This window comes from Eriocheir sinensis, chromosome 33 (assembly GCF_024679095.1).
Source record: "Eriocheir sinensis breed Jianghai 21 chromosome 33, ASM2467909v1, whole genome shotgun sequence".
NCBI classification, from domain to species: domain Eukaryota; kingdom Metazoa; phylum Arthropoda; class Malacostraca; order Decapoda; family Varunidae; genus Eriocheir; species Eriocheir sinensis.
In genome coordinates, this window is record NC_066541.1 from 12,386,572 (window position 1) to 12,654,071 (window position 267,500).

Genomic DNA, 267,500 nt, shown 5'->3' on the forward strand with positions numbered 1-267,500 from the left:
TTCCATCTTTCGTTTCCTTCCTCCTTCCTTCCTTCCTTCCTTCCTTCCTTCCTCGTTATTCTTCGTCCGCCATTCTCTTTCTCTCTCCATTCTATATCATATGGAGATAGACAGATAGATAGATAAAGGTATAAAAAGATAGACAAGCAAACAGAGAAAGACAGACAAGAAGACAGAAAAAAACATACACACGCACACACACAAACAAACAAACAAAAGGACTAAGAGACAAACAAGCAGACCCAGACAGACAGCCAGACAGACATAATCGTGGTAAGGCGACATGGAAAAACCGATCATTAAAAAAAACTGCAAAAAAAATATATAATCTGCGGTATTAGGCTCATTTTTTTTTTTTTTTATTATTTGCCGCCGGACCGACCGACCCGCCGCGGCCTGAAAAGATGCCCAAATTAATTAATGCAAATGTTGGCCAAGTTTGTTATCAAGGCCAGTTCGATTATCTTAATTAAATGACGTGAAGGTAAGACGAGTCAAACTTTTTTTTTTCTTCTTATTTTGCGGACGTAAGTTTGCTTAGCCACACCTGGAGACGGCAGCCTATCTTCCTCCTCCTCCTCCTCCTCCTCCTCCTCCTCCTCCTCCTCCTCTTCCACCTTCTATTTTCCTCATCGTCTTCGTTTTCTTTCGTCCTCTCGTCCTCCTCTTTCTAGTCTTTATTTTTCCTCTCTTCCTCCTCTTGCTCCTCCTCCTCCTCCTCCTATTTTCCTTATGGTCTTCGTTTTCTTTCGTCCTCTCGTCTTCTTTCTCTTTCCAGTCTTTATTTTCCCTCTCTTCCTCCTCTTGCTCCTCCTCCTCCTCCTCCTATTTTCCTCATGGTCTTCGTTTTTTTTCGTCCTCTCGTCCTCTTTCTCTTTCTAATCTTTATTTTCCTCCTCCTCCTTCTCCTCCTCTTCCTCCTCCTCCTCCTCTTTTTCCTTCTCCTATTTTCCACATCGTCTTCGTTTTCTTTCCTTCCTCTCGGCCTCCTTCCCTCTCTAGTCTTTACACTCCTTCTCTTCTCTGTTTATTTTCATTTTCCTCCTTTGTTCCTCTTACTCGTCCTCCTTCTCTCGTCTTCCTATTATTTCTATTCTTTATTTTCGTTTCCAAGCTTTCTCCCCCTCCTCCCTCTCCTCCTTTGCCTCTTCGTTATACTCCACTTCGCTGTATATTTCAACCTTCATCTTCAACTTCTTCAATCACAATTTGTCCGTTTTCGCAAACTTTAGATTTTCATTATGCATATATTTCAACTCTCTCTCTCTCTCTCTCTCTCTCTCTCTCTCTCCTTCAATCTGTTCTTTATTCTTTTCTCTGTTATTTTTTTCTATTCCTCGACTTATTCATTCGTTTCTCGACTGCCTTCTTTTTCCACACTTTCCTTGGTTCCTCATCCTTACCGTGACTGCGTTCTATTCACACACTTCCTTTGTTCTTCTTCTTTCCATCTCTCTATTCCATGCCTGCTGTGTCCTCTTCTTTCTTCCGTTCTTCTTCCCGTCATCCATTTATGCTTACTTTTCATTGCTGTTCTTATTTTCTCTTCCATCTGCCCTTCTTCCTTCCACCGTTTCACATATGCATCCTTTCTCTCCTCCTCTTCATTCTTTTTTTGTTCCTTCCGTCGCTCCATTTATGCATACGTTTCATGGCTGCTCTCTCCTCCTCTTCCTTCCCTTCATCTTCTTCCCACTGTTCTATTTATGCATGCTTTCCTTCCTCTTCCTCCCTCCTGAACATTCCCTCCTCTTCCTTCTCTTCCCCTTCCTTTTATCGTTCCATTTATGCATACTTTTCATGACTGCTCTCTCCTCCTCTTCCTTCTGTTCTCCTTTCCATCCATCCGCCCTCGACTCATCAATATTCTTTACGGTAATCCTGCAGGAAGCTCCGAAAACCTGACCTGAAGGCTGTGGGGGATTATGGTAATGACGACACACTGGCACACGTCCTGCTCTGGAGCTGAGGGAGAGAGAGGAGAGAGAGAGGGAATGTGTGTGTGTGTGTGTGTGTGTGTGTGTGTGTGTGTGTGTGTGTGTGTGTGCGTGTGCGTGCGTGCGTGCGTGTGTGTGTGTGTGTTGTGTGTGTGTCGCCATCTGTCTGACTGTGTCGAAATAAAACAAAGTAAAATACATTCAATTTTGCAACTTCTGACATTCATGAGCCTTTTCAGCTTCCACCGAGAGACGAGAGACAAGACGAGACGAGACGCGAGAGACGGAGAGTGGCACAGAATCGCAACAGACTTCACCGTTCCAGCGAGGGACTTAGGAATCTGAGTACGTTTGTGGCTGCCTGAGCGTCTAGGCGTCTTAGTGGCGGCGGAAAGATAGGGAAAGAACCTTGGGAGCGGCTGAGGACGGTCGGAGACACGCTGAGAACGCCAAGTGGCAGTGTGAGGCGCGGGGAGGAGGAGGAGGATACTGTTGAATTTCTCCTTTATAATGCCCGAGCTTCGCGCCAGCCTGACTTCAGTTCATATTCCTTTTGAAGAAGGTGGAAGGTGTAACGTGAAATACAGCTGCTTTTTGTGTACTGAGAAGGGAATTATGTCACTGAATGCTGTCCTAGGAAAATTGAAACATGCCAACTTGTTATACCTGGTCTTACGTAACAGCGGTTGATGTTTGGTATTTCAGGCAATACAGATATGAATACTGTACACTCCTAGTGATGCTAACAGGAGGCTGAGTAAACATAAGTAATATATAATCGAAGACCTCAGAGGGAGCAAAATCATCGATGTCTGATGAAGGTGTTTATACACGTTTTCAAAACACAGGTTAGCAACGTTTTCTGCTCCCTGCGTTACGCCAGCACACTTGTATGTTCGAGAGGCGTCACAAACGTAGGTTAAAAGTGATCAACAGGGAAGATAATCGATTAAACAGGTGCACAAAGCACATGTAAAAATGCTTAGGCAATAAACAGGTAAAAAGCGTTCACAGGTAAGAAAATTTCAGCCGCACACCTGCGCGTTTGCAAGGTATCATGATGTTACTCTAAAAGTGATACACATAAGTGTAAATTCGTTTAAGCAGGTATATAAAACACAGGTGGACAGCTATCTCAGGTGGGAGCGTTTCCCAGCGCACCTCAGCCTTGGCGAGCCTCTCAGCTTCACCTTAATGTCATCAAAGTGCGAGTAAAAGCGATTAAACGCGTGCACTAAACACAGGTGCTGCGTTCACACATCACACCTCTGCCGATGGTCTCCAGGTAATGGCGGCGCCCCAGTACACCTGAGCCTCCGGGGGTACAAAAAAACACCTTCAATCAGGAGAAAAACGGACATCAAAGGGTCGCGCGGAGGTGTCCACGTAATGTAAGTCTCACTTATCCTTTTTTCGGCGCCGGAATTCGTATCAACTTCAATCGCAAACATTTCCAGGTTATTTTCTCTGTGCTCCAAAGAGTTTTCCATATATTACTGGACTTTTGCCTTTGATGTCTTGTTTATCCGCAATTTCAGGCTTAATTGAGGCTTTTTTCTGCTTGTTTGGGCAGCTTTGAGAGCTCGTGATTCTTTCATGTTAGGAGTTAAAAGGATTATTACTGGAAATATTTTCGCTCAGCTTTTTCTCACACACAGAGCAAAGCCTTCGTTTTTCACCCCGACTTGCTTAGAATATTTTAATACGAATAAATGTTTTGTGAATTCGCTGCACAAATTATATCTCTGCTGTTTACGAAATGACCTCTAAAGCATAATATAAGTGGTTGAAAAGCGAACTACACATAAAAGCATCGTACAAAAGAAATATTCGTCGTTTTTTTTTATAGAAATAAAAAAAATAAAAAAATGTTAATATATTATTAAAATTAATTTCATGACAGTGTATTTGCAGTTTACGAAATGGTATTTGATGGAGAATTTAAGTGGATCACAACTTAACTGTATATAATCCATATAAAAAATTACGCGTAGGACACTGTCTCCTGAGTTATTTATAATCACGGAAGATAGTGTTAAACTTTATTAACCTTACGAAGCCTCTGGGAAAAAACCCATCCACCTCTGGGGTTCATTAAGGTTTCACCTGGGAAACAATTAGCGGCAGGTGAGGCGGCAGCAGCCAGGTGTAACATTACCTGGCCCTGATGAACGCTCCCGCGACGCTGCGATATTTCAAGGAGCCGCTGAGGGTTATTTGAGGGCTAAGTTACGGCCCTGCGGCACGCTACTGCTACGCCTTCCTTCCCATGCCGCCCCCTGCACCGCCCCTGCCCCTGCCTCGCCCCTGCCAATCTTGAGGCGGCGATGAGAGGGAGGATGCAAGGGAGAGAAGGGAAAGTAGAAGGAACGCTGACGGGATCATGGGCGGGAGGTGTTTTTTAGTCTAATGAGGAAAGAAACAGTACAGTCTTCTCGTGGAGAGATAATAGCTTATATATTTTTTTCTACATTATTATAGGAAGCCGAAGGGAGGGCGAGGGAATCCCCAAAGAATGCTATTTAGAGGCAATGAAAATCTATGAAGTACAACCAGAAATTTCGTTAATGGAGAAGTAGCAGCCATCTTCCTTTTATATTTATGTCATCATTAATAGCTGGTTTTGGTGATGAAGAAATGTAAATGTTCACCTAATGCCCTCTGATTTTTCCCTTAATGGAGTAGTAGTAGCCATATTTGTTTCCATATATCATCATTAGTAGCTGGTTTTGGTGGTGAAGAAATGTATATGTTCACCTAAGCCCTTAATTTTTTCCCTTAATGGAGTAGTAGTAGCCATATTTGTTTCCATATATCATCATTAGTAGCTGGTTTTGGTGGTGAAGAAATGTAAATGTTCACCTAATGCCTTTTACTTTTTCCCTTAATGGAGTAGTAGTAGCCATCTTTGTTTTCATCATTATTATCTGGTTTTCATGGCGCTTAAATCTAAATTCTCACTCAACGCCCTTTAGTATTTTTTTCCTCCTCTCAATGAGTTTTCCGCCCATATTCCTCTTCCCACTTGACGGTCCTGCCATCAGTCTCCATTTACATGCCTCCAATCTTATTTACCGAGCCATCTCTCTTCAATCAGCGGACTCTGCAACTGTTTACTATACTCTTACTTTCCTTCCCCTCGAAACATGGACCCAAATCAATCTGTGTCCAGTTAACGAGTAACTTCCCCTCTACATCTTTCCCTCCAAACATTTAATTCCTCTCCCTCGCCCGCCCTTATCGATTCCTTTTCTATACCTAACCCACAATTCACTTCCCTCCATCTTCCATTTTAATCCCTTCCTCCCCTTCTCCTCCCTCCTTTGTCCGCTCTCTCTCTCTCTCTCTCTCTTCTTATCTTCGCTGTATTCTATATTTTATGCTCTTTTCCTTCTTCCTCTGGTTCGTTTCTTTTAAGTTTCATATATTTACAGCAAGATCGAATCAGCGAGTCTATTGGTCAGCATTTCCGTGGTCAATAAAGTATATTTCTGGCGTTATTTTATTTATAAGGCAAAGTTACGCATCGTTATATTACTCTCTCTCTCTCTCTCTCTGTGTGTCTCCGTGTCTTTTTTCTTCTTGCTTTTAATCCCTTCGCTATTTTATTTTATTTTCTATTCTTTATTCTTTTTTTTTGGTCTTCCCTTTTTTATGTCGGAACACGACGGATTGTTTCGATTTTCCTCTTATATGTGTTGCTGGTTTGAGGCTAGGGTACACTTGTTCTCTCTCTCTCTCTCTCTCTCTCTCTCTCTCTCTCTCTCTCTCTCTCTCTCTCTCGTTCCTATCTTTAAGCTCTACCGAAGTTCTATTTTTTCCATCTATTCTTCGCTGGGAACATCAAACACCACCACTCTCACTCTCTCTCTCTCTCTCTCTCTCTCTCTCTCTCCTCTCTCGCTCGTCCCAAAACCTTCAGAATACTCCGCATAGCCCAGCAAGCGGCGGCCCAAAAAGGAGATGTAAAAGAAAAAAGGAAAAACGAATGAGAAAAATAAGAAAAATGCAAGTAACTATGTATCCTCCCCCATATTTTTTTTTCTTTTGTTCGATTATTTTTCCTTTTAGATTTTTCCACACGTTTTGCAGCGCGTTAAAAGAGGCCCGTGAAAAGTTTCCCATAATGTTTACTCGTTGCGTTTATTTATACATTTTTTTCCGATCTATTTTTCTCTTAATTTTTTTTTTCTCTCTCTCTCTCTCTCTCTCTCTCTCTCTCTCTCTCTCTCTCTCTCTCTCTCTCTCTCTCTCTCTCTCTCTCACTCTGATCTGGGTAGTGTAATATTTTTTTTCTTTTTTGTCCGGAATATTTCTTGCATGAGAGTATTGGCATTTTATATCGCACTTTTGTTTTTCTAGTCTTTTATTATCTTTTATCTCTGTTCGCATTTCGTTTTTTTTCTGCCTTGTGAGGATTGCAAATTGATCATCTATTTTTTTCAGCTTTTTGTATTTTCTTTTGTTTTTATTTTTTTACACTCCTCAGTTGTTTTTTTTCAAATTTTTCGTGCTTCCCTTTTTATGTGATATGATCTTGGTGGAATTCTTCTAATTCATGCTATTATTTGTTAACTATATCTCTATTACCTATTAGTTCTGTTTATTTTTGTATATATGTCTCTGTTTTTTTATATGATATCAGTGGAGTTCTTTTTAGTACTTCGATTTTTGGCACTGGGAAATCATTGTCCGCTTTTTTTTTTAGCCTCTCTGTGTTTTAATTTTAGTACTTCGATTTTTGGCACTGAGAAATCATTGTCCGCTTTTTTTTTTAGCCTCTCGATGTTTTAATTTTAGTACTTCGATTTTTGGCACTGGGAAATCATTGTCCGCTTTCTTTTTTTGCCTCTATGTTTTAATTTTAGTACTTCGATTTTTGGTACTGGGAAATCATTGTCCGCTTTTTTTTAAGCCTCTGTTTTTTTTCTACATCTCTATTAGTTCTGTTTATTTTCATATATATTTCTCTGTTTTTATATGATATCAGTGGAGTTCTTTTTAGTACTTCGATTTTTAGTATAGGGAAATCATTGTTCGCTTTTTCTTTTTTACCTTTTATGCGTCCCTTTAGCTCTTCCTCTTGAAACACGGCCCATCACAACGCCGGCTTATTCCCAATCCAATTACACGCCTTAATCACAGGTCGCAAAAACACCTGCGCCACAGCCAGGTGTGCTTTTTGGGGAGATCGCTCAGTGCTTGCTCGGGCCAACCATGCACTCACAAACCCGCCCACACAATCATCCGCCTCCTGAAGTGGACCTCTCTTTTGGCCACTTTTCTGAACTCTTTTTTATAGAGGCAGTGTTTAGCGTTTTCTTTTCTCATTATTACTTTTTTATGCCCTTGAGCTGCTTCCTTTTCTGTAAACACACACACACACACACACACACACACACACACACACACACACACACACATACACACACACGCGCGCGCGGAAAAAAATAATTCAGCTACCGCCGGACAAAATATATGGCAAATAAAAATCCTTAACTAAAGGGAATTCATTTTAAATTACATCATTCTGGTATTGCTTTGAGCCTCGTATAGGAAAGCTTTCATTTACTTTGCTTTTTTTTCTATTCTCCACTAAATGAATATGCAACCACTAACAATGAAGGGAAACTTACAAATGAAAAAAAAAAAGCTTATTTGGTTTGTCAATTTGAATTCGTTGTTGGAGCGTGACGGAAAAAAAAAAAATGAAACTGGCATTGTCGAGCCTAGCATGGGGGACAAGCAATGAATGATTTCCTGTTATTCTCCGGTAAACACAGTCACAAAACAATAGACAAACCGACCTAATCATTACTGCAACACAAACACATCCAGCGTGGCCCTGTCAACACCCCGAAGCCAAAGAAATGCGTGGCGTGTGCTGTGTTGTGTTTGGTGGCGGATTTGTTGAGTTGCGAGTGTTGTGTTGCGTTGTGTTGTGGTTCGCTGTGTATGCTGATGCAAGTTATATGATAATTTTTAGCCTTCGTGTGAAATTCAACAACAATTCGTCTCTCTCTCTCTCTCTCTCTCTCTCTGTGTGTGTGTGTGGGTGTGCGTGCGTGTGTGTGTGTGTGTGTGTGTGTGTGTGTGTGTGTGTGCATACGTGCAGAAGGAGCTTGGCTATTCATGAGTTCTGTTTCATTCCGAATTGATATGCAAATCGTGTATGGCCGGGGAATGAAAACAAGGCAAAAAAAAAAAAAAGGGATGATGTCAACAGGAAAGCATTGGAACTCCATGTGAATTCTCCGCTGAAAAAGCAAGGTCGTTACTGCACGCTTTTCTAATTTCCATAAACACCAAACACAAAAAGCCAAAGAGATTGAGAGAGAAAAAAAAGCGAATAGCTATGAGGTGATAGTGACGATAACAGCATGGCAAACACACACACACACACACACACACACACACACACACACACACACTTGAGGCTGCACCTTCTGGATACAATCAATCGATAAACAGATATTGGGAGGGGTTGAGAGGACAATTACACGAGGCCATTATCAGGTAATTTTAGGTGGCGCTATTAGAGTTGAAGTTATTGGCTTATTATCAGAGTACCGCGCGCTGGCAGACGCTCAGGTGAGTAGGACAAAGCCTGGACGAGAAGACTAAAAAGGGAGACTACAAGGAAAGGAGACAAAGGAAGAGTACAACGTAGGGTACAAGAGGAAAAGGAAGGGAGGCTGACAACGAGTAGGACAAGGAAACCACACTAAGGAAGAATACTATACTATACTATAAAAAAAAAGCAAGGAAGGGATTAATAGGAAAATATAAGGAAAGCAGAAAAAGGAATAGTACAAGGACAGCATACAAGAAGAAGACTTGGCAGGCTTACAAAGGAAATTACAAGGCAACTAGGCAAATTAATAGTACAAGGGCAGCGTACACGAAGCAAACAAGGAGGGCTTACAAAAGGAAACAACAATGAAAGAAAACAAAAGGCAGAGTGCAAGGATAGGATACAAGGAGACAGATAAGAAAGGGTTACAAAAGATAATACCAGGAAAGCAGAAAAAAAGCAGAGTACGAGGAGATGATACAAGCACAGGAACACAAGCAAGACCTACAAGAAAAGGATACAAGTGGAGGGTTACAAAAGATAATACGAGGAAAGCAGAAAAAATAGCAGAGTACGAGGAGAGAATACAAGCACAGGAACACAAGTAAGACCAACAAGAAAAGGATACAAGTGGAGGGTACGAGAAAACAGTACACACAGGAGCCGAAACGGAAGGCCTACCAGGAATAAATACAAGGGAAGGATGAGGATAAGAGTACAAAGAAATACAAGGGAAGGAAACACGGTAAGGATATGAAGGAAGCCATAAAAAGTAGTCAAAGGAGAGGATACGAATGACGAAGAAAAGGAATGCCTACGTGGAACAATTACGTACGAATTAATTAACAATATATTTTCGTAATGGCAATCAGATTAAAAGCATTAGTGACACAATATTTCTAGTTATCATCGTTTCCCTTCGAGTGTTCGACTTTAAAGACTCGGTTCCTCTTAATTCGTCAATATCAAACAATTCACTTAAAATGCACCAATTTACTACGACACAGAATTCAGCTTATTGCCAACACTGCCAATCAGAGGATCCGATGTTTTAGAAGAGAACATTCATTCATATTCACATTGGTTTTCTCTATTTCTGTTCCTCTCGTTCAGAAACAATTACCCTGCACTAGAATTCTCCGCATCAGTATAACATTCGTGTCCTATTCTGTCATCGTACTTCTACAATTTATATTCCTCACTCTATTTCTATTTCTCACACTATTTCTATTTATCACACTATTTATATTCCTCACACTATTTATATTCCTCACACTATTTCTATTTCTCACACTATTTATATTTCTCATACTATTTCTATTCCTCACACTATTTCTATTTCTATCACTATTTCTATTCCTCACACTATTTATAGTCCTCACACTATTTCTATTTCTCACACTATTTATATTTCTCATACTATTTCTATTCCTCACACTATTTCTATTTCTCACACTATTTCTATTCCTCACACTATTTATATTCCTCACACTATTTATATTCCTCACACTATTTCTATTTCTCACACTATTTATATTTCTCATACTATTTCTATTCCTCACACTATTTATATTTATCACACTATTTATATTTCTCACACTATTTCTATTCCTCACACTATTTCTATTTCTCACACTATTTCTATTTCTCACACTATTTCTATTCCTCACACTATTTCTATTTCTCACACTATTTCTATTCCTCACACTATTTATATTCCTCACACTATTTATATTTCTCACACTATTTCTATTTCTCACACTATTTCTATTCCTCACACTATTTCTATTTCTCACACTATTTATATTTCTCATACTATTTCTATTTCTCACACTATTTATATTTCTCACACTATTTATATTTCTCACACTATTTCTATTTCTCACACTATTTCTATTTCTCACACTATTTCTATTTCTCACACTGTTTTTATTTCTCACACTATTTCTATTTCTCACAGTTTTTTTATTTCTCACACTATTTCTATTACTCACACTATTTATATTTCTCACACTGTTTTTATTTCTCACACTATTTATATTTCTCACACTGTTTTTATTTCTCACACTCTTTCTATTTCTCACACTGTTTTTATTTCTCACACTATTTATATTTCTCACACTGTTTTTATTTCTCACACTGTTTTTATTTCTCACACTGTTTTTATTTCTCACACTATTTCTATTTCTCACACTGTTTTTATTTCTCACACTATTTCTATTTCTCACACTGTTTTTATTTCTCACACTATTTCTATTTCTCACACTGTTTTTATTTCTCACACTATTTCTATTTCTCACACTATTTCTATTTCTCACACTGTTTTTATTCCTCACACTATTTCTATTTCTCACACTGTTTTTATTTCTCACACTATTTCTATTTCTCACACTATTTCTATTTCTCACACTGTTTTTATTTCTCACACTGTTTTTATTTCTCACACTGTTTTTATTTCTCACACTATTTCTATTTCTCACACTATTTCTATTTCTCACACTGTTTTTATTTCTCACACTATTTCTATTTCTCACACTGTTTTTATTTCTCACACTGTTTTTATTTCTCACACTATTTCTATTTCTCACACTGTTTTTATTTCTCACACTATTTCTATTTCTCACACTATTTCTATTTCTCACACTGTTTTTATTTCTCACACTATTTCTATTTCTCACACTGTTTTTATTTCTCACACTATTTCTATTTCTCACACTGTTTTTATTTCTCACACTATTTCTATTCCTCACACTATTTTTATTTCTCACACTGTTTTTATTTCTCACACTATTTCTATTCCTCACACTATTTATATTTCTCACACTATTTTTATTTCTCACACTATTTCTATTCCTCACACTATTTCTATTTCTCACACTGTTTTTATTTCTCACACTATTTCTATTTCTCACACTATTTTTATTTCTCACACTATTTATATTTCTCACACTGTTTTTATTTCTCACACTATTTTTATTTCTCACACTATTTTTATTTCTCACACTATTTCTATTTCTTACACTATTTATATCTCACACTATTTTTATTCCTCACACTATTTTTATTCCTCACACTATTTTTATTCCTCACACTATTTTTATTCCTCACACTATTTTTATTCCTCACACTATTTATATTCCTCACACTATTTCTATTCCTCACACTATTTTTATTCCTCACACTATTTTTATTTCTCACACTATTTTTATTCCTCACACTATTTCTATTCCTCACACTATTTATATTCCTCACACTATTTATATTCCTCACACTATTTTTATTCATCACACTATTTCTATTCATCACAATTTCTATTTCACTTACTACCCTGCACTAGAATAGTTCTCCACGGCAGTATAACGTTCATGCCCTTCTCTTCCCTCGTTCTTCTCCAATTTCTAGTTCTCATGCAAATTGGAAGTATTGCACAATCTATACACACAATCTACATGTTGCCTTTGCTCTATTTGTATTCAGTAAAACGCCTTCCTCAGTTACTCCATTAACGAAGGTATCTATGATTTAATACTTGTTATATTTCGCGGCATGCCTTTGTAGTTCGTGGTAACACATTCCCTTTATCAAAACTTTCCTTAGAGTTTCAGTAAAAGATATTTCACCGTTATTACGTTCACCTGTGTACGACTGCTGTAACTTTTGTGATCAAGTTAAATAGTCGTTTGTAGGAGTAAGTAACATTTCATTGAGTACACACATTCAGTATATTTACGTTTGTTGATCTACATTCGTTTTTTTTTTTTTTTTTTTTACATCAGAGGACACAGCTCAAGGGCAATAAAAATTGCAAAAAAAAAAAAAAGCCCGCTACTCCCCTGCTCAACACTTAGTTACTCTACACAAGACACAATTCCTCATAAACAAATTCTTATATAGAGTTCTGTGAAAGCCTCTCCAATCACCAATATGGTATTTGTAGATTAGTTATGATGTTTACTGTTACTTAGATATTTTAATACTTTGTCCATCTAATAATTTCCTGTCTGCTTCTGGGAATAAATATCAATCAGTGTAGGAAAATAAGGTAAAGTAGGGAGCATACGCTAAAGCTGTGCGTGGCGGCGGTGCTCATCTCCGTCCCGTTGATCCTCTGAGTGTAAACCTTCATTAAATAACCTAACCTGGCAACAAAACAACAGGCCTTCACCTCCTCTTGCTCTAAGGTGTAAAACGAGTACTTAGACAGGATCAAAACAGCTTTAGGGGCGCATAACATCTTCTTTATCACTTAAACATTAATTACTTCCATACAAAGCCCACTTAACGCACTCCAGAGTTTTACTAAACACTTTATCTTTATGTTTTTCTACTCTTAAGTGTAAATGGAGTACAAAGAGAGGATCACAACACCTTCAGGGACGCATAACTTCTTCCTTATCCCTCAAACATTAATTACTTCCATACAAAGCCCACCTAACGCACTTCAGAGCCTTACCAAACACTTTCTCTTAATCGCCTCTTGCTCTAAGGTGTAAAAGGAGTACACAAATAGGATCATAACACCTTTGGGAACGCATAACATCTTTCTCATCACCTAAACAATTAATTACTTCCATACAAAGCCCACGAAACGCACCAAAGAACCTTACCAAACAATTTTCCTTCACCTCCTTCAGCGCTAAGGTGTAAATGGAGAACATAGAGAGGGCCAAAACAGCTTCAGGGGTGCACAATAACCTCCCCATCACTAAACATTAATGACTTCCATGCAAAGTCCACCTAACACGCTTCAGAGCCTTACCAAACACTTTCTCTTAATCTCCTCTTGCTCTAAGGTGTAAAGGGAGTACACAAATAGGATCATAACACCTTTGGGGACGCATAACATATTTCTTATCAGCCAAACATTAATTACTTCCATACAGAGCCCGCGCACCCAACGTATTCAGCATCTCCTCCACAACGACCCTCAGCTCTATAGCACTACCTACCACCCTGTTGATGCTTCCCCCTACGACAGGCAGGTTCGCAGGGCCGCTGACACCCATCTGTCCCTCGCCCCGCCGTCCCGCTGCCATTATGTAAAGAGTTAATTGAAGAAACCAATCTGCATCACCCTAGTTGTTGTGTGCCGGGGCGGGGATTAGACTCGTCCGCGCCCTTTATGGATTAGTCCCGCGTACTCAACCAGGATGAAATGTTATCAAAAGGGAGGAGAAAGATAAAAGGAGAGAGAGAGAGAGAGAGAGAGAGAGAGAGAGAGAGAGAGAGAGAGAGAGAGAGAGAGAGAGAGAGAGAGAGAGTAGAATTTAAAAGCCGAGTGTGATGTCATGTGACGAAAGTTTTATTTATTTTGACGCGTAAAAGTCAATATCATGGCAAGTTCGCATGCATATGTAGGTGTGATGTGTGCGTGTGTGTACGTGTGCGTGTGCGTGTGCGTGTGTGTGTGTGTGTGTGTGTGTGTGTGTTTGTGTGTGTGTGTGTGTGTGTGTGTGTCAGCTAATTTCATCACTGTATTTGCATTGCCAGAACAGTAAAGTATCGACGCCGGTGATATACTGAAGTAAATTAAGCGAATGGAAGGAAAATACGTTATTCTTTTGTACGTCTTTTTTTTCTCCTCCCTCGTCGCCTCGCCCAAGTTTATAGGGAATCCGAATTTTAAGTTTCACGTTCACTTTAGGTTTTATCATCCATTTTCGTACATTTTTATGGAGACAATGGAGAGGAGAGGGGACGGGAGGGAAGGGGGAAGAAGGGGAGGGGAGGGATGGAAAGGGAGGGGAGGGGAGGGGAGGGGAGGGGTAGGAGGGTAGTGAGGTAGATGGAAGAGAGAGAGAGAGAGGGGGGAAGGTGTGGGCAAGGGGAAAAATTGACTTGAAAGAAACGAAAAAACAAAAACAAAAAAACAAAAAACAATTCTGGCTCTTCCCTCGTAGAAACATGTACCCTTTTACGAGTCCCTTCACGTAGGCATTTTTTTCTCTAAGCCATTATCTATTGCTATGATCATGACACAATCGTAACTCGTGTCTTGGGCTGAACTGGTGAGCAAGCATATCGTCACCCTCATAAAATAATCGCCTAAGTCATTTTTCAGCGATTTCCAGGTTTTTGTCTACATCAATTTATTAACACGTGACGCCCGTTTTTGTATAGTTGCCTTTGTCATTCAGGGTTTGAGTGTTCTAGAATTGGCCTTTTCATTTCTGCCTAAATAAGAAGCCAAATGAGATAATGACACTTCTTTTCCTATTTCCTGTAAAGTAGAAAATATTGACTTTGGCGGTTTGCTTTACGAAGGTGACGATATATTCCTTCACCTCTCTGGGATTGCCGTGGTATTTAGGGCGGCATTGTCAGACGCTTCCGCCTCTCACATCAGTTAGTTCCAAAGGCCAAAAACAGGATATTAATTGGGTTCTCATGGTGTTCTTTTAGGTTCATGGTACAGAAGGGTCATACTAGCAAGAGGTCCCACATTAACTATTTTCAAAGGCCAAAAAGGTTAATCGGGTCATCATGAGTGTTTTTTCAGGTTTAGGGCAAAGAAGGGTCAAACTAGCAGGAGGTCTCACATTAACTATTACCAAGGCCAAAAAGAAGGTTAATCGGGTTCTCATGAGTATTCTTTTAGGTGTATGGTACAGAAGAAGGCTCAAACTACCACCAGGGTCATAAAACTACCCCTGGAAGTGCCCACGACTCCTACGAAAAACGAGTCAAATACGTGTGCTTGGGCGCCGAAATGTTCAAGACTATGCCCATTAGTGTCACAGGAGAGGTATTAAAGAGGCATACATTAATTTTCCGGTTCTGTCCACATCATGCCCGCCATCCACATGACCTGTTCACAAAGCCGCGGCGTAACGGGATATTTACCGTATTAACATAATTACGGCAAACATTATTCATTTACCACTTAAGTGATGTCCAACAGCTTGCTTCCGCCCCCTCCCTCCCGCCCCCGGCCTTGTCTCTTCTTGTCTTTCCCAGTCCAACTTTTTCCTTCCTTGTCCTGACAGGTCCTCTTATTCCCTTTCCTACACTCCCCTTACCCTTCTTTCCCTCCTATTCAGTTAATTTTCTTATCCTATCCTATCCTATCCTATTCTTTCCTTTCCTTTCAATTCGTTTCCTTTCCTTTCTTCTATTCTTTCCTTTCCTTTGCAATCCTATCCTATGCTATTCTTTTTTCCTTTCCCTTTCCTATCCTTCCCTACCCTTTCCCTTTCTTTCCAGTCCCATACCTTCCCTTCCCTTCCCTTCCCTTCCTTTCCTTCCCTTCCTTTCCCTTCTCTTCACATCCCTGCCTCTCTCCACCCTGCCCTGAATCAGCTTGCCCTTCCCTGCTCTACCCTGCCCTACCATACTTCTCCTTCCCTGCCATTCCTTCCCTTTCTTTACCCATGTTTCTGCTCTTAGCATCTCAAAGGCCATATGAAAGGTGGGAGGCGAAGGTGCGCGGCTTAACTGGTTTACGAACGCTTTGAGGAGAAGAGGAAGGCGTGAAGGGAGGTGGAATAGCTTGAAACAGGAGGAAGGATTAATGTTTGAGAAGAACCTTGAAAAGGAGAATGAAGAGCAGCTAGTGAGTGGAGTAAGAGCTTGATAGAGGAGGAACACGTTGAAGGAGAAGGAATAACATGAAGGAGGAGGGAGGAAAGACTTTGAAAGAGGAAAATAACCGGGTCAAATATAAGAGGTAAAGATTGTAAGGAATGAGAAAGTCTGAGCAAGAGGATGGAGAAAATTCGAAAAAGAAAAGTTAATAATAAAGCACTTGGATGGAGGAGGAAGAGAAGAACAGGGAGAAAGTCAGTTATATGAGGTAAGAAATTTTAATATGGAGAAAACGCAAAATAAGGGGAAAAGAGGGATGGGAAGAGGCAGGGAAAAGAGGAGCAAAAAAAATTAAGCACTTAGATGAAGGAGGAAGAGAATAACAGGAAGCCAATTATATGAGGAAAGAGTTTTAAATGTGGAGGAAAAAAGAAGAATGGGAAGAGGATAGGATAAGAAAAGATGTAAAAAAAATGTAACAAGAGAAATAATTTAAGGAATCGAATCTCAGTTAAGAAGAGAGATGAAGAAGAAACATAGAACAGAGGATGAGTGTATATGTCACGGCTAGATGATTAATTAACATCATCACCTGACTAAGTCCTTGATGCACGTGAAAGAAAAAAAAATGTTTAATGTCACAATTCCACCAGAAACTCACGAAACATCCTTTAACAAATATACCCACCTCTTTATATCGAAGTGGTGGATAATACTCGACGTTTCTTCCTACAGAGCTTATCAGAAAGGGACAAAAAAAACCATATTATTCCTTGATAGCGGATAAAAAAACGAATTCCTAAAGCTGCACGAAGATTAGATTTTTATCCTCTTACGTTTTTTTTTTCTCCTTTTTTTATCTGGAACGCAAGGCAGCCGCTACAACCTCTGGGGACGGCATTTCCATTCTTAATTAAATGAGTCGGAAGGGGTGGACGCAGTGGGCGAGTCTGTACGTGTCTGTGTGTGTGTGTGTGTGTGTGTGTGTGTGTGTGTGTGTGTGTGTGTGTGTGTGTGTTTTACAGAGAAGGAGGCAGCTCAAGGGCCAAAAAAAAAAAACCCACAGTAACAAAAAGACCCGCTAGAACCTGCCTGAACGAAAGAAAACAGAACGAGAATCTAGAAGAGCGAGGTCAATTTCGGGTGTGTGCGTGTGCGTGTGTGTCAAGGGTAGGTGAGTGAGGAACAAGAGGAGTGACTGGGGGAAGGTTATGGTCGTTTGAGGCTGCCTGACTGGACGGACGGGAGAATGCCCAGGCTGCAAAAATCTGAAGGGCGCGTTAAGAGGTTGGTGGGCTGCGGCGTTATGTGATGGAGGGCGTGAGAGGAATGTGACAGACAGATGAAAGGGTGGACGACGAAGGGAAGGCGCGTGGAGGAGGGAAGGGCGGTGACATTTAAGAGCACGCTGATGGAGAGGATGAAGGCGAGGCAGGTGTTGACAGGTATGAGGGGACAGGCGTTAGTGAAGGATAGGTATGAGTTCAGGAGAGGTGTGTGTATTCATCCTTTTTTTAATCCACGCAAAGCAATTCAGAAACGAAATCCAAAAGCAATTATCATATTCACACATACATATGCACACACATACCCATCAAATAACACAAACATATACATACCAATGGACGTTATAAATAGACCTATAAAACATACTCCCACGTAGATACACAAATACACACTGGTCAATAGGTACGTTTATTACAGAGCCTCGAACACCTGGATTAAGAGGTACATCGAAATACAGGAATGAAGAGAGAGAGGCAAAGCAACAGTAAGACGTATGAGAGAGAGTTGTAAGAGAGACAGTCATATATATACACACATAAATTAGTACCTACATATATTTCAGAGCTTAGGATATCTAGATGATTAGGAGAAGGAAGAGAAAGAAAATTAAAATAAAAACAAATTAGGAAAGAAATAAGACCGAAGACTAGATTGATGATGGGAGGATCGAAGAGGAATCTGGTGAATGTAAGCAATCGTAAAATAAATAAAACACAAAAAAACAGGACTTAACGATAATAATAATGAGATACAAATTTACAGAGAAAGACGAATAAGAAGGATAAAACCGAAGAGTAGTTTGATGATGGTGGGAGAACAGGAGAAAAATTTGGTGAATGTTAGCAATCATAAAATAAAACACATACAAAAACAGGACTAAAGATAATAATAGTAGAATGCAAATTTACAGAGAAAGATAAATAAGAGGGATAACACCGAAGAGCAGTTTGATGATGGTGGGAGAACAGGAGAATAATCTGTTGAATGTCAGCAATCGTAAAAGAAAAAAAAAAACATAAAAAACAGGACTTAAAGATATTAATAGTGGGATACAAATTTACAGAGAAAGAGAAAGAGGGATAAGACCGAAGAGTAGTTTGATGATGGTGGGAGAACAGGAGAATAATCTGTTGAATGTCAGCAATCGTAAAAGAAAAAAACACATAAAAAAACAGGACTTAAAGATAAAAATAGTGGGATGCAAATTTACAGAGAAAGAGAAAGAGGGATAAGACCGAAGAATGGTTTGATGATGGTGGGAGAATAGGAGAATAAACTGTTGAATGTTAGCAATCGTAAAGGAAAAAGAAAACACACACGAACACACCACAATAAAAAAATAATAGTGGGATACAAATTTAGAGCAAGATGAAAAGACTGAATGCTGCCACAGGTGCTCGGGACGGGATTTGAAAGAGAATTATTAACGTCCAGGTAATCAATGGTCGACCTACATCCACAATGGTTTATCCGCGTTACCTTTTTGTCCAGGGAGGTTAAAAGAGAGATAAAAGGATTGCTAACGTTCGCCAGATTCCTCTATTCTCCTATCATCAATCCACTCGCTTCCTCTGCTCTTATTCCTTTTTGTCTTCTTTTTCCTCTTTCTTCTTCTTTTGTGCTCTTCTCTTTCTCTCTCCATCACAAGGTTCCTGGATTTTAGTCTTGTTAAACTATCTTTCATTTCTTTATTCTTTCCTCCTCGTTTTCCTCTTGTTCCTCGTCCTCCTTTCTTACTTCTTTTCTTCTTTCTTCTTTTCCTTCTCTTGATCATAACAAGGTTCCTGGATCTTGGTGTCGTTATATTACCTTTCATTTCTTCATTCCTTCCTCCTCGTTCTCCTCTTCCTCCTCCTCCTCCTTTCTTATTCCTTTTCTTCTTTCTTATTACTACTTCCTTCTTCTTTCCCTTCTCCTGATCGTTACAAGGTTCCTGGAATTTAGTTGCGTCAAATTACCTTTTCCTTTCTTCATCATTTCCTCCTCCTCGGCCTCTTCTTCTTCCTCCTTCTCTGTTCTTATTCGGCTTCTTTTTCTTCCTCTTTCTTCTTTTCCTTCTCCTTCTCCTAATCATCACAAGATTCCTGGACTTTAGGCTCGTCAAACTCACTTTTCCTTCTTCATCCTTTCCTCCTCCTCGTCCTTCTCTTCTTCCTCCTCCTCCTTTCTTATGCCTTGTTTTCTTCCTCCTCTGTCTTCCTTTTTCTTTCCCTTCTCCTAATCATCACAAGGTTCCTGGAATTTAGTCTCGTCAAATAACCTTTTATTTTTTCATCCTTTTCTCATCCTTTGCCCCCCCTCTTCTTCCCTTTCCTTCATACTTATTTATTTTTTTCTTCTTCTACTGTCCTTTCCTTTTCCTCTTTCCTCTCCTAATCATTACAACGTACGTAAATTCTAGTCACGTCGATCTCCCTTTCCTTTCTTCATTTTTCCTCCTCCTCCTCCTCCTCCTCCTCCTCCTCCTCCTCCTCCTCTTCCTCCACCATCACCCCCTCCCCTTCTCGTGTAATCAAGGGCGGGATGTTCAGAATCTATTAAGGAGTGACGAATTCTTTTCCACTACGTTTTAAAGAAGGAAAGAGTGAGACGTGACATTTCTTTCGCGGGGAGCATGAAGAGGGATGAAGGAAGAGGACGCGTGTGGGAGGAGCAGAAAGGAGGACTGGACGGATGGAGACAGTGGGGACAGAGAGAAGACAAGGGAAATGAGTGTCTGAAAAAAATTATGATGAAGAAGGAGGACGAGGGAGCAGATAGAGAGAAAACGGGAAGTGGTTAATTAGGAGACGAGAAAGGAAAGCAACAAGAGGGAGTAGAGGAGAGTTCAAACACGTCAATGAAACAGAAGGAATAGGAACAGAAAAAGATAAAAAGACGAATATGGAATCGAATAAATAAAAATGAACAGACGAATAGGGAATGGAGAACAGGGAGAAAGAAAAGTCGTTTTTTTTTTTTACAACAAAGGAGACAGCTCAAGGGCACAAAAAAGGGAACAATAATAAAAAAAGCCCACTATAAAAAAAAGCCCGCTAATAAACATAATGATAAAAAGTAAAGATGTAGAAGGGAAGGAAAAAAAATATAAAGAAAGGGAAAGAGTAGAAAGAAAATGGTTTACACCCTCTTGAAAAAAAATACGGTGAATAAGAAAGATGAAAAGGGGAAAAAGAGGCGGAAAAAGGTATTCATGGCAAGGAAAGGAGGGATGGAGGGACGAACACAAACGGACGGGGAGGACAATGGTTTATATAAGTGACGACCAAATGGATACTTTGATCTCCGCAGTTTATTGGAACACTGCCGGACGTACCTACTGAAATCCATCGACGTAAAAATAATTTGATATATAAACCTCTCTCTCTCTCTCTCTCTCTCTCTCTCTCTCTCTCTCTCTCTCTCTCTCTCTCTCTCTCTCTCTCTCTCTCTCTCTCTCTCTCTCTCTCTCTCTATCTATCAGTCTCTCATGTTTGTGGTCCATGGTACAAAAAAGAGGATCTCTCTCTCTCTCTCTCTCTCTCTCTCTCTCTCTCTCTCTCTCTCTTCTTATTTGTGTTTGCTGAGGTTAGAGGAAGGGAAAAAAAACAGCGGGTTTAATTAAACAAAGAGGATGCAGCCAAAAGACATATTTGCACAGACTCTGGAACCAAATGAGACCTCGTGTTTGCCTTTAATTCCTTCTCTTCATTATGTTACTGCACGTGCGAGGCGGAGTATGGGCGGAGGAAGAGTGCCAAGAGGGTGGAGAGCGGGTGGAGAGGTAGCTGGGTATGGGTGGATGAAGGGGGAAGATGGGGTGGATAGGGGACGGAAGGAAGGAGTATGCATGGGTGAAGGGGAGGTGGAAAGGAGGTAGAAGGAAGAGAAGGGAGGAGACGTGTTGGTGCTGTTAGGGAAAGGGAGAGTGAGATTGAGTCCATGTTTTAGGTTGTGTTTTTACGAGTGCTTTTTGAGTGTACCTGTAGGGGGTTGGCGAGTAATGAAGGAGTGAGTTGCTTAATTAGTGAGTGGGTGGGAGTAAATGAGGGATATGGACTAAGAAGGTATACTAAGTTAGAAGTGTAAAGTATGAATAAAGGTATAGTATTAAAATGTAAAGGCTAAGTATTAAAATGTGAAAGGTAAAGTTAAAGGTAAAGGCTAAGTATTAAAATGTGGAAGGTATTTGAGTAGGTGAATGAGTGAGTGAGTGAGTGTCAGTGAGTGAGTCAGTTATAGAGTTTCAGATAGGAGCAGATAATCAATGTTGTGTTTAAATTTATAGCACAAAAAAAATAGTAAGACAGAAAAGTTCAAATAAACATAAGGGAGAGAGAGAGAGAGAGAGAGAGAGAGAGAGAGAGAGAGAGAGAGAGAGAGAGAGAGAGAGAGAGAGAGAGAGAGAGAGAGAGAGAGAGAGAGAGAGAGAGAGAGAGAGAGAGAGAGAGAGAGAGAGAGAGTAAAGGCAGTGGACGCGGATGTAAATAAAGGCCCAAAATGTAAGACGAAATGAAATCCGTCCGCGGGCTGAGATTGTCTAAACAACTCCGGGTCACGTTTGTCTGTTTGTTTGTGTTTGTTTGTTTGTTTGCACGCTGACTTGCTTGTCGTCGGTATATGTATTTAAGCATGTTTGTCTGTTTGTGTGTGTGTGTGTGTGTGTGTGTGTGTGTGTGTGTGTGTGTGTGTGTGTATGTGTGTGTGTGTGTGTGTGTCGAGTACACACACACACACACACACACACCCCCACACACACACACACACACACACACACACACCACCCTCCCCCTCCCCCAACACACTTCACACACAACTAATGAAACAGATTATCATTATTTTGTCACTGGAGATAAAAATAGCGAGCCAGGTGGAGCGCGTCCTAGTTAACAGGTAAATCTATGTTAATTGGTCTCTCTTACCTGGCGGCGACGCGAGCCATCACTCACCCTCCACACCTGAGCGAGAGCAGAGTCGCCAAAACAAACATGGTAATTCAACTCATCATCGACACGGGAAACACAAACACGCCAAGAATAGGAGCAGGAGTGTTTGGCAGGAGGACACAAACAAACAGGCAGATATCGAAAGTGACAGTCCGACGCTGAAACAGACGGCAACATTCGCACGTTTAGATAGAGATAGAGTAAAGAGAAAGAGTAATGGAAATGAATTAAGCACAGAACCGGGAACAGTCTCATATTTAAATAGAACGATACAGTGAAAGAAACACAGAGGATGGAAATAAAAGCAATCATACAAACGGCAATAGTCACAAATTTATAAAGATAGTGAAAAAAACAAGGAAAAAAACAAGCATACAGACAAGAGACTGAGGCTGGAAAAGAATAGTAGCAGAAGTGTTTGACGAGTGGACGCAAACAGACAGGTACGAACACTGACAGATAGCAGGTGAAAAACAGGCTGAAGCAAATGACACCACACACAAATTTAGACAGAAATACACCTTGATAGAGATAGTGCCATGTAAATAAAAAAAAGCATAGCAGCAGGAGAATGAGAATAGCCGGCAAATAGGTAACAGACAGAACAAGCCTCAAATATTAAACAAAAGCAGACAGTGAAACATGGAATCACAAATATTTAGACAGTAGACTGAGAATGGTGGACAAGTGATGAGGGACAGGCTAACAAAAAACTCGGATAGGAAAACCAAACACACACAAAAACAACAACAACTGAGCAATATGGACGCTACGGGCAGCGGGTTGACAGTGACAGACAGACGAACAGACAGATAGACGGCCGCGGATCTGAGGCCTTCAATACCGGGGTAAAAATGGCGATGGTAGAAATTAACAGGTTTTATTGCATTATCAAATCTATATTACCAGATTATTGGCACCGTGTCAACAGCAGAGGTTTTTGGGAAAATATTTTCATTCAATTCTTGTGTCTGTTATTGCATTATCATTTTTATAAATTGCATATTTCTCTCGGGGATGCGCTAGGCGGCGATGGGGAGCGGCGGAGGCGGGTATGTGTGAGCTGGAGGGAGGTGGGGGAAGGTGAAGGGGGAAGGGAGGAGGGAGGGATGGGTCGGGGGGTATCGCACGCCCTGGTATGAGAGATCGCTGTACTGTGTGTGTGTGTGGTCCATTCGGAGGATTCCCGTGCACATCGTTCTGTGTATTTCCTCTCTCTCTCTCTCTCTCTCTCTCTCTCTCTCTCTCTACCTGGGTCCCTTTATCTATCTATTAGTCAGTCTCGTAGGTGTTTTCTTTATTTATATATGTATATGTGTATGTTTTGTATGTATCTGTCCATCCCTCTCACTATCCGTCTATTCCATACATCTATCTACAGTACATATTAATTCATTAATTTGTTACTGTATTTACCTCTTTTCCATTTGTTTTCCTGTTATTCTCGTTTGCCTGTCTTTCTCAATCTATTATCTATTTTTTCATATATCAATCTACCTAATACTATATCCTGCTATCTCCATAAGCCCATCTACGTATTCATTTATCTAAATGTTTTTGAGTATACTTCTTTTCCATACGTTTTCCTGTTACTCTCATATATTCCCACCTCTTCCTCCCACTCGCTTTTGGTCACTGGTAAAACTTCATTATCGGAATTGCTACTACTGAGACTACCTTCATCCACACACACACACACACACACACACACACACACATAGACCCAGAAGGGGAAACACACATTAACAAATTGATATCACCGAGGAAAAAAAACTACGTCAACACTTTTTTTATTGTAATGTTTATGATCGAAGAGAAACATAAACGTTGCCAGAACCGATGAAAAAAAAAATAGACTACACTTCCCTTGGGGACTGACAACAAATGATGCAGAGTAGTTGTTGATAATTGTAAACCTTCGAAAAATACATTATCACAAAAAAAAAAAAAAAAAAAAAAAAAATAGGCTGCACTTCCCTTGGGACAGGCAACAAATGATTCAGAGTAGTTGTTGATAATTTTAAACCTTCAAAAAATACGTTATCTTTTCTATAACGTTTAAGATCAAAGAGAAACAAACGTAACCAGAACCGATGAAAACAATAGACTACACTTCCCTTGGGACAGGCAACAAATGATTCAGAGCAGTTGTTGATAATTTTAAACCTTCGAAAAATACGTTATCACCTTTTTCTGTAATGTTTATGTTCAAAGAGAAACATAAACGAAGCCAGAACTGATGAAAAAAAAATAGAATACACTTCCCTTGGGACAGGCAACACATGGTTCAGAGCAGTTGTTGATAATTTTAAACCTTCGAAAAATACGTTATCACCTTTTTCTGTAATGTTTATGTTCAAAGAGAAACATAAACGAAGCCAGAACTGATGAAAAAAAAATAGAATACACTTCCCTTGGGACAGGCAACAAATGATTCAGAGCAGTTGTTGATAATTTTAAACCTTCGAAAAATACGTTATCACCTTTTTCTGTAATGTTTATGTTCAAAGAGAAACATAAACGAAGCCAGAACCGATGAAAAAAAAAAAAATAGAATACACTTCCCTTGGGACAGGCAACAAATGATTCAGAGCAGTTGTTGATAATTTTAAACCTTCGAAAAATACGTTATCACCTTTTTCTGTAATGTTTATGTTCAAAGAGAAACATAAACGAAGCCAGAACTGATGAAAAAAAAATAGCATACACTTCCCTTGGGACAGGCAACAAATGATTCAGAGCAGTTGTTGATAATTTTAAACCTTCGAAAAATACGTTATCACCTTTTTCTGTAATGTTTATGTTCAAAGAGAAACATAAACGAAGCCAGAACAGATGAAAAAAAAAATAGAATACACTTCCCTTGGGACAGGCAACAAATGATTCAGAGCAGTTGTTGATAATTTTAAACCTTCGAAAAATACGTTATCACCTTTTTCTGTAATGTTTATGTTCAAAGAGAAACATAAACGAAGCCAGAACCGTTGAAAAAAAAAAAAATAGAATACACTTCCTTTGGGACAGGCAACAAATGATTCAGAGCAGTTGTTGATAATTTTAAACCTTCGAAAAATACGTTATCACCTTTTTCTGTAATGTTTATGTTCAAAGAGAAACATAAACGAAGCCAGAACTGATGAAAAAAAAAAAAAAAATAGAATACACTTCCCTTGGGACAGGCAACACATGGTTCAGAGTAGTTGTTGAAAATTTTAAAACCTTCGATAGCCAGAAAAATGTTTTGCCACTAACAGCAGACAACGAAAAACATATCTTATTCACGTGATACCGGCGATGTATTATACGCCAGCAGGAGCCAGGGAGTGTATGGATGCCAAGACAGTTCGTGCAAGTTTGATGCACGGCTTTCACAATTCAGAGTTTGCTGGAAAGCCGCTCGCTCGGTTACAGATAAATAATACACGGCCAAAACAATAACAAATTCGAGCGTTGCCGATATATCTTTTTACAGCACAAAATCGTCCTGAATTAAGAAAACACAAACTGACATGAAACATCCTAAAAACAAGGCAAAACACGCTCACACCCTTCTCTCCCCTCACACAGAGAGACAGAAACAGACAGAGTGGATACATAGATAGATAGGGACAAACAGATGCATTGCTAGACATTAATACATGGATAGACAGAGTAGATACATAGGGAGACGGACAAAAAGTATATACATAGATACAGATACGTAGCTAGACAGAGTAATACATAATAAAGTAGATATATAGAGACAAAGATAGACAGAATACATAAACAGATGGCCATAGACAAACATATACATAACTAGACAGAGTAGATACATAGGGAAGATATACTGACGGAGAGACAAACAGACGGAAACAGACAGACACAGTAGATACAGTTCGAAATACAGCCGTAGTAGTGAGGATGGTGAAATCTGAGGCACCTAAACAGAGTAGGAAGCGAGGCAGCAGCAGCAACAGCCGAGTCGTGAATCCGTGATTAGAATGGATCAAGAGCAGCACTGGAGAGAGAATTAGGCAAAGGAGAAGAGTGGGAGAGGGCAGCGAAGGGTGGCGGGAACAGGGTGGTGGATGGTAAATGTGAGAAACGTTACGTAAGATGAAGAGGAGAATGAATGAAAGGAGTGGATAGGTAAACTTAGGATAGGAGATTGGATTGATGCTTAACATAACAAAAAGAGGAAACAGGTGAATAGGGAGAGAAGAATAGACAGATAAGGACAAAGGGAGTAAGGGATAGGAGACTGGATATTATGGCTAGTAGAAGAAATGGCTGAAAAATGTAATAGGGAGAAGAATAGATAGAAAAGAACAGAGGAGTAAGGGATAGGTGAATGATATGGGAAGCGGAGCAAATGGAGATACAGATGGATAGAGGAGTAGATAGACAGACAAGGACAGAAGACTGAAGATACGGTTAGAAGCAGGAAAGGAGGAAAACACTAAAAAGGGAAGTGGATAGGAGCAACAAAAGTAGATAAGAGGATTGGGAGTACGGAAAGTAGAGCGAATGGAGCAACAGGCGGAGAGGGAGGGAGGGAAGGGGTACAGACGGACGGGGCCAGGGAGGATAAGGGCTGGAAATGGTAGACCTGGCTTGATGCGGGAGGCGAAGGATTCAGGGAGCATTAGACTAAGAAGCTTATGACCCACTATTAGCAGAGTAGCTAGGAGAAACAGCCCGGCTCGCCCCCCGACCTTGACAGGATCGGGAAAAATGTTAAATTGAGAGAGAGAGAAAAAATAAATTCAAGGAGATTATGGAGGGAGAAAGGATCGGCTAAATGGACAGGCCTACTTGATCTCTATGCCAGCCTCCATTTACCTTGACTGAACCGGAAAAAAAGTGAAATAGAAAAGCTGAAAGAGAGTTATAAGGGAGGGATGAATAGGTAGATGACGAGTAGGCCTACTTTCTTTATTTGCTTGGCCTTGGTTCGAGAAGAAAAATGAAAGATGAAATGAAGGTAAGGAGGGATTTAAAAGGTAGAAGAGGAGGAGGAAGGGGAAGATGAAGAGGAGGAGGAGGAGGAGGAGGAGGAGGAGGAGGAGGAGGAGGAGGAGGAGTAGTCCTATGTCTTATGTAAACATCCAGGATATGTGACTCGGCAGTTGTAAAGGAAGTATATAAATGAAGAAGATAGGGCGCTGGAGGAGTAAAGAAGGGAAGGGAAAAAGAGGGAATGTGGAGGAGAAAACTGGAAGGGAAGAAGAGACAACGAGTGGAGTACGGAGGATGAAAATAAAAGTGAAGAAAAATGAGGGGATGAGGAGAGAATAAAAAATAAAAAAGATGTGAACGAGGGAGATGTGGAGGAGACCAAAAGAGAACTGAAGAAGAGGGAGATGTAGGATGTATAGAGGAGAGTAAAAGAGTACGTAGTGACTAAGGGGGAATATGGAGAGGGATGAAGAGTAATGAATAAGAGGTGGATGTGGAGAAAAAAAAAGAGAAAAGAAGAGTAGGAGGATGTAGAGGAAGAGGAGTAAGAAGATGGAGGGCGGACTCGAGGCACAGTGAAGAGGGCCGAGGGGAGGGGCGAGGCCTTTGATGCTCCCTGTGCCGCTCCCCCTCCATGCCCCCGCCGAGGCACCTTCACCTGGCCATCATTAACCGCGTAGGTGATGCAGGTGATACACAAACACACGGACGGAAGGTAAATTTGCCTTCCTGTTAAGATCTAGTCTCCTGTTCAACTGCCTGTGTTTTGATTTTGTTTACTCATCTGTATGTTAGCTTTAAGGGTTCCTAGTAAATTTTTTTTGTAGATTTGAGGCAACAAGAGATTATTTATTTTTTTTCCATTCAACGTCAACGTACTTTTTGGTTCGCTTTGAAGTTTAGTTATTAGTACATTCCTTTTTACGTTCAATATTATTACTCGATTCGTGTCAATATAAATGAGCAGGAAATGGAAGTATGAATTATCAGAAAGAGAAAAATGAATAGGAATAGGAGGAGGAGATGGAGGTAGGAGGAGAGAGAGGAGGAGGAGGAGGAGGAGGAGGAGGAGATACGCATTTTACGCTTATGATCTTTTGAAATTAAAAGACTAATACAAATCCCTTAAGCCAGTCAATATATTTTAAGGATTATGAAAACAAGCATTAGCACCACAGCGAGGAAAAAGAAAAAGACTCTGAATTAAGTGAACTTGAAACTCGAATATATATTAATGGAAAACACTATTATAAGCGTCTGTTATTTTTTTAAGTGAACTGGAAAACCGAACTTATTAAGAATTGTAATAAGCGTATACTGTTCTATCTCTTTCGGCCTTGATAAAAAGAATGATAGGATGGCGTTCTTTAAATCGTGGAGAGTAGGCGAGGCGGAGATAAACGTGTGTATTTTCTTTTCATTACGGAGAATATGCGGCGAGCAAACACACGTCCACTCAAACACACGTGAAAAAACGGATGGAGATAGCTGTACCCTCTCTCTCTGGTCTCTGTGTCTCTCTTTCTATCTCTCTCTCCCCTCTCCCTCTATTCTCTTCCTCTCCCTCTCCCTCTCACTGTCTACCTGTCTCACCCATCACCATACATCGCCATCACGTCACTATCGCCTCGCCATCCATCACTCCGCTGCCTCCATTCATAAGATGTAGGAGAGGGGCGGCGCAGCATCCGTCACGCCTCCCCACGCGGCCGCATGCAGGCAAATGTAAGCGATTGACTCCTAACTCCCTCCCTTGCCCGCCGCAATAAAACATCAACTGACCGCCATAACTGTAGCCATAAACTTGCCGCGTTCTGATTTACTCCGGCAACACAATAGCATGTAGTGGGGCGCCAGCAGCGGTAGTAGTAATAGTAGTAGATGGAGGATTAGGATTCATGGGAAGTGTATTACGAGGTAGGAACTGGTGAGGGAAGTGTGTTGGATGGTTGCGGGAGTATTATTATTATTAGTATTAGTATTAGTTTTTATTCGCAGTAGTAGTAGTTGTAGTAATGATAGTAGTAGTAGGAGGAGGAGGAAGAGAAGGAGTAGGAGTAGGAGTAATAGTGGGAAAATGAGGAAGAGGTGAAGGAGGTCAGGGAGGGGGAGTAGAGGGAGGGTAAAGGGGGGTGTAGTAGAAGAAAGAGGAAGAAAGGAAGAGTAAGAAGGAGGAATCAGGGGGGAGATAGAGACACAGAGATGGGGTGACGGGAAGACAGATCAAGGGGTAGAGGAGACAGGGAAGGAGGGTAAGGGAGATATACAACAGGGGGTAAAGGAGAGACAGAGAGGGGTAAAAGCGAGAGACAGGGAGAGACAGAGGGGGTAAGGGAGCAACAGAACACGAGGTAAGAGAGACAGCAGGTGGTAAGGGAGAGAAAGAACAAGAGGTAAGGGAGACAGGAGGGGGTAAGGGAGCGACAGAACAAGAGGTAAGACAGAGGCAAAGAGGGGGGTGAGGAGAGAGACAGCAGGGGGTAAGGTAGCGACAGAACAAGGGGTAAGAGAGAGACAGAGGGGGTAAGGGAGAGAGACAGCAGGGAGTAAAGGAGAGAGACAGAACAAGAGGTAAGAGAGAGACAGAGGGGCTAAGGGAGAGAGACAGCAGGGATTAAAGGAGAGAGACAGAACAAGAGGTAAGAGAGAGACAGCAGGGGGTAAGGGAGAGAGACAGCAGGGGGTAAGGGAGAGAGACAGAACAAGAGGTAAGAGAGAGACAGAGGGGGTAAGGGAGAGAGACAGCAGGGGGTAAGGGAGAGAGACAGAACAAGAGGTAAGAGAGACAGGAGGGGGTAAGGGAGCGACAGAACAAGAGGTAAGAGAGAGACAGAGGGGGTAAGGGAGAGAGACAGCAGGGAGTAAAGGAGAAAGACAGAACAAGAGGTAAGAGAGAGACAGAGGGGGTAAAGGAGAGAGAGAGCAGGGAGTAAGGGAGGGCGCGGTGGATGACACAGAGGCAACAGCTCAACAATTCTGGCGACGTGTAATCAAGAGCGGTGCCTTCCATACGTGACGTAGTGCCGCGAGGGTCATTAGTCCGAAGCCTCGCGGAATATGACTTAACATTGCTAGTAATTGTGCCAGGGTTGGGCGGCGCGAGCGATGCGTTTTGGGACTGTTGGCGAGACACGGCGTGGGACTTGACTCCACAGATGAATGGTTGTGAATACTTTTTTAGGGGGTTTATTTAAAAGGTATCTCTCAGTCTACTAAAAGATTATGTTGGTTTTCTTACGAGTTTGTGTTTAGAGGAATAGAAGACGTGTAAGAGGAAGTTGGATATGAGTAAATAAATTAGAAAAGAATGTGTCTGTGTCTGCTATGAGTATAAGAGCGTTGGTTTTCTTACGAATTTGTGTTTAGAGGAAAAGAAGACGTGTAAAAGGAAGTTGAATATGAGTAAATAAATTAGAGGAGAATGTGTCTGTGTCTGCAATGACTATAAGATTGTTTTGCTTTCGAAGAGGGTTGGTTTTCTTGTGATTTTTTAGTTTATAGAAAAAGAAGACATACAAAGGGAAGTTGAATGATATGAGTAAATAAATTAGAGGAGAATGTGTCTGTGTCTGTTAGAAGTGTAAGATTGTATTGCTCCTAAAGAGTGTTGGATTCCTTGTGGGCCTCTCCATATAGAAATGTAATGCATGGAAAGGAAAACTGGATGATAAGTAGATAAATTAAAAAAAGAACGGATTTAAAATGTGTAATGTGAGCTGAGGAGGAGAGTTACGGTATTCATGTAAACATTTCAATATATTTCACACTTTTATTGCATTCTTTCATTACCACCACCACCACCACCACTACCACCACCACAACTATCAACACCACCACCACTATTATCAACAACACCACCACTACCACCGCCAACAGCACAACAATAATCATCACCACCGGCCATAACAATTCTTGCCAACATATCACCATCCAACATCACCACCACCACCACCACCACCACCGCCGCCAGCGACAAGAGTGCACACAGCCACAGTATATGTCAAGGGCCGCTTCGCTTTAACCTACCTGGCTCCCACGCTCGCACCTGTCCCTCGGGGGTACGGCGGCCACAGGGGTGCAGCGGTGGCCCCGGGGGGAGGGACCGAGAGGGGGGTGGAGAGAGAGAGAGAGAGAGAGAGAGAGAGAGAGAGAGAGAGAGAGAGAGAGAGAGAGAGAGAGAGAGAGAGAGAGAGAGAGAGAGAGAGAGAGAGAGAGAGAGAGAGAGAGAGAGAGAGAGAGAGAGAGAGAGAGAGAGAGAGAGAGAGAGAGAGAGAGAGAGAGGAGTGGAAAGGAAAGGAATGGAGAGGAGAGGAATGGGAACGAAAGAAAAGAAAAGAAAACGAAAGGAAAAGAAAGGAAAGGAAAGGAAAGGAGAGGATAGGATAGGAGAGGAGAGAGGAGTGGAAAGGAAAGGAATAGAGACGCAAAGAATGGAAACGAAAGAAAAGAAAAGAAAGGGAAAGGAAAAGAAAGGAAAAGAAAGGAAAGGAGAGGAAAGGAAAGGAAAGGAGAGAGAAACACAACAAAACATACACACACACACACACACACACACACACACACACACACACACACGGACAAACAAACAGACACACAGAGTAGAGCGGATTAACCTCCCATTACACGTCTCCACATCCTCAAAACGATCGGATTAGGATAACCGAACGCATTTCCATCCGGATTCCTGCATTAAATCTGATGACCCGTTTTCTCTTTTGTTCATGCACGCAGCGGGAGGGGGACTTTTATTTTTTTTCCCCCGTGTGTTTTCATTTTTTCTTTTTTTTTCTTTTTTGAGAGCGAGCGTGTATGGAAAGATTTGTGTGCTTTTAAATGCGGATGTATTGGGTTCAAAGAGGGATATATCTAGTGTTATTGGTATTGTGTTTTGGTGTGCTCTCTCTCTCTCTCTCTCTCTCTCTCTCTCTCTCTCTCTCTCTCTCTCTCTCTCTCTCTCTCTCTCTCTCTCTACCTATCTCTCGTTCACGCCAAGCAAGAGTTACACAATCCCTCGAGTTCATAAAAAAATGCAGAGAAGCGATCGTTAATAATTCATCCGGTCGGAGTCAGTTTAAGGCAAGCGGCAAAGGTCGCCGCCGGACACACTCAGATCGGACAGGCGGGTATTGGATTGCTGGGAAAGGTGATGCGATTTGGAAAGAAAGGAGACGCGAGACTGATGAGAAAGATGATGTTTGGAGATGATAGGAGGATAGAATAGGATATAGATAGAGATAAGATAAATAGAGAACAGAGATGGATATATGAGAATAGATAGAGAGAGAGAGAGAGAGAGATAGAGAGATAGAGAGACACAAGAGAGAGAGAGAGAGAGAGAGAGAGAGAGAGAGAGAGAGAGAGAGAGAGAGAGAGAGAGAGAGAGAGAGAGAGAGAGAGAGAGAGAGAGAGAGAGAGAGAGAGAGAGAGAGAGAGAGAGAGAGAGAGAGAGAGAGAGAGAGAGAGAGAGAGAGAGAGAGAGAGAGAGAGAGAGAGAGAGAGAGAGAGAGAGAGAGAGAGAGAGAGAGAGAGAGAGAGAAATACTAATTTAGCAAGTGAAAAAATTTATGATGCAAGAATGTTTGAAAGGGAAGAATCATCATTTATTAAAAAGAAATAAGAAAGAAAGAAAAAAAAAGCTTAGAGTAACTGATCAAGTGAATTAGAAAAGAGGAATAACTAATAAAACTGAACTGAAAAAGAAATTGGCCACAGGTATGGACGTAAAACTATAGCCTAAGAAACCTACGAAGCAGAATATCATTAACCATATCAAAGTCTGAACCACCAAGATAACAACAATGAAATGATCACTAATAACATAACTATATATATCTGTCATTCTTACCCTTCCTCCCCTCTCCCTACCCTTCACGTCCCCTCCCATTCCCTCCTCCCTAAACTGATTTCAAACTTTTCCATCACCCTAATATATTTTCCGCAAAAACGTATAAAAAAAAACTATACATTCACTTCGAGTAAAAATTCTGTGAGTTACGACATCAATGTGCAGCGGAGTGTGAGGGAGAGAGGAATGGAGGGAGAGGGAGGGAGGGAGAGGGAGATATATATAGAGAAAGGAAGGGGAGGGAGAGGAGGAAGAGAGATTGAGGTGGAGGGAGAGGGAGAGCGAAAGGGAGGAAAGTAGCGGTGGGAAATGAGAAATAAAATGCGGAGAGAGAGAGAGAGAGAGAGAGAGAGAGAGAGAGAGAGAGAGAGAGAGAGAGAGAGAGAGAGAGAGAGAGAGAGAGAGAGAGAGAGACATTAATCATCAGTCTTAAGTCTTAGGAAGAAGAGGAGGAGGAAGGGGAAGAAGAGGAAGAGGAAGAAGAGTAATAATAATAATAATAGCAATAATAATAATAATAATAATAATAATAATAATAATAATAATAATAATAATAATAATAATAATAATAATAATACAATAATAATGATAATGATAATAATAATAATGATAATAATAATAATGATAATAATAATAATAGTAACAATAATAATAATAATAATAATAATAATAATAATAATAATAATAATAATAATAATAATAATAATAATAATAATAATAATAATAATAATAATAATAATAATAATAATAATAATAATAATAATAATAATAATAATAATAATAATAATAATAATAATAATAATAATAATAATAATAATAAGAATAAGAATAATAATAATAAGAAGAAGAAGACGATGATGATGATAGAAAAAGAGAAGGAAGATGAGAGGAGAAAGAAAATGAGAGGAAAAATGCGGAGGAGGAAGACGAGAAGAACGAAAAATAATATCGATGAAGAGGCTAAGAAGAGGAGAAATAGAAGGAGGAAGAGGAGAAGGAGGAAGAGGAGGAGGAGGAGTACCAGATAGTGGAGAGATGTCAGAAAATATGAGAAGAAAAACAAAGGAAGGAGGAAGGAGCAGGGGGATCGCGATAGAGGAAGAATTGTGTGAAAGGTTTAACAAAAGGAATCTCGATAAACGGAAGAAAAATAGTCACACTCGTTAATAATAGGAGAGAGAAAGAAGAATTATTACCGCACTGCCATTACCGAAAGAGACAGCACACAGAGAGAGAGAGAGAAAGTGAGAGAGAGAGAGAGAGAACAATAACTCAGGCAGGAAGTAAGTAATGAAATAAAAGAATAAAGCAGAGAATAATATGAAAGAAGAAGAGAAAAAGCCAGGAACAATAAGCTAAGAACAGTGGAAGCAGGAGAGAGGAAGATTAAACGAAAACATACAAGAAGAGGAAGGAGAGCATTAAAAAGAGAGGAAAACAAAAGGAAAACATAGAACAAAACAATCAGGAAGTGAAGAGGGAGTGAAAAATGAAATGTCAAGAGGAGGAAACAGGTGAATGCAGCGACTGAGGGGGAAGACGAAGGGTGAGTGAGTGAGCGAGAAGGGAGAGAAAGAGAGGCAGAGGGGGAGAGAGGAGGGGTCTTAAGGGAAGGGAGAAGGGAGAGAGTAGAAGGGAGAGGCAAGAGGTATCAATCCCATCTCTTACCACGTAGCAAAAACTGGGGTGGAATCGGTCGGTTGTTCCTATTCTCCCCCTTTCTACTCCCCCTTTTCTCCCCTTCACCCTCATAATGATAACTCAGCCTTGCGGTAAGCGGCTTAGCACTCTCTGCCTCCCGCTGTTTATTGGTTCATGTGCCGTTCTCTAATGGTTGTGTTCTCACCTGGAAACCGCGAAGCACAGGTGGAAAAGGTCCCTAAATGCTGACTTGTTTGAGTGTGTGTGTGTGTATGTGTGTGTGTGAGAGAGAGAGAGAGAGAGAGAGAGAGAGAGAGAGAGAGAGAGAGAGAGAGAGAGAGAGAGAGAGAGAGAGAGAGAGAGAGAGAGAGAGAGAGAGAGAGAGAGAGAGAGACTCCTTCCTCACTTCTGATTATTTCACCGCCAGAGGTCACCAATATTGCTTCACACACGTGGTTCAGGCCGTTTACCACTTGTACCCTCTCTCTCTCTGTCTGTCTTTTTCCTTTCCTCTCCACCTCCTAATTATAACGCATTTTTACCACTTTTTTCCCTTTTTTTTTCTACTGCAAACCTCGAGTCAGTAATTACTGTGTACTTTCTCTTAAGTCCGCTTAACGTTTTTCCTCTCACAGTTTTTACAATTTTCCTCATTTTTTCTCTTCTCTTTCATCATTTGTTTAATTTTCTGCACTTTCACTTTTACTCCCGAGACAACAAGACCAGGTACATTTTTTTTTTCTGAACGGTGATTCAATTTCCCTCTTTTATAATAGTCTTTCTCTGTTTTTTTTCTGTTATTTCATTGTTTCGTTTATTTTCTGTACTTTCACACCCAAGTCATTAAGACCAGGTAAAAGTTTTCTCCACGTGATTCATCTTCAATAATAATTTTTTTTTTCCTGTTATTTCATCATTTCTTTTATTTCCCTTATTTTTCATTTTTTTTCCATCAGTTCCTTTATTGTCTACTTTCACACCCTAGACAACAAGACCAGGTAATTTTTTCTCTCCACCTGATTCAATTTCCCTCCTTTATAATAGTCTGCCTTTATTTCTCTAGACGATACAGAGATACGCACGTTTCCCCTTGACCCATTCCCCTCTCAACAAAGTCTCCCCTCGCTGCTACTCTCCTCGGGGCCTAAAAAACGGAGATAAATTTTTCCCCCTTTCTTCTTTCATTCTTCTCTTTACCCTCATTCCTCTTCTCTTTCAGCCGCGCCGGAGTGAGGTGACCCTGTCTTATCTCCCCTCCGAGACACACCCCGCGGCAATCCATGTTTTTCCCCTAAGGCGTATCTCAAGGACCTCCGTTTCACCCCTCACTGTTTCTTGTGGGGCCAAGTCACTGACGGGCCGGGGAGGTCAGTTCTGAGAGGGATCACGACTCTTTTAAGCTGTTTTATGGGGGAGGAAAGAGGAGAGGGAGGAGAGGTAAGGGTTAGGAGTGAGGAAGGGAAAAGAGGAGTAGGAGTAGGATGAGAGGTAAGGGAAGAGATGTTAGAAGTGAGGAAAGGAAAGGAGAGAGTACAGAGAAGTGGTAGGATGAAAGAATGGGGTAACAAGGAGGGAAAGTAAAGAGGAAAGAGAGAAAGGAGAGGTAGGGGAGGAGGAGAAAAAGGAGGGAAGAGAGAGGAAAGGTAAAGGAGGAGAGAGGGAAGAGTGGATTGGCAGGATGGAAGGATGACAGGGAGGACAAGGGGGATAGAGGCGAGGTAGGGGAGGCGAATTAAGGGGAGGACAGTGGCGATAAGAATGGATTTAGAGAATGTTGATGGCCAAGGGAAGGAGGGTTAGAGGATTTGGGGAAGGCCAGAGTAAGTAATAAAAGAGGGGAGAGGAACAGAGAGGAGATAATAATAGAAACAGTGACGGGAGGGGGGGGGGGAGAGAGAGAGAGAGAGAGAGAGAGAGAGAGAGAGAGAGAGAGAGAGAGAGAGAGAGAGAGAGAGAGAGAGAGAGAGAGAGAGAGAGAGAGAGAGAGAGAGAGAGAGAGAGAGAGAGAGAGAGAGAGAGAGAGAGAGAGAGAGAGAAAAAAAAAAAAACCAAAATAACTATCAAGAAAACCATCCCACAATTCATTTTATACACCAATAAAGACAAAAATAAAATGACAATAATAAAAATAACAACAATACTAATAACACTAACAATAATAATACTATAACCACGATACAATAGCAGTAAGGAGAATCGGAACCATAACAATAATAATAATAATAATAATAATAATAATAATAATAATAATAATAATAATAATAATAATAAAACACAAAGAAACTGAAAGAAAGAAACTAAGGACAGACTTCTTTTATTTATGCTCCTTTCTCTGTCCTCCTCCTCCTCCTCCTCCTCCTCCTCCTCCTCCTCCTCTTCCTCCTCCTCCTCCTCCATTACTCAGCGTCCCTTCTAATCCTCCCATCGTCTCTTATATCTGATAGAAAATTCGTTCGACTCAAGGTTTCCTACATTCTTCCTCCGTTTTTCTTCCGAACTGACTTTAAAACACTCCCTTCCTTCCTTCCGTCTCTCCCTCCCTCCTTCCTTCCGTCTCTCCCTCCCTCTTTCCTTCCTGCGTCTCCTCTTTCTCTCCCTCCCTCCTCTTCTTTCTATATCTTTCCCGATGACATCCGCGTGCGAGAGAGGGAGAGGAGAGGAGAGGAGAGGAGAGGAGGAGAGAGAGAGAGAGAGAGAGAGAGAGAGAGAGAGAGAGAGAGAGAGAGAGAGAGAGAGAGAGAGAGAGAATACAAAAAATAGCGGGGAAGGGAAAGGCGACTGGTTTGCCTTAGAAAATCATTAAGGTGTAAAATGAGACATGATTAAACAACGCCGGCCTTTGATGGGCGGGAAAAAGAAGGAAAATTGCGAGGGAAAAAAGTCTTACGGGAAACTAGCAGGACGGAAAACAAGGGGAGGGAGGGAGGGAGGAAGGGGGGGTAAGCAAATGGAAGAGAAGGGAAGGTTTGGATGAGTAGTATGGAAAGGAAGATGGGAAGAATGGAAGGGAAGAAAGGAAGAAGAAAAGAAAATAAGGCGGGGTGAGGAAGGGCGAGGGGAAGATGAAGAAGCAGAATGGAAAAGAAAGAGGGTAGGACAGAAGAAGAAGAGGTGATAAAGAGAGGAATAGGAGAAAACACGAAGGGAAAAGGGAAGAAGAGAAGGTGACTTGAAAAAACGAAGAGAAAGTAAGAAGAGAAAAAAAAAGAAGGGGAAGGACAGAAGAAGAAAAGGTGATGAAGAGAAGAATAGGAGAAAACACGAAGGGAAAAGGGAAGAAGAGAAGGTGACATGAAAAAACGAAGAGAAGGTAATAAGATAAAAAAGAAAAGAAGGAAGGAAAGACGAAGGGACGATAGAAGTGTATGGTGTGGAAAAGGAGGGAACATAAAAGAAAGAAAAAATAAACATAGCATAGAGTAAAAGGAAGGAAAACTTGAAGAGCTGGATGACGAGGAAGAGAAAGAAGGGGAATGAGTGGGGAGCAGAAAAAAATGAGAGAAATATGTTCAGTATAATTTTAATCTTTTCGTCTTCTAGGAATTAGTTGTTCTCTCTCTCTCTCTCTCTCTCTCTCTCTCTCTCTCTCTCTCTTTTCTCTCTTTCTCTCTATCCTTTACTCATCATCTCTCTATCTTCAATTATGCTTCTCTTCTTTACTTTCATCACATCTTTCTTTTCTTCATCTTCCTCCTCCTCCTCATCTTCTTCCTCTTCCTCCATGTACCTCTTCCCATCCTTATAAAAAACACCCATCATGTCATATCGCCTTTCGCCCGCTCCTTCCTCCCCTTCCTTCCCTTCCCGCCGCCTCATCTTCCTCTTTCCTCTCATCTGTACTAAATCTCGGCTCCCTAATTACACCTGTGCACAAACTTTTCCCGGCAAGGACCCACCGCGAGGCGTCTTCATGTCCGAAATTACTTCAGAATGGCAGATGTTGACGCTGAGTTACGAGGAGGCTGAGAGGGAGGAATACAGAGGGCTGATTTGGAGGTAGGGAGGATGGGGGAAGAGGCAGGAGAGAAAGGACGTGTGGAAGGAGGGAAGGCTGGAGGTGAGGAGGGAAGGAAGGGTGAGGAGGCAGGAGAAAAAGGACGTGAGGAGGGAGGGAATGCTGAAGGTGAGGAGGGATGGAGGGAAAGGAGTCATGGAGGGAGGAGGCGAGGGTGAGGGGAAGATGATGGAAAAAAAAAGAAACTAAGGGAAGGGTAGAGATGAGGAAGGAGGAAAGGAAGAAAAGAAAGGAACTAACGGGGAGAGGGTGGAGACTAGAAGGAGGGAAGAAGGATGGAGAGAAATGAGCTGAGGGAAAGGTGGAAGCAGGGGAGGAAAGGAGGGAGTGAAGGTAGGGTTGAGATGAGGAGGGAGTCAGTGAGGGAAGGAGTGTGAGAGGAAAGGATAAGAGATAAGGATAACAGGAGAAGAAGGATTGCAGAAAGGGTGGGATGAGGAGTGGGAAGAGAAATGGCAAGAGGGAGCGAATGAGGGATGGGTGAAGGTGATAAGGGAGGGAGGGAAAAGGGAATTGAGGGAGGGATCGGATGAGGAGGAGAGTAAGGAGTGAGTGAGGGAGGGAAGGGTAAGGTATGCTAATTAAGCGAGCACCTTATCACTCGCATCTCAAAATTCCCGAGTTAGCTCCAAGCACAGGTGTTCTAAAGGGTAATTAATGCGGTATTTGCATCGTACCTATTAGCAATGCATATAATTTTGCCTCATTTCGGCTTTAGTTTAGGCGCCAATTAAGGTTATGGAGCGGGAAAGGCGGTGCGGGCAATGAACGCGCTCTCCCTTTAAGACAAATGTTTGAAATGCAAATACGGCGATGAAATTTACGTGTGATTGGACAGAGGGGGAAGTAATTAATAACTCGACAGGTGTGCAGGCAAGGAAGCAATCTGAGGAGGGCGACAAAGCAACGCGCGTCCTCAAAAAACAAAGGTGAATGAACCATACTTAATTACCTGGCCCTTAATTAAAGCAGAAAACTTTTAATGAATCAAGCACACGACGGCCAGGTGAGGAAGCAATCTCAGGTGAGCGGCGACGCGGCGAACATGTATCTCCGGGACGCGCGGGTGGACGGACCATATCCCTAATTACCTGCCCTTAAGGTGGAAGAGGAAGGCGCCTTTAACGAGTCACGAATATCCAGGTAAGCGGCGGCGCACCTTGTCGCGGCTCATCTCTGTAAATTCACGTAAATTATGCAGCTGCGTAGACCGTGGCCTAATTTTGCCGCAACAGCGATGTAAAAAGATGGGTGATTAGAAAGGGGGGGGGAGGGCGGGAAAGGGGAGCGTTGTACCCCCTTACCCCCTTCCCATCACTTCCTTCCTTCCTACCCCTTCCTTCTCACCCATCTCTTCCCGTCTCTTCATATCTTTTGGAGAGGGTGGATGGAGTGTGGAAAGGTAGGGCTGCACATTTGAGGGGAATGGCCTGCTCCCTCCTTCTCCCCTTTCCACCCTCTCTTCATTCCTCTGATGGGAAGGGGAGGGGGTTTCTGGGTGTATTTTGAGGGGAGTATGCCCTCCTTTCTCTCCTCTTCGGTCCTTTGTCATCATGTATTTAAATGGAAAGGGAGGCGTTTGAGGGGAGAAACTGTACCCCTTCCCTCTTATCCCCTCTATATTCCCCTCCTCTCCTTCCCCGTCTTTACATGTCATTAAGGAAAGGGGGGTTTTCAGCATGTATTCTGATGAAGGGGGGCTGTTTTCCTATCTCCTCCTCCCCTCTCTTCCCTCCTTTTATTTCTCTTCCCTTTGCCTTCCATTCCCTTCCTTTCCTTTCAAGCCTTTAACGAGAGAGAATGGGGGTAGAGATCCATTTTTGGGGTGAGGGTAAGCTTGGGTGGTGATGGGACACAGTTTGGGAAAAGCAGGAGTGACGGGGTGAATAAATAATGTGTGTGTGTGTGTGTGTGTGTGTGTGTGTGTGTGTGTGTGTGTGTGTGTGTGTGTGTGTGTTATTATTACATCTCAACAAACAGGGAAATGCAACAATAAGTACCAAGACACTATTTTATCCACCCAAAGTAAAGAAAAACAGAAAAAAAGAACAACAATGCGTGGATTTATTTCCTCCTTTATGGGTGATTATTATAAGTTTTCCAGGATATTTTTTGCAGTTTTGTCCTTCATTATCAAAGTGGGATTATTCGCGAAAGAAGAATAATCCCAAGGCAGAAAAAGAGTAACACATCATACAGCCTCTCGTTCTTTTCTCCTATTCGCTTGTCTAATTAATGCTTCTCATCCCTCCTCCTCCCTCCCTCTTTTTTTTTTGGGAACCCGCACTCTTCACACACATTAAGCAAGGCACATTCCATTAGCATAATTAGTCATTTCCCTCCCTCTCTCTCTCCTCCCTTCCTCTTCCCACTCCTCCCCTCCCTTTCCTTCCTCTTCCCTCCCCCCTTCTTCCTTCTTCTCTTTTCCTACCCTTCTTCCTTTACTCAGCGTTTTTATATATCTCCAACTCGCTTCCAAATTATCTCATGTTTTTTTTTTTCATCTCTCTCTCTCTCTTAATGACAGTGTTTGTGTGTGTGTGTGTGTGTGTGTGTGTGTGTGTGTGTGTGTGTGTGTGTGTGTGTTCATGATATCGAAGGTGCACGCAATAACAGTGGTAATAACAGCAACGATACAAATAAATATGATTACGATATTAATAATAACATAACATAATAATAACAATAATATCAATAATACCACAATAATAACAAGAACAGTATGAATAATAATACTAGTAATAATAAATGTAGTCATGAAAACAACAACAATAGATTCAATATTTAAATGCCAATAAATAAGACAAGGAAAACAAATGAAAACAACAGCAATGGCAAGTGGAACAACAAAATAAAAGATACGTACCAAAGAAGCGGCAGAGGAGGAGATAAGGAGCGGGTCATTTCGCGAGCCGCTGCGCCAATCCCGAAAATCGCGGCGTACAAAAAACGCTAAGGAGGGTTTGAGTGTCGCGAGCCCCGGCCGCCGCGCGATGTATACAAGCATTGGGCGGGGGAAAGAATGCCAGCCACTCGCAACACACCCCTTCAACACACTAACGGGCGGCAGTGTAATGAAGGCGTTCCCGTGGCGCAATTGAAGTTAACGTAATAAAAACATCATCAACGGGAGCACCAAACACAACAAAAACAGCAGCAAGCCCACAACAACAACGGCAACAGCAACAACTATTACTACTACAGCTATATCCCTTGCACTTTCTCCAACTGTACTGATTATAGCTCGAGTTACATACGGGTTTGAAACTTTGAATCAATATAGCATTCTTCTCTCTATGCATCTTTTAGGAAATTGGACAACGCTAGCGATGGAAGTATCACCATAGCACTAAGCTTCTACTGTCCTAAGTATAGCTCAGGTTACATAAGGGTCTGCATCAACATATTGCCATCCTTCTCTCACGTTGTCTTTCAGGAAATTGGACAACAGTTACTCTACCGATGGAAATATCACCATGACCCTAAGTTCTCTTGTTGTCATATAAGTATAGATGGTGTTGTATAGCGTTCTGCATCAACATATTCTTTTCTCACGGTGTCTTTCAGGAAATTGGACAACGCCAGCGATGGAAATGTCCGCTCCCCACCGTCTGATCGCCACCAGCGGAGCGTGTAAGGCAAGGCTTCCGCTCGCGCCTTCCTTCCGTGATCACATGTCGCTGTGCTTCCGGCGCAACTCTGATTTTCACCACCAGAGGCACGAAAGTCGCACGTCCCTTTTACTTGTGACGAAAGAGGCGGATCAGTGTCCAAAAATAGATGCAAATAACAAATGCCCGCAATTGAGAGAAAGATGCCGAGAAGAAGGAGGGCAATTACTTCTATCGGTAACCTGACACTCCCCTTGTGAAAGAGTTTAAGCTCTACGGAGGAGGATATCTGGTAGAGGGAATAATGCTCCGGGGTAAGCCAATGAAGGAGATGAAAGATTTTCTCTCTCTCTCTCTTCCCTATCGGTTGACACGTAGAATAAGAAAGTTGGACAGCATAGGAATAAACAGGAACAGAAAACAGAAGGGATCTTGGTAAGGGCCGCTGACACCTTTTCTGTTATAACTATTGATTTTGATGATACTATGATTACTACTACTACTATTACTGTTGTTGTTGCTGCTGCTGTTACTGCTAAAGAAAATGATAATGTAACACTTACGCTCCTCATACCCCGTCATCGTCCAAGTAACTGAAAAAATTGAAAACGTACGTCAGACTAAATAAGGAATAGTATCTCTCTCTCTCTCTTCTGCCCCGTTCTTCTCCTCAAACTGCTTTAAAATCTTCATTAAATCCAAATCAACTTGCACCACACCTTTTCATTCTAATTCTCTTCACTGGCCATTAATCCTTCCTTTGTTCCCCTCAAAGCTTCCTCCCTTATTCCCTTTATCCCTTCTTCCCTCCTTTACGCCAGCTTGATATTTTAATCCCATGACTAAGCCCACCCTAGAGCATGTCTCTCTCTCTCTCTCTCCAAAGAAACATTATTAGACTCCACGTTGTTTCGCTATCAGGATTAAAAGGAAAATAAACACACAAACGCAATAGGAAAAAAAAAAAGTCAAGTCGGGTGAAATGAACCCACGCCAGCGAACGAACCCCCGAGGGCACTGCTTCGAGTGGCTCACTTCAGGGTTCATCGCCTCAACCGAAGAAGGGATCGAGGCAAAAACCGACGGGCAAAAAAAAAACAAAAAGCGCAAAAAAAATCAAGGTTTACGATCCTAAAACACTCACCCAGCAGTAAAAGTTGGAATTAGTTTTGAGAGAGAGAGAGAGAGAGAGAGAGAGAGAGAGAGAGAGAGAGAGAGAGAGAGAGAGAGAGAGAGAGAGAGAGAGAGAGAGAGAGAGAGAGAGAGAGATGATGATGGCGATGATGATGCAGATATACAAACCTTTGCATACTAACACAAAAGGTCAAGTGTGCGTCCGAATATGTGTGTGTGTGTGTGTGTGTGTGTGTGTGTGTGTGTGTGTGTCCAGAGACAGACCAACACACAAACAGCTTACTCATACCAAAAAAAAAATGAATATGGAGGCGAGAGGAGAGAGAAGCTTGGTAGGGTGATGAAGGAAAAAGAATAAGAGAAGTGAGAGAAGGGAATAGAGAGGGAAGGAGAGATGGAGAGAGATATATGTAGTGTTGTTTGGGTGGCAAAGAGCGAAGAAGGGGGAGGAAAGGGAAGAGATTGCAAGAAGGGGAGGCGAAGAGAGAGAGAGAGAGAGAGAGAGAGAGAGAGAGAGAGAGAGAGAGAGAGAGAGAGAGAGAGAGAGAGAGAGAGAGAGAGAGAGAGAGAGAGAGAGAGAGAGAGAGAGAGAGAGAGAGTAATAGTACAAGAACGATAATTTAATCTAACAACGAAAACGGAAAATATACAAAAACACACCCTAAACAAAATCTCAAAATGACACACACAAAAACACGTCTATACAATTTAGGTAATTTATTTATTGAGACGAAAAAGGAAAGTATATAACAACTACTGAGACTACGACATTTTCTTCTCTTTTTCTCTCCTTTTTTTTTTATAGTTTGCGTTCCATTGTACTCACAGCGATGGAGAGTTTGCACCCTGGACCTTCACGCCTCATAAATCGCTCCTATCTCCCTTCTGCATCTCTACACTTGATAAATCTATGTCTCTGAAGCCCTATCTCCCAACCAATCTCTCTCTCTCTCTCTCTCTCTCTCTCTCTCTCTCTCTCTATCGTAGTCCCATTCGTTCGTTTAATATATTTTTCCTCAGTACCTGCGACACATCTCTCTCTCTCTCTCTCTCTCTCTCTCTCTCTCTCCATCTTCCTCTCTCTCTCTGTTTTTTTCTCCTTCATTCTGCCTTTCGTCTGAGCTTCTGTTTCTCTTCTTTATTGTTTTTCCGAATCTTTCTTTTTTCCGGTGTCATATTTCTTTTCCCTCTTTCTTCTTTCTGCGTTTTTTCTCCAATCTGTCCGAATGTATGACTGCCTACCCCTCCTGTTTTTTTTCCGTTTTATTTTTGTGCTCGCTCTCTTTCTCTTTCTCACTGCAGAGGAGAAAAACCATAGTAATTAGAGACCCGTGTACCTGCAGCAGATAATTAATAAAAACAAACAAGGTGAGAGAGAGAGAGAGAGAGAGAGAGAGAGAGAGAGAGAGAGAGAGAGAGAGAGAGAGAGAGAGAGAGAGAGAGAGAGAGAGAGAGAGAGAGAGAGAGAGAGAGAGAGAGAGAGAGAGAGAGAGAGAGAGAGAGAGAGAGAGAGAGAGAGAGAGAGAGAGAGAGAGAGAGAGAGAATAGTATAAGGTCGAGGAAGGTAAAGAGTGGTAGGAAAGAGGAAGTTACAATCGTATATTAAGTTCTTTTTTTTTTCATAACAACTCGGAGACCATGTAACTTATTGTCCATTGTCGTGCATTTTGTCGTGATAAACTCCGCGGCATTACGACGGCCGCTGCGAATTTACTTAAATAATATACACGCCAACATTTGTTTCCAGCGTTTCTGCAGCGAATGAGAACCGTGGAAAAAATTTATATGTGCAAGCCATTGTGAATCTTTGCTATAAATGTTTTACTGACTGTCTGCCTTTCTCTCTCTCTGTCTGTCTGTCTGTCTGTCTGTCTCAACTTAATTATGAAATATGTGAGTCAAACATTTTCTATCTTTACACAAACGTACACAAACACACACTGGCATTCACACAAACCTATAACACACACACACACATACACACACACACACACACACACAGGCACAATCCTTACCCCACTCCCCCCTCCCCCCCCCACACACACACAAAGGACACAGTCAAAGCAACTGCGAAAAAATATAACTCGCAGCGCATTAAATATAAAAATGCTAAACGTTTTAAATACTGAAGCAGCCAAAGAAAAAAGAAAGCTTTAGCGAGAAATTACTTAACAGAAAAAGAAAAAACAAACAAACATGCGAGTACTTGAACGGCAGGAATGGAACGCATGAACCGAAGACAAAAAAAACAACATCGACGAGACTGAACGGGAAAACAAAAAAACAAATGAACAAAAACAAAACAAAAAATAAAATAAACGTTTGACAGTATTCTAAAAGCAGCAGCACGCGCGCGGAAAAGATATAAAAATCAAACAAAGCATTAGCGATAAAGATTACCAGGACTGAATGGCGCAAGGAAGAAAATATATATAAAATCTGGCAGGGCAACTCAGGCGGTGGCTGAGTGGATAGCGTGACGGCGCCGCGTCCAGGACGACGTGGATTCGCGCCCCGCCCGGTGACACCAAGCTGGGATTCTTCAGTCACCGCCGAGTGGCTTAAGACTACCCACATGTTGTCCAGAAGACCACCTATCAACCCGGACTCTAGATTCTATAGATCCAAGATGAGCTCCGGGGGACAGCATGAAGCCAATGCAAGATGGCGCCACTATAAACACTTGCCTGCGCCACAACGGGCTGGGGCAGACCATCAGGCCCTACCACGCAAGTCTACTGGCACCACAGGCGAAGACGTAAAAAAAAAATAATAATAATGCACGCTCGGGGTCTGGGAGTGATGGAAATGCACAGGGCGGCGTCTAATCCCTCACAACGGCAGCGGCGAGAGAAATATATTATAGCACGAGCGAGGAGCAGCGATTCCCCGTCAGCCTCGTGACAAAATTATGCACCTGAATTGAGAATGATGGAGAGCGGCCGCACACTGGAAGAAAATGCAGAAAAAAGGGTAAAAAAAAAGAAAGCCGCATTATTCCTTTTGATATATATACGGCATAATAGTAAAGCTAAATAATAAACTATGCGGTTATATGTGTGTGTGTGTGTGTGTGTGTGTGTGTGTGTGTGTGTGTGTGTGTGTGTGTGTGTGTGTGAGGAGGGAAACATGTCAAGGGCGGGTAAAGCTGGTGCAGAGAGGGATGGGAATAGAGATAAAACGTTATTCATATATGTTTGTCATGATATTATGTACACGAGTAATGATGTATGCGGCTCCGGGCTGGGAGGGAAACGTGTATTGAAGGTGCAATGAGAGAGAGAGCAAGGACAGAGTAAGGGGAGACTTTTATAATGGGAAAGGAGGCAGCTAAAGGAAAAAAAAAAAATAGGAAACAAAAAAGTCCATTGGCGCTGCTCCTGCGAATAGAGTAAAGTAAAAAAAAACAACAACTCCAAAACAGAAATTGACCCCTCTCTCGGCCACCTCCTTGGATTCTTTTTAGGAGCAGCGAGTAGCGGGCTTTTTTTTTTATTAGTGTTTCCTTTTTTTGTGCCCTTGAGTTGTCTCCTTTGTTGTAAAAAATAAGTCAAATTTGTGTACAGTAAATTAAATCCAAAACAAAGAATCAGAATACTGCGAAAAATAAGAAAAAAATGAATGACAAATTATTTCTATCATACAACCGTTCACATTTAGCTTGAAATGAGCGACACGAAGACCTTGAAAAAAAAAAAAACAATAACTTAAACTATGACAAAAACTGAGTAATATGAGATGTAAACTTAAGTGCATACAGCCATTTATGTTTAGCTTTAGAGGAGGGACACCAAGGCCTTAACACACATATATTCAAGTAATATGAGGTTTAAAGTTGTAAGTAAAGAAGGGAATATTATGTGCCGAGATATTATCCTGCAAAGAGAGACGTATGGGAGGCCGCGAGAGAGTCTGTGTATAAACTCTCACGCTCATTTAACCTTCCCTTAAGTTTACATTTAACTGCACTATGCGAGGAAAGATAAACGGTAATGGAATTAACATATAGCGCAGGATTTTCTATTTTACTTCATCCATTTTCCTAATCCCGGTAAAATCCCCGACTAAAATTTGAAGTAACTGTAAAGTAATCTAATTTTGATAACGGCGAGACGAAAATGATGCGCCGCGCTGCAGAATTATTCTCTAAGTGTACGTGGAATTTTTAAGCGTGGACGAAATGTTGTCTGAGTAAAGTCATTTCCTCTTACGTGAAAACACTGCGCATACATCGACGAAACCTGAACTGTCGTGTGGCCCAGCGATACTCACACGCATACACACAAACCCCCCCCCCCACCCCCCCCACCCCCACACCCACACCCCCACCTACACACTGCAGGAAAATAGGAATAAACCAGAAAACATAAAGGTGGGGAGTTCCAAGGCGACGAGAAAAAGGATATTTGAAAATGCGTTTATTCGAGAGACGAAGAAATTGGAATTCATTTTGACGTACAGGTTTAAAATAACACAAAACCACACACAAACAGAACAATAGTCATCTAAATAAAATAAAAATGTATGGGTGTCCTCTTAAAAATAGGTAGAATATAAATAAAGTATCAGAACACCTCACCTCCCGAAATTGACCCCTCTTTCGGCCACCTCTTTGGATTCTTTTTAGGAGCAGCGAGTAGAGGGCTTTTTTTTTTTATATATATTATTGCTTCCTTTTTTATGCCCTTGAGCTGTCTCCTTTGTTGTAAAAAAAAAGAACTCGTTATTATAAGGGGAAAAATATGTACCTGACAGAAGAAAAAAAAATCGAGACGAGCTGTGTCAGAAAAGGATGAAAAAGGGAGAGAATAAAAGGGGTGGAAAAGAAAGAGGCATGGACACGACAGAAAAGAGCAGTGATAACAAATAGAAAACGTGTAGAAAACGCTTTTAAAACACACACCAAAAGGAAGGAAAACGGGATCCGCATGTTCAAAGGAAAATAATCGGACAACACACACACACACACAACCGATCCCCCTCCCCCAGACAAACATGCCTCTCCCCTCCTCCCACACAAGGAAACGAAAACAAACGAACGTACAAACAATCCTATTAACATGTAAATAGCGGCTCTAATAGCAACAAAAAAAAAGAACAAAAAAAAAAAGAGAAATTACGAAAAACAAAATATATAAAGCAAAGGCAAGGGGGCCAACAACAATAGCAGCTGTGGTGGTGGTGGTGGTGGTGAAACAGGCGAACGGTTTGTCTGGATGAAACGTATAGAAACAAAGAAGGATCGATGCAATGTGAACGAGAGAGAGAGAGAGAGAGAGAGAGAGAGAGAGAGAGAGAGAGAGAGAGAGAGAGAGAGAGAGAGAGAGAGAGAGAGAGAGAGAGAGAGAGAGAGAGAGAGAGAGAGAGAGAGAGAGAGAGAGAGAGAGAGAGAGAGAGAGAGAGAGAGAGAGAGAGAGAATGAAGGTAGGTAGGTAGGTAGGTGGATGGGGAGTGGCTCTAAAACCAAAAGCGAAACACACACACACACACACACACACACACACACACACACACACACACACCCACACACACACACACACACACAAAACCAAACCTTCCCCTTTCCTGTGTGTGGGGAACAAATTGGGGCTGCTGTTACCTGGGCCGAAACAGCAGAATCGCCTGATGGCTTTAACAAGTGAGCCGTGCAAGGGAGGTAAAGAGGAAGTGGAGCACGAGGCTGATAAATAGGAAGAGAGGCGATGCTGGATATATGGAAAAAAGCCACAGGTAGAGAGAGGGTGTTTGTGTGTGTGGAAAGAGAGAAAAAAAAGGGGGTAACGGTTTGAACAGGTGAACGTGCGAAGTGTTTGTGTGTGAGGGGGTGTTTATGTGTGTTTGTGTGTGGAGGCAAAAAAAAAAAAAGGCGATGTTGGATATAAAGGAAAAAAAGCCACAGGTAGAGATGGGGTGTTTGTGTGTGTGGAAAGAGAGAATAAAAAGGGGTAACGGTTTGCACAGGTGAACGTGAGAAGTGTTTGTGTGTGAGGGGGTGTTTGTGTGTGTTTGTGTGTGGAGGAAGGCAAAAAAAAAAAGATGCGATGCTGGATATATAGAAAAAGCCACAGGTTGAGACGGTGTGTGTGTGTGTGTGTGTGTGTGTGTGTGTGTGTGTGTGTGTGTGTGTGTGTGTGTGTGTGTGTGTGTGTGTGTGTGTGTGTGTGTGTGTGTGTGTGTGTGTGTGTGTGTGTTTATAGGAGGGAAAAGAAGTGAAAATAGTTTGGATGGGGATATGTGAGCAGTGTGTGTGTGTTTGTGTGTGTGTGTGTGTGTGTGTGTGTGTGTGTGTGTAAAGGGAAAATCGTTTGTAAAGGTGTACGGGAGTGGAAGGTAAGTGAATGTGTGTTTGGATAAGGGGATGAGGAATAATATGTGGGTTTTGAGGGTAAAGGGACCGGCGTGTGTGGTTTGTGTGTGTGTGTGTGTTTGTTTATGTGTTTTTTGTGGGTGTGGGTGAAGGGGAGCGAGGAAGAAAAGAAGAGAGGGAGAGGGAGACGGCGAGGACAGGCTGACATACATACACACACACACACACACACACACACACACACACACACACACACAAGACAGCCAGTCTAAAAAACAAAAACAAAGGAAAGAAAGCACACAACACGTCGACTAAGTATAATAACAATAAAACCAGATGTGAATTGAAAGAAAAAAGGAAGAGAGAAATAGAAGGGAAATTAAAAAGATTACGAAAACAATGCAGGGCGAACGTGCAAAGAGAGGAAGAAAAAAACACCATCACCACCACAAGAAAAAGACGCTCCAGGAGGAAGAAGAAAAGGAAAGCAAGAACGCACACACAAAAAAAATAGAAGCAAATAATAGCCACAAAAGAAGAAAATGGAGACAAAAAAGATAGGGACGGCAAGGACAATGACGAAGAAAATAAGAAAAAAAGAAAACTCAAATGCAAGTCAAGGAGAGAGAGAGAGAGAGAGAGAGAGAGAGAGAGAGAGAGAGAGAGAGAGAGAGAGAGAGAGAGAGAGAGAGAGAGAGAGAGAGAGAGAGAGAGAGAGAGAGAGAGAGAGAGAGAGAGAGAGAGAGAGAGAGAGAGAGCGAGAGAGAGCGAGAAAGAGAGAAAGGGATGTTGAAGCCCTTGCTGTGTCACTTGAAGCCCAAACAGAAACCGCAGAATGGACACAGAAAGGCGTTGGTCTCTGTGGTCTCTTGGTTTACTGTCTGGGGTGCGGCGGCGGCGTCGGTAGTGGTGGCGGTTGGTGGTGGCGGTGTGATGGTGTCGGAGGAGGAGGAGGAGGAGGAGGAGGAGGAGGAGGGAGGAAGGGGAGGCATAGGTTATTAAGCTTCTCTGGTTGTTGTTGGTGATGGTGGTGATGGTGGTGGTGGTGGTGGTGGTGCAGTTTTATTTCTTTCTTCCCTTCTTCCCCTTCTTTATTTCTCATTTACTTATTATACCTTACTTCTTTTTCTTCTTCTTTTCCTTAACTTTCTCTTTTTCTTCTCCTTTTCCACTTCCTTCCTTCCTTTTTTTACCTCCTATCTTCCATTTTTTCTCCAAGTTCCTTTCTCTAGGTCATGATTCATCTTCTTCTTCTTCTTCTTCTTCTTGTTCTTCTTATTCTACTACTTTATCTCCTTTTTCTTCTTCTTCTTGTTTCTCCATCTCCCTTTTGCGTCATATTTATTCTCCAGTTTGCTTGCTTGTTGCCGTCCGTCCCTATTGTTTCCTCCTTTTGTTGCTTGCTTTCAGTCCATTATTTGTTTTTTTTCCTCTTCCTCGTTTTATATTAATTCCCTCGGTGTTTCTTTCGGTATATTCATTGGGGGGTTTATTTTTTTCATGCTTGTTCTTTAAGGGAGGTGACTGTTATTTTTTGTTACTTTTCCTTTTGTTGCTTTCTGTCTATTATTTCTTTATTCTCTTCGTGCCGTATTCATTCCCTCGGTGTTTCTCTCTGTTCATTCACTGGGGGTTTATTTTTTTCATGTTTGTTCTATAAGGGGGGGCTAGTGTTGTTGTCCTTTTTTTGTTGTTCTTTTTCTTGCTCTCTGTCTATTTATTTTTTTTGTCTCGTTTTATATTTATCCCCTCGGTGTTTGTTTCGTTTATTCATTGAGGTATATTTTTTTCATTCGTTTTTTTGTGCGCAGCGTGATTTAATCCTTTCTGGTGTTGACCCGGAATTCTTTTTCTTTGTTTGGTGTTTTCAGTGAGTCAGTATATTCTTCAGTCAATATATTCCTCGCCGTCTCCTCTTCCACCTTCCCTCCTCGTTCCCCTTCACCCACACCCACAAAAACTACATAATAGAGGACTGGGATTGGATTTATTATGACTCAAAACGCAGGTCATACACTCTTTCTTCCTTTTATCTTTCTCTTTAACTTTTTACTTGTCTTTAAGCTTATTCTTTTGTTTTGGGTTTTGAATTCATCAGTTAATTCTTCAGTTTCCCAAAAGCGAGAACTATGCAGTGATTTATTAAGATTCTAAAAACGGAGATCCTACACTTTTTTCTCTCTTTATATGTCAATGTATATCTATCAATCTATCTACCTATCTATCTATTCTCTCTAAACGCATATTATACACTTTTTCTCTCTTTTTTCTTTCTATCCATCTATCTGCCTATCTATCTATCTATCTATCTATTCCCTCAACAAGCACATTATACATTTTTTCACTCTTTCTCTCTGTATCTCCCTCTCTACCTATCTATCTATCTATTTTATATTTGAAAGCAACGACCGAAGCGAAAAATCAGAGTGTGTGTATTTTTTGGTCATTTCTGCGACACCTGGGTCTCGGCGAGGTATTAGAAATTATAATTAAAACTTGGATAAAATGCGTCTTTGGTGCCGTCCTCCGAAGAGTCTGGGAGAGGGAGGAAAAAACTTTAATATCTGACCAGTGATGTTCTTGCTCCTCCTCCTCCTCCTCGTCCTCCTCCTCCTCCTTATTTCTTTTTCCCTTCCCTTGTCTGTCGATCTACTTCCTCTCTCTCTCTCTCTCTCTCTCTCTCTCCTTTTATTAGGTTTTCCTCTTTTCTATTTATTTTCCTTTCTCGCTCCTCCCTTTCTTTCGCTTTTCTTTTTACTTCCTTTCTCTCATATTCACTCCCCTTTCTTCTCTGTCTTCTTCCTTCTTTCTGTCTTACACCTTTTCCATCATTTTCTTTTCCTCTTTTGGTTCATGTTCTCCTTTTTTTCTCCTCTTCCCTTCTTCACATGTAACTTCTGTCCTTTTCCTTCTTATCTGTTTTTTCTCCTCTTCACTTTCTCATTTATACTCTCTAAAAAACTCTATCGAGGTAATTTAGGCGTTATCTTTTCTCTTCGCTTTTTGGTTTACTAAGAGGAGGAGAAGGATTTAATTTTTCTCTCCAGACAAAAAAATAATAGCTTAAGAAAAGAAGCATTAACCTCCTCCTCTCTTCTCCGGCGCGAAAACAAAAGCAATCCCTTAGTCTGACCTTAAGAGCAGGGTTGAGTGCCCAGTCCTTCGGCTTAAATACTATAAAATCCTCGGCATAACGATCGAAATTACCCTGTGGAGGCGCGGCCACTCTGGAGAGCATCACAAACGGCCAGGGAATTCTGTCCGACGTAAAAGAAATAGCGAGAGAATTTCTTTAGTTACCCTCTCAAGAATCACATAATTTTCCTTAATCTGGAGTGCAGTGGTTGAGGTCATTCCAGGAGGGAGGAAGGGGAGGAGGAGGGGGAAATGAGGTCAGGAAGGGAGGGGAAGAGGAGGGTTGAGGATGAGAGGTTCTGGGACGTATCACTGACTAGGAAGGGGAAGAGTGAGGGGAAATAAAGGGTCACAGAGGGGAGAGAGGGGAAAAAGAGGTCAGAGAGAGAGGGGAAAAGAGGTTAGGGAGGGACAGATAACATAGAATAAAGGGGAGCATGGGAGAAAGGAAGGGGAAGGGAGGGTGAAAGGAAGACAGGGAGGGAAAGAAGAGAGGCCAGGGAGAGGATGGGAGACTGGGAGAAGGGGAGAGAGGAGGAAGAAGGAGAAGAAAGGGAGGGAAAAAAACAGAAGCCAGGGAGAGGGGCTGGGAGACTGGGAATGGGAGGAAGAGGGAAAGGAAGAGGAGGGAGGGGAGAAAAAAGGAAAGGGGGAGAAGGAAGAGGTCAGGAAAAGGATGGGAGACCAGGAATAGAAAAGAGAGAGAGAAAGGGGAAAGAAGGGGAGAGGAGGCAAGAAAGGGGAGGAATAAAGACCCGGGAGAGGATGGGGAGGAGAAACACAGGCCAGAAAGGGGAGGGAGATAAAGAGGGAAGGGAAGGGAAGAGGGGAAAGAGAGGGAAGGGAGGGGAGAGGGGAGAAAGGAGAGAGAAGGAACAGGGGTCAGAGAGGGGATGGAGAGGAAGGGGAACAAAGAACAGTGATCAGGGAGGCAAAGGGGATCAAAAGGGGGGAGGGGGGAGATTATCATGGGAGAGAGGTAAATGATGAGGGGATGAAGGAGGGGAAATGGGGGGTCGTGGAGGCATCTTCTTCATGGCTCTGTTGACACTGGCGAATCACAACAGTCATCTATTTCACCCTCATCACACCCTACCCCTTCCCCTCCCCCCTGATAATAGATGAGGAAGGGGATTAAGTGGGATTAGGGCCTGTCTTCCCCTCCTCCTCCTCCTCTCGCTCACTCCCCTCTACTCTGTTACGCTCGTCCAAACTACCTCTTTAAAAGCACTTCAAGCTCTTCTTTTTTTTATATCCGTCTCGGCTTGAAAACCTTGACTATATTACTTTGTTTGATGCTCACTTTTTACTTGTCTTTCTATTTACGTTTTTCTTCATATTTGTTGTATTTTCTTCGCTTTCATTTATCTCTCGTTTTCTTGTTCTTACTGTTTTTTATTTTTTCCTTGCTCTTCCTATGGTTTAAATTTTTTTCTCTATTTTGCGTTTTATTTTCTTCTTTTGCTTGTTTTTCTTCTTCTGGTTCTCTCCCTCTTTTTTCATTTCTTCCTTGGTCTTCCTCTGGTTTTAATTGTCTTTTTTATCTCCATCTTGCGTTTTATCTTCTTCTTTTGCTTGTTTTTCTTCTTCTGGTTCTCTCCCTCTTTTTTCATTTCTTCCTTGCTCTTCTTCTGGTTTTAATTGTCTTTTTTATCTCCATCTTGCGTTTTATCTTCTTCTTTTGCTTGTTTTTCTACTTGTGGTTCTCTCCCTCGTCTTCCTCCTCATTCTCCTCCACCAGATTCTCCTCCTTTTTCTCCTCCTTCTTTATCTTAGTTAGTTTTTTTCATTCACTCTTCATGCGTTGACAGTTTTAAGTTATGCCTCACAGTCTCATGTCGTCTTCCAAATTGCTCTCTTTTTCATTCGAACAGAAGCGGAAACTCTTTAAAACCTGCGGAGAGATTTTTTCCCCAATTTTCAAGAAGCGAAACTAAATAAGTAAGACCCGAAGACTTTTTTTTTCCCCCCCGCAGCATCCTCAAGTATTTTCGCCGCAGCACGGAAGTTTCTGGGCCTTGTTAACGTTTCTTCGTCGCTCGCGTCTCAAATATGGAGCGGAGACAACTTTCAAATGACCAACTAGAGACTGCAAATATGTAAACTTCATTTTCTTTGCTTATATTATTCACTGGCATCCGAATTTTCATTATGTTTGCTTAGTAATAGAAAAAAATGACCCAATTTACTACTAAGATGCTGGAAATACGTAGACTTCTTTTCCATACATGTAAAATTAACTTGCATTTAATTTTTTATTATGTTTGCGTCGTAAAACATAGGCCCAGTTTGCTCTACTACTACTGTTCTACTATGATGCTGCGATAAAGTTCCTCTCCCTTACTAATGATATTTACCATTATATCTACGTCGTCATTAAAAAAATAATACCCCGCTTATACATTCCAACTTGAATTCTGCACGTAATTTTTTTTTTTCAGACCAACTGGGAGCTACAAATAATACACTATCCTTCCTTTACTAATATTTATGTGCATGTTATTTTTTCCTTATATCTCCGTCGTGATTAAAAGAAAAAAAACACTGGCCCAGCTTATGCTTTCCATCTACGAGGCTGCAAATACACTTTTTTATTACTTTTGTTTATGTGTGTTCAATTTTTCTACCGTCCTTTGTTACAGCCTTGAAAATATTGCGCTGACTAATCTTCTTAAGCAGAATCAGAACCTAACGGGCTTTCCGGGAAGAGTCATTAAGAGACTGCTGTAAATATATTTCGATTTCTTACTAATGTGATATCGATGGCATTGTCCTTCTTACTCAGCCACAATTAAGGAAAAAAAAACACCGCTTCAAATTAATTTTCCGAAGACTCTCAAAAACAAACACATTTGGGGAAAACGCTCATTAAAAAATTCTGCAAATATGCTTCCTTTCTCTTGCTAATATGACATGGGCGACATTGTTTGGCTTCATGTGTCCTTACTGCAGAAAAAAAAGGAGCTTGACTTAAATTTTCGAATACTGAACCAGAAACAAACATACTTTTCAGGGGAATAAAAACACTGATGAAAAAGATTCCAGAAAATAAGGCTCCCTCTTCTTACTAATATGGTGCCGTTATTTTTATTTTGTTTCCCAATTAATGAATATATTACTGCCTAGATTTCAAACGTGACTTAAATTTCCGAAGACTGAACCAGAAACAAACGTACATTCAGGAAAAACACTCATTAAAAAGGTTCCAGAAAATATGGGTCCTTTCTCTTACTAATCATACGGTTGCCCTCTATTTTCGTTTTTGTTTCCGAATTAATGAATATAATGCTTCCCAGAATTCAAACTTGACTTAAATTTCCGAAGACTGAACCAGTAACAAACGTACATTCAAGGGAAAAACACTCATTAAGAAGGTTCCAAAATATATGGGTCCTTTCTCTTACTAATCATACGGTTGCCCTCTATTTTCCTTTTTGTTTCCGAATTAATGAATATAATACTTCCCAGATTTCAAACTTGACTTAAATTTCCGAAGACTGAACCAGAAAGAAACATACATTCAGGGAAAAACACTCATTAAAAGGGTTCCAGAAAATATGGCTGTCCTCTTTTTATCCTTTCTGTTTCCCAATTAATGACTAAAACACAGCATAGACTTCACGTCCTTGAGACTGAATAAAAACAAACACACTTATTAACAAAACACACATCAAAAATACATATACACTCTTTTTGTTGTTACTAATATGCCATAGAAGTAATTCTTTCCTTTTCATGTGTTGCAACAAAACAGAAAATAAAAACACACAAGCAACTGAATTTTTCGAGGACAGAATAGCAAAAAACAACACGTGCTGGTAAAAGACTCGTCGCTAATAAAGATTTCACGACACTTTTGGGGAGACTTTATGTCCCTAACTTTTTTCCCCTTTTATATGTGTAACTCTCTTGGACCATTTAGGGACGAAGGGACACGTGTAGAGGCAGCTTACAGTCGGACAACCAGGACTCCCAGACAGCTAGAAAGCCAGATAACCATCCAGACAGATAAAGAAAGCCTGCCAGCCAAACTCCAGCCAGGAAGAGATCCACCCATCTAACCAGAGAGCCAACAAGCAAGACAGTCATTAGATAGCCACCCAGCAGTCAGATAGCCATCCAAATAGACAGTTATCCAGCCAGCAAGACAACCAACCAGCCACCCATACAACCACCCAGACAACCAACCAACCAGCCAGGCAGCATACGAACCAGACAACCAGAAACCAGGCAGCCAGACAACCAGAGAACCACCCAGCGAGCCACCCAGCAAGACGGACTGAGCTTCAAGTAAATTCTGTCCTTTAGAAAGCAAATCCTATTGTCGAAGTAAACGGTTTCAGGAGTCCACAAACAAACTCTGCTCCTCTTCCTGGGCTGCGAAGGGTCCGGGGCTGGAGAGTTCTTGCGTCAGGCCAACTTTATCCGCCGAGAGAGATGGCCGTGAAGGAAACTTGGAATTAATGTACTGTTTGACTTTATCTTGTAACAATGGGCTGAGACGTGGGCATTCAGGCATTTTCCTATCTTCCTTTCTCTCTCTCTTGCTCTCTCTCTCTCTCTCTCTCTCTCTCTCTCTCTCTCTCGTCTTTGTTCGCGGCAGTGTAAGTAATTTCTAATCTCTGAGGAAGAAGTCAGTTATCTTCTTTTATCTGCATTGTTCTCTTCGTATTCTCTTACTCTCCCATTTTTATATCTCGTTTTAAGTCTTTGTTTTCTTTCTTTTTAGTTTTTTCTTTTTTGTTGTTGTTCTTTTTGTGCTTGTGCTTCTTCTTTTTGTTCTTCTTGTTCTTCTCATATTTTAGTTTTTTCTTGTTCTTTATATTTTCCTTCTTGCTCTTCTCCTCCTCCTCCTGATCCCCCACCGCCTCCTCTCCTCCTCCTGCGCCTCCCCCTTGTCTCTCTCGTCTTCCGTCTCCTCCTCCTCCTCCTCCTCCTCCTCCTCCTCTTTCATTCTCCATTTCCAACTATTCTTCTCTGAGTTTTAACATTTCCTTGTGTCCTTTTTGTTTTATGAAAGTCTGCGTCTTCATTATGTCAGGTTTCATTTCTCTCTCTCTCTCTCTTTGGTCCTGACTTTAACGTTCTAAATATTTTACCATCAACCTTTTTTCTTCTTCTTCGTGTTCTGTTCCTGTCTACATTTTTTTTTTAATTAATTTTCATGTACCTTTGTCCTTGTGTTTTCCTCTTGTGTGTGTGCAGATTATATTATATTTCATAACGTTGCTGAAAAATTTACTTTCCTTCATAAAAACACACAAAATCTTTCTTCCTTTTTTTTCGTATATCCCAAGAATCAGGGAAGCTAACATTATTCTTGTTTGCGTTTCATATCATCGCAGGAGAGAATATGAGCAAACAAAAGAACAGGCGGAAAAATCTCTGTTATGCTGCACAAAGAGAGAGAGAGAGAGAGAGAGAGAGAGAGAGAGAGAGAGAGAGAGAGAGAGAGAGAGAGAGAGAGAGAGAGAGAGAGAGAGAAAGTCAGCCAAAACTTAAGAGTCTTCCTTACTAAAGAAAAAATAACAACAAAAAAAAAAATTACAGACAACCGTCCAACCAGATAGCAAATACAGACAGGCAATTACACAGCAGGTGAGACAGAAAGGGAGACAGACAGACAAACAGAAGAGTGAGCAATTAAACAGACAATCGCAAAATGAGGCAAACACAAGTTGACACAAACACAAAAACACGTTATGAAATTAAAAAAAAAAAATCCGAGTTGTCGCAAAATAAAAGTCAACTCGAAAGCATTTCAATTAGACACAAATAAGCCACTTGTGTGTGTGTGTGTGTGTGTGTGTGTGTGTGTGTGTGTGTGTGTGTGTGTGTGTGTGTGTGTGTGTTCTCCCTCTCTGAGTTATCACGCTCTTTGTCTACAGTAATGATGGCAACGGGAGCACACACACACACACACACACACACACACACATTTACCCACATTCTCTCTCTCTCTCTCTCTCTCTCTCTCTCTCTCTCTCTCTCTCTTTTTCCCTAACAAGCGCGTGGGATCGCTAAAGTCTCGCCTGATAACAAAGGAACGTCACGCTTCAAAAATTTTCGCCGTAACATCCTCGCTGCTTCGTTCCCCTCGCGACCTTGACTTGAGGAGTTTCCTGAAAAGGAGTCGGAGAAGGAGGAGGAGAAGATAGAGGAGGGAGAGGAGGAGGGGGAAGAGGAAGAGGAGATTGGAGGAGAACGAGCAGGAGGAAGAGGAGAAAAGGCAGGAGTAGGAAGAAAAAATGTAGAAAAGTAGAAAAGGAAGAAGTATAAGACAAAAAATCGAAAAAAAGAAACCGACGCAGAGGACGAAGAAGAATAACAGAAGAAAAAAAAGAAAAAGACGAAGTAGAAAAGACGAAGGAAGTGAAAATGAAGCAAAAGCAGAAGAAAATAAATGGAGGAAGGAGTACAGGAGGATGAGGCTAGAAAGTTTTGAAAGAGGTACGAGAGATAATTGAGCGAAGAAGGGAAGGAGAGAGAAATAACGAAAATGATTATAAGAACCAGAAAAACACACAAAAAGGAACCAAAATAAAGGGGAGAGAACACACCATACACACTTACACACTCTTAATTAAAAACCATGACTTTGAACAACTTTGATATCTATTTCCCATTCTCTAAATTCACAATGTTCTTCTCATTCATCTATTCCCTTTAACCTAAGAAGCGTCAACTCGTGGAATTTGGTATCTTTCATTTCCCAATCTCTAAATTAACAACATTCTGCCTTTCCATTCATTTACTTCCTTTTACCTAATAACCACCTCGTATCATCAACTTTATTTCCCATTCATCTATTTCCTTTCAGCTAAGAATTATCTCCTATCATCAACTCGTGGAATTTGATATATTTCTTTTCCCAATCTCTAAATTAACAATACTCTACTTTCCCATTCATTTACTTCCCTTTACCTAAGAACCACCTCGTATCATCAACTTTCTTTCCTATTCATCTATTTCCTTTTAGCTAAGAATTATCTCCTATCATCAACTCGTGGAATTTGATATCTTTCTTTTCCCAATCTCTAAATTAACAATATTCTACTTTCCCATTCATTTACTTCCTTTTACCTAAGAACCACCTCGTATCATCAACTTTCTTTCCCATTCATCTATTTCCTTTCAGCTAAGAATTATCTCCTATCATCAACTCGTGGAATTTGATATATTTCTTTTCCCAATCTCTAAATTAACAATATTCTACTTCCTTCTACCTAACAACCACCTCGTATCATCAACTTTCTTTCTCATTCATCTATTTCCTTTTAACTAAGAATTATCTCCTATCATCAACTCGCCGCGCCCTGCCTCATCCATCTTCCCGCGAATCCCTCAATTACTCATTCCATTAATCCTTCGCGCGGGGACAAAAATACTTCTTACTCATAAATCTTTCAGTAACAGTTGTCGCCGGCGTTGACACCCTCCCATCCGCCGCCCGCGCGCTGGGGATCCGATGCATATGAAGGGAATTCCAACACTTTAAATGGAGCTATACGAGTTTTCTTATAGAGGGAAGGGAATTTGATGACTTTAGTGGGATTTTTTCACCTTAATGATGCTATACATATATTTTATCTAATGTGTGAAGGGAATTCTAGCACTTTAAAATGATTTATACGAGTTTTATAAGAGGAAAGGGAATTTATATGACCTTAAGAGGAATTTTGCTTCATTAAATAGCATATACATATTTTTTCTTTATGGTAAGTTAATACTGATCAAAAAATTATACTACGAGGAATACTAATGACAAAAATCGCTTTACTTAACTATATTCCAGAACATGAAGGAAAATCAACGAGCAAAGTAATATAATTTAATTCCAGAGTATGAGTTCATGTCCCTATTAAACGTTTTAGTACGGCAAGGCAAGGCAGGTAACCTAAAACTCAGGTAATACAGGTAAATCCAGGAAACCAGGCTTTAACCGCCCTAATAATCCACTAAATCCTATTAGGGCTTATTTTTATACAGGCTAAACGCTCGAACCCCCATTGGGACGGTGCGTGTGTGTGTGTGTGTGTGTGTGTGTGTGTGTGTGTGTGTGTGTGTGCTTAAATAGTGCTCACGTACGTACACTTCCTTTACACACACACACACACACACACACGCAATCCTACTCTTGCATATTCTCTAAACGTTTGCCAGTGAAAATATGCCGTGCCAGAGGAGAGATTTGGCGGCATTTTTTCCGGCTTATAAAACACATCACAGAACCTTGAAACATGAGTCAAAGCAGAGGTTGAAATATCATAGGAGTGAGAGGAACGAAACAGTGGTTGATAGAAAGGAGGCCAAAAAGGAAACACCGACACACACACACACACACGCACACACACACGCACGCACACGCACACACACACACACACACGTACGCGCGGCAATAAATGGCTCCGTTTTCAATAACCCGATCGAGACGTGGGCAAACACACACACACACACACACACACACACACACACACACACACACACACACACACACACACACATGAAAGAATATCCAAAAGAAAAAGGAAATATATAAAATAGAAATAAAGTAGATAAATGCAGAGGTACAAAATGAACACCACATCCAAATTTACAGGAAGATCCAAACCTTTACACTCATGCATTTCCCATACCACTAACAGCATACCTTTACCTTAATATCCTTTCTTTCCCTTACCTATTACGTTACCCTCTTCCCATCCTTTTTTTACCTCTCATCCTTCTCCTTTACTTCCATCTAATCCATATCTTCTACCCACTCTCTTTTCTTATCCTCCTTTCTTCTATTATCTACTTATCATTCTTATTATTCTCCTCCATTTAGCTGTCATTGCTCCACCATCTTATTTTTTTCACTTTCATGAACTACTCTCTTTTTTCTAGTGTTTTGCCCCTCTCTCTTTTCCACTCCTTTCCACCCCTTCACTTCTTTTATCTCCTCTCTTGTATTAACTTCCCTTTCTCGCCCTCTTTTCTCTGCCTTTTCTCTTCACCCTCTCCCTTTTCCACTCCTTCCCACCCCTACACTTCATTCACCTCTTCTCCATTTTTATCCACTTTTCTCATCCACGACCTCTCTCCACTGCCTCTTCTTTTCAGCTGCTCCCTTTTCCTCGCCTTTCCCGCCCATTCACTTCCTCCACCTCTTCTCTTTTATTCATTTTTCTCTTTCTCCGTCTTTTCTCAGCCTTATTTACCCGCCCTTCCCTCTTCCACTCCTTCCCACCCTTTCACTTCTTCCTTCTTCAATTTCCACATCCATTCCACATGCTTTCCCTGCCACTCCCTTACTCCCTTCCCACCGTCTCCTCCTCCCTCCTTCCTTTAAGCCCCTCCCCTTCCCTTTCCTTCTCCTCCCTCCGCAAAAATACGGCTCAACGAATAGGTGCATTTATTCGGCGCAGGATTAAGCCCACCCAAATAAACACACACACACACACACACACACACACACACACACACACACACACACACACACACACACACATACACACAGAGACATTGGAAAACTCGTGAGCCTTTTTGGCGAGCTGAATGATGCTTGGGATTTAAGCCGAGGGATTTTTAAGGACAGCTTTTGCGTTAATGTTCTTTTTCTTCATCGCTTTAAAAATGTGTCGGAGTAAAAGAGGAAAAAAATCACCCACCTGACGTCATTTAGTCATTCAATTAAAAGCTCAAGCAATAAAAAAAATCAGGTAAATGTATCGGGTTTTCTATTGGCCTTTGTAAACACTTAATTTCCTTTGATTAATTGCGAGAAAAATGAATAAACGATAAGTATAAGTTAGTTAGGCGTGTTTTTTTTTTTACCTGCAGCTGTTAATTAATGTCGCTGGAAAAAAAAAAACGTAGAAAAAAATATGTATCGTTTCCTTATAATATTCGTTTCGTGATATTTCCTTTGAGTCGCGGCAAAATTTAAAGAAAAAAATAATAAATTCGTTTCTCAGCTGTTACCTTGATCTTTCCCTCATGGCAGGCGGGTTGAAATGAGTTACTTTGAATTACGACACCATCATCATCATCATCATCATTATCGTCATCATCATCATCATTATCATCTTCAGTCATTACTAGACCACACACGATTAAATCCTTCCGCAATGCCATTCCTCTCTCTCTCTCTCTCTCTCTCTCTCTGTGTGTGTGTGTGTGTGTGTGTGTGTGTGTGTGTGTGTGTGTGCTCCATCCTACATAAGCAACTACTTTAATTCGTCTCGTTTCATTAAGAGGAAAACTTTGATCATTCAGTACATGCTAAATATTTATATCTGCATCTTTTTTAGCGGTAAATGAGGCAGAAAGAGACTGACAAAATACATGAATTGAAGCACACAACCCTGGTACTAGAATTCATCTCATTTCATTAGAAGAGAGACTTTACTCACTAAATACATGTTGAATATTGGTAGCTGCATTTTTATCAGGAAAGGATGCAGAAACAGACAGGCAAAATCGACGCAAGGAATCCCAAAACTCAAATACGTTAGTTCATTTAATTTAATTACGACGAGAACTTAAAAGGTTCGGTGCATGTTAAATATTGGTAGCTACATTTTTGAACCGATTATGATGCAGAAACAGATGGACGCAATAGATGAAAGGGAACCCATTACTCTAACACTATAATTCATCTCATTCCGTTGCGAAGAGAATTTGAAACACTCGATACACATCAGAATATTCGTACCAACATTTCTCAACAATAAATGATTCAGAAACAGACGAACAAAATATAGATGAAAGGAAGTCCAAACGATGCTCTTATAAAGGCTAATTGAAGCCCAAAAAGAGGTAATCAGTTTAATGCTACAAGTGTTAATTAATGGAGGGGAGAAAAAAGTGAGTTTAAGCAGAAATTCCTGACTCTGAAGCGCCCCAATTTTCCTTTATTACGGCCACGCTTACCCGTTCCCGGCGCGAGGCGAGGCGGCGGTCGACTTCGGGGCTTCACAGGGTACTAAAACCTCCACTCGGACTTTTGGTCCCTCGCTCACCTTACCTTTAATTTACCTTTTGCTCGCTCTGCTTCTCTGTCTACCTGTTCTCTCTATCTACCTGTACTCTCTATCTACCTGTTCTCTCTCTCTACCTGTTCTCTCTCTCTCTCTCTCTCTCTCTCTCTCTCTCTCTCTCTCTCTCTCTCTCTATATTCCAGTTTTTAATGTTTTTCGTTTCTATCTCCTACCAATTTCTCTATTTACTTAGTTTCTTAATACTTTTGTCTTCTTTACTAATTATTTTATGCATATTTTCTCTCATATCTACCTTCACGTATTCTTTTTCCTTCATTCTATACTCGTTAACATACATATATTTTTCTTATCCTTTTCTCCAACTTATTTCCTTTCCTTTTCTCTTGATTTATATATGCTTTTCTCTTCTCTTCCTTTCGATACCCAGTTCTCTCCTCTCTCTTCTCTTCTCTCTCTCTCTCTCTCTCTCTCTCTCTCTCTCTCTCATCTCAGCGTTAACAGGAAATTAGATAACTTTTCAGAGGGCAAAAGTGGGAGAGAACAAGCCCTTAACTACCTCCCCACGCTAAACAGCTCGCGTTTTCCTGCTCCCCTTTTATCACCCGACAAAGGCCAGATTTGATTAATTCGCTCGCGTATCATTGGGTTCCGCTTTGATTCGTCCTTACCTGAGTTTACATTACACACACTTCCCGCCCTCGCCTGAGATGTAATGTGGAAGGTGTTGCAGGTGGAAGTTTGAGACAAGTGTGATCTACTTCCCATCTTGCTTCCTTTTATCTATGTATGTGTGCTTTTGTGGTGGGGGGGAAGGGGTGTAAATCTGTTTGTGTGTTGTGTGTGTGTGTATGTGTGTGTGTGTGTGTGTGTGTGTGTGTGTGTGTGTGTTTTATCTCCCTTACAGGCATAAATAGTTACTAACATAGGGGAAGGTGAAAACAAAAGTTGAAAAAGAATGAGAAACTGTGAGGGAGTGGACAAAATATGGAGGAGGAAGAGGAGGAGAAGAGCAAAAAGAGAGGAGGAGGAGGAGGAGGCGAAAGAGGAGGAGAGAACAGAGGAAAGAAGAGGAAGATACATAGGAGAGAAGCAGGATAAAAACTAAAAAGAAGACATAAGTGGAGGGAGGAAAACGAAAGAAGGAAGAGAGAAACGATATTAAGAGGAGGCGGGGTACGGAGAGAGGAGGAGGAGAGAAGGGAGCGTAGAGAGTGAGTCACGGAGAGGAAAGAGGAGAGAGAGGGGGGGAGAGGAAAGAGTAGGAGAGGGAGGGAGGGAGAGATGAAGGGGGGGAGGGGGGGGGTCCTTTTGATCTCCTCCTTTACTTAGCCTTCCCTGAAACACTCTTCCGTAAGCTGAAAGTCAAAATAATGCTTCATGAACTGCTCTTAAACTCTTATTCTCTCTCTCTCTCTCTCTCTCTCTCTTTTCTTTCTTTCTTTCCATCTTTCATCAATTTCTTTCTTTCTTTTTTCTTTCCTTTTTTCTTTCTTTTTTTCTTTCTTTCTCTCTCTTATTCATCTGAGTGCGAGAGAGAGAGAGAGAGAGAGAGAGAGAGAGAGAGAGAGAGAGAGAGAGAGAGAGAGAGAGAGAGAGAGAGAGAGAGAGAGAGAGAGAGAGAGAGAGAGAGAGAGAGAGAGAGAGAGAGAGAGAGAGAGAGAGAGAGAGAGAGAGAGAGAGAGAGAGAGAGAGAGAGAGAGAGAGAGAGAGAGAGAGAGAGAGAGAGAGAGAGAGTGTGAAAGGGAAGCAGCAGCCCTCCCCGACACACCCGACTTAATCCCATCGAGCTTGGAGCCCAAAAATTCTCCCCATCCGTCGAAAATCTGCGAGACAAACATTGGAAGCCTCTAGACCCGACACTCAGGCGAAGAAAGGAAGAAGACAAACACAGAAGAAAGAAGGAAGGGGAGGAGGAAAGAGAGAGAGGCGAAGGAGAAGCGAAGAAAGAGGAGGAAGATGGCCAGGGAATAAGACGTAAAGGTTAAGAAATAGAGAGGAGAGAGAGAAACACTGAAGTAGAAGAAGGATAAGAATGAGGATAAAAAAGGGGAAGGGGAAAGAAGGGAAGAAGAAACGGTATGAAAAATGCAAGGAGAGAGAGTTGTATATGAAAAAGGAGACGAACATAGAAGAGAGAAAGAATGAGAAGGGAAAATAAAATAAAACAAATGGGAAAAGAAAAGAAAATATAGAAGAAAAGAAGAAACCGAAGAGAGCTGAAAACACCCATGAAGGAAAGAGAGAAAATAGGAAATGAACGAAGAGAACAAACAAACAAACAAACAGGTATGGACAAAATGAACAACAAAATAAATAATGTAAGAAGAAAGGCAAAATCAAAGGAAAAAATGAGAAGGGAAACTAAACCAGAGTTATAGAGGAAGGAGAGGTAGGAAGGGAAGGGAAAAAATAGGAGATGAGGGTGTTGGGGAAAAAAAGAAAAACGAGCCGTGAAGAGGAGACAAAAAGTGACGGATATGAATTGTGGGACAGGAGGAAAACGAAGGAGGCAAGAAAAATCGAGAAAGTTAGGTAATACAATAACAAAAAGAAGAGCAAGGAACGCTGGTGGGAAAATATGTTAGCTTAAAAGAGAAAAAGAAATAATGAATAAGATGAAAGAAGTAGATCATGAAAGAAGAAACGATAAGATAAGAAGAAAAAGAAGAGCAAGGGACGCAGGTAGGAAAATATGTTAGCTTAAAAGAGAAAAATAAATAATGAATAAGATAAAAGAAGTACCTCTCCTCCCCAAAATTGACCCCTCTTTCGGCCACCTCTTTTGATTCTTTACAGGAGCAGCGAGTTGCGGGCTTTTTTTTATTATTGTTTCCTTTTTTTGTGCCCTTGAGCTGTCTTTGTTGTAAGAAAAAAAAAACATGAAATAAGAAACGATAATTAGAGATATTGGTTAGAATTGCTTGCTCATGTAAAGATACTTAAAAAAAAAGAAAAAAATATATAACTATTGCATGAAACAAGATACAAGATAGAGCATTTGTTTGTCGACAGCGGAAAACAAAGAAATTTACGATAAAAGGAAAAGGAATTATGAGATGAGAAATAAAAGGATGAAATGAAAAAGCGAGGGACGTGGGTACAAACACATTATCTTGTTGATGAAAGAAAATAGAAAAGAAATATGAACCAGGAATAAAATAAATGGATGAACACAAATACATCAAATAAAAAAGAAATTGAAGGGAAGCAAATATATAGATTCCCATGAAGCAAAACAAAGAATTTACGACTTAGAACGAAGACGAAATAAAAAAAAAGAATAAGTGAATAAGATTAAAGCAGCAACAACATCCAGGGACAAAGGTATTAGGCAAAGACTTTACTACTCAAGAAGAACAAGAAATAAAGAACAGAAAAAAATATGTAAGAGTAAGGAAACAGCAATATGCGAGGGGATGAAAATAATACATATCTTGGCTTATAAAAAACACAAAAGAATTTATGACTCGGAAGGAAAGAAAAAAAGAAAAGAAAAAAAAATTGAAGGTGAAATAAGACAGGTAAAAAAATGTCTCTTGATAAAACAGGACAAAGAAATTTACGACTCGGACAAAAGAAAAGAAAAAGAGAAAGAACGAGGGAGAGGAAAAAAACGTATAAGATGCAGTATACGTCGACATAAACATGCAAATAAAAATCAGAAAAGAAATTAACCAGAAAAAGGAATAAAAAAACAATCAGAGGAAAGGATGAATTGAAAAAAAAAAGCGAAGGCGTGTGATGGCTGGACGAAGGAAGATCGGATTTTTTTTTTCTATTTTTTTCTTTTTCTATTTTATTCATTCACTCCGTATTGATTTCCGTCCAAGTGTCAGGTCCAAAATTTTTCTCATTTTTCATCAAAATTTTAAGACTCAACAGCTCGCACACACCGACACTCCCTGACACACACACACACACACACACACACACACACACGAGTTCCTTCTATTTGATATTACTGTTTCAAAAGGTCATCAGATACTTTGTTTATTTTCCTACTCTTACTAATATCCTTACTTTCTCTCTCTCTCTCTCTCTCTCTCTCTCTCTCTCTCTCTCTCTCTCTCTCTCTCCCCTGCCCTGGCCAGTGGGAGTCGTGCTGGAGACACACGGGCGCCATTACGGATACTAACCCGACAAGAAAGCTTTACTGGGCCATAAATTTCCCGCTACAAACTCTGATCACAGTTCTGGGCGGGCCGCGGCTCCTCCCACGATATTCAGCCGCGAGTTCTTTCCTTCAGAGACTCCCAGTGTGATTCTGAGGTCTCGGAATGGGACTTCGAGGCTGCGCGCTAGTCCTCTTAAGACCCGGCACGAGTCTGAGGCCTTTGATTTGCCCGGAGAGGCGAGCTTAAGACAAGTTTAGTACCGTGGTTACTCTGGATTCTTTGAGGGTCGTCTAAAGGGTTTGTGGCGTCCAGGAATGTGGTCTTCGAGGCGGTGTGGTAGTCTATTTGAGCCCCCGTGAGAGTCTGAGGTCTTGGATTTAGGAACAGAGGCAAGGGTAAGAGTCGCAGTTACTCTTGAAACGCTCGAGAGGTCGTCTAAATGGTGTGTGGGAGTTACGACCTGAGGCTACTATTTTAACGAGGTGTCTCTCTCTCGGTACCCTGATGTGGATATATATTATGACCTCGTACTGTCGTGTTTAAAGATAAAGAGGAAAGAATGGGAGCGCAGTATAAGGTCATATGGTGCGTGATCGTGGAAAGAATCATAGTTAATCTTGGAAACCTTGGGGGTCGTCTAAATGGTGTGTGGTAGTCGTTTTCATCTTTAAAGGTGAAGACGAAAGAATAAGGGAAGAGTACAAGGTCGTATAGTGCCTGGTTGTAATAATTCGGGCTATTCGGGCTTAAGAATCATAGTTAATCTTGGAAACCTTGGGGGTCGTCTAAATGGTGTGTGGTAGTCGTTTTCAACCTTAAAGGTGAAGACGAAAGAATAAAGGAAGACTACAAGGTCGTATGGTGCCTGGTTGTAATAATTCGGGCTATTCGGGTTTAGGAGTCGTAGTTACTCTTGAAAACCTCAGGGGTCGTCTAAATGGTGTGTGGTAGTCGTTTTCAACCTTAAAGGTGAAGACGAAAGAATAAAGGAAGACTACAAGGTCGTATGGTGCCTGGTTGTAATAATTCGGGCTATTCGGGTTTAGGAGTCGTAGTTACTCTTGAAAACCTCAGGGGTCGTCTAAATGGTGTGTGGTAGTCGTTTTCAACCTTAAAGGTGAAGACGAAAGAATAAAGGAAGACTACAAGGTCGTATGGTGCCTGGTTGTAATAATTCGGGCTATTCGGGTTTAGGAGTCGTAGTTACTCTTGAAAACCTCAGGGGTCGTCTGAATGGTGTGTGGTAGTCGTTTTCAACACTAAAGGTGAAGACGAAAGAATAAAGAAAGACTACAAGGTCGTATGGTGCCTGGTTGTAATAATTCGGGCAGTGAGGCAGGCTTAGGAGTCGTAGTTACTCTTGAAAACCTCAGGGGTCGTCTAAATCTTCCGTGAGAGTCATTGTCGAGCCTAAAGGGGAAGAGGAAAGAATGGGAGTAGAGTATGAGGTCGTACGGTGCGTGAACGTGATAACTGTTCTTGAAGATGATGCAGAAGCCGGAAAAACTGTCTTGGGAAGAAATTAACCTAAGAAAGAGGTCAGAATCTATGTAAGTGTCTTTTAAGGAGGGGATTAAAATGATGCTCTGTAATATCTTTTTATGAGTCTTCGAAGTGACAAGACCAGTGGTAGAAGATCTAAGGAATGGTGTATCGAGGAGCCCTGCGTCTGTTTTCAAGGGTTAGCGGAAAGGCGTCAATGTAACTGTAGAAGGCATGAGAAAGGAACAGGTATAGGAAAAAGAGAGAACTGGAAGACTCAAGAACGCAGAGAAAAATGACGAAGAACAAAGAAAAGAAGAAATAAAGAATGGAAAGCTGAGAAGTGGGGTAGAGAGGACTGGACAAAACGGAGACTTAAAAATGGAAAGATAAAAATGACAGAGAACAAAGTGAAGAATGAATAAAGATGGAAGTCTGAGAAGAGGGGGGGTATAGAGGATTGGACAAAAAAGGAGTCGTAGAACGAAGAAAAAAAAATGATGGAAAATTGAGAAAGGAAGAAATAGAGGATGAAAGCAAGAGGAGGAGGGGGGGTAGAGAGGACTGGAGAAGAGAAAAACAAAGTAGAAGAAGAGATGGGCAACAAGAGGCAGACGAAGCATATAGAGTGGATGGAGGATAAAGAAAGACACGAATAAAGATTTGAAAGAAGAGAAGGAGGAGGAGGAGGAGGAGGAGGGTGAAGTGGAGGGGAAGGAAAGAAAGGAAACAGAGTAGGGTTAAGGAAAAAAATATAAAGAAAAACACAAAGAAAAAATAAAGAAGCGAAAGAAAAGAACGACAGGAATAAGAGATTGAAAGAAGAGAAGGAGAAAGAGGAGGAGGAGGGTGAAGTGGAGGGGAAGGAAGGGAAACGGAGTAGGTGCGTGGGAGAGAGGAAAGAAATGAAGTGGAGGATGCGAAGTGGTCAGGGGAGGCGAGAGGCGAATGGAGACAGTGAACCGAGGTGAGAAGAGGAGAAGGAGAGGAAAGGAGAGGTGAGGAGAGTTGGAGAGGAAGAAAAGGAGGAGTGAGAGGAGAAAGAGAGAAAGAAAGACAGTGAGAAAAGTTGACCTGGAGAAAAGTACGGAGGGGGAGGAGGAAGGAAGGCGAGAATAAAGTGGAAAAGAAGAAAGGTCAAAGGGAAATAGGGAAATAAAAGAAAAATGAGAGAAAACGAGAGACATAACCTTGAGGAAAGAAAGAGTAAATGAAGAAGATGAGAAAAGAGAAAGTAGGAAGGAAGGAAGGAGAGAAGGAAGTAGTGTGCAGGGTGAGGAGGAGGAGGAAAGGAAGGAAACCAGGAAGAAGGGAGAGAAGCAAGATGGATGGAGGAAAGAATGTGAGCGTAGGGAGGAATGGAGTGGAAGACAAAGGGAAGGGAGAAGGGAGGAAGAAAGGTTAGTGGAGAGAGGAAAGAGAAGTCATCGGGGAGGGAAGAGGGAGGAGGAGGGAGGTATATGAAGAGGAAAGTGAGAAAGGAACTGGAAGACGGAGGGAAGGGAGGAAGAAAATAGTTAGGAGAGAAGGGAGAAAAGTCATCGAGGAGGGAGAAGGAGGGAGGAGGGAGTATATGAGGATGAAAGTGAGAGGAAGAAAGGGCAGGAAGAAGAGGAGGGAGAGAAGTCACAGAGGAGGGAGGAGGAGGGGGGGAGAAAGAGGAATGTGAAGGGTAACAGAGAGGAAGGGACAAGAAGACGAAGGGAGGAAAGGAAGAAACGTGAATAAAGAGAGGAGGGAGAGAGGAGTCAAGGAAGAGGAAGAAGGGGGAAGGAGGGAGGTATGTGAAGGGTGGTGGAGAGGAGGGGAGGAGGTCACCAGGAGAGGAGAGAGAAATCAAGGTGGAGAGCGTAAGGGAGAGGGAGGGAGGAGAGAGAGTCGAAGGGTTGAGTGTAGTGAACTAGGAAGCGTAAGACAGACTTTTTGCTCTTCACACACGGGTCGTTTTCTTTAAGGGGAGGAAGAGGAAGGACAGGTTCATCCCTCACCTCACCTGTGTCACCTCCGTCATCTCACTCAACTACTCTCACCTCTACGTCCACTTCACCTCTCTACGCTTATCACTAATCTCACCTCCCCTCACTTCACCACACATCTCTTCTTGTATCTCAGTTTTCAATTCTTACCCTTCTTTTCTCTCTCCCCTCTCACCACATCTCTCCTCTCACACTTCACCTCCTACATCTCTTTTCTCACTTTCCCCTCTCCCTTCTCACCACCTCACCCCTTACACCTCTTTTCTGTCCTCCCTCTCCCCTCTCCCCTTCCTCTTCTCTTTCCCCTCGCCGCGGTGTCCTCAGCAAGGTCTGTGCCCCTTTTGACCCACCCGCCCGTGAATGATGGAGTATTGTGTTGCCGAGACAAAAACGCCGATCAGGGCAGCAAACACGAGAGAACTAGACTAATGTTATTTATATTTCAAACGTGTTCACTGGTGCAATATCTCTCGCATACGTTTTATATTCTTCTTGCATTACGTTAAGCTGCTGATTCCAGTCTTCTTACATTGCTATCCTTTTTAAATCATGTGCAGTTATATTTTCTTAGGAGTATAAAAGGCAGTCAAAGGAGCAACAAAGAGCAAGATTCCGCAAAACGCTCCTCCAGTTAAAGGAAAACAGGAGTAGTTAAGAAAGCGGAATCAAATTAGGTTGAGAGGTTTCTTAATACTCGCATCTTAAAAGCGTTCAACTCATGGGAAGAAAGATGAAGATATGATGAACGAATGAGAATGCTGAGTAGGTCTTGCATTAGGAAGTTGCAGAATACAGAGGGGTGAGCTTGTTTTGAAAGCCTTGTACAGTGAGGCCGCGAGAGGGATCAGCAGAGAAGAGCAATTACCATGAAAAAAAGCGATAAAAGGCAGAACTTTCTATTTCACACCGATAAAGACTTCCCAAAACAATATCTCACCAAACCATACAAACACATGGTCATATTTCTTGTATTATGGTGAAAACACAATCCCAGAGCACAACATTTCTTCCGGCAAGAGAGAAATAGAAACAAATAAACGCACAGATTCCAGAAGCAGGGGAATAAATCGCGACATGCACCAATCCCGGCATCGATAGAGGTGGCGCACGGAAGGAAAAGTCATGGGGGAGTGTCGCGCGGCGGTCCCTCGCCACCATACATGTAGGGGAGGGCGCGGCGACCTGTCCACCTGTAAACACCTGCCGACACCTGGCCTGCGCGCATCTGCCTGGGTTACTTTAAAGAGTCATGAGACAAGAACCAGATCGCTATGTTAGTAAGGAGAGAGAGAGAGAGAGAGAGAGAGAGAGAGAGAGAGAGAGAGAGAGAGAGAGAGAGAGAGAGAGAGAGAGAGAGAGAGAGAGAGAGAGAGAGAGAGAGAGAGAGAGAGAGAGAGAGAGAGAGAGAGAGAGAGAGAGAGAGAGAGGAGGAGAGAGAAAGAAAGAGAGAGAGAGACTGGTGGATAGGGAAGGATTGGTACGGGACTGGTGGATAGGGGAAGGTTGGTAATGGGACTGGTGGATAGGGAAGGGTTGGTAATGGGATTTGTGGATAGGGAAGGGTTGGTAATTGGACTGGTGGATAAGGGAAGGATTGGTAATGGGACTGGTGGATAAGGGAAGGATTGGTAATGGGACTGGTGGAGAGGGGAAGGGTTGGTAATGGGACTGGTGGAGAGGGGAAGGATTGGTAATGAGACTGGTGGATAGGGGAAGGATTGGTAATGGGACTGGTGGATAGGGGAAGGGTTGGTAATGGGACTGGTGGAGTGGGGAAGGAGTGTGTGTGTGTGTGTGTGTGTGTGTGTGTGTACCAGTGTGTGCGTGTGTGAGTGTATACGCGCGCGAGTATGTGCGTGTGTGAGTGTATACGCGCGCGAGTATGTGAGAGTGTTTGCACCTGCCGCGTCGCGTCTCAGGTGTCAAACTTGCAACACCTGTTAACCTATGAACCGTGAGCTTGGGGTGTTGCGACGCACCTGGAGCAATGCGACAGGTGCGAGGGGGGAGGAGGAGAAGGAGAAGGAGCAGGAGGAGGAGGAGGGGGAGGAGGAGGTGGCAAAGCAATAAGGTATGAGGAAGTGCCGAAAGAGAGAAGAAAGGAATGTGTGACGAGAGAGAGAGAGAGAGAGAGAGAGAGAGAGAGAGAGAGAGAGAGAGAGAGAGAGAGAGAGAGAGAGAGAGAGAGAGAGAGAGAGAGAGAGAGAGAGAGAGAGAGAGAGAGAGAGAGAGGAAAATAATGGTATATCATTTATGTTCGTGCGACAGAGAAACAATAACAAGGTGATAAATTAAAGACACAACGAAACGGGTGAAAAAGAAGAGGAGGAAGAGGAAGGAGAAAGGATATGAGAGGGAAGGTGAGAGGGCGTGTGCGAAAGGTAAGGTCAAGAGGAAAGTATCTAACCAACAACACGAATAAAGGGAAAATGAGAGAAGGAAAGAGAGCGGAAGGAAAGGCAACATAAAGTGATGTGAAGATGAACATAACTGGAAATAGAAATAACGAGGCGAATTTTTTACAACAAAGGAGACAGCTCAAGGGCACACAAAAAAAAGGAAACAATATTAAATAGGGGTGAAAAAGATGAGGAAGAGGAGAAAAGAAAAGAGAAAAAAGAAGGCAAGAGGAAGTGTGTGGAAAAGGAACACAAATGATAAATAAGAAGAATATGAGAAAAGACGAGAAGAGATGAAAAGGATAAAAAAAGAGGAAACAAGTAAAGGGGAGATGGAAGGACGGCAAGAGGAAGCGTTGTGGGAGGTAAGATGAAGATGAGAAGGAAGGAGGAAAAGGGCTTGTGAAAAGGGGGAGGAGGGAGGTTGTAGGTAGAGAGTGGAAGGGGGTAGGGGGCGTGCCAAATAGGAGGAAGAAGGGGAGGAGAATTGGTGGTGAGGAATTATATGGAGTTTGGAATGAGGGGGTGAGGGGGTGGAGAGGCGAGAAGGGGTGAGGAGGCGCGTGTGTGTGAGGAGTTACCAGGGTTAGGAAGGAGGGGGAGGGGTGTAGGTAGAGAGGAGGAAGGGGAGGGGAGGGGGGGGGGGGCGTGCCAGGTAGTTCATCCATAAGCGTCACCTGGGCCCTTAAAGCCGAGGCAACAAGGGACGGGAACGGCCAGGTAATTCACTTAAAGCTCCCGACGCCAGGTGAGCAAAAATAAAAAAAATAAAGGAATAAAGAAAAGCAACATACAGCCACGAGCACCTGAGATTTTTCACGTCACCTGCGACAAACTTTACGGCAGGTGGACGCGTGTTAATTAAAGAGGTCTTGATGGAGTATGGAGGTGGTGCGTATCAGTGTTTTTCATGATGTTTTTAATAGAAGGTGAATATGAAGAAGATGCCGAGGGCCGCTTCACTCACTGTCCTATTATAATATGGTAAAGGTTTAACTAATTACTGTGTCCTATATCTCTCACCATTTATGTAACTATCTATCTATCTATCTATCTCTATCGATCATCAGTGTATCCAATCTTTTTTCCTCTCTATCTATTTCTGTACAAGTGAAAGATAGATAGATAAATAGATAGATAGATACTAGTAGATAGACAGATACGGATAGATAGATAGATACAGATAGATAGAGCAAGAGAGTGAATGACGCCTCCATCTAACAAGGTAGAGGAGAGAGGGGGAGGGAGGGAGGGAGTGATGAATGGAGAGAGGCGTGGAAAGGAGAGAGAGGCAGGTAGGTAGGGAGGCAGGGACTGAACCCACACCTCCGCCTAACAAGGTACAGGTAAGACGCTCCTCAAATAATCACAACAGGTGTGGCACAACAACATTGTCAGTAATACAACGTCGTCTCTCCTCCTCCTCCTACTCCTCCTCTTTATTCTCTCCTCCTCCTCTACCTCCTCATTCTTCTTTTCCTTATCTTCCATTTCCGACCTTCCTCCTCCTGCTTCTCCTCCTCTTCCTTTTCCTCCTTCTCCTCTTCCTCTTTCTTTTCCTCCTCCTCTAACTCTCCTCTTTCACCTCTTCTTTCCTTTCTTCTTCTGTTGTCGCTAAATTTAAAGCTTCTTGTTAGGCACTCCACGACCCTCTTCTTTTCCACTTTCTTCTTTCTCCTCCTTGACCTCCTCACCTTTTTCATCGTTCTTCTTTCTCCTTTCTTCTTCTTCTTCTTCTTCTTCTTCTTCTTCTTCTTCTTCTTCTTCTTCTTCTTCTTCTTCTTCTTCAACCTTCTCCTTTTTCCACCTTCTTTACTCATTGACCTCCTCCTCTTCTTCTTTCTTTCCTTTTCTTTTTTTCTCCCTCTTCTCTTCCTTCACCTTCCCTCCTTGTTTACCTTCTCTTTTATTCTTATTTCTCCTCCTCCTCCTCCTCCTCTTCCTATACTTCTTTTTCCTTTTTCTTTTCCTGTTCTTTTTCTTTTCTTCCTCTTCGTACCCTTCTTCCTCTTACTCCTTCACCTCCAGCCCAACTTCCTCCTTCACCTTCACCTCTACCTCCTCCTCCACCTCCTCCTTCTCCTCCTCCTCTTTCGCCTCCTTCAGCCGCACGCCCCGCCGTGATGAATGCAGAGTTTCACGGTCAGGCTTCACGCGAGGAATTGGCTCCACGGCGTAACTTGGGCCAACTTGAGCCTTCGACGTGTGATGGAAAGTTGGGAACAAGGCAAAGAAGGAAGGCCGCGTGATGTATTGTGTTTAAGGGCCGGGAAGGTAAAGCAGTTCGATCGATATGTTGTTTTTTGGCCTCCTCCTCCTCCTCCTCCTCCTCTCTCTTCCACTCTTTGTCATAATGTGAACAGCGAATACCGAGCTCTTTTTTTACATTTCACATCTTATTAGTTATTTTATTATTTTCTATTAGAGTAATTAGACCATTTTTTTCCATTTTACGTCGTTTCATTGGTTATTTTATTATCTTTATTAGAGTATCAGGACATCTCTACTCCCGAAATTGACCTCTCGTTTGGCTTCTCTTTTAGTTTCATTATAAAAAAGCGCCTAGCGGACTTTTTGTTTTGTTTTGTTTTTTTGCCCTTGAGCTGCTTTCCTTGTCGTAAAATAAGGTCTCGGTCAGTCTCCTTTGCTAGATTAAAAAGAGATTCACTGACATTTTTTTACACTAAAGAAGACAAATTAAGGGGAAAAAAGAATGCACGAAAGCCCTCTGGTCCGAATTGCAATAAATCACAGGCATATTAAGTTACCAATACATATGCAAAGGTAAATATCGTCACCTGAAGCTTAATTAGAAGGGCTCCGGTAAATTTTGCAGCTTAGAGAACTGATCATCCAAGTGAATAGGATACACAGAAATAAATGTAAATAATATGAATATCAGGGTAAGACTAGCATAATCTTTTCTATATTGTCCGGTATTGCGTCGCTACAAGGAAAGGTGAATTGAGTTGCAGACAGATATAAAGGTAAACACGAACACCTGAGACCGAGAACGGAAATAGGGAAATAGTGCAGGATCCGTGTATTGGCCGGCATCGTATTGCTCTACAAGGAAAAAAAGAGGCAGGTAGCTAAATTTACTTACATACGCAAATGAAGGCAAATATGAACACCTGGGATGGAGGCAAGGTAAATATCGCAGTTTCAGTATATTGGTAGGCGGTATATTGCAACAAAACAAATTTATATCCAGTTACATCCACTACACAGCGAGCGGGAGAGGAAAACGTTTCGCGGGATGGGCGGCGAGTAAACAAACGTGTATTACCGATCGCGAACGTTGCCTGGGAATAGCAAACGTTCGGTCACGGCCAGCAGCATCCCGCGCCTCCCGAATTCAATAAAAAGGGAGCACTCGCAGGCCAAGGGGGGGGGGTGAGAGAGAGAGAGAGAGAGAGAGAGAGAGAGAGAGAGAGAGAGAGAGAGAGAGAGAGAGAGAGAGAGAGAGAGAGAGAGAGAGAGAGAGAGAGAGAGAGAGAGAGAGAGAGAGAGAGAGAGAGAGAGAGAGAGAGAGAGATTCGGCTAATCAAGACCTCAGGAAGCTTTATTAAAATTCCTTCTCCTGTTGCAGTGTTGGCCAAAGTTCATGGACTGTTTTTCCCTCCTCCTCCTCCTCCCCCTCCTCCAATTCTTTTTCTTCCTTCTCCTCCTCCACCTCTTCCTCGTTCTCTTCTTTTTCCTCCTCCTTTTCTTCTTTTTTTGGTCTTCCATCTTCTTGCTAGCTCCTCTTTTTCATGACCTATCTATTCTCATTTACTTTCCCCGCCTCTTCTTCCTTTTCCTTCTTTACTCCTCTTCTTCCTCCTCTTTCTCTTTCTTCTTCTACTTTCCGTTTCTTCTCTTTCCTCCTCTTCACCATTGCCTCATGACCAAGCCAATCTCATTTACCTTCCCGTCCTCCTATTCCTCTTCCTCTCCCTCCTCCTCCTCCTCCTCCTCCTCCTCTTCCCTCTTCCTCTTCCCCCCACCCTCCAGTACCTCTCTCATCTCTTCAGTTCTTTATCCTCCTCTTTAAAAGCACTCTTGCTGGCTTCTGTCCTTCTTTCCTTCCCTCAATCCTCTCCGAATCAGCCTCATCTCCTCCCCTTCTTCCTCCTCATCTCCTCCCCTTCTTCCTCCTCATCTCCCTCCTCCTCCCTCTCTCCTCCTCTCCCTCCTCCTCCTCCCTCCTCCTCCCTCCCTCTCCACCCCTCTTGCTCTCCTCCTTCTTTCCTCCTCTCCTCTCGCAAGCCTTTCACTCTCTCTCTCTCTCTCTCTCTCTCTCTCTCTCTCTCTCTCTCTCTCTCTCTCTCTCTCTCTTCTCTCCATAATGTCGAGGCGTCAGAGCAATTACAGACTCTTCTTCCTCCATTAAGATGAACACTAGCGCCCTCTTTCCTCCTCCTCTTCCTCCTCCTCCTCCTCCTCCTCTCTCCTACTCCTCCAACCTCTTCATTCTGTCTACTTTCCTTCCCTCCTCCCTGTCCTCCTCCTCCTCCTCCTCCTCTCCAGTCTCTCTTCCCTCCCCTCCTCGCTCATGATCCTCGTCAGCAGAAGTGGAGGGAAGTGGAAGGGCGTTAGCGGGAAATGGAGGAAGAGCAGGAAGACGGGTGGAGTGGATAGGCGAGAAGAGGAGGGAGAGAGAGGCGGCAGTAAAAGGGAAAGCTGAAGAAAACAAAGACATAAAAGACGAGTAATAAAAGGAGTAGGAGGAGGAGGAGGAGGAGGAGGAGGAGGAGGAATAGCGAATGCGAGATAAAAAAAAAGTTAAAAAAAAAAAGGGAAGCAATAATAATAGAGTCATAAACGCAAGCATGAAAGCAATTTGTGATAAGAGGATAAAGAAAACCTGATGATATTGTACTTGGAAATAAAAGCTAATATTGCAAAGGGGGAAAAAATAATAGATCACTAAAACCGTCCCTAAAAAAAATTGATAAGAAAAAGCAAACCAAATGATGATGTAGTTGGAAATGAAAACTAATATTGCACAAAGTAAAAAAAAAAATGTCACAGAAGCTTTAAAAGTCGTTCTCTCTGATCAAAGAAGTGACAAAAGTGTTGCTCTTAATTTGGGTGTGAAGAGAATCTATTGAGACGCTTCTGGGAAACTTGAAGGCATTCCAATCCCTCAGAACGGTGATTGGTATTACTCAGGGGGAGGGGGAGGGAGCGAGGTGGGTAGAGCGAGAGAGAGAGAGAGAGAGAGAGAGAGAGAGAGAGAGAGAGAGAGAGAGAGAGAGAGAGAGAGAGAGAGAGAGAGAGAGAGAGAGAGAGAGAGAGAGAGAGACTGTACGGTCTCTTTCTCTCTCTCTCTCTCTCTATCTATCTATCTATCTATCTCTACCTATCGGTTTTAATCTCTCGATATATCTATCTTCACCTCTCTACCCATTAATCTATGTATCATTATGTATCTCTCTCTCTCTCTCTCTCTCTCTCTCTCTCTCTCTCTCTCTCTCTCTCTCTCTCTCTCTCTCTCTCTCTCCATCCATCCATCCATCCAACCCTTCCTCCTTCCCTCCATCCCTTCCTCCTTCCCTCCATCCATCCCTCCTTCCTTCCATCCCTCCCTCCTTCTTTCCATCCCTCCCTCCTTCCCTTCTCTCCCTTCCTTCCTTCCCTCCCTCCCTCCTTCTCTCTCTCCCTTCCTTCCTCCTTTCCTGTCTCCCTTTCTCATGCAAAACGCTACTCATTTCTGCCCCAAAATCAAACATTCATTTCCCCTGTAACACGCGTGGCTACCCTTGGAAACCGCTTCTTACTGTTCAATTAGTTTCCGGCTGACAGAGGAGCCTTTAAGAGCGGCGGGATGACGCGAGGGGAAAAACGAGACTGGCAAAGGGAATGCTAAATACAAGTGAATGGTAATTTGATGAGGGTTAAAGCGGCGGCAGCGACGAAAACAGATTAGAACGCAACGAGGAAAAGGACGTAAGATGAGGTGTTTGGCAGGAGAGCGAAAGAGGAGAGGACTAGGAGGAGGAGGAGGAAGAAGGGGTCGTGGTGCTATAGAGGAGGAGGAGGTGGAAGACGAGGGGGGAAACAAGACACTGAAGATGAAAGAGATAGAAGTAAAGCTGGTAGCGGATTTAGCGGATGGAGGCAGCAGAGGGACGAGGATGGATGGACGGTTTATTAGGAGTGAAAAATGGAGGACCGTGCAGTGAAGGAAGGAAGGATAAGGGGGGAGGAAGGATAAGAGACGAGAAAAGTTAACAGAGAATGAATGAATGAAGGAAACGGGGTACATAGAGGAGTAGAGATGAAAGGAAGGGGAAAGAAGGATGCAAGAAGAGGAAGGATAAGAGAGGATGAGTGAAGGAAAACAAGGTAAATGGAGGAATGTGCAGTGAAGGAAGGAAGGATAAGGGAGGAGGAAGGATAAGAGAGAATGAGTGAATGAAGGAAACAAGGTACATAGAGGAGTAGGGATGAAAGGAAGGGGAAGGAAGGATGCAAGAAGAGGAAGGATAAGAGAAGAAGAGTGAAGGAAAACAAGGTAAATGGGGAATGAAGTAGGAAAATGAAGGAGGAGAAGGGAGAATAAGAGAGAAAGAGGAAAGTATAGAAGAAGTGCATAACGGTGTAGAGGAAGAAAAATTAATGGAGGAAAACTGATAAGACGAGAATGAGGGGTGACGGAGAAGAAAGAAAATGACACCAAGTAGAGTGAAAGAAGGAACAAGGAAAGAGGGAGAAGAAAGAAAGAAAGAAAAGGTGAACGCTATTTAATAGATATGAGAAAGAACATCGATAAAAAAAATGAATGCGGTGAAAACAGGAAAAAGCCAAAAAAGTTAGAAAAGATAGAGACAGGTAAAAAACAAACAAAAGAAAGTAGAGAGGGATAAAGAAAGATGATGCTGGTAGACGAGATAGGAGAATGAAAGAAAGAAAATGAATGGAACGAGAACAAAAAGAAACAGGTAAAAGCCAAAAAAGTTAGAAAAGATAAAGACAGATAAAAAAAAAACAAAAAAAGTAGAGAGGGGTGAAGAAAGATGATGCTGGTAGACGAGATGGGAGAATGAAAGAAAGAAAATGAATGGAACGAGAACAAAAAGAAACAGGTAAAAGCCAAAAAAGTTAGAAAAGATAAAGACAGGTAAAAAAACAAACAAAAAAAGTAGAGAGGGGTGAAGAAAGATGATGCTGGTAGACGAGATGGGAGAATGAAAGAAAGACAAGGGAGCAGGATGAGACTAAATGGATCAGAGGCAGAAAAGTGATAAAAGGGGAAGGAAAGAGGAAGAGGAGCCATGATTAGCGCCTCCCATTAACCTAGACAAACACGCCCCGGTTCACGCCCATTAACCAGCGGATAATGGAGGTTGTTCTAAGGAGCAAAATAACATTACGGATTTCAACTTCTCTTAACAGTGTCCACAGCCAAATAAGTAACAAAAATAAAAGTAATAAGTAATAGCAAAAATAATGATAAAAGTAGTGGTAGAGGTAATTAAATAGGTAAAAATTAAGGTAAAACAGGAATAAAGAATCTTGAAGGAAACGAAGGAGTAGAAAAATATATTACTCAATAGAATAGATGGAAGAAACAACTTAATAAACGATAGAAAAAGAAGCAAATGAATCGACGTCAAATTTCGGGGGATAAAAAAAAAAGTCCCTTAAAAAAGTCCAGTATTCCCCAAAAAAAAAAAAAAAAAAAAAAAAAAAACCAGAGTAACAAAGAGCCAATTAACGATGAAAATGAAACAGCTGAATCAACGTATAATTTCGTGATTAAAAAAAAAAAAAACCTCTTTCCTATATACAAAAAAAAAAAAAAAAAAAAAGATTCAAGTATTCCCATAAATAAGAAAAGAGTAACACAAAAACCCAAAGGCGACTATTTCGTGAGATTCATTCAACCACGTTCCTGTTAATTCCTGCTAATGGGCTAATTAAATACATAATCCGGGCATTAGCAGTGTGAGGGAAGGTCACTACTAATGGCACACGCGTCACACCTGGACCGGGGGGGGGGGAGGGGGTAAGACAGGGGAGGGGGAAGAGGGAGAGGGAAGAAGAGGGAGATGAGGAGGAAGGAGAGTGGGGCGTCTGAGTGGGTGGGTGGGTGGTTGGATGGGGGACTGGAGATAAGGGTGTGTGTGTGTGAGAGGGGTGAGGGGTTGTGTGTGTGTGTGTGTGTGTGTGTGTGTGTGTGTGTGTGTGTGTGTGTGTGTGTGTGTGTGTGTGTGTGTGTGTTTATAATTTCCCTCATGTATTTCTTCTGAAGCTCATTTTTCATATAGTCTCATTACTCTATTTTTTTTTCTTTCAATGTTTCTTCCATGTTTTCTAATGTAATTCAACAGCCACTTCCTAAATTAACCAAAAAAAACGACAAAATAAATAGAAAGTTAAGCTCCGTCACCTAAGAGTTTCACCAGCTTGTCTTTCTCCTCCATCGGTCTAACATTCAAATCAAGGACGAGGACGAACATCTCTTATTAATGCATCTTATCGCTAAGCTGAGGCCGAATCAATACAACGCATTCACTATTAACGCTAAGAGCTCCTGGACGTCCATCAGAACCAGTGACTACACGTAACGTAAGTAATGTCATTCTGGGGCGCTAAATCCAATTCAAGGAGCGAGATTTATTCAATAGGCTTGCATTTATGACACTCTGGCATTTATATTTACTCATTCACATTCTTGTATATGCACTAACATCATTCCTCCTCTTCAGAACACTTGCTCGGTTATATTTTGAGTTTCAGATTTTATTTTTGTGGGATTTACACCAAGTGACCTTTATTAGGGTTTAGCTGACATGAAAACAAATATGTAGTGCGGGTAATGTTCGTATAATTTTGTATATTTGAAACAACTGTGAAGCACACACACACACACACACACACACACACACACACACACACACACACACACACTGACACAAAACTCACACATAAACGGCCATTACCTTGTTTACATGGCTCTTTAGTTAGCAATTAATCAACTTTTATCGCTGATTATTGCTGGGCGATAACCCAAAAAAGAGAACTTTACTAATTGCTTCCGTGAAAAACAACAGACCCAAACTATTTTTGCTACAGGCCTGACAACCTGATAGATGGCCCGCTGGTTATTTACTGAGCGTTGTATAAAAATTAATTTGTCTCTGACACTCACCTGGCATACTAAAACATACAGCAAGTGAGGGCAAGAGGGATACGGGGCCCAACGCACTCAGCCACCCACGCACACCCACACACCCGCCCATTCACTGAAACACACACACACACACACACACACACACACACACACACACACACACACACACACACACACACACACACACCATACATGGCTTCAACCTCAAAACAGACGGTAAGTGAGAGCAAGAGGGATACAGAGACCCAACGCACCCAGCCACCCACGCACACGCACACACACCCGCCCATGCACTGACACATACACATACACACACACACACACAAAAAAAAAACTATACATGGCTTCAACTTCAAAACAGACGGTAATTGAGAGCAAGAGGGATACAGAGACCCAACGCACCCAACCACCCACGCACACCCACACCCACCCGCCCATCCACCGACACCCACTCACCAACTCACCCACCCAAACTATACATGGCTTCAACCTCAAAACAGACGGGAGGTGAGAGCAAGAGGGGGACCTAACGCATCCATCCACCCACGCACACCCACACACCGACCCACTCACCCAATGACCTCCACCCACACAAACTATACATGTCTTTAACCTCAACAGAAGGGTAGTTTCTGACGACCGAGGGACTCTAGGATGTGATCAGGCCATGGGGAGTGACAGCAACCAACCCACCTACGCCCCTACACCCACACCCACACCCAAGCTTAAAAAGAGGAGGATTTTTTTTACAGCGACAGCACAAGGGCACAAAAAAAAAAAGGAAACAACAATAAAAAAAGCCCGTTACTCGCTGCTCCTGTAAAGAATCCAAAGAGGTGGCCGAAAGAGCAGTCAAATACGTGAGAAGAGGTGTCCTGATACCTACTGGCTGGGGATTGCGATTCCAGCACGTGATCAGGCCATGGTGAACCAGATCCACATACCCACCCATCCACACCTATTCCCACACGCACTTACATACATACAGAGGTTCAAGAGGGTACTGGCTGGTGATCGCGAGTTCAGCAAGTGATTCGACCATGGTGAATAACACGCAAGGAAGGGAAGGATGGAGGGAGAGAGAAAGACACTGAAAGGAAATGGAAAGTATATGAAAGATGAGTGAGAAAAGATAGATTAGCTGAACACACACACACACACACACGCACACACACACACACACACCGCTACGCACGAACACACACAGCTCGGAGAGAGATCAAAGTATTAAAATGCAAGTATGTTTCAATCTGATTGTTGCACGCGTGATTTGCTTCAACTCTCTCGTTTTGTAAAATAATTAAAACGTTGTATTTTGTTTCATTCATTTCCTAAAACTCAGTGGGTGGACGTTTTACAATATTTGAATTCGTTTTGCATCAGTCCGTTATGAAGTGTGTTGCGAGGTGTATGTTTCTAATCGGAGTGTTGCATGAGCTTGTGAAATGTTTAAAAGTTGAATTATGTTTTGATTCGCTTCATAATAGGAGGACGGAGGTTTTTCTTATCGGGTTTCTTTATCAGCTAAATCCTAGTTTGCACGGTTTAGTTGAAGTTTCTCGTTTACTAAAATATTTCCGCACACTATTTGGTTCGAGACTTTATCCATTTTTTTTGCTTGAATCAGTAAGTCAATTTTCTGTTACTTTTATTTATTTACAGTTAATGCATGCAGAAATGGCTTGAATTTTCTCGTTCATTAATATATTGATAGAGAGACTATTTTCTTTGTTTCTTTTGATTGGACGGCTGGAGAGTGAGTTCTACATTTTTCTTTATAGGTTGCTTCAGTAAATCAGTTAGTTTTTACTAGTTAATGCTTGCAGGATTGGCTTGTGTGCGTGATTGGTTTGCGAATTCTCATGTTGTGTAAAGTTACTGAAATTAATCTCGTCCTCCAATTTTCTTTTTCTTTTTTCTTTCTTTCTCTTTTTCTTTTTTTCTTTCTTTCAGTCTTTCTTTCATTCTCTCTCTTTTTACCTTTCTTTCTTTCTCTCTTTTCTTTCTTTCTTAATATTTAGACCAAAGGAGGCAGATCAAAAACAGAAGTAGATACAAAAGATCCACATCACACATCCACACGAGATAAAAAAAAATCCCCATACCATATTTAAAAGCTGCCAATAATTTCTGTATCTCGCATCGCTTTGGCTTCTGAGTAACATCACGTGGACGAGATACCAAACCAGCCAGAGAGAAAGGTCGAGGAGGGAGGGAGAAAGGCCAAGCACCATCACCCATCACACCTGTAAATCTCTAAAACACCTGAAAATGACGTAGAGGCAGCGGGGGTGAGGGCAGGTGCGTGGCGTGCGTGGGGGAGGGAGTCACAAAGCATCGAGAATACCGCTCTTTACGGCTTCCCTGCATCACCGCTTTTCACGGAATCTGCATAATAAAAGATGAAACAGTGCCCTCGTAACGGAGCTCATTGTGATTACTGGACCGTGAGGAGACACAGAGCTGGCATCCGAGGCACAGTCAGGTAAGGCGAGTGTGTATGTGGTGCTTCTCTCTCTCTCTCGCTATCTCTCTACCTCTCTTCCTTTCTCTCTCTCTCTATCCCACGCCAGACAACAATGAGCTACAGTCGCACAAAGGGAAGCGCTGGGTCCACATTTTCCGAGGTCTCGTAACGCTCACTGATTCACGGTGCAGACACAAAAGAATTATTATGAACACGTGTAATTACAAGCCAAGTATCAGGCACAGTGCGGCGGCCCGATAGAGATGGAGAGAGAGGAAGAGAGGGAGGGAAGGATGAAGGAGGCAGGAGGGGACGGAATGAGGGAGGGAGAGAGTAAGAGAGAGGGAGATAGAGAGAAGAGAAACGAATGGAAGAGGAGAAGAGATAGAGGGAGTAGGGAGGGAACAGGAGAGAGAAACGTAACAAGGAAAGAGAATGAAGGAAGGAGAGACAAGGGAGAGATGATGATAGAGAAGAGGAGAGGTATTAAGAAGGAAGAGAGATTAGGGCAATGGGAGAAGGAAGGAAGGAAGGAAGGAAGGAAGGAAGGAAGGAAGGAAGGAATAACGGAGAAAAAAGAGAGAGAGAGAGAGAGAGAGAGAGAGAGAGAGAGAGAGAGAGAGAGAGAGAGAGAGAGAGAGAGAGAGAGAGAGAAAAAAACTACACTGCTCTAATGCTTGTAAACTGCAGTGAAAATGTGTGATGGTGTTTATTTTATTGCCAGTACTTCATCTGTTTTTTTTATCTGGGGAGGGGGAGGGAGGGGAGGAAGGTGAAAAGCAACAAATAATCTAACAAATACAAGTAATATAACCAAAATCTACACATAAGAAGAAAAAAAAAGAAAACATGCATGACCCCCCCCAAAAAAATACATGGACCCCCCCCAAAAAAAATCATATCCAAAACAAACGAAAAAAAAAACAAAAAAAAACAGGAAAGGTAACGTAGTAATTTGCAAACAGAATATAACCAAACAAAGCTACTGAAGGAAAAACACAACACACGCTATTTACACTTTAACAACGCAGATCAGAGCTGGGCAAGGTAAGATAAGGTAGGTATGTGGTTGGGTTTAGCAGGGCAGGACAGAATATGACCCAATTTCCAAAGAGAATATAAAAAAAAAATATATAAAAAAACATGCTATTTAATCAGGAACATCGCAGAACAGGCCAAGGTAGGACAGGGTAGGTATATGGCAAGGCTCAGCAGGGCAAGGTTAAGCAAGGTCGGGGTTGGCAGGGCAGGGGAGGAACAGGAACAGGGTATGGAGGCGGAATGGAACCAAGAAAACTGTGTTCGGAATCATTGTCCTCGTCCCGAATTTACAACCCCGGCCCGGCACGGCGTATAAGAAGACTTGGCTATTACATTTGAATACTAGGGAGCGAAGAGGGGCCGTGGGAGGGAGGCCAATACCGCGGGAGAGTGCAAGGTAACACAGAGGGTGGGAGGGTGTCGGTGGGAGGCTGGGCGGTCCCGGGATGAGATGGGAGATAGGATGCTCTGTGTGAGAATGGGGAAGGGAGTGAGAGCGGATAGGGAAGCAGAGAGGTGGGAGAATGCACTGTGTGAGAATAAGGAAGAGAGTGAGAGTGGTGGGGAAGTAAAGGTGTATGAGAAGAGGAAAGGTAAGGTAAGGGAAGGTAAGAGAAGGTAAGGTAAGGTAAGGTAAGGCAAGCTAAGGTAAAAAGGTGTAAGCGAGTGATAGGGTGAGAGAAAGTGGAAAGGTAAGGTAAGGTAAGGTAAAGTAAGGTAAGGTAAGGCAAGCTAAGATAAGAAGGTGTAGGCGAGTGAAAGGGTGAGAGGAGGTGCACAGGTAAGGTAAGGTAAACAGAAATGCAGATGAGGGTCACAGGCAGGTAAAGCACAGTGGAGAGGAACGGTAAGAAGGTAAAAAAAAAAAGGGTACATGTGGTGTGATTTGGGAGAGGAGGGGAAGAGCGGGGGATGGGGAGGCTAAGTAATGCAAGGAGAGGTGAGGGCAAGGGTTACAGGTAGGTAAGGTACAGTGGGGAGGAAAGGTAATGTAAAAAAAAGTACAGGTAGTATGGAGGGAGAAGAGGGCAAGGAGAGGAAATGGGAGGAAATATGCAGGTAAGGGTTATGGGTAGGTAAGGGACAGTAGGGAGGAAAGGTAAGGGTGTATTGGGGGAGAGGAAGGGATGAGAAGGCTAGCTAAGGGAAGAAGTGCAGGTGAGAGTTACAGGTGGGAAAGGTAAGTGAAGAGGGAAAGTAAGGTAAGCAAAGGGTGTGGTAGGAGAGAGGGGGGTTGGGGAGCCTGGGTAAAGTAAGAAGTGCAGGTGAGGGTTACAGGTGGGAAAGGTAAGTCAAGAGGGAAAGTAAGGTAAGCAAAGGGTGTGGTAGGAGAGAGGGGGGTTGGGGAGCCTGGGTAAAGTAAGTAGTGCAGGTGAGGGCTACAGGTAAGCAGGGCACGTAATAATGTCGTTCAGTGCCAAAACTTACACGGAAAACCTTAAATTGGACACGAACGCGCAGGTATACTTAAAAGTTTCCGTGAATTCTCGAAGCAAAAATGAAAACAAAACGACCAGAAACGTAGAAAATAATACGAATTCATTTTACAAACTATATACGTAACCCTATTTATGAAGCTGCTGTTGATAGTGGCTGAGGGGTCAAATACTATTAAAAACGCGAGAAAGGGTGTGGTAGGAGAGAGGGGGGTTGGGGAGCCTGGGTAAAGCAAGAAGTGCAGGTGAGGTCTACAGGTAAGCAGTGCACGTAATAATGTCGTGCAATGCCAAAACTTACACGGAAAACCTTAAATTTGACACGAACACAAAGGAAGACTTAAAACCAGCAAAAGACCAGAAACATAGAAAATAATAAGAATTCATTTCACAAACTATATACATAACCCTATTTATGAAGCTGCTGTTGATAGTGGCTGGGTGGTCAAATATTAAAAACGCGAGAAAAATCAAATTATATGTAAAAATAGAAACGCTCCCGTGGCAATCGCGCGAAGTGGAGCGGCCAGATTTAAGTCAGCCGTGTTCCATGATTCATGCATGCAATCAGACTAAAAACGCATGCAATATTCAGGCACGTAAGGATATGTGCATGAAGCAGTCACCCGCTTTATGAGATGCTGCCTTGCTTCTTGTTTATGGCAGGGAGACGTGTGGGGGAGTGGGGGGGGGAGGGGGGCGCTCTATCTCTAGTTCTCTCTCTTTCTCTTTTTTCTTTCTCCGTAACTCTATCCGTCTCTTTCTTTCTCTTTCAAGCTCTCACTGTTTACTTTTTTTTTTTTACAACAGAGGACACGGCTTAAGGGCAACAAAAAGAGTAAAAAAATATAAAAAGCCCGCTACTCTTTGTTTCTTGTTTGTTTGTGATCCTAAGTGTGTGATTTTTTACTCATTTTTCTGTCTGTGTCTGTCTCTATCTGTCTGTCTTCTGTCTGCCTCCCTCTCCCTCGCCCTCCCCCTCTCTCTCTCTTTCTTTCTCGCTCGCTCTCTCTCTTCGGCTTTAACCTTTCTTTGTTCTGTGGGCTGTCAAAAAACGGGGGAATGCAAAAAGAGTGGCGGTGTTTGCCTTGTCCTGTTTGCAGATTGCCTCTGTTCTTTATGGACCAATGGGTGTTTGCTCCTTGTACAGCTTCATGTCTCTTCACCCTCCTCTCCCTCCTACCTCATGTCACCCTCAACCTCGTCCATCCCTCCTGTCCTCCCTCATACCATATCCCCACCCGTCCTCTCTCATTCCCCTATCCCTCCTCCCCTCTAATTGCCTTACCCTATCCCTCTTCCCCTATCCATTCTCCCTTTTCCCTTCTTCCAATCCATTTTTCCCTCCCTTATGATCCCTTATGTCATCCCCAACCCCGCCGTCCTTCTTTCTTCCTCTTCCCTGAACTCTCTTTCTACCCTCTCTCATTCCCCTCTCTCTCCTGCCCTCCCTTATGCCTTACCCTATCCCTCTTCCTCTATCCATTCTCCCTTATCCCTTCTTCCCTCCCTTATGTCATCCCCAACCCCGACGTTCTTCCTTCCTCCTGTTCCCTGACCTCTCTTTCTACTACCATAGCTCCTATATCTTGGGGCCTTATGCTAACAAAATATGTATGGGTTGTAGGAATATAAGACTGCATGAACTGTGTGGGGGTGTTGTAGAATAATATGAAGAGCTTGACAATAAGAAACGACATGTAAATGAAGGAAAATATTAAATCCTAAAGGCTGAAGAAGGAAGCAAGAAACATGTATATAACTAAGGAATAAAGAAAGATTGGCTGATTAGACGAACTAGGATGATGCCCATTAGAGATAAGAGAGAACGAATGGTATAGGTAGTTATAACATGTGCCATCCACCACCAATACCACCACGATCCCCTCCATCAATGTCACCTCCATCATCACCACCACCACCACTAGTACCAGCACCTCCATCAATGTCACCCTCCCTCCTCCCCCACCCCTTCCCCACCCCTCCCTCTCCCACACGACGGACAAGAGCGCCTGACGAGGGAGATCACCGGGCGACTCTTGAGGAAATTGAAAAGAGATCTTGCAGCGGCGGAGGGAAATATAGGAGTGTTTGTTTCGCGAGGCTGGTTGATATAGCTGATACGGTTACCCGAGGCGACTCTCTTCCCTGTTCACCCCCTTCCCTGCACTCCCCTCTCAGCCAGGCCGTCAGACACCAATACGATCTGTGACCTTGATATGACCTCGATTTCTACACCACGATTCGGATTGGTGAAGTTTTTTTTTTTTTTTACAACAAAGGAGACAGCTCAAGGGCACAAAAAAAGTAAACAATAATAATAAAAAAAAGCCCACTACCTTAATCGACGTTCTACCTTTCCACCATCTACTAATATTTCTACCGATCTACTTTACCTCTTCTTTACCCTTCTATCTTCTACTTTCTGCCCATTTCCTTTACTTTACTTTAAGACTCGGATTGGTGAAGTTACCTTAATCGACGCTCTACCTTTCCACCATCTACTAATTTTTCTGCCGATCTACTTTACCCTTCTATCTACTTTCTGCCCATTTTCTCTACTTTTACTTTACCCCTCTCCCCTCTACTAACTTCTACCCATCTATTCTACTTCTACTCCACCCTTCTACTCGTTACTTCTACTTTACCCTCTACCCTTCTATTGGACGACCTTCCACCTTCACCTTCCTTGCACCTGTTAGCTAAAATGTCAGGTTTAAGACTCTAGACCTTATGGCATTCTGTACAGCTACGATTTCATGACTACCACAACAATGCTGCTAGATTCCTTCCATATCGTCACTTATATTATTCATCTACTACTACAACTACTACTACTACTACTACTACTACCACCTTCACAGACCCTTGTCGCTTCCATCACTATCCATTCCTCGCAACCAGAATCCTACCACTATAACTTGCGCTTCATTGTTTATAGTTTTAACCTACAACTTTATCCAGTCTATATGTTGCCAAAATTACACCACTACATACTCATACCCTTGTCGCTTTTACCATCATCCATTCCTCGTAACTAGAAATCTAATGGTATAATCTACATTTCACCACTTACAATCTAAATCTACAAACTCTATTCCGTTACTATACATCCTCACACTCTTGTCACGCCTACCACTATCTATTCAGTACCCTCCTGCTATAACCTAATCTACATAACTAATAATCTCAATCTTAATCACCACTCCCACAACCGTATCACCACCAGCACCCCTATCCCTCTCCTCACCACCCGAAACCCTTCACCAACAAACAACATTTCGCCGCTACCATCCGTCTTCCGCGCAGGCACAAGATCCCTGAGGAGCGCACCCCAAAAAGAGCAGTTCCAGGCGCATCAAGCGGAGTCAAAAGGCAGGAGAGCAAGATTAAGTAAGACGCCTGGCTGAGGTTTAAGTGGCTTTAGGCTAATGGCAAGGAAGGCAGGAATATTACAGGCGTCTTTAGTGTTGGCGGAGATAGGCGTGAGGAGCGGGCCAGGGAAGGTAAGAGAATGGGGGAAGGTAAGAGGATGCTGAGGTGAGGTGAGACGAGATGAGGCCGTGGGGGAGGGGGAGGGGGAAGGATGCTTGTTGTTGGAGAGTAAAGAGAAACTTGTTAAGGAAGAAGGATGCAGGTTAGGTAAGGTAAGGAGGAGAAAGTCAAAGGAAGGAAGAATGGAATGGGACGAGGAAGGAGTCGTAAAAAGAAGCAATGAAGGAAAAAGACGGGAAGGTTAAGGAAGAAGAGGGAAGGAGGAAAAAGTCAAAGGAAGGAAGAATGGAATTGGACGAGGAAGGAGACAATAAAAGAAACGGAGACGGGAAAAGAAGGAAAGGTTAAGGAAAAAGAGGGAAGGATGCAGGTTAGGTAAGGTAAGGAGGAGAAAGTTAAAGGGAGGAAGAATGGAATTGAACGAGGAAGGAGGCAATAAAAGAAACGGAGACGGGAAAATAAGGGAAAGTTAAAGAAGAAGAGGGAATGAGGCTGATGGGTAAGGTGGGGAGGAGAAAGTCAAGGGAGGAAAATGAAATAAGAAGAGGAAACAGTCGAGGAAAGAAACGGTGAAGGGAAAAGAAGGGAAGGTTAAGGAAGAGGGAAGACGATTAGGTAAAGCAAGAAGGAGAAAGACTGGGAAGGAAGGATGGAATGGAATGAAGAAGGAGCCGAAAACAGAAACGGTGAAGGGAAAAGAGGGGAAGGTTAAGAAAGAAGGAAGGCGATTAGGTAAAGCAAGAAGGAAAAAGCCAAGGAAGGAAGGATGGAATGGGACGAGGAAGGAGCCGAAAAAAAGAAACGGTGAAGGAAAAGAAAGAAAGGTTAAGGAAGAAGGGACATAAGAGGCTGAAGGGAAGGATGTGTAAGACCGAAGGAGAGACAGATGGAAGGAACTCTACTGAGGAAGAAGACGAAAGAAGCAAAAATGATGATAATGGAGGATAATAGAGAAGTGGAGGGAAGGACACAATAGAGAAAGAAAGAAAATAACAAGAGAAGCAGAGAAGCACACGTAAAGGGAAAGGTGGAACACAAGAGGTACATTAATCAAGAAATTAAAAAAAGAAGTTAGGCGAGGAAAGAGAGGTAAAAACGACTCTGCTAAAAGGAAGGACGAAAGGAAGATCAAGATACTGAGGTCGGCCGTGACGGAAGCGAAATGTTACAGGTTACTACAGGTTAATTAACGGAGCCAGATTGTGGAAGGAGGAGTTCTCGGAAAGGGAGATAGCTACTTTAATGGGAGAAAGGAAGAGGAGGAGGAGGAGGAGGAGGAGGAAGAGAAAGCGGTGATGTGATGCTTGTTATCATAGCCTTTGTGTAAGTTCGTGTGTGTGTGTGTATGTGTGCGTGTGTGTGTGTGTGTGTGTGTGAGAGAGAGAGAGAGTCATATAACCAGGAAATCAGACAAAAAAGACAAAACACGTACATACACACAAACGAAGAACGCACACACACACACACACACACACACACACACACACACACACACACACACACACACAACCACACACACACACACACACACACACACACACACACACACACCACACTTTCCCAACACTCCATTTTAAGCCACAGATGAAGGGTCGCAGAAGGCATCCACGATTCGTGCCGGAGATAATCACGGGAGGCGCCGCGCACATCTCCGGGGCAACAACGTGCGGCTCTTCGACTCCGGCCCGCCGTGAATAGCGAACTAAATGCGACCTTCACCTGCGAGATTGAAAGCGTCACCTGGAGCTCTGTCACTTAAGAGGGAATGTGAGCCAGGTGAAGGGAAGGTGAAGGTTAGGGGGTGTTTGGGGTTACCTTTGTGTTGGTGTTGGTATTGGGGTTAGTGTTAGTATTAGTTTTAGTGTAAGTATTGGTATTAGTATTGGTATCAGTAATATTAGTGCACTGTTATTAGTGTTAGTATTTGTGTTAGTATTAGTATTAGCATAGGTGTTGGGGTTAGTGTTATTCATATTAGTGTTAGCGTTAGTATTGGATTCAGTAGCAGTAGTAGTAGTAGTAGTAGTAGTAGTAGCAGTAGTAGTAGTAGAGGCAGTAGTAGTAGTAGCAGTAGTAGTAGTAGAGGTAGTAGTAGTAGTAGTAGTGACATAATATCAATAATAATAAAGGTAACAATAAAGACAGTAGTAGTTCAAGGAGTGATGGAAGTGTAACAATTCATGGGAGTGCAACAGTTGGCGCTGGGACGTCCTTGTCAGCGGCAAATTGTAAACGCGATGTGCAGTGATTAGAGAGCGCCTGGTAAAGTGAAGGGAGCTCAGGTGTACATATATAATTAAGATCACCTGGGATACCTAAGTAATGAACGTTATACTATTATTATTACTGTTGTCGTTGTCGTCGTTGTTGTTGTTATTTCACGTTCAATTCACTTCAGTTACACCTTTCTCTTCACATTGTATATTTCAGTTCTTTGCTTTGTTAATACTTTGTTTTTCTTCAGGCTGCAGCTTCTTTCCTTCGTTTCTTTTATGCATATGTTTTTACCTGTTCAATATTCACGTCCTTGTTTCTCTAGGTTTCAATCACCCCGGGGAATGGATTCGTCCAGTGCATTTTTTCCTCCTTTTCTTTTATTCTTTCGTTGCATGCGCTTCGCCTCTCTCGCTGTCTCTCTCTCTCTCTTCCACTTACAATCTTTACTTTTTCTTTATCTTTACTTTCTATCTTCCGGTACACATACTCAGACAGGGGGAGAGAGAGAGAGAGAGAGAGAGAGAGAGAGAGAACAAAGATGAATAGGAAGGAGACCGAAAAACTGGCGCGTAAGAAGATAATATGTTGACGTTAAAGGAAAGGAAAAAGTCAACCTTCGAAAAATTCTCCACAATGCTCTTTGCACATTTTCCTGGGAGCTCTAAGTACGTCCGCTGTATGTGCGTGAATATATATTATGTGTGTGAATGCGTGCGTGCGTGGGTTAATGTATATATGTGTGTGAGTGTGTGTTTGTATGTGTGTGTATGCGGGTCAGTACGAATGTGTGTGTCAGTGTGTTAGAATATGTGTGTGTGTGTGTGTGTGTGTGTGTGTGTGTGTGTGTGTGTGTGTGTGTGTGTGTGTGTGTGTGTGTGTGTGTGTGTGTGTGTGTGTGTCATGGGGTTCATACAGCACTGATATCAACAACATTATTCAAGTTTTGTTACTTCCATAACTCTACGATCATAAACTCCCATCAATACCACTACTTATATTTTCATTGCTGTTTCATTACTACTACTACTAATATTACCACCAGCACCACTACTACAGCTGCTACTACTACCACTACTACCACTACTGCAACACCCCGCCATCCCCTGAACCACCATGAAATATTTATGACTTCGCACGAAAACACATCAGCGGCCTTCATGAGTGTAAATTAAGACTGAATTAATTACCAAACGCTGAAAACACGACAATTCCTTTTTTTTCTGTCATTCTTCTTTTGACTTATATTGCTGAAGGTTCTAACTCCCTGTGTTAATTTCGGGGATTATGACGGGGTGAAGGGAATGACGGCCGGGTGTTTTGCTGCAGGACAGACATCGGTGTGGGAAAGGTGGGTGGTGATTTATTACCTGGAGATACCTGTAATCACCTGTGTCTAACAAGAGAGACATTTCCTTCAGTAATTTGTCGTATTCTGTGGGCTCAATTTACTTCAGACTCGATAATTATATTGTTAAGAAGCTATTGAACATTTTACTCCTTTAGTACCTTGAGATCCTAGTATCACCTGACCTGATCCACAAATGACGTGACTTTCCTTGTTTGAATATATTTTTCCTTTGTTTCGCCAAGCTGAGTGTGATTTTCCGTGGAGTAATTCTAATTGATCTACAAATGACGTGACTTTCCTTGTTTGGATATATTTTTCCTTCGTTTCGCCAAGCTGAGTGTACTTCAGACTCATTTTGTTGGGAAGAACATTTAAATATCTATACGCTGACTTTTTTTCTCAATTATCAAAAACTGGTGTGATTTTCCGTGGAGTAATTCTGATTTTTTTTCCCGCTATGCTGAGTGTACTCCAGACTACATATTTAGTGAGGAACATTTTTAATTCCTTTCGTTCGCATACATTTTCTTTAATCACATCTGCGGTGACTTTACACGAGCCGAGCTTTGCATGTTCCTTCTTTAAGCCGCGTGTGCTCGGGTCTCCTAATATAGTGCGGAGCCATTTAATACGTTTTGTGTTGCGTCATTTCCCAGAAGCGATGGCTCCCCGGGGCGCCACTCAGACGGGGCTGGCGGGGCCGCGGCCGTGAGGGAGGAGATTGTCGCCTCACGCAGCGCTGCATCATAATTAGCTACGCTTTACTTTTATAACGTTGAATTGTTACAACTTATGCCTCCATTTTACGCTCGGCTGGCTTTACTCCTTCCCTTAGTCAGGGTAAACGCAGGAAAATGGCACTGGATTGCTCGAATCACTTCATATAACTCGATACTCTGGGTCAATTTTCTTGCCTAATTCGAGCATAAAGCTGTCTCGCTGCCGGTTATCTCATGTCGCGGACGATGACGTATGGGCTGTAGAGGGACGCAGCGGTCCTCGCATCGATCCCTGGAACCCTACACAAAGCGACGACGACAGTGGGAACCAGCGACCATCTGCTGGCGATGACGACGATGATGACGAGGATTATGAAGGCCTCGTATGACGCATGTCTTGATGTGGACCCATTACCAACCCTCCAAACAGCGAGGAAGGGAGAATCTTCCCCTACAACCCATATATGAGGATGAATAAGGAGGTGCTGAATATATCCTCGTGGTTTGGGAGAACAGTTTGCAATAATTGACCTGGGCTGCTAGTTGGGGATTCTCCTATGATGATCACCACCTAGGTTAAATCCTCTAACGCTAAAGACCTAATCATTATCTACGTGGAATCCTTTAAAGATAATAGTCACCCATTCATCACCAAATCTAATGGTGTTAAGATAATCATCACCTACTCATCACCTAATCTAAATGGTGTTATCTTATCATCACCTACTCATCACCTCATCTAAATGCTGATAAGACAGTCATCACCTCGGCTAAATGGTGTTATCTTATCATCATCTACTCATCACCTCATCTAAATGCTGATAAGACAGTCATCACCTCGGCTAAATGGTGTTATCTTATCATCACCTACTCATCACCTCATCTAAATGCTGATAAGACAGTCATCACCTCGGCTAAATGGTGTTATCTTATCATCACCTACTCATCACCTCATCTAAATGCTGATAAGACAGTCATCACTTCGGCTAAATGGTGTTATCTTATCATCACCTACTCATCACCTCATCTAAATGCTGATAAGACAGTCATCACTTCGGCTAAATGGCGTTATCTTATCATCACCTACTCATCACCTCATCTAAATGCTGATAAGACAGTCATCACCTCGGCTAAATGCTACAGTCCAATGATCTCGGCGGCTTAACTCGAAACAATCATTCATATAAAGTTTCGGGACAGAGTAACTTTCTGGTAAATGAAGGAAGGACATTTTCATTTGGCCGCGCGGAGGAGCGGAGGGACAAGCTTCATTAGCCGCGACACTGACGAACTGTTCCGGCCCAAGCCGCTATTAGTCACCGGGCCTTTATATGTTTCGATGCCTCGGACCAACTGTTTCGCGAAGGAAGGAATCGTTGAGGAAAAGTGAAGAAAAGACTTGGCTGATCTCTTTTTCCTCCTTGTTGTGTCCGTCGTTTTCATCGTTCTTGTACTCTTCATTATATTCACTTACAGATCGCAGCGTTTTGGATGCTTTAGACAAACTGTTAAGGGATGACTCACCGACGGAGGGTTAAGAAAGGTTTGGTAGATGTCCTTTTCTTCCTTGAGTCTTCGTCGTCTTCCTCGTTATCGTTCTATTCACTGTGCTCCCTTATGGGCAGCGATGGCAAATTATTGTACTCATCGCATTGCATTTTCGTAGTTTCTGGTCGATAACTATAGCAAAAAAGAACGAAGACTATTACTATTTAACAGTTTTAACGATAACTTTAATTTTCTATCGTGTTTTGTGTGGTTAAGACAGTCCTGGAGCCTAAAAATGATAGATGCAATGTTCAGAGTACGACAATTTGGCATCGTTGCTTATGGGTCTGTACATGTTTTGGATATTTCGGACTAACGGTTTCGCTAAAGGGATGACTCGGCGAAAGAAAGATTTGGTAGATGCCCTTTTGACCCTTTTCGTCTTCGTCGTCTTCCTCGTCCTCGTTCTATTCAATTTCCTCCCTTAAGGGCCTATGCATGTTTTGGATATTTCGGACTAACTGTTTCGCTAAAGGGATGACTCGGTGAAAGAAAGATTTGGTAGATGTCCTTTTCCTCATTGAGTCTTCGTCGTCTCCCTCGTCCTCGTTGTATTCACTGTGCTCCTATACATGTTTTGGATATTTCGGACTAACTGTTTCGCTAAAGGGATAACTCGGCGAAAGAAAGGTTTGATAGATGCCCTTTTTATCCTATTCGTCTTTGTCGTATTCCTCGTCATCATCCTTTGGACAATAATTACATGTCTGGCTACTTCGCGACGACTGTTTTGTGGGTGATCGAAGCAGCGAAGAGAAGGTGGTGGAGACTCAAGAAAGATTTGGTAGATGCCCTTCTTATCCTTTTCGTCTTAGCCGTATTCCTCGTCATCGTCCTTTGCACAATAATTACTTTACATGTCTGGCTACTTCGCGACGACTGTTTTGTGGGTGATCGAAGCAGCGAAGAGGTGGTGAAGACTCAAGTACGTCTCCCCGTCCTCCTCCCTTCGTCCTCTTCAGCTGTTTTGCCGCCCGCGTCTTCTTTCTCCTCATACGCTGTTTTCCCGCCCGTGTTTAATTAAGGAAACAATGTAGAGAAAAATATAGTTAACAAGTTCCTAGGTAACATTTTTTATACGTCGCCACTTTCTTTTAATGACTCTTCCCCTCCTCTTTTAGCCCCCCCCCCTCCCCCCCCACCCGTTCCCTCCTTCCCCTCCTAGGTCTCCCCTCCGTTTCCTCCATCCCTTCGTATCTCTTCCCTCCGTTCCCTCCCTCCCCTCGCGGACCTCCTCCCCTGTTCCCTCCATCCCCTCCCCTACACCTCTCCCTCCCACCTCCCATCTTCCTTTAAGTTGTAGGAAAAGTTAATCACTCATGTTAATTAACGCCTAACATCTCCTCTCCCCTCTAACCCTCTCCTCCGTAACGCTTCAGCTTCTTAATGATATTCACCACTTTTTTTAACCCCATAAGAAAGTATCTCCCCCTCTAAAAAAAACACCACTCACCCTTTGTAAAATGATCCTCTTTCACTAATAAGGTCCCGCCAGAACGCTTACACCACAAAGGGAAGACCGAGACCTCTGACCCTCAAGGCATTCCGGCGGTCTCTAAAGCTCTCTGTAGTTCTCTGTAGCTTTCTAACCGGCTCGCTTCCCTCCTTTCCCTCCCCCGTCTCTCCGTGCCCCGGGCTGACCCACGGCGCGGCTCACAACACGCAGACAGACACATCCACCAAACGCTGTAAGGTCGGTTTTGACATTCACTGGCGTCGCATTTACATCCTAATTTCTACTTTGCATATTATCATGGGCGGAGGGGGTCTCGGGGGCACTCATTATACGCCGAATAGCTCGTCCAAACATAATAATAATTAGTGTGTTTTACAGGGCTGACTCCCGACCGGATCGCGTTTTCTTTCTCGGCCGGCCTGAACGCGGGTTACAAGGGGGGACTTCGTTGTTTACATGATACGCCTCGTTGTTCGTCCAGTGATAGTTTTACGCTGATTGTCTAATTATGAAAGGATGTAAAAGGTAATTCCGGGGCACAGTGTGTTTATTAGGCTTGAATTACTTAATGCTCATCAATTTCCGTGGCCAATTTCATCGCAAATCTACCTCGGCTACATTTTTCTTCCACCTTGAGTAGCTTTTTTTTTTTTTTTCAGGGGATGTCAGTAACCTGCTAAGGGATGTCACGTCTTCCTTCTACTCTTCCCCTAGCACATTGTCCTCCTCCTTCTCCTCCTCCTTCAGCTTTTGTTCTTGTTCTTCTTGCTCTTCTACCTCTTCATCAACTCCACCTCCTCCTCCTCCTCCTTCAGCTTTTGTTCTTGTTCTTCTTGCTCTTCTACCTCTTCATCAACTCCACCTCCTCCTCCTCCTTCTTCAGCTTTTGTTCTTGTTCTTCTTGCTCTTCTACCTCTTCATCAACTCCACCTCTTCCTCCTCCTTCTTCAGCTTTTGTTCTTGTTCTTCTTGCTCTTCTACCTCTTCATTTTTGTTCTTGTTCTTCTTGCTCTTCTACCTCTTCATCAACTCCACCTCCTCCTCCTCCTTACCTCTTCATCAACTCCACCTCCTCCTCCTCCTTCAGCTTCTCCATCCCTTCTTGTTCTCCTACCTCTTCATCAACTCCACCTCCTCCTCCTCCTTCAGCTTCTCCATCCCTTCTTGTTCTTCTTGTTCTTGTTCTACTTCGCACCTCCTCCTTCTCTACCTTCTCCATCTCTTGTTTTTGTTAATTTTGTTTTTTTCGTTTTTCTATTTCTTCAGTGCATCCACCATCATCACCACGTTCTTCTTCTTCTTCTTCTTCTTCTCCTACTCCTCCGGTTCTTCGTAAATCGTCTTTCCTTCCAAAGTGCATAACAAAAAACCCTCATCATTTCTCTACTCTCTTTCGTGTACTTCTACTATTTTAATTATTCAGAGGGTAACAAGATGAAAAAAAAAAAGTGTTCTAATAAAAAAGGAACACACTATGCCTCGTCAAAATGGACAGATATAGAATCCAATATTAACGAGAACAATCCAAGCAAGAAATAAGAAGCGTATATAAGAACATAAAAGAAAATTCATTATCCTCCTCGTTCTCCTCCTCCTCCTCTTCCTCCTTCTCCTCCGCCTACAGTTCTCCGTAAATCCTTATTCTTCGTAGTCTATAAAACCTTCATATTTTTCCTACTCTCTGTTACTATTACTAATACCACTATCCACGAGGTAACAAGGTACAGACAATAAATGATGGCCCTGCTGTAAAAGAATTCATGATATCGCCAGAAACTTTACAATCATACCGTGGAATATTTATGAGAACAGACCGAACAAGAGCGCACATAGCATAATAATGGGAAACAAGCGATCTGATTCCATGCAGCATAAGGAATGAGAAACCAATAATGAAATAGAGAACATAGATACCAGAATGAAAATGAAAGTGTGCTTAAATACACATACGAGGGGGAAGTATTTGATCAAACGAGAGATACAGAAAACATAGAGGAAAAATGGAGAGGAAAACAAAGCATCGGAGGAGAAGAAGAAACCAAACATATGACACACGGAATATAGATGACAGAAATAGAAGAAAAACAAGGCATGAGATCAGATACTAAGAAATGGAAGGAAAAAGATGAAGAAGAAGAAGAAGAAGAAGAAGAAGAAAAAACTAAGAAAAAAGATGATTAAGAAGAAGAAGAAGAAGAAAAAGATTAAGAAGAAGAAGAAAAAAAGATGACGAAGAAGAAGAAAAGGAGGAGGAGGAGGAGGAGGAGAACGAGCAGGACTAAAATGAAGAAAAGTAGATAAATGGGAGGAGAAAATGAAGAAACAGAAGTAGAAAAAATAGAGGACGAACAAGAAGAAAAGGAAAAAGAGAACGTGAAGAAGGAGGAGGAAAAAGAAAACGACGAAAAAGAAGAAGAAGAAGAAGAAGAAGAAGAAGAAGAAGAAGAAGAAACCCAGCAAGAAACCTAATACGCATACAACACAGCGGAGAGACCAAAACATGAGCTCCCTTAATAAGACATACCCCGCCTTGACAACACAACGCCCCCCAACACACGGCCTTGCAAACATCGTGTTATCGCCGGAGCTCCTATTGATTTCCAACTTTGTGGTGCCAACACACAAATAGCCTCATTCATAACCTGCCCTTCCTTCCCGATATCTCCTTCCTTACACCTTTAAGAGAGAGAGGAGAAAAAGAGGTGGAGGAGGAGGAGGAGGAGGAGGAGGTGGAAACAGGGCGTCTGGAGAGCAGGAAAAAGAGACATAAGGTTAGGGGTGAAGACAAGTGTGGGTGGAGTGGAGTGGTAGGACAAGAAGGAGCAGAGAGAGGGATGGAAATAATACAGTTTTAAATGGGAAGAAAAAAAGGAGGAGGAGGAAGAGGAAACAAAGGGTGTAGAGAGCACGAAAAAGGGACATACGGTTAAGATAGAAGATAAGGGGAAGGAGTGAAGGGGTAGGAGAAGGAGGAGGAGGAGGAAGAATGAAAATGATACCGGAAAAAAAAACAGAGAAAGTAAGAAAGGGGAGGAAAGAAGGAGTTTGGAGAGCAGGAAAAACAGGATCATAAGGTTATAGGTGAGGATAGGTATAGGATTGAAGGGGTAAGAGGAGGAGAAGGAGCAGGAGAAGAAAAATACCTAGACAGGAATGAAAATGAAACAGGAAAAAGAGGGAAGGAAAACAGTAGGAGGAGGAAACAGGGTGCGTGGACAGCAGGAAAAAGGGGCATAAGATAAGATGCAAGGTAAGATAAGGGTAAGATAAGGAGGCTTAGAAGGATAAAAAAAACAAGGTAGAAATGAAAATGAAACACAGAAAAGGGAAAATATAAATAATAATGGAAGAAAATGAGATAGAAGCAAAAGATCCAGGGAAAAGAGGTAAAAAATAAGGAAAAGAAAAAAGAAAGAAAGGGTGAAAACTTAAGAGAGGAAGAAGTATGAAAAAGGGAAGAGGGAAAAGATAATACAGGTAAAAGATGGAAAAAAAGAGACAAAACAGGGAAAAGAAGGAAAGAAGCGAAAGAAAGGATTAGACAGGAAGTATGAGGAAGAGGAAGGAAGCAGGAAGGAGAGAAGTCCAGGAAGAGAAGGATATGTCGAAGAAAGAGAAAGACAGGAAAGAGAAAGAACGAAAGAGAATGGAAGAAGAATGGCAGGGATGGAAGAATTGAAGGGAGGAGGAACGAGGGTGACCAAGATGAGTGTGGAGACAAGATGGGATGAGAGGAAGACATAAAAAGATAAAAAAAGAAAGGAAGAAAATAAGGAAAGAGGAAGGAGAGAAATGAAGAACGCGGGGAGGAAAACAAGAAGGAGAAACAGAGGAGGAGAATGGACGGAAGATGGGAGGAGGAAAGAAAGACAAAGGGAATGGAATAAAAGGAAGAATAAAAACGAGAAATGGGAAAATATAAATGTTATGATATGAATACAGGAATCATACAGAGGAAACCAAGAGCAAAAGGAAGGATTGAAGGAAATATAAGTGAGTAAGGAACAAGTGAAGGAAAAGGAGGAAGAAAGGAGTGAATAAAGGAAGGAAGAAAGGAATGAGGGAAAAGAAGACAATACAAAAATGAAGGAAGAAAGAAAAGATAATAAAATGGACGATATGAAAACAAAAGAAGAAAAATGAAACGAAGGAAGAGAAAAACAAGGAAAGAACCAGGAAGCAGGAGGAAGGAAGCAAGTCAGGAGCGAGGGAAGGAAAGAAGGAAGGAAGGAAACAGGATATAAGGAACGATATGAAGAATTAAGAAGAAAGCGACACGAAGGAAGATAAGGATAACGGAGGAAAGAATAATAAAGGAAGGAAGGAAGGAAGGAAGGAAGAAAGGTAAGATGGAAGGAAGGAGACAGAATATAAGGAACGATATAAAGAATGAAGAGGAGAGCGACACGAAGGAATATAAGGATAAGGGAGGAAAGAATAAGGAAGGCAGAAAGGCAATAAAGAAGGAAGGAAGGAAGGAAGGAATAAATATAAGGGAGGAAAGAACAAGGAAGGCAGAGAGGCAATAAAGAAGGAAGGAAGGAAGGAAGGAAGGAAGGAATAAAGATAAGGGAGGAAAAAACAAGGAAGGCAGAAAGTTAATAAGGAAGGAAGGAAGGAAGGTAGAAAGGTAGGCAGGAAAGAAGGAAGGAAACAGAATATAAGGAACGATACCAAGAAGGCAAAACATGGTGGGACGAAGTAGGGAAGGAAAGGACAAGGAAGGAACGAGGAAGCAGAGACCAGGAAGCAGGAAGGGTAAGGAAACAGGGAGAGAAAGGGAGCAGGAGACAGGGGAACAGGGGGCAGGGGGAAGGGAGGGTGCAGTAATAGCGTGCCACAAGACCGTAACTTAGCCCTCAAATAACCCTCAGCGGCTCCTTGAAATATCGCAGCGTCGCGGGAGTGTTCATCAGCGCTAGGTAATGTTACACCTGGCCGCGCCGCCTAACCTGCCGCTAATTGTTTCCCAGGTAAGGCCTTAATGAACCCGGATTTGGGCGATTCTCTTCCTTGCGGTTTTTGCGGTCTTGTGTGTGTGTGTGTGTGTATGTGTGTGTATTATGCGATTAGCGTGTACCGTTAACCGACGCAAAGCTGGCCGGAATGTTGTTATTTTTGTTATTCTTTTCTTTTCTTTTGCTTTCATTTGCTTGGTTGGGTTGGGTTGGATTGAGCTGAGTTAGGTTGAGTTAGGTAAGGTAAGGTTAGGCTAGGCTAGGTAAGGTAAGGTAAAGTAATGCTAGGCTAGGTAAGGTAAGGTAAGGTAAGGTAAGGTAAGGTAAGGTTAGGCTAGGTAAAGTTAGTCAAGGTAAGGTAAGGTAAGGTAAGATAAGGTAAGGTAAGGTAAGGTAAGGTTAGGTTAGGTTAGGTGAGGTTAGGTTAGGTAAGGTAAGGTAAGGTAAGGTAAGGTTAGGTTAGGGTAGGTTAGGTTAGGTTATTGTTGTGTTGTGTTGTGTTGTGTGGTGTGGTGTGGTGTGGTGTGAGTGTGTGTGTGTGTGTGTGTGTGTGTGTGTGTGTGTGTGTAAGGACCCCGGGCTGTGGTGAATGCAGTAATGGAAGTAATATGTCAGGTGGCGTGGGATGTAGAGGGGCCAGTCTGCTGACGAAAGAGAGAGGGGAAGAAGGAGGAGGAGGGAGAGGAGGAGGAGATTAGGAGGAGGAAGAGGAGGAGGAGATTAGGAGGAGGAGGATCCGGCGGAAACTGAGACAAATCGGATTTTCGGTTCCTTTGAGTGTGGATGCTCGAGGGAGGAGGAGGAGGAGGAGGAGGAAGAAGAGGAAAAGGAGGAGGGAGAGGAGAATAGAGAATCGAATACCAAGTTCATGATCCTCTGCTTTACGCCTCATGATCCTCTTATCTTACATACACTCTTTTAACCATTTCCTTATTGAGTACACCCATTTCCAAATCCACAACATCACCTTTTCTATACATTTCTATACATTGCCTTACGTTCATTCATTCATCCATTGCTTTGCTCCAATTGCCAACAGCCCCTGACCCTTATATACTGTCTTAATCTTTTTTTTTACAGCAGAGGAGTCAGTTCAAGGGCATAAAAAGGGAACAAATATGAAAAAAAAAGGCCCGCTACTCGCTGCTCCTAAAAAGGGTTAGAGGAGTGGCCAAAAGATAGGTTAATTTCGGGAGGAGAGGTGTGTCCTGATACCCTCCTCCTCTATTATTTGTGTTACGTTCCTTATTCTTGTACAGTCTTCTCGTGATTTGTAGCCTCTAAATATTCCTCTATCCTACATTTGTCTAAGTTATTATGTCTTCAGTTGCTCGTCGAATTCTCCCTTCCTTCTACTTCCAAACCGTAATTTCACCGAGCACTAATGTTCTTTATATCTTCCTTGAATCTCCTAAACTCTCACACCTTAGTCATGTTCCTCGCCCTTTTCCTGAACACATATATCACTAATGCCTTAAATTCCCTCAGGTCCTCATTCCTTACCCTTCATCCCTAACGTTCCTCATTCATTTAGACAGTCCCATTCCTTCCATCATTCACGTAAATACTTCCTGTGCCCCATACTCCCATTTCCTTTCCCATAACACACAGATCAGAGCCTCTTCACTCCATCTATCCTTGTTTCTTCCCTTCATTTACAAACTTCTTTAACCCTGTCTTTATCGATCCTGTAATACCATTTCCAACCTTCACGTCCCATTCACTATTTACTCTTATAAAGTCGTCGGTTCTTCATTAAAATACTTCTTTAAAACGTGTATTTCCACTGCTATTTCCTACCCTTACGCCCCCGCACACATACATCACTTTGTCCCTTCGCCTCTCTCAACTCCTTCAATGTTTCCCTCACTGCTTGCTCTCTCATACCTAAAGTCGTCGGTTCTTCATTAAAATACTTCTTTAAAACGTGTATTTCCACTGCTATTTCCTACCCTTACGCCCCCGCACACATACATCACTCTGTCCCTTCGCCTCTCTCAACTCCTTCAATGTTTCCCTCACTGCTTGCTCTCTCATACCCTCCACCTCTCACTTAAATACCTCTTAAAACCTGCCTCTATTAATCCCATACTCCTGTTTCCGGCCCTTACGTCAGTACGCACACATAACCCTTCGTCCCTTCGCCTCTCTCAACTCCTTCACTCTCACCCTCACTGCTTGCTCTCTCTCGCCCTCGGCCCTTCACTTAAACACTTCCCGCGCCTCGCCTCTTGTTCTTGGCCGCTCTTTGTAGTTGAGCCTCAAAGGAAAGTGTTGCCCGAGTGCCGTGGGCCGACACTCCTACACGCTCTTCAGGCCCCAAATAACATCGTAGACCCAAGGGAGGTAAAGACGAAAGACAAGGAGGGAATGGAGAGTGGGCGTGCATGATAGGCGTTGGTTGAGCAGCCGGGAGGAAGGAAGGGAGGCATGAACGCTCGTGAGAGGTGAAGTGGGCCGGGAAGACGGTAACTCTGAATATATTTGCGTTAACTCGTGACTTTTCCAACAGCTGAAGACGACGGTGAAGGCTAGTCTAGTGTTTCATGGCCATACATTCGTAAACTCTGAATATATTTGCAGTTGAAGGGGATGTTAAAGGCCAGTGTTTAATGGCCAAATATTCTTTAACTATGAATATATTTGCCTTAACTAGTGACATTTCTAACAGCTGAAGGATGTGTTAAAGGCCAGTTCAGTGTTTTACGTCCATATATTCGTAAACTCTGAATATATATGCAGTTTAAGGGGATGTTGAAAGCCAGTGTTTAATGGCCAAATATTCTCTAACTATGAATATATTTGCCGTAGCGGGCTTTTTTTTTTTATTAATGTTTACTTTTTGTGAAAAAAAAAAAAAATAGTGACATATCTAACAGCTGAAGGATGTGTTAAAGGCCAGTCCAGTGTTTTACGTCCATATATTCCCAACAGTGACACATACACCCACAGGTCACAACCATTCCTCCTGTCACTTTACTCCGTTATCTGGACGTTCAAGAGCAATTCAGACATACCTTGATTAGGGCAGTGGCCAGGTAACCCGCGCAGGTGTCCTGGTAACGGATGTTGATTCCTCTCCACCTGTCGGGCAAAGGGAAATCTCAGTTAAGGTTTTGTTGTGTCATTATTTGTTGAGTTTTGAAAGTTTAGGTGTTGGGAAGATAGAATATTTTATTTTCACATTAGAAGAAAAAAAACCCCATGAAAATACAAACTTTACTTCTTTCCCCATTGTAAAGTATTGAAAACAGCTATATTCTGTGTCCATAAGAAAAGAAAACATTAGAATTCACTGATACATATTTTCTTCCATTACAAAATACATAGAATTGGATTGATAGTTCTCTCTATTAAAAAGACGTGAATATACGCTATCATCGTCTCTCCTCAATAAAGACATGCGAATACACTGTTAAATCCTCTCTCATTTGAAAAGACATGAGAATACACGGTTTCTCTTCCCCCCATGAACAAGAAGAGAAAAAGACAGAAATGGATTGATCGTTCTCTCTATTAAAAGGACGTGAATATATGCTAACACCGTCTCTCCTCAGTAAAGAGACATGCGAATACACGGTTTAATCCTCTCTCAATTGAAAAGACATGAGAATACACGGTTTCTCTCCCCCCCATGAACAAGAAGACATGGAAATACACTCTCCTCCTGTCCCCATTTAATAAGACATGAAAATACACTCTAAAACGTAATATAAATGCACATTCTTTAGTCTCTTTTTCTTTTTCTCTAAGTATTCTTTCTTCCTCGCCGTCCTCTCTCAGCACTTCTTTGTGAGTCACTCTTTTCTCTTTCTCCCGGTGGTGTGTACAGCCTTTGAAGTCCTACCCACCTTTTCTTTTATGCGGGTTTATTTTTTTTTTTACACTAAACCTTAAATACTTTTGACACTCTAGTTTTTACCCACCCTCGATTTAACCAGTTTTTTTTTTATCTACATTTCTTCCTTTCTCTATCCCAGTATTTTTATTTTATTTGTCTTGTTTTCCTATCATTGTTATTTACTCACGCTCTATTCTCTGTTTTGTTTATTTTTTACCCTCCTCTCTTTCTTCCACTCACGTTTTCTTTTCTTTTTTCGTTTTGTCTCTTCTCCTCAACTCGCTTCATCTCCCTCTCCTCCTATATTTTCCTTCATCCCTTACCACCTTTTCCTTCCACTAGTCTTTCCTCTCCCTGCTTTCTTCATATCCCTTCCTTAATTCTCATTCACTTTCCTCCTTCCTTCATTTATTCCACCTCCCTTCCCCCTCCTATCCCTTCCACCTTTCCCTTTTACTTCTTTCCTCTCCTCTCTTCTCTTCTCCTCTCCTCTCCTCTCCCCTTCTTTCCACTTCTATGATTTCTCCTTCCCTCCTCTTCTCTCTTCTACTCTTCACTTTCCTTCCCTCATCTCTCTTCCCTTCTCTTACCCTCTCTTGTCTTCTCTTTTCTTTCTTTTCCTTCCTTTCCCCTCCCTTCCCTTCTCTTCGTTTACTTCCCTTTCATTCCCTTCCCTTCCTTCCCTTCCTTTAGCTTCCCTTTCATTCCTTTCCTTTCCTTTCCTTTCCTTTATCTTCCCTTCCTTTCTCTTCTCCTGTCTTCTCTCTTCTCTCCTCTCCTCTCCTCGTCCTTCTCGTCCTCCTCCTCCTACTCCTCGTCCCTCTCCTCGCGTCAAGCTGTGAAGTAACCAAACAAGAGAGTGGCGTGCTCAGATTGGCCTGGCGAAGAGCACCGCGTTATTACATATCTTGACCGGCGACTGGCGTGCTCCTTATTACTTCCTGTGGCCCTGAAAACCTCGCCGCTCGGACCCACTAGACGGTCGGGCAGTAAGCTTATTGGGGGATGGACGGCTGACGGACTGGAGGGATAGTGGATTGGCGTGCTGGTTAATACTGCAACGGTGCCAGATTGTCGTACTCAGCCTCTTATATTTACCGACCCAAAAACTGTCCAACTGCCCAATAACGATTCATTTATATTCATCGTTAAAACAGTTAATTCCTGATGTTTCTTGGCAATAGTTAGGCGTCGGAAACCGGTAAATACTATGCTCTGAGTACGATAATCTGGCAACGGTGGTTTATAGTTGATGTGGTTCGTATATATATATTTTTTTTTTAGGGGGTTGTCATCGTTTTTTTTCTACCTTCATTTTCTACTGTCATCTTGTCTTCCTTTATTCCCTCCCTTTTTCCTCCCTTCTCCTGCCTTCTTTCCTTGTTTGTTTCCTTCCTTCTTTCCTTTCTTTTCTACCTTCCTCTTCTACTGTCATCTTCCTTTATTCCCTCCCTTTTTCCTCCCTTCTACTGCCCTCTTTCCCTGTTTGTTGCCTTCCTTCTTTCCTTTCTTCCGTCCTACTATTTTCCCTTCGTTTTTTGGAGCTGTCAGACTTTTTATCTACACCTTCCCTTTTTACTATCCTTCTTTCCTTCCTTCCTCCCTTTCTTTCGTCGTTTTTGGGGGCCTGTCATCACTTTCCACCTTCCCCTTCTACTACCCTCCTTCCCTCCTTTCTTCTTTTCCTCCTTCATTCCTTCTGCCTGCTCCCCGTGAAATTATAGCTCAGAAGAGAGGTTAGGAAGCGCAGCAGGATCCCAAGAGTTACTGAGATTTAACAGAAGGTAAAATACATAAAATAATCGAATGAGTTTATATATATCTTTTTTTAACTGAAGGCTGCGAGTATACGCGTCAAATTAAGCCTCGCGTGTCTCGTCGCCATGAATTAAATGAACGTGTATGTACTAGGCGCATTTTTAATCTTTCTTTCATTCTCGCTTTCCACGCAGTCTCCCGGAAAACTGAGAAATTTGTGTTGGAAATTAAACAAGCTTACGGGAGTTCGTGCAGTCTTTTTTTTATATTGCTTGGCAGAGTACACACACACACACACACACACACACACACACACACACACACACACACACACACACATACACACAGTATTTCTCTCTCTCTCTCTCTCTCTCTCTCTCTCTCTCTCTCTCTCTCTCTCTCTCTCTCTCTCTCTCTCTCTCTCTTTCAAAATTAAAACTATCTTTGCTTAATTCTCGCTACACTCGTCAGAGTCCCAAACGTTAATAGCATAAGGAAGATTAGGAGGTAGTCTCGTAATGGTCAGTTTTATTGTTGTATACTGAGAGGTACCCATGTTTACTCTCCCTTCAGAGGCTACGCTGTTATTATCACACAAAGGGACAGGTAAACATACTCTCGAGGCAGACAGCAAAGATTACTTACTGAATACAAAAGCTTTACAACAATACAACCCCTCAGAAAGAAAAAAAAGTATGACAACCGTTTCTCTCATATATACAGAAGGGGTAGATGGTGTATTACTAAGAGATCAGGTAGAAAATAATAGACTTAAACACAGAAAAAATTGTAGTATTAAAACCGTTTCTCTCATATTTACAGAAGGGGAAGATGCTGTAATACTAAAAGGTCAGGAAGGAAATAATAGAGAGAGACTTAAACGCAGAAAAATTGTAGCATTAAGAAAAGAAACAGTTCTGAATACGTTGACTTAAATTACGATCCCTCCATAAACATCAACATATTTTTCTTTTTTATATATATACAAGCTTAAGATCTTACTCAAACAGCAAATTACAGGGCAGAAAACGGGATATATAACAGACAAAAGGTATAAAGTTCTCACGGTCTCCGCCCACATGTATACAAAACAACCAATACATCTCAACACAAAAGAAACATATTCCGCTAACACGCGGGACTTCGAGAATGCAGCTGTGATTTACTCCGTTCCCGCTCCCTTGAAGAAAGAAATATATCCATGCAAACACACGCATATATTATAATCAATGAGTAAAAACGTGGAAGGGGGGGAAAAAAGAACTATATTTCTCAGCATGCGTCTGCCAGCGCCGCCCCGGGACACAAAGCGCGGCGAGGGAGGGAGAGATCGAGGAGATTTGAGGACGTGATGGATTTGTGAAGTGCAGAGTGAGACGGAGATTTGCATGGATGGAAGGACTCAAGCAGGCAAGGATCTATGTGTAGGTAGGATGCTGAGGAGGAGGAAGAGAAGGAGGAGGAGGAGGAGGAATAGAAGGAGAAGGTGGAGGAGGAGGAAGATAGGAAGAAGAGGGCGCAGAAAAACGTGAGGAGAGCAAAGTATGAGGATAGAAAGTGGTTGGAAATTTTGAGGAAGTTCAGAATATGAGGTCAAAGTTAGAGGAGAAGAAGAAGAAGAAGGAGGAAGAGGAGGAGGAGGAGGAGGAGGAGGAGCAGGAGGAGGAAGAGGAGGAAGGGTAACGTAAAGAAGAGATTGAAGAAAAAAAAAAAAAAACGAGAACAGACAGAAAAAAACACACATCAAGAAAGTGGTAAGAAGTTCAGAAGTTTCAAGTTATGAGGCCGAAGTTCAGGGTAAAGGCAATGGCTAATCTATACGTTCACAAATCTTGGCGCACTATATATCTCGTCACTCCTTTCTGCCACGTTCCTACTAGCTTGTCCCCTGAGAGTGGCTGGCGTGTCCGGAGTTCGATACGCAGCAAACACTTTTCTTCAACATTATGTGCTCCTTCGCTTTCCTTTGTCCCGCCTCGTCACTCGGGCTTCCGGGAACAGGTCTCGGGCCAGCGCTGGGTATGCATCTTTTATGGGCGTGATAGGTTGTGATTGAGAGAGGCTTGATCGCTGTCTTCCTACTTTTTTGCTTGATTGATGAATTTGATGCTATTCTGAGGTTTGTTGTGGTTGTGACAAATTTGATTGCCATTCTGAAGTTTTTTGTGTAGTCGTGAGAAACCTGATTGATACTTTCTGTGTGTTTGTGAGGAAATTAATCACCATTCATGTTTTTTTTTCTTGTGTGTGTGTGTGTGTGGTGTGTGTGTGTGTGTGTGTGTGTGAAATCTGATCACCATTTAGACCTTTCTTGTGTGATTGTGATAAACTTGACCGGCATTCTGATATTACATTGTGTGATATAATAAGCCTGATCGCCAGCCAGACGTTTTTGTGTGCCTGTTATAAACTTGATCGCCATTCTGATGTTTGTTTGTGTGTGTGATTGTAAGAAACCTGATCGCCAATTGGATACTTTTGTGTAATGGTGATAAACTTAATGGCTGCTGAGATATTTTTTGTGTGGTTGTGATATACTTGATCGGTATTCAGACGTTTTTTTTCAGTGATTGTAATAAACATGATCGCCAGTTGGATACTTTTGTGTGGGTATGATAAACGTGATGGGCACTCCGGCGTTTCTTTGTGTAATCTTTTAGAAACTTGATCGGCATTCAGAAGTTTCTACGCAATATCTCAAAGTAAATACATATCGACAGAGTCCCTTGCTTATATTTATGTTTGTTATGTTTGTGACTTTGAATGATAAAAACAAAAACAAGAAATCTAGAGAGAAGTTGTGGATGAAAATAAGAAAAGAGAATGCGTCGGAAAGGTATCTTGATTTTTATTTATTGACTCCACTCTGATATTCGCAACTGCATCACGAACTTTACGAAAACCTTAAAGAAGCAAAATATTGGAAGCAGAAAAAGAGAAACTTGCAAGTGAACGAAACCCACAAAATAATGTCGTCCTAAATCACTTCCAGCGCACAATGATATAAACCTTCCGGCGCTGAATATAAAACTTCGACTCTGAAACCTGATGCGAGTGATATGTTAAAAGCAGAGAAAATGCACTTACTGAGGAGCAAAAAAGTAAATCCTCTTGTAGAATCCTTGCCACAGAACGCTGATATTTTCATTTGCACACAACGCATGAACCTTTAACTTTGCGACCCTTGAAAGTGAATGGTAAGAGAAGAAATGTGACGTAGTATATGAAGAAAACAGAGAAAATAGATTTAAGAAATAAGTTAAGTAAAATGAGTAAAAAAAAGGTTCAGAAAAAACTAAGCAATTTTGAGGTAGGAAAAAAAAAGGGACTAAATAAATGCAAATAAAGGAAAGAAAAAAGGTAAAAAAAAGTAAGGTAAGTAAAATAGGTGTGAAAAAAAGATTTGAAATAAAAACTAACTAATAAAAATAGCAGAGGTAAAAAAAGAAGAAACACGGAAAGGAAATTAATAAATGTAAATAAAGGAAAGATAAAAGATAAAGTAATGCAAGAAAAATAACTATGAAAATACTTCGAAATAAATGTTAATCAATAAAACTTTGAGGCAAGAAAATTAAGAATGCAGCAAAAGAACTAAATAAAGGCAAGCAGGTTCTCAAGACAAACAGATTTACCTTCCCCCCCCGCGCCATTATCATAATCCAGCCTCACCTGCCAGGTAGGCGCTAAGTGTGCCCTGGGGGGGAATTACCTGGCGTATTGATGGGTGAGGGGAGGGGCGAGGCGGGATAATGTAGGCTGCACGGGACGGAGGAGCGGAAAGTGAAAAATGGGAACAGCAAAACACTCCTCGAGGTTGAGAGAAAAAGAGAAGAGTCTGCAAATATGATCAACGGAAGAACCTTTACGTAATGCTGATAGTGTAGTGTGATTAGATGATGATGATGATGATGATGACGATTATAAGCATGTACAGTATAGCTTTTTGTGTGTCTGTGTTTCTGTTTATGTATAGCTTATCTATTGGTATATCTGTATGTGTGGAGGGAGGGAGTGTAACTACTATTACTACCACTACTACTACTACTACTACTACTACTACTACTACTACAGCTACTACTACTACTACTACTACTACTACTACAGCTACTACTACTACTACTACTACTAGAACTACAACAATTACTTCTATGACTACCACCACTACTACTACAACTACAACTACTACTACAACTCCTATGACAACCACTACTATTGAGACTACGAATACTAATACTAAATAGATCATACTGGCAATATTACCAATAACAACTCTAAAATTAACGAGAACCAAATCTACACTAACATTAATAATATACCTTTACACCCGCCGCGACAAGCTGAGGCGCTCCACAAATAACTCAGGACACAGTTCGCTTCTTTGGCTGTTCACGAACTTCCCCGAAAAAAGAGTGCGGGAAGCGGGACTCGTGAAATATTTAAGGTCGAACTCTGCCGCCGATAAATATTTTTAGAGAAAGAAGAGTGAGAGAACCAGTCGCACACAAAGAGCCGCCCACCCACCTGATTATCTCTCTCTTTCTCTTTCTCTTTCTGTCTCTCTGTTTTTCTCTCTCTGTCTCTATATCTATCTACCTATCCTTATCAGTTGCACACACACAGACACCCACCCAAATGCTTATCTCTCTCTTTCTCTTTCTCTTTCTGTCTCTCTGATCCTCTCTCTCCGTCTCTTTATCTATCTACCTATCCATCTGTCTGTATCTCTATCCATCTATCTATCTCTTCCTGGACCTCAGAGAAAGATGAGAAGAGAAGCAGTTGCACACACACACACTCACACACACACACACACACACACACACACTCACACACACACACACACACACACTCACACACACACAAAAAAAAAACATGATTATTTCCCTCTTTTCTGTCTCTTTATCTCAATCTCTCCATCTCTATCTATCTAGCTATCTATCTCTCTACATATCTATCTACCTCTACCTATTTCCAGCCCTCATTCTCCATTTAACACGCGTGCTCAGAATTATTGACAGGTGGAGGGAGCTACAGTGTTACCTTCTTATGCAGGAATCGATGCAGTATTCAGGCGGTATACATATGCAACCTTCCTTCGGCTCAACCTTTAATTACTGCGAGTCTGAGATCTTTTAATCCAGTATTTCTCTTCGCCTTGGCTTTGGTTTCGTGTATATATAATGCGTCAGGGTTATTTTGTTTATGCTTGTCCTTTCTTATTTTTTATTTCTAATTCATTTTATTTTTTATTTTTTATTAGTTTTCATTTTTTACCGTTTTTAGTGTTAGGATCGTGTTTTAGGTTTTATTAGTGTGTTGGGGGGAGGTTTGATTCATCTATATGCATCAGGGATCTTAACTTTATTCTTTTGTTTATTATTGTTTTGCTTTTGTGTGGTTTTGATGTTTTGTCTAAGGATCGCGTTTTATTATTATTATTATTATTTTTTTTTACGGCAAAGGAGGCAACTTAAGGGAAAAAAACAAGAACAAAAAACAAAAAGTCCGCTAGACGCTGCTCCAACAAAGAAAGAAAAAAAAGAACGTGAGGTCAGATTGAGGTAGTATAAGAATTGATTTCAAAGGTTCTTGGGCTCACACGTGTAACAACAATAAGTCATGATTAATTACACACATTTACCTGCTTTAACCAGCACACCTGCCCCCCCCCCTCTCCCCCCCTTCCTCCGCACACATCATTACCTATGTGCTGTAATGACCGCCTTAGTTTCAGGTAAGTGTTTCTTTAAGTACTTTGTGAGAGTCTTTAGTGGAAGTCATTACGATCGATCAACCGCCCACTCACACACACACACACACACACACACACACACACACACACACACACACACACACATAACTGACTCATGATAAAGATTCAATGGCTGGCGAAGTTTTTTTTATTTTATGTTAATATGAAGTAAAATGTTTCTCGAGTTGCCGTTACACTTTGGTAAAAAAAAATCTCTCTCTGAATATAACAAAAAAAAATGAAGCTATAAATATTAAGATAAAGGTAATAAAAAATAATGTATCCAGTAGGTCTCGGTCTATGATATGGCCGTTTCCCCTTCATTAAACAGATCGCCGGCGCCTTCATCACGGTCGCATTTCTCTTAATTACATTCATATTTCAGACTTAATTACCTTTTTTCCCACCCCATCACTCACCATCCTCCTCTTTCTTCTCGACTCCTCCTCCTCCTCCTCCGCTTGCTCCTCCTCTCCTCTCCTCCTCCTCCTCCTCCTCCTTCTCCTCTATCTCCATTACTGTTTCCAAAGAGTGTGAGTAATATAATGAGAGAGAGAGAGAGAGAGAGAGAGAGAGAGAGAGAGAGAGAGAGAGAGAGAGAGAGAGAGAGAGAGAGAGAGAGAGAGAGAGAGAGAGAGAGAGAGAGAGAGAGAGAGAGAGAGAGAGAGAGAGAGAGAGAGAGAGAGAGAGAGAGAGAGAGAGAGAGAGAGAGAGAGAGAGAGAGAGAGAGAGAGAGAGAGAGTAAATTACGTATAAAATGTGGATGTCTTCAATGACTTCCCGTTTGTGTGTGTGTGTGTGTGTGTGTGTGTGTGTGTGTGTGTGTGTGTGTGTGTGTGTGTGTGTGTGTGTGTTTTACAGTGCAGGAGAGCTCAAGGGCAAAAAAAAAAAGAAGTAAACAATAATGAGTAAAAAAGCCCGCTACTCGCTGGGCCTGTAAAAAAAGTTCAGAGGAGTGGCCGAACGATAGCACGCCCACGCTCGCTATGCTTAATATATCAGTATTGTCTGTGTGTAGAATCGACTTTAAAATGCTGCTGATGAAAGTGTGTATGTATATGCATGAATATTTAAATGTATATAAACGTGTATATGAGTGAGCCTCCCCTTTAACGAAGCTACTAAAATAAAAGAAAAAAATATATATATGATGTTGGCGACTGTCCACTAATCTCTTTTTATGTAGACTTTTTTCCTTGCTATTCATATGTTCCAACTTTTCATACGCGCTAAATGCACATGTGGAGTTTTTACACACAACTTTACCTTCATTACAGAAAATTTCACGAACATAGTTACACACCACTATTATATATTTTTTACGGAAAGGCTATGATTTTAAAGTTCAGGACGTGTCTTTCACTCACTTTTTCATATTTTTACTTTTTTAACTGCATCGAATTCCACAGGTACACTCGGCTTCCATTCCCTTCTTTACCAACGCGTCCTTCTCTTTACCTGTCCCGTGAGTGCGGCAGAGTGCGAGGGCTGGCAGGGACAGGTAATATCGCGGCCCCGGGTTGTCTCTACTTGGTTTCCTTTGAGTACGGGTGAACCTTTAGTAATGAATCGCTTTTCCTTCACCAGTGGATAACTATATACCAGACACCTGAAGATAGAAGGCTCTTACTAATTGGATGCGATAGTTTACCTACTGCCACTCCACCCGAAATTGACCTCTCTTTTGGCTACTCTTTACTTTTTACTTTTTGTGGGAGCGGCGAGTAACGGGCTTTTTTTTTTTTTTACTCTTATTGTTGCCCTTGAGCCGCATCCTTTGATGAGAAAAAAAAAACCTACTGCCAGGGGCGATATTCCTTGATACAAATACAAATTCATATTAGTCAAAGGGAGGCATGCAGATTTTAGTTCTATTGAGATTATTAGTTTTATTGAGAATCTTGTAAATGGGTAATGAACGTGCCTTGTTTTGTATCTAGCGAGCATATTTATCTTTTATTTTTCTTTTGCCTTTGAGCGACCTACTTAACTGTAAAATAAACACGAGGATATAATTGTATGGAAATAAGAAACGTTTGCAAAATACTTGTCTAAGCACATTAATGTCAAGCTGCTGGCCGTAACTATGGTAGCTGGCACACGGTGGCAGGTTAATTAATAAATTCAGGTGTGTTATTTGAGTCCTCTCAGGTGCCCTTTGTCATCATTACTGCGATGAAATATTTAAGTTTAAAATGTGATGGTTTTGAATAGGGTGCAAAAAATAAAGGTTGTCAGTGCGGCGTTTTGATGCAATGGAGTACAAATAAAAATAGTCCCAATGTGATGTGAAAAAAAGTGCAATTAAATATGTAAAAACGATGCTTTTGAATACGTGTAAAAAAATCAACTATATGTACATTATAAAACAGTCTCAGAATCCTTTAAAGCAGTGAAAGAACCTTAAAAAAATATGAAAACCCAAAGCTTTGAATGAGAACAGAAATTGAAGTGACTATAAATATTCCAATGAGGAAGGACTGAGAAATCTGCAGTAAAAGCAAACGAGAGAAACTGAAAAATATGAAAATTACGTGGTTGTAGAAGAGATTTGGGCAAACATGATTAAGTACGAGGGTGAAAGAGCGTAGCGGAATATGAGGAAGAAGTCTGAGGCTAAAAGGCGTTTCGGAGCGGAGTGCCGTCCGGACCTGCAGGAAGCCAGTGATTGTAGGACCGCGCGGAAAAGAACGGACGAAAATTAGCGCAAGAATTCCCTAGAAATGTATATTTTGTGTGTGCACCGAGCAAAGTTGTCTCCTTTCTTTATTGAGAGCTGGCTTGGGGCGACGAGTGAAGGAAATACAAGGAAACGCTAAGTAAAGGAAAAGAGGTGAAAGAAAAGAGAAATGACGGACGATAGTGAAAACTTACCAAAGAAAGTGAAAGTGGGAGTATGAAATTTTATGAACTGCTGCAGAAAGTAAATAAGAAGAAAATAATGAAGGGTTGAGAGAGAGAGAGAGAGAGAGAGAGAGAGAGAGAGAGAGAGAGAGAGAGAGAGAGAGAGAGAGAGAGAGAGAGAGAGAGAGAGAGAGAGAGAGAGAGAGAGAGAGAGAGAGAGAGAGAGAGAGAGAGAGAGAGAGAGAGAGAGAGAGAGAGAGAGAGAGAGAGAGAGAGAGAGAGAGAGAGAGAGAGAGAGAGAGAGAGAGAGAGAGAGAGAGAGAGGAGAGAGAGAGAGAGAGGAGAGAGAGAGAGAGAGAGAGAGAGAGAGAGAGAGAGAGAGAGAGAGAGAGAAGACAAACATGAGTAAAGGAGGAAAATAGAAGGAAGAAAAAGCATTGACGAGAGAGTTAATTCACAGCAAAGCAATGATCGTGAGGACAAAATGAAGGGCGTGATTAACATTCATTGAAATTGCATCGAGGAGGTGAAATACACGTACATCATTTACCGCAATTAATCTTCGTTTCTAATTACAGCTTCCCATCCCTCGTTCGCTTTTTTTTCTTCTTTCGGTCTCTCTCTCTCTCTCTCTCTGCACCTCATCATATTTACTGCATCGCTTTTTTCTTATCTTTTATATTTTTTAAGTCAGTTTAATTTTCATCTATCTACTCGTTTCCTTTTTTTCTCGTCTATTTTCTATATATACACTCTCTTGTTGTCTTATATTCTTCCTACGTATTCTATTCAATCTTCTTCTCTTTTCTCCACCCGTCATATCCTCCCATAATCTCTATCATTATCTATCTACCTATCTGCCTATCAATCCATCTCTCGATCAATTTTACCTAACAATCCCTTTCTCTCCATTCACAAGTCACCTCACTACACTGTCTCTCATTACTTCCTTCCTATTCTCACTTTTCTGCACATTGTTCCGCTTTATACACCTAAACTCTGTCTTCTTTCATATCACCACGTTCTTCTCCTGACTGTCATCTCCCTCCTCCTTCCTTCCTCATCCCTCATCTCCACTCACTCATCGCTCAGCACAAGAAGCCAGGCCAGCAGCTCAGCGTATCACCCTCCTCCCTTCCTCTTCCCCTTCCAACACACACACTCACACGAACCCTAATGAATAATCCGTGAATAACACACACAATACATTAACTTCGGTCTAGGTTAAGTCTCCCGGAAGAAAATGGAGCTTTAATTACGAACGCTGTATAAATACCAACTTTTACAGGCAAGGAATGGAAGGGAAAAAATGGTATTAAACTTTTCCTTTGTACAATTCTCGACAAAATTTCCAACTTGCCGGCGAGTTATGAAGAGAGTTAGTGAGTGTACCAAAGCTCCACCTGTTTGAAGTAGTTTTCCCTCCCCCTCATATCTCCCTTTCTCCCTTCTCCTCTCGTTCGTTGTCCCTTCCTTTCCTTTCCTTTTACCTGACGCATCCGATCACACTTTTCGTTGCAGTCGTGAGAAGAAGAAAAAAAAAACACCAGTGAAACAAAGCAAACTTAAAAAGGAAAATATACAAAGTTACAGCAGTGAAATAGCAAGGAAATCAATGAAGTAGAGTATAATTAACAAAAATATTATGACTGAGATTTTCAAGTGGTCAGATGGAAGGTGAGAAGAAACGAAGAGCGAGAAAGATAGATGGATAAACAGACAGATAGAAGGCACAGAGATAGAGACAGAGAAAGAGAAATCCCACAGCCTCACATATGGCGGCTTTTCCATCAGGGTTCAAGGTCACAGTTTACCTTTACCTGTGTCTGACTTTAGTGGGCGACCCCGTGACGTCACAGACAGGTACACACACCACCTTGCTGCTCAGGTAAGCCAGGCGAGCGTTGATATTTCATAGGCTTTAACTCGAGGCCGTGAATCATTAACGTCACGATCATGTTGCCTCGTTAGGGAAAAATGAAGAAACTGGAGCAAGATTCTGTGATATCAAAGGTGTTGGTAGGCGTAACAAAAGGACATGAGTTAACAATTTTGTCAGAATCGCGAGGAAAGTATAGAAAAACGGACCTGGTTATCATTACGCCAAGTTTAGTGGGCAATATCGTCACCCTCATAAAATAATCGCCCAAGTAACTTTTCAGCGATTTCCAGGTTTTTGTCTACATCAATTTTTCTTAACATGTAACGCTCATTTCTGTATAGTTGCCTTCGTCATTCAGGGTTTGAGTGCTCTAGAATTGGCCTTTTCATTTCTGCCTAAACCTTAAGGCACATGAGATAATGAGAGTTCTTTTCTGATTTCCTGTAAAGTAGAAAATAATGACTTATGCGGTTTGTGTACCAAGGTGACGATATATAAGTATGACAAGAGGACGTGAACTAATAATGTGTCCGAATAGTGAGGAAAATATAGAAAAATGGACCTTATTATCATTACAGCAACGTTTTATGTGATATACCAAAGACGACAAGCAAGACCCAGCGACATCAAAGCGTGACAAGAGGACGTGACTTAGTAATTTGTCAGGATTGTGAGGAAAATAGAGAAAAACGGAGCTTGCTATTATTACGCAAACGTGTTATAGGTAATATACGAAAGGAGGCGAGCAAGACTTGGCGACATCAAAGGTAGTGTTGGTGAGCATGACAAGATTACACGAACTAATAATTTGTCAGGACTGAAGGAAAATAGAGAAAAACGGACCTTACTGTTATTACGCAAACGTTTTATAGGTAATATACGAAAGGAGGCGAGCAAGACTTGGCGACATCAGAGGTAGTGTTGGTAAGCATGACACGACGACAGGAACTAATAATTTGTCAGGACTGAAGGAAAATAGAGAAAAACGGACCTTACTGTTATTACGCAAACGTTTTATAGGTAATATACGAACGGAGACGAGCAAGACTTGACGATATCAGAGGTAGTGTTGGTAAGCATGACACGACGACAGGAACTAATATTTTGTTAGGACTGAAGGAAAATAGAGGAAAATGGACCTTATCATGATTTCGTCGAAGCTTTGTAAGTCCTGTACCAGTCACCGTTACCAGATCATCGTACTCAGAGCATAGTACTTACCGGTTTCTGACGCCTAACTATTGCCAAGAAACATCAGGAATTAACTATTTTAACGATAATTAAAAGTGAATCTCCTCATTGGGGTCCACGAGACAGTTTTGGGGTCGGAAGTCGGTAAATATAAGAGGCTGAGTACGACTATCTGGCAACGTTGAATGAGACGAGCAAGATTCAGCAACATGAAAGGTATTGGAAAGCGTGACAAGAGGACACGAGCTAATAATTCGTCAGAACCGCAAGGAAAATATATAAAATTGGACATTATTATTATTATATCAACGCTTAATGAGTAATACACCAAAGAACCAAGAGAAAATAGAGAAGTAGACCATATTTTTATTACGCCAATGAGTAATACACCAAAGAACTTAGAGAAAATATAGAAAGAGGAAAGTCTCGTTTAGTCAGCGCAACATCTGTGGTCATATGCCGGAGAGAGACATAAGGGGAAGGAATTATAGGAGAAGGGAACAGGTCCCAGGAGACGGGACACAACCCCCGATTAATACCTGGTACCCATTCACGGCTGGGTGGACAGAGGCGTAGGGTATCGGAAAAGCCGCCCAAATTTTTCCACTCCACCCGGGAATCGAACCAGAAAATATAGAAAGTAGGCCATATTTTTATTACGCCAATGAGTAATACACCAAAGAACTGCGAGGAACAATTCAGGTGCCGTAATTAACGATAAGAACGCGGGAAGATAAGCTGATTAACAACAAGGACAAGGCGAGACAACCTAATTACATCGCCTTAGTTTTGAGAGCATAACAGAAAGTCGAGACAGTATTAAGCGGACCAACCAAAATTTAGCCGAACGTCAAAGCGAAGATATACCGCGACACAGGTAGAGGTAGTAATTAAGGACGGAGAGGATCACTTCTCTACCTCCGTGTGCCTTCCTTACAGGGGAAAATAACATCACAAAATAATACCGATGTCTTGTATAATAACCTGTCCTCTTTAGGTGAAGATATACCGCGACACAGGTAGAGGTAGTGATTAAGGACGAAGAGGATCACTTCTCTACCTCTGTCTGCCTTCCTTACCGGAGAAAATAACATCACAGAATAATACCGCTGTCTTGCATAATAACCTGTCCTTTAACTCTTTGTATGTCCCTTCCTGTAGAAAATAAGACATCGGATAATAACTGCGCTGTCTTGTATTACACCTTAGCCCTTCTTTACCTGTCTATTTCCCTTACTCTAAAAAAACGACTTAGAGAATAACACTTGTCTTGTTATATAGCGCACACCTCCTTTTCCTCTGTTTAGCTTAATTACTGTTGAAAATAACCATCAAATAATAACAATGTTTTATCTTGTAAATTGTATTAGTATTTAGCGGTCTTTTCTGTCTTCATTTAATTAATTGTTGCTCTTGATCTGATTTATCTACTGTAAAACAAATATCCTAGTTTTCCTTAACATGTCTTCCTCCCTTACAGTAGAAAAAAAACACATCAAAATAATAACGTTGTCTTGTATTATGTTCTAGTTATTCCGGCACGACCTAATGGTATTCTTAGATCCCTTATTCCGGCATATATGTAAGGACAGGACATGTAATCCGAACCCATCAAAGGGATCCGTGGAGGCCAAGGTGAGGGCGGGGAGTCAAGCTTTCCATTTTTTATCCACTCTCAGCGGTGATGTCAGGAACGGCAGGACAGAGGAGGAGAGGAGACCAGAGAGGAAAGAGGAGAAAGAGAAGAGATGAAAGGGCAGGGAGGAAAGAGGAGAATGAGAAAAGAGAAGAGAGAAGGGAGGAAAGAGGGGAAGGAGAGGAGAGAGGAGAGCAGGTAGCAAAGAGTAGGAGAGAAGAGAGGAAAGCAAGTTGGAAAGAGGAAAAGGAGAGAAGAAAGGAGAGCAAGGAGGAAAGAGGGGAAGGATAGTAGGGAGGAAAGAAAAGGAGAGAAGAAAGGAAAGCAGGTTGGAAAGAGGAAAAGGAGAGAGGAAAGGAGAGCAAGGAGGAAAGAGGGGAAGGATAGAAGGGAGGAAAGAAAAGGAGAGAAGAAAGGAAAGCAGGTTGGAAAGAGGAAAAGGAGAGAGGAAAGGAGAGCAAGGAGGAAAGAGGGGAAGGATAGAAGGGAGGAAAGAAAAGGAGAGAAGAAAGGAAAGCAGGTTGGAAAGAGGAAGAGGAGAGAAGAAAGGAGAGCAAGGAGGAAAGAGGGGAAGGATAGAAGGGAGGAAAAAAAAGGAGAGAAGAAAGGCAAGCAGGAAGGAAAGAAAGAAGAAAGGAGAGTAGGGAGGAAAGAGAGGAAGGAGAGAAGAGAGAAGAACAAGGAGGAAAGGGGAGAGAAGAGAGGTAGGGCAACACATTTATTTATTTATTTATTTACTTAATTATGGAAAACCTTGTACGGAGGAACCTTTTTTATATGCTGAAAACTGCGAGAAATATATTAAATTGTCAATATTCTAAAGACGATGACGACGACGACGCTGATGTTTAATAAGTTTGACGATGTAGCTGAATGGAAACCTTAATTTGTTCAACTCTTTAGTTTACCTCAACAGCCTCCTCCTCCTCCTCCTCGTCCTCCTACTTCAACTCCTCCTCCTCCTCCTCCTCCTCCTCCTCCTCCTCCTCCTCTTCCTCTCGCTGCATCTTTAAACGTGAGGGAAAGTTATTAAAAAGTTTTTGCAGTTTTCCTAACAAGTAATTTAATTAAGAGAGAATCAAACTTAATTTACTTACAAACTTAGTCCATACCCGCATCACTTATATGAAGTTTAGAGGGAGGTGTGTGTACGTGTGCGTGGGAGAAGGGGGAAGGGAGGGGTAGGGGAGTAGAGAGAGAGAGAGAGAGAGAGAGAGAGAGAGAGAGAGAGAGAGAGAGAGAGAGAGAGAGAGAGAGAGAGAGAGAGAGAGAGAGAGAGAGAGAGAATAAGCGAAAGAAAGAGAAAGCGAGAGAGAAAGGGAGAAACAGTAGCCTTGATAATCTCTATTCTACACACTTACAAAAAATCATACCTCCAGTAACAGGTAATCAGGGAAGGTACAGGGCAGGTGGCAGGTTTAAATTATTCAGTGGGTCGGCCGTGTCACCTGGTCTCCTCATTTACACAATTCCCGGAGCGTTAAGGAGGTCCAAAGTTTCTCCTAAGACCACTAAAGTAACGTCAAGAGGCCTAAGACGATCTGAGATGCCTTCAAGGAGTTTGCGAGGACACTTTGAGGTAACCGAGAGCCTTCCAAATATCTTCAGTAACTTCCACCTTTTCTTCCTGTCAACTATAAGAGTATTTTCAGCAAAGCCTCTCCGGAACATCCATTCACCCCTCGCCTTCTGCAGCTTCTCTCCCTTCTAAGCCTTCCCACCCCTCTCCTCCCTTCTGCTCTTCCTCCACCGCTTCTTCTTCCTCCTTCTCCTCAACCTCCCTTTCTATTCTCCGTCTTCTTTCTCTTCTAAGCCTTCCCACCCCTCTCCTCCCTTCTGCTCTTCCTCCACCGCTTCTTCTTCCTCCTCCTTCTCTTCCTCCTTCTCCTCAACCTCCCTTTCTATTCTCCGTCTTCTTTCTCTTCTAAGCCTTCCCACCCCTCTCCTCCCTTCTGCTCTTCCTCCACCGCTTCTTCTTCCTCCTTCTCCTCCTCCTCCTCCTTCTCTCCGTCCTCCTCTTCCTTCCCCTTCGCACCTGCTCACATCCCTCTTCCTCCTGCATTCCTCTCCTTCTCCTTTTCTTTCTCTGTTACCTCCACATCTTCCACTTCAATGCATTTTACCCGTTTCTTTCCTTCCCCCTTAGCTCTTCCACCTCCCACTCCTCCTCCTCTTCTTTCTTCACCTCCACACCAACCTCCTCCTCCTCCTCCTCCTTGTAAGCCAACAGGAGCTAACGAAGCACAGGAGAAAATTCCCGACAAAAATATGTTGCGTAAATTTCAGACAAATATGCTCAACTCAGGTGACAAAAAGGATTAATATTGATCAGGCGGAGGAGAGGCGCGGCGGAAGAGAAGGAGGAGGAGGAGGAGGAGGAGGAGGAGGAGGAGGAGGAGGAGGAGGAGGAGGAGGAGAGTGAAGGAGGAAAGAGGATAGGAAAGCTGGGAGGGAAGAGGAGAAAATGAGGAAAGAGGAAGAGGAAAGGAGAGAAGAGGAGAGTGAAGGATAGGATAGGATAGGAGAGGAGAGGAGGAAGAAAGGGGAGAGGAAGAGGAGAGAAGAGTAAAGGAAGTGGAGGAGAGGACAGCAGGGGGGAGAGATGAGAAGGAAAGAAGAGAGGAAGGCAGGGATGAAAGAGGAGAGGAGAAGGAGGGAATAAAGGAAAGAGGAAAGGAGAGGAAAGGAGAGGAAGGAAAGTCCCATAAGGCGGAGGAAGGATGATGCAAGATGTGCATAATGAGATAGAAAAGAGAGGAAGGAGAGGGCGAGAGAGGAGGGAGAAGAGAGAAAGGAAAGTGAAATAAGGAAATAAAAAAATAATGAATGAAGGAAAAATTAAACAGTGATAAAGAAATAAGAAAAGACAGGAGGAGGAGGGAGGGAAAGTGAAAACAAATGATAAAAGAGAAAGTAGAAGGATTGTTGAGAAAAGTGAGAGAGGAGACGGAGGGAGAGAGAGGGAGGAGGAGAAAGAAAAAGGAAGCGAAAGAAATGAAAGAAAGAGGGAAGGAGAAACTAACCAGGGATGAAGAAATGGTAAAAGAGAGAAAGAGAAGCAGGAAGAGAGGGGAAGCGAAATAAATATCTACATAGGGAGGGGAAGAAAACGAAGGAGTGAGAAAAAAGAGCAAGAAAAGGAGAGAATGGAAGTGAGATAAAAATGAAAGCGAGAAGGAATACAGATCACTAAAGATAGATAGATAGATAGACAGATAGATAAATGTAGACAAAAATAAAATAAAAAAGCATCAGAACTTCCTCCCATCACAAAATGAATGTTGATACAAGAGAAACAATCGACTTAAAAACAGTAAAATTAATATGAAAATAAATCCCAGGAGCCGATTTAGTAGATGATGATATCCAATCCCCTTGACAAAGGCCATTAACTCAGCCCCCAACCATTTGCAAATTACTCTTCCCAGAATGCATTTGGCTTTTGACATTATCAAGTAAATTTTCCTGAGTGAGGCACGAGGGCGGGTGGGCGGGAGTGGAGTCGAGCCAAACCTGCTTCAGACCCAATGATCCGAGGCCTGAAATGGGGCTTCGGATTGTTACCCCGAGCCGAGGAAACGGGAAGGGCCATCATGTTCTAAGGGTAAGGGCCAGACGGTAGACACATGACCTTGTTTGTGGCCCTGTTAAGACACCTGACCTTGTTTGTGGCCCTGTTAAGACACCTGACCTTGTTTGTCGCCCTGTTAATACATATGACCTTGTTTGTGGCCCTGTTAAGGCACATGACCTTGTTTGTGGCCCTGTTAAGCCACATGACCTTGTTTGCGGCCCTGTTAAGATACGTGACCTTGTTTGTGGCCCTGTTAATACATATGACCTTGTTTGCGGCCCTGTTAAGCCACATGACCTTGTTTGCGGCCCTGTTAAGATACGTGACCTTGTTTGTCGCCCTGTTAATACATATGACCTTGTTTGTGGCCCTGTTAAGGCACATGACCTTGTTTGTGGCCCTGTTAAGCCACATGACCTTGTTTGCGGCCCTGTTAAGATACGTGACCTTGTTTGTGGCCCTGTTAAGACACATGACCTTGTTTGTGGCCCTGTTAAGACACATGACCTTGTTTGTGGCCCTGTTAAGACACGTGACCTTGTTTGTGGCCCTGTTAAGACACATGACCTTGTTTGTGACCCTGTTAAGACCCATGACCTTGTTTGTGGCCCTGTTGAGACACATGACCTTGTTTGTGACCCTGTTAAGACCCATGACCTTGTTTGTGACCCTGTTAAGACACGTGACCTTGTTTGTGACCCTGGTTCCTTTAGTTTATCTTTGTTTTATCTAGTACATTGTTTGTTGTTTCTTCGGATGATTGCAAAGGAGCCTCGAAAGGTGACGTTGTAATATCTTTGGGGTTTCTTCTGTTGCCTTCATAGGAATATAACTTTTGAGAACATTTTTCCACATTTTCAGTATCAGTTGTTCATTCAAAGCTTCAAATTGAACTTCAAATTAGTTTACTCGTCTGTCGTTTCTTCGGATGCCTCATATACAACTTTGAATATAAACCTGATAATCTCTTTTCGACTTCTTGGATTTTCTACGCCAAAACATGACTTCTGAGAACACTTTTCCACATTATTTTCAGTCTGTGTTCATCCGGGGCTTTAAAACGCAGTTCCACTTTATTTTCAGTACTAGTGTTTAATACAAGGCCTCAAACTGCGCTTCAAAACATTACTACGAGTCAGTACACCAAAAGGGGCCATCAGCCAAAGGGCCACGCGTAAGACCCTTTAGTAAGGTCCTCTGCGTGGCTGTCCTTCCCCTCAAGCCGAGTGTTTTCATTACTATATAAAAAAAAAAGTTCAACCGAGGCTTCCACTTTTAAATCATTACTCAAGTCAGGAAAACAACCAGAATACCTATACCGGAAAGGCCACGCAGAACACATTAGTAGCCTTCTCTGCGTGGCTCTCCTTCCCTTCTAGCCGAGTGTTGTCAGTACTATAACGCGTTCAACGAAGGCTTAGGGCCGCATTATAAGGCATTTCGCCGGCCAAGAACACATATTTAACAAGGCTTTCGTAGGAGTTGTGGGCATTTCCAAGAGTAGTTTTATGACCCTGGTGGCAGTTCGACCCTTCTTCTGTATCGTGAACCTGAAGAAACAATCATTAGAACCCAACTGACTCCCTCTTTGACCTTTAGAAATAGCTGATATGGGAAGCAAACGTGTCTACCTGAAGAGACAATCATTAGAACCCAATTGACAACCTCTTTGACCTTTAGAAATAGCTGATATGGGAAGCAAACGTGTCTACCTGAAGAAACAATCATTAGAACCCGACTGACCCCCTCTTTGACCTTTAGAAATAGCTGATGTGAGAAGCGAAAGTTTCTTATAATACCAGCCACTTCAAACCATTACTCTTAAGTCAGTATACTTAAAGGAGCCATCAACCCAAGGGCCCCGCGTAAGACACAGTAGTAGCGCCCTATACGTGGGTACCCTTCCCCCTCAAGCTGGTGTTTTCAGTATAAATATCGGCGCCCTCGTCCCCTGTTCGCGCGCGGGTGAGCGACGGAAAAATGGTGAAGTGTGAGTTGTCGGGTGATGAATAAAAGCGATTCGGATAACAGCGGGGCGTTTATCACTCGTTTTATGAATTGGTGTTCCTTTGTGTTGAAGCCGCGAGTTGTTGCTGTTGTTATTGTTGTTGTTGCTGTTGTTATTGTTGTAGGTGGTGGTGGTGGTGATGTTCTTATAATTATGTGTGTGTGTGTGTGTGTGTGTGTGTGTGTGTGTGTGTGTGTGTGTGTGTGTGTGTTCACCGTGTCCAGCCTGGAGTGACTGATTAGTGTGTTTGTCATAATTATATGCGATACATATTTCCTCGATTATCCATTTCTCATCTCTCTCTCTCTCTCTCTCTCTCTCTCTCTCTCTCTCTCTCTCTCTCTCTCTCTCTCTCTCTCAAGAAGGCAAGATCAAATTATTAAAGGAAAACTGAGGTACGGTACTGTAAGGAGAGACATAATGGCGCGAGGGGACGGAGGGAAGACAGAAGGGAGAGTAAACGAGACGGGGTGCAGGGAAGGAGTGAGAGGGGCGGCGAGAGGGCAGTGAGAGGGCGGTGAGAGGGTTGGTGAGAGGGATTCCGTGTTGTGTTGAGTAGGATGAGAGTGGTATTAGCCGGCAGAATATTCCATTAGGAGTGTGGGTGGTGGTGAGTGCAGGTAATGTTCAGGTAATGTTCAGGTAATGTTCATCTTGGGAAGGACAGGTGAAGGGGAGAATATGATCGCGATATATAATAGGAACAAGTGAGGAAGACAGACAGATAGACACACAGACGGCACAAACAAACACACAGGTAATGCTCAGGTAATGTTCAGGTAATTGTCATCTTGGGAGAACAGGTAACGAGGAAAAAATGATCGCAATATGTAATAGGAAGAGATGAGAAAGACAGACAGACAAACAGATAGACAGACAAGCAGATAAACAGGTAGAAAGACAGATACACACCCACCAACACACATACACACACCCGCCCACCCTCACACACACATACGCACACCCACACACCCACACACAGGAACCTCATAAATAAAAACGTCAGCTTCTTAGCAAGTCATGACACACTCGCCCTTCAGACCCAGCGGAGGAGAGAGGGAGCCAAAGGAGCTACAAACAGGAGGCAGCTGTTTCCATTAATCTCTCATCGGCTCTCGCAAGGTCTCTCAAGGACGGCGTGTTTCCTTCAGGTCACTGGTTAGGTTAGGCTCACGATGAGGGCTTTAGGCTCTTGGAGTGTAAACAAAAACGATTGGATCCTCTTTTGATATCATGGCTTCTTATCCCTCACGGCAACTTAGATCCCTTTTGGGGCTGCTTAGTCGTATGTTTATAAAGTGTTGTGAAAATGTGAGTAAAAAGAAAGTTATTCATACGTTTTAGAACATGACTGGTTAGGTTTACGAGGCTCTGGAAGTGCAAACATAAGCAACTACATCCTCTTCTGATATCATCTCTTCCTGTCCCTCCCAGCAATATCCAAACCCTTCTTGAGCTGCTTATTCGTAGATTTGTAAAGTAATAAGAGAGTGTGATGGATAAAAAAAGGTGTATGTGTAGGTTTTAGAAGACTGGTAAGGTATCGGGAATGGAAGGGAGTGGAAAATGAGGAATATGAGCTCGTTTTGAAATTGAAATGAAATTCGTGTGAAAATCGGGAATATAAGTTTTTTGTTTTGATTGTGAAATGGTAGAAATGAAATCCGTGAGCGTGTATAGTGAAATGCGTGAGTGCAGACCGGTGTATGTGAACGACGGGGAAATAAACCAATACGTATTATCGAGAATGTGTGTGTGTGGGGGGGGGGGGAGGGGGGGTATTACGAACCTGAAATGATGAGTGAAATCTACGTGTAAAATTAATAAAAGAAGAGATAACAGGTGAAATAGAATACCTAATTGTACCTTTAAGAATTGCAGAGAGAACTTCGGAAACGAAATTAAATGAAATATTGGGAATGTGTGTGTGTGTGTGTGTGTGTGTGTGTGTGTGTGTGTGTGTGTGTGTGTGTGTGTGTGTGTGTGTGTGTGTGTGTGTGTGTGTGTGTGTGTGTGTGTGTTCTGTTTTGGGAATAGCATGGATGAAATTCTCCGCGGTTTGTGTGCTGTGTTGCGTGTTTGTGTGTGTTGATCTGGGCAGCAGGAAAAGGGTTTAGTACGTCATGCGTTTTGTGTTGAATCTGTTCGGCCCTGAGCTAATGGAAAGTGTGTTACGTTCTGAGTGTGAGTGTTGGCCATTGTGCAGTGTTTTAACCTAGTTTCATCATTATTTTTATCATTACTAATACTACCGTTAGCTTTAATTAGGGATTGTGTTACGTTCTGAGTGTGAGTGTTGGGCATAGTGCAGTTTTTTTTCTTTTTACAACAAAGGAGACAGCTCAAGGGCACACAAAAAAGGAAACTAATAAAAAAAGCCCACTACTCGCTGCTCCTAAAAAAAATCCAAAGAGGTGGCCGAAAGAGAGGTCAACCAATACAACCTATTATTATCATTATCATCATCATTATTATCATTACTACTATCGCTAGCTGTATTTAGGTGCAGTACAAGAAAGTTATGTTATACAGCTTCCTAAAGAGAATATGTTGGAAGATAGAAGAAGGAAAAATAACTGCCCTTTACGATATTAATAGAAGAATCGTAAGAAGTCTTTTGAACATTCCCCGATAAAAAAAAAACTCCTAAGTGAGTATAAGTTGGAAGCTATTTACATGAGAGAAAAAAAAAAATGTTCCTCACAACAGTCAGAGAAAAGTCACAAGCCGTCTTTTGAACGCCCCCTCACTTAACTAAACCTTTGTTGTACCGCTCACAAAGGAAAGTGAGGTGAAAGTTATCTACATGTAATTAAGGAAAAACATTAGATAAACTTTTAAGATCTCCCTTCACAATAGTAAGAGAAGAGTCATTAGCCGTCTTTTGAATGCTTCTCTTATTTACCTGCATTGTTCGTACACACACAAACAAGAACAACGGGGGAGCTCTTCACATTACAGGGGAAATAAATATGATGGTTTCAAGTCAGCTCTTCCGTGTAATATAAACTGAGGCCGTCTTGCTGGAAATACTTCGTCTGTTTACTTTATTCTAATCTTCTCTTATTTACTGTTCGTACACACACAAACAAGAACAATGGAGGAGCTCTTCACATTACAGGGGAAATAAATATGATGGTTTCAAGTCAGCTCTTCCGTGTAATATAAACTGAGGCCGTCTTGCTGGAAATACTTCGTCTGTTTACTTTATTCTAATCTTCTCTTATTTACTGTTCGTACACACACAAACAAGAACAATGGCGGAGCTCTTCACATTACAGGGGAAATAAATATGATGGTTTCAAGTCAGCTCTTCCGTGTGACATAAACTGAGGCCATCTTGATGGAAATACTTCGTCTGTTTACTTTATTCTAATCTTCTCTTATTTTACCTTCATCGTTCGTACACACACACAAACAAGAACAACGGGGGAGCTCTTCGCATTACAGGCGAAATAAGTATGATGGTTTCAAGTCAGCTTTTCCGTGTAATATAAACTGAGGCCGTCTTGTTGGAAATACTTCATCTGTTTACTTTATTCTACACAAATTATAATATGTATGGCGCCACTATAAACACTTGCCTGCGCCATGACGGGTTGGGGCCGAACACCATCCAGGCCCCTCAAGCAAGCGCTATAGGCGTAGACGTAAAAAATAAAAAATAAAAATAAATATAAATAAAAAAAATCTTCTCTTCTCTTATTTTACCTTCATTGTTCGTACACACACAAACAAGAACAACGGGGGAGCTCTTCGCATTACAGAGGAAATAAGTAAGATGTCTCAAGTCAGCTCTTGGGAGTCATATACCCTGAGTCACCCTGGAAACCGTCTTACTGCAAACACCTCGTCCGTTTACGTGTTCTCATCTACTCACTGCTCTCTTATATGTGCTTAGCGGGCTTATTTGTTTTCATATGTGTTTACCCCTGAACTGCTTTCTTTACTCTATGTTATTTGACTTCGGCGTAAACAAATCCCTCGAATGAGATGAGGAGAAAAAAATCTTCATCTCCTTACGCAGTGATGGTGGAAAGGTAAAAAGAGGGAATTATTATATTTTTCTTTCCTTCTATAATACGGCTTTGAATTAATGTTTTTTTTCCGGGATTAAGTTTCGGTATGGAGTTGTAGGACTAATGATTTTTTTTGTCTTATTTACCTGGAAACCTAACCTGAATACAATGCCTGTTATGTTTGTTTTTGTTCTCGTCATATTTACAAACACACAAACACCACGGACAGATACACACACACACACACACACACACACACATCTCTGATCTCGCCGAGGTAGGACGTGTCCTTGGCGCTCCCGTGAGCAGCCTCCCTCCTCGTCCCCAACTTTAATTAATAGCTTCTTCGTGAACAGCGGACACTTTACTTTTAGGTTAATTAATTTTGTAATTTTAGAATGCTCTCCTTATAATTATAATATGTATATTTTCAGCTCTCGAGCTGCTTATTCCTAAATAAACCGTATATTATTATTATTATTATTATTATTATTATTATTATTATTATTATTATTATTATTATTATTATTATTATTATTATTATTATCATAGACACACTTATTATCCATCTAACTATCTATCTAATCATATTAATTCTGTTTGTCCGTCTGTCTGTGTCTGTCTCTGCCCTTCTCTCTCTCTCTCTCTCTCTCTCTCTCTCTCTCTCTCTCTCTCTGGTGTATTGCAATTCGCCTTAATCTGCATCTCTTTCTCAACTTTTCTCACTTCTTTCCCTCCCCTTTTGTTCTTCCTTCCATTGTGTCTCCCCTTCTTCTCTCCTTCTCTCCCCTCTTTCTTCCTTGCACCTTGCCCCTCTGTTTCCCGAGTCTCCCCTTACCCTCACTTTTATTTATTCCTTCAAGCTCCTTTTTTCATCTGTCTGTGTCTATCTTAGTCTTTCCATTCGTCTTTTCCTATGCATTCTTTTTTATTTAATTTATCACTTTATTGGTCCTGTTGTTTTTCTATTTGGGTGCCTCTCTGTGTGTGTGTGTGTGTGTGTGTGTGTTTGCTTACTCTACGCCCCCTTCCGACCTCTCTCTCTCTCTCTCACTTGTTCTTTCTTTCTCTCTAACATCCAATTTACCTTCTATCTACCTGCTAATGCGTCTATTCCTCCGTCTGTTTCTCTCTATCTGTTTAATTTTCTGTGCGTCTGCCTGTCTGCATATCTGTCTGTCTCTGCTTATTCTCCACTCCCTCTCCTCTTTAACTTTCTCTTTCTTTCTTTCTCTTATCCTCCCCCTGTACCTTACATCTACCTGTTTACCGATCTATTTCCCCCTCTGTTTCTCTCTACCTGTCCTTGCATCGGTTCTCCTGTTTGCGTCAGTCTGCCTTCATTTATTTCCATCTCGCATTGCGTTTCCATCAATCCGTCTCCTTGTTCCCTCGTCTGTTCCTCCCTCTGTCTGTATGTCTGTCTGTTTATCCCTCTGCCGCTGTGTTTGTGTGTCTGTCTTTTTCTTGCTTATGTTGCGTTCAGGGTCACAGGCGCTTCACCACTCAGTCACTCTTCAAGCTTTACAGACGGATGAAACAGACGCGAGTATCGTTTCCCGTTCCTAGCACGTGTAGCGACATGTCCTGTTTGGGATGGGGATCTCACTCACTTGGATTTTATTTCCTGTTCTTTCCTTAAGCCATACCGACAGCATGATTAAAGCTTGAGAATGATCCTTTAGCTTACAGTCATTTCCTTCCTTTCCTTTTCCTTCCTTCCATGTTCATTCCTACTCTTCAACACGTGTATTTTTAAGCCTGGTATTAAAAAGATATAATGCTAAAGAATAACTTAAGGAATAGCTTTCTCCTTTTCACTGTCTTCAACTGATACCGTGACAAGGTCAATTACAGACACACGTTCTTGAATACAATAATCTTTTGAGAAGTTTCAAGCGATGCTATTCAACGAGACGTTCAGAAACACACGACAAAAGACTTTTTAACACCAATTCAATACTTCACGCTTAAGCTCTTTATGCGGTAATACAAAGACGCCCGTAACAGAAAGAAACGCTTGAAGACACCAACCCACTCATCCAAACTCAGACGCCCACGCAACGACTACAAAGACAAGGTACAGGTGAATCGAAGCATGATACGAAAGAATGATTTTTACATGAATACATTACTTTGTTGTTTTCAAGGTCTTAAATACATAGCGACGCGCATAACATCCCCCCCCCCCACCCCCCATACACACACACACCACACACAAGCACCCTCACACACAAAAGCACCACCACCCACAAACAAAACACAAACAAACACACAATCTCACACCCAAACAACCCTCCCCTTAACACACACACAAAGAATACCTCCCAACCTCACATACGCACACACAAAGTTACAAACATAGACAAACAAACACAGAGAAACGAACACAAACACACACACACACACACACACACACAGCTGTAGGTAGTGGTTGGTAGGATCAGGTGACTCAAAAACGCGGCCCGGGAGAGAAAAATCCAAAGGGCGGGTATTCACATCGTCCTTCGGCAGCGCTTAGAAGTCGCTGGGATGGAGAAACGCACGGACGGACGGGCGGACGGCTCGGCTCGGCTCCCGCGTTCCTTCCACGTCCCCTCATCACAAACGGCGTCAAAGATTAAAACAGCACCTGACAGCCCGCCGAGGAAGCCGTGTCTCCTGGTGGCGCCTCGCGCTGCCTCGCCGCCTGAGTGGGCATTTCTGGAGGACGAATATTAGATCAAATAGCCTCCTCCCTCCCAAATGGCGCCTTGCATAGTTCATCAGAGAAGGAAGAGGAGGAAGCGCAGGCGGACGACGACGAGGAGGAGGAGGAGGAGGAGGAGGAGGAGAATACAGGTAGCTATGGAGGACGTGATAGTGGAGAAAGAGGTGGAGGAGGACGAGACAGAGGAGGAGGAAGGCGAATACGAGGAGGACGAGGAGGAAAACAATAAAGAAAAGAAAGTGATATGAGAGAAAGAAAAGGAGGTAAAGAGAATAATGGACGCCGGAAAGCAGACGAAAAATAGAAGAAACGAAATACAAAGCGAAGGTGCACGAGGAAGAAGCTAAAAAATAAAAGGTGAAGAAATACTGGAGGGAGGGAAGGGTTGAGAGGAGAAGACAGATATTGAGAAAGAAGATGGATGAGAGGAGAATAAAACGAAAGGCAAGAGAGAGAGAGTGTGGAGGAAGAGGGAGAGGGGAAGAGGGGCGGGGAGGGGATAAGAAAGAAACATGGAAATAGGAATAAAAGAGAATGCCGAAGGAGATCAAAGAAAAAGAGCAAAGGAAAGAGAGAGAAAAAAAAAAGTATAACAGGGCGAGATATCAGGGAAAGATACCTGACTGGAACACGATAGGAATACTGATCGCGGAAGACAAGGAGGAGAGGAAGAAGAAGAAAAAGAAGACGAGGAAGAAAAATAAAATACAAATAAAAAAGGAAGAAAGGGATGGACAAAAAGGAGAGGAAAAACAAAATAACAGAAATAAAATACAAATAAAATACAAATAAAATACAAAAATACAATACAAATACAAAAGGAAGAAAGGGATGGACAAAAAGGAGATGAAAAAGAAAATAACAGAATAAAATCAAGGAGGAAAGGAAAAAATTCAGAGAAAACAAAAACACAAGAAACAGAATGAGGGTGAAGTACAAAAAGAAGAAAAAGAATAAGGAAAATAATGATGGGTGAGAAAAGGTACAAGGAGATTAAAAAAATAAAGAAGAGTACAAAGAGGAACGCGGAGGAGGAGGAGGAGGAGGAGAAGAAGCAGGAGCAGGAAGAGGAGGAGGAGGAGGAAGAGGAGGAAGAGTAAGAGCGTTGGGATCGTAATGGAAGTGTGAATAAAACATCGGACATTCTGCAGGTAAATGAAAGGTGTGTTGCACTCTGGAGCGCTGTCATTACCGGCGAGCACAGGTGTAGGACAACAGGTGAATCTAAGGCCAATATCCGCACACCCATTCGCCTCTCACACCAAAAATTTCCAAATGCCACGTACGAGGGAGCTTGGTCGGGTTCTCAAGACTGTTTCTCACATTCACGGTGCAGAAACTTTGGCAAACTATCGCTAGTCTCATATTGCTGCCCATGGAAACACCCACAACCTTTAGAAAGGGTTAATCAAATATGGGTGTATAAGATGGAATACCCACAACCTCTCCGAAAGCCTTATCAAATGTGGGTGTGGCAGCCGCGAAATGTTTGAGAATGTGTGTTCGATTACTCATCCAGACGGGGTTCCTTCCTATGCTGTCCTACTTTCTAATGCTAGAGTTTACATGTATTTTCATTCCCTCATCTAAACAGCCTTTAATCATGAGCTTCCTTATTATCAACACACTTATGGAAGTCAACAAAGAATTAATTTTCGACATTGTTATCTGTAATGTTTCCAATATTTTCTCCGGCGTTTGAGCTTGAGTAGAGGCATATAGAGAACATAATAATGGAAAGATAAAACGATGGAATTATTTATACAGCAAAATACCGAGAGAAAACTGGGTTAGAAGGGAGAGAAGACAAATAACAGAAAAGGGGAAAAGACAGTAGGTAAGAAACGGTAAGAGGTTACAGAGAATAGAGAGAATAAAGAAAAACAACGCGTAAAAAGAAAGAGCAATGAAGGATATTAAACGGTGCCAGATCAGGAAGAATAAAAAAAGACAGGGAAGGAGAAAGAGGAAAGGGACATCACAAAAAAAATACAGAACAACGATAACTAATGGCAACAACTCATGACACAAAAAAAAAAAAAATCATTGGGAACAGAAAGGAGGAAGAAAGATGATACAGACCTTTAAAAAAAATACATTAGAAAAAAGGTCAATAAACGGTAACAGACCATGACCAAACAAGAAACTAGGTCAGAGGGTACAAAACAGGAGAGATAAAGAAGGTCAGAGAAAGAGAAAGAAAGAGAAGAACCTAACCCAAATATCACACACACACACACACACACACACACACACACACACACACACACCAAATAAGTAGGACAACAACTTCCATTGATCTCAAAAAACGGCCAAATTACCCTTAAGTGTGTGTGTGTGTGTGTGTGTGTGTGTGTGCGTGTGTGTGTGTGTTTGTATGCAAGTCCGGACCCCCATTGAGTCCCGCCCGCACTGCCCCGGACTATGAAACATCCCAATTTAAAATTTCCTCACCTATAAATATTCCACGTCGCGTCCCCGGTACAAGCATAAGGGGGGGGGGGGAGAGAGAGAGAGAGAGAGAGAGAGAGAGAGAGAGAGAGAGAGAGAGAGAGAGAGAGAGAGAGAGAGAGAGAGAGAGAGAGAGAGAGCAGCCAGGTATCTACAGTCTGTGGTCCATGTCCTCGTCACGTTCTCCTCACCACCGTCACCACTTCGATCCCCGCTAAGCTGTTGGTGGTAGCGGCTTCGGCAGGAGGAAGAGGGGGAGGAGGAGGAGGTGGAGGAGGTGGAGGAGGAGGAGGAGGAGGGAGGGGTATCAACGCGCCTTCAAAGGGAGTCTCAGGGATTAGCTGATCAATACAGCCTCGCCTTCTTCCCCTGCTGCTGCCTCCTCTTCGTCGTCCTCCTTATTCCTCCTCCTCCTCCTCCTCCTTCTTCCTGACTCTCCTCCTCCTCTTCCTCCTCCTCCCCCTCCTCCCCCTTGCATCAGACGGCGCTGTTTATTCATGGCTCTTCACGGAAGGGGATTTTTGCGGGGTGCTGCAGGAGGCTGTGATGACCCCTCTCTGTTTCTCGGGTTTTTGCCGTCGCTCGTTTTTGGATCAACTTTCGCCCAGTTGACTCGTCTCGTTCGTTCTTGTTAACACGGGTGCTTTGTGAGTCTTTTGTGGCGCTCTTTATTTCAACGGGGAGAGAGTTTTACGGTTTATACGAAGGCGAGGAAGACAAACAGACACACGGACTGAAGTAAGGACGCGAGCGGATTGCATTCAGACCGTCGCGAGAGGCAGAGCGAAGCCGGGAAGGAAATTTTACCGCAAACTAAACCTTCAGACGAGAGAGTAAAATGCAGTGAAAAAAATAATATTCACGAAAACTTGGCGGGGATAAAAGGCGTTACCATAATTAGGAGCAACACAGGTATATGCCTCACCTGGGAACCCTTTAGAGTCGGTGTTCTCGTAAGGTTTGGCGTGATGTGCGTCTGTATCGGGTCTCTCTGTGAAGGTACGTCTACACCTGGTTCGGGGCACACACCTGGATTGCGCGCCCGTGGCCAATATTGCAGCCAAAGGTGAGGTCAGATGACTTGAATCGAAAGAGGAAGATGAAGGGAAAGAAAGAGGGAGGAGTGAATCAGGGGAAAATCAGGAAGGATGAAGAGGAGGAAGAGGAAAAGAAGAAGAAGAATACAAAGAAATGAAGAGGAAGAAGTAAGAGAAAAAGAAAAGAAGACGAAGAAAAAGAAGAGGAAAGATGAAGAAGAAAAAGAAGAGGAAGAAAGAAAACAAGAACTAGAGGAACAAGAAGAACAAGAAGAACGAGAATACTGAAAAGAACAAGAACAAGAATAAGAAAAAACAGAGAGAGAGAGAGAGAGAGCACGAAAGCAAAGGCATCATCCGAATAACTTTTTTTTTTAACGAGGCAAAAAAAAAAAAATACTAAAAATGCAAGAGCTAAGAAAGACGAACGAAGGAACCAAAAAAACAAAACAAAAAAACACCAGCCAGACTTGAAGGATGGAAGGAACGAGATGAAGGAGAGGCGGAGGAGTAAACGGGGTAAAAAAAAGGAAGGAAAAAAAACGGGAAAATGAATAGAGTAAGTAAAAGGTGGGGGAAAAAAAACTAAACTCCTCTGAGGTGTCTTGTCATCCAAAGAAGAAGCTTGATTAGGGTGGTGGTGGTGGTGGTGGTTGTAAGAGGTGGTGATTAAGAGATGGTGATAAAGAATGAAGCAGCTTGCCCAGGAGGGTGATGATGGTGGTGAAGGTGGTGGTGATGAAGGTGGTGATGGTGGTGGTGCTTGTAGTGGTGGTGATTCTAAATTTTGGTAATGATGTTGACCTCTCTCTCTCTCTCTCTCTCTCTCTCTCTCTCTGCTTGTATGGTGGTGATTCTAAATTTTGGTAATGATGTTGACTTCTCTCTCTCTCTCTCCCTTTCCTTCCTTCAGTGTGCGAGAAAATTAACTTATGCCATCGCGACCTCAGCCGATTCTTGCATTAGGCCAAATGTTGTCTCTCCTTGTGGGACCTTCGCTGCCTCATCCGTTTCCGATAACTGCGTCTTTGGGGCAATTTGGGAAGGAGGGCAAACCAATTAACTTGCCTGATAATTTTCGAATGGCGTTGCTTTCTCTCTGTCTGTGTGTGTCTGTCGTTCTCACCTCAGTACACTCAACACGTATGATTTTCCTATTCTTAAAACTAATACTGATGTTGTAGGAGTAATATAAATGCAGATTGACGACCAATACTACGAATCTTGATGACTCTGTTGATGTTTTTTTAATGGCGTTACACTCTCTCTCTCTCTCTCTCTCTCTCTCTCTCTCTCTCTCTCTCTCTGTATCGCTCTGTCTCACCGCAGTACGCTTACCACTTTTGTTCTCCATATTCTACAACTAATTTTGCTGCCTTTAGGATAAAATAAATACAGATTGAGAACCTAAACTATGAATTGTGATGACTCTGTTGATGGTTTGGACTAGAATTGGATCATCTCTTTCTTTAACAATCAATGTATCTATTCTATTTCCCCCATCACACAGCGCTTAAACAAATACCTTCCCCGTATATAGTAATAATAACAAGTACCATTCTAAAGGCCAAAAGTATTATTAATTTCACCTCTGTAGCAAAACATAATATTAATGGCAATTCCGATATTAATATTAAAGCGTATACTTAAGCCGGAATTATAACTGATCTAATAACGATAATGCTCCATAAATTTATACAGATAAAAAATACTAATCCAACAGTGATATTTTTTTGCACTCTGTTATTATCCTTTACCTATAATTCCACCTCTGATGACTTGTTTGTACCCATATCCAGTTAATATCGATAATACTCCATAAAATAATACAGACTTGAAATACTTATGCAATCTTAATTTTTTCGGTCTGTATAATTATCCTTTACCTATAATTCCACCTCTGATGACTTGTTTGTACCCATATCCAGTTAATATCGATAATACTCCATAAAATAATACAGACTTGAAACACTAATGCAACCTTAATTTTTTCGCACTCTGTATAATTATCCTTTACCTATAATTCACCCCCTGATGATTTATTTGTACACATTTTCAATTTTACCGATAACCAAACCATTGCCAATACAGGTAATTACCCTAGGCCAATATTTTCACTGCTGTAAATCACCAAACACCAACAACTGAACGCCTTGATTAACACACGCCCCGTTTTTTAACCCATTAACACTCACACGGGCTTCGTTATCGTAATTACTGGGGAATTTCTAAGTTTTTTTTCGGACCTATCTAGATCAAACACAATTACCCGCACAGCCCTAATGATGATAATGGGATATTTATGCGTTTCAAAACTCGTGATTGCGTGTTAAAAGTAATATCAGATTGAGTAGCTAACCATCATTACATCCATATTCATTAACTCGATACATCTGAGTTTAATCAATCTTTCGTACGTATTGTAATTATGACCCAGCCGCCGATTCGAGCGTCATGGTGGTGATTTGATGGCTGGTCGGGCTTGTTTGATGGGTTGTAACATTACTAGGAAATTAATGTAGTACGTGACTCAATAACTGCTACTCATACCGTTAATTATATGTACTACTAATATTACTTACACAACTGCTACTACTACTACTACTTTGATGCAAAAGCTAATACTGCTACAACTTATTATGCTACTACTAATTTCGATACTACTACTACTACTACTACTACTACTACTACTACTACTACTGCTTTGATGCAAGAACTACTAATGCTACAACTAATTATGCTACTACTAATTTCGATACTACTACTACTACTACTACTACTACTATTACTACTACTACTACTACTACTACTACTACTACTACTATTACTACTACTACTACTACTACTACTACGTATTTGCTAAGGTTGGTTGCCCACGTACCCTCTCCCTCCATTTTTCCTTCCCCCTCTCTCCCCTCTTCCTCTCCCCTCCCCCAATCATTAGCTTCCTCTCTACTACTATTACTACTACTACTACTACTACTACTACTACTACTATCACCACCACCACCACTACCACCACTCACACTGTTTCAAGCTTCCGTATCCAGTCGTATGAAAATGAATGTGAACTCCAAGGAAAATAAATGACACAGGAACACCTATTTTTTTCCTACCTTATTTCGTCTTCGCTTTCATAGGAATTGAGAATCGATAGGCGACACATTTTTCGTCTCCTGATGTGACTGAGGTTACGTAAGGCCAAATATTTCAGCCTCATATTTTGTCTCTTTGTGGAAAAAAAAGTTGGAGAAAAAAGCATGAGGGAGGGAGGTAGGTGGAGGAGAAAAGGAGGGAGGGAAGGAGGGAGGGAAAGAGAGTGGGAGAGAGAGAGAGGAAGGGAGGTCAGTTCAGCTAAAGGAATGCTCACCATCGGCCTGAATTTTATGTTTCTTTAAGTTCTGAAAGTTTGAACCAAAAGCCGTGTATACAGGAGGGGGGGGGGGGGAGAGAGAGAGAGAGAGAGAGAGAGAGAGAGAGAGAGAGAGAGAGAGAGAGAGAGAGAGAGCAAACAGGCAAGATGGGATTGAGTCCTCCACCTGTACTTCAATATTGGGTGGATCAACAACTTCACGGGGGCAATTGGCATCGGAACAATTTGATCCGCACGCTTCTTCATTTTTTAGATGCGCCTTTTACCTGTCTGTTTGTCCGCCTCTAATACCCGTGTCCTTCCTACCAGTGACCCCTCCAGCAAGTGGCAGGACTCTCGAACCGAAGGATGCCTGTCTTGTTTGCCTATCTGTCCTACCTGTGACCTTCGCCTTTCTGCGTTTCACTGTAGCGAGGATATCTGTATTTTCCTACCTGATCTATATATCCTACCAGTGTCCTCCCTGTCGTGACCTTCAGTGTAAGTGGTAGGCCTCTCAGACTCCAAGGATTCCTGTCTGGTTTTTCTACCTGACCTACATATCCTACCTGTGTCCTCCCTCCCTTCGGACCCTCAGAGTAAGTGGTAGGCTTCAAAGACACAAGGATATTTGACTTGCTTTCTTATCGGTGTACCTGACCACCAGTAAGTCAGCGGTACACTTGTATGGAGCTAAAATGAATACCTTATCTGATACTCTGTTCTACACTTGAACCTGTTTTCTCTATTAAAATTGTAAGAGGATAAAATATGAAGTATTTAACTTATCGTTTTTACTGCATGTCACTTGTATACATGTTTGAAGCTGAGAAAATCATGTTCTTTTGATGAGTTTCGTTCACCTGTACCGACTTCCATCTGTAAGCCCCACCCCACACCCACACACCCACACCCACACTCACACACACACACACCTGAGATAAAGAAATTCTGAGGAAAAGCTCACAGGAGTTATAAGTACTTGATGTTTACCTGGCAAAAGAGCGCTACCTTTTCTCAACCTTTCTATGGATTCTCTCTTCCACACCTGGTTCACACTCCTTAATTACTAGTTCCCATTAATCCAGACTGCCTTTCGTTCCCTTTCTAACTCTTGCTGAAAAGTTTGATTCATTTCTACAATCCAGTCAACTTTCTCCTCACCTGTTCTATATATCTTTACTGTCCACGAAATAATACAAGAAAGAGTATTTTTAAGGTAGACATTATTGTATTAATGCAAGAAAATACGTATAATCTGACCTATATTGACGTAGTGATATGTTTACTGATCACGAATGAGTACACGAAGAATATACATTTTCTACGGTAAATATTGTGGTACTAGGGCAAGAAATATATATCAAAAAGGAACGCCACCAGAATCACCACACAGGGAAAGTCCGTAATATAAAAGTCAAATAACCTCGCAAAACTTCAGGTCACTAAGTATGCAAAGAAAACGGGTAGGAAAGTTGCCCTGAGTCACTGATCTCTTGACTCGCTCGTCCACTAACAAGAAAACGACGAATGGAAGTGAGATATGCAGAAGAAATCTCTCCGTCCGTCGCGCTGGGTCGGATGAGCCTTGACGAACGGGGAAAAAGTGGGGGAAGAAAGCAAGGGGGAAAAAAGGGTGGATAGAGGAGGAGTATGAGAGGGAAGAAGTAGGCGAGCGAATGACGAAAGATAGGATTGAAAGTGTAGGAAAAGATGGAAACGGAAGACAAAGGAAGGAGTAGAAGAGCTTAAGAGAAATAAGAAGAGCGGATGAGAGAAGTTGCAAAGATAAAACTGGAAGGGAATAGAAAGTGTGAGGGAAGAAGATGGAAGGGGGAAACAAAGGGAAAAAAAAAAGGAGAGTGGAAGATTTAGAGAGAACGCTGCATGACGAACGGGGGAAAAGTAAGAGAAGAGAACAAGGAAAAAAGAGTGGAGAGAGGAGGAGTAAGAGGGGGAAGAAGCAGGCGAGCGTATAAGGAACGTAAAATGAAAACTGAACGGGATTAGAAAGCGTGTAGGCAGAAGAGGAAAGGGAGGCAGGATAAAAAGATGACAGTGGAAGAATTAGGAGTAGGAGAAGAAAGCAAGGAAGAGAAAGAAAGGTGGATGGAGGAGGAGTAAGAGGGAAGAAGTGGGAGAGTGAATGAGAGGAGTAAAAATGGAGTTGAAGGGATGGGAAGAGTGTCCGTCGAGAAGGAAAGGGAGAGAAGAGAAAGAGGACACAGTGGAGGACTTAAAAGAACGAGAAAATAGAAAATGGAATAGAAAGGGAATTGAAAGTGTGTAGGCCGAGAAGGAAAGGGAGACATATAAAAAAAAAGGGATTGGAAAAAAATAAAGAGTAACAGACGGAAGGAGCAGGTGAGAGGAGGAGAAAGAGAGGAAAGAAGAGGAAAGATGGAATTGCAAGGGTAAGAATGTGAAGGCCGAAGAAGAAAGGAAGACAGAAGAAGAGGGAAGAGGAGTGGAAGAATTAAAGAGTAAGAGGAGAGTAGAAATAGAAGAGAGAACGAGAAAAGTAAGGATAAAATTGAAAGGGAATAGAAAGTCTGTAGGAAAAGACGGAGAGGGAGACAAGAAAAAAAGAAGAGTGGAAGATTTAGAGAGGAAGAATCAAAGAGTAGGAGGAAGAACACGTAGGCGGGCGAATGAGAAGAGTAAATATGGAATTGAAAGGGAATAGAAATTGTGTGGGCCGAGGAGGAAAAAAGGGGACAGAAGACAAAGGAAGGAGTGAAAGAATTAGAGAGAGAGAGAGAGAGAGAGAGAGAGAGAGAGAGAGAGAGAGAGAGAGAGAGAGAGAGAGAGAGAGAGAGAGAGAGAGAGAGAGAGAGAGAGAGAGAGAGAGAGAGAGAGAGAGAGAGAGAGAGAGAGAGAGAGAGAGAGAGAAGGAAAAAGAGGGAAAGAGGAGGAGGAGAAGAGAGGGAGGGAGGAAACCGAGGACCTGCAGGCAGAGAGGTAGGTTGCGGCCTTCCTTTACTCGGAGGCAGGCCGAGAGGGGAATACATGAATATACAGAAAGAGGAAAGACAAAACAAGTCGATGAAACCACAAATGAAAGAGGAAGAAAGTCCAAAACCAGGCCAAAAATTCTCCTTTCTCTATCATCTTCGTAAAAGAAAATATAAATGGAAAAAAGCCAGAGAAGAAGTCGTGATTAGGCCTCCTCACAAGAAAAAGAGCAAAAAAAATAATAACGAAAAAAAAAAGTAACAATTTTCTCTATTTTTATTTAATATTCTTCGGAGAAAAAAAATACTACCAACCAAGATCAGGTATAAAAAATGTGGCTTCCTAGTTCTTCAAAATGTAAACAAAAAGAGCAGCACCAAACACAAGATATAAAATCCACCTGTGTTATCTTTAAGTAGCTTCCTTCTGTTTCAACATGTAAACAAACCCTAAGAAAAAAACGGATAGAAATCATCTGTATTATCTTTATGTAGGTTTCTTCTATTTGAAAGTGTAAAGAACAACAAAAAGAATGCCTCCCAAAACCAGGTAAAAAAAAAAATCACCTGTAATACCCTCACTTGGATATTGTCTACAGTGCCAAATATTCTCTCTCTCTCTCTCATGCACCTTACTTCTATTTCAAAACGCAAACAAACAAACCCAAAAAAGGGCCGTAGACACGAACGCAAAAATACGCCGTAATCTAGGGAGGGGGGGAGTGGGGATGTGGGGTGGGGGTGGGGGGGGGCAGGCAGCGGTGGCGTGCATATAATGAGCTTTGGGTATTAACTGTGAGTAATCCATAAATTATATAAACACATCCCGCGGCCATCAGGGACGCGGCAGAGTTTAATGCCGGGTTTTTAAAATAATGTTTACAAGATCCTCATCATTGCACTGCGGCTCGACCTAGGAGAGCGTTGTTACCACTGATTTGTTTATTTATTTTTCTAATTTTTGACGCTAATGAATCGCTGCATGTATGTATTTTATTTAGTTATTTGATTTATTTATTTATTTATTTATTTATTTACATCAGAGGACACTTCTCAAGGGCAATAAAAAGAGTACCAAAAAAAAAAAAAAAGCCCGCTACTCGCCGCTCCTATAAAAGATAAAAGTAAAGAGTAGCCAAAAGAGAGGTCAATTTCGGGTGGTCTTGATACACTTTTAAAAACAAATATCAAGACGCCTCTCCCCCCGAAACTGACCTCTCTTTTGGATACTTCTCTATAGTCTTTTAAAGGGCCTAAGACACCTCTCCCCACGAAACTGACCTCCCTTTTGGATACTTCTCTATACTCTTTTAAAGGGGCCTAAGACACCTCTCCCCACGAAACTGACCTCCCTTTTGGATACTTCTCTATACTCTTTTAAAGGGGCCTAAGACACCTCTCCCCACGAAACTGACCTCCCTTTTGGATACTTCTCTATACTCTTTTAAAGGGGCCTAAGACACCTCTCCCCACGAAACTGACCTCCCTTTTGGATACTTCTCTATACTCATTAACAGGGGCCTCATTTCACCCGCTCGTCGTCTTGAGAGTATTGGTAAAAGTCATGTATTTTTAATAATTTCGAGGACAAAGAGTCACACTTACATTATTTCCTGCATTACCCTCGAAGTTAACGCCAGGCTTTCATGATAATGTTGTACAAGTTCCTCATGATGTTGAAACTGCGTGGCCCGTAAGAGTAGTGTTTCCGAGTAATGTATTTTTATATTAATTTTGCAGCTAATAAACAAATCCCTGGACTTCACCTCAGTAAGCCTCGTTACTTGCATTACCTTCATATAATACAGCCTCCAAGCTAAAGGCCGCTCCATTAGTAGTTTAGCGTGTTTTGTTTGTAGTTTTTCCACACCTTTTCCTGCTGGCGGCCTCTTAATCACGTAATAAATAAATAACCTGTTCTCTACCTCACCTAGTTACCTGCATTACCTTCATATAATACAACCTCCAAAATACAGGCGGGTCTATTAGGTGCCGATGTATTTTGTTTATAATTTTTCCACATCATGTCCTGCTGGCGTCCTTTCCATCACGTAATAAATAAATAATATGTTCTCTACCTTTCCTAGTTACCTGTATTGCCTTAATATAATACAACGCACAAGCCACACACCGCTCCATTAGTAGTTAAGTGTTGGTTTGTAGTTTTTTCCAGATTATGTCCAGTTTGCGGCCACCTAATCACGTAATAAATAAACAACCTTACCTATTTACATGTATTGCTACAACGCCAAAGCCACACGCCACTCCATTAGTAGTTTAGCGTGTTTTGTTTATAATTTTTCCACATCATGTCCTGCTTGCGGCCGCTTAATCGCGTAATGCTCTGTAATTCCACTTAAATCAGATAGCGAACTATTTGGTTACCTCAATCAACGACCAATTATAGGCGGCGCGCGGCCCGGCTCGCCACATTTATATATTACGCCGACATTCAAAAGAACAAAAAACAAACGCCTCGCAAATTTAATAAAAGCCACACCGGTCCGCTAATTAGCCAAGCCACGCACAGGTAAAGCCCTCCTAACGCCCCCCTTCCCTCTCCCCCCCCTGAGCCCAATACCCTCACCTGTATATTGTCCACAGTGCCAAATATTCTCTCTCTCTCTCTCTCTCTCTAAAACAACTGATTAAAACACACGCGATTTGCAATGGCAATGGTGTGGCTCAACTGCCAAAGGGAGAGAGGGAGGGAGAGAGGGATGGAGAGAGGAGGAGAGAGAGAGGGGTAGGGTAAGAGTGGGCCTTTTTAGGAGTTTCTGTAAGCTTTGGGCAATGGTGAATGCAGGGAAAAGGAAAAAAAAGGTACCGTGCGGGAAAATGTGTTTGTGAAAATACGAAAGGAAATGGTGAGGAAGATCAACAGGAAGAGGAAATGGGGAAGAGTGGGAGATATGGAGGCAAGTAAGTGTACGCGGAATGGTTATGTGTGTGTGTGTGTGTGTGTGTGTGTGTCTGTGTGTGTGTGTGTGTTTGCGAGAGAAAGAAAAAGTGTTACAGACAGACAGGGAAAGACGCAGAGACAGAAACACACACACACACACACACACACACACACACACACACACACACACACACACACACACACACACACTGACACAAATCGAACAAACAGGAAAACAGACAGACAACCCGACACAGGGACGGACAGGCACACAGCACGTTTATCCTTACCTTCAAATATATCGAAAAAGTTTTAATTACAAACAAACGCTCGCATTAAATCACTTCCAGGTACGGGCCAGGTGAGCGGGGCTGGATTCGTTCGTGATTAACTGCTCGTACCTTTGTATTACCTGGCGTTGGGAGTGAACACGATTATGCGTCTCGCTGAGTGGATTGACCCGGAACTATAATAACTCGAACTGATATCCGCCTCCTGGAGCTGATTGTTAAGTGCCTACCGAGCCTTCGCCGTGAACGTCGCTGCCTCTTCTTCATCATAAGCTATTACGTTAAGCTGCCGAGTGAGAGAGGAAGGATTGGCTGCGACCGACTGTCCTCTGTGATAGCCTGAAGACTGATTCCAGGACAGGATTGGCGTTTTATCTCAGTGATCAAAAGTTTCTGAATCAATTACTTTGATGTTTATGATGTTATCCTGTTTGATGTCATAGGAAGGTTATACAACGTAATGACTTCCCTTCTTGGAATTCAATAGCTTTATTTTTTTTTTTTTACTTTACCAACACTGATAGATTCAGAGAAGATATTAAAAAGTGTGTAGTGCATTAAATATTTACCGATTTACTAGAAATCAGTAAAAAAAAAAAAAAAGGCTTTACCTTATAACGGGATAAATAATAGAAAAATGTTAAAGGAAGCTAGAAAAAAAAGAGGAAAATTATGAGAAAATGTCACGCGCGCTGGAAATAAAAAGGACAATATAATAATTTACGACCCTTACGTTGATGTGTCCTTCCTAATTTAATAAACGAAATGACATAGTTGACCCTGAAATGAAAATAACTGAGAAAAGAACTATATGAGAAACACAGCTCACTAATAATAAAAAAAAGAGAAAACGTTTACATATTTCAAATTCATCGGACATTCACTGCGTCGCTGCATTTGACAGAACACTGAAAATTAAAAATAAACACTTGACCCCGGAGTGACTCGAACACCCAGCCTTCTGATCTGGAGTCAGACGCGCTACCATTGCGCCACGGGGCCGCTGTGAGGAGGGAGGAGACGGATGGAGAGAGATAGAGAGGGAGGGAGAGATAAGGAGGGAGATAAGAGAGAGTGAGGGTGCGAAATAGTGATACTGGGATGATTGCGTGTGTGTGTGTGTGTGTGTGTGTGTGTGTGTGTGTGTGTGTGTGTGTGTCCAAAACTACATGAAAACAAAAACAGACAAACACGAACAAGCAAACCAAATAAAAAACAAAACGAAAACATAAAAAGAACACAAAACCGAAAGGAAAACAACACAAACGAAACAAAAAAACACATACACAAACAAGCAAACCAACTCTCCTAAAAAAATAAATAGAGAAATAAAACGAAAACAAAAAGCAAACAAAAACGGCGCGGGGAACCGAACCGAAGCACAGACAATAGGAGATAAAGAAGACGCCGTGAGTACCCTGCGTCACGCCCTCTGCACGCCGACCCCCGCACTAACACACTTCTTTTAAGAGCTCCATCGTGTCTCAGTATCTTCCCCTCCTCCGCCCTCGAAGCATTCACACGCGAGACGACACGAGGAGGAGGAGGAGGAGGAGGAGGAGGATAAAAGGAGGAAGAGAACGAGGAGGAGGAGAAAAAAAGGAAGAGAATGAGAAGAAGGTCGAGGAAAAAGGAAAGTCAGAAATAGAAGGAGAACGAAGGAAGATGATAAAGTGTAAAAGGAAGAATCGCGGAAAGAAGAGGAGGGGAAAAAGAAGAGGAAAAGGAAGAAGAGAACAAACGAGGAAAAGGAGAGTCAGGTAAAAGAGGTGGAGAAGAGAACGAGGGAAGATGATGGAGTGTAGAAGTAGGAGTCGCGGAAAGAGGAGGAGGAGGAGGAAGCGGAGGAGATAGAAGAGGAGGAGGAAGAAGAGGAGAAGCACACCCACCACACACACACACACAGCACGACACACCTGCAGCACCTGGGGCAAAGAGGCAGCAAGAAGCGTCGCTCTCATTAGGAAGAAAAATACCTTGTCCAAGTTGCTCCCAGGCGCTTGAAAATTGAATCGTCTTGGGAGCTTTCGGCGCTGTGGGCTCCGAGGACGACGGTGGCGGCGGGGTGATGAGATGTGGAGGCGGGTAAAGAGGGCGCTGAGGGGGAGGGGGGGAGGGGGGGAGGAAGAGGACTGCGGGTAAAGAGAACGGGGAGGAGGGGGAAAGGGGTGAGGAGGGGGAGGAAAGGACTGGGAAGGAAGGGTACGGAATGAGAAGTAGGAGTGGAAGGAAGGCGTTAGTTTATAGGGAAAGGAAAGGGGGGTAGAAGGAGGGGGAGGGAGACGAAGAGAGGTTAATGAAAGGAAGGCTAGGAAAGGAATGGAAAGGAGGAGGACAATAAGGGAAATGGAAGAGTAAGGAAAGGGGACCAGAAGGGAGAGGAGGGAGAAAGGCAGAGGTTAATGAAGGGAAAGGAAGGAAAGGGTAAGGAGGAGGACGATAAGGGGAATGAAAGGGTAAGAGAAAGAGGTGTGACAGAGAAAGGTAGACAAGCAGAAGGTTAAAGATGAGGGAAGGGTAAAAGAAGAGACGTAGAGAAAGAAGGGAATGAGAAGGAGAAAGAAGGAAAGGAGAGTAAGGAAACGAGAAGAGGATAGGAAGAGAAGCAAAGGGTAGAGGAACGAGTGTGTGGAAGGAAAGACGGGGAAAAGAAAGGGGAAAAGAAAAGGGGAAAGGACTGATAAGAAAGGTAAGGAGAATGGGAAGGGGAGAGAAGGAATGCAGAGTAAGGGAAGAAGAAGAGGAAAGGGAGAGAAGCAAGGGGTACAGGGACGAGTGTGTAGAAGGAAAGACGAGGAAAAGAAAGGGGAAAAGAAAAGGAAAAGAGAAGGGAAAGGACTGATGAGGAAGAGAAGGAGAATGGGAAGGGGAGAGAAGGAATGCAGAGTAAGGGAAGAAGATTACAGGAACGAGTGTGTAAAAGGAAAGACGAGGAAAAGAAAGGGGAAAAGAAAAGGAAAAGAGAAGGGGAAAGGACTGATGAATGAGGAAGGGAAGGAAAATGGGAAGGGACGAGAAGGAGAGAACAAGGACATAGAAGGCGAGGGAAAAAATGGGAGTTTTATGATATGGGTGTGGTGAGGTCACACGGTCGTTTGGCGGTTCTTCAGAGGGTGTGGTGGTGGTAGTGGTGGTGGTGTGGTCGCAGGTGTGGCTTATGGCGTGAGGGGAGAGAGGGGGGAAAGGTACGCCAATAGACAGGTGAGGGAGGGAGGTATAGGAGGAGGCAGGTAAGTAGGGGTGCATGTAAGAAAGTAGCCGTAAGGTACTCTGAACAGGTAAGAGAAAGGTGAAGAGTGGGATGGTGTAATTTCCGGGAAGTGGAGGCGGTAGTGGTGGTGGTGGTGGTGGTCTCTTGAAGTGGTTTTCCTTTTGCTGGTGATGAGGCAATAGTGGTGGTGGTGGTGGTGGTGGTGGTTTTATGACTTGTGGTGATACTGGATGGGACTGAGAGAGCTTTTAGTGGTGGAGAGGTAGTGGTGGTGATGGTGGTTGTGAGACGGATGGTGTGACTGTGTGGAGTGGAAGTGAAGTGGAAATGGATGTTGTGGAATGCGTGATGACAAGGTAGATAGCGAACGTATGATGTAAAGGTGGATTTAAGTAACGCCGCATTTCTCTTGGTGGAATGTGCCGAGTGGAATGTGGCGGAACGTGGAATGAGGTGGCAGGTGGCATGAATTTCAGTGCCTTCAACATTCTACAACAACAAGGTATCGGTGGTGTGTCCTTACAGGTAACCCAGTCTGCGTCTTTGTAGCGTGAGTGGCATGTGTCTATGTGCTTGGAATGTGGAATGTCTGTGCCCTTTAATAACAAGGTATCGATGTCTCTCTAAGCAACCCAGTCTTCATCTTTGTAGCGTGAGTGGCATGTGTCTATGTGCTTGGAATGTGGAATGTCTGTGCCCTTTAATAACAAGGTATCGATGTCTCTCTAAGCAACCCAGTCTTCATCTTTGTAGCGTGAGTGGCATGTGTCTATGTGCTTGGAATGTGGAATGTCTGTGCCTTTAACATATTACAAGGTATCGATGTCTCTCTAAGCAACCCAGTCTTCGTCCTTGTAGCGTGAGTGGCATGTGTCTATGTGCTTGGAATGTGGAATGTCTGTGCCTTTAACATATTACAAGGTATCGGTGTCTCTCTAAGCAACCCAGTCTTCATCTTTGTAGCGTGAGTGGCGTGTCTGTCTTGTGCTTGAAATGTGGAATGTCTGTGCCTTTAACATATTACAAGGTATCGGTGTCTCTCTAAGCAACCCAGTCTGCGTCCTTGTAGCGTGAGTGGCGTGTCTGTCAGAGTGTGGAATGAAGTGACGGATGGCATGAGCTGCAGGGTCATCCACTTTGAGCATCGAGGTGGTGTTGGCGGTGGTGGTGGTGTGTCGCTGCTGCCGCCACGCCCAGCTGGGTAGACGCGCACCAGCAAATTTACTTGGCCTATTTACATATGAATATCTCAGCAGCTAATATTAGGAATGCAGGGCGCAAAAACGAGTTCAAATATAAATAACGTGGTAAGTAAACCATTAATATTCTGCTGGCAAATACGTTCATTATCTAGGGTGCTTAATTACATAAATATTAACACCATTATAAAATGCTGGGAGGCAAGGAGGAAGGAGGATGATCGGCGATGGTGATGAACGGAGCTAAAGGAAAATAAGCATGGATGATGAACGAAATGGGAAATAGATAGAAAATAAACACCTGCTTCTTTACCGCGGGATGTTAAGCTACATTAATATTGACGCCATGTTTAAATCTTGAGAGAAGGAAGATAAACAGCAATGTAGATGAAGTGTTGTAAAGGAAAATAATAGTAAACAGCGAGAGATAACCTGGAAATAGAGGGAAAAATATACCTTTCATGATCCCCCTCTTTACATACACATTCACACCACATTAAAATTTTTGAGAGGATGAAGACAAACACCAATGAAAGAAGTTTTGTAAAGGAAAAAAAAAATACAGTGAAAGATAAGCTGGTAAATGAGGGGAAATATATCCTTCCTTACATCTGCCTCTTTACATCCATATTCACAACATATTTAAATCTTTGAGAGAAGAAAGACAAACACCAATGACGGAGTGTTGTAAAGAAAAACATAAAAAAAAGTAAACAGTGAAAGATAAACTGGAAACAGAAAGAAAATATCACCTTCCTACCCACAGTAATCCACCTGAATGAGTCACCTGGCCTACCACACCTGAGCGTCCCCTGATTAACTAACACCTGCCGGGGGGGGAAAGGTGCGGGTGGGTTGGGGTCATGAGTCACTCTCCAGGTCATCCGTGTTTACAGCTTCAGGGGGAGGGAGGGGGAGGTGAGGTAAAGGGGGAGGAGATGCATCATTGCCACACGTCAACAGCTCATCTCTTAATGGCTGAGTAATCACCGTAATGCCATGGCTGGAACGCCGGGATTCAAAACCTTTAGTCTTAAGTCTCGTCGTGTCACCGATGGCGCCGCCTCGCCTCGACCCGCCACGACCTGCCCCGCCGCCACGAGTCTCTCTCAACACGTGATGGAGACTGGTTCATAGGTCCATAATATTAACCATGTCGGTCTCCCACTACGACTATTTTCTAAGGCCACAGAGAAGATTAACCGGGTCTTCATGGTTGTTGTTTTTTTCGTTTAACCCGGTAGCAGCGACGGGCCAAATCTGTGGCTTTACCGTGTACCAACGATGGGTCAAATTTTTACCATGATATAAACCCCCCAAAATAGATGATGCATAAACTGATCACAAATGCGTTGATATATATTATGAAATGATTTGCGTGAGTGATGATTTTTTCTCATTAATTCGCTTAGAGGGGCCTTTAAGAAACGTGACCCCCGCAGTTACCGGGTGAAGATGCAGAAGTCGTGTAAAACTATCATGGGTAACAAAACACTCCATTAAAATACCAGCAACTTCTACGAGAGTCTTTTCAAACAGGGGAAACTCAGGAGCGGATATGTTTAAAAATACGGGCTATATTCTTAATCATTTCGGCGCCCAAGCACACATATGACAAGACCTCCGTAGTTTGGGGCATTTCCAGGGGTAGTTTTAAGAACCTGGTGGTGGCTTGATCCTTCTTCTCTACCATGACTCTAAAAACACACTCGTTGGAACTCCTTGAACATATAACAACAAGGTATCGGTGCCTCTCTAAGCAACCCAGTCTTCGTCCTTGTAGCGTGAGTGGCGTGTCTGTCTGTGGCCTTTGGAAATAACTGATGTGAGATGCGGGAGCGTCAGAGAACATCAACCTTTAACTTCATCTACCTCCCGAATGAGACGACACGCACTTGGGGTCCTGAGGTAAATGGATCAGCTCACGGAAGGTCCACTAAGCGCATCATCATCTCAATTATTATTTTTTTTTTTTTACAGTTGAGGAGACAGTTCAAGGGCGTAAAGAAAAATATAAAAAAAGCCTGCTACTTACTGCTCCTGAATAGAGGTCAAAGGAGTGTCCAAAAAGAGAGGTCACTTTCGGGATTTCGGGATTTTTCGGGGTTTCGTGTACTGTGACCTTGGGCTTCCTCTGCATGAAATTATCTGACTGCATATAACTTGTTCTATTATTCTACTTTTCGCTTCTGGACAGCAGGAACATAGAGGGTTTCTTATATTACATTCATTTTTTGCCCTTGAGCTGCTTCCTTTGCTAAAAAAGAAGTAACTTAAAAAACACAGCAATACCGTTTAAAAAGTATGAGAAATCCTAAGAATGAAATGTTACGGGAGATTTGTGTTGTCATTGTACTTTCTTAACAGATTATTCTCAATATTGTGTCTGATCTACGTTCAATATCGAAAATAAGCCATTAACGTTTATGAAAGTTTATCCAATACAAATATTTCAGCGGAAAACTATCGGGAACAATTGGTTTGGTATTTTATGATGAAAATGACAACGGACATTATTTTAATTACTCCTGTCAATCAGAATACACTGCCGGGGGTGTTTTACTAGAAATGAAATGACTTCCTTCACACACACACACACACACACACACACACACACACACACACACACACACACAGGAAAGGCTGGATAAATGTAGATATGGAGACGGGACTATTAGAGCTTAGCTTGGGCCCGGTAGACTACAAATAGGTAATTACAAATAGGTAAATATACACACACACACACACACACGCACACACACACACACACACACACACACACACACACACACACACACACACACACACACACACACATTGTTTACCTGTCCGCTTCGCCCTCACCTGCCCTCCCTTCCTCGCCAGGTGATCAGGGGAGCTGTGAGGCAATGGAAAGAAAACACAAGCGAAGGACACACCTGAAAATCTATGCATGAGCCACCTTTCCACGGCCCAGGTAAGAGAGAGAAAGGTTCCGGTGTTTATAGATAGGCGCTGCTGTGTCTACCTGTCCTGTCTGGCTGAGGCGGGAAATTTATTAACGGGAACTCGAATCTTATCATGAAACGAAGGGTAACCTAAATAAGAGGTTAATAAAAGCTTCAGTACCAAAAGACGTCAATTAAAAATGGAAATAATAATAGACAAAAAAACAATAACAATAAAAAAGTAAAAAAATACGAAGACGTTAACTTAATATAGAAAAAAAAAAATTACAGTAAGCAAAAAACAATCAGAGGGGAGAAGGGGATGAAAAAAAAGTTAACTATAAAACGAAATAACAATAATAGAATGAAAATATTGAGAAGACAAGAAAACTCACATATAACTTTAGTAGCATGAAGGAAAAAAAAAAAAAAGCAGGACACGAAGAAATTATTGAAAGTGAATGGTATAATTATAACAAGTCCAGTAAAAAAAAAAAAAAAAAAAAAAAACCCTGAGAAAACGAAGGAAACGTTGACTCAAAATGAAAATAACAACAATACACACACACACACACAAAAAGTAAATACGAAGAAAAACTCCCATCAACCCGCGCCAGGCAAGCTAATAAAGGGAGACCGCCGCCGCCACATCCCTTCACGAACCAAACTTCCTGGAGGCATTCCTTGGAGCAGCCCCAGACACGCGGCCTCGTCTAACTGGCTGGATGTTCCGGGACTCTTCAGGCAGGGTGCTCCGTCCCATAGCGCCCTTTAGCTTGTTATTGCCCCCGCTAGTCCGCGGCCTTATGACAGACTCCCCTATTTGGAAAAGCTCCGGGAAAATACTAAATGAGTATAAGGAAATCAAAGGTGAATGATAAAAAAGGGGGAGACATATAGAAAAGGGGCATAGTAATAGAAAAAAAAGGGGCATAGTAATAGAAAATAGGGGGATAGTATTAAAAAAGTGGTATAGTAATAGAAAAAAGGGGGATAGTAATAAAAAGGGGCATAGTAATAGGAAAAAGGGGCATAGTAATAGAAGAAAGGGGCATAGTAATAGAAGAAAGGGGCATAGTAATAGAAAATAAGACTAATAAATAATAATGTAAGAACAGAATAGAATGGAATAGAAGAGAACTGAATAAATGATAGAAAATGCAAGTCACATAATTAATACCGCCTCACCAGCAGTTAATAATTAAACATGACACAAATAACCAAGCAAAAATAAAAATAAATATATCACTCTCTAAAGAAAGCTGAGAAAATGATAAAAGCTTCCGAGAACAACAAACACACGCAAGAAATAAATTATCACATCACAAAACAATCACCACATTATCAGACACTAAACGGTAAATAAAACACGCCTACAAAACCCATAAACCACATCAAACATCAATACCATTCAAACAAAACTAAACAAACACTGCAAAACAAAACATCGACCCCCACCTTTCGAGAACAAGTCAAATATTTACCGAGCCATTCCACGCATCATCACCGCCGTCAACAGCATCACCACCACCCTAATGTTAAACGAGCCCCCTCATCAAGCAGGCTCATCGGCGCCCCCCACACAGGCAACATCAAACACCCAAACACCTGCCTGCAACACCGCGCCCTCGGGAAATAGTTGCAGGCGTCAGGTAGCTCACAGGCCGTGCACACACCTGTACCCTACCTGCCCGTCAGCAGCCTCATCGGTAGATATAGTTACACAAGAACCCTTTACACACACACACACACACACTCTCTCTCTCTCTCTCTCTCTCTCTCTCTCTCTCTCCCACGCACACACACGTTTTGATGGTCAGTGTTTAAAAAGTGCAATAATAACAAAGGTATTTTTTGCGGGGAATGGGACGAGGGAACACACACACACACACACACATACACACACACACGAACACACACCTCCCCCACTTTTAACCCTATGTCTAAATATATCTAAAAATATTAAGTAAAGCGTAATTCAAGTTACTGTTCCCCGAGATGATATATGAAGGAAATAAAAAGTAAAGAACAACAACAAAATATTACCTGTTGCTAATTACTACACGCTATAAAAAGAGGGATGGTTATAAAATCTAATTACACGAAATATGGGGTGTCCTGTCAACACTTTTTATGGTGGTGGTGTGCAGAGGTGTGATTAATTAATGAGCTATTCAACTACTGCGAGGGAAATTCACCTTCAAAAAAGTTTAAAGTTTATACATATATATGGATTGTGTTATCATTTTTTTCATTTCGAGAACCGAGTAACAACACAATAATTGGAGAGGATAGCTTTAGAAATGGTGGGGACAGTAGTAGTAGTAGTAGTAGTAGTAGTAGTAGTAGTAGTAGTAGTAGTGGTATGAACACCTGAGTTACCTTGCAGAAACAGCGGCAAGGAGCAACAGTGAAAGGACTCGAGATCAAACAGATACGCAACCCGGAATTAACCTGCCATACCACAACCTTAAGTTCTACCACCAATACGAAGAACCTCACCCTCTCATGTACCCATCCGATCACCACTAACACCCTCACCCTCTTCTGTACCCATCCGATCACAACTACAACCACAACCAACTGCAGTACCCCCCCCCCCCACCTCCCCTCTTTCTCTTTGTATGTATCACGCCCAGCCCTACCACGCATATCAGCTGTATACCGTGTAGCTTCCGTCAATAATTGGTTCTGATTAAAAGCCCAAAGCCCTTTACTCTCAGCCCAGTCACGAAGTATACCGCTCTCCGCCGCCCGCTAGAGCCCGACAGTGGTTTGTTTTTATGGTCTGTTTTTTCCGTGTATTTTTTTTTTACGTATCGGTGCTTGTGGTCGGGTCGGGGAAAAACAGAAGTGGACGTTGGCGATCGGAAACATTACATCAAATCCGCTTCTCGTGTTTTTTTTTATGGGTGTGATTTCGTGTTTTATTTCATGTTTTTTAAGCGGCGGCGTGATCGTGCGTCCATGGCCTGAAACAATGGTATAGAAATGTGTGTGTGTGTGTGTGTGTGTGTGTGTGTGTGTGTGTGTGTGGAGTGTAGGCAACCCGTTTGAGCGATGGCTTTTATGTGTGTGTGTGTGTGTGTGTGTGTGTGTGTGTTTGTAGGTAGGTAGGTAGGTGAGTGGGTAGCGTGTTGCGTAGTATGTGGATGATAGGACTAGATGCTTTCTCTCTTTTTCTCTCTTTCTTTCTATGTTTTCTTTTCTTTTTCTTTCTCAATTTCAATCTCCCTTTCTTCATCGTTCATTCTTTCTTTCTTTTAATCGTTTCTTTCTTTCTCTTTTATACTTGCTTTCTCTCTGTTTATCTATCTATTTATCTATCTGTATGTATGAATGTGTGTGCCTCTCGTGTGTGTGAATATGTGTGAGTGTGTGTGTGTGTGTGTGTGTGTGTGTGTGTGTGTGTGTGTGTGTGTGACAGTTCCGGCTGCTATTGAGAAGTTAACCGTTTAATAAAGAAAGTTTGCCGGGTCGGGTGGCGAAAAGCGACTGTCCTTCTGACCAACAAAAGAGGTTCTTTCACTCACCACCTTCCTGTTATTGCATTCCATACCACTCCCACGGGTAGCTCAGGCCCTGACGCGCATACCTACAGGCTCCCGCTCCCCTTCCCTGCCCTGCCTCCTGACCACGGCGCCAAGGGAAGGAGAGTGAGGGGGAAGAGGAAGGTTATGGAGGTGGATGTCGTAAGAGAAGGTGTTGGAGTATAGAGGAGGAGGAGGAGGAGGAGGAGGAGGGTTGTAATGACAGTGATGATTGTTACAAGGTCGTGATATTGTGTGTGTGTGTGTGTGTGTGTGTGTGTGTGTGTGTGTGTGTGTGTGTGTGTGTGTGTGTGCGTGTGTGTGTGTGTGTCCCAAAATGATAGCCAGGTAAACAGGTAAAAAGAAGTTCACCTGCCTGAAAACTCTCCTTTAACCCTGTCCTCCGGAGCGCAAAATTGTCCCTCACTCTCCTTCGCCGGGAGAGACGAGGGAGAGAAAATGAAGTTACGCCGTGAAAGCAGATGTGGCTGACTCCCCTTCCTCCCCTCCTCCCTGCTCACCCCTTCCCTCCCCTTCTTACCCTGTCTCCTTCATCCCGCGACCCCTTCCTCTTCTCCTTCGCTCCTTCACCTCCTTAGCTAACATTTTTCTTCCTTTCTTCCCAAACTCCTTCTTCCACTCCTTCCTTATCTCATTCCCTCCCTTCCCTGCTTACCCCTTCCCTCCCCTTCTTACCCCGTCTCCCTCCCGTAACCCCTTCCTCCCCTCCCTGCTTACCCCTTCCCTCCCCTTCTTACCCCGTCTTCTTCCTCCCGTGACCCCTTCCTCTTCTCCTTCGCTCCTTCACCTCCTTAGCTAACCTCTTTCTTTCTCTCTTCCCAAACTCCTCCTTCCACTCCTTCCTTATCCCATTTCCTCCCTTCCCTGCTTACCCCTTCCTCGTCTCTTTTTTGTCCTTTCCCTCCTTCTCTCTTAAACTCTTCCTCTCTTTCTTCCCAGAGTCCTTCCCTCCAGGAGCCTTCATCTATTCTGTCCTGTCCTACCACACGTAGATTACTAGTAGTAGCGGTAGTAAACAGACACCCTCGCCTATCCAGTGTTTCTTAAACTTTTTTGTGCAGCGGACCCCTTTTATTAAAATTACTCATGTAGCGGACCCTTTATTATTATCATTTTCCTCTTGAGTTTGAAAGTGTTTGCAGGTCATAATATACTGAAATTACAACTGAATTATTTATTACTGGTTTATCTTCAAAATAAATGTTTATATTTTGCTTAACATAATTTCCACAACATTGATAATTTCGTTGAGGATTTCACCCCAAGGGAGGAAGGCGGCATTACTTAAATTACTTCCATCCCAATGTGACTTAGCCACTGTAAAAAGCCATCAGGATTTGGTTGTACAAAAATAGGAATTTATGACGTTTTGGCCGAAAATTTGACTGAAATCGATATTAAAAATTATCCTGCGGACCCCTTGGAACATTCCACGGACCCCTGGGGGTCCGCGGACCACACTTTAAGAAACACTGCCATAGACCGATAGGTCTTCTGGTGTCTGTTCTTCCTATGTATTCCACTCCTTGCTTACCCCCTTCCTTCCTTACTTCTTCCTCCCTTTCTCTACCCATTCCCCACTAAGTTTCCTAGCCTCTCTTCCTCCTCTTTCCTACCCTCCTTCTTAACTCTTTCCTTCACTGTTTATTTATTCCACCACCTCCTTCAGTATCCTTTTCCTCCTCTCCATCATTAACCCTTCGTGTTCTGTTTCTTCCCCCTTCACTCAGCCTTTTCCTCACTCTCCTTCTTCCCAAGCCATTTCCTCACCTTCTTTAGCCCTTCGCCTCCATCTCCTTCTTCTTAACCTTTTCTTCTCTCTTACACTCCTTCCTTTCTCTACCTCCTCCTTCCCTAACCATTTTCTCACAATTTTTATCCTTCCGTCTCCTAATCCTTTACTTCCTCCTCTTCTTTCTCACAAACTTCCTGGACTCCTTTCTTAACCTTTTCCTCTCTTTCACTCCTTTTTTCCTCCGCCTCCTCCTCGACTCCTTTCGAGTAAACACTGCGATATGAGAAGACACGAAAGGGGAAGCAGATTACATGGCGGAGAAACACGTTTTTAAAAGCAGCGAGAAAAGGAAGAAGATAAAAAGACCGGTGAATAGAGCAAATTACTCTCATCAACGTGTGTGTGTGTGTGTGTGTGTGTGTGTGTGTGTGTGTGTGTGTGTGTGTGTGTGTGTGTGTGTGATGGGGGAGAGGAGGAAGGAGGGGTTGGAGGAGGGGGAAGGGGAGGGAGAAAAGGAGGAGGGGGAAGGGAACGAGGAAGGGGAAGGGGAAGAAGGGGACTGGGAAAGGGAGGGGAAGGGGTTAGGGGAGGGATGGGAGGATTGAGGTTATAGGAGCAAAGGAAATGGAAAATATAAGAAACATGGAAAGGATTGAAAAGGAAACCCAGAACCGAAAAGACGTCGAACACCTTAACGCAGAACAAGAGACATAGATAGATAGATAGAGAGAAAGATAGAGGGTGAGAGAGAGGGCGACGGTAATTCGTAGGTGAGCCAGCATGCCCTACCCTCCTGTTTTTCTCCTCGCCACTCTCTCTCCCTGTGTCGCCGACCCCTCCGCTCATTCCTTATACATGGCCCGAGTGAGATCGAGTGAGTCCCTTATCCCTGTCGCCTCAAATATACAGGTCGGTGGGGAGGCATTTTTACTCGGCCGTAGTGTTGTGTTCTCGCAGGAGGAGGAGGAGGAGGAGGAGGATACGAACAAGAATTGGAACTGTGATCCGAGAAAGGAAGAACACCAGGCATGTTAGGTAAGGAAGAGAGGACGGAAGGAAGACAGGATTAAGGAAGGAAGGGAAGGAAAGAGGGCAGTACAGAGGGATAGAAGAGGATAGGTAGGAGAGAGAGAGAGAGAGAGAGAGAGAGAGAGAGAGAGAGAGAGAGAGAGAGAGAGAGAGAGAGAGAGAGAGAGAGAGAGAGAGAGAGAGAGAGAGAGAGAGAGAGAGAGAGAGAGAGAGAGAGAGAGAGAGAGAGAGAGAGAGAGAGAGAGAGAGAGAGAGAGAGAGAGAGAGAGAGGAGAGAGAGAGAGAGAGAGAGAGAGAGAGAGAGAGAGAGAGAGAGAGTGTGTGTGTGTGTGTGTGTGTGTGTGTGTGTGTGTGTGTGTGTGTGTGTGTGTGTGTGTGTGTGTGTGTGTGTGTAATGGGAAGGAGGAGCTAGCGTAAAAAAAAAGAAAAACAAAAAAATAATGGATAATCAATGTCTGTGTAAGTCTGTATTTTTATTTATTCATTTATTTATTTATTTATTTATTTATTATTACTATCATTATTATTTTTTTTTTTTTGTGTGTGTGTGTGTAGAAATCTCACAACCAGTATGTAGCTTATTTGGCCGGCTAACAGGAGTGGTCAAAGAAGCGGGCAAACACAGCAGAGCACGAGCGATTCAAGGACGCACATCACTCGGGGGATTAAGGAGAAGCAAAATAATTGATGGAGAGGCTTGCTTCTGAGAGCCCGGCCCGATTATTCCCTGTGAAGTTTGAAGAGAAAGTCAGTGAGTGAGGGTGAAGATGTTTGAGTTCCGAGGAGTAAATGAACCGTTCTCTCATTCTGTGTTTAGCGTTAATTGTCTTTTGCAATGGGAAAGGTAACAGATTTAACAAAAGTACAGGTAGCTCTTCTTATCTTTTATGACAGGGAATAATTCTTTTTCAACAGGACAGGTGTCTAATACAATAGGATAGGTAACATTTTTTTTGCAAGAGAGCATAGGTAAGTTATATATTTTACATAAAGATAGGTAATTTAGTTATGCAAGATGGCGCCACTATAAACACTCGCCTGCGCCAGAACGGGCTGGGCCGACCATCAGGCCCCACCTGGAAGAAGCCTTGGGCCGACCATCAGGCCCCCACTCAAGATGCCTACTACAACAACAGGCAACGGCGTAAAAAAAAAAAAAAAACTGGAAAAACGGAAACAAACACACCAATAACCGAAAGCTTTCTAAATGTTAGTGAGCACAGAGAGCAACAATACATTTGCGTAGTCTCCAATTTAAACTATTCTTGAAATGCAGCTGAACAGAAACAAGGAGGGCAGGTAAGTCATATGAAGAGAAGTACACACCAAAAACAATTAACTTTCTAAACAGTAATTATTTACGAGAACTTATTAAGAGAGCATAAATATATCTTTTCCCTAGTCTTTTCAGTCTTCATTATTTTTCAGTATTATTCACATCACATCCTCGTCTATTTCATTACTTCCCAATTGTTTTCCCTGTCTTTAAATATATCTTTTTCCCTAGTCTTTTTAGTCTTCATTATTTTTCAGTATTATTCACATCACATCCTCGTCTATTTCATTACTTCCCAATTGTTTTCCATGTCTTTAAATATATCTTTTTCCCTAGTCTTTTTAGTCTTCATTATTTTTCAGTATTATACGTTGGGTTACTCTATCATATCCTCGCCTATTTCATCACTTCCCAATTTTTTTCCCTGTCTTTAAATATATCTTTTTCCCTAGTCTTTTTAGTCTTCATTATTTTTCAGTATTATACGTTGGGTTACTCTATCATATCCTCGCCTATTCCATCACTTCCCAATTGTTTTCCCTGTCTTTGATATGCACGTTGCTTCCGGTATAAGAATTCCGATTATACATTTAATAACGTTTTTTTGCCTATTTCACCACTTTTCGAAGCCTTCCCTCCCTGTCTTTTATGAACAAACCGCTTCCCGTATAAGGATTCAGTGTTTCCAGCAGGTTTCATCACTTTCCAATGCGGTCGTCCTCTTTTATGAACACGCTGCTTCCCGTAAAGGTTCAATATTTCTTGTCTGTTTCATCACTTTCAAAAACATTCCTTCTCTTTTATTAACGCACAGCTTCCCGTATAGAGGTTCAGTGTTTTTTCGGCAGTTATATCACTTTCCAATAGTACCTTCCCTCACTTTTATGAACAAACTACATCCCGTATATAGATCCCGTGGCGACATTAAATAACTTTCTTGCCTGTTTTGTCACTTCCATCTCCTTTGTTAGCACTCCGATCTTCGTCTCGTATAAAGGCAAAGTTCAGCGGGAACGTTTAATATTCTCTTGCAAATTTCATCGCTCGCCATTTCCCTCCTTGCCTATTTTTACCTTGCATATAGATAACTTTTTTTCTTTTTTTTTGCTGTTTCTTCACTTTCCAATGCTTTACTTCTCTTCTGATAACACGTACAGTTTCCCGTATAAAGCAAGGTTGAGCGTGGATGGTTAATACTTTCTTGCAAATCTTATCACCATCCAATGCCCTCCTTGCCTAGAACTAACTTTCCTGGCTGTTTCTTCACCTTCCAATGCCTTCTCTCTTTCACCAACACACACAGCGTCCCGTATAAAGTAAGGTTCAGCGTGGACGTTTAATACCATCTTGCCTGTTTCCTTACCTTCCAATTCCCTCCTTGCCTCTATTTAACTTTCTTGGCTGTTTCTCCACCTTCCAATGCCTTCTCTCTTTCACCAACACACACAGCGTCCCGTATAAAGTGAGGTTCAGCGTGGATGTTTAATACTTTCTTGCCTGTTTCCTAACCTTAAAATTCCCTCCTTGCCTATAACTAACTTTCTTGGCTGTTTATCCACCTTCCAATGCCTTCTCTCTTTCACCAACACACACAGCGTCCCGTATAAAGTGAGGTTCAGCGTGGACGTTTAATACCATCTTGCCTGTTTCCTTACCTTCCAATTCCCTCCTTGCCTTTATTTAACTTTCTTGGCTGTTTCTCCACCTTCCAATACCTTCTCTCTTTCACCAACACACACAGCGTCCCGTATAAAGTGAGGTTCAGCGTGGATGTTTAATACTTTCTTGCCTGTTTCCTAACCTTAAAATTCCCTCCTTGCCTATAACTAGCTTTCTTGTCTGTTTCTCCACCTTCCAATGCCTTCTCTCTTTCACCAACACACACAGCGTCCCGTATAAAGAAAGGTTCAGCGTGGACGTTTAATACCATCTTGCCTGTTTCCTTACCTTCCAATTCCCTCCTTGCCTTTATTTAAATTTCTTGTCTGTTTCTCCACCTTCCAATACCTTCTCTCTTTCACCAACACACACAGCGTCCCGTATAAAGTAAGGTTGAGCGTGGATGTTTAATACTTTCTTGCCTGTTTCCTAACCTTAAAATTCCCTCCTTGCCTATAACTAGCTTTCTTGTCTGTTTATCCACCTTCCAATACCTTCTCTCTTTCACCAACACACACAGCGTCCCGTATAAAGTGAGGTTCAGCGTGGATGTTTAATACTTTCTTGCCTGTTTCCTAACCTTAAAATTCCCTCCTTGCCTATAACTAGCTTTCTTGTCTGTTTATCCACCTTCCAATACCTTCTCTCTTTCGCCAGCACACACAGCGTCCCGTATAAAGTAAGGTTCAGCGTGGACGTTTAATACCATCTTGCCTGTTTCCTAACCTTCTAATTCCCTCCTTGCCTTTATTTAACTTTCTTGGCTGTTTCTCCACCTTCCAATGCCTTCTCTCTTTCACCAACACACACAGCGTCCCGTATAAAGTAAGGTTCAGCGTGGACGTTTAATATCTTCTTGCCTGATTCATTACCTTCCAATTCCCTCCTTGCCTTTATTTAACTTTCTTGGCTGTTTCTTCACCTTCCAATGCCTTTCTTCCCTTATATTAACACGCACAGCAAGCAAGGTTCAGCGTGGACACTTAATACTTTCTCGCAAATTTCATCGCTCGCCACTTCTCCCCGGGGCAAAATTCTTGAGTATGGCGAGACGCAGCGGTGTTTGTCTTATCTCAAGTCTCTCATTTTTCATCAGTTCACAGACGACTGGTAAAGTTGTCCGGGCGGAAAGAAAAAGTTGAAAATATTAACTTCTTGCAGATGAAGTTTTTTTTTCTTCTTCTTGATGTGTGTGTGTGCGTGTGTGTGTGCGTGTGTGTGTGTGTTTAAAAGTTTAGAATAATGTATCGTCTGTTGTTCTTTCTTTGGTGATTTTTCTCTTTGTCTGTCTGTCTTTCACGGCACTTGTTTGACACGAATAATTTAATACATATATACATTTCTTGCTTCCATTCTCTCTCTCTCTCTCTCTCTCTCTCTCTCTCTCTCTCTCTCTCTCTCTCTCTCTCTCTCTCTCTCTCTCTCTCTCTCTCTCTCTCTCTCGGTGAGAAGAATATAGAAAAAAAAATTAAAAAGGAGATAAAGAAAAATAAGAGAAAGGAAAAAGAAAATAAACACCGGGAGCGAAAAACTTGAAGAAATGCAAATGAAAATGGAGGAAGAAAAGGAGGAGAGGAGAGAACGAGAATGGCCACGAAAGGAGAGGGAGGGAGGAAGAGAGAAAGAGAGATAGTGAGAAGGAGGCTCTGAGGGAAGAGGAGAGAGAGTGAGAAAACGGACATACATCCAGAGAGACAAAATAAAGAAAGAATGAAAAATAGGCAGGGAGGAGGAAGGTAGAAAAGAAGGAAGAGGAGGAGGAAGAGATATAAGACATAAGGAAAAAGACGGACAGAGGAACAATGCGTGAAATGGAGAAGAAAAAAAAATGCAAGAAGAGGAAGAGGAGAAGAAGGAGAAGGAGAAGAAGAAGGGAGTAGAAGAGAAGGATATAACAGACGTACAGAAAAAGATAGACAGATAGAGAAACAGAATGCATGGATGGAGAAGATGAAAAAGAATTATAGGAAGGAGGAGAGAAGGAGAAGGAGGAGGAGGAGGAGGAGGGAAAAGATGGAGGAGGATGGAGGAAATATTTAAGACCACAAAAAAGAAACAGATAGAACAAAGAATTCATGGATGTAGAGAAATAAAAAGAACTAGAGGAAGGGGAGAGGAAGAGAAGAAGGAGGAGGAGGAGGAGGAGGAGGAGGAGGAGGAGGAGGAGAAGAGGAGGAGAAAATATAAGACCTACAGAAAAAAAAAGACAGATAGAGAAACTGAATGCCTGGATGGAGGAGAAAAAAAAACATGCAGCAGGAGGGAGAGGAGGAGGAAGGAGGAGGAGGAGGAGGAGAAGGAAGATGGAGGAGAATGGAGGAAATAAGACAACGCTTCTCTCCCTGAGCCACATGGGGCCTAGCTAAGCGGGTTACAGGGTGAGACAAAACTTTCCTAGCGAGACTTTTTTTCCTGCGTCATGACAAACACACTCACAGAGGACGGTATGAATATTCTGAGAGTCCTCGCGCCTCCATTATCCGCACACCTGCACACACCTGGCTCATGTATACAGGTGTGAATACTCTCCTCTTGTTATTAATCTTCCTAGGTAGAGTTATTTGTTGTATTTTTTTTTATTGTATTCTCGCGCTTCCATTACCCACACCTGGACACACCTGGGTTATGGATACATTGGCCGACAGGTGTGTGAATATTATCCCCTTGTTATCAATCTTCTTTTGTAGTTATATTTGTTGTAGTTATTGGGTTCCTGTTTTTCTTTTTGTATTCTCTCGCATCTAAAAACAACACTTGGACAACTTATTCATGGACATACTAGCCGACAGGTAAGCGTAAGTATCTTTCTGTTATTAGCATTCTACCTTCGTACCTGGCAAGTGTATATATTGAGGTTACTGTCTTCTTTTTTACTTGTGTGTTCTCTTGCATCTATTACCAACACCTGAATGCCTTGTTTATTAATTAGTCATCAGGTATACTCGTGAATATTCTTCGTGTATTGCATCTCTTCCTACATACCTGACCGGGGTTTCTTTCTCTTTCTTTTCCTGCATTTTCTTTCACTGTATCTATCTTGGTCTCCTCTTTTCTGTTTCATATTTGTATTTGTATTTATGACGTTCCTCCTCCGTTCTGGGGCATCCATTATTAACTTCGCGGTCAGTTACTCGCAAATATTCTTCGCTTATTGATTCTCTTCTCAAATACCTGGCTTACGTTTTTCTCCCTCTCTATTTTCCTTCACTGTATCTATCTCGGTCTATGCTTCTTAATTTTGTAATCTGCTTCCTAAGTGCACGTGTTCGTATTCATGACGTTCCTCATCGTTCCGGGGCGCTGTAGCCATGCCTGGAGGACACAGCAGGAAGATTGTGCAAGAGCGAGGCTTTGTTAATGCTGAATGACTCGCCTGGATACGATTTATGGAACAAAGCGTGACACAAAGCCTGGGAGGGACCTGAGGCGTCATGCATATGAAGGCATTGGCGAGGGCAGAATCACATGAGATTTCGAACGATATATATTTACACGCTGGAAATGCTTGAATGAAAAAAAGGATATATAGTAATTTTTCCGTTATCTTACTCAACGAAAGTAATAGATGGTAATAGATGCAATAGAACATGGTAGTAAAAACAAACAAACAAAAAAGACAAGAACCTCAATAAATACAATAGCCAGGTACGCATAAAGAATAATAATAACAGAAAAATATGATATAAAGAGGTGTAGAGGTCAACATATAGGGACTGGTGAGGGTAGATTACATGAGGTTTTGAACGATAGATTTTAAAACGTTACAAGTTTCGGACTGTGAGAGAAAAAAAAGCTTGTTATATCGGTATTATCCCATCATATGAAAGTCTTACATGTATCATAAACAGGTGTGGTGGGAAAGTTTACAGATTTTAGTTCACTGATACAAGATCGCAAAAATACTATTCAATTAGGAGCGAACACAACCATAAACATCAACTAATCTATATGACATAACGAACAGGTGTTAAACGTAGTGTAAAATTGACCTCTCTTTTGGCTACTCTTTACTTTTATCTTTTATAGGAGCAGCGAGTAGCGGGCTTTTTTTTGTACCCTTTTTATTGCCCTTGAGCCGTGTCCTCTGATTTAAAAAAAAAAAAAAAAAAAAAAAAAAAAAAATCACCTCAAAACTCATTAGGAGAAAACAGGTGACCAGGAGAGCTCATTAACCTGTCTATACACCTGTTGCCTCCATCATCCATTCCCTCCACTGATCCTTCATCCCTACTGCTGCCTCTTCCCTCCCTCCCGAACCCTCCTCGTCATTTTTCTGCCCGTTTCTCTTTCCCTCCCTCCCTATCCTTTTATTTCCCTCCTCGTTCCCTCATTGCCCCTCCCCCTTCCCCCTCTCATTACCTCTCCTGCTACAGCCCTTTTCTTCTCTCCTTTTCCCTTTCCCTCTCTCTCTCTCCCATATCCCTTCATTCACCCTCCTTATCTCTCATGGCCCTTTTTCATTTCATCCTTTTACCCTTTCTCTCATTCCATGTCCCTCTACTGACCATTCTCCCCCAATTCAGCCCTTTTTTTCCCTATTCTGACCCCTTCTACCCTTTTTTTCCATCCTCCTCCCTCCCTTTTCTCCATCATTTGAGGCCCATCTCCCTCCCTCTAAATACCTCAGATTCTCCCTGCAGTCTCTTCCTTCTCTCTTTCTCCCTCTGTTCTTTTCCACCTTCTCCCTCTTTTTCCTCCCTTCCTCTCCATTTCCTTCCTCTATTCCCTCCTCCCTTCTCCCTCCCTTTCTCCCTCTCTCCCTACACCCCCCCCATCCCCGCCTGTCAGCTTATCATTCTGTCGTTAGTGTAATTTTGTTTTTGACACGGATTTACGTCATGTATTTTCGTTGTTATTTACACGCAAGAGTTTCATAGCCAAGTGCCGTTAATAAGTCTAATTAGTTTTTAATAATGTGCATTAGCATATTTCAGTATTTCAATAATAATTGTGTTACGACAATCTGGTTCCAATATTTGACAGAGTCCTGCAAACACACACACTAAAAAAAAATGTATTTATAAGCGAATATTTGTGGTTGCTGAGAAATCCGGGTTGTTTATATATATTTTAAGGTATGGGGATGTGATGGGGATGAGGGAACGAGGAAGGAAGAGGCTCTCTACACATATCAAACATATCAAACACACACACACACACACACACACACACACACACACACACACACACAGCACGCCGGGGGTATACAAATAAGGTGCCCAATAAAAAATAACTACACCAGAACGACTAACGAACCTACACCATACAACTGTACACTCCTACTCCACTAACCCACTTCCTCTTCGTACTATACCCCTGATTAAAAAAAAAAAAAGAAAAAAAAAGAGGAGGAACAGGGAGGAAGAGAAAAGGGAAAGGGATAGGAAAAAGGGGCAGGAAGGGATTGGTAATGAGGGGGCAAGGAGAGGAAGAACGAGACAGGAGAGAAGAGAAAAGGGTAAGGGGGAGGAGAAAGGGGCAGGAGGGATCAGGGGTAACGGGGAGGGGGTGGTAATGATGGTAAGGAGGAAAGGAAGAGAGAGACAGGGAGGGAGAGAAATGGGTTAAGGGGAGGGAAAGGGGCAGAGGAGAGTGAGATGACGAGGAAAGGATGAGAGAGAGACAGGGAGGGAGAGAAATGGGTTACGGGGAGGGAAAGGGGCAGAGGAGAGTGAGACGACGAGGAAAGGATGAGAGAGAGACAGGGAGGGAGAGAAATGGGTTACGGGGAGGGAAAGGGGCAGAGGAGAGTGAGATGACGAGGAAAGGATGAGAGAGAGACAGGGAGGGAGAGAAAAGGGTTACGGGGAGGGAAAGGGGCAGAGGAGAGTGAGATGACGAGGAAAGGATAAGAGAGAGACAGGAGGAGAGAAAAGGGTTACAGAGGAAAGGGGCAGAGGAGAGTGAGATGACGAAAGGATAAGAGAGAGACAGGGAGGAGAGAAAGGGTTACAGGGAGGAAGGGGCAGAGGAGAGTGAGATGACGAGGAAAGGATAAGAGAGAGACAGGGAGGGAGAGAAAAGGGTTACGGGGAGGGAAAGGGGCAGAGGAGAGTGAGATGACGAGGAAAGGATGAGAGAGAGAGACAGGGAGGGAGAGAAATGGGTTACGGGGAGGGAAAGGGGCAGAGGAGAGTGAGATGACGAGGAAAGGATGAGAGACAGGGAGGGAGAGAAATGGGTTACGGGGAGGGAAAGGGGCAGGAGAGATCAGGGAAGAGGAAATGGATAAGGGATGAATGGAAGGGAGAGAGAGTGCTTTCAGGGTATCCATTTCCCCTCACAAGCATAAAATCTTTAAAAATAGAATCTGAGGCAACTTTTCCGGCCGTATCACAAAGTTAAATCTTATCTATGATTATGCCAATTCTCGCAAGCCTGTATTTATTTGCTCGCACACTCTGATTATCATATTTTCATTTTTTCTCAACACTCAGCCAGAATGGAAGGAAAATACAAACTTGGGGTAATTCCTCTCGTTATTCAAGTGCAGTGCAATGCTTCACACGATGATAATGACGCTATTTTCTATTTATTTATTTATTTTATTTATTTATTTACTTTATTTCTTTTTTTTATTCATCTATCTTATTTATTTATATATTTATTTTTCTATTTATTTATCTATTTATTTTTCTATTTGTTTCGTGATGATGATTACGCTATTTTCTCAGCACTCAGCAAGAATAGAAGAACAATACAAACTTGGGGTAATTCCTCTCGTTATTTAAGTGCAGTGTATTGCTTCACGTGACGATGATGACGCTATTTGTCAAAACATCAAGGTAGTTGTTCATTCACGTTCATTATATTTTTTTTATTTATTATTTTCAACCATTCCAAGATGAAGTATGCAAAAAAATAAATAGATCTTGGCGTAGTTATTGTTCTTGTTGCTTTGGTTCACTTACGTTCATTATTTTTTATTATTTTCAATAGTTCCAAGATTTCAAGTATGCAAAAATAAATAGACTTTGGAGTGGTATTTTTGTTGTTGTTGTTTTGGCTATACGGCAATGCCAAAATAAACCCATACATATATTTACTTACAATGGTTTATATTTTCAAAACCTTCCGAGACTTAAAAAAAGAAAAATATAGAGGTTTGAGGCCATTCTTTTTGTTTTGGCTACACTGCAATGGCTAGTAAACCTATACTTAGATTTACTAACACACTGCTTTATTTTTTTCATATTTTCCAGCCTAAGAAAAGTAAATACATCTAAATTGGCAGTAGGTGATTTATGTTCGTTTTCTTTTCTTTTCAACATTTCCAAGATTAAATATGCAAAAAATAAGTATGTATTTTTAGTGTTGTTTTGGGTACACTGCAACGACAAATAATCCCCTACATTTATTTACTTATATACAATGTTTGTATTTTCAAAGATTCTAAGCCTATAAAAAGCAAAGATAGAGGCTTGGGGCCATTCTTTAAATATATATATATAAAAAAAAAGGTATGTTTTCCTTATTGTTGTTTTGGGTACACTGCAACGACAGAAAATCCCATACATTTATTTACGTATACACAATGGTTTATATTTTCAAAGATTCTAAGCCTAAAAAAAGCAAAGATATAGAGGCTTGGGGACATTCTTTAAATATAAAAAAAAAAAAATAGGTATGTTTTCTTTATTGTTGTTTTGGGTACACTGCAACGACAGAAAATCCCATACATTTATTTACGTATACACAATGGTTTATATTTTCAAAGATTCTAAGCCTAAAAAATGCAAAAATATAGAGGTTATGGGGTCATTTTTTTTGTCCTGGCTGCACTGTTATGCTCCACGTTATCTATGATTACACCAATTTTCGTCCGCCAACATTCCCTGACCTGACTCCGTTCGTGAGGCGCCGACGTAACTTGTTCCGGACGAGTATGAGAAACCTGTACACCTGACCTAGCACGGAACTCACCTGGTGCTTTGACTCTTTATGTCCCGCACTGCACACACACACACACACACACACACACACACACACACACACACACTCACTCACCTGGTTAACATGCAGAGAAATCCAAAATAAATGTATGTATGTATGTATGTATGTAGGTAGGTAGGCAATAATTCAAACACACACACACACACACACACACACACACACGAGCGCTCATATATATCCTATTTCCCGGCAAAGCTATACTCGCCCTCTCTCTCTCTCTCTCTTTCTCTCTCATGCATTTCAATCCCCCATGTCCATTAAAATCAATAGGTAATCTAGGTGTAAATATAGCCCGACGCGCGGCTCACAACGTCTCTATCGCCTCTTTAACACCGGCACGACCAGGACAAAAGTTAGACTTAAAACCAGCTTAATTTAAACTTGTGGGCAAAGTTATCGCCTCTCAAGAAACGACGAGGTGGAGCTGGGGAAAGAGGAGGAGGAGGAGGAGGAGGAGGAGGAGGAGGAGGAGGAGGAGGAGGAGGAGGAGGAGGAGGAAAAAAAGAAAGGATCAAAAAACTATTAGGATTAAGCAAGAGCGGAGGTAAAAAAAAAGAGTTAAAGAAGGTAAAAAGAATTGACAAAAAACTGAAGTAGAGTAAGAATATCAAGACGGATATTTGGTTCACGTGAAGATGTCGCTTGAATTTCCTTAACTTTCCCAGGGACTGAATCTTTTCTAGGGCGATGTTGCCAGACTTTCCTAGCTTTCCCAGGGGGTGAATCTTTTCTAGGGCGATGTTGCCAGACTTTCCTAGCTTTCCCAGGGGGTGAATCTCTTCTAGGGCGATGTTGCCAGACTTTCCTAACTTTCCCAGGGGGTGAATCTTTTCTAGGGCGATGTTGCCAGACTTTCCTAGCTTTCCCAGGGGGTGAATCTTTTCTAGGGCGATGTTGCCAGACTTTCCTAACTTTCCCAGGGGGTGAATCTTTTCTAGGGCGATGTTGCCAGACTTTCCTAACTTTCCAGGAGTGAATCTTTTCTAGGGCGATGTTGCCAGACTTTCCTAACTTTCCCAGGGAGTGAATCTCTTCTAGGGCGATGTTGCCAGACTTTCCTAACTTTCCCAGGGAGTGAATCTCTTCTAGGGCGATGTTGCCAGACTTTCCTAACTTTCCCAGGGAGTGAATCTTTTCTAGGGCGATGTTGCCAGACTTTCCTAACTTTCCCAGGGGGTGAATCTTTTCTAGAGCGATGTTGCCAGACTCTCCTAACTTTCCAAGGGGGTCAATCTCTTCTAGGGCGATGTTGCCAGACTTTCCTAACTTTCCCAGGGGGTGAATCTTTTCTAGGGCGATGTTGCCAGACTTTCCTAGCTTTCCCAGGGGGTGAATCTTTTCTAGAGCGATGTTGCCAGACTTTCCTAACTTTCCAAGGGGGTCAATCTCTTCTAGGGCGATGTTGCCAGACTTTCCTAGCTTTCCCAGGGGGTGAATCTTTTCTAGGGCGATGTTGCCAGACTTTCCTAACTTTCCAAGGGATTGAATCTTTTCTAGGGCGATGTTCCCAGACTTTCCTAACCTTCCCAGGGAGTGAATCTTTTCTAGGGCGATGTTGCCAGACTTTCCTAACTTTCCCAGGGAGTGAATCTTTTCTAGGGCGATGTTGCCAGACTTTCCTAACTTTCCCAGGGAGTGAATCTTTTCTAGGGCGATGTTGCCAGACTTTCCTAACTTTCCCAGGGAGTGAATCTTTTCTAGGGCGATGTTGCCAGACTTTCCTAACTTTCCCAGGGAGTGAATCTTTTCTAGAGTGTTGTTGCTGAACTTTTCCTACCTTTCCAAGGGAGTAAATCTTTTCTGGGGCGATGCTGCTTGATTTTTCCTTAACTTTCCCAGGGAGTGAATCTTTTCTTGAGTGATGTTGCTGAACTTTCCCGAACTTTCCAAGGGAGCGAATTTTTTTCTAGGGTGATGTTGCTGAACTTTCCCTAACTTTCCAAGGGGGTGAATCTTTGCTAGGGTGATGTTGTCGACCTTTCATCAACTTTCCAAGGAGTGAATCTTATTACTAAATACTTTTTACTTTCCTAACTTCCCCAGTGAGTGAATCTTTTCTAGGGTGATGTTAAACTTTCTCTAACTTTCCACGGGAGTTAATAATTTCTAGGATGATGTTGGCAGACTTTTCTCTAACTCTCCAGGGGGTAAATATTTTCTGAGGTAGGCGCAAGACCTGCCTTCCGTTACAGGTGCACCGTTCCATCAGTCTACCTGTGCATGCATGAAATCTACCTCGGAAACACACACGTTCGTACAATATTTAATTTCAGTGCATTTGAATTTTCCCCCGCGCCGTAAAAACCCATTTTTAGCCGGCGAACAACAAATTAGTGCGATTCGTTTTCGTTGACATGCAAAATATAATTCAAGAGAAAATGTGGAAGGGTTATAATTAGAGGCGGACTTTTTTTTTTAACGGGCCCTATGGAGTGACGGACTGACCTGAAATTATGTACACCTGCCACCACGTGCTAATTTAAACAACGCCAGGTAAAAAAAAAAAAAAACATTAAAAAACTCTACGAACGCAATAATTCTTTTTTTTTTTGAGCCAAACGGTTCACTCAGGAGATAAATTACTCTTTACGAGGAAATAACGCATCACAGACATTTATATGAGGGAATACCTACCGTAGAAATGCTTAGTCATATTCAAACACACAGCAAATAGATTAATGCAAGTATCGGAAAAAGTCAATAATCCTGTTTTTAGGTACACGGCCCATGTGATATTTTACTTTTTACTACAGAGACAGGCAGAGAGATAGATAGACAGATAAAAGTGTACAAAACGAAAGGAGAAAAAAAGAGTTACGATAGAGAGACAGAGATCGATCGAGGGATAGAGAGAGGAGAAAAGACGAGTGACAAAAGGAAAGGAGAATAAAAGATAGAGAGCGACAGACAAAACATCGTAAAAATGCCTGATATTTAAAGACACTGCAAATAAATGAAGGTTAAATATCAGAGAAAGTTAACAATTCTGCAAACAATAGACTTCGAGGTCATAGCAGACAATTTAACCTGAGGCAAAATAATGAATATAAAAGAAGAAAACACGGACAAATAATAAAACAGTGCGAGCATCTGAATAATAAAAATAAAAAGAAGACACTACAAAGGAGACCAGAAAGAAGAATATAAAATGAGTCGCGTGCATAAAATAAATTCTAACTGGTTGATGTTCTTCCCTCGTCGTTACATTTCCCAAATTACAAACAAATAAGAAAATAATGATATGGATTAGACTAAACACACAAAAAATACGGTACAAAGGAGGATAAAAAATTGCTAAGTGATTGCTGTTCGTCCCTCTTTCTTCCGTTTCCCAAGACAGAAACAAACAACCCCCCCAAAAAAGTCTAGGTAATTAATAAAACTACATAAAAAAATATATTCAATTCAAAGGAGGGCAGAAAGTGAGGGTTGTATGCATATAATCATTTCTAAGTGACTAAAGTTCTTCTCTCATTCTAAGGTGCAAAGAAACACTAAAACAATGCATGAAAATTAAACTAGAGAGAAAAACAACAACAACAAGACAACAGGTACAAAGGAGAATATCAAATGAGTTGTACGCATATAATAATAATTGCCAGGTGATTGATGTTCTTCCCTCGCTCTTCCCTCTCACAATAAATCCGCGCCAACAGTTGAATTACGGCCATAAAAATTGGAACGCCGAGCCAAAAAGTTAATATAAATATGATGGCGGCAGAGAGTAATGGCGGGCAGTGTGTTGCATCTCTCTCTCTCTCTCTCTCTCTCTCTCTCTCTCTCTCTCTCTCTCTCTCTCTCTCTCTCTCTCTCTCTCTCTCTCTCTCTCTCTCTCTCTCTCTCTCTCTCTTCCCTTCTCCTGTCCTTTCTCTTCCTCTCCTTCCTCCTTTTCTCTCTTCTTTTCTCTTCTCATCTCTTCTCTTCTCTTCTCTTCTCTTCTCTCTCTCTCTCTCTCTCTCTCTCTCTCTCTCTCTCTCTCTCTCTCTCTCTCTCTCTCTCTCTCTCTCTCTCTCTCTCTCTCTCTCTTCTCTTCTCTTCTCTGTCTCTCTTACCTACTTTCCTTCCCCTTTACCCATTCTTCCCTTACCCTTTCCCCTTCCCTTACCTATCCTCTCCCTTTATATCCTCCCTTACCTATCTACACTAATTACCAGCCTTTCCCTAATATAAACTCCCTTTCCACCTCCTCCCTCCTCCACTCCCTTCCTCATTAGCCCACTATTACTCCATTTACTCCATCACTTAGCACATCCTTCTCCCTTCCCCTTTCTCCATCTCTCCCTTGCATACATCCCTTACTCACTTTCCTCCCTTAGCATAACCATCTCCCATTCTCCCCTCCCTAATATGCTTCTCTTTCTCCCTTTTCTCTTTCACAACCTTCCTTCTCTCCCCATCTTTCTCCCCTTTTCTCCTTCCTTCCCGGGCATTAAATATTCCATACCTCCTCTCTCCCTCTCTCCTAAAAGCCTCTTCCTCGTTCTCTACCTGTTTCTCCATTCCCTCCACCTCTTCCTAGTATGCATCCCTCCTCCCTCTTCACTCTTCCCTTCTCCCCCATTTGTCTCTCATTTCCCTCCTTCCCTACCTTCCTCCCCTTCCTCAAAACCCTTTCTACTTTTCCCATCATCTCCTACTCTCCAATGTGTCCCCCCCGCTCTTCCCTCCTCAACTATCAAAACTCCTTCTCCTCTCTCCATTTGTCTCCTCTTCCTCCTCTCCTCCATAGTGTCTCTACCTCCTCCTCCCCTCCCTGGTATGTCTCCTTCCTCGCCTCCCTATAGTATAAGCCTTCCTCCTCCCCTTCCCCTCCCTCAACGTCCCCATGTTTTCTTTCCCTTATCAACATATTTGCTTAGCCGTTCACTGGCGGCTGGACATATATTTATCATTACCTTTATTTTTTTTACCCCCCTCCCGTTATTTATATTTGAGAGGGATATTCCGGCAGTGACATCTGTAAGGGAGTTTTGTGGGCGCGCCGCTGCCGATAAGAGACAGGCAAACAGTTTTCTTCTTGTCCATTGTGCTTGAGTTTTCTTTTTGTGTGTGTGTGTGTTTAGTTGTGATAGATAAGCTTTGGGCGTCCGGTGAGGGGGAAGAAAGTAGTGGGTAGCTTTTGGTTCTCTGTGTGTTCGGGGGGTTTGGTCAGTGGGTTAGAGTGTTTTTTATGTCTTTGTTTTTGTGGTGTTTATAGTTTTATGTGAGTTGGTTTCAGTGCAGTACGTTGGCCTCCCTTGTGTATGGAATGAGGTCAAATAGATAGATGGGTAGGTATAGATGGATAGATAGATAAATAGGTAGATAGATAAGTGCAGATGGAGATAGATAATATATGCCTCTAAAATGGATTCACAAGTCAACCAAATATGCTAAAAGAGAGCAGAAGAGAATGAAAGGGAAAAAGACAGGAAAGAAAAACTGAAAATAAATATCCCAATACATTCAGTGATATAGGAAGAAAAAAGACAGACAGACAGGTAGATGCACCCCCCCCCAAAAAAAAAAAGGAAGTGATAAAGACAACAAAACAGATTATTAATAGCTACCCCCCCAAAAATCTACAATGACACCACGTTTCTTATATCAAAGGCTCAGTAATATGGACCCCTCCTGCCCCCAACTCCCCCTTACCCACCCACCCACCCACCCCCCAAATAAAACGGCAATCACCTTTAATTCTACCTTCACTTATTTTCCACGGGGACACGACGACACGACACGACACGGCACGGCACGACACGACACACCTGGCGCACCTGACGAGACGAGCTTCTAATCAAGACGTACAGGTGACGGCGGAGGCGGCGGCGGCGGCGGCTGCGCGCACCTGTACCTTATGAGCGTCTTTTTAATAAACTCCCTTTTTTATACCTTTCTAATTAGCACTGATGGTTAATAAGGCGTGAATTTACGAGGGCATCGAGCAGAGCGGTGGAGCGCAAGGGGGGGATCTTAGCCCTAATGAAGCCCAGTTTTCGGAGCTTCATTCATCCCTCCGCGGCGGAAAATGAACACAATCAACACCTTCACCTTTGTTACGGAGGGAAAAAGTGAGGCGGGGTAAGAACTGCTGGCTTCATGATCCCTGCTGGCTGGCTCGTGGGTATATGAGGCAGGTAAGGTTCAGGTGAGGTGGGGTTCAGGTGTGTGTGTTGTGGTGTGTGTGTGTGTGTGTGTGTGTTACCTGGCAATACGTGGAGGTCGGTTCATGATTCGTAAGAGAAGGATTAAGCGTGAGGCATGAAAGAAGGAATACTGAGTGGAAAGAGGAATGAAAATAGGAAGACTGTAAGGAAGAAATTATGAAGGAAGAAAGTCGAAAGGGAAGATGAAAGAAGGAATACCATGTGGAGAGGAATGAAAATAGAAACAGGAAGAAATTATGAGAAAAGAAGTGGGAAAGGAAGATAAGTAAGTGGTTGGGGAAAAACAGGAAAGAAAAGATAACTGAAAATATAGAATGGCAGACAGAAAAAGTCGAGAAAAGTAGAGTCGAGAAACTAATGAAAATAACTACTGTGTGGAAGTTATTAGGAGGAAGGGAAGTGGTTAGCGAGAAACAGAAAATAAGGGAATGGAAAATGTAAACTGACGGACAGAAAAAGGCAATTAAAATATAAGATTGTAAGAGAGAAACACTGAAACAATTAAACCACTTAGCTACTTCATACAGATGGGGAGGGAAGGAAATAATAGTGGAAATGGAAAAGGAAAAGTGACGGAGGGAAAAATTGCAAGAGAAGTAAATGAAAATGTGATACTGGTCAAGGGGAAAGGATACGGACAGTATAATCACACTTTAAACAGATGTGAAGGGACGGAGAGGTCAGTGACATAGGAAAAAGAGGGAAGGACAGAGGGTAAAATTATATAAGAAGGGAATGAAAATGGAAGACTCAAATACAAGGGAAAAATGGAGACAACTGAACAAGACAACAAAAAATATATGAGAAAGGAAGGAGAGGTCAGGTGCATTTAAAACCAGAAAAAATAACAGAGAAAAATTATGTAAGAAGGAAATGAAAATGGATGACTCAAATACAAGGGAAAAAATGGAGACAATTGAACTAGAATTTACAGAAATAGATGAGAAAGGAAGGAGAGGTCAGCTGTATTTAAAACCAGAAAAAAATAACAGAGGAAAATTATGTAAGACGAGAATGAAAATGGAAGACTTAAATACAAGGGAAAAAATGGAGACAATTGAACTAGACTTTACAGAAATAGATGAGAAAGGAAGGAGAGGTCAGGTGCATTTAAAACCAGAAAAAATAACAGAAAAATTATGTAAGAAGGAAATGAAAATGGATGACTCAAATACAAGGGAAAAAATGGAGACAATTGAACTAGACTTTACAGAAATAGATGAGAAAGGAAGGAGAGGTCAGGTGCATTTAAAACCAGAAAAATTAACAGAGAAAAATTATAAAAGACGGGAATGAAAATGTAAGACTCAAATACACGGGAAAAATGGAGACAATTGAACTAGACTTTACAGAAATAGATGAGAAAGGAAGGAGAGAACTGTGACATTTAAAAGAAGGAAAATTAACAAAGAGAAAATTATACAAGATGGGAATGAAACTACAAGACTGATGCAGAGGATATAAATGGGGACAATTGAATTACACTTTAAACAGATGAGAGGGAGTGGTCAGTGGTATGAGTAAAAAGGAAAAATGACGAAGGGAAAATCTACAATAAACGAAGGGAAGGAAAAGGGAAAAAGATATATAGTAAAGGGAGAAAAATAAACACAACCGAATCACACTTTAATATATACACATGGAAGGAGCAATCATTAGACATTAGAGAGAAAAGAAACTGGAAAAAAAAGGGGAAACTGAAATAGGGGAAAAATATGGAAACTAATCCCCCTTTACCCTAACCATATGGTAGGGAAGAAAAACATCAGTGGCATTGAAAAAAAAAAAAAAAAAAAAAACCGCCAGACGAAAAAATACAGAAGGGTAAAACCAGAAAAGGAAAATAAAGTAAAGAAGGAAAATTATGAGAAATATGACAAAGTGACAACAGAATCACACATAACAGTAAACAGATAAGAAGGGGAGAAGAACAAATCAGCGACACTGGATAAAACAAAACAAACAAAAAATATGACCGATAAAAAAATATAGAACGGAATTAAAGGGTTCAACTGGCAAATTAAAAAAAAAAGGGAAAAGAAAAAAAAAAGGGAAATGAATGACACTTTAAACAAATGCGAAGGGAGAGAAGAAGTGATCAGTACCATAGGAAATAAAGGAAAAAAGACGAATGAAAAAAAAAAGTATTGAAAGGCGGGCAGGCACATCACAGGCACAGGTATCCACGGCTCAATCAGTCCGCCGCGCCGCAGCTCACCTGTTGTTAGCCTCGGCAGCGCGGGAATGAAACACGAAAATAGCCATTAAAGGGGGCCTCGGAGCTGCTATCTTGTACACCGCCGCGGCAGCCACACACACAATCATCACAGGAAAAGAGGGTAGGAAAATCTGTATATACTTTGAGATATGTAGAAAAAAATAGCTGATCGTTTTTTTTCTTCTTGTTTGTTTATCTCCTCCTCCAAAATACAGTGAGATTAAGTAGCAAGACAGAATGATGGAAAGAAAGGAGAAAATTAGTGAGTGAAAAGAAACTCTGAAAAGAATATAGAAGTGCACAATGGACAAAGGAGATATTATAAGAAAGAAGGAAAGTAAAGAGAGGAAGAAGAACTACTTAAGTAAATAAGAAAAAAAGAAGTGAAAAATCATCAATGGGGGATGAATGACGTACAAAAGAGGTAAAGTTAAGACGAAAGAAGAAACGAGAAGATATTTAAAAAAAGGAACGAAGGTAAAAAAAAAAGAACGAAAAAAAAATATCCACACACATGATGAACAAAAGAGAGACAAATAACCTGACAAAGCAAAAAGAAAAAATATTAAAACGGAAAGAAAGAAAACGAAAGGAAAGAAATGACAGGAAAGAGGAAGGAAAAACTTTAAAAAAAACACATTCTAATCATGATGGACAAGGAGGAAAAAGAAAAGATATTAAAAACGAAAAGAAAGAAAACGAAAGGAAATAAATGACCGAAAAGAGGAAGGAAAAAATGAAGAAAAAAAAAAAAAACCACTTATCATGATGGACAAGAAACAAAACGTCCCTCAAATGAACCCAATAACCTGACAAAAAGCAAATTCATCGTCGGTCGTCATCTAGGTCCAGCCAGCCTCCCGCGGACAGCCCAGCCTCACCAGCCACCGCGTCAGGGTTAATGCCCCCCAATTACCGCCGCGTCCAGTAATTCCCTGCATGTATAATAACCTGAGCCATTATTTCCTATTGATTTCCCTCTCAGAGATGGATGGCGTTGATATTACTCACCCGCCTTCCCCTCCCTTCCTACTCCCCTCCCTTTGTCCTTCTCTCATCGCCTTCCTTCCCCGCCCTCCCTCTGTTCTGTCACTCTTTTTCCTCTCTTTTCCTTCGTTTCCTCGCTCCCCCTCTCTCTGCCTTTCTCTTCCTCCCATTTTCTTTTTATTTCTTTTCCTTTCTTCCTAACCCTCCGTCTCCCTTTTCTTTCTCTTCCTCCTATCCTCTGTTCACTTATACATTCTTTTCCTTCCCTCTTTCGCCCTTCCTCTGCCATTCTCTTCCTCTTCCTCCTATCCCCTGTCTCTCCCCTTCTTATTCCTTCCATCCTCACTCTCCCTCCCCCCTTCTCTTCCTCTCCCTCCTCTCTGTCTAACACCTTCCTTCCTTTCTCTCTCCCTCCCCCTCTTCTTCTGACATCTTCATTTCCACCTCCAATTCTCCACCCTTCTCCTCCCTTCCTCCTTCTCTCCTCATTACCTTCCTCTTCGCACCCCATTACCACCTATCACCCCCCCCCCCCCATGTCCTCACCCCTCTTCGCCCCCTCCCTTGATGGACAAACAAGTAAGTCACCTCCGCCTCGCTTCCCCTCCCCTCCCCTCCCCTCCCCTCCTCTTTCCCCTCCCCTCCCCTCTCCCTCGCCCCCCTCATAACTTAGCACACCTGATAACAATAATAACCCTTCCAGGTCAGCTGATTTATCACCTTGGCTAATCGTTTTGACGCTAATATATTCCGCGTTTTTGTCGTCCTCTCTTTTAACGTTTTTTTTTGTTTGTTTATTCTGAAGCGAAATTAATGATGTTCCGAGAATTTTTGTGGCGGAAAATAAATGTGTTTCTTTATTTGTCACGGTTTTGATGGGTACTGCAAGTTATTTTCTAGTTTCGTTTTTTTTTTTTAATTTTCGTTCCCTTCCAGGAGAAAATTGTGAGTCGTCATTTCCAGACTTTCTTTTTTCCTGATCCGCTTTTTCTGCGCGTCTCCGAAATGTTGCCAGCAAAAACTTTCCGCATAAACAAACTAATTTCGGAGCAAGCGTATATCATTCCGTCGTCGCCAGAAATAAAACAAAAACTTAAAGCTCACATACAACATCGGAGACAGGCAGACACACAGTTTTTAAACATACATTTATAACAAACCTCAAAATCAAAAACACACATTACGTTATCACCAGAAAAAAAAAAAACTTAAAGCTCACATACAACATCGGAGACAGGCAGACACACAGTTTTTAAACATACATTTATAACAAACCTCAAAATCAAAAACACACATTACGTTATCTCATGCCATTGTCACCAGAAAAAAAGAAGCATCGTCCACATACAACATCGAAGCTAAAGAAACAGCTCAAGGGCAAAAAATAAATAAATAAATAAATAAATAAATAAATAAATAAATAAATAACAAAAAAAGTGTAAAAAAAAGCCCGCCAAAAAAGTCATTATAAATATACATACATACACTCATATATACTCTTTTTTTACAGGGGCAGACTAGCGGGCTTTTCTTTTTTCCCTTGAGCTGCTTTATATACTGAAAAAAATTATAACAAAAATTTCCCCATTCTAAAACCCAAAACCTTGATACTCTGCCACTCGAATCATTTCAAACTTACACAAGACACCAAAAGCCCACATTACGTTATATCATTTCGTTGCCAAAAAAAAAAAAAAAAAAAACCCTTGGTCACATACAACATCGAGACAGACAGACACTTTTTCAAACATACATTTATAACCCAAACTCCCCACTCCAAAACCTTGATACTCTGTCACTCGAATAACTTTAAACTTACACAACAAGACATCAAAGACGTACACAGACTTTAAAAATAAAATCACTTTCAGTCCGTGTGAGGCAGTGAACCCTCGACTTCAAAGCTCCGAGACAGTATCGACTAATTGAAGCACATCTCCCAAACGTTCGCGCCCTGTCCTACACTGGGTAATTTCTTCCTTCCTTCCTTCCTTCCTTCCTTCGCCTCTGCCTCCTTCCTTTTCCTCCATTTCCTTTCCTTATTTATTAGTTTACTTTTGCTACTCATATATACCTCTCTGTTTCTCTTCCTCCTGCAATCCCTTCCTTTCTTCGCCTCTGCCGCCTTCCTTTCCTTCAGTTCCTTCCCTTCTTTATCACTTTCCTCCTGTAACTCTTTATCTCTCTCTTATCTACACTTATTCTACACCAAGTTATCTCTTCCCGTGTCTTCGCCGCCTTCCTTTCCTCCGTTTCCCTTTCTTCTTCACCTCCATTTCCCTTCTTTCTTTATCACTTTCCTCCTGCAACTCTTATCTATCTCTTACCTTATCTACTCTTGTTTAATCTTATCAAACACCAAGTAATTTCTTCCTTTTCCTCCGCCACCTTCCTTAACTCCATTTCCCTTCCGTCTTTATCACTTTCCTCCTCCAACTCTTATCTACCGTGTTTCCCTCTGTTTCCCATCTCGTTTCCCTCTTAATAGATTTTCCTTTTTTTTTCTTCTAATTCTCCTCTTCCTTGGTGTCATATATCGTCTTCTCCCTTTCCCTACACTTCCTATGCTTCCTCTTGTCCCTGTTCCTCTTTATAGATACTCCTTGTCTACTTCCAATCCTCCTTTTTCTTGGTTCTCCATATTCCATTCCCTCTTTCCCTTCTCCTTTCTCGTACTCCATCTAGCTTCCCCTTTCATACCTCTCCCCTTCCCTCGCCACCCCCTCCATTCTCCTATTTATTTGGTTTTACAAGACTTTTACTTCTGTCCTTCTCGTTTCTTGATTCTCCATATCTTCTTTCCTCTTTCCCTCTTCTCATGCTCTTCCTTATCTCTCTTTCCCCTTCCGGGCTCCTCAACTCCCTCCTCCCCTCCCCTGGCGCTCCCTCCTCCCCCCGCACATGCTATCATCTCACATAAGCCTTAAACTAATTTGCATAGTGATGAGCCAGGAACCGACGTACACCAGTGTAGAGATGCTTACGGGAGCGAGGAGGAGGAGGGAGTGTAAGTGTATTATCTAAATTAATTATGTTTCTGTTATGAAATTAAGTTAGAGTTATTAGGCTCATACGGTGAGAACATTATTTAGTGATTAAGAGAAGGAATGCCCCTGAGAAGGTCATGATTTACCGATCATTCACAAGCTGTGAAAGTGTTGACGCTCGTCCCGCGACACTCTCTCTACTAAAAGCCGCCCGTGTGTTCCCTCCCTTAGCGCCGCCCGGGACACAATGCTTCCCACACAAGGGGAGAAGCCGCCGCACGGCCAGGCTAATAAGTCACACGGGGACTCCGGCACGGCGCCTCGTTACCTATCCCTGGGTTGTCCGCCACCCACGAAAACAGCGATTCCGCTTCTCATCTTCACTGAGTGGTCAGCCTTCGGGTGTACGGGCGTAGTGTCCTGGCGGACTCGGGTTCAAGTTCCGCCTGCCACTACAAGCTGGAAACTTTCACTTGATTTACATAATTTGATTTAAATCAAAACAACCCTGTGAAAAATATATAATAATAAAATAACTCCATGCACTAATGCGCACCTTGGTTAGACGATCTAGGTCATCTATAGAATGAAGCTATGGCCTGACGACGAGACTTTTATGAGCAAACGTATATGAAGATAAAAATAAATGCTTAAATATATATATATATATATATATATATATATATATACTGAAAACGATTCTCGCCTGAAATTACGTTTCAGCTGAAATTTAGATGCGCTGAGGAAAAATTATTATAATATGCAAATTTGAAATCACATTCGACAAGGCTGGAAAGGGAACAGCGAATGAACACACCGACACACAAAAAGTGACGGAGGCTGGGAGGCGGAGTATTATGGAGAGAAATAACAACATTTGCAGCACGTCACCCGCTCCAATTCCCTCCTCCTCCTCCTTCTCCTCCTCCTTTTCCTCTGACGCCTCCTCCTCCTGCTGCCTCCATAATGCTTGGAATTCTGAACATTTAAGTAGCCGGACAGGGCAGGGAAGGGAGAGAGGGCAAAAAAGAGTCGGCCGGTTCTCCCCCGTGACCCATAATCTTTATCCGCCGTCGCCGCGCCCCGCCCCCCGCGACACATCCGCTTCATGCCTTAGTCACCCGGACAGCGGCGGCAGGTAGGGGCAGGTGACGGCCGCCGGACACAATAGCCTCGCCCCAAGTTATTTCCTGCAGCCGTCCCTTAATTCGTAGACAAGGGTGGAAAGGCGGGCATGGTGTCCATTTAAAAATAAAAAAAGAATGAAATGAAATATAAAAAAGAAAAATAACTGACTTTCCTTTCACGTTTTTAATCATGGGCTTTACGCCGAGAAAATAACAATAAGAGAAACATCATCATCATCATCATCATCATCATCAACAACAACAACAACAACACTAAGTAAAAGCTCCAATGTAACTTATGTTAATTTATAAATATTTGGCTTTCTTTCATTTTTTTTTTGTTCGTCCGCTTTACGTTACATAAAACAACACCAATTACTCGTTTTCACAACATATTCAAGGCAGGTTTTTAATTCATTTACAAATACTCAGCTTTTTAATCATGGTTTTACTCTTACGTGTAACACCGGAAGAGCGAAACTGAACCTTGAACTCTAGACAAACTAAAAAAAAAAAAGTACCAATAAACTGTACCAGATGTCAGTGGTGCACACTTATCCATCATCCTTGTCAACGTAATTATAGAAAGTCAAAACGTTGTATTAGCTTAAGTAATGTAAGTAACGTTGAGGGCATACGCTATAGCTGCACGTGACCTCGGTACTAAAATAAGAAAAAAGATGAACAATGTAAAAACAAACATACACACACACACACACACACACACACACACACACACACACACACGCACACACGTTCCTTCCTCCTCATTCCTCCTAATGCACGTACACAACGCGTAAATCTCGTATTAATCTCGTCCTAATCTCCTGCTCCTTAGCGCCGACAGGAGGGAAAGGTCGCGAGGATCACCTGGCCTCCTACCTGCTAGCCAACCTACGATTAACTGCGTCGGGTACGTCGATCTTTCGCGCTAAGTTCCGGGGTGGACCTTCGATGTATTAATGAGGAATCCCAACCAGTCGCTAAGTCTTAGATAACGGATTAGTTGGAAGGGCAGACGCGCACTCAATAAGAATAGGAAAAGGAAAAGAAAGGGGGAGCGAGCGACTTAATACTAAATGCTCCGGGCGTGTTGGTCTCTTATGTCTATGTTCACTGATGACCTTCGATGTTTGAAAAGAATCCGAAGCTGTTACAGAGCCGTACTGAAGGGCACACGAGAACTCAAGAAAAAGGAGAGAGAGAGAAGAAACGCGACTTTATTTTATGTTTCAGACGAGTTAATCCCTTGTGTCTAGGTTCACGACTTCACGGATGCCCTTCCATGTATTTATGAGGAATCGCAATCAGCCGCCGAGTCTTCAATAACGAATCAGGTGGAAGGGCAAACGTGCACTCCAGAAGAATAGGAGAGGAAAAGAGTGGGAGAAAAGCAACTTAATTCTGGATGTTCCGGGCGTGTTGGTCCCTTGTGTTTAGGTTCAGTGATGCTCTTGAATGTTTGAAAAGAATCCGAAGCTGTTACTGAGCCGTATTGAAGGACAGCCGAGCAAGCATTAGAGAGAAAAAGAAAGTGTGAAAAAAAGGAGTTCGACCGTGTATTCGAGAGGGAGAAAAAAGGATGTGTGAAAGAGAAAGATACAAATTGACTGTGTTCTAAGCGTGATAGATTTTGTGTTGAGGTTTGAGGATGAGGTTTAGTGTATATTTGGGATTTAGGAAAGATAAATAAATTGGGAAAAAAAAGTTAATGTTTTGTTCAGGATTTTGGATGTTCAGAGTATGTGTAAAGAAGTTCAAAGTGGTTATGATTTAATAAGCTGATTTAGGAATGGGCACGTACTGAAGATAAATAAACAGGAATATAAAGATTAAATAAAGATGAATTAAAGAAATAGAGTAAATGAACGGGAGCAAAGAAGAAAAGACAGAATAAATAAAGATAAAATAAAGAAATAAAGAATAAATAAAGAATAATAAAGAAGAAAATAAAGAATAGGCAAAAATAAATGGAAAATGGAGTAAATAAAGATAATTAAATGAAGAAAAAATGATTATATAAAGAAATAAAGAGCAAAGGTAAAAATATAATAAAAAAGGTAAAGTTAAAATTAATGCTCCAGGCGCGAATAAAGAGGAAAATAAAGAATATGAATAAAATAGAAAGATAAAGAAGAAAAAAAGATAAAAAAAAAAAAAAGGTGTTATAATAAGATGCTTTAGGCGCGTACTCAGTCGATGTACCAAAAAACACAAAAAAAAGCTTGATATTTCTAGAGCAGTCCAACGCGCCGCTAAGCTTTAAAGGATCAGCTTGGACGTGTTCTGAAGGGCGACGAAAGTAAACAAAAACAAAAAACAAAAAACAAAACAAAAAAAGACATACGAAAAAGAAAAGAAAAAACAAATGAAATCCAGTTTTACGAGTTCTTTTTTTCTTATTTACCTTCTATTTGTTTTAGTGAGTGCTCTCTCTCTCTCTCTCTCTCTCTCTCTCTCTCTCTCTCTCTCTCTCTCTCTCTCTCTCTCTCTCTCTCTCTCTCTCTCTCTCTCTCTCTCTCTTTTACTTTTCTACAACTGGCTCTCCGTTACACTCCTCTCTCTCTCTCTCTCTCTCTCTCTCTCTCTCTCTCTCTCTCTCTCTCTCTCTCTCTCTCTCTCTCTCTCTCTCTCTCTCTCTCTCTCTTCCAATTACTATTTTTCACTATTTTTTTTTATTTTTCTACTTCCGCTTTTTTTTTTTTCCTAGCTCTTCCTCCATCACGATTTTCTTTACGACATCCTTTGCTGAAACCTCTAAATATAAAATTACTCCCTGATTACATATAGCTACAAGTCTTTTCCTCATCCTTTAAGTTTTTCTTCATCCCATTTCCATCGTTTAACTATAGACCACATCTTGGCTACCATAACCCTCAATTACTTCAAGTTGTTCCTAATTTCCTTTATATAACCTAACTACAAAGCCATTCTGTTTACCCTTCTTTGTTGCACCTATTCCCCTCATCGTTTGTATCATCAACCATCGCTAAAGCGCATTATCTACATGTCAAGCACATTTCTAAGCACGTCTTCCTCTATTCTCTTGGCCTTCTCCCGACTTCCTATACATTATCTACAGGCATTGCATCTTTAATTCCTTTATTGCATCTTTTCCCATTCTTTTCTACGACATCATCATTGAAACGTATTAAATCTATCAGTCTAACACATCCACTCCTTCCTCTATTTTCCTGGACTATTTTCTCAACTGCCTATTTATTGTCTAGCAGCACGTCATCCTTGGGTTTCTTACGTTAAAAAAAGTCCCTTCATTGTTGCATCTTCCTTCTTCGTTTCTACCTTGTAACAGCTAAAAAATCAATTACCTACAAGTCTAGCGCTATATCCACTTCTTCCGCTATTCACTTGGGCTTTTCTTAACCGTCCTTACATTATCCACAAGCACAGCATCCTTAATTTCTCACGTTTGCCTTGCTCTTTGTTGCATCTTATCCCCCTCTTCGTTTCCACCATATATCAACAGTGAAATGCATGATCTAAAAAACTATTAGAACTTAAACTTCTTCCTGTATTCTTGTGGGTTTTTCTTAACCGACTGTGCATTAAAAATAACCACAGCATCCTTAATTTCTGACGTCAAACATTATTCCTGTATTCCGTCAGCCTATTTTCTCCCCCTTATGCATCAGCTAGTCGGTAAGCCGGCGTGGTTACCCTCCATCCCTCAGCCTTTTCAGCCGCCCCGCCTCTTCACCCTCTTTGGTTACCATATTAATGGCCTGCCAAGTTTATCCAGGACAGACAGGCAGCCCTTGACCTACTTCTGGTAATGTTTAAGGTTAGGAGAGGTGAAGGCTGATGCACAGTTGCACACTCTTCTCATTATACAGAAAAAATGAGAACAGATAAAAAATAACTGTAAAAACGGATTATAGGCTACCTGATACGCCGATGTGCAAACTTGTTATTATAAAAGAAGAAAACAAGGGCGGAAAAAACAGAAACCAAGATTGATATGAAAAAATGCGTTGAGAATAACTTGGTCTGAAATGAAAAATGAAGGAAAAATTAGAGAAAACGCAACCAAATATTGAAAGGAATCATAAAAATATCCCTTATACGCATGTTGGCATGATAAAAAAAGGAAAATAGGGACACCAAAATAAAAAAAAGCCCAAATTGGACGGAATAAACTCGGCATGGAATTGAAAACGAAAGGAAACTATGAGTGCAATGTGATACTATATAATAAAAACACTAATACCAAGAACGCTGGTACGAATGTTTCCAATAATAAAAATAAACATTAAGGAAAATAAAAAAAAGGTTTAGTACGAAGAAACTGCACCAAAATTACTTAAGTGTAGAATATATAACGAAACACTATGAATAACGCAGCCCATAATTTGTGTACCATAGATAATTAAACCATATATATGCACTCCTGTATTTAGGCCTAACCACTGAATTAATAAGGAGTGATTAGTGAGTTCCTCCTCTGCGTGTCGCCCTAATAGTCAACCTAATTAGAGATCGAGAACATCATATAAGCTTCGTAGATAATAATTGCTTCACACAACAATTAGCAGCGGCGGCGTTGTTAAGATAAAAACCGTAGCCGCAGGAAGATGGAGCGAAATTATCAGCGTTATTATCAGGTAGGAAGTAAGAAGTAGTCGTCTGTCTGTATGTCTCTCCCTCTCCCTCTCCCTCTCTCTCTCTCTCTCTCTCTCTCTCTCTCTCGGCGCGCGGGGTCAGACCTGTGTGACCTTATTTGCGGCAAAGTTATGAGCCGGGTATTGAAATGTGCCGGGGAACATTTTTAGCGCTGAGTAAATTGCTATTGGTGGTGTTCAGGATAGTGACGCGCGGACAGAACTCATTTTTATTAGTTCTGCGGCTCCTACCCCCTCCCCCCCAACCCCCAACAACCCACACAACCACCACCATCCTTCCCCTTTCCCCGCTCACCCACCCACCGATCCAACCACATACGTTAATACATACATACGCGCTCCATGTTAAGTTGAAATATTGGTCTTTTCCCGATCGATTGGCTGATGGAATACCAAGAAATTTATGAACCCGAGGGAACGATGGCGGATGGCAGGGAGAGGAGAGGAATAAAGGAGTGAAAAGGAGCAGGAAGGGAGGTAAACAGAGGAGTAGATTCTTTTTTGTTTCTGACAGCCGGTGGTAAAAACCCTGTTGAGGATAGCACGGAGCTGCAACTATTCCGCTCTGTCTATCTCCATCTATCTATCTATCTATCTATCTACCTGTATATCTATCTATCTATCTATCTGTCTAGCTGTCGATCTGTCCGTCTATCTATCTCTGCCTATCTATCTAACACGGGTCTCTCTTACTCAGATAATCGTTTCCATCTCAAATTACTCGATTCTGAGATTTGAATTAATTAAGTGGCGATGGATTACAATTTCAGCGGTGAATGGTTGGTTACAATTCTAGCGGCAAGGCGTTACTGTTATTCGTTAGGTTAAAGCGTAGTTGTAGCAGTGTAAGGGAAAGTGTGAAGTCGCGTAGATTCTGTGGTTACCTGCTCCGCCATATTGAAACAGGTGTAATTATGGATACCTGTAGGATGATTATAGAAACCTGTAGGATAATTACTGATACCTGTAAGATAATTATGAATACCTGTAGGATAATTACTGATACCTGTAGGATAATTATGGATACCTGAAGGATACTTATGGATACCTGTAGGATAATTATGGAGACCTGTAGGATAATTATGAATACCTGAAGGATAATTATGAATACCTGTCGGATATATATACCTGTCCTTCCCTAATTGCATCGCGCTACTTCGATGGTTACCTGCTCTGTCATATTAAAACAGGTGTTCATTTTATAATTATGGATACTCACCTGTCTGATCCATTTTTCTTATGCTTCTTGCCTACTTATTCACTTCCTTTGCCTTCTACATATAGGTCATTGTTAAGTCATCACAATTTCCAGCAAAGTAAAAACCTGTTGGATCTATTTTTCTTATGCCTGTTACCAATACTTTTTCACCTTCGTTGCCTCATTACATATCGTTAAGTGTAAGTCATCGCTATTTCCATAAGTAAAGACCCGGAGCCATTGTTAAGTCATTACTATTTTCAGCTAAGTAAAAACCTGTTGGATCTATTTTTCTTATGCCTGTTATGTATACTTTTTCATCTTATTTGCCTCACATATAACGTCCAGTGTAAGTCATCGCCATTTCCATCTAAGTAGAGACCCGGAGCCACATACAGTCCCTGCCCCGTCCCTTCCCTTCCCTTGCTTTGCCTTTCATCCCCAGGCGACGCTCTTCAAAGCCAGGCGGACAGGAAAAGAAAGGAGCGGAGGATGAAAAAAAATATACCGAACTCCAGTCTGCCACGCAAGCCAGACATCATCAGCGGGGCCTTCTGTCTCTCTCCCGGACGAGCTCTTTCTTCTCTGCGTCCTTAATTCTTTTTTTTTCTTTATCTTTTTTTCTGAGTTGTTCCTCCGTGTGTTTAAGTTAGCTATTTTTGTCATGCTGTACAGTGATTTTTTTTGTCTCTCCCACACGAGTTTTTTCTTCCTTGCTGTCCTTAATTTTTGTTTTCTTTCTTTCCTGAGCAGTTTCTCCGTGTGTCTGAGTAGGGTATTTCTGTCCCTGGTATAGCGTAAATATTATATAGAGAAATGTACTTTTTAATTGACACTTTTTTCTTGTCTGTCTTTTTTCTCTTCTTTATTTTTATCTCTCTGATGTAATTCCTTCCTTTATGTAAGCTATTTCTCTCCCTGAAGTTGAGTCAAAATATGTAGTGTACCTTTATATATTCCTTGGACAAGCTCTTTCTTTCTTTCTGTTTTAATTTCTTTTTTCTTAATTTTTCCAGTGTAGTTCCTTTGTGTCCTTTAAGTAAGCTATATATGTCCATGGTATAGCGTTAAAATATAATAGGTAAATGTTTTTTTTATATATTATTCTTTCCTGACAAGCTATTTCTTCTTTTCTTCCTTATTATTTCTCTTTTTCAAATGGGGTAGTTCATGTATTATTAATAAGCTATTTATGTCCCTGGTGTAGTGTGATAACTGTATAAAAGAGTGCTTATTTGATTAACTAGTGTTGTCCCTTTTCCATCTCATTTTTTTTTTCTCTCTCTGTTTATCTTCAAAGAAACTCTAATGCTTTATTCCCGTTTTTGTTGTTGTTGTTCCCTGGGTTATTTTTACTTATATGGTTTCTGTTTTCGAATGTAGAATGAAATATCTCGTTTATCTTCGCTCCTGCTCTTCGCTTTTTTCTTAACAAAAAGTGTAAAACAGGTAAACAGTTCTACCGCTTTTCATATACGATTATTTTCTGTCGATGAGGTTTGTTTTGCGTTTTATCCACGAGGTTCATTTTACGTTCTACCCACGAGGCTCATTTTACGTTCTATCCACGAGGTTCATTTTACGTTCTATCCACGAGGCTCATTTTACGTTCTATCCACGAAGTTCATTTTACGTTCTATCCACGAAGTTCATTTTACGTTCTACCCACGAGGCTCATTTTACGTTCTACCCACGAGGCTCATTTTACGTTCTATCCACGAGGTTCATTTTACGTTCTATCCACGAAGCTCATTTTACGTTCTACCCACGAGGTTCATTTTACGTTCTATCCACGAGGTTCATTTTACGTTCTATCCACGAGGTTCATTTCACGTTCTATCCACGAAGTTCATTTTACGTTCTATCCACGAGGTTCATTTTACGTTCTATCCACGAGGTTCATTTTAGGTTCTATCCACGAGGTTCATTTTACGTTCTATCCACGAGGCTCATTCTACGTTCTATCCACGAGGTTCATTTTAGGTTCTATCCACGAGGTTCATTTTACGTACGTTCTATCCACGAGGCTCATTTTATATTTTATCAACGACGTTCACGATCTATCCACGAGGCTCATTTTATATTTTATCAACGACGTTCATTTTACGTTCTATCCACAAGGTTCATTTTGCGTACGTTCTATCCACGAGGCTCATTTTATATTTTATCAACGACGTTCATTTTACGTTCTATCCACGAGGTTCATTTTACGTTCTATCCACGAGGCTCATTTTATATTTTATCCACGAGGTTTATTTTACGTCTACTCATATTATTATAACACGTCACAGAGTCAGATTTGATTGCAAGTCTATATCCACTCACATCGCTTATTACGGTTTAAAAGCATTGGTGTTGAAAGCATCGGCGCACACGAACGAGTAAACAAAATGCAGGGAGGAAAGCGTAAATATCTCACGTTTACAAACACACTTCGATCCGATTACCTAGCGCGGAATTAAAATATATATGCAAACAAAACATTGCATACTACGAGCGGCGAAGCAAAAAGCGAAAATATTGCATTACACATGAGAGCAAAAAAGGACAAAGCACACACACACACACACACACACACACACACACACACACACACACATTACAAGCAATCACAGTCGACCTCTCTCCCTCCCTTCCTCCCTCTACCACCTGTCCTTCTCCTCCTCCTCCCCTCTCTTTCCTCATCTCTCTCTCTCTCTCTCTCTCTCTCTCTCTCTCTCTCTCTCTCTCTCTCTCCCTTCCACTTATGAGCTTTCGTCTTGTTTTTCTTAGGCCAAGCGAGGTTCTTTTCCTTATACAGGGACGAGAGAGCAATCGACCGCAGAGGAACGATAAATATTGGAGGTTCTTAGACTTCGGAAAGGTGTGAGTGAGGAGCCGAAGAGACGTGTGTGTGTGTGTGTGTGTGTGTGTGTGTGTGTGTGTGTGTGTGTGTGTGTGTCGCTTTGATCTCAGTGTCGATGGGTGTGTGGTGATTGGAATTGATGTTTTGTGGGGGTGGAGGTAGGGTGGAAGGGGTGGGTGGGTAGGGTGATGGAGGGGAGGGGATGGTGGGGATAGAGGGGGAAGTGAGGGAAGGGGAGACTGACGTAAAGAAGCTGGCATGTCTACACTCTCTTCGTCTGTCTGTCTATCTTTCTGTCTGTCATTCTGTCTGTCCTTGTCTTCCTCATCCAATATCTTCGCCTCCTCCTCCTCCTCCCTCCTCCTCCTCATCTTCCTCTTCCTCCTCCTCCTCTTCGTTCCACTAACTCTGAGTCTAATACTTTCCGTGTCTATTCTCTTTTCTTATTTGCTCTCTCTTCTTCGCTTCACTTCCCTTCTTCTTCCTTTCCTCCACATGTCCTTCTCTCTGTTTCTCCTCCTGCTCCTCTTCCTTCTCCTCCTCCTCTCCCGTTCCCCGGTTTATATATTTCAATTCATTTAATTTTTTTTCTTTTTTTCTTCACTTGTCATAATATTACTGCTCTCTCTCTCTCTCTCTCTCTCTCTCTCTCTCTCTCTCTCTGAGAGAGAGAGAGAGAGAGAGAGAGAGAGAGAGAGAGAGAGAGAGAGAGAGAGAGAGAGAGAGAGAGAGAGAGAGAGAGAGAAACAAACCCACAAACTAATGAGCAGAGAATCTAAAAAAAAAAAAAAAAAAAAAAAATGTAAGAAAAGCAAAAAATCGTACAATACAGGTGTCCAATTAAGCCTCGTACCTTTCTAGCGGATTAACTTTTTTTTTTAAATAACAATGAATAACAAATACATCCTACGTATTGCCCTCTCGACTCAATGAACCAGGGTCTTGCGGCATCCCACACGAACCTTCGAATCCTATGAACCACACATTTGAATCCCTTTCGTAAACTTAATACTAAATTTCCTTAGAGTTGCCTCTCCAGTGAAGCTTCGAATCCAATGAACCACACACTTGAATCCCTTACGTCAACTAAATCTTCTACCGTTGTCCCTCCAGTGAAGATTTGAACACTGTAAAGCACCTCACTGGATTCCCTTACTTAATCCTTGTCCCGCCTGTTACATTTCCTCCTCTCACTTTGTTAGTATTTCCCTTTTCAAAACTAATCCCTTTCCCTTCAATACGTAACTCCATTCTTTCCCTTCTCATTGCACTTCGGTTTACTCCACTTCCATTCGATTATCTTATTTTCCTTTTCAATATGTCTTTTCCTTTCACTTCACATCCTCGTTTCCCTTCTCTTTCTTTTCAAAACATCAATTTCCTCTTCTTATCCCAGTCCAATAGTTACTTTCCTCTTTCATCTTCGTTTTCTTTTTTACCGTTTTTCGTCCCTTTTTTCACTCCCGGTCTTCTTTCTCCGTATCTATTCTATCTTCCGTCTTCACTTCTCATTTTGTTTTTTTTTTCCTCATGTCTGGCGTTTACTTCTTTTCCCTTTTTCTCTCTTCTCAAGTTTGTGTTCCTGCAACCAGAATGATCCTTGCTTGATTCAGTTTACTTTCCTCTCTCGGTTTCCTCCCTCCTTCCCTTCTTTCTTTCCTCTTCTTTATATTCGTCCCTCAGTTCTCCTTTCTCCCTCTCCTGTACTTCCAATTCAGTCCCCCTCCCTTCCTCGGCTTTCTCCTTTCTCCTTTTCTTTCCTCGTCCATTCGTCCCTCAGTTCTCCTTCCTCCCTTGCCTCTACTCCTGATTCACTTCCCCTCCTTTCCTCGGTTTCCTCCCTTCTTTCCTCCTCTATTCGTCCCTCAGTTCTCCTTCCTCCCTCTCCTTTCCCTTCCATGTCCGTCTCTCAACCCATTCGTCTCCGGTTGTAGGTCCATAGCTCACTCCACTTCCTCTCCTTTCTTCGTCCATCCTTCATCCCCAACTACACAAGAGATAGATAGATAGAAACTGTGGGAGGGAGAGAGGGAGGTGGTGTCAGGTGAGCGGGTTACAAAGAGCAAATGGTCGCCGGGAGCTCGGGCACGCAGTATTCCTGATAACAACAACATCGAGGAGCGAACCCAATTGATCCTCCGTAGCGCTGCCTTGCCCGGAGAGGCCTCAGCGGATCAACAATGAAGGAGGACACGCTCAATGGTCTCTCCCTGATTGCCATTCGTCCGGGACAATGTTGCATACTGTGTGTTGAAGCGTCCTCTCTCTCTCTCTCTCTCTCTCTCTCTCTCTCTCTCTCTCTCTCTCTCTCTCTCTCTCTCTCTTTCTCCGTCCATCATATCTCACTTCATCTCACGCAAAAACCCGAACCCGAGAAGAAATGTATAATAGTTTCCTCTCTCTCTCTCTCTCTCTCTCTCTCCGTCCAACATATCTCGCTTGCTCTTCCTTTCACGAAAAAAAAAAAAAACGAGAAGAAATGTATAATAGTTTCCTCTCTCTCTCTCTCTCTCTCTCTCTCTCTCTCTCTTTTCCCAAGGTGTAAAACATGTGAATAAAATATTTTTTGGGCGGTGTGTTATAATAGTAAATATATATAATTTAGTAAGTTTTTTATTTATTTAATCCGCTTATTTAATTCCTCTGTAAAACGCAATATAAACACTGTTACTCCTAAAAATGGTAGCAAGAGGTGTTTTTGATCTTTGAAATATGTTTGTGTATGAATTTTATCGGTTTCAGCATTATTGTTTTCGCTTATTAACCTGCTTACCTATGTTTGCCTAGTAAGCGCTTAATATGCACGATAACAAGTAAATCTCTTCGAACATTGCGAGAAAAGTCACATTTATTCCATCAAAGAAATGTGTGTATGACTTTTTAATCAATTTTAGCATCATATTTGTCTCATTAATTTGCCAACCTGTTAATTCGTATAATAAACGTTTAATATGCACAATAACAATTTAATCGCTACAAACACTGCCAGAAAAGTCACATTTACTCCATCAAAGAACAAGTTGGATTCGCCTCAAGCCAGACTCAACAATTAATAATGCCGTGAAATCAGCTTTGCCTTGCGAGGAAAAAGTGAAGCTTACCGCTAAATGAAAAGAAAGCTTAGTGCCGATAATGGAGAATGATCGAAAGGGTACTGGAAAGGCTGAGCTAAATATAATCTTTCTAATATTTCAGGCATAAACACTGGAGATTAAAACATAAGGAAAGGCTGACTGATGGATTAACACGTCGAAGAACACACACACACACACACACACACACACACACATCATCCTTCAGCCCACAACACAGCCTCTGCACATCTCTCTCTTCAGGAAGCAACTCCAAGCGGCGGCCCTTAATGTTTCCCTGAGCGGCAGGTGCAAGCTTCCACCTGTTGCCGCGCCAGATAATACAACGCCTTGCACCTGTTGCTACCGACACACCTGGCCTCAACGTTATAAGCATCCAGGTGAGATAATGCTTCGCCTCCTCTTATTCTTTTTCGCAGCTCTTCGTTCGCACCCAAACACACGACCCTTTTTGATCCATCGTCGATATCGCGTTTTCAGCAGCAAAGCGTTTTTAGTTTGTTCTTAATTAAGTTCATCAACACCATCGGGTTTCGTCTATATTCCAGGTTCGGGATATGTGTGTGTTTTCGAGTGAGTTGGTCTGTCAAGTGCCCTTCAGGGTCAAGCTCGCATCAAAACCCTGCCTTGGTTTTATTAGTATTGAGGCTAAATCCACGCGTTTGAGTTTTAATCACACACATAAACGAAAATATTAAGCCGTTCCCCGAAATAAACACGCGCCACTACAAAGAAAAGTGAAATATAAATGGAAAACAGCATGGCGAGGTAAATATAACGAAGAAAACTTGGTCCTAAAATAATAGTTTGATTTACTTGTATTTGCTTAATGTACGTGATAACTAAGCAATAAGATGAATATTAAAGATTTCCTTCGTTTTCCTGTACTAACAAATAATATCACAACGTATGAAAATAACCAAGAACGTCAACATGAGCGCCACCAAAAAAAAAAAAAAAAAGGAATAATAATATTATTAATAATAATAACAATAATAATAATAATAAAAATAATAATAATAATAATAATAATAATAATAATAATAATAATAATAATAATAATTCGAAGCTATATAAATGGTATTCTATCAGTCGACGTAAAAGAATAACCACGACTTTTATGTTTTACCAACTTGACATAAATAAATATATTTACATAACCAATAAGAGCAAATGAAAAGCAATATCTGGAAACCCATCACCATCCTTGTATTAATCCTTCGAAATGAGGCAAACAAACTCCGGTAACTGTTCGTTAGAGGTCACTCAAAGATATCACGAACGAGTGTTACTTGACATTTTCCCAAAGAATTTTTTTTTTTGAGTGACCTCTAACGAAATAATACGCAAACTCCTTTAACACTTACATTATCACTGCACGTCAGGCACCTCCAGGGACGTTCATACACTGCCTGTTTGCCACTCTACCCTTGCACCTGAAATAATTAATTGAAGTTACCAGGAATATTAGGCTAGTCGGGAAACGGAGAAATAATTGAGGTTACCAAGAATATTAGGCTTGCCGGGAAACAGAGAAATAATTGAGGTTACCAGGAATATTAGGCTAGTCGGGAAACGGATAAATAATTGAGGTTACCAAGAATATTAGACTTGCCGGGAAACAGAGAAATAATTGAGGTTACCAGGAATATTAGGCTAGTCGGCAAACAGAGAAATAATTGAAGTTACCAGGAATATTAGGCAAGTCGGGAAACAGAGAAATAATTGAGATTACCAGGAATATTAGGCTAGTCCGGAAACAGAGAAATAAATGAGGTTACCAGGAATATTAGGCTATACGGGAAAGAAATAATTGAGGTTATCGGCAAACTAGGTTATAGGTGCTACATACGAACAAATAAAAAAACATAACAAATTAGATTTTTTTTGTCATTGCTCTAGTTTTCTCTACTGGGATAAAATAAGAAACAGTCCTCATAATTCATAAAATAATGGAACAAAACTGAATTTTAATTTATTTAAATGACACGGACAATTCAAAATGTTAGCTATTCCTGTGCTTGGGCCTGAATATAACAAATGTCAACAATATCAATGAAACGAAGCTTAACTTTCAATATGAGTTGTGCTTTTAACGATACAAATAATTTAAAATGTAATATAATCGAGAATTTTAACCAACAAATAATATATAACCTACGTATCAACAATAGTGATTGCGTAAAATCATGATTGCCCATTGCGTAACATTATATAAACTAACAGGCACAAAAAATACATCAAAAGCCTGCTAAGCTGTACTGTGCGAATTAAAGGCATGATAATGAAAATCCAGGGGAACTATGGATAATTGTTATTGCCGTTACCTGTCACGTGCAGGTAAACAGTGGCCACCGTTACTATACCGAAACGAAAGTAAAAAAAAAAAGGAGACTAAAAATAAAGAAAAACAGAAGCAGGATGTAAACTAGTATCTCTGATAGTGAGTGAAACGGTAGAAAAAGAAAGACCTGTTGAAAGAAAAAAATACAAATAAAAAGATAAATGAGAGAAAAAAACAAGACTATACACCTTCTCAAACACAACCAATAAACCTCAATTAATATCTACAAGACTACAGGTGGGGATAGAAGGCAACGTTGGGTATCATCACTATAACCAAAACTTTCTCCTACACAGTCAATAAACCTCAACCCATATCTACTAGGCTATAGGTAGGGTCAGCCGATAACAGAGGCCATAAACACTAAATAAATACTTTCTCATATACAGGTAATGAACCTCACTCAACATCTATAATCTAAGAAAGAAAAAAAAATCAGATATGACACACACACACACACACACACACATGAATGATGCAGCATTTGCCACCTAGCCACTAATAACTATATAATACATTCCCACAAACAGCCAATAAACCTCAGTAACCTAAGAATAAATGCAATCAGAAACGACACTTACAAGTTCCATAGTAAGACACACGTTGGTAATGAAAAGAAGGGGTATTTAAATAACGAGTTGCCACCTAGCCACTAACAACTAAATATTTCCTCCAACAATACAAATTATATAATACCACACACTTAAACCCCATAAAAGGCATACACGTTACTTATTAAAACAAAATCAAGTTACTGCACTGCATTCAGGGACCAAAAAGAAATCCATGATGTAAGTATTAACTTTGCAAGAGGTGGCTAAGGTTTCGTAAATGTTATCCCAAGTATATAATCCCACTCCTATAAGCTAACAATGAAAATAACCTAAAACGACACACTTACGTAACTTAGAAATAATTAACCCTTATAGTCATGTGAAAAAAAGTCAAATGTGTAATCCCAACAGTGAATATGATACGAAAAAACACCCATGTAGTACCTCTAAAACAAAGCATGAACAACATCAACAATAACAACAACAAAAAACAACAACATGAACCTGCCCACCACCCCACCATTTAAATCCCACCAGTGCCACCATAACAAACACTCATCATAACATTTATGCCATTTATCTCTATACTTATTGACTCCAGTACACCCAAAACACCTGTAACTAACCTTCAAGAGTACCTGGTCATCCCCGTTCCTCCATAGTCGCGTGACACTACCGAGAAAAGCGAAAAATTAACAAAAACAGACATAATGACACTTCCTCGACCGCTTCGTCCACACGTGGCCGAGAGGAACCCACCACCGTTGCCAGATTATCGTACTCAGAGCTTAGTATTTACCGTTTTCTGACGCCTAGCTTTTGCTAAGAAACATCAGGAATTAACTATTTTAACTATAGTTGTAAGTGAATCTCCATATTGGGGTCCACGAGACAATTTTGGGGCCGGAAGTCGGTAAATATAAGAGGCTAAGTAAGACAATCTGGCACTATTGGTCAGTTTCAACCCGCCTCGGCCCAACTCTGCCAGATTCTCGTACTCAGGTTCTTATGTTTACCGATTTCCGACCCTCAAAACTGTCTCCTCCACCCAGACAACAAGATTCAATTCTAGTTATCGTTGAAATGGTTAATAACTGATGTCTTGTCGTAATAGTTAAGTGTATAAAACCGGTATATACAATGTGGTGAATACGATACTCTGGCACCGCTGTGATGAACCCGCCGCCGCCTTCCCTTCCTGCCAACCACCAAATAAACCCTCATTTTGATTATAGGCGTTTGATTATGAAAAGAAAACACAGATACAGATGATTTCCTTCGTTTGTTGAGTTTGTTATGTGCGGGAAGGTTGACTATATAGATATTAGCCTACGTAGCAGAGAATTAAGGGCTATGGAAAGTGCCCCTCCCTGTCAGCCACCAACCCTTATATACTTTGGTTATCAACGTTTAAAAATGATTTCCTTCGTGTGTCTTCGTGTCCTTTATTATGTGTGGGTAAGCTTACTAGATGTTACGTACTGAAGAAATGGATTACGGGAGTGTTGGCAGGAGTGAGGAACAGCGACGGGGAAGGTTTCGGCGTCTATACTTCAGCGAGGTTCCAGCGAGAGCGAGTATGCTTATTTAGTGTTTGTTTATAGTGCTTTATTTTCCTTCCTTCGATATTTTCAAGAGCTCAGGAGAGGCAAAGAACACCAGCAGTTATTATATATGGTACGTACAGCCCCATAAAACCCGTAAACACAATATATGAGGTGAAAATGTGAATATGTTATAGGATTTCACACTCCGGTCAGCATGTTTTTATTTATTTTCGTGTTGTTATTGCGTTGTGGTGGGTTTTGTGTGTTATCGTGGATTGTCATCATTGTTTAGTGGTTGTGGTTGTTGGTGGCGGTGGAGAATGTGTCGTGTGTTGGCAATGTCCTTGGTATAATAAGTCTTTCCATTTTATCAAGTCTCTTTAGGTGTGTTGCCTCAGATTAGGTTGTGTTGCCACCTCTCTCCTTTCTCACTCGCTCTCCCTCCCTCTCACTCTCCCTCCTTCCCACACGCACTCCTCCCTCCCTATACTACCCACCTCTCTCTCTCTCTCTCTCTCTCTCTCTCTCTCTCTCTCTCTCAGCACTATTTTCCATTATAATTTCACGTGTTTTGACTCATTTTCCACAAAACTCATAAGTGAACTGCTTTGCCATATGAGCTTTTGTGAAAGGGTGACTATGATATTATTGTTGTGACTTCTTGTGTTGCTCCTTTCACGTATCTTCTTTGAGTTACTCCTTGGGATATTATTTGTTGATCCTGAATATGGTAAATGTGTAGATTAGCCTCGTCACTTTCCAACACTCGTACTGCTGCAAAAATGGTTACTCTAAAAAAATAGCCTATCATTGCTTCATTAGTTAAAAGATTAAGTAGTAATGAGTAAGGGAAAAAATGAGAGGGAAGGAAAATGAAGGGAAGTAGATATAAAGAATGTATATATGAGAGTTAGTCAAAGATGAAGAAGGGAATAATAAAATAATGGGGGAGGAAGGGAAATAAAGAGAAGATATAAATGAGGTTTGGAACACACACAGAGAGAGAGAGAGAGAGAGAGAGAGAGAGAGAGAGAGAGAGAGAGAGTGTTTGGTGAATTAAAGAACGAAAATAGAAACCGTACGAAGGAGGGGATTTGAGACCCGCGGGATGGCAACCACACAGCCCTCCATTGCCCCTCCCCCCCTCCCCCTTCCTCTCCCCTCCCCCCTCACTCCCCACTCCTCCACGGCCTGAGATGACCTAACTCAGCGTGATTGGAGTTGATGGTCAGCAGCTACGTGACCTGAGCAAACACTGTCCTTCTCCTCTTCCTCCTCTTCCTCTTCCTTCTCCTCCTCCTTCTTATCCTCTTCCTGCCGTTTTAGCCTCTTTTATCTTCCTTCTCATTTTTCTTTTTATGTTTTCTTTCTCTCGTTCATTCTTTGCTTCCTCCCATAACACTGTCTTCCTCCTCCTCTTTCTCGTTCTCTTCCTCTTCCTCCTCCTTCTTATCCTCTTCCTCCGTGTCCGCTTTCTGTTGTTTTTGACTCTTTTATCTTCTTTTCCTGTTTCTTTCTTCTCCTCTTACATTACTTCCTTCCTTTCTTCCTTCCTACCTGCCTGTCTGACTTTCATTTTTATTGCATCCTTCGTTCTGTTCTTTCTTTCATTCTTCTTTGTTCCTTCCCACCTTCTTTCTTTTTTTTTTCTCACCTTTCCTTTCTTCCATTTTTCCTTCCTTGTTTTCTTCCTTCCTGCCTCCCTGACTGTCTTCCACTATTAAATTTTTCCCTAATCCCTTCCTTTCTTTCATTTCCATTCCCTCCCTCCTTCCTTCTTTCCTTCCTTAATTCCTTTCTCCCTTCCCCTCCTCGCTTCCTCTTCCCCTTGATTCAACGAGAGCAACACACTTACGTACTTAATTTAGTTTCCTGGTTATTCATTACCTTCTTTCACGTCATTCATCTTATTAACGGGAGCATTAGGTGTATGATCGAGGCAGAGAGAGAGAGAGAGAGAGAGAGAGAGAGAGAGAGAGAGAGAGAGAGGCCCTTCCCCCCAAAAAAGTAATTGCACTAGGGACAAACAAGACTCTCTAAGTGGCCCCAAATAACCACCACTAATTAACGCCGCAATCAATCTTCGTCTTACTTACATAAAACAATTAATCAACCGCGGCGATGAAGAGGGAGGAGAAAATGATTAAGGGGGGGGGGGGGTGAGAATGACCTCGTTGACACTTTGCTTATGAAAAAAATTACCAGATGAAAATTAGGTATTGTTACAAGTCTGACCAGAGGATGATAGTAGTAGTAGTAGTAGTAGTAGTAGTAGTAGAAGTAGTAGTAATAGTAGTGGTGGTAGAAATAGTAATAATAATAATAATAATAATAATAATAATAATAATAATAATAATAATAATAATAATAATAATAATAATAAAGTAATAAATACGATGAACGCGTCACTCTCAAGAGGATATTTAGAGTAATTTATAAACGCAAAGGAGCGATTAACGTCGTGAGTTATTGGAATTTTATGACAACTAAGGAACAGACAAGATGGATGGATGCGAACGAGGGAAAAATATAAACTCGGCGAATAGCGTTATTGCCCTGTACGTGTGTGTGTGTGTGTGTGTGTGTGTGTGTGTGTGTGTGTGTGCATACTTTTGCCCTGGAAACTGTGGCAATAAATCTCTGCAATGGGTCGTACAAATAACTTTAACTCAAATACTGAACCGCCATTGTCATCAGTCATCGATCTGTTTGATTTTCCTCTTTTCCTGCAGTTCGGTTTTATTTCCTGTTTTATCATTATTATTATCATCCATATTCTTTTATTACCAGAAACTATACAGATAGTCGGCTTAGATATCAAACGCAAATCACATTCATTTCTATTTATATCATTATTATTATTCATCTTATTTCATTACTAACACCTATCAGATTTGTAGGCTCAGATATGTTTACCTCAAATCAATTTCAGTTTCTGGTTTATTATTATTGTTTTTCATCTTAATTCATTCCTAAACCTGATTGAATTTGTGGGCTTAGATGTGTTTACCTGAAATCTATTAATCAAATCTTCTCTTTTTTTATTTAGAGATGCTGGGGGACAGGTGTTGACAGGATGTGGCAGGTGTTAAGGATAATAGTGACATGGATTCTGCCACATATAAGCTATCGGATCACACGTTGTCACAGGATCCTTCGCAATGGCCTGAGCACCACCTGAAACCTTACTGAACCCTCATGACAAGCCTCCAGCGAGACCCTCACCACCTGCACCGTTGCCATGGCTACTCAGAACACCACCTCCGAAACAGGCGCCACCACCACCACTACCACAGCCACCACCACCATGGACAACCAGCCACGAGCCATCATGCAGTCCCCGTAAGGTAAGGGACGCTATTTTCTGTTGTTATTGTGGTCGAGAAATGTGGCAGGTAAATAATGGTTTCTTTAGGCAATGGTGAAGTTAATTAAGGAAGACATGTGACATAGCTGCTCGTAGCCTCGGTGCCCGTCTCCGTCGCCTTGTCCGTTGATCCAGTGGCGTAATTTAAGGCAGTTGTGAGCATATTCTTAGCTGTGCGTGGCCTCGATGTTCATCTCTGTTGCATTTTCCCTTGTGCCTCTGTTGGGTACCTGGGAATTACTTGCACGAAGACGATTATACACCTTAGAATCAGAAACACACACACACACACACACACACACACACACACACACTCCCACCCCCACACAACCCTCCCCTCCCCCACACACAAACCCCCTCCCCCCCACACAACCCCCCCTCCCCCCTCACACACACACAGGTCAAGATTTGGTCCAGAGTAGAGGGCCGAATGGTATCCTTACCCGCCCTTAAGTAGACGGCATGACCTTCGTAAAGGGGCCCGAGTGGAACAAGTGGCTACATCTCGTGAGTTCGGGAAGACGGAGGCGGAGGTGGGAGCGGGGGTGAGGGCCGGGGGATCAAGGGAGGCATTGGTCGTTTTTCATTGGCCCAAACGATCACGTAAGGGACAAGTCTGCTCTCTCATTGGTTCCCCGGCACGTTATGGCTTACCCTCGACCTTTGTGTCCACCTCGGCGAGTTTACGGCCCCTGAGAGAGAGAGAGAGAGGGGGGGGGGGTGCTTAGCTATATAAACCAGAGAAATGTAGTGATTCAAAGTTAGGTATGGAGTAAAGAGAGAGAGAGAGAGAGAGAGAGAGAGAGAGAGAGAGAGAGAGAGAGAGAGAGAGAGAGACTCCTCCCGCCTCCCTTCAGGTCATTTCACCTCTCATTAACTCTTCTCGTTGATTTATTCATTGCTTTCAAATTCGCGTCCAGGGGAGCGTGACGTGTGCGATTTATCTCATTAGAGCGTGAGCCGCGCCGCGAACAATCCCTCGGGGAGACAAGGGCGGTGGCGGCGTGGGTGTTGTTGCCTGTGGGAAAGGCGGGGATGGGATGCGGGGTTGGTTTGCTTGGATGCTGGGCCGCTAACAATCCGTCAGAGCGGCAGGGGAGGGGAGGGTAAAGGTAGGGAGGCGTGGGAGAGGAGAGGAAGAGGGGCGTTGGTGTTGTTTGTGGGAGGAGGTGGGGAAGGTAAAATGGGGGGTGGGGGTGGGGGTGGGGGTTGAGGATTCAGTGTTGTGAGGTGCTGGAAATGGGATCTCCTGTGAGGCTGTGTGTGTGTGTGTGTGTGTGTGTGTGTGTGTGTGTGTGTGTGTGTGTGTGTTATAGTGATGGATCATATTGGTGGACTTGGTGAATGGACGTGTGTGTCTGTGTGTGTGTGTGTGTGTGTGTGTGTGTGTGTGTGTGTGTGTGTGTGTGTGTGTATATTAGTGCATCTTTCAACATTTTAAAACCGATTGAAACCTATTTATTTCCTTTAGTGGCTATATACTTGCACGTTCAATGACAATTTTAATATAGTTTAGAATAATATAAACGAAAAAGTAAAAGGATTAGCCACCCTCTCTCTCTCTCTCTCTCTCTCTCTCTCTCTCTCTCTCTCTCTCTCTCTCTCTCTCTCTCTCTCTCTCACACACACACACACACACACATTCACTCATTTCCCCTCTATGATAACTACCACACACATATCCTCCATCACTCCCTCGAACCCTAATGATCGGTGTCTGGCGCGGCGTGTAATGAATATTTTGACACTAAACACTTCAGCCTCATATAAAGCACCCTCAGTCCCCTTGTCATGCGGGATAACGGACGCAGAGTACCTGATTAATACACGCTTTGACCGGCCCTGACACCCGCGAAAGGTCCAATTGTCATCAGCTCCTATAACGGGTCTTGGTTATGACAATGTGGAGTGTATGGTTTAGTAATTTAGTTAGTCTTTTAATATGATGGGTTAAAGAAGATGAGGTGCTGTTGTGTCTCCTCGTAGAAAATGGGGTGTGTAAGAGGTATACAATAAGAGAGTAAGAGAGAGGGATAGATAAATAGATAGAGATCAATTGTAATCAGCTAGTACGTACAAGTCCGCATTAACAGTGTGGTGTGTATTGTTTAGTTGGCCCTTTATTGTAATGGGTTAAAGAAAATGAGATGCCGTTTGTTCCCTCGTAGAAAATGGGGTGCGTTAGAGGTATACTTAAAGAGAGATAGGGATTAGAGTGCTTGATGGATAGACAGACTGATAGATGTAGCGGGTTCAGAGTAGATGTATATACCTTTAAGTTTGCCTGTTATTGAGATACGTTAAAGAAAATGAGATGCCGTTTGTGTCAGTAGAAAATGGGGTGCGTTAGGGATATACTTTGAGATAGATAGATAAATAGATAAACAGATAGATGTGGTGTCGTTTTGAGGTTAGATGTTTATGCTTTTCAATGTCTTAAAAGGTAAGAAAAATGAGAAGCCGATTGCCTCTTCGTGGAAAATGGGGTGCGTCATGGGTATTCTTGAAGAGAGAGAGATGGATAGATAAATTAATAGACAGCGAGATAAATATATTGTTGTTTTGAGGGCAGATGTTTATCCTTTTTCATGTTTTCAAGGTGTAATTTCCTACTCGCCTGCACGGAAATGAGCGTGGGAAAACACGTCCACACACTCACGCATGCACGACTCTGTTATTTCGACATCAGGAAACGCATATTTTGCACTCTATGGCTGCCTTATTTTTCAGACTCTCTCTCTCTCTCTCTCTCTCTCTCTCTCTCAGGGCACTTCTGACTTTTAAGTTTCAAGTCAGTTGTTTTTGCAAAGGCATTCTGATAGTCGCAAGATAAAAATGCAGCGAGAGAGAGAGAGAGAGAGAGAGAGAGAGAGAGAGAGAGAGAGAGAGAGAGAGAGAGAGAGAGAGAGAGAGAGAGAGAGAGAGAGAGAGAACATAAGAACATAAGAACGCAGGAGTCTACAAGAGGCCGGTATTCCTGTACAAGGCAGCTCCTTTGACCCTAAGCTCCCGTGTATCTAACCCCACCTAATATCGCTGTCCATGAATTTATCTAGTCTATTTTTGAATGTGACAATTGTATTGGCACTCACCACATGACTGCTAAGCCTATTCCACTCATCCACCACCCTGTTAGTAAACCAATTTTTGCCTATGTCCCTGTTGAATCTGAATTTATCCAGTTTAAACCCATTACTTCGTGTCCTACCCGGTTCTCTTACCAACAAAACCTTATGAATGTCTCCCTTATTAAAGCCCTTCATCCATTTATAAACCTCGATCATGTCCCCACGCACCCTTCGCCTTTCTAGAGAATGCAAGTTTAACTGCTTGAGTCTTTCCTCGTATGGCAAGTTTCTCAACCCCTGAATCATCTTAGTCATCCTCCTCTGCACCGATTCTAACATTTTGATATCCATTCTATAGTAAGGTGACCAGAACTGAACCGCATTGTCAAGATGAGGTCTAACTAATGCTAAATATAGTTTGAGGAAGACTTCGGGGCTCCTGTTGCTTACGCTCCTTGAAATAAATCCCAGTACCCTATTAGCTCGATTTCTAGCTTGAATGCATTGTGCCCTTGGACGGAGATCAGAGCTCACTAAGACCCCTAAATCCCTCTCGCACCCAGACCTGCTTATGAGAGTGTCATTTAAGCAATAGTTATGTGAGGGGTTGTTCCTACCTACACTCAGAATACTGCACTTCCCTACATTGAACTCCATCTGCCATTTATCCGCCCAGTCATACAATCTGTTGAGTTCACCTTGGAGAATACTAGCGTCCTGATCCGACTCAATTACTCTACCGATCTTGGTATCATCTGCAAATTTACTAACATCACTACTAATTCCTGTATCTAAGTCATTGATATAAATAATAAACAAAAGTGGACCTAATACCGAACCTTGTGGGACCCCACTCGTAACACATCCCCAGTCAGATCTTTTACCATTGATTTGCACTCTTTGCTAAGCCACGCCTTGACCCAGTTCAAAACTTTACCCTCTACTCCGTGAGCCTGTAATTTAAGCAACAGTCGTTGGTGAGGAACTTTGTCAAACGCTTTACTAAAATCAAGATAGATTACATCATAATTTTCATCTCTGTCAACCGCCTCAAATACTTTATTGTAGAAGGACAAGAGACTGGTGAGGCATGACCTACCTTTTGTGAACCCATGCTGCGAGTCGTGAATTAAGCTATGTTTCTCTAAATGCTCCCGAATGTTCCTGGCTATTATGGACTCCAGCATCTTGCCTATAACCGATGTTAAGCTAATTGGGCGATAGTTTGAAGCAACTGACCTGTCCCCCTTTTTAAAAATCGGCGTCACATTAGCTACTTTCCATAGGCTCGGTACATAGCCAGTATTTACCGACGTCTTAAAGATGTCGGTTAGTGGGTCACTGAGTACATAACCTGATTCCTTTAATACCCTCGGAAATATCCCGTCAGGACCTGGCGACTTGTTCTTCTTAAGCTTATCTATCTCATCCTGAACTACTTGCCTGGTAATGATTATATCCCTCAATTTATCGCCATCCCCGCCCTCGTACACCTGAACTCTTTCCGGTATAGTCGTTCGATCCTCCTGTGTGAATACTGAAAGGAAGTAGTCGTTCAACAATGTGCTCATATTTTCGGAATTTTCTACTAACTCCCCTGTGTTTGTTTTCAGCGGTCCAATTTTCTCCCGTGTTTTTGTTCTATACATCTGAAAGAAGCCCTTAGGATTACTTTTCGCCTCATTTGCTACTTTGATCTCATAGTTCCTTTTTGCTATCCTGGTGTTTTTCTTAACTAATCTAGATAGTTCGACGTACCGGCCCCTGAGATGTGTTTCCCCATTCTTTATATTCTGATAAACTCCCTTCTTTAACCCAATCTCGTGTTTTAGTCCACGAGTCATCCACTTAGGATCATTGTTTTCTTTTCTAAGTGTTCGCTGTGGTATATGCTGTCCTTGCCCCTCTACTATTACTCTAACTAAATTATTGTAAGACATTTCTACCTGGTTCTCCTGGCTCTCCAAACCGCATTTCTGGCCCTCATGAATCCCTAAATTATCCCAGTTTACCCCTTCAAGATGTCTTCGAAGCCCCTCGTAATTTGCTCTTCTGAAATCTGGCACTAACACTGGGTTTGGTTCGCGGGTTACCGCCCAGTCTAAGCTAAAACAAACCGTTCTGTGGTCACTATTTCCTACCTCTCCGCCCACCTCCAACTCACGTAGCAAGTTCCCATTATTGGTTAGGACTAAGTCTAATATGTTATCTCCTCTGGTAGGCTCAGTAACTACCTGCTTAAGGAAATTATCTTGTATAACTTCAAGAAAGTCCTCGGCTTCCAGGTCACCCACTAGGTCTTCCCAGTCTATATTCCTATAATTAAAGAGAGAGAGAGAGAGAGAGAGAGAGAGAGAATAGAGAGAGAGAAACTGAGCAGAGAGAGAAGCATTGTTTTGATTTTTGTGTACGTGTGCAGTTGTGTTTGCGTATACATGGTTGAGAATATTGTTTGCTTGCGTCCATTCTTTCCCCACTTCGAGGGGAAAGGAAGGGGAAGGAATCAGAGACGAGGGATGGCAGCGGAGGGAAAGGATCAGGATTAATCTTAAAACGGGATCTCAGGCGAGCGAACATTCTGCCTAATGGAGAGAGAAACATCAAATGGAAAGACACGCGGGCATATCGAACATGCTAGAAATGTGTGGGTGAGGGAGAGAGGGAGAAAAAGAGAGAGAGAGAGAGAGAGAGAGAGAGAGAGAGAGAGAGAGAGAGAGAGAGAGAGAGAGAGAGAGAGAGAGAGAGAGAGAGAGAGAGAGTCAATATTGAAAAAGCGAAAAAAAAGAGAAAATACACAACAAATAGGAGAGACACGAGTACTGAGAGAGAGAGAGAGAGAGAGAGAGAGAGAGAGAGAGAGAGAGAGAGAGAGAGAGAGAGAGAGAGAGAGAGAGAGAGAGAGAGATGCGAAATGAAAAGAGATACGGGTAGATGGAATATCTCAGAAATACATGTGTGAGATTGCGATATTGATATAGATAGATAGATAGATAGATATAGAGCTGGCTGGAGATAGATAAAATTAAAACTAGATATAGATTTAGGCAGAAAGGTAGATCGATGGATAGTTAGATAGATAGTTATAGAGACAGATAAAGATAGTTGCAGAGAAATAGATAAACTAACAACTAGATTATAGATACAGACATGGAAAGATAGAATGATAGATAGATAGAGAGATAATGTTTCATAGTATCACCTATAGTAGAACACCATCTTCCAGGATATTCAAAACCTCACCAAAAATGAATAGATCAATTCCAAAACGCATCTTAACCACAACAAATAATATCACTCTAAACACCACATTAATTAAACCTACATACTCACACACTGTTTTTTCCTCTCAAAGACTACATAGTGTTTCATCGAAGAGTCAGAAGCATCTCGAGTCTCTTCTCCTCCATCTGCGTGTGCTACAAACAGTGAATAGGTTTCCGGGAATACGTCTTAAGCCATTGCTATTGACGGTCATGAATAGAACGTTGTATCTCCTTGTTGGGGCTGGACAGGCTTCGGAAGGTGAGGAGAACAATGGAAAGCGAGGGTGGGAAGATAGAGTTGAAGGATATACACAAATGAAAGGAGAGGTAGAGAAAAAGAGAACAGAGAACAGGATGAAAAATAGAACAGGCAGGGCAGAAAGGTGAAGAGAATAATAGCAAGCGAAGGTGAGGAGTTAGAGTTCAAGGATACAAATGGGAGAAAGGAAGAGAAGAGAGAAAGGAGAGGAGAGAATGGAAGGAAGAGAACTGGGGGTAGAATAGAACAGGTAGGATAGGTTTTGAAAGATGAGGAGAAGAACAGGAAGCGAAGGTGAGAAGGTACATAGAACACAGGATACAAGTGAGAGAAAGGAAGAGAAGAGAGAATGAAAGAAGAGAATTAAATGACCAAGCCAGAAAATAAGCTGAGGATGGAAGGACGCGTAAAGAAAACGAGAGGGAAGATAGAAAGAAAATACAGAATGAAACAGAGAGACGAGGAAATGAAGGAAATGACCAAACTTATTCCTCACACTGGAAAGTAAGCTGAGGATGGAGGGAGAAAAAACAAAACAAAAACAAAAAACAAACATTAAGGAAAACAAAACGGGAAGGAGGAGAGAGAGAGAGAATAGCCAGTGGATGAGAGGAAATGGAGGAAGAGAATTAAATGATCAAGCGTATTACTCTCCACGCTGGGAAGTAAGCTGAGGACACAAAGTAAGCTGGTAACACACACACACACACAAACAAACAAAAACAAAAAAACTGAAGCAAAAATAGTGACACCAGTGATTACTTCTGAAGATAAAAAGTATTACAGAACGGAAGTAGACTATTTCACAGCTTAGAACACACACACATCGCTAGGTCGGTTATACAAATACAAAGAGAGAGAGAGAGAGAGAGAGAGAGAGAGAGAGAGAGAGAGAGAGAGAAACACTTGTGATGAAATGTTATATTCCCGATGCCAACAGAAATGAAAAAAAAGAGGATTGACAGGCGGCATTATAAAAACTATGAAGACCTAAGTGAACGTAGAGAACAGTAAAGGTGGTGACAAAGGTGTTATCTAAAGTCATCGTGTGTGAGGGTACAACGTAAGGGAAGAGACGCAACCTGACGTGGGTGTAGAAAAGATGAGTTTGAAATTGTTAAAGAAGGAAGAGCCAACGTATATATATCCTTTATTGTTGTAGGCGAGGGAGAGAGAAGGGAATAGAGAGAGAAAGGGAGTGAGAAAGGTGCGAGGAAGGTGAAAAAGAAGGAAGAATTAAAATGATGGAATGGGTTGCACTCTGCTGTGGAAACACGTTGACGGTTAACGAATGCAAAGTTTGGAGGGGAAAGTACTTAAAAAATGTAAATGACTTAGATGATGAAAAAATAAGGGGGAGGAAAATAGAGGATAAATAAACTTACTGGGGTGAGATGCAGAAGCCGATTTTTTATTTATTTTTTACACTTTGAGTTTAAAAGGAAAACGAATTAATGGATAAAAAAGAAAGACAGAGGGAGTATAAATGATTTCCTAACTGGGGAAGGATGCAAAAGACGAATATTTCTTTGAATTGAGTTTATTGGGTCCCTTAAGCAAATAAAACAAATAAAACAACTCAGCTAAAGAAATAAAACACCGAAAATAATGACGAGGGGGACGGAGAAGAAAAAAAACAATGGTGAGATGCCGAAAAAAAAATAAGGAGTGGAAAATAGAGAATTGATGATTAAAAAAATATATAGAAAAAAAAATGGTGAAAGGCCGAAAAAAAGACGTGGAAAATAGAGAATAGAGAATTGATGGTTAAAAAATATATAGAAAAAAAAATGGTGAAAGGCCGAAAAAAAGACGTGGAAAATAGAGAATAGAGAATTGATGGTTAAAAAATATATAGAAAAAAAAGGTAAAAGGCCAAAAAAATGAGTGGGGAAAGAATTGACGATTGAAAAATATATACAAAAAAATATGCAGGAAAAGTAGGCTGTTGAACATATCCTGAAGCCGTGTTGCGAGAACTTCCTGACAGACAAACAAAACAATAAAAGAAAGCAAAGTAAACCGGGACTTTTTATTATTATTTTTTTTTTACAACAAAGGATGCAGCTTAAGGGCACACAAAAAAAGAAAACAATAATAAAAAAGCCCGCTACTCGCTGCTCCCAATGAAAAGAGAGAGAAGGAAACAAACGTAAAGAAACAAACAATCAGTAAGCAATATCACGAGAGCGGGAAGCGAAAAAAAAAAAAAAAAAATCAGACACTTAAGTTTAATGAAAAAAAAAAAAAGACAAAAAAACTGCAGTAAAGAAATTAGTCGAACCGAAACCGAAACATGAGATAGATAGATAGATAAGGAGATATAAATTGATAGACATATAGATAGATAAATAGGTAGGTTGAGAGATAGATAGTGAGGGATAGGTAAATAGGAAAGGAGAGACAGAGAGGTAGATGGATAGGTAGATAGAGAGGAGAGAAAAAAGTGCGGGAGGAAGAAAAAGGAACCAGAAAGAAAACGAAACAAAACAAAAGAAAAACCCAGAGAACACAAAGAACCTAACTGAAATTGAAGGGGAAACTCACCAAGGAAAACGGCTAGGGACCGCGCGGCGACCCTGAGGCATCGCGGGTGTCCGTCACTTGGGCTGGCTGGGCGGGTCTACTTCGCCACCTCCACACGCACGTCACGCAGAGCAGACAGCCTCAGAGGGGAGCCAGGGGCCGCGACTCCCCCTGACCCGCCCTAGCTTACGGTGCCTTGGAGAAATCGGCAGGAGAGCAAAAATGGCGTACGAGAAAGAGGAAGAATGGGAGAAGGAAGGAGAGTGAGCGAGACACAGTGAGAGGGAGAGAGGGAAGCATACAATTGAGAGGAGAGGAAAAAAAGGGAGTAAAAGGGAAAGAATGGAAAGTACGAAGAAGAGAAAGGAAAATAAAAGTAGTTAGCCAGAGAGAGAGAGAGAGAGAGAGAGAGAGAGAGAGAGAGAGAGAGAGAGAGAGAGAGAGAAAGTAACCAAGGGAACGAGAGAGAGAATCCATTAAACGCAACGCAAACAAATAAAAGCCGACCAAAGAAAAGAAAATACTGAATGAGAGAGAGAGAGAGAGAGAGAGAGAGAGAGAGAGAGAGAGAGAGAGAGAGAGAGAGAGAGAGAGAGAGAGAGAGAGAGAGAGAGAGAGAGAGAGAGAGAGAGAGAGAGAGAGAGAGAGAGAGAGAGATCTGTCCAGGTTCATGAGTACAAGTGCTTGAGAGGATCCGTGTGGCTGAGTATCTTCCTTGATTGATGTGGTCCGTTCACTTAAGCCGCGGGAGCCACTAATTGGGCCGCGGCAGCCACTACTCAGACACACGGGGACGCACACTATTCCTTCATCATTCCTCATACATTCACATACATCATCATTATTACTCAGGATACTAATACTACCATTGCTACTATTACTACACTAAAGCACTCCATACAGCCTTTACCATATATATCATGCCTTCTCATTCATTCTTTTACTACGCCAGGATTATATCTTTACTAATATTACTACTTCTGCGCTACACTACATCACTCCAGAAAGCTTATATCACACATCATTATCCCAATATAAGTTAACATCATCATACTACTTTATATAATTCTTCTTTTTTTTTTTTTACAGCAGAGGAGTCATTTCAAGGGCATAAAAAAGAAAACAAATATGGAAAAAAAGCCCGCTGCTCACTGCTTCTAATTTTATTTCTTTCTATTTATTATTGCAGAGGATATTACTTTTGTTATTACTACTACGACCACTACTACTACTACCACTTCAGACAGCTTATTCCACAGTACCTCACATTTATATAATTTCAACCACAACATCAACCCCAATCACCACTCAACCACATACATCACCACACCCCACATATCACCTCACATGAAAATCTCTCACATCAACATCACCGCCCTCACAGCCACCCACATTAGCATATCTCACAACATAGCACCACATAACTCCACCTAGCCACACCTATCCATTGCTCCACCTCCAAACCACATACACCACATCACCACCGCCACCACCCCCACCCCCTCAATCACCCACATTACTAATACTACTACCATTCCACCTTTCCACACGCATTCCCATATCACACACAGCATAGCACCACATAACAATTCCACCTGTCTCCACCGCCCCACTCCGCCGCCTCTCCACTCGCCGCTCCACAGGTAGCATGCTTCACACACTTCTGCTATTAACTTCTCTCTGGCTTAATTATCGGCAATTAAATCCCCACAAATGAGCAGGTAGCGGCGAGTCCCAGAGGAAGAAGGTAGTGCCAGGAGGAGGAGGAGGCAGATGTAATGAAGACGTGAGGAGGAGGAGGAGGAGGAGAGGAAGAAGTCACTAGAGGCAAGAGACGATAGAGTGATGGGAAAGAGGAATGAAAGAAGGAAAAAGGACAGGCGAGAAAGAGGAAGAGGAGAAGGAGGAGGAGGAGGAGGAGGAGGAGAAGGAGGAGAAGGAGGAGGAGATGAGAAAAGGAATACATCACCAGAGAGACAAGAGACGATTGAATGATGAGGAAGAGGAATGAAAGGAGGAAGAGGGGCAGATGAAGAGGAGGGGGAGGAGGAAGAGGAAGAAGAGGAGGAAGAGGAGGAAGAGGAAGAGGAGGAGGTATTATGGAGCAAGTAAAGTAAATGAACCCGAAACACTCAAACACACTCGTAAAAAAAAAGCGAAACAAAACTACGTGTAATGGAAACATAGTATTGACAGGTGAGAAAAAAAAAGAAAAAAAGAGAGAATTCAAGAACGAAAAGGAAAGAAATTGAAGAATCGGGAAAAAAGTAAAATGAAACGAAAGAATCACAAGGAAAAAAAAACCCCAAAAAAACCGAGTCAGTGAATGAGATACGTTGGAGAGAGAGAGAGAGAGAGAGAGAGAGAGAGAGAGAGAGAGAGAGAGAGAGAGAGAGAGAGAGAGAGAGAGAGAGAGAGAGAGAGAGAGAGAGAGAGAGAGAGAGAGAGAGAGAGAGAGAGAGAGAGAGAGAGAGAGAGAGAGAGAGAGAGAACTAAAAAAAAAATGTGAACAGCAACAAGATTATGAAAAAATGCCTAGAAAAAATGCCTAGAAAAAATGCCCTTCATCGCACGTTTTCCACTTTAATCTCCTAACACGGGTATTTTTAGCGGCATTTCCAGTATTGCAACAAAGACCATTTTAATTCGTACTTTTTCCTCAATTATCTTCATCACCATCATCATCATCCCATTCATCATTATTATTACTTTTATTTTTATTTTTCATGTCCACCCATTATTATCAGTATGCCCTTTTACTGATTTATCACATTTTCCTTTTAACTATCATCATCTTCACCATCATCACCACCCACCCCTGCTCCTCCTCACCTCCATTTCCCATTATTATTTCTATTTTCATTTCTCGCGTTCACTCATTATTTCTATTTCCGTTTCTTACATTTTTATTTTCCCTTTTATTCCTACCATTATTATCTTTTCTGTTTACCCAACTATCATCACCTCTTCACCCCCATTCACAATCGTTATTATTATTACTATTATTATTGTCATCGTTCCCCCGCCCATTATTATTTTTTCCCTTTATTAGCGTTTTATTTTTCTCATTATTATCTTTTCCACAACTATCATCATCATTATCACCAAACCTTCCTCACCCCTTTTACTATTATTATTACTATTATTATTTTCATTTCTCGCACCAACCCATTATTTTCAGCGAGCCATTTTATCCCACACCTTTATTTCTCACCTTTCCCCCACTATCATCATCACCATCACCTCCTCACCCCATTTACTATTATCTTTACTATTATTATTTTCATTTTTCCCACCAACCCATTATTATTTGCGAGCCATTTTATCCCACACCTTAATTTCTCACTTTTTTCCCACTATCATCATCACCATCACCTCCTCACCCCATTTACTATTATCTTTACTATTATTATTTTCATTTTTCCCACCAACCCATTATTATTTGCGAGCCATTTTATCCCACACCTTAATTTCTCACTTTTTTCCCACTATCATCATCACCGTCACCTCCTCACCCCAGTCACCACCCCCATTATTATCACTATTATTATTATTTTCATTTCTCGCCCCAGCCCATTATTATCAGTGTGCCATTTTTCGTCGCCAGGGGTTCAAAACAACACCATTTTTCTCCCCCGAAATTTCCCCTTTGTCCCATTTTCTTTGGAGGCGTCACTCGCATAAAGTTTGCTAACCAGCCCTCGTTTTTACCGTCCCCGCCTTTGATAGCGAGGATCCCGAGGCAAGGAAGGCTCGTGAAAGCTTATTAGAGCTTCTCAAGATGGGTGGTGGTGGTGGTGTTGGCGGTGGTGGTGAGGGAGGGTGGGAGGATAGGAGGGTTGGTGGGGGACAGCTGTGTGTGTGTGTGTGTGTGTGTGTGTTTTATAGTGTGTGGGTTTCTCTCTCTCTCTCTCTCTCTCTCTCTCTCTCTCTCTCTCTCTCTCTCTCTCTCCGCCATACATCATAATATATATGTTTTCTCTATACATAAATACATACGAAAATAAACTCAACATTCATATTAGCCTTTGATGTATGTTTCCATTTTGCCCGGCACAATAAATATTAGCTTTAGTAGTAGTAGTAGTAGTAGTAGTAGTAGTAGTAGTTTGTAGTAGTAGTGGTACTGGTAATGGTAGTAGTAGTAGTGGTGTTGGTGTTGGTGTTGGTGGTGGTTGTGGTAGTAGCAGTAGTAGTAGTAGTAGAAGTAGCAGTAATGGTAGTAGTAGTGGTAGTAGTAGTAATAGTAGTAGTAGTAGTAGTAGTAGTAGTGTATCTCGCCTTATCTTCCTTCCGATTTCCTTAATACGGATCACCCTTATAAGCAGTGATCCATTTTTAGCAAGCAGGATTAAAGGCCTTATTAGAGGAGTATATAAGGTGAAAAATACAATGGTTTACTGTCTCGTTAAAGATGACCTCCTGCCCTCCGCTCCTCTTCTTCCTTGTCCCTTTTATTACTTATGAAATTGCTTTTTTTTTTTAGTTCTTTTTATGTGCTTTTCTTTCCTCTTTTTTTATATATTCTAGTTTGTATGGAATTTGCTGTTTTTCCTTATTTTAATCTGATCTATTTCTTTTTCATATTTCTTTTGAGTGATGGCTTAAATAAACCTCTTTCTTTCAACACTAGTAGTAAAGATTTTCCTGATGCTATTTTTATTGTGACGTCGTTTATATATACCAGATTAATTTTAGTTTGTATGGAATTTGTTGTTTTTGCTTATTTTAATCTTATCTCCTTTTTTTATTTCTTTTGAGTGATGACTAAATTAATCCTCTTTTTCAAGACTAGTAGTAAAGATTTTCCTAATGTTATTTTTATTTTAACGTCGTTTATATATATACCAGATTCATTTATGGTATTTATCGTAAGCTATTGTGACGGTATATTTATTTTCCTTCTTTCTCCCTTTTACCGCTTTCTCGAACTAAATTATATTCCCTTTTTTCAACGCCGCTATTATAGATTTTTTCTCTCATTTTTTATACGATTTTTTTTAGTATACTCGATTCATATGATTTTATTGTGTGAGTTTTTATTTGGACGGTATATTTATTTTCCTTCTTTCTTCCTTTTTCCGCTTTCTCGAACTAAACTATAATCCCTTTTTTTCAACGCCGCAAATAGTTTTTTTTTTCTCTCATTTTTTTGTAAGATTATTTTTTTTTTGTATGCTAGATTCATATGGTATTTCTTGCGTGAGTTTTTATATTGACGATATATTTATTTTCTTTGTTTTTCCCCTTTTCTGTTTTCTTACTCATAGTACTTTTTTGTAAGGTCTTTCATACTTCAGATTCATTTATGGTATTTATCGTATATGATGGTTTTTGGACGGTACGTATATTTTGTTCGTTTGTCCCTTTTTCCGTTTTCTTTTGAGCACGAACTGAACTGTATTTCCCTTTTTCAAATAGTAAAGATTTTTCTCATTTTTTTTTTACCGTCTTTCGTATATCAGATTTGACCTCTCTTTTGGCTACTCTTTACTTCTATCTTTTATGGGAGCGGCGAGTAGCGGGCTTTTTTTTGTCCCCTTTTTGTTGCCCTTGAGACAAAAAAAAAGATTATCGTGTATGCTGGTTTTCGGACGGTATACTTATTTTCTTTTGTTTGTCTCCCTTCCCGTTTTCTTTTGAGGTCGCCCTGAAACGTTCCCACATACACGGCACAACGCATATCCTTAATGTTGCAGCAGAAGCCAACCGAGTGCAGTTATTTCCTATTCTCCTCCCGCTCCTGCTCCTTTTAGTCTTCATTTTCCTCTTCCTCCTCCTCCTCCAGCACCTCCATCCTCCTCCTCCTCTTCTTTATTTATCGCTTCGTACTTCGTTGTGTTGTTTGTCCTTCTCTTCCATTCTTCATGATTCTTGTTTTTCCTTGTTCCTTGTTTTGCTTTCTCATTCCTTTTTCTCGTAGTTTCTGACAGTTTCTTTCTCTTTCTCGCCCTCCTTGTTTTTTTTCTTTTTCTCTCCTTTTCCTGTTTTTCTTTCTCAACTTCTCACTTTTTCTTATATCCAAGTTTTTTATCTCAACTTTTCCTTTGCGTTTTTCTTCGGTGGCCTGCTATTCTATCCCTCTTTTCTTTCTTCTTCCCTTTCCATGACCTATTTATGCACCCAACCTCCTTTTCACCTCCTCTTTTCCTCTTTCTCCATCTATTTCTTCTTCATTATCTTCTCTCCTCCCCATCTCATTCTCCTCCTTTTCTTTCTGCTCTCAATTTCCTGTTATACACTTTATCTACCCTCTCTCCTTTTACCCTTTCTATTATCCATACCTCTTATCCTTCTTTCCCCTTCCTCCTCCTCCTCCTCAGTCTCTCTTCTTTCCCTTCTTCCATTTCCCTTTATTTACCCTATCTCCTTTTTCCCTTCCTATAATTATCTATCCCTCCTTTCCTCCTGCTCTATTTCCTCTTTCTTCCTTTTCAGTTCCTATCCCTCCTCTCCTTCTTTCCTCCCTTCCTTCTCTTCCTCCTCCTTCTTCCTCCCTCTCCCGGGGCAGAAAACAGCGCCATCTATGTGTCAAAATAGCAGAAATGAAGTGTCAGGGCCGCTAGTCTGAAATTGACTTTACTATTCTGCCTCTGTCTGCCGCTGGGACCTCCTGCCGGGCGCCAAGTCTTAGCCGCGGCCCCCCGGCGCCCCACGGGGAGGGTGGAGGAGCCAGGGGTGTTTAGGGATCCCTGTGGTGGAGGAGAAGTAGGAGGAGGTGGAGGAGGAGGAGCGTATGTTTAAGTGTGTGTGGATGGATGGAAAAGAGGAGGAGGAGGAGGATGGTAGATAAGGAGGAAAAAGACGAGGAGACTGTAGGGATGGAGAGGAAGAGGAAGAGGGGGAGGAGAAGAACGGGGAGGAGGAGGAGTAGGAGGAGGAGGAGGCGGTTTGAGTATGTGCGTGGGTGGATGGAAAGGAAGAGGATGATGATAGATGAGGAAAAAGAGGAAGAGGAGAAGAGGAAGAGGCTATGAGGATGGGAAAATGGAGGAGGAGGAGGAGGAGGAGAAGGAAGAGGAGGATGTCTGAGTGTGTGTGGGGATAGATGGGAAGGAAGGAAGAAAGAATGAAAGTAGAGGAGGAGGAGGAAGAGTGAAAGGAAGATGCTGTACGGATGCTGTATGTGTGTGTGTGTGTGTGTGTGTGTGTGTGCGCGCGTCATTAAGTGGGCCATTAAACTCCCTCTCCTTGGCTCCTGGCGATGGTGGCGCCCCCTGCTACGTATAAACTGATGTACTGGTGATTGTGTGTGTGAGGGGAGAGGGGGGAAGGGGGAGGGGGAAGGGGAGGGGGAGGGGAGGGGGTTACTAGGCCTATATACCCCCTCTAACCCCACCTCATTACCCCCCCTCCCCTCCAAGTCCCTCCCTTTCCTTCTATTACGTTACCTCCATTTCCTTTCCTTCCCTCCTTCATTACCTCTTTTTTGTTTTCTTTTACTCGTGGTTCTGGTTATTTATTTATCTATTTTTATTAATCAGGTTTATCAGCATTTTCTCCTGTTTTCCTATCCGGTTCAATTCTTTCCTTCCTTCTTTCCATCCAGTTTTCCTTCCTTCCTTCATTTTCTCTCCCCTCTCGTTTTCTTTATATACATTCCATCCTAATATATTTTTCTTTATCATTTTCACCTCTGTTTCTTCTCACGTTTCTTTCTTCCTTTCTCCCCTCTTTCCTTCTTCCTTCTTTCCATCCAATTTTCCTTCATTCCTTCCTGTTTCCCTTCTCGTTTTCTTTCAATACATTCCATTCTAATATATTTTTCTTTATCATTTTTCCCTCTGTTTCCTATCACGTTTCTTTCCTTCATTCCTTCCTTTCTTTCTCCCCTCTTTCCTTCCTTCCTTCTTTCCTTCCATGTTTTCTTTCCATGTCTTCCCACCTCATATATATTTTTTTTAATTTGATCAGATTTATTATTTTTCCCTTTGTTTCTTATCTCGTTTCCTGCTTTCCATCTTTCCTTCCTTCTCTCTTTCCTCGTTTTCTTTCCATTTATTTCATCCTGTCACCTTTAGCCTGTGCGTCATTTCGTCATTATAATAATTAGCTCCTTTACATCTCTCTCTCTCTCTCTCTCTCTCTCTCTCTCTCTCTCTCTCTCTCTCTCTCTCTCTCTCTCTCTCTCTCTCTCTCTCTCTCTCTCTCTCGAACTCCCCTCATTTTTCACTAACTTTTCACTTCTCCTTCCATCAATCCATCCAACTTTCCCTCTCCTCTCACTCTCCCTCTCTCTCTCTCTCTCTCTCTCTCTCTCTCTCTCTCTCTCTCTCTCTCTCTCTCTCTCTCTTGGTTGTTTCTCCCTCTTTCCTCCCTTGCTCTCCATTATTACTCTCTCCTCTCTTCCTCTCTCTCTCTCTCTCTCTCTCTCTCTCTCTCTCTCTCTCCTCTCTCTCTCTCTCTCTCTCTCCTCTCTCACACCCTCTCTGTTACTCTCTCCTCCTTCTCCTTTTCCTCCTCTCTTCCTGTCCACTCTCCTCTCTCTTCGCCCCCCCTTAGCTCCACCCTCCCTCCCTCTTCCTCCCTCCCCTCCCTCTTCCACCCCCAACACGAATACTTATGAATGGAAATCGGCGTTTAAGTGTGATCGTGGGAGATAGAAGTGCATTGTCTCTCACTCTCTTTTCTCATCGACCTGCGAGAGTTACGAGGAGGAGGAGGAGGAGGAGGAGGAGGAAGAGGAGGAGGGAGCCGCGATGATTCGATAGTGACGGCCGTGAGTGATGGTGATGCCCGCGCTGATGGTGATGTTGTCGGGAGAGAGAGAGGGAGAGGGAGAGAGGGAGGGATGCTGAGAGAGAGAGAGAGAGAGAGAGAGAGAGAGAGAGACCCCCCGTCTCTTTTTACAATTATGGTTCTCACGGCTCCCTCCCTCCTCACACTATTGTCTTCCCGAAGGAGCCACAGCAGGAGAGAGAGAGAGAGAGAGAGAGAGAGAGAGAGAGAGAGAGAGAGAGAGAGACCAAAACAATTCCCTCGGTGAGCAAATATGGATACTTAAAATTAGTGACAATGACAGTAAAGAAAGAAGAATACAATAAAAAAAAAATGGGCGAAGGTACAAAAACAATATCAAATTAGTTAACATTCAATGATCTAATGAAAGAGGTGAGGAGATTAATTAAGAAAAGGAAGGAAGGAAAAAAGATATAGAAACTGATACAAAAGTTAAAGAAGAAGGAGGGGAAAGGAGGTAAAAATGAATTAAAGAAAGAGGAATAGGATACAGTAGGGACATGTCAACAAATAAATAGGGAGAAATGGGAAAGCAAGGAATAAAGGTGAAGATGAAAGAAAGGAAAGGAGGGAAGAAAAAAAAGGAAAAAAAGGAAATCGATACAGTAAGGATGATGTCAACAGGTAAATAGGGAGATTAAGGAAAGCAAGGAAGAAAGATGAAGATGAAATAGAGGAAAGGAGGTAAAAATAAACAAAAGAAAAGGGAGAAAGAAACACTAAGGATGATGTTAACAAATAAAAAAAAGTGATGAGGTGATGATATTAAGTAAAATCTCCTCACCTCAGACACACCGGTTAGTTTTAGCGTGAAGGTGTGAGGCAGGTGACATAAGGAAGGGCAGGTAAGGTGAACAGCCAGGTATTCACTTTTGCTTTCAACTTATCAACGTAAAGAAAGAAATAAGATGGTGATGTAGGCGATGTGGTGATACTAAGCAAAGTTTCATCACCTCAGATATTCCATTTGGTTTCAGAGGTAAGGTGCGGGGCAGGTGACGTAACGAAGGGCGGCAGGTAAGGTTACATAAGGTTACCTGACACGTGCTCACCTGATCCAAGCCTTCGGAGGTGACCTAATTTAAAGTCTGCCGCCTCTCCCTTATCTCGTCCTTACTTTATCCTTTTCCCCTTTTCTTCCATCCATTTTGATCTCCTTTTCCTTCCATTCATTTTAATCTCCTTTTCCTTCCAATTATTTTTTATCTCATTTTCTCCTTTACCTTCCTTGTTTGTGTTAGTTTCGACCTCTTTCCTTTCTTCCTTGCAGCTTTTTCTTCTTTGTTTTTCTCTTTCGTTTTAGTTTCTTCCGTTTTTCTTCCCTCCTCCCTTACCTCCTCCTCTTCTTTTTCTTTAGTATCAGTTTCTTCCTTTAATCCTTCCTTCCTTTCCTTATTCTCCCTTTCTCCGGCATCGTTCTTTTTCTTATTAATTTCTACTTCTTTCCCTTCTTTTTCTTTTCACCCTCACCTTTTCTCTGTCATGCTCATTTAAATCCCTCATTGCCTTCCTTTCATCCTTTCCCTCTGCTGTCGTCCTCCGCCTTTCTCGTCCTATTAATTATTCTTCCTTTCTTCCGTCTTCAAATCATCATCTTCCACCTTTCCTTACCATAATTAACGTTTCACATCTTTTTTCCATTCTCTTTCCTCATCTTCCCATTTTTCCTAACGCCTTCCTATCCTCCTCCCTCTTCCTCCTCACACCACTCCCCTCCTTTCCTTTCCCTTCCTTCCCAATGACCTATTTCTCCTTACCTTTCCTGTCCTTCTCCTTCCTTCCTTCACCGTCCCTTCCATCCCCCCCTCCTTCCTCCCCCTCCCTTCCCCTTCTCTCTCTTTTTCTTTCCTCTCCATCCTTCCCCTTCCCTTCCTCTCCCTCTCCTTCTTCCCCATCTTCTCAAACACACCTGCTGACCTAACTCTCTCTCTCTCTCTCTCTCTCTCTCTCTCTCTCTCTCTCTCTCTCTCTCTCTCTCTCTCTCTCTCTCTCTCTCTCTCTCTCTCTCTCTCTCTCTCTCTCTCTCTCTCTCTCTCTCGACACCTCAGTTATCCAAGTTCATTTCAACCCAACTGTATTCCCTCTTGGTCTGGCTAACTTGCTTGACTTCACCTGTTAGCTCTGAAGTTGTGTGTGTGTGTGTGTGTGTGTGTGTGTGTGTGTGTGGCTACAGTCAAGTTCAGTGCGTACCCTAAGCTTACGAACTCTACATACGCATTACAATTACACATTATTACGTACTAGTGTGTATGTATGTGTGTGTGTATGTATGTATGTAGGTAGGTAGGTAGGTAGGGAGAGAGAGAGAGAGAGAGAGAGAGAGAGAGAGAGATTACATTCACGCACACACCAAGTCGTATACAGAGTTACAAGTATAATCGATGGCCTCAAGTCTTACTCCAAAACCCGTGAAATACTACAAGGAGGAGAAGGAGGAGGAGGAGGAGGAGGAGGAGGAGGAAGGGTAGTACAGTATGATGAGGAAGGAAGAGGTAGTGAAATATGACTCATTCTTCCTCTTCCCCCATCTCTCTCTCTCTCTCTCTCTCTCTCTCTCTCTCTCTCTCTCTCTCTCTCTCTCTCAAGGTCAGTCTCGTCCAAGTCTTATCTCCTATCAGTGTTTAATGGGTAGTTTTAGGCGATTTTATGGTTCAGAGTTGATTCAGTAAGGCGCCTTCAACTTTCCTCTTCCCTCTCCTCCTCCTCCTCCTCCTCCTCTTCCACCTCCTCCTCTTCGTCTTCATTCTTCTTCGTTCTTTAGCTTTGTTCTTCCTTTTCCTCTTTATCTCCGGTTTGGCTTTGCTCTTCTTTTCTGTTCTCTTGATCCCCTTGTTCTTTCTTCTTCTCTTTCTCTTCTTCCATTTTATTCTTCTTCTTTTTTCCTCTTCTTCTTTATCTCTGTCATTGTCTCCTTCTTTTCCTCCTCCTCCTTATATTTGCTTGGGATTGCTTCGTTTTTTTATTTTATTTTATTGTTTATTATTTTCTTTCACACACACACACACACACACACACACACACACACACACACACACACATTACCCCCACACACGCACAAACACCCCTCTCCTTCCCACTCACCCTCACACAAGTTCTATCACTGTTATCAAATCATTATCAACACTAAAATATCTAACACAAACTTCACCCACCGGCCGCTAGATGGACAGGGCAGACGACAGTGAGCGGAAGGGGTGAGGCTGGGAGAGGCAGAGAGAGGGAAAGGCTTGACAGGGAGGCTTGGCAGGGAGGAGACAGAGGGGGGGAGTTACCTGGCCAGGACCGCACCTCACCCTACCTTTCCCTTCCCCTGCAAACCTTGTTATCTTTTTGCCTCGTCCTAGATTTTCCTCTCTCGTTACTACGGTTTGCGAGAGAGAGAGAGAGAGCTCTGGTCAGATGAAATACAACAGAATGGACTAGTGGCTCAGAATTCTTTCACTTTGTTATTTTGTTGTGGTTCGGTTTGGTTTTATTGTTCTCTCTCTCTCTCTCTCTCTCTCTCTCTCTCTCTCTCTCTCTCTCTCTCTCTCTCTCTCTCTCTCTCTCTCCCTTTGCATATGAATAACATCGTTCGTGAGTCTATTTTTCAATTCATATTTTCAATACAACCATAGTTTTCCCATTCGTTAATTGGTACGGTGGATTTTATTGCTTTTTCATGTATATTTTGTATGATTCATTTTCTGCGATAAGTTGGTTTGCATATCTTTCTTTACACACTAACTGACTAACGGGGGCTCACAACCAGACTAACCCCATCAACTGAGGAATGGAGCTGGCTAAAAATGGCTATAGATACTCCTTGTCGACAACCACCATCGCTCTGGTCTGACCACTGTGACCGCTAGTAAGTATAACCCCCACTATTGATCTCCCCATTGCAAGACCTCCCCATCTCAGAGTCCCATTATGTCCACTCTTAGGGCTATATTTTTAAACATCCTTGTGCCCAATCTCACATATTTGACGAGGCTTTCATGAGAGTTTGGGTCATTTCCTTGGGTAGTTTTATGACCCTGGTGGTAGACTGACCCTTCTTCTGTACCATGAACCTAAAAACACAGTCAATAAAATTCGGTTGATCTCCTTTTAGGCCTTTGGAAGTAGTTGATTTGGGAGGTGGAAGCGTTTAACATTACCAACCTTAACCTCCTGAGTTCAGCTGACAGATGGGGAAGTCGATGATCCTCTGATAGACTCTGAGAGGAAGAAACGAAGTATAACGTGATTTAAGTATTCGTTTATTCATTTCCATTATTGTCACAGTTTTCATCATTGTAATTACAGGTAAGTTCACTCATTTCTTCGTTTTACTGATTTATATATATTTTTCATGACTTAATTGCGCTGGAACGGAGCTGGTTATCCTAATTAATTCACGTCCTACCAGCATGAATTACCTTTTTTTGGATTTGTATTCAGTCTCTGAGCCACTTTTTTCCTGTCTTTCATTCATCTTCTACTTGTGGTAAACTCTCCCTTTGAATGTGTTATACCCAGCTGTGCCGAGTTACACACACACACACACACACACACACACACACACAGACACTATTATTATTATTATTATTATTATTATTATTATTATTATTATTATTATTATTATTATTATTATTATTATTATTATTATTATTATTATTATTATTATTATTATTATTATTATTTCTCTTTGCTCTTCTCCTTTTACTCCTTTTCTTTTGTTCTTCCTTTTGTTCTTCCTATTTCTCTTAACACTCTCCTTTTACCTTCCCTTTCACTCATGTCTTTATCTCTCTCTTTCCTTTCTCCTTTTTTTCTCCCTCCTCCCCTTCCACTCTTTCCCTCATTTCCTCCCCACCTCGTCCCTCCCTCATTCACCCTCATAATCCTATTACGTCCCCTTAACCATCACCCCTATTTTTCTTTTTCTCCCTTTCCTTCCTCTCCCTCTCCTCTTTTCTCCCTTTCCTCCCCCGTTAAATATGTCAGCGGGGAGTAAGGGGACGTCGGAGAGAGAGAGAGAGAGAGAATAACGCATTTCACTTTTTCAGTTTTAGCATTATTTATATTTTTCCTTTCTTTCCTTTTCAACTATTCATTTCTATATCGCAAATCTTAACCCAGTGATCCCGGTCCATTTCTATCACTCTGAAGAAGCCGAGATGACTGAAATGAACCGAGCTTACTGGAATGAGCTGAGATTTGTTCCCGAAATTGACCTCTCTTTCGGCCACCTCTTATGATTCTTTTTTAGGAGCAGCGAGTAGCGGGCTTTTTCATTTATTATTGTTTCCTTTTTTTTGTGTGCCCTTGAGCTGCCTCCTTTGTTGTTGTAAAAAAAAAAAAAAGATAGTGAGGTGCAAATAATAGAGGTTAGAAGAGAGGATTGGGGAGAAATGTCGGCGTAGGAAGAAAAGGAAAAAAGGAAGAACTGAGAGGGCAGGGGAGACGGGAGAGAAGTTGTTGAGGAGAAAAAGAAGTAGAGATGGAAGACTGTAAAAACATAGCGAGGTGCAAATGAGATACGGTGAGAGAAGAGGAGAAAGGGGGAAAGGACGGCGTTACAAGGAAGGAGAGTGAGGGGATGATGAGGGGAAGGGGAGAGGTGGATAAGATTAAAAAGTGGATAGGTGGAGGAGTTTCAAGACATATGTTACAAATGAGAGAGATGAGAGGAGAGGTGAGGGAGAACTGTTAGCGTTATGAGGAAGGAGTATAAGGGAATGAAAGAAGGGGGAGAGGGGGCGAAGTGGAGGAGAGTAAAAAGAGGAAAAGAGGTAGAAGAGGGGGGAGAAGAGAGGGAGAAAAGCAGGCGTTATGAGGTAGGGGTGTAAGATGGTGGGAATGAGGGGAGGTGGGGGCGAAGGGGGGGGGGGAGGGGGGTACGTGTTTGCACATCAGAAGGATACGTGTTAGCTCGGTGGCACGCAGGTGTGTGTGCTCGGCGTGCAGGTAAAGGGGGGGGAGAGAGGGAGGGGGGGGGATGGGGGAAGGGGGGGGGCAGGTAAGTACAGAATGTGAGTGAATGGTGTTCGTGGCTCAGTGTGTGTGTGTGTGTGTGTGTGTGTGTGTGTGTGTTTCTCTGTCTATTCATTTTTCTGTATTTCTATCGTTCTATCTCTTTATCTTTATCTCACAGCCCACTTTGTTGTCTGTCTGTCTGTCTGTCTGTCTCTCTAACCTATATCTGTTTTTTCTAAATGTCTATATGTGTGTATCTCCCTCTGTCTCTGTCTGTCTGTCTTTCTATCTGTTTGTCTGTCTGTCCAAGGTTTATGTATGTATGTCTGTCTGTCTTTTTGTGTCTGTCTCTCTATCTGTCCGTCTTTCCATGTCCTTTCTATGTGCGTCTCTGTCTCAATCTGTCTGTATCTCTTTCTAGTTGTCTGTCTTCCGAGATTTCTATATGTTTGGATTGCTATTTATTTTTCTGTCTGTCTATCTGTCTCTCTGTCTGTCTGTCTCTCTTTCTCTGTTCGTCTGTCTTCCGAGGTTTCTATATGTGTGGATTTATGTCTGTCTGTGTCTGTCTATCTGTATCTCTATCTCTGTCTTTCATTCCGAGATTTCTATATGTGTGGCTGTTTGTTTTTCCGTCTCCGTGTCTATCTGTCTCTGTCTATCCGTCTCTGTCTCTCTCTGTTTGTCTGTCTTTCCGTGCCTGTTATGGCCAGGGAACGGAAAATTTATAACTGAATCCCCTCCTTTTTATTATCAATGGGAGTGATTTCATCTGTCTAGCACGAATATTTGTTTTCTGGACTTTTTTTTTCCTTTCCCTCTTGTCTCCCTTCCTCTCCATTCCTCTTCGCTGCTCCTCCGTCTCTCTCCCTCTCCCTCCCTCTCTTCCTCTCTCTCCCTCCTCCAGACCTGCTCCACTCTCTCCATTTATCCACAAAAGTCCCCTACACCCATCATTCCTTCTACTTCCATCTCCCTCCCTCCATTTATCTTCTCTCCCTTCGCAAAGTCTGTGTGTGTGTGTGTGTGTGTGTGTGTGTGTGTGTGTGTGTGTGTGTGTTTCTATCTTTCTTTCTTACTTTCGTTTGCTCGTTCGTTCTTTCTTTCTTTCTTCCTTCTTCTTTCCTTCTTCCTTCCTTCATCTTCCTTTTTATTCTTCCTTCCTTGTTCTTCGTTTCCTCTTCCTTCCTTCATCTTCCTTTTTCTTCTTCCTTCATCTTCGTTTCCTCTTCCTTCTTTCTTCCTCTTTCCTTCTTCCTCCCTTCTTCTTCCTACATTCTTTCTTCCTTCCATCTTCTTCCTTCCTTCTTCAATCTGTCTTTCTTTCTTTCTTTCTTTTTCTTTCTTTCTTTCTTTTTTACTTTCTTTCTTTCTCTCTCTCTCTCTCTCTCTCTCTCTCTCTCTCTCTCTCTCTCTCTCTCTCTCTCTCTCTCTCTCTCTCTCTCTCTCTCTCTCTCTCTCTCTCTCTCTCTCTCTCTCTCTCTCTCTCTCTCTCTCTCTCTCTCTCTCTCTCTCTCTCTCTCTCTCTCTCTCTCTCTCTCTCTCTCTCTCTCTCTCTCTCTCTCTCTCTCTCTCTCTCTCTCTCTCTCTCTCTCTCTCTCTCTCTCTCTCTCTCTCTCTCTCTCTCTCTCTCTCTCTCTCTCTCTCTCTCTCTCTCTCTCTCTCTCTCTCTCTCTCTCTGTCTCTATATCTCTCTCTCTCTCTCTCTCTCTCTCTCTCTCTCTCTCTCTCTCTCTCTCTCTCTCTCTCTCTCTCTCTCTCTCTCTCTCTCTCTCTCTCTCTCTCTCTCTCTCTCTCATCCTTGAAGGCACGTACCCCATCAAGTCTTCTGTGTATGGCCGGCTCGAAGGGGGGACTTTACTGACCCTTAAATGTGCCCGGAGAGGCGCCACTGTAAACACACACACCATTAACTATCTCCCCATTAGCCCCATAAACCCGCGCCATTAACTCCCAAGCTCACTCAACCCCATTAACGGAAGCACTATTAACGTTCCTATCCATTAACAGCCCATTAAGAGAAACACTATTACGAGACACTTCATTACCGCACCATTACTTAAGGAGCACAAACACATACCATTAGATACCTCCCCATTAACACCCTATTAACTCTAGGCACCGCGTACACGCACATTCAATTTAGAGAGATCATTAACTGACCCCATTAGCGGACAATTAATGGACACTGTTACTTAAGGGGCCGTACCGAAAATCACAGCACACGTTCGCACGGCATTAACTTGGATGATCACCTAAAGTTACCCATTATTGTGCACTTTATTCCCATTTTCTGTGCAAGTTGAAGAGAAAGGGAAGTGTAGAGAGTGACAAGTGAGAGATTGACTACTGCTATTGCTTCTGCTGCTACTACTGTTACTACTACTATAGCCACTACAACTTGTTCATTTCCTCAATTACTGATTTATTACCGCTGGCAGACCATAAAACTCACGCTGACAGGGAGTGAGACAGACAGGGAGGCAGGCAGTGAGGGAAGCGGACGGGGAAACGAGGAGACAGATAGAAAGACAAGGTGTGAGACAGACAGGGAGACAGGCAGTGAGGGAAGCAGGGAGACAGGGAAACAGGGAATGAGAAAACAGAGAAACAGGCAGCGAGAGAAACAGGAAGACAGGGAGGCATGTAGACAGACAGCAAGTAAAGGAGAGGGAGTGAGGGACAGGGAGTGAGACAGACAGGGAGACAGGGAAACAGGGAATGAGAAAACAGAGAAACAGGCAGCGAGAGAAACAGGAAGACAGGTAGACAGGTAGACAGACAGCAAGTAAAGGAGAGGGAGTGAAACAGACAGTGAGACAGGCAGGGAGAGGCAGACAGGGACACAGGTCAGCAGGCAGGCAATAGGTACGCCATTAATTAGCCAACTAGGTCCAGGCATGCAAGGGACGTCCCACCACAAGCACCGCCGCCGCTGATCTCCTTAGCGGCCAGAAAACGGGATGTAAACCGAGCATCACGCGGCCAGCAGCGCCACCCGAGCCTCGCGGGAACCAGGGGAACTAACGCGCATTTACACCAAGCTAATGAGACTTATGAACAGGTATTGAGGGAAACAAGAACAGCTACTCCACCGCTATACTTCCTTCCCTTTGCTCTTTCCTAAATCACTGCTTACGTTATACTCCTGTCTTGTTGCAGAGGAGCTCAACGCGGGAAATACTATGCTCATGAGACTCAGGAACAGCTATAGAGGCAAATAGGAATACCGCTAGATTTCCCTTCGCTTCTGCCTACTCGCATGTTTATTTTCGTGTTCCTGTTTTTTGTTTTGTTTTTCTAGGAAGGGAAGTTAAAGTCCCAATATACGCCGGTAACAAGACTCAAAGATCGTTATTATGACGAAGAATAGTCACTTCACTGCTAGACTTCTTCCCTGCGTTTGTTATTGTGCTAATTTATTATTTTTTTTTTCTGTTGCCTCATACATGTTTTCCCTACCCTCTCGTTCTCATTTTTCTTCAAGCTTTTCATTTCTTCAACATACTTTTTTCCTACCTCTAATTTTGTTTCCTCATATATATTTCCCCACTTCCTCGTTCTCATTTTTCTTCAAGCTTTTCATTTCATCAACATACTTTTTTCCTACCTCTAATTTTGTTTCCTCATATATATTTCCCCACTTCCTCGTTCTCATTTTTCTTCACGCTTTTCATCTCAACATACTTTTTTCCTACCTTTCATTTTGTTTCCTCATATATATTTTCCCCACTTCCTCGTTCTCATTTTTGGTCTGGCCTTTCTTTCTCCTCTGTGTGTTGAATTTTCCGTGTGTTTCTTTTCCACATTGCAATTTTCCATCTCCATCCCCCGCCCTGTCCTCCTCTTCCTTATTGCAGTATTTTGTCCTCTTTTCTGGCTTCCCTCTCGTCCAGGCTTGTTGTCCTCCTTCTTGTTTTGGTTCACTGTCTTCTTATTCTTCTTATTCCTCTTCGATCCCACATTGTTTTGCCATTCGAGTCATGCCCTCCTCTTATCCTCTTCCTCTTACTCCTTCTTCCTCCTCTTATTCCTCTTCAGAAACTGGTCTAATGCATTCTCCTTCAGTATTCGTCTTATTCTTTTTCTTTGGTTTCATCCTCCTTTCTTTCTCCTCCCCCTCGTCCTGTTTGCCTCTTTATCCAATTTCCTTTACTTTCTTTTCATTTAATTTATCTTTGTTTTTCGTCCTCAGTGTTGTTGTTATTGTGGTCTTTGTGGATTTTTTCTTTTATCTTGTTTCTTTCATCTCTGTTTTTCCTTTTTTTTTCGTTGTTTCATCTCCTCTTTTTCGCTCTTTCTCCTCGTTTCTTCATCTATCCATTTTCCCTTTCCCTTATTTTTTTTTTATCTTTTTTGGGTTCGTGTTCCTCCTCTTGTTTCATCTTATTCTCCCTCCTTTTTTTTCCTTTCTTTCTTTTCTTTCAGCTCTTCTTATTACTATATTTTCCTTTCTGTGCCACTTTTTCCTTCTTTTCATCTTTTTCCTTTTACATCTTCCTTGATTTTGGGCTTTTTTTTTATTTTCCCTAACTTATTTCTGCCAGCATCTCTTCTTTCCTCGCCTGTCATCTCATCTCCGTTTTAAACCTTTCCTCCTAAGTTTTTGAAATTGTCATTATTCTCCGTCTCCCACTCTTTCCTTCGCACCCTCTCGTTTTTTTTATCTTCCTCCTCCTCCTCCTCCTCCTCCTCATCTAAGACTCAAGACCGTGTTTCCCAAGTGACTGCAGGGGACTCTGCTAACGCCATCTTCCTCCTCCTCTTCCTCTAGCCCCCCCCCCTCTCTCTCTCTCTCTCTCTCTCTCTCTCTCTCTCTCTCTGTGCGGCAACTGCTAAAAAAGTGATGCCAGCTTAATCATGGACACTGTTGCCAGACCAAGGAGACGTTCACCCCTTGCCCGCAGAGACCCACCCGTGGAGCCACCCGGACACCTCTGCTCTGGTATCACTGTAAAAGGTCACTCCCCTCTTTTTTACTCTTTTTTTTTTCCTCTTTTCTCTTGCTCTATCCTCTTTTTTTCACCATCAGTATCTTCTGTTCCTTCTTCCTTTTCTCTGGTATTACTGCAAAAGGTCAAATCCCTCTTTTTTTTCCTCTTTTTTTCTCTTTCATCTTCTTTTATCCTCTTTTTCACCATCATTAGGTTCTCTTTCCTCTTCCTCTCGTCCCTTTCTTCATTATATGCAAAGGACATCCGTGGCCAATCTCCTTTCCTCTTTTCCCTTCTTTTCTTCCCTTCCCTCTTCTTCCTCTTGCTTAATTTCTCCATCAGTAGCTTGTCTTCCCTCTTCTCTACGCCCCTTCTCTTCTCCATTATTATTTTGTAAAGGACCTTCACGGCTAACCCTTTCCCCATTCCATTCCTCTCCTTCTCTTTTGCCCGTCTAAGTTATCTACCAAGGACCTCCATAACAAACGCTTTTCTCCTTTTCCCCGTCATTTTTTCCCCTTCCTCTTCTTCCTCCAACAGTAATCTTCCTTTCTCCTTTCCTCTCCTCCTTCCTTTTCCTCTAATGGGTGTGGTGTTGTTTCATCTTACTTCTCCTTCCTTTTTCTCTTTTTCTTTTCTTTCAGTTGTTCTTATTAATATATTTTCCTATCTCTTCCACTATTCCTTTCTTCTCATCTTTTTCCTTCTACATCTTTCTCGATTTTGGGCTTTTTTCTTTTCCTTTTTTTCTCTCTCTCTCTCTCCTGCTCTTTCCCTCCCTTTTCTCTCCTCCCCTTTCTCTTAACCCCCCCCTTCCCCCTTCCTTTCCTCTCCTTCCCCTTCGCTGAGCTCCTCTTTTCCCTTCCTTTCCTCCCCTTTCTCTTCTCTCAGACCCTCTTTCCTTTTCCTTTCCTCCCTTTCTGCCTGCCTGCCCCCACTCTTTCCCTTTCTGTGCCCTCTTAATCCTTTCCCATCCCTTCCGGTCCCTTCCCATCTCTGACCTTCCGTATTTTTACCCTCCTTCCCTCCCTTACTCCCATCTCTGTCTGTCTCTCTTCCTCCCGCCCGTCCTTCCCTCTCTCCCATCCCTCCCCATCTCCCTTCCCTGTCTCTCCCTTTCTCCTGCCTTCTCCTACCCCTCCCTCCTCTGTCTCACTCCCTCTCCTGTCTCTCCCATTCTCCTGTCTCTCCCTCTTCCGTCCCCGCCCCTCCCTAACTCCCTCCCACTTTTCTCTCCCTCCCGCCCCCCTCCCCACGGCCTCTCTCCCCTGAAAGCCGGAGGGAGTTTCGTTGGATGTTTGATGTTAGGAAAGAGTCGAAAACCCGAACGAGGCAATTTTAAGCGAAAAAGAAAACAAAAACATCGACGGATATACAACGGGGAAAAAAGTTATAACGTCAGCGTAACGTGACATTGCGAAGGTTGTGAGAGAGAGAGAGAGAGAGAGAGAGAGAGAGAGAGAGAGAGAGAATAATGAGGATATTGAATCTTTAATCTGTAACTCTACCTATCTGTATCTTTAATCCTCTCAGAACAAAGATATTAAAGAAAGGAAAATGAGTACAGACAGTCTGGTAGGCGGGTGAATTATATAACCGCCAGACAGACAGGCAGACACGTAGACACAACCCAACTCTATTTTCCTGGTTACATGGGCAGACAGAATATCATGTTTTCCTCGCTCCCCGTGGTAGAAATACAACGCCGGAAAAAATATTAAAGAAAGAAAGAACTTGGGGATGGGAACAGAGATTTGGCAGGTGGCTAGACGGTCAAAACATAGAGCTATCTTTCTTTGATATAATAAATAGACAAATTATAATTCTTCACGTTTTTTATATGACAAATAAGAGAGATAAAGGACTTGATAGAAATAGACTTGATCACTGGTAGGAAGCCAGATTAATGAGAAAAATTATATATACCCATGCATAGTTTAGTTACGTGTACAGACGAATCATATCTCCTCAAGTTTCCTAAAGCCAAAAAAATAGTACAAAAAGGAAAAATTACGAGGATGAAAAGAGATCAATTTGAGCTTAGCAGGTAGCTCGATTAATAAGATATATACCCACCATTCCTTAATTACGAGTAGAGAACACTCATTAATCCTCCCATTTACTTATATAACAACTAAATGAAAAAAATAAAGATGGAAAAAAGAGAAACATGAGCATTGGCAGGTAGCTAGACTAATGAAAGATAGACACATTAGTTCTTAGTTCGGTGTAAAGATAAATCATAGTTCCTCACGTTTTCTTATATAACCAATAAAACAAAGAAAACTGAGAGAGATAGCGCTTGAGGGTGAAAAGATACGGACTTGGGCAGTGCCAGGTAACTCGACTAATGAAACAAAATAAATACCTAGCTACGTTTCCTTTGTTACATGTAGAAACAGACATAGTTCTTCCCTTCCTCTTATATAACCAGTAAATGAAAAAAGAGCTTGAGGATGAAAACAGAGAGAGAAAGAAAGGCTTCATCATTGCCGGTTAACTAGACTAATGAAATATATACCAAAATTTTTTTTTAGTAGAGTGTAGAGCCAAATCTTATTCCTTCACTCTTCATTATACGACAACCAAAGGAAAAGACAATGATGAAAAATATAACTTGAGGAAACACAGGAACTTGAGCATTGGGCAGGTAACTTGACTAATGAAATATATATTCCAACAGTTTTTTAGTAGAGTGTAGAGCCAAATCGTACTCTTTCATTCTTCATTATACGACAACCAAAGGAAAAGACAATGATGAAAAATATAACTTGAGGAAACACAGGAACTTGAGCACTGGGCAGGTAACTTGACTAATGAAATATATATACCAACAGTTTTTAGTGAAGTGTAGAGCCAAATCTTATTCCTTCACTCTTCATTATACGACAACCAAAGGAAAAGACAATGGCGAAAAATATAACTTAAGAAAACACAGGAACTTGAGCATGGGCAGGTAACTTGACCCATAGAAGAAGTAATATATATACCCATCTATCATTCTTTATTACATGTACAGAGAAATCATAATAATTCTTCTTTCTCTCTCATTCTTTGTCTCTCCTCATCCTGCTCCTCCTCTCGCTCTCTCTCCCCTCCTCTCCCCCTCTCTCTCTCTCCTCGCGGAACAAATATAACGAAGCATCGACCTAAGGAACCCCCGCGAGAAGCCTTAAGTCGTGTGTGCTCAGACAACACAATTACCTTGGGCTTACCTGTCAGGCCGCCGCGGATCGCTTTTACGTGATTCTCAGGATCTCCCGAAGGATGCCCCGCGGAGGCTTGTTTGCCACGGTGCTGTGCTTGCTTGCCCCCCCCCCCCCCTCCCCACTCTCTCTCATTCTCCTATTCTTTTTATTATTTTATCCTCCTCCTCCTCCTCCTCCTCCTCCTCCTCCTCCTCTTCTTCCTTTTCCTCCTCTTCTTCTTCATCCTTTTCCTTTTCGTTTTCTTTTTTCTCCTCCTCCTCCTCTTCCTCCTCCTCTTCTTCCTTTTCCTGCTCTTCTTCTTCATCCTTTTCCTTTTCTTTTTCTTCTTTTCTCCTCCTCCTCCTCCTCCTCCTCCTCCTCCTCCTCCTCCTCTTCTTCCTTTTCCTCCACTTCTTCTTCATCCTTTTCCTTTTCTTTTTCTTCTTTTCTCCTCCTCCTCATCCATTTTCCCCCTCTTCTTCTTCATTCTTTTTCTTCTTTTTCGCCTCCTCCTCCTCTTCCTTTTCCTCCTCTTCTTCTTCATCCTTTTCCTTTTCTTTTTCTTCTTTTCTCCTCCTCCTCTTCTTCCATTTCCTCCTCTTCTTCTTCATCCTTTTCCTTTTCTTTTTCTTCTTTTTCTCCTCCTCCTCTTCTTCCATTTCCTCCTCTTCTTCTTCATCCTTTTCCTTTTCTTTTTCTTCTTTTTCTCCTCCTCCTCTTCTTCCATTTCCTCCTCTTCTTCTTCATCCTTTTCATTTTCTTCTTTTCTCCTCCTCCTCCTCCTCCTCTTTCTTTTCCTCCTCTTCTTCTTCATTTTTTCCTCTCTCTCTTCCTCCTTCGCTGCCTCCTCTTTCCTGTTTACTTCCTCTTTCATTTACTATTTCGCCTTTTCGAGTCTTCGTCTTCTAAAGGGTTTCATCTTCTTTCTAATTGTTTGTTCTATTCTTTTTCCTCTTTCCTTCTGTCTTTTTTTTCTCCTTTTGCCTCTCATTTACTCCTCTTTCCCCTTTTCTTCCTGCTTCCTCGTAAATATACTCATTTATATATATTTTTTTTGTTCTCTTTTGCTTCTTCCAAAGGGTTTTAATCTTCTTTCTAGTTCATTTTTTTTTATTGTTTACTCTTCCTTCGTTTCTTCGTCTTTCATTTACTTTTTCTCACATTCCAATTTTCGCTTTGCCTTTTTTTTATCTTCCTTCTTAATCTGTTCTTTACCTTATTCTTTTTCCGTTCGTCCATGTCTTCTATAATTTCCTTCTCATTAATTTATTCCCTGTTCCTCATTTTACTTTTCTTTCGTTTTCCATTTCTTACTTTCCTTTCTCTTGCTCTTCTTTTTCTTTCCTTTTCATCCTCTTTTTTTTCACGATGCTCTTACTCCTCCTCCTCCTCCTCCTCCTTCTCCTCCTCTTCCTTCTCCTTCTGCTCGTTCTCTTCTCGTTTTCTTCCTCTATTCATATTCATTCTTCTGCATTGTATCCAGTATGTCCCTCCCTATTCCTCCTTTCATCCCCTCCTCCTCTTCCTCCTCCTTCTCCTCCTCCTTGTTGCTCTCTTTTTCCAGCCCTCCTCCTCATCCTCCTCGTCTTTCTTGCTTTATCGTTCTTTTTCTTGCTTTATATCTTTCTATCCTTGGCCTCCTTAGCGTTTTCTTCCTTCTCCTTCTTTCATTTTGTCTTTATTCTTCTCTTCTTCCTTCCTCTTCTTCTTCGTCTTCGAGTTTGTCATTGCCTGCGTCTTCTTCGTCCTCGTCTTCATCTTCGTTTCCATCTTCTCTTTCTTTGTCCTTGAGCTCTTCCTCCTCCTTCTCCTTCCCCTCCACGTCCTCCTCCTCCTCCTCCTCCTCCTCCTCATATTTGTCCTCCTTTTCGTCTTCATCTTCGTTTCCATCTTCTCTTTCTTTGTCCCTGAGCTCTTCCTCCCCCTTCTCCTCCCCCTCCACGTCCTCCTCCTCCTCCTCCTCCTCCTCATATTTGTCCTCCTTGTCCTCGTTTTCCTCCTCCTTTGCTACTAGTCCCCAACATGACACGCTTGCTCCTCTCATTCTCTGTTATCCTCCTCCTCCTCCTCCTCCTCCTCGACGTTCACTATCTCGACAGCTTCCTCCTACGACCTCCTTCAATCATCATTACTACTGTCTACGAACGCAGCCATGTGTTATCTTCCTCCTCCTCCTCCTCCTCCTCTTCTTTATCTGTCTCCTCCTCCTCCTCCTCCTCCTCCTCTTCGTGTCTCCTCCGTTAAGAATAAGACATCTGCATCAAGGTAAAGAACAGTATTCTAGAAATCTTTTAATCCCCCTTTTTTTTTATCAACATCTTTATCACTGTTTATTTGTATCTCCTGAACTCTCTCTCTCTCTCCCCGCCTCTCTCCCTCTCTCCCCCCTGCGTCCCTCTCTCTCCCTCTCTCTCTATTCCCTGGCCTCATCAATGACGCAACCCTTCTCCCCTTTTTCTCTCTCCCTTCTCTGCTGTGTTACCTGAATATTTCCTTTCCTCTAACCCTCTCCCTCTATCACCTCCTTTTCCTGCTTTCCCTTTGTCTAGCCATCATCTTTTCCTTCCTATTTGTTCTCTTTTCGCTGTCTTCTTTTTATTCTATTGACGTAACTCCATTCTTTCCCTTCTCCTTTCCGTCTCTCGTCTTCTTTCCTTCTTTGTTTATCTCTTAGTCTTTCTTTCATCCCTTCCATCCCACCCTCCTTCATTGCCTAATTGTTTTCTCCTACATGTCTTCCTTCAATGCTGCTGACCTAACTCCTTCTCTCCATCTCCCTCTAAGTCCTCTTCTTCCTTCCATCTTTGCTTCCCTCACATCCTACTTTCCTTCTACACTTCTTGCCTTCAATCCATATTTTCCATCTCGTTCTTTCTTCCCTCCCACTCTACCTCCTCCCTTCTTTGCTGTTTCCTTTTGCCTTACGTGTCTTCTTTTCTTCCATATCACCCACTCTACTTTCCTTACTCCCTGCCTCCTTCCTTCTTTGCTTCTCTCATATCCTTCTTTCTTCCCGCCCTGCTCTCCTTCCATCCCTCCCACACAGTCGTCCTCCTTCCCTTATTCCCTTCCTCCTCCCTCTGTCCGCCGCATTCACCGTCTGCCGGCACTGCATCAACAAACAAGTCGCCAGGTGTTGGGAAATGCCTCCTCGTAGCTAGGGAAAGGCGACAATCCCTCTCCGGCTTGCGTTCCGGCGGCTGCCACGGCTGGACGCCCCAAGAGCCTCAGTTGCAAGCTCCGCCGCCTCTTCGTCCTCGTTCTCGTCTTCAGCGCCGCGCGGATGCAAAATAGAGCGAGTGTGTTATGTCAGGTGGTGTGAATGGGGTTAGTTTTTGGTGGTGTTGGTGTGCTGGTTGTCTGGTGTTGGTGTTGGTGGTGTTAGTAGTGATTCTGGTGTTATGTTCATGTGGTTGAGGCTCTCTACTACATCTGCTCTTACGACTTCTACTACTACTACTACTACTACTACTACTACTACTACTACTACTACCGGATCTATACCAATGAAATATAAACGAAAATAACAACAACGGCAAATATGTCACCCCTATCACCACCACTGAAAACAACACACAACAACAACAGCAGCGGCAGCAACACCAACACCAACAAGTCCCCCCGCCAAGAACAACACGGCCAACTTGCAATCCGTGACGGCAAGCGAGTTTCAGCGACAGACAGAATAGGAAAGTTTCACGCGGGGCTGCGACGGAGCTGCCATAAACCCCAGCTGGTCACGCTTCCCACGGGCGCAGGTGACTCCAGGTGTATGACTCCTTCCTCACCTGGGCTGTCGATGAGGTGGCCAGCGACACACAACACCTGGGAAGTGTATTTAACTTATTCACTTTTTTAATTTCCTTTTCTTTTTCATATTCCTTGATTTATTTCTATCTTAATCAGGGCTCCCGATATTCTGATGGAGTGTGTGTGTGGGGGGGGAAGGGGGTGATAGATAGATAAATAGACATATATAGAGAAAAAGAGAGATAAACTACTGTAATCTTTCATAACTACAAGCAATTTTGCATACCATACCAATTAGCTTTGAAACTCAAGACAGCGAACAAAAAGTAACCTGCGACTTAATTAAACACAGATGACAGGTGTTTTAACTAACCACATAATTAACCTTAATCAAATCATAGACGCTCCTAAACACAGTGAAACCTACAAACTCATTCTCGTCCTAATCTTCACGTCAGTAGCAGGGGCACTGAGCAACAGAGGGTTATGTAACAGGCGGCAGCTCTCGCTACACACTATTTCTGGTCGCTCAAGTTGTGTTACGCGTCTGACAGCCGCTAACACGTCTCTGCCTCCCTTGGCGTGGGTAGACAATAGATGACACAGAGAGGACGCATTTAAGAGTTAATAAATATCTCTTTTGTATATGAGAGGTGAGACGAGAGAGTTAATTGCTTTACGCACAGGGGAGTTAACGACACATCTAGTCCTAAGGCTGATTACATTTTAGCATTTTTTTTTTTTATGTATATATAGGAGAGGCATAGTGTCGGTTTGGATTTCGTTTCTTTTTTTTGTGTATCAGTAAATCATCACCTTCATGTATTACGTTTAATGTATCACTTCTTTTTCCATGTGTCACTTGGTCCATATTTATCTGGAGGGACCTTTTCTGTATTACTTTTATGTATTACTTCTTTTTCTATGTGTCACTTGGCCCATAATAATCTGGAGGGACCTTTTCTGTATCACTTTTATGTATTACTTCTTTTTCTATGTGTCACTTGGTCCATATTTATCTGGAGGGACCTTTTCTGTATCACTTTTATGTATTACTTCTTTTTCTATGTGTCACTTGGCCCATACTAATCTGGAGGGACCTTTTCTGTATCACTTTTATATAGCACTTATTTTTCTATGTGTCGCTTGGCCTATATTTATCTTGAAGGCATTTTTCTGTGTGACTTCTTTTCTTTTTTGTATTTCTTGGTCTGTCTTCTCGTCCCTAAAAAAAAAACCCCACCATTTTCACTTTTATTACTCTATTATTATCTTGAGGGACACATTATGCATCACTCTTACTATATCACGGCTCTTTCTATGTGTCACTCGGTCTGTCTCTCCATTCCAAGAAAATAATCACTATTTTCACATTTATTACAGGTCTATTTTTCTCACGTAAAACACCTGCCCTGTATATTTAGTCCCAAGGTCGCGTGATCACAGTTCCAGGAGCCATGCGTCAGGAGGATAATGGTAACTCTACACAGGTGGCATAATTTTCACTTTTTATAACATTTTCTGAAGGGTCGCTAACGTGGTCCTTATTTTGGGGTCATGAGTCAAGAGATATAATGGTAATGTAATACAGTTTTCTATTCTTATAACATATTTTAGCGGGGTTTATTGGTTGCTGTTGTATTGTTTTTTTTCTTTTCCTTGACCTGCCTCGTTGCTGTAAAGAAATTGACCTCTTTTTTGGCTTCTCATTCTGTTTTCTTTTTTTGTTGTTGTTGGAGAAGCGTCTAGTTCCTGAGTTAAGCACGTACGTTCCTGCGTTTAGTCTTACTAAACACTATTATAATGGATATGATGTATTTCTATTCAATACTTTCACCATTTTAAAGTATTCTTACCCATTAATTTTCATCTGAGATAAGTGATCTCGCCGTTGTTGGCAACTTTACATTCCCCACTACCCGTGGCGGCTGGAGCCCCAGCTAGGGTGCACACTCAGCTCTGAGACGAGATATACTGTAAGTCAGACGCCTAATTTCTTTATAAGTATGGGCCCGGTTCTCTCTGTTGCGTATCAGAATTGAAGGAATCGATTCTAGAATCGGTTCTCGCCCCTCCCTATCTTGAACTGCCTCCCTTGCCGTAGAAAAATAGTACGGTGAAGGGTTTGCTTGTTAACGTAATCCTTGTTCTTGGATCTATGAGTTAAGAAAATAATCTGACGGTTAAGTGATACAGTTTTCTATTTCTATAACATATGCTCAAAAGCTTGCTGATGTTGACTTTGTCCTTAGATTTGCGTGTCAAGAGTAGTAATAATCACGGGACGGGTAATACAATTTTGTTTATTTATACGACTTTTTCTCGAAGGTTTGCCAATGTGGTTCTCGTTTTTAAATTCGTGTGTCAAGATAATAACTAAAAAGGTGGTACAATTTTGTTTATTTTTATATTGTCTCGAAGGGTTGCTAACGTGATCCTTGTTCTAAGACACGTGTGTGAATAGAGTGACATATATTAGTAATGTGGCACGATTGTAGCTTTTTATCTCATATTATAACGCGGTTACAACTCAATCTATCCTGAAGGTCACTGGGTCACGGCTCCTCCATCTACAAGTTACTGTTTTCACTTTCTCACGACATGTTTTTCCTCCCCGAGTCTGCTACTCAATACAGTGTGAAGATCAGACTTTACGGCCATTGATCCTGTGTCTTGAGTGTGTTGCCCATGATGTAACGACCTTGCACATGTGAGCTTCGTACCCGGATAGCCCTCCCGGTAAAGACACGCCAGCCAGCCAGGTAACATAACAGCCGTGGGTCAAGGTGAGAGAGGAGAGACGGCAGGTGTGTGTGTTTTACTAATTTTATTTTGGTAGAATTCTTTGTTTGGTCGCGTTTGTGTTTTGCCTGGGACGCTGTGTTTTATGATGTTAGAGAAGTTAAATGAGATTAGAGAAGTTTATTGACGTTAGATTAGCTAAATGGTGCTATATCATTTAATTGATGTTATGGAAATGGAGTAAGACTGTTCGGCATGTCTATTTATAATCTCTTTCACATTCTCTATCTCTTTTGTTCGCCTCTTCAACCCCTATGTCCTTATCTATACTTCCTATGCTTCTCTCTTTTCTCCTTGCGCTCTGTCTTCAGTTACATATCTTTTTGAACAACCTCTATCACATTTGAAACCTTTGCTCACCTCTTTAACTCTACTGTCTCCCTATGTGGTTATTACATAAAAAATCTCTTGCGCTAGTCTCTTCATTTCTAATATTCAGCTTTCTTCCCACTCTTCTATCCCATTCTTATCTACTTCCTTCTCTTCTTTTATATCTTGTATCCTCTCAATATATCTTCAGTCCTCTCCTCTGTGCAGCCCATCGAGTTATGTATGTCCACACTGTTCTAGAGCGAGACACAAGACGTATGGTGTAGGTTTATCAGGGCGGGGGTTATTTGCTTGATTAAGTCCCCGAGTTCGTGTCCGTCTCCATCGCTGTGATTTCCTACGTCAGAGAAAAGAGATATACGACTGTTTGGCACATGCTTCGAAATTGCTGAACGTGCCTCTGAAGTCACATAAAAAAATCGGAATAAAACACTTCAGCTTTGGCTTTTATGCAGCAAATCGTCACTTTTTTTCTTCTTTATACTCATTTCAAGCATATTTTCCGTTTCATTCTATAGACTTTTTTCTTTCCTTCTTTTTTTTTTGGCATTTGGATCAGAAAGCGCTTGGAACTTTTTTATATATTCTTTCTTTTCTCTTTTTTTTTCATTCGATCCAGAAAGATTCGGTAATTTTTCTTTCGTTTGCTGTTGACCTGGAATTCTTTATCCTACGTACGCTGGTGTGACAGTTTTGAAATTATAGAACGTGAAAGTGTGAACGTGCGACGGAATTCAAGTCTTTTCCAAACTGTATGAGGTTATCGTTCGCATGGCACACACACACACTCGCGCACATACACACACACTCAGACACTTAACCGAGACGTGATGTGAGGGGAAGCAGCAAGATGGGAGGGGGTCGAGAGGGGTTAGGGGAGGAGGAAGAGGGCATAACGACAAGCCGCCAACAGACTACAGACCAATCCTCGTAACGGCCCTCGAGCCATAAATCAGAACGAGCTCGTAACTTAGGCGAAACTCAACTCCGATTCACCGCGATGACTAGATTTCACATACTCCTCCAAGGCATAAATAAATCCATCCCCAGCAGTAGCGGTGAGGTATTGGCCGTTGCAGGTACGCTTCCAGATGATGTACAGGTATATTAAGAGGACAGGAAGGTAAGGCAAGGCAAGGCAGTGGAAAGGTGCGCGAGGCCTTTGGCAGGTGAATGAGTATGAGTAAAAGAATCGGACATGAAAAGTGTATTAGCAAAGAGGATATTGACGGGTAAAGGAAAGTACAAGAAGCCTAGTTAAGTTCAGTGACAGAATGAGCAGAAAAAGGGATGGATTAGACAGAAGACAGGGAAGTGAGTAGAAATGAAAAATAGACAAGAAAAGTAGATTAGCAAAAAGGATATTGACAGGTATGGGAAGGTAAAAAAACCCAAGTTATGTGATAGCCTGGACAGATAAATGGTTGGATTAGACAGAAGGCGGGGAAGTGAGTAGACAGGAAAGAGAGACAGGAAAAGTACATCAACAAAGAGGATATTGACGGGTAGAGAACGGTAATAGAAGGGAAGTTAATTGCTAGGATGGACTGGTAAAGAATTGGATTTGACAGAAAACAAGGAAGCGGGTAGATTAGGAAAAAGGGTTGAAGAGGAAAAGTAGGTTAGGAAGGAGGGTGTAGACAGGTAAAAGAGGTGGAAAGGAAGGCAGGTAAGTTGATATGTAAATAATGAAATGGAAAAGTCAGAGGAAGGTTTAGACAGCAGACAGAAATGGACAGACAGGAAAGAGAGACAGAAGAAAGTAGATTAGCAAAAAAGGATTGAAATATAGAGGAAGATGACGGAAGGTAAGTTAGTGTGTGAATGATGGGATGGACAGGTGAAAGAAAGGATTAGACAGGGGACAGAGAAGTGGAAAGACAGAAAAAGAGACGACAGAAAGTGGATTAGTAAAGAAGATAGAGTCAGGTAAATGCAGTGGAAAGGAAGTGAATAATGGGATAGACAGGTGAAGGGAAGGATTAGACAGAAAACAGAAAAGTGGACAGATGAGTAAAAGTGCCAGACAGAAGAGACTAGATTAGCAAAGAAGATATGGACAGGTAAAGGAGGTGGACAGAAAGACAAGTTAAGTGTGAGTGATGGGATGTACTGGAGAATGGAAAGATTAGACGATAGATAATGAAGTGCGTAGACAGGAAAGAGAAGAAGAAGGGGCAGGAAAGCAATGGTGATAAAGATTGTTATGAAGAAGACAAGAAGGCTAGGAGTTACGAAGTGAGAATGAGGTGAAGAAGCAGATGACAACAGGCGGGCAGGTGAGAAAAGACGATATGGGTAATGAGTTTGTTATGGAGAATGCAAGAAGGTTAAGGGACAAATAAACGGATAGAAAACTGGTGGGCAGGTGAGGGGAATATAGGCGATAGAGACTGTCATGAAGAGTGGAAGGTGAGGGAGGGAGAAATTAACAGGGTAGGCGGTGGCTGAGTGGTTAGCGTGGGGGCCCCGCATTCACCGCGGGTTCGAATCCACCGCTACCACCTGGGATTTTTCAGTCACTGCCGAGTGGCTTAAACCTACCCACATGCTGTCCTGAAGACCACCCATCAACCTGGACTCTGGAGGAAACCGTCCAAGTGAATCAAGAACGCGCTCCGGGGGGCAGCATGAGCCAAGAAAAGATGGCGCCACTATAAAATACTTGCCTGCTCCATGACAGGCTGGGGCCGACTACCATCCAGGGCCCTGAAGAGAGCCTAACGGCGCTATAGGCTGGCACGTAAAAAAAAAAGGTGAAAACAGGTGAGAGGGGAAAATATAGCTGATATAGACTGTCATATGGAATTCAGAGTGAACGGGAGACAAAAATACACGTGAAAACAGATGGTCTGGTGAGAGAGTGGAAAGTACATAGCAGCCAGGTAATGAGGGGAGGGAAAACTAACCAGGCAACGAGGGGAGGGTGAATAGGAAGGCAGGTTACTTTTAGGTGCTTAAAGGTGTGGGTCAGGTCACGTCCGGGGCTGCTCGTGTGGGCCGCTGAACCATCGCCGCGCCTCGCATGCATAGTCTCTTAACATTGATTCCCGATACTTGACTCCTGGCTCATATTATTGGACATTTTTGGGGCTCCTTGATTTTTAGTGTGCCGTGCCGTCTGCCGCGTGTGTGTGTAGGAGGAGGAGTTGGGGTGATTGCTTGTGTCTGGGTGTGGGGGGGAGGGGGTGATTGTGTGTTTGTAGGGGGTGTGATTGTATATGTGTGTGTGTCGGGGTGCTTGTAGCTTGTTTGTTTTGTTTTGTTGTTTGTTTGTTTGTGTGTCTGGTTTGTCTTTTGTGTTTCTTGTTTTTGTGTTTCTTGGTGGGTTTTTTTTGTTAGTTATATTGTTGTTGCTGTTGTTGTTGTTGTTGTTGTTGTTGTTGTTGTTGTTGTTTACTTTGATTTTGTTGCTTCAGTATTTGTTGTTGTTCCTCTTATTATTCTTTTTTATTATTATCTTCATTTTCATCTTTATTATCGCTATTATTATTATTATTATTATTATTATTATTATTATTATTATTATTATTATTATTATTATTATTATTATTATTATTATTATTATTATTATTATTATTATTATTATTATTATTATTATTATTATTATTATTATTATTATTATTATTATTATTATTATTATTATTATTATTATTATTATTATTATTATTATTATTATTATTATTATTATTATTATTATTATTATTATTATTATTATTATTATTATTATTATCACTTCATTATCATTATTATTACTGTTATCACCTCATTCATCATTGTTTTTGCTCATTCCGCCTTTGTTCCGTGTTGCTTCTTTTGTTTTCTATCGCATATTGAATTCAAAGCGGTTCTTACGTTGAGCGCAGAAATGAGACTGAAAGAAAAAAAAGCAAAATTGATGGACCGGCGGACTTCGTGTATCCATTCGTTATACTTTTTTTTTAGTATATTTTTTTGGCTTTTATGTTCACGCTTTGTAACGCTCAATAACACAGCCATTGGTGAGGTTTAATTAAAAACATTTGTTCATTCTTTTATGTTTCACCTGAACTTGTTGTAGCTGGCGAAACGAGGATAACGTTTTATTTTTTTTTTACAATTTAAATTCCATAATATTTTTATTTTTTTTCTCTCACAAATTCAAATTCTCTTTTTCATGCTAACTTTCAATTTGTTTCGTATTTTCCGTCATTCAGTTCTCTCTCTCTCTCTCTCTCTCTCTCTCTCTCTCTCTCTCTCTCTCTCTCTCTCTCTCTCTCTCTCTCTCTCTCTCTCTCTCTCTCTCTCTCTCTCTCTCTCTCTCTCTCTCTCTCTCTCTCTCTCTCTCTCTCTCTCTCTCTCTCTCTCATTTTCTACCCATTTCTCTCTTCCTCTTACCCATTTCCATCCCTCATCTCTCCTTCTATCTCCTCACATTCCTCTTCTCTCTCTCTCTCTCTCTCTCTCTCTCTCTCTCTCTCTCTCTCTCTCTCTCTCTCTCTCGTTATCTTCTTTTTTTTCTTCCTCGTTATCAATTTTCCGTTTGCGATCACGAGTTTGAATTCATTTATGGCGAGCATTGGAAACTGTTTCGCTTATTAAATTGTCTTGTTCGCATTTTACATCTGCTTGCTTCTTTATAACGTGTGTGTGTGTGTGTGTGTGTGTGTGTGTGTGTGTGTGTGTGTGTTGCCAATTGTTTTTTTCGTGTATTTTTTTTCTCTGTTGTCGCTTTACTTAGTTTTTTTCCCTCTATTTGTTTTCCATTATCTTTCGTTACTTTTTTGTATATTTTATTTCAGTACATTCACTTTTTTTTATCCTGTCTCCCCCTCTGTTTGTCTGTATTTCCCATTCTCTCCACCTCTTTCGTTTTCTTTTATTTTCTCTGAACTAGATTTTTTTCTCTTCTTTTACTCTCTCTCTCTCTCTCTCTCTCTCTCTCTCTCTCTCTCTCTCTCTCTCTCTCTCTCTCTCTCTCTCTCTCAGCGGCTCCCTTCCTCATTTCTCCTCTTATCTCACTCACAAACATACTACCTCTCCCTCCTATCTCTTTTATTACATCTCTCCTCCTCCTTTTCCTCTCCTCCTCCTCCTCCTCCTCCTTCTCCTCTTTCCCCTCCTCCTCCTCCTCCTCCTCCTGTACTCCCCAATCTCTCTCTTCCCTTATTAATATTGGCAGTTCCCTCTCGTACGATAAATTAATTCAATGAAACGATTCTAAAGGAGTTTCCCCTTACCAGCCGTCACTCAGCTCGCAACCACTGTCCCGTTTTCTTTGATGTTTAGGACCTTTTATTGCTTTTTTCTCTGGTACTCTTGATGATTCGAATGTGTATAAGTTATTTGATCGCGTCCCTTTTGTTTAACGCAATAATATAATTCTTTTTAGTGTGAGTTGGATTTGATGTTTTTTATTCATTGTTTTTTGTGTGTTTAATTGTGTTGAATCGTCATTGTGTGGTAGGAAATGAAGGCTTTGTTTTTGTTATTTTTGTTGTTGTTGTTGTTGTTGTTGTTGTTGTTGTTGTTGTTGTTGTTGTTGTTGTTGTTGTTATTGGCAGCGTGAAAGATTTGCAACAGGTGAAAATGACAGGTATTCGAATGCGGATAAATCATATTCTTTTAATTTTTCTCTTCTTCTCTCTTCTCTCTAATCCACTCTACTCTCCTCTCTCTTCTCTTTTCTCTCTTCAAATATCCTTTCTTTTCTACTGGTCTTCTTCTCGTACTTTTTCTTCTCTGCTCCTAATTTCCCTCATATTCCCTTGTCTTTTCTTTTCTTCTCTTTTCTCTTCATTTTTTCCTTTTCCACTTTTATTTTCCTTCTTTTTCCATGCCACTGATGCTCCTCTATTCCCTCTCTCTCTTTCTCTGCGATATTTCAGCGGTTGGCGAAAAGGTGCACACGAACACACACACACACACACACACACACACACACACACACACACACACACACACGGAAAACGTTCACATCTATTAACGTCCGTCTTCATAAATGGCAGCTTTCAAGAGAGAGTCCACAGAGAGACCGGTAATGGCTCTCCCTCGCTCCGTCCCTCCATTCTCTCTCTCTCTCTCTCTCTCTCTCTCTCTCTCTCTCTCTCTCTCTCTCTCTCTCTCTCTCTCTCTCTCTCTCTCTCTCTCTCTCTCTCTCTCTCTCTCTCTCTCTCTCTCTCTCTCTCTCTCTCTCTCTCTCTCTCTCTTCATCTTACCCATTTCCCTCTCTCATTTCTCCTATTCTCTATACACATCTCGCTCTAATTTTCCTCCATCTCTCTTCCCTCTTCTTCTCCTCCCTTCCTTCCTTCCCATTCCCTTCTTTTTTTCTCCTGTTCCTTCGTTTTCTTCTCTTCCTCTCTCTCATTTCCCTTCCTAAGCTCTCCTTTTCTCTCCTCACATTCTTCTTTACTCTCTCTCTCTCTCTCTCTCTCTCTCTCTCTCTCTCTCTCTCTCTCTCTCTCTCTCTCTCTCTCTCTCTCTCTCTCTCTCTCTCTCTCTCTCTCTCTCAGCAGGAACTAAAACTAAGACAAACAAGCAGAATTTGATATCACAGGGATGCATTTAGTGTCTGAATGAAAGGTGCAACTCTTTGTGTGCGTATTAGTGTGCTCGTGTACGTTTGGATGTGCGGCCATGTGCATGTGATTTCCTTTGAGGCCTCGTCAGGGCGTGAGCTTACGTACACACACATACACACACACACACAGGGCGGAAAGTAGGTGACGTCTCTGTGTGTGTGTGTGTGTGTGTGTGTGTGTGTGTGTGTCATATTGAATTAGTGTCGGCTATAATCTCGCATGTACGTAATTGCCTGTTGCGTGTGCGTGTCGTCATGTGTACACAGACCCGGCTAAGAGGGAGAGCACACAGCCGCCTCTTTTGATGCGTACATGTGGGTGTGAAGCTATGTGTGTGTGTGTGTGTGTGTGTGTGTGTGTGTGTGTGTGTGTGTGTAAATACGTCTAAAACCGCACGTCAGAGACTTATGTTTGCGCGTTTCTTTGATGCTTAAAAAGAGAGAGAGAGAGAGAGAGATTCCTTGACTTATATGTATTTAAAAATCTATTTCTCAAACAGATCAAAGACTAGAACCCTTACGACATACACATATAACAGCATTCTTAGTAAATCAACTAGAGTGTCTTCCTTTATTATTCATATACATAACCTCATTATTTCCCTTATACTCTAACATACCTTATATATGAATTTCCTTTTTTTTTTTTTTGGTTTCTTTTATCTGTCTATCACCATATCGACATCTTTATAGCTTCAAAACAACCCGCAGATCTGTTTATTTTGTTCAGTAATCGAAGCATCTCAAGTGCAAAAATAAATAGAAACGAAAAAAAAAAAAAACACTAGCACTGCTCCTGTGAAAAGAGTAAAGACGATAGGCCAAAACAGGGGTCAGGTTCGAATGGAGACGTTTATTGATACGTCTGCCTATCAGAAAAGCCCGCTCGTGGAAATTGCTGGGCTTTTCATGGATGGTTTTGTGACTCCAGTGATAGTTTTACACGACTTCTGCACCATGAGCGGCAAAATCACCCATGAAAACCCGTTAAGTCTTATCTGTAGCCTTGGGGAATGGTCGTAATAGAAGCCCGATACGTTTGCCTATTAGAAAAGACTCGTGGAAATTGCTGGGCTTTTCATGGATGGTTTTGTGACTTCAGTGATAGTTTTACACGACTTCTGCACCATGAGCGGCAAAATCACCCATGAAAACCCGTTAAGTCTTCTCTGTAGCCTTGGGGAACGGTTGTATTAGAAGCCCGATACGTTTGCCTATTAGAAAAGACTCGTGGAAATTGCTGGGCTTTTCATGGATGGTTTCGAAAACCCGTTAAGTCTTCTCTGTAGCCTTGGGGAATGGTTGTATTGGAAGCCCGATACGTTTAAGGGCCAGTTCCTTGTATTGTGTTTGCGATTGATATAAATATGATTAAATTTTAGCAGACCACACGGGAAGTCTCTTTAGCATCTGGTATTGAGAAGAAAAAACGGATCATTGTGAAGCTTATAGTTTGGTTTGGGCGCTGACAATGACTGATGGACTGTCGAACTGGCCCTAAGAGGATGGGGTTATGTCTCTTGATAAGCGTGAAATGTTATCGGTGTGTACCTGTTTGATTTTCGTTTTTCTCGTTTTTGCCTCCCTGACGCTCGGCCTTCCAGTATCGACATCGCCATAGCTCCGTCAGAGTCACCCTTCCAAACGCCACTTGATCAAACGGCGTGCTGTCAATATTCTCAGACCCGCGCAGTCCCTGTATACTCTCTCCTCCTCCTCCTCCTCCTCCTTCTTTTCCTCACACTTCTATTTCTGCTTCTTTTGCTCCTTCTCCTATTGCTTCCTCTGCTTCTCCTCCTCCTTCCTATGCTCCTCTTCTGTTATGCTTTCTGCTCCTCCTCCTCTTCCTCCTTTTGTTCCTACTCCTTCTTATACCCTCCCCATTCCGTATGTTCCTTCTCCTCTTCCTTCATCTGCTCCCCTTTCTTCTTCCTATTTCTTCTGCTCCCCTCCTTCTCCTTCTGCTCCTCCTCCTCCTCCTCCTTGTTCTTTTCTTGTTCTTGTTCTTATTCAGTGTTCTTGTTCGTCACTTTATGCTTCTAGTTCTCTTTCTCCTTGTTTTTCTTGTTCTTGATCTTGTTATTTTCGTTGTTCTTGTTCTTGCTTTTCTTGTTCTTGTTCTTGTTCTTCGCCCCCTTCTTCCTCCCTCTCACACTTTCCCATCTTTTCCTCATTTCCTGATATTGCCTTAATTTTTTTTTTCCTTCCCCTGTCTCCTCCTCTCATGCTTTACTTCATATTGCCTTTTCTCCTTGCTCATATTCACTAATGAAGCTCTCTCGTTCTCTCTCTCTCTCTCTCTCTCTCTCTCTCTCTCTCTCTCTCTCTCTCTCTCTCTCTCTCTCTCTCTCTCTCTCTCTCTCTCTCTCTCTCTCTCTCTCTCTCTCTCTCTCTCTCTCTCTCTCTCTCTGTGTGTGTGTGTGTGTGTGTGTGTGTGTGTGTGTGTGTGTGTGTGTGTGTGTGTGTGAGGGAAAGATAGAGAGATAAAACGGACAGATAGACAGATAAATAGACAGATAGAGATAGAGATAGCACATTAAACTTTACCATATATTTTTTCCTCATACATATCATCAACATTTTCCGAAGATTTTGCTATGTATATTTACCTTCTTTTTCTTTACCTCACAAATTTTTCACCTGCAAGATAACTTTTTTTTCCATCTTTCAATCTTTTTATATATTTTTTTTCTTTTTTTTTTATCTTTCTATCTTTTTATATTTTTTTTTCCTTTTTTTTCATTTTCTATCTTTTTATATTTTTTTTCCCTTTTTTTTTTTTTTTGGCGCTGCGGAACACACCTGATTTGAGTTATTGGCCATTATTCAAAACTTCCCCAAACTTTCCCCCTGAGAGGCAGTCGGTGGGTGATTTTTAACCTTGCACATCCCGCCGGCGTCTTCTTCTATCACACAAGATATGCAAATACTTCCCCGAAAGTTTAGCAAGTGAAAAAAAGTGGGGGAAAAAGTGTCCAATATAATCTTCTTTTACCATTCAGTGGCGGTTAATTGGAATATATAATCGCACGTTCCTTTATCTACCCACTTGTTAGTTTGTTCTCGCTTTATTTGGTATTTAAAGCCGCGAAAAGTTACAATATTCAGTCTCACGTTAATTCCTTTACTCGATGACAAATTTGTTCTTCACTTTATTCTTATAATTCTCTTTCTCCTTGTTTTTCTTGTTCTTCTTGTTCCTTGTTCTTGATCTTGTTATTTTCGTTGTTCTTGTTCTTGCTTTTCTTGTTCTTGTTCTTCTTCTTCGCCTTCTTCCTCCCTCTCACACTTTTCCCATCTTTTCGTCATTATTTAAAGTCACAGAAACATTGCAAAAAGTATCATTTCTCTCACATTTAAAAATCCGTAATCAGTAACACGTGAGTTTCTTTACCATGTGCTCGTGATGGTTTCAAACTAAATCTAATTACATAAACAACAAGACTGGTGTGAACATTTTAGCTCTTTGAATTATGGCTTTTTCAATTATGTCTTCTTGGATTTGACTGAACTTGTATGTGTCGTGATTATCTAACCCTCTTATGAATACCATCAGTCGCTGTCTTCCGTGGTTATCTTCATGAAGCCCTACTCAAAAAGAAGCTAACAGGTGTAATTCACGATATTGCCTGAGCTAGACTTGGCTCCGAGTGTTAAGACCTGTAATTTGACACGTATTTACCGAACTTCTTTTCCAAATATAGCTGCGCCTACTTGTTCTCTTTTTTTTTTTTTTTTATTCAGCTGTTTTTTGTCGCTTGGTTCATGCATGTGCAGTTAGCTTTCTCTCTTTTCTCTTATTCCTTTATTTTTCTCTTCTGCACTTTCTTGTCCTTGAATTCACGTACCTTTCACATTTCCTTCTTTTTTCTCCGTTTCCTTTATACTTTCTCCTGCTTTTGTGTCCGCAGGTTCATGTATTTTCAATTATCCATCTCTTTTCTCTAATTCCCTTTCATATTCTGCTCCGTCATGTCCTTCGCTTCACGTATTTTCGGTTATTCTTCTCTTTCTCCTCCCATTCTCCTCCTCCTCCTCCTCCTTCTTCCCCTCTTTATCCCCCTATTCTTTTTCCTTCGTGTCCTCAACTCCTCGGTTCATTCCCTCTTCTATATAATTTCCCTCGCTTTATTATCCATCATCAGTGCGGCTTCTTGTTCCCTCTCTTTTATATCTTGTTCTGGTGCTGAATGGGAACTGGTGGCAAGATATTCCTTTCTCTTTCCCGGTTTGATTTTCGTCTTTCTTTCATTCTTTTCTGCGTTTATTCTCTCTTCCATTCGCTCGCTCTATCTTTCATTCTTTTCTCTTTATTCTCTTTCTTTCTTTCTGTTGTTGCCGCACCTGCGTGATCTTTTCAATCTTATTTTTTTCTTCATTTTTTCTTCCTATCGTTCTTTCGTTCGTTCGTTCGTTCAATCATTATATTTTTTTTCTCTCACCTCACCCGTTAATTTATTTTTCTCTATCTTTTTCTCTCCATCTTTCTTCCTCTCATTCTTTCATTATTTTCTTCCATTCTCTCTTTCTTCTTCCTTTCTTTCTTTTTCATGTTTTTTTCATCCTTTCTTTCTCTGTTTCTCTCATCTCACCTGCTTTTTCCTTTCTAATTCTTATTCTTTTCTTTAATCCTTTCTTCGTCTGACTTTTTCTTTCATTCTTTCTCTCTTTTACTCATTTACTCTCTTTTTCTTTCACCTCACCTGGTTTACCTTTCCTCCGGTGTTAGTAATAATACAAAAAAATATACGGCTCGGTCTCACGAATCTCTCATTAATACAAATCTTTATTCTTATTTACCTATATTATCATCTTCCTCTCTTCCCTTTTACCCTTCTCTCCTTTCCTCTTCTCCCCTCACCTTTCCTCTCTTTTCTAGTCCTCGTCGTTCTGTCCTTCCATTCTTTTTCCTCCTTTTCCTCCTCCTCCTTTTCCTTTTCCTATTTCGACGAACTCTCCTTCTCCTCATTCTGACGCTCTCATCCTCTGCTTCCTCCTCCTGCGCCATTCAATTTCCATTCTCTCTCTCTCTCTCTCTCTCTCTCTCTCTCTCTCTCTCTCTCTCTCTCTCTCTCTCTCTCTCTCTCTCTCTCTCAGGCCAGGTAATCAGACAAAAGGTGGACACGCGTAACCAAAGCTCATTAGTAGAAGTTAAGGTCATCATTAGCCATTAATTCTCCTCTAATTACTCTCCTCCAGGTAATAGGATGAGGGGAGGAAAGGCTGATGGAAGGGAGAGCAAGAGAGGGGGAGAGAGGGAGAGAGAGGGAGAGAGGGAGGGTTAATGAAGTACAGGTGTGGGGAATATGGAAAAGAATCAGAAAAAAGGAGTCGTGTTAGATATTTTTTGGTAAGAGCGTGACTGTGTGTGTAGGGGGGAAGGGTGTGTATGTGTATGTGTGTGTGTGTGGGAAGGGGCGGGAATATGTGTGCGTGTGTGCGTGTGCGTGTGCGTGTGAATACTTCAAGCTCCGGGGTCACCTTAGGCCCAGCATCCCGAGCAGGTGACGTGACAAGGTGAGAAACGAGACTCGCTTTTCACCCCATTCCTAGTCTGCGAGCCGCGCCAAGACATAGTTTCCTGGTCCTGTTCCTCCTCCTCCCTCTCTTCCCTGCATTCCCCGTCTCCTCCCCTTCCTTATCCTCCTCCTCCTCCCGAGTCCTTCCTTCCTTTCTTCCGTCCTCTCATCTTCCTGAACTCTCACTACCTTCCCTGTCTTGTCCTGCCTTTCTTCCCTCTACCTCCCTCTCCTTCCTTTCTTCCTCTTCTTTCCTTGCTTTTCTTCCCTCCACCTCCCTCTCCTTCCTTTCTTCCTCTCCTTTCCTTGCCTTCTTCTTTCTTCGTCTCATTTTCTCCGACCCATTTCACGTTTTCTTATATTTTTTCTTCTCCCTCTCCCCTTCATTTTTCTTCCTCTTTTCTCCTTCTTTTCATCGTCTCGTCTCCGTTTCCTTATTCATTTTATTTCTTCTCCTCTTCATCCACTTCGTCCTTACTTCCTCTCCTTTGCTTCTTCTCTCTTCGTCTCATCTTCTCCGATCCATTTCTAGTTTCCTTATCATGTGCACTTTTCCTCCTTCTCTTCCTCCTCCTTCTCCTTGTCCTTCCTTTTTCTCCTTTCCATCTTCTCTCCTAGTCTCATCTTCTCCGACCCATTTCACGTTCCTTTACTCTCTCCTTTTCTTCCTCCTCCTCCTCCTCCTCTTTGGGTTGTTACTTTGGCATCTACACCCAAAGTCTGTGTCGAGGCTAAAGTTATGAACGATCTTGTGAGCAGTGTTGGCTTGCTTGTTTGTCGCCTACGTACACTCTGTTGGACACAAGGGTGGGAACGCCTCTACAGCAGCGCCACCTTATCTTGCGGCAGGGGAAGGGAACTCGGGAGAAGCGCAGAGTTAATTTTCTAAAGCGTATCATCGGTCTCTCATTACGATTATTTTCCAAGGCCACAGAGAAGATTATTTGGGACTTAATGGGTGTTAAAACTATCGCCAGTATCCCGAAAAAGTCCATGGAAATCCCAACAACTTTTACGAGGGGATTTTGAAACAGGCTAACTGAGGGGCTAACGGGGGAAGCCAGCCCCTCTCGCCTCCCCTGCATGGCTCAGTGACGCCCTAATTACTGTAAACCGGGTAAGAGTACTTGAGGGAGGCTTATCGTCGTCTCTATTACCTGTTGATATCTCGTGTAACTCCTGTTTGCGGCCACCTTCTTTAAATATATACGGCAATCTCTTATGTGTCCTTCTGCTGGGCCTCTACGCAGCGACTTGTTAATCGTCACGGGGAATTATAGATAAGCCCCACTGGAAAACATATCCTACGATGTTTTACCATGACTCGTCTAATATTACCTTAAAAAATCTGTACTGTAATAATATATGGCACGTTGAAAAGACGATGAAAAATTTAACTTCTTTTTATGCATGTTTAAACGAATGTGTTTCAATATTGTCTGCATTTTTCACTCGTGTATATCGAAACAGTACCGACGGAGAGACGGAATTTGAATGGTTTGACACTCTAATTCATGTTTTTATCATTATATACTTGAACCGAGCATGAAAACAGTATCGCAGCAATGCCTGTCACTCACTAAAAAGAACCTCTTGGCATGGACCGTCAAAATCACTCCATCTCGACAAAAGTGACTGCTGGGAAAAACAAATGAGTGTCGGTGATGTCACAGAGTGCGCCCGAAGTCAGAGAAGCGCGTGTCGGCCGAGCGGGAGGACGTGTGTGTGACCTTGCGCGCGCGTGTGCCCGGCGGGTAGTGAGTGGCGTTGCGGGTGCCCACTGCGTTCATCGGAGGGTGGAGCTACCTGACTCTACGATAAAGGTGAGTGCCAGTGCGTCATGGTGCTTGCAGGAAGGGACGAGGCATTCAGATAATAATTAGCAGAGGCTAGTTTGGGTAGGTGGGTGGGTGACTACCGGCGACCGTTGCCCTCCCTCCCCACCCCCACCTTCTTCCCTTTAACTTGGTGGTTTTAATGAAGGGACAGAGTTATCCATGCCCAGAACCACCTTGGGAGTGAGTGGAGGGTGAGGAAGATGGGTATTTATTGAGTAATGCGGCGTTTGAGGTGTTGGCGGTGATTGGCGAACTAGCAGTGTGTGACGTCATAGGTGTCTAGCCATTGCTGTTGCTGGTAGGGATTCAAATGTGTGTGTGTGTGTGTGTGTGTGTGTGTGTGTGTGTAGGGGTATTTGTAAGTTCATGGCCAGGAAAGGTAATAGGGAGTAAAGACGAGACAGTTGTCGTGCCTCGGGCTGCGTAGTGGCGAACTAGGAGGGAGGAGGAAAGCGAGGTGGGGGTTATGGGCGTCGGGGTGTGGGGGAGGGGTGAGGTGGAGGGTATTGACTGCCGGGGTGGTGGGGAAGGTGGAGGAGGGGACGGCAGGGGTGGTGGGAGGGGGTGGAGGTGAGGCTCGTGGGTTGCGTGAGGTGACCCGCTGGGTGACGGGTATTTGATATCTCTAATACACATGCAATTCCTCTCTCTTATGGTGATACATGCTCGCTTACTTAACCTGGACTTATTATTCTTTACAGTTTCATTCACATTTTATTCTAATACTCCTCTGATAGTTGTTTTTTGTTAATAATTACGTGAAGCTGCAATTTAGCCCATCAATATGACTATTATACCTATATAACAAATCCCTAATTGACTACTCACGTAGCCGAACGAACCTAAACCAGCTAACAGGTATTTAAATCATTGCTCGTTAAATCTTGGTATTTTGTAAGTCTCCCATTGTGACAAATCCTAACTAAACCTGTTAACATAATTATTTCACCTGTTAACAAGCCACGCCAAACGTAACAACCAAACCAGGCAATTAGTATTTAAATCATTGGCTCTTTAAATCAAAGTGGTCTGTGAGGCACTTGTTCCCCGCGCCTGTGCTGACATGATCGCACCCCCCCCCCTGCCTCCTTTCCTCTCCCTTCTTCCCCTCCCCCCTCTTCCTGCCCCCCCCTCCTCCACTACCAGCTCCCCCCTACCACGAACCCTCTCCCTCTTCCATCTTACCCTCTCCCCCATCGTCGCCTCCTCCTCCCCTTGTCTGCCGGCTCTTGTTATCCCCATTCTACCTCCCCCCTTCTACCCCTCCTCCTCTCCCCAACCACACTGCTCTTCCTCCTTTCCTTATCCCGTCTAAAGAGTGAATTAAAAGTTTTCATGCGTACGTATACAGAGGGTGATTTGATATGTTCCGCAGGTCACTAAAATGATGAATAGTTATAACTTTGACGAATAGTTATATCGCTGTGCAAGGAGACGCTTTATTATGGGTAAACAGATTCTCTATTGTTTCGTGTTTCTCTTTATCTACCCCTCCTCCTCCTCCTCCTCCTCCTCCTCATCATCATCATTTTCCTCTGTTTGATGATTCAGTGGATGCTCTCTCATTAATCTTTGTCTGTTGGCGTGTTTGTTTCTGTTTATTTGTTTGTATAGGATTTTTTCAGCTTTATTTCTACATTTCTTTATTCGCCAGCCTCTCTCTCTCTCTCTCTCTCTCTCTCTCTCTCTCTCTCTCTCTCTCTCTCTCTCTCTCTCTCTCTCTCTCTCTCTCTCTCATTATGCTCTGACGCCGCTCCACTCAAACTTTTCCAGTCTTCCTGTCAGGCGTTGGGTCGACACGGGCATTAGGTTGATATCTGCACGAGTCCCTACCGATGCCTCGCCCTTACTACTCGTTTGTCAAGCACACACACACACACACACACACACACACACACACACACTTGGATAAACTGTCGTGTACAGATCAAGTTTAAATCAATAGAAAGAAAAAAAGGAGTGAGGAGGTAGAAAGGCCGATAGACAGTACGGATCGGTTAATAATAGACTGGTAGGTAAATTAATAGATAAGTACAGATAGATACATAGATAGGGAGACAGATAGGTAGATAGATAGAGAAAAATGCTTTGAAAATTAGTATAACCTTTTTAAATATGCATAAATCATCACGCGTACTAAAGTGAAACAGGAAATACAAGTTAAAACTCAGCATTAAGTTATTATGGAAGGAATTTAACCATTAAGAAAAGTAAAACAAAGACAGACACGAAAAAATCATAATAATCCGAGTCTGTTCCTTCAGCTTTTACTTTATCTTATTTTCTCCTTGTCTTTTCTGTTGATTTCTTACCTTTATTTCCGTTTCTTTGACATTTTTTGCTACCGCCGAAATAACCGTCATTAAAAGTTCCAAATTATTCTAAATCACGGCAAATTATTTTATCTGGGGACACTTTTCTTTTTTTTTACATGTTTATCCAGACACAATTTTTCGGTATTTGTGTAGGATTTCTCGTGTCCTTTTGCGCGCGTGACATTTCGGATGTGTATATTTTTGTTATCTTCTGTGATTTGGTGCCATTTCGGTGATAATGTCACTCGAGGAGGAGACGTTTATTGATATGCTCTGCTTTTTCTGTGATATACTTTTTCGTAGTCAGAGGCGAGGAATGGATTTCAGTGTTAAGATAATTATATTTTGCTGTATGTTCAGTGAAGGTAGATAGAAAGAGATATAAATAAGTAGATAGATAGATGCATGAATAGATGGATAGATAGATAGATAGAGAGATAGATAGAGAGAAAGAGATAGACCACCCCCACTACCACTACTACTATCACTACTACTACTACTACTAGTACCACAACTACTACTACTACTACTACTACTACTACTACTAATAATAATAATAATAATAATAATAATAATAATAATAATAACAGAGATGATAATAATCGTTGACAGGGTATTAATTTTCTAGGTTTAAAAATATAAAACAAGACAGCTCGGGGAAATACGTGGAAATAAAGTGAGGTGGTGTTGGGGTGATAATGATGGAGTAAAAACGAACAAATAAAAATAAAAATGGGGAGAGTAATGAAGCAGAGAGAGAGAGAGAGAGAGAGATGGTGTATAGAACAAAATAACTGATAAATGTGATGAGGAGAATAATGGAGAGGAGAGACATAGGATAAAAACGAATGAAGTAAAAGTTAGGAATAGAGGCATTATTATTATTATTATTATTATTATTATTATTATTAGTAGTAGTAGTAGTAGTAGTAGTAGTAGTAGTATTAGTAGTAGTAGTAGAAGTAGTAGAAGAGGAAGAAGTATGAAGAATAGTGAATAATAGGCAAATGAGGTTGAAGACAGCGAAGTAGTAGTAGTAACAATAATAGTAATAGTAGTAGTTGTTGTAGTAGTAATAGTAACAGAACAAGAATGAAGAATATTAGTTTAAAGTCGAGAAAGAGAGTGAGGAGGGTAAGAAATTAAGCCCCGGAAGCAAACAAACACGACAATATATAAGAAACAGCAGAACAAACACTCGCGCCAGCAAGAAAATTAAGACAGCTCGGAAAATAGTGGTTTATTTACACATCATTTAAGGGGGAAGCGAAGCAGTTAATTGTTTGAGCTCTCTACTGAGGCGTGTGTTTTGTGCTTTATTTTTCATCTTCTTTTTTCCCTTTCTTTTGCAGTGATTATTGTGCTTGCTCTTATTCATTCTTTGCAGTTTATTTGCATAGCTCTTTTTCTTGGGTACCTTTTACGTTTCTTTATTATGTGTGTGTGTGTGTGTGTGTGTGTGTGTGTGTGTGTGTGTGTGTGTGTGTGTTTCAACTCCATGGTCTGCAAAAGCTGTAATATGACAATGTTGAACAGTTTTTTTTATCAGTCTTTTCAAATTATTCTTGGTATTATTGGAAGTTAATTTGAAAGAATTATGAATTTTACCGTATTTAACTTTTACCATTCATTTCAAATTTTAACACAGATAGGGACAGGGGGGGGGGGGGAGGGGCGGGAGGATTTCTTAGAAGTCAAAAGAGGGCATCATGTAAATAAGTTTGGGAACCACTGGTCTAGATAATGAAGTCCGGCTGACCCCCTCCTTGACTAAATGATGAAAGGAAAACACATCATATATAAAATAAAAAAAATTCATGTCCCTTCGTCTCATTTCCTTGTGTTCATCGATTCTCTTGTGACACTTTCCAATAATGGCTGAGAGATAGGATTCTTTTTTTTTTTTATCTCTTTGTATGTATGCGGCCTGGCGGTGGGTGGGGGGGGGGGGGGGGGTGGAGGAAAAAGATGGAACCAATACTGAAAAAAAAAGGCCGAGAGGAGACGAAAGTGGGTCAGGGCGAAGGCGGGAAGAAGAAGAATAGTCGATAACAGGAAGTGAGAATGAGGCAAGTGATAACGGTGTCTGAGAAAGAGGTGATTAAGTGCCCTTATCGAGGAGCCCAGGCAGAGAGAGAGAGAGAGAGAGAGAGAGATATGTAAGATGTAAAAATAAAGAAGAAGAAAGAGAGAGAGAGAGGGGGGAGATGAAGGTAAATGAAGGAAAGAATGGTAAGATAAAAGAAAGGAAAGGAATATTAGATACAGACGCAGGAAAAAAAAAAAGAGAGAGAGATTTACATAATCAGACCACACAACCCATGGTAAACTCTAAGATTTTTTACAATCAGAAGACTCCAAAACGTTGCATTTCTGCTCTAGTTGATATTAAGTTGAACTTATTTTGAAGGAGTCAATCGTGTTACACTGGACCACTGAAGGTGGAAGCTTTTCCATTCTCTTCTAACACGTTGGTGAAGAAAAATTTGGTGCAATCTGAATTTACGCCATTGTTCCTCGTGCGCAGACTGTCATCGATCATAAACAATGTTGATCTGTCTACATTCGTGAAACCATAAAGTATTTTAAAACATTCGATCAATTTTCCTCCAGGCGACGTTCTCAAGAGAGAAAATGTGTTAAGAGAAAGCCTTTCTTCGTAGGATTTTAATTTAGCAATATCCTTTGCATGGGGGGACCAAAACATGCCGCATATTCCAGTGGGGGTCTGACTAAACTGTTGTAGAGCAGGAGTATTACATCTTTATTCTTGAATACAAAGTTTCTTTTAATGAAGCCCAACATTCTGTTCGCTTTATTTGCTGCATCGATGCATTGCTGTGAGAATTTGAGGTTTGATCTTTGACGCATTGAACGCTTTCTTTTTAACGCCGCGCATTTCGTATTCGAACTTCTTATTCCTCGTTCCGAAGGACCTGCAAATCCTCTTGGAAGCTTTGCCTGTCTTCGTCAGTGAGACGAGTTACCAATCTTTGTGTCGTCTGCAAATTTACTAATGCGGTTGTTGGGTGTCCACGTCGTTGATGTAAATAATGGGACGCCACTAGTGACAGGCGCCCACTCTGAGTTAAATCCGTCAATCACTACTCTTTGTGTCTGTTGCTCAACCAATTTCGATCCATTGGTTTGACCGTCAATACCTATTTGCTTTAATTTGTAAAGTAATTTATGATGCAGGACTTATCAAACGCTTTCTGGAAATCAAGATAGACTACGTCCAGTGATTTGGTTACGTCATAAACAGTGAAAGAGATCGTTATAAAAGGTTAATAGGTTTGATAGGCAGGATCTTTTGTTTCCCAATCAATGAGTGGCTTTCAAGGTAACTCACAATTTTGTCTAAATTATGCCCTCAAAGCTTACCTACAAAACGAGTTAGACTATAATGGCTGTAATTACCTGGTACTTTTTGTCTCCTTTCTTGAAAATCTTGTCAGAGAGAGAGAGTGTGTGGCAGATAAAAAAAATAATACAGAAATGAAAACAATAACAACACACACACACACACACACACACACACACTGACGAATCTTTTTGCTACGAGTTCAACTTTTGGCATTATGGATCAAAACTGCTGAGAGACTTTCCTTTCTCACTTCTCCTGAGTCAACAGAGAGAGAGAGAGAGAGAGAGAGAGAGAGAGAGAGAGAGTCATGCATATCGATTTACTTGAATATAATATGCTTTCAGTGCACTGTGAATATGATTTATGTTTATGCAATTTTTATACGAAACAGAAAGAAGGAAAGAAAAATAAATGTAGGAAAGAAAGAAGAAAAGGTGAAATATGAATACGTTTAGAGAAGTGAAATAACAAAAACAAGAACAATAACAACAGATAACACGAGAGACCTGTACTGTATTATTTCCATCCACTATACAGAAAGAAATAAAGAAATACAGAAAAAAATAACGATATGTAAATGCGTTCGTAAAGTAAAACAAGAAAAAAAAATATGCAGTAGTTTTTTTAATCGCGTACTCTTTCTCTTTTCTATTTTTTTCCTTCCATTGTTTTATTTTTCCGTCCGTATAAAGAACCAAATGCAAGAAATATAACCGGGTCTGAAAAAAGGAAAGTAAAAAAAAAAAAAAAAAGAGAAGTGTATTAATCGCGTACCCTTTCTCTTTTCTGTGTTTTTTTTCCTTCCATCGTTTTATTTTTCCGTCCGTATAAAGAACCAAATGCAAGAAATATAACCGGGTCTGAAAAAAGGAAAGTTAAAAAAAAAAAGAAAAAAGATGAAGTGTATTTAATTGCGTACTCTTTCTCTTTTCTGTGTTTTTTTTCCTTCCATCGTTTTATTTTTCCGTCCGTATAAAGAACCAAATGCAAGAAATATAACCGGGTCTGAAAAAAGTAAAGTAAAAAAAAGAAAAAAAATGAAGTGTATTTAATCGCGTACTCTTTCTCTTTTCTGTGTTTTTTTTCCTTCCATCGTTTTATTTTTCCGTCCGTATAAAGAACCAAATGCAAGAAATATAATCGGGTCTGAAAAATGGCAGTAAAATGGAGACGCGTATCGCTAAATGCGTATATTAGTCGCAGCATTTGCATAAGATGAATATAAACGCCCGCCCCGCGCCTCCTGGACGGATAGAGTTTCATCCTACCACTATACTACGCGGTTCATGTTTATTCAGAGCGTGTAGATTAACATTGAATAACTTAACCATGGACCTACTTTTTAAACATCCGACCCACATTTGTTCTTCCCCTCGGCAGCATTCTCTTACTAATCTACTCAGCCATTTACAAACCTGTTCATCCACTCAGTTATCTGCCTTATTCACTTATCCATCCACTCACCTTCATATCATCCAGTCATCCTTTTAAATTAACTATGGACCTACTTTTTAAACATCCGACCCACATTTGTTCTTACCCTCCTCAGCATACACTTACTAATCTACTCAGCCATTTACTAACCTGTTCATCCACTTAATTATCTGCCCAAGTCACTCATCCAGCCAGTCTTCATAGCATCCATAGTCATCCTTTTAAATTAACTATGGACCTACTTTTTAAACATCCGGCCCACCTTTGTACTAACCCTCCTCAGCATTCACTTACTAATCTACTCAGCCAGTTACTAACCTGTTCATCCACTCAGTTATCTGCCTTATTCACTCATCCATCCAGTCTTCATAGCATCCATAGTCATCCTCTTATATTAACCATGGACCTACTTTTTTAAACATTCGTATCGCTTAGTTACTCATCCTTCTTAGCATTCATTTACTAACCCACTCAGTTATCCACTTACTCAAACATTCACTCTGTTATCCAATCAGTCACATACCATCTACCAACCCACTTTCTCAGCATCAGATCCACCTAGTTACTTACCTTTCTTAGCATCTACTCACCAACTCACATCTATTACTTAACCATACGTTCACAAGCAGTACATATACCATCCAGCCATCCACTTTAACTTTTAACCTACTTTTTAGACTTACTACGACCTACTTATTTACTTTACCTTCCTTAGCGTCCACTTAGCAGCCTACTCAGTCATTCACTTACCCATACATCCACTCATTCAACCACATTGCCTCTCATCCAGCCAGTTAGATACATACTCATCCAGTCATCTATCTTTTTCTTCTTCTCATTCTTTCTTCCACCCCTCTTCTTTCCTTCTTCCATTCCATTTCGTGTCTTTCCCCTTCCCTTCTTTCTTCCTCCTCCATTTCATTCCTATCATCTTTATCTTCTCTTACTCTTGTTATCTTCATTTTTCCAATAGTTTTCTTCCTTCTTCCTCCCCCCTACCTACTCAGTCATCCATTCAGCCACTCACCCACCGACGTATTCATTCATCCATCCACTCACCTGTCCTTCCTCTTACCTGTCAAGCCATCCACCTAGTCACCCACGTATCCAATTAATAGCCACGTAATCAACATATATATTTCATTTTAACTTGGTATACCTAAGTCTATGTTAAGCTGAAAGAGGGAGAGGTACTACATTCTCTCTCTCTCTCTCTCTCTCTCTCTCTCTCTCTCTCTCTCTCTCTCTCTCTCTCTCTCTCTCTCTCTCTCTCTCTCTCTCTCTCTCTCTCTCTCTCTCTCTCTCGGCCGGCCTGTCACACTAAGTTAAATTTGACCTAATTTCCCGGGTCCCCGAAACGGCCGGGCGCGGGTGTAATGGCGGCGGGAAATAAATGTTAATGGAAAAGAAATGGTTGGGGGGAGGAGGGCGGGAAAAGTTTTGACACCTCCTCCGTATTTCACCTCCTCGGTCGACGAATAGTGGTGCGCCCCGCCTCCCCCCCCCCCTGCCCCCCCCCTACCCTTGCCTCTGACACCCTCCTCTCCCTTCCCCTCCTCGGTTCCCTCACTCTTTCTCTTCTCTCTCTCTAGGGTCTCTCTCTCTCCCCTCCCCCCCCCTACCCTCTTGCCTCTGACACACACCTCTCCCTTCCCCTCCTCGATTCCCTCACTCTTTCTCTTCTCTCTCTCTAGGGTCTCTCTCTCTCCCCTCCCCCCCCTACCCTCTTGCCTCTGACACCCTCCTCTCCCTTCCCCTCCTCGAGTCCCTCACTCTTTCTCTTCTCTCTCTCTAGGGTCTCTCTCTCTCCCCTCCCCCCCCTACCCTCTTGCCTCTGACACCCTCCTCTCCCTTTCCCTCCTCGATTCCCTTACTCTTTCTCTCCTCTCTCTCTAGTCTCTCTCTTCCCTCTTTTCCCCTTCCTCCCCTTCACTCTCTCCCTATCCCTTCCCCTCCTCTAACTCTCCCCCTTACCTCCCTCTCTTTCCCCTCACCCTCCCTGACTCGCTCTCCCATCCTAGTTTCTCTTTCTCTTCCCCTCTTCCTCCTCCCACGTAAGACTCTCTCCCTACCTCGTACCTCCCACTCAAGTGATTCTCCCTCCCTTGCAAGTCTCTCCTCCTCCTCTCCCTACCTCCCTCCCTTCCATGTCTCTCTCCCTCTTCTTGATCTTACTCCAGTTTCTCTTTCTCGTCTAATACTGTTTTTTTTTTCTGGTGGCTTTCCTC

General features: G+C 41.9%; 1 long non-coding RNA gene and 1 other non-coding gene across 2 annotated transcripts; both read right to left on the reverse strand.

The window, feature by feature from the left end:
* Positions 1-42,849: 42,849 nt before the first annotated feature.
* LOC127006858 (uncharacterized) lies at positions 42,850-199,045 on the reverse strand. The gene is made up of 3 exons (XR_007759789.1): positions 198,991-199,045; positions 106,654-106,720; positions 42,850-42,890 (listed from the first exon to the last, which is right to left on the reverse strand). It is a non-coding gene; the product is annotated as an uncharacterized LOC127006858 (long non-coding RNA).
* Trnaw-cca (transfer RNA tryptophan (anticodon CCA)) lies at positions 148,771-148,842 on the reverse strand. Its single transcript has one exon. It is a non-coding gene; the product is annotated as a tRNA-Trp (tRNA).
* Positions 199,046-267,500: the final 68,455 nt, after the last annotated feature.